The sequence below is a fragment of the Achroia grisella genome, unplaced genomic scaffold (genome assembly GCF_030625045.1).
Source record: "Achroia grisella isolate CSIRO2021 unplaced genomic scaffold, CSIRO_AGI_Agris_v1 utg487, whole genome shotgun sequence".
NCBI classification, from domain to species: Eukaryota; Metazoa; Arthropoda; class Insecta; order Lepidoptera; family Pyralidae; genus Achroia; species Achroia grisella.
Genome location: NW_026712891.1, coordinates 2,976,887 through 3,200,942, shown reverse-complemented (window position 1 = coordinate 3,200,942; position 224,056 = coordinate 2,976,887). Strand labels below are relative to the sequence as shown.

Sequence of the window (224,056 nt, the reverse complement as noted above, 5' to 3'; positions counted from 1 at the left end):
ACTAGATAAAATTATTTGCGCTGTATGTGACAATACTGATGTAGGTGCTAAACAGCGACAATAAAATAAAAATGACAATAGAGAATACTGATACTAATTTATACATATCACCTAATCATTACATAATCAATGTCGTAAATAATACATATACACAAACTGTAAAACAGATATATTGGTAGCTTTTATAATTTCTGTATATCATACGAATTTCTCATACAACAAAATGTATGCAATTGAGTGACGATGCTTTTAAATTTAATTGCAAGAATCATGGTCATCAAACATACGGTAAATTATAAAAGCGACCATTGGGAGGCGCTTTTGAGTAATTGTACATTTTGTATAAATACAGTAAGGAGTCGATATAATGGCGTAGGAGATTGTTTTAACTGGTGATTGGCGAGCGACTGGTAATGTATTGAAAGTGCTTCTTGTAAGCGTCGAGTCTTCCATAGCAGTCGAACGCGCCGGGCGAGTGTTTACTGTAACGTTTAAGTATTAAAAGATAATAATAGCGTATACTTATCATAGAATAGGCCGGTTCGGGCGGTGTGCAGATATTTTTAATTGCACTTCGCGGTTTTAGTTTATAACTCTGATAGACACAAATCAAATACCTCGTTTAGTTACACAAAACATAATAGCTAGAAAATTTGCATTTATTTCGCATTTTATTGTGGAACATATCAATTCAGACACCAAAGACTAGTGTAAGCTATTTTTTTTTTGTTTTGTGCCCATAAGGCTAACCTCACATTAACGTTACATGTTATAAGGCGAATCTTCCACACTAAATGACAATAATATTTATCAGTGTACACCGAGTATGACGACTGACAAATATTTCAGAATAGTTGGTAAATTTACGGATTAAGATGAAATAAACGGCCAAAATGGCCGTAAATTTTGGATATTACGAGTTTATATTAAAAATTTTCAACATCTGCAGGGATAGAAATTTTTAGTAAGATCAGTTTAATGTGGCGGTAGCCTTATGTGGAATCCCTATATAATGCAAGAAACAGTGGGCATCACTTAATATGAGACAGTGGTCTCGCAATCTTGCCCACATTTACATAATCTATTAAATACAATTGTCTATAAAATTTTAATAATATATTTCCGTTACTTCAAAATGTCGATTCCTGTTAACGCTTTTAGGGTGTATATTCAAAATAAAATATATGTACTTACGTGAAAGAATTTGAAATTATATTGGAAACAAATTTTGATGTCATCGTTTTTTATCTATATTGTTTTCGTACGTTAGTTAAATGATAATAATTGGTATTGGGCACGGCCAACTCTGTGAACATGGTTCTCTAGTGTAATTAGTGAAATACTGTTTCTTTTCGTTACTTGCCAGTTCATGCTATAGATATACCATAATTACAACAATAAAGTTCTCTTATAACATTGTGATTATTGTGTTTTATTTAACAACTATATTTTATTATTCATTTTGATCGAGCGTCACCTGGGCTTCTCTGTAGATTAGAATTATATAACCCATTCCTATACTTTTTTTCATCCCGTCCTTTCTCATCCATTCCCGCTACTTCTCATTCTTCCCAATTCTATCTCATTCTAATGTATTATTTAATTAAATATTTAAATTAACCGCTAAGACTAGTTTGAAAGAGGAAAAAGTAGTACAGCAGGCTTGAATGTCAATAAGATTTTTTACATAAACAGTACTAACGAACGCTTCGTTACCAGGTCGGGTCCTTAATATTAACCTCCTAAAACTGCTAACTAATAAAGGAGGAAATTCTACTTTTGATACTTATTTTTTTATAATAAATACGTTCTTTAAAGATAAAATCGGAACTTTAACTTTAGAAAAAAAAATTAAGAGAATCTACATGTTTTACTATTAATATCAATAATAATTCCTTCAAACTACATGTAGTTGACAGGGATGCATTTTTATAGCGGTGAGGATTGGAAATAAAACGCATCTATTTAGGAATTAGTCATCTATTTTACATGTAAAGACTGGCGGCAAAGACAATGTCGCGCTTGAGTAGTTTGATCGCTTCACTAAACTTATTCTCGAGATCTGTGTTGCCGATATTCTTGGCCGCTTGGCACAGCTGTCTTAGAACTTCTTCTAGACGTCGCATACATCGTATGATGGAACCTAAAAATAACAACCAGATATATTATCCAATTAGTTTCATAAGAATTAACAAAGTATGGGTTAGTTAGTTAATTAGTTAATTATTTATAAATGGACAGGAATTGCAGTACAGATTTTTATGATTATTTTTATTGGAATTTCCTCTGCTCCGAATAGCAGAATAATTAAAAAAATAATGAAAATTACTTATAAAAAATATTCACTTCTCAAGTGCCTACATTTTGAAGGTAGGCATTGTTTAATCATAGAGTAAGAATTTGACTCTTGAGACCTAACCAGATAAATTGATTAAAAACTGTAAATGAAATAAATTAATAAGATGACGGACCAACAGACTTGGAAACAAAATATTTTTGAAATGATATATCTAGTATATCTAATTACCTTCAAACACATCAGTCATCTTGCAGATCTGTAAGAAGGTGGCGCCCTTCGCCCACGCGAGCACCACGTCCATCAGGGTGCATTTGAACTTGCTCACGTATTCGTCCTCGTCGATGTCCATTTTAGCATCAATTGACACTTTCGCGATACGACGCGCGTATTCCTGAATAGTAGATGTAATTACTAATCCCATTTAAATATTACGGTAGATATTATAGTATATATATTATACTAATATTATAAACACGTAAATAGAAGTTTGTGAGTGGAAGGATGGATGTTAGTTACTCTTTCACTTAAAAACTACTGAATAGCTATAATTCACACATAGACTAAATTTCAAGCGAGTAAAACCGATAGCACAGCTATTTGACTATAATAATAATAATTACCCTGGACAATTTACACAGTGCTATCTATATTTTTGTAAATACTATAATCATACAATGCTTGAATTATCATCTTTTGTAGGTACTGTTTTTTTGAGCAAATAAATTATTATTATCATATTAAAGGAACGGAAAATGTGTTAAAACATTCCGCCCCCATACCCGGTACGGGGGTAATTAGACAGTTCATAAAATTCAGCTAGAATAGAGATAGACTAGGAACAAAATGATGTATGTGTATGTAAATGGGTGCATGCGTGCGTGCGTGCGTGTATGATTACATTGTGTGATACAGTCAAAGTCCCGTACCTGCAGCTGACGCAGCACGCCCCTGAGGTCCTGTCCGCCGGCGGAGGGCTGCGAGGAGTTCTCGTCGCATACGAAGCAGCTCACCAGCGCCGCGCTCTGCTGCGACGTCAGCGAATTGAAGACCCCGTTGAAGATCAACTCAGTCAGTAGTAACTCGTCCGCGCTGCATACATTAAGATTATTTTGCTGATATTATAAACGCGAAGTTTGTGACTATAGATAGATAGATGGATGGATGGCAGTTTGTTACTCGTTCACGGAAAAACTACTTAAAGGATTTTCATGACTCTATAAATTAATATTGAATTAATAACATTAATAATGAAATACCATTAAATAAATTATGTAACTAATGTTAAAAATATGGTATATTAGCCACATAAAGACGAATATAACTAATATACCATATTTTTCCGCACCGTAAACAAATTATACGTATTACAAACTATGTTATATATATTTTTAGAATTACTACATTGTTTTAAACAATTAGTCACTAAAATATTTGCGACTATACCGGTGTTTTTTGTTCTCGTCTGTCACATCACTCCTTTACAATCCCGTATTAAACTACAGGTGCATAGATAATGTTAAATATTACAACCTGCTCAGTTCACAGGCGATGCGACCCTTCATCTCAATGACATCCGCAGCCGTACAGTACCCGAGCCGCCGCAATACACGTTTCCGCTTCTTCAACTCGTCCATATGTAGTATACTCTTTGCTTTCTTCAAATCCTCCTTCGCTTGCGTCAGTTCTTCATACAGTTCTTGTTTGCTGTTATACGCGGCGGTGAGAGCGCCGCGATTCTTGTCATTGTGTAGAGGATGTGCATATAATCTGATAGTACAGAAAACTATAGAAAACATCCAGACCAACACAGATAATCACACTCATAAATACAAATGTTTGTATCGTGCGAGGAACCCACGACCATCAGAGGTAATGTGGTACACTAAACTGCTAAACCACCGAGGATAATGGCGATAGAGATCAGCATATCGGCCAATATCGTATGTATATCTTTAATGGGACATATGATAATATTTTTTTTACGTAATTAGGAAAACAAGACGCCCACCTGATAATAAGTAGCAACCTATATACATCAATAACACCACCATCGCATTCTAGGATATGATGCTTCTGTATCCTGTAATTTGTCTACCGTATGTTGTGACATATGGCATAAGTGTGCTTCAAACCGAAACGTAGCTTACAAGACAAGCTGCTTGTTCACTGAAATGTGCGAGACATATAGAAAGTCAAAGTTTTAGAGTATAAATAAATACAATTACATTAATAAAATGAGTTACTCACCTTTCTTCCAATTTTTTAATCTGATCAACGCAGTCTATGAATACTTTGTCAGTAATCTTCATTTCTTTTATGGGGTTCAAAAGTGGTGGTCCCTCGGGGAAGCGCTTTTTGACCTCCCCGATGGTCTTCAGAACAGATTTCCGACTGTCCGAGGGTCGTAAGTCCTTAGGATAGTATACCCTCAGGGAGCTGATCTGATAGATCAGGGTATGAAGAACGGGCACCACTTCTATGTCACCAGTCTGTTTATGTATATTTATTTATTATAGCAAACAATTTTGAACGATGCTACAGATATCATAAATCTCAAAATTAATTCTCAAGCAGACAGTTTTTTTTTTTTATACACCGCAGTAAAATCGATTATTAAATATTACGGAGATAGCCGTGCACGGCACAGAAAAACAAAAATTTATTGACCTAGGTAACACATAATTCTAAACAATTAGTTTATTGCAAAAAAAATATGTACAGACATTTGCCAATGAGAAATATCTGTACATATTGTTTTTACTCAACAAGAGTAAAACATTTTAAAAGAATATATTTATGTGTCACCTCTCCTGGCGGGCAGGGCACGTTGCTCTCCGGATCGTCATCGACAGATTTCTTCACGTGCAGCAGTATGTCGACAACGATGGTAGCTTCCGATGTTAACGGGTTTTCTTCCTGTCCCTTCTTGCCTTTCTGCGTGCGATGCCTGAAGTTCACTATGATACCCCAGTCATATTCATATTTTTCTGTTTTAACCTGTAGAATAGGTGAGAATGGTTCTCAGTTATGGTTCATACCTTCATCGGCGTATTACTGTATTTCATTTCGTTAGCACATGTGGTGTACCATTACATATTAATACAAAAAACTGTTAAATAAATGTTAAACAATAATATATACTACATTATAAGTTACTAGTTAACCCGCGCAACTTCGCCTATGTTACATATTAGTTGTTTTTGCAATACTTTTCATTGCTCCCCTTCTAATGGTAACGTAATGTTATTTAGGCCATAGCTTTCTTCTTTCTATACAAACATATAACAAATAAATATGTATAATATTGTAAACTAATGAAAATGGGCTGTTCAATTCTAAAATATTTTTCATATTGAAACCTGTAGTTCCTGAGATTATCGAGTTCATCCAAACATACAAAGAAACTCTTCACCTTCATATTATTTATCATAATTTTCTAAAGACGTTACACTCACTCATATATAACCTAATATTTAAGAAAATCTGTACCTTAACTAATCTGCCTGGCTGCAAGAAAGGCTTCAGATATTCAGGGCGAGTGATGAACGATCGGAACTGCGAACCCAACAGATCCAGCTGCGACCTGATGGTGCAGTATGCTGCTATTGAGTGCTCTTCGTCGATTGTTAGTGCGTTGTACTCCTTTTGTTTATCCTTCGCCTCTTTAGAATGATACAATTAATTATATTATTAAAATTTTTAATAAAGCCTGTACAGTAATTTAACTTAAAGAGGTTTTGTAGTAGAGGAGTGTATGGTCAGTAGGTAAATTAATACACAATATTTTTTTATAAAAATATTGTGTATTAATCTATCTACTACCTAGATCTATTATTATACGTAGGTTACGTATAAACGTACTAAAAATAATTTTAAATCCATCCAAGCATTTCTTCAACTGCAGTAACATAGACAACTAATTAAAACATTGTACTCGTTAATAACACTTTTTTTATATACGTATTAACGTTTTGCAAATTAGCTGTAAATTTATCTTAATATTGTATCAATTAATTAAAAAAATAAAATACTTCGTTTTATTTCTACGCTACAAGGGATTGACGCGTCAATCTCGTTCGACAGTACTACAAATGCAAAAACGTGTTAAGTTGAAGTTGTACTTATTATCATAATGACTGTAATATTATATGTGATTTAAAAGTTGATTTTGTATAGATAAAGTTAAAATATGTAGGTGAAATATTTCTTTTTTTTTTTTATGTTTATCCAGTACTAAGAAGCGAACAAACATTATAAAGTCTAATTAATTGAATATTTCCTGTATACAATATTCATATAGAAGTAGTAGTAAGAGTAATTTCCATTGTCATTTTTAATGAAAAACAAAATTTACAAAATTATTTCAAATAAAAATTTATATCAATTATAATTTAAAAAATTAATTAACTTACTGTCTATTAGATCCGGAATCGAAGCCTGATTTTGAAACTGGAAGAAACTTCTTTCCAACATGTACTCAGGGTTGATCTCTTCCACTCGTAACAGATTTAGAACCTATAAGATATTTAATATTAATATAATGCAGATTTCATAGATTAATGACCAGTATTTACATATTTCTGTGCACAATTTATGTAATGAATATTTATAAATAAGATTATTTGTATATTAAGAGTACCAAGCAAAATTAATAATTCTGAGAGTTAATGTAGTAAATCAATTTCCCAATTCGATTAATCTATTGGAATAATTAGGACAATCACACAAAAACTAAAGGAATTGAAATAAAATTACATTAAAGACATATCATTTGTCTGTGTACTACAGACAAATGATATGTCTAATATTAGATAGAGCCTATACTCACCATGTTATATGTGAGATGGAAAGCAGAATTGATGGGGTCCGCTTTGCCTTGAACCATGTCCTTAACGATTGTAGGCGTCATCTTCTGATCAATCATCAGTATCACTATACCCTTGTCGTCAAGACCTCGCCGACCCGCGCGACCTGACATCTGGATGTACTCGCCAGATGATATCTGCAATAAATCATTTATCACAACATGTATATTAATTTATTTTTATCCAACTACAGTCATGTTTCTATTTTAATGAATGAGGTGTTATTTTACTTCCAATCTATATCCGTACTCTATTCAATGCCTGTAGATACCCCGTTCAGAGGTGATACACATGTCACAATATGAGCATAGACTACAACGGTCAGAATTTGATGACCACTAGAGAAAATCCTAACGGTAGTAAAGTTACCACGACGGATATTTGTTATCTCATACATGCTAATTGTAGCGGAATTAAACGTGAATAGAAATCCATTAAGTATTCATGTTTTTCTATTGTAATAAAAGCATAAATTTCACCAAAGTATATTTAAGTATCTCCCGAAATTTTAGTAGGGAAAGTTTACATTTTAAGATATCTATTATTTCTCGCATTTTTTTTTTCATTTCTGATGAGGATACAGTCAAATAATACAATAAAATACGATTTGACTTACAAATCTGAAGTCTTTTCCATCAAATTTCTGGCAAGATGTGAAAACTACAGTCCTGGCTGGCATATTTAATCCCATCGCAAATGTCTCTGTAGCAAACAGAGCCTGTAAAAAAGCAAATTATTTAGACAAGCCACAAATTGTTACTTTATTTATAAAAATACTAAAATATCTATCTAAGTATTTTGACTTTCTTTAAAATGTTTTTGAATTTTCTATTCTATTCAGGATCCTTTCCTAGGTGAATTGGGATTGTAAGTTTTAGTTTTTGTAACAAAATATGTTCTTCCTGCTCAATATACCCTATCGGTGCAGGAATAGACTGTATGTGGCTGGAAAGGTACATACAATTCCATCCTAAACTTACGACATACATGGGTGAAAAAATTAAACAGCAGAGTTGTGCAAGAAATTAAGGATATCCAGTTCATACAAAAGTATTCTGTTATGTCCCTGATACTATTTATGCTTATAGAGAATGGATAATGTGTTCCATCAAGTACGAATTTGCTTATTTAGGATGGAAGGGGATTGTTAGTAATGTGGACTTTTGACCACATTGCAAACAATGTACCATCTCAGGTTGACCTCCACGCAGTTCCCCCTGGAAACCATCATGATAAATACCTGGTGAATATGTTACGAAGAGCTAACTGACCAGATCTAATGTTCATCTTATCATCCTCAACTGGTGCCCCTTCAGTGTATACTATTGCATATTCATATTTTAAAAAAAGCATTTTGTTTATTTACCATTAAAATAAAGTACCTTTATTAGTCCCAACCCAAATAATATCTCGATGGTCTCTTTAAGAATGGGCAGCAATCCACCATGATGGATGCCAATGCCACGTCGCAGCAGTGGTATTACGTTCTCAACTTGCGGCAGCTTGCGATCTTCCTCGGACAGTACATCCATGGCGTTATTAAACACCTCGTCAACCAGCTTCTTCTCTTCAACTGAACATCAATAATAAATTAGAATTAATATTACGGGAGAAAAACTATGACAGAACGTGTATTCATTTATGTCAGCGCTTTAGTCTAATTTATATATATATATATATATTTGTTAAAATCGTTTTGAGGTATGCAAGTACTATTTCATAAACTTATGATTTCAATTTTAAAGACATGTGACCTTCTTATGTAGTGCCCGAGATACCGGTCATGCATTCCCATTCCAAAGAAGAAAGGTATCACGCTTCTTACTCTATAATTTCACCGCCTTATTCAACAGACTCACTGTTTATAAAATAGGTGGGAGTGAGGTACCCAAGCAGAACATTTCAAAAATTATACAATTGCAACCAATTGAGATCTTAAACTCACTTGTGTTAAAGTCCAATTTGGCCATCTGCATGGCATACGCCTCACAGTCTTTCTTGCTAAAACTGAATATAATTACGGGGGCAAAATTCCGCTCCATGATCATCTTGACTATGTTGAAGATATTAGTCTGGTTGCCCCCTCGAGAACCACCACGTCGGCCACGCTGATCACCTTTACCCGCATCACCGGCATTACTGAGCACCGCCATCGCTGTGTTAAAGTTGTCTTCTTTAAATTGTCCCTAGAATATATTTTTTTATTAATATTAGGAAGTATTACAGTAAGAGTCTATTATAGATTAGAGATAAAATTATTGCTAATATTATTTTAATAATAATATAAATTATAGTTTGTTATGTAGGTCAGCTATTTAAGATAAAATACAGGCATACTCATGTACATGATAGTGTAATCCGCTACATTATCAAAGTCATCAGGGGTCACAAAATCACATTTAAATTTTAGTAGAAAAACACGAATATTAACTATTAAAATGTGACCAATTAATATCCTCCTGATAACTGTGACGTAATTTATTGGTAAGGAAAAAAATGTCTGCTAAACTTTTGGTATTAATGACCTTAAATACCATTGATACCAAAACTTTAACAGAGAGTTTGAGGAGATATACTTCAAGCAATCAATTAAGTTAAAATGATCATGATATAAACTATAACTTGCCAACAATCAGTAGGCAATAGTCATTGCATATAAACTTAAAATGTATGTACCACATATCTTTATTAAATAAATAAAATAATGATGCAAAAAAATACACATAGTAAGTAAAGTAACATACCTTTTCATCAACAACAAGATGGATACCATCACCGCCGGCTGGAAAGATATAGTGCTGGAGTGGTGTTGGTCGGTACTCTGTATAAACCACGTGGCAAGGCTGCGAGTGTAGCCGACACACCCACTCGGCGAATTGCCTTGCGTTGGGTATTGTAGCAGACAGGAACACATAATGTACATTGTCTGGCAGCAGGATTAATGTTTCTGAAAGATTATAATCATTTAGAAAACTTATAACCAATTTCACACCTTGAGAACCTCATATATATATTAATGATTAACTCAAAAATCAATTGGAGTAATAAATAGATTTAATAATAGATATTTAATTCTTCTTGTATGATGTATTTTTTCCAATTTAAAATTCATAATCCTTAATATATATATATATGTATGTCCTATAAGAGTTCTGGATTGGTTATATAAGTTATCCAAGAATATTTCTAATAAAATAAATTGACAGAAACAGAACAAATTGTTATTGAAATAAACATTAGAATTGTCATATTTTTTTGGAGCAAGAAACTTGTGTGTTGCTCTTGCATTATCTATATACATACATAATTGTTTGTATACAATATATGTATCTTAAATCAATACTGTTATCTCCAATAGAGTAGTTAGACACATTATTACCCACCAACATCAAACCATAACACTGTCTGTTTTATTGCATAGTAATATGGAAAAATACTTACCTTCCCAAACAACACCTCTCTCCTTATCTCTCATATAGTGGATCTCGTCAAATATAACCCATCCGACTTCACGCATAATCTCCGAGCCTCTATACAACATGTTCCTTAGAATCTTAATTGTAACATGTAAAAAAAGTATTTACACTTTATAATTATATTAATATTATATTATCTACAATAAAACTGTAATCATGAAAATTCATACATAACTGTAAAATAATTATTAATATAAATCAAATATAAATACTTCTATTTTTGGGAATAGATTCAGTTTCTAAATATTTTTTGACTATTACAAATTTTTAAATTATCATGATTGATATGATTATTGCTTGTAAGTGGAAGTCAATGGTCTCTAGGTCCTCTCTACCTTCCCATATGGAATCTGCTGCATTCTAATTACACATAACACAGTTGCTAATAATTTTCAATTATAACAAATTCTAATTAACAGGGTTGCAATTTTATAGGAGCTATTTGTGAGATGTACTCAAAAGCTATGTTACAGAGTTTATAATTGAAACTATAACATGATCGTAAAATTATAGATTAGAAATATATAAGGTATAGCAGCCTAGCACGCCACTTTACGTCCGATGGTTGCGGGTTCGATTCCTCGCACGGCTCAAACATTTTCTATGTATAATATGTATGTATTTACGAAAAAAGAAATATCTATGTATTTGTATCAGTTATCTAGTACCTGTAACACAAGCTTTAGCTAGCTTAACTTTAGTCTAGATGGCGCTGTGTGAATTGTCTTGAGATTATTATTATTAAATTATGGATTAATGTATTTTTTAATCTGAAAGGATTTTTATTAATTGAATTACAGCCCCAGAAATATCGCATATGGAATAGTGAATAAAATATGGTACCTCAGTGGTCATAATGAGACAAGAAGCTGAGGGATTAATAGTGACATCTCCTGTAATAAGACCAACATCATGAAACTCTTCTGAGAACTCTCTGTACTTCTGGTTGGAAAGTGCTTTTATTGGGGTTGTGTATATGACTCTTTGTTTGTTCTTTAGTGAAAGAGCAATGGCATATCTGCAACATAAAATTATAATTTTATTTCATAATTACAGTAATGTTTTTATGTTAAATGTGACATAAGATTATACCGTTCAATAAATTTAAAAAATTGTGTCACAAGTTTTCCCCTAATGCATCAAGTTGCATTGCATCCCTCACTTTATTGCTCTCTTTTTCATTTAGCATTCATTATGATTTTATTTTCAGCACATAATGGTCATAGCATTATTTTCAATAGCCTATCCTAAATCCTCTAAAGTTAAGCTGTCATGGAAAAAAACTTTCTTCTTTTGTATAAAAGCAGAAAGTTTTTTTCCAACTCCCATTACCATGTATGCACAAAGCATATTTTAGAATAAATAATACTTACTCGGCGACAACTGTTTTACCAGCAGATGTGTGAGCTGAAACTAGTACAGATTGCACATTGTCTATGCATGATATGGCTTCTTTTTGAAAGGGATCCAATATGAAACTGTATTGCTTGGCCGGTTCGGATGTGAGGGGTATTAGTGGTGCATATTCATGGTTTGGTGGTATTGCCACCTCATGTGTACAGCCTTCATGTGTCTCTAAAGTGTGTATAACAATTCGGGAATTGAGTAGTTCTAAGCTAAAAAGAAATATGTATTCATTCAGTTTAATTTATAATACTCGTAAATAAAATAAAATTAGATACAAGAACATTTCAAAAGTCCGTAATAATCATTGTTTCTCAAGATTTTATTCATATAAATTTTTAATATTAATGAAATATTAATAATTAATTTAAATTAAATAATTTCCATATTTTATGTTATTTTAAGGTTATTTTTTTTACACATAAAAAAATGTTAGGTAAAAAGTCTTTCTTAACAAATGAAGTCTTTCTTACTTAATGTCACTGATTAATTCTGAAGGATCCTCATCAGGTTTTGTTTTTTTTGCTTCTGATGTATCTGCATACTCTACCTCCTCATGTGGCCGTTTGTTCGTTGATGATGAAGAATCTTGAGATATGGCACTAAAATTTAAAGAAAAAAATTAGGCTAATTAAAAAAATTGCTAAAAGATATCCGATTAATATCTCCTAATCAACTGTAATAATATAGTATATCTACAAAGTTTTAGAGCTACTACTCTAAAACTTTGTAGATGACTGATCTAAAACTTAGAAGAATGACTGTATTTTAGAACAAATATAACATCAAAATGGAAACAAGTTGCACCTTCATGCCGTCATATTACCCAAGATTTATTCACATGGTTTCCCTCCATATTACAAGATTTGGTGCAATAAACCATACTACTACCCTCTTGCCCTCAATGACACTTTTATTGCTCACTGAAATACATCAATGACTTTAGTAGACTTAACACAACACTACATAATATAAAAAATAACTATGTGACGGCTAAATTTAGGTAAGTTGCTTTTGAGGTTATATGAAATCTTACGATATATCTTTGCTGTTTTGAATGCTTGGGAACGGCGTAGGAGTTTCATTTTGAGCTGACTCGTCAAAACAATCAAATAAACTGTTAACATCAGACATTGTTTATACAATTTCAATCATAACTGTAAATATAAATAATAAATATTACTTTCAAGTTAAGAATTTAAAAAATATATACTAAAATTGTGAATTTTAGAAGACACAACTGTCAGAATGCCATTTGACTTCTCTGTGCTGTCGTTGGCTTTTGTCAATGTCACTATAAGTCAATCTATTCAATCACTTCTTAATACCTCTGCAGTATCATAATATCTTATATTATTTTGTATTAATAAAACATAAAAGGAGTCAAGTGACAAATTTATTAAAGTAATTTTTTTTTATCGTACAAAAGTCAGATTATACATCGTTTATACAGTCAATTACACAATGACATTTATCTACATGGGGCCAATTAGACAGAAATTGCTTTAATTTTTTTTTATACTTAGCAAATTTTTTTTGTTGTTTTTAGTAAAAATGTTTTAAATTTATTACTGCAAATAATAGTATGTGTATATAACTTTATAATTATGATCAATGATTACAACGAATAACGTTCAGAGTTCTTAATTCTTAATAAATACTTCAATTGTATTAGTATTAAAGTATTTATTTGAGTTACCTGAGTTTGAATTGACTACAAAATATTATATGAATAGATTTTAGATGAAATCGTTTGAAACATAATAAAAACCTTTAGAGTTTGATAGTGTAATAGTTGAATATTATCGAAGAAATAATCATAAATTTAAATACTGGCAACATTATTTGTGACTCAATGGTCACGTGACCACACAAGCTTGGATTTACAATTTGATTGGTTGTCGTTTGTGGTGATTTCTTCCGAGAACTCGCTTGGTCTGTTGTTAGCGTTGGTGAAATTGTGAATTCATACATTTTAATATATTTATATTAATTATTGTGACATAAACATTACTTTACAATGTCGTCTAAAACAAAAAAGACTGTAACATCTACATCAAACATAAGTGTGGTGTCATCTGTACAAAGCCCTCCGCAATCAAGCACTCCTGTTGGTAGCCGCCCTTCTAGCTCTGCCGGCCGGCCCAGTAGCCCTTTAAGTCCAACAAGACATAGCAGACTTCAAGAAAAAGATGCATTGCAAAACCTCAATGACCGCTTGGCCGCTTATATTGATAAAGTACGTCAGCTCGAAAGTGAAAACTCAGGTTTGCGTCGTGAAATTCAGACTACACAGGAGGTCGTCAGCCGCGAAGTTTCCAATATCAAGGGAATGTACGAGCATGAATTGCAAGACGCTAGAAAACTGTTAGACGATACATCTCGTGAGAAGGCCAAGTTGGAAATTGATTTGAAGAGGCTTTACGAAGAAAACGATGATTTGAAGAAGCGGTAAGTTTGTTATCATTACTATATCAAATTACCGCATTGTAATGCAGGTTATGTCAAAGTTTCTATTATAAATCACGTCATTGCTTATTAAAAGCATTCTAACTCTTCTTCCGGCTAACCTTAGCATTAACTTTACGTCATCATCGAGGTTTTAGAGCGGGCGCGGTATGACGGCGCGTGGCCTCGGTTTTACGACATCGTGACATCATAGCTCAATATAACTATATCAGTCACATACCTAAGTAGCCACATGTATATCTATAAGTAGACCAATCACATAGGGTGCACTATCACATTGTGACTTATTATTTGTAGTATAAATAATAGTAATAATATCAGTTTCATTCATAATATAGTACAAAGTAATAATAAATAATAAGCATCCAACTGTCTGTCTCTGACTCTATAAGCTGAATGTTTATATAGACATGTATATCCAATAATTATCCTATTGTTGTAGTTATTATTAAATACTACACATCATAAAACTGGGCATTTTTGATGTTTCATTATTATTAGCAATGTTTGATACTTGTTCATAGAATTGTGATAAATTTAGTCAATGGACATATTATTTTTCTTCAATTATTACATGACCCACACTTTGTATGATGCCGAAATATCTATTTGTGTCAAGGTGAATAAATCTTGACATTAAAATACTATTTAAGAATAATTATACAAGAAAAATTCATAAATACACAAAGTATTAAGCATATACTGACTTATCTTCAGCAATAAAATTGTATTTCATTTTATATAAAACAAATTAATTTAGAACTGTTTTAAAGCAACATATAGTTTTGAGATGATAATACCACAACATCATTTGACATAATTATAAGAAAGTAGATATTAATTGCCAGTAATTTAAAAAATAGAAAGGAAATGTTCCTAATGAATAGAAAATATATTATTGAAATTAGTCTGAGGCTTAAAAAATGCTATTATGTCGGTCCTCTGTTAGATGAATGTATAGACTACCCTACTATGGAATATACTTATAAATCAGTTGCCTCTGTGTCCTAGCAGTTTAGCACTTCACCTTAGCTGCTATGGTTGCAGATTTGATTACTCGCAGGATGCAAACATTTGTATTCATGAGTATGATTGTTTGTATCGGTCAGGGTGCTTTCCCTGTATATTGTGTACATTTAAAAATAAGTTTTTTATTAACTTTTTTGGCATTCATAGCACAAGTTTAGCTTAGCTTGGGACTAGATGATGCAATTTTTTTAAAGGATGATAACAAAGTAGTTCTTCTGTAACGTTTAACGTATGGTAATAGCTGGGGGTGGAAGGTCATAAGATGAGTATGAGTTGAGGTCAATAAGCCCATTGTGAAAATGCACTAGGAATGTATAAGGATGATTTCCAGGGGAAGATCAACTCAAGATGACATGGTATATGGCACATTACTAACAATCCCTTCCCTCTCTTACAATGATACTTAAGAATTCTGTTATGTTATTGTTAATATAATATAATTTAATTTAATTAATTTACAGTCATTGTCTTACAGAATATATTATTATGCAAACCTTGACTTATTCGTTTTGACTGCTTACTAATTAGGAGCATGAATATTATCTTGAAAACATCATTTCCGGTGCCTTGAAGTTGCTGGTGCAAGTGCATTTTTATTTATTGTTAAGATAATGCAAGGTTAAATGATATCAAACATTAGTCTATCTTGTTTGTGACTTTCTTATCTATTGCTATATTATTATAAAATTTGTACAAAGTCACCAAATTGAAATTTGTATGAATTTAATATAAAATAACCTAAAATAAGTAAAATGCACTGATGCCAGAACAATTGGTTTTGGATATTTAGAATACCTTTATATTTATATATTATATATTATAAAGAAAACTCACAGTACTTAATTAAAAAAATCTGGCCCTCTTGATTCAGTTTACCACATTCCTTTTACAAGAGTATACACATTCAATCTTTTGCTATTGTTTTATACTCTGTCTTACTACATCCTTCAGGAAAAACACCTGCACACACTTTTTTTTCACTTTATATTTCTATGTTCCTTCTATGCTTTTCATGCAAAGGTTTTTGCAACAACAACAGAGAATCATAACATAGTATAAAATAAAGGCGCTGTCGCTGACTGTTCCTATATATGCTTAAATCTTTAAAATTACGCAACGGATTTTGAAGCGGTGTTTTTAATAGATAGATAGAGTATAATATTCAAGAGGTAGGTTTATATATATAATACATGTACACCCATGCGAAGCCGGGGCAAGTAGCTAGTTCATTTATATTTAAGGTCGGTATATAATTTATAGTCGGTTTCACCCGACTTAAATTTCAATAAAAATATAGCCTATGTGTTATTCTGATGCATAAGCTATATTACTGTTAAGTTTTATCAAAATCCGTTCAGTAGTTTTTGCGTGAAAGTAACAAACATCCATACTTACAAACTTTCGCGTTTAACATATTATTAAGATTGTTGATTTGATCTGAAAAGTAAATGAATTCATTTGCAAAAAAATTATGAACTTCTAGAAATAAACTACTATATATAATCTTCCAACTTCTGTGTAAGTCATTATCGTACAGGAAAAAACTTAGTTGTTGCAGCCTTTCAATGACTGAACATTCGTAATGACGATCTCAATGACGTAATGCTAAACTCGGTACAGGTATTCGCCGGTAGCCTGGATATGCGACAGTGACGGTATTTCGGTACCAAAATAATGATGGCGTCATCGGTATTGAGACATTTGGTTATTCAACTTAATCTATATAATATATGTAAACATATATAGATTCATATTGATAATCCTCAGTAACCCGTCGGCCGCCCTCGCCGCATGCCTCCCACGTCGCGTATATTTTATTTATTTATAAATTAGCGACATTTTTGCACATGTGTGCAACAATTCAACGTAGGTACCAAGAGAAAATCCATTTCTAATAACACTCTATTTAAATTCAATTACGTCTTCAACGACTATGACATAGGTATACCTTTTTTTGCTTCTCATTATTTTTAATTATTAGATATATGTACTATTATTTAACTCTTTGCAAAGAATTTTGTCATGTTGGTTTCGTATCAATTATTTCTTCTATAAATAGATTTGTTTGGGAACAAAATATACTTGCTATTTATGTTAAGGCTTCTCTCAGTAATCATTAGGGAATAATTCGGTCATTTATTTTATATTTATTATCATTTAAAACATTCAATATTTACTGCTCAAAATAAATCCTTCGTTCTCAGCTACGTCCCTTTATCCCGCCCATCTATTATAGACGTGCAAAGAAAATAATAATTGTGAAAAATATAACACAACTACACTTAAGATTATCAGTACTAAGCTTGTTTTAAGTCGCAGCACAGTCTTAACAATTATCAATAACCCTAATCTGTATTCTGCATACTGTATATATCTACATATAGAGTATGTGACTATCTGTAATCCATCAATGTAATTATTGTATAAATGAATAAAAAAAATAAGATATTTATAGACATCCGTGTCAAAAACATAAAAGATACTCTTTTATTTACCTACTTACTTTTGTCTGCGTACGCTTCGAAATTAGAATATCTAGTTTTTAACGGTCCGCTCAAACTTGTTTAAAAAAGTATTGATCTATGATTAAAATATCCGAATTAGTGACTCGACACGTAAAAGTAGAGTTTGAGAGAATGTTTCTAAACTGAAAATGAGAGTTCTATCTATATAGTAGACATTAGTTATCTACATAAAATGACCTTTACAAAGTAAGTATATATACCTAAAGGTAGGTAGGTAGCTAGAGGTCATTTTGTACTAGTTCAGTACAGAACGTTGACATCACTTCTAAATAAAATTCTCAAATGTTTAATATTTACGTAACCGATTGTTTACATTGACTACGCGGTACGTTGCTCAATCAATAGTTTAGCGTTATCTCTGTTATTTTCATGTTGCGGTTCCGTACCGGTTAGGTATCGCAGTTCTAAATGTGGGACACGGACAACCAACGTGCCCCTTTCTTATAATGTCTTCGATCACGCGTTTGTTTAGTACGAAATTACAAATATCGGCCAAGGTCTAAGTCTCGAGCGCACGCGACGTCAATAAATAGGTTAATCTTTGGTATCTGTCGGCGGGAATGTAGCTGTATTTTCATAAGGTTTGACGGCTGTATGTATTAGGTTCAATTTTCAAATACGTTCACACGCCTTTAGCCTTTCCGAATACAATGTAACACGGCCTTTATATTTTTAACGGAAGAAAATAAAATACACTGCACAAAATACAGTGTCTGTAATGTCTGCAAACAATTAGAAACTCTCCGATACACGTGTGTAATATACAGAAGAGATTAATATTTTATTAATAAACATATTTTTCTGACTTGTAAATCAATAAATAAATGTCAGACTTATCTTAAAAATATTCAAAATAAGTATTAACATTGAAATGCTTTACAAAAAGTAAAAATATTTATATTGAAATTATATGTTACTATAAAGAAACGGGATAGTCCTGTATTCACTATAAAATCCCACCCACGTGCAAATAGTGCTGCAGGAGAAAGTTTTCAATAAATGTTAGTACTGGTTGTTAGTGATGAGTTCTAAGAAACCGGATATTGGAATTAAAACATATATTGCCACGACACGGCGCAGGGCCGCATGCCTGCATAGCGACAAACAAGGCTTCACCGTTTCTGTACGCTCACCTTGCTTCGATGTCACGGTTTCCAGTATTCAATAACCTCAACCGTTTGTTTTTGGAATGTCGCTTAGCAGCGTGAATAATAATGTATACCTTATTTAGTATTGAAGCTAAAGCTTAATGTTGTAAATTGAATCATCTACCTACAGATTAAATCATATCTAATAAAGCATATTTAGACTAGTTGTTCGCCGCGGTTTAATCTGCAGTAAACTAAAAAAAATGGCAGCTGCTGTCGTTTGTCCACCCACTACATGTCGTCATGTTGCCCGCTCGAGCTATTACTTCATTTGTGCTTCACAGTTCTTCTGAAAATTTTCATTAAACTCTACTCCTAAAGGTTATAGCGTGATGTTATATTAAATAGCATTACATCACAAGCATTGGGTTATAATTATATATTAGCTCTTAAAACAAACAAACCCTTTAGATTTTCTATACATATTAGTATGAATTTACACCTTACATAGTAATATCCAAAATAGAACTATTTATTTTTTTCAACAGAAACAACTGAATCAATTTTACAGGAAAACTGAAAAAGATTGTACCTAACCGTTATCGTTATCATGTAGTCAAACAAGTCCATTTGACATCGCGACCATAAAAGATATTTTAAAAAGTATTTGATTTCACAACAATTCTCACACACACACATACATATATAATATTGTAAATATTATATATGCATGTGTGCCCAGTGTTCATGGATGAGTTTTTAATTATTTTCGAATAGTCACGTTACTTTACTTACATATATGTTGCAACTAAGGTATTACTTTCCCATTTAAGATGCATAAACTGTCTAACGATACAATCAATTAGAATAGATTCAGTGAGCGATCACGGTCATCACGTCGTCGCCACGATGCTGAAACCGGACATACACCATTTCACAAAGCTGAAGTCATCAACATTTATAACATTAGCTATTTAATTTGAGTATTTTAGAAGTTATGCGAGGAATTTAATATGTTATCTAAAAATATATTCTTTATCGCTTACTTTTTATAGTTTCAATGGAACAGAATTAGAAATCAATTCACTCAATTCAACTTTAGAATTGTTTTGGTTTCCAGACTCCCAAAATTAGTTTTTGTCGTATATCTTCCATTTTAATCATAATATAATACATGTTATGACATATTTATGGACTTTTTAAATCTTCTAACTTTATTAAACTATTTTTACTATAATATTAACTAATACATATAAACCTTCCTCTTGAATCACTCTATCTATTGCTAAAAACTGCATTAAAATCCGTTGCATAGTTTAAAAATCTAAGGGATCCGACAGCAGAAGCGACTTCATTTTATACTATGTAAAGCATCTTTTAATAATAATACAATACATAAACGTTGAAGTGTAGTTTATTTTTTTATAATTACTATATCTGTATATTTAGTAATTATAGAAATATATTCATTAGTAACCATTGTAAAATACTTTCAGATTGGACAAGAAGACTAAAGACTTTCAGCAGGCCGAAAACTTGGCGCGTCACTACGAAACACGCTTCACTGAGGAGAGCAACAAATATAACACCGCCCTCGCAGACAAAAAGAAGGCTCAGGATGAAGCTCGTGTAAGTGAATATTTAAATAAACATTTTCACCTCCCCAACCATAGGACTTTAAATCACCAACTATGGGTTAGTTAGTGATTTAAAGTTTTTTTTTTCTATTGAAATGTTTTGGAACTTTGGTTTTAATTAGATTCATAGAAATGAACACAGATAAATTATATTTATAAATTGTCTTTATAGTTTACGTTCTAGAAATATGTTACGTTTGTATTACATTTACCTGAATCATTCTGTGAAATCAATATTTAAAGCAAGTTATATATAAACTCTTAGAACCTTACAGTATTATACTAATTTAGACAGGAGTTCGCACGGCTGTATTCGAGATAAGGAGCTATTTGTATTGCTTAACTCATTAAGGTGTAATAAATAAACAAATTCCACTTCTAATTTATAATAATAATTTGTATTAGTTTATTACTTAGTATTATTAATTTACACATTAAAATATTAATCACTGTTCTTAGGATCTGGCTAAGGAGCTGGAGAAATTGCGCAAGGTGTACGCCGACACGCGTAAAACTCTCGAAGAGGAAATGTTGTGCCGCATCGACATGGAGAACACCGTTCAGAGCTTGCGCGAGGAACTCTCCTTCAAGGACCAGGTGTTCCAGCAGGAACTGCAGGAGACTCGCACCAGGCGACAAGTCGAGATCACCGAAATTGGTACGTTATAATGATGTATATAACAACGTATCGTCACGGTCGTATTTCTAGATGGGATAATCAGAAGCATTATTAAGTGTCGATGATTTGGTGAACGCAACATTTAACATACCCACATATAGGTCGGTGTATTTTTAATACAATGTGGCAGGAGGCGAGCCTATAGTCTCTCAGATTATTTTTTGTTTGATGTTGGTGTTTGCACCAAGAGAGAGTCAGAAATATAAATTGACACACATTTTTTTTGGGATTAGTCAAATTTGTACTCACGATCATAGGCGTAATTCCGTGTAGTAAACCACTCTCCACGCAATAAACCACTAAGTTTTACTACTCGGCGATAAACATACAAAGGTTGTGAGTGTCAATAAGATCGACATCATAAGTGATGTGTCAGTTTGTATTTGTGCTCACTTTTCAAACAAACCTAAATACAATTTCAAACAAAATTATCGAAGAGACGGTGTTAAGATCATTCACTGCCATGTTCAACCCAAATTTATCCAGTGATACATAGAACTGTGTAGTATACATCAACGCTAAATATAGAAAATGTCCCTGATTATCTTATATAGGATATGAAAATTTATAGGTATTACTATTATAGCTTATGAAACCTATGACAACTGCATGTCGTGCAGTTTAATACGTAAATTAACAATTGTGTGTGCTTTTAGATGGCCGTTTGGCACAACAGTATGAGGCGAAACTACAGCAGAGCCTCCAGGAGTTGCGTGAGCAGCAAGAGGTCAACATCAAGGCTAACCGAGATGAAATCGAAGCTCTCTATGAGAATAAGGTTTGTTATGGAGTCATATCGATTGAACATTATGTAAATGTCATAGCCCATTGTGACCATGACAAATTATTAGAATTTACATAACTTTTATGTATATTATATTCTTTAATGTTAGAGTTTAGACGGAAGTTGGCGACCGATAACCTTTCAGAAATTGCAATCTATGTCCTCCGGTCATCTAAAACAAATTGATCTGGCTGGATTAGTAAATCCAACATTCCAATTTATCACAAATGTGCCAAAATCTATGTGTACTTATGTTGCAGTTGAAGAACTTGCAAGGCGCGGCAAGCCGCAACAGTCAAGCGGCGACAGTGGCCGTCGAAGAGCTGCGCACCGTGCGTACGCGTATCGACTCCCTCAATACGCAGCTTAATGATTTGGAGAACAAGAACGCTGCACTCAGCGTGAGTATCATATAGACACTTTCTATTTATAATGCATTAAATATAACATTTAAAATATACATATAAATTTATAGTGTTATTGTCTCTAATATACACATTGGAGACTATAAATGTATCAATGTTACATATTATTTTTGTATATGGAGTTGTACCTACATCTTTCTACTTTACTATAAATAATAACTATACTGTTTGACATTGTTTGCCGTGGAGGAAAAATATGGCATTATAGGTACATAAAGGTGATACTATTGATATTCAATTAACAAAAATAATTTGTTTACACATCAATCAAAGTAGACTTAAGTAGAACACGCAATAACAATAGTAGGTAAAATACCTATCGAATCCTAATTCGTGAATAGTTTGCGAACGACTACTTCATTACTTAATTGATGTACATATATAATTTTGTCTAATTCCGCTACCATCACTGTGTGAAACCACAGTTATTCAGTGCGAAAATATGACCACACTTGCTGGAAACGTCATGACGTTTCTATTGGTGATCAAATTCCAACCGTTATTGAGTCTACACCCATATTGCGACATGTGTATCGCCTCTAAACGAGGCATCATCAGGCAATGAATAGAGTTTGAATATAGAGTTGTACTACTTGAGACCAAGAAATCAAACATTTTTTATTTTGGGCTAATCTGATGCCGCAGCTCAACTTTGTAGCTTCATCGGACGATAGCGAGAGATTGCAGATGCACTCCGAACCCGCGGAAAGACTTATGGAGCGGGCGAAGACCAACTCCCTGCTGATGGATACGGCTTTAGGCTGAGGCCACCACTAGGGATTTACACCAAACTCCGACTTCTCGCAGTCTACACGCCGATGTTTAATTAAATTGTATGATGAGTGAAGATTTGGTCTCCATGACTTAGAAAGTGAATGTCCACAGAACCGTTGCCGTGAACTGGAGCGTCAGCTGGAGGCGGAGCGCGCGCGCCACGCGGAGGACCTGGCGTCCCTGGAGCAGGAGCTGGCGCGGCTGCGCGACGAGATGGCCGCCCAGCTGCGCGAGTACACCACGCTCATGGACATCAAGATCACGCTCGACCACGAGATCGCCACCTACCGCGCGCTCCTCGAGGGCGAAGAGGACAGGTAAACATTATTTCATATTCAATTTAATTATTCCTCTATAATTGATCCGTGTATATTAATACTGCTACTTAAAATCAAAGGTAGTTAACCGGCTTGGCTAGTTAGCCATATAGCTAAAGTGACATGTCACAGTGACTAACACTTATAATTTTTAACAATGTTAATCAATGACTATAAAATTTTCCATACTTCAATGGTCGAAATTAGATCATAATTAATTTAAATTATTAGTTTGAACATTATTAAGAATCTATTGTCAAAGATGTAACTTCTATATGTGTATGTGTATCTAATGACATTCTTTATAAAACAAAATTTTAAGTTTTTAGCATTCTGTACTCTATTTAAACTATAAATGTACGAAATTTCATACTCTACAATCCGAGTCATTTTTATAAAAAGGGGTACAACGTTTTTACTTCACGTTTTGTTAAACCTAGATGTTCAAACAATCACAACAAATTGTATGACCGTCCAGGTTGTTCAAAGATTAAAAAATTACCTGGACTAAGTAGTATAAAACTACATAACTTAACTTAATAAAGTCGAAAAGTTTACATCCAAGAATAATACGGGTTCTACCTGCAAATGGACATTCGGAAGTTCGTTTAGAGATGTTCGTTTATATCGAGTCTATAGGTATGTGCAGGCTGAAACTGATATCCCCGGGGCGCGAGTCCCGGACATCTAAGAGACATTCGAAAGTAAGTCGATATATGTCGGTCTATATGGAGTCGGTATGCGCAGGCTGAACCTGACGTCGCAGTCTCCGGGGCGCGAGTCGCGCGCGTCGGGCGCGGCGTCCAGCGGCATCGGCAGCTCGGGCCGCCTCACCCCGGGCCGCCGCGCCACGCCGCTGCGGGCCGCGCGCAAGCGCACGCTGCTCGACGAGACCGAGGAGCGCAGCCTCAGCGACTACAGCGTCACCGCCAGCGCCAAGGGGGACCTCGAGGTCGCCGAGGCCTGCCCCGACGGGACCTTCGTCAAGATACGCAACAAGGGCAAGAAGGTACCATTATTGTTATCTTATTTATTGTTCATATCATAAACGCGAAAGTCGGTGAGTATGGATGGATGTTTGTTACTCTCTCCCGCAAATACACTCCACGGATTTTGATGTAACTTTACAGTAATTATAATTATATATAATAACTTTATTGTGCCAAAAAAACAAATACAAAAGGGACTTAACTAAGGTTATATATGTATATTAATTCATATATAAGTGTTGTTTATATTTAATAATATACTATAATAAGTAATATAGTTTATACATCAGAATGAGACGTGGACTATAAATTTCATGCCGGGGAAAAATAAATATACGATTATTTACTGCCTGCTGACACCTCTGTATCTTATCAAGCCAACATCTAGAAAAGTACTGTTTATCAGTACTAATTTCTAAGTATTCAATATTATAAGTGTAAATATGTTAAACATTTTTAATCTATTTATAAAACCAATCCTTATTAATATAAATAAAAAATATGTATTTCTTAGTATCTGTAAAAGTACATTTTTACCTTATTACTTTTTATTATAACTGTGTAAGTATAAATTAAATTAAATTAAACCTAAATTTTTACCCTCAGGAGCTGAGCCTTGGCGGTTACCAGATCATCCGTAAGGCCGGCGACCAGGAGACGGTGTTCAAATTCCACCGCACCGTGAAGTTGGAGCCTGGCACGGTGGCCACCGTGTGGTCTGCTGACGCCGGTGCCGACCACGACCCTCCGCATCACATCGTCATGAAGGGACAGAAGTGGTTTGTGGCCGATAACTTCACCACAGCACTCCTCAACAATGACCAGGAGGTAAACATGTTTATTTTTTATATTTGTAAATTGTCATGTAAGAAAATATAGAGATTTGTTTGAAGGATCAGGAAGGTCAGTAACAAAATAGTACAATGACACAACTACAAATATAAACATATTTTTGATTAACCAGTTACATAATATAATAATATCAGAGTGGCATAAAAAATAAACATTTCTTTTTTATGTATACATACATGATCCTCATTTAAACATGATGTAATTGATTTAATTATTAATGACGAGACTTTTTGAAATTTACAGGAGGTAGCCATTTCTGAGAGACAGCGGCGGCAAGTGAGCACCAGCGCCCAAAGACACCGTGAACTCGCGCACAAATTCCCCCGTCGTGATCAGGTACTCGATTGGAGTAGAATGAACTTCTAATTGTAATACACATAAGAATACAATGAGTTCTATTATTTTAATATATTCTGTTATTAAATTATAATAATATATTATAATTGTTTGTTCTAGATTACAATACTAAAACCTTATTCAATAAGGAGGATTATTAACATAATTGTTATTATTATATGATTAAGGTTTATTTCTATAATAATACGTACTAGGTATAATTTGTTATAATACTATTTAAAATTAAAAAATAGTAATAATCTTAATTTCATACTTTTTTTTTATATTAATGGCCATAATTTCTTTCATAGTCTTCTAGTTTTCTTCTGTCTGACAATATCAATCATTTGTTACATCTTACCTGAACTTTATTTTTTAGCCGTATGTTGTATTTATACTTTATAGTTATAATACAAAAATGCTTAGTAATAAATATACTTATTAAGCGCTATTTTTTTTATTTATTAATTTAAATACCGCAAGTTATTATTTTATATATCTGTTCTGATGCGTTTCAACAGAAATCGAAATGTTAGAAGTTATTCTTTTTTAATTAGTTAATTAATCAAATGTTAGAATAGATAAATATATACGTGATTTTCTACTATTATTCTTATTGTTTTATTTACCAGAAAATATTAATATAAGTAAATAAAAGTTATTTATCTGTGTGATAATTTGATATGTTATTATAATTATACTGTATTTCCAGTTGGGCGAAATCCGGGAGGGTGAAGAGAACTGCCGCATCATGTAACGTGCAGCGGACAGCCGCTCGCCACTCGGTGCCTCACGCTTCACTCGTCCGGAGCTACACATTCTGCCCTGTGGGCATCCTCCCTTACTACTTTCCGCAGCGTTTCTTTAACGAGATGCTAGATTATGGTGTATTTTACGTTAGTCACTGACACTTCGGTACTTCAATGTTCGTTTATTTTTACTATATGGTTAATACATTTTATTTCTGCAAATGTATTCCAATGTACTTCAGAATTTAATTTGTTGCATATGAATTTCTTTTATTAGTGGGCAGTACGCTAGTTTTAGATAATACATGAGCCTAAAGCTCAGGAAATTGTAGCAAAATTTTTGTTAATTCTGCATCAGTTACTTTATCATATATATTGTTTTCAAGACATAAATTAAATTGTGGTAATAAGACAGTATCAAGCTTAATGGATTATATCAAGTTAAAGAAATTGCGAAGGAGTTTTCACTGCCATACAAGGCTTTTCCTATTCATTTGTCAGTTGGTGAACAAAGTACAAATGTCGTTCACTTGTGTGGGTAAATATAGAATTATGTAAGAGTTTAAAGCACTCACCCACCCTGCAACATATGTTAGTTGATAAGTAATTTTATATTCGTAATTAATACAAGTATCCATCTGATAACAAAGCAAATGGAGTAGATTAAATCTACTAATATTCATATTTCTTAATGACCTTGATTGATCTAAAGTTATTGTATTAGGTTAAGTACTAGATGACACTTTTGCTGATGTCAAGTTAGAATAAGCGGTGGTTTTCACGTAACTGAATACTTTATATAAAGCAAAATAGGTGCAAGTCTCAAAAGTCTCAGATTGAATAAAAAGGAAGAGATAATTAAGAATTTGATCGACTGTTGTATAATTATTTTAAAAAATAAATGTACCGTCAATGTATTTGTAAGCACACTAATATACATTAATTTAGTGATAGATTGTGTATTGTGTTCCGCAAGAAATAGATGTCATTATTTTTTTTTAAATCATTGAGAGGATAGAATCTGATTTGTCAAAGATTTTTGTTTAATAAGTAATCATGAGACATTTTAATTTGGACCCAGTTTGTAACTTCCATATTATAGAGAAAATACATATTACAAATAAATTTATATTTAGGTTTAATAATAAAATTTGCAGTTTTATTTTCTTATATCCCTGATAAAATGCCTTGATAATTTCCATTATAAGTACATAAATAAAAAAAATTAACCCACCAAGTTGCAATATTTTTAAATAACTATAATTATATTATTTCAGCCCCCCTGGACACCAAAACATAAACAACTAACCTAACTTTATTCTTATGTCGTTCACTGGTCCCACACCACATACCTACCTTATAACAAACAGTTAACCTCGCACTTAATGCACAATAATGGGAATACTATATCGAATCCTAATTCGTGAATAGTTTGCGAACGACTACTTCATTACTTAATTGATGTACATATATAATTTTGTCTAATTCCGCTACCATCACTGTGTGAAACCACAGTTATTCAGTGCGAAAATATGACCACACTTGCTGGAAACGTCATGACGTTTCTATTGGTGATCAAATTCCAACCGTTATTGAGTCTACACCCATATTGCGACATGTGTATCGCCTCTAAACGAGGCATCATCAGGCAATGAATAGAGTTTGAATATAGAGTTGTACTACTTGAGACCAAGAAATCAAACATTTTTTATTTTGGGCTAATCTGATGCCGCAGCTCAACTTTGTAGCTTCATCGGACGATAGCGAGAGATTGCAGATGCACTCCGAACCCGCGGAAAGACTTATGGAGCGGGCGAAGACCAACTCCCTGCTGATGGATACGGCTTTAGGCTGAGGCCACCACTAGGGATTTACACCAAACTCCGACTTCTCGCAGTCTACACGGCGATGTTTAATTAAATTGTATGATGAGTGAAGATTTGGTCTCCATGACTTAGAAAGTGAATGTCCACAGAACCGTTGCCGTGAACTGGAGCGTCAGCTGGAGGCGGAGCGCGCGCGCCACGCGGAGGACCTGGCGTCCCTGGAGCAGGAGCTGGCGCGGCTGCGCGACGAGATGGCCGCCCAGCTGCGCGAGTACACCACGCTCATGGACATCAAGATCACGCTCGACCACGAGATCGCCACCTACCGCGCGCTCCTCGAGGGCGAAGAGGACAGGTAAACATTATTTCATATTCAATTTAATTATTCCTCTATAATTGATCCGTGTATATTAATACTGCTACTTAAAATCAAAGGTAGTTAACCGGCTTGGCTAGTTAGCCATATAGCTAAAGTGACATGTCACAGTGACTAACACTTATAATTTTTAACAATGTTAATCAATGACTATAAAATTTTCCATACTTCAATGGTCGAAATTAGATCATAATTAATTTAAATTATTAGTTTGAACATTATTAAGAATCTATTGTCAAAGATGTAACTTCTATATGTGTATGTGTATCTAATGACATTCTTTATAAATCAAAATTTTAAGTTTTTAGCATTCTGTACTCTATGTAAACTATAAATGTACGAAATTTCATACTCTACCATCCGAGTCATTTTTATAAAAAGGGGTACAACGTTTTTACTTCACGTTTTGTTAAACCTAGATGTTCAAACAATCACAACAAATTGTATGACCGTCCAGGTTGTTCAAAGATTAAAAAATTACCTGGACTAAGTAGTATAAAACTACATAACTTAACTTAATAAAGTCGAAAAGTTTACATCCAAGAATAATACGGGTTCTACCTGCAAATGGACATTCGGAAGTTCGTTTAGAGATGTTCGTTTATATCGAGTCTATAGGTATGTGCAGGCTGAAACTGATATCCCCGGGGCGCGAGTCCGGGACATCTAAGAGACATTCGAAAGTTAGTCGATATATGTCGGTCTATATGGAGTCGGTATGCGCAGGCTGAACCTGACGTCGCAGTCTCCGGGGCGCGAGTCGCGCGCGTCGGGCGCGGCGTCCAGCGGCATCGGCAGCTCGGGCCGCCTCACCCCGGGCCGCCGCGCCACGCCGCTGCGGGCCGCGCGCAAGCGCACGCTGCTCGACGAGACCGAGGAGCGCAGCCTCAGCGACTACAGCGTCACCGCCAGCGCCACGGGGACCTCGAGGTCGCCGAGGCCTGCCCCGACGGGACCTTCGTCAAGATACGCAACAAGGGCAAGAAGGTACCATTATTGTTATCTTATTTATTGTTCATATCATAAACGCGAAAGTCGGTGAGTATGGATGGATGTTTGTTACTCTCTCCCGCAAATACACTCCACGGATTTTGATGTAACTTTACAGTAATTATAATTATATATAATAACTTTATTGTGCCAAAAAAACAAATACAAAAGGGACTTAACTAAGGTTATATATGTATATTAATTCATATATAAGTGTTGTTTATATTTAATAATATACTATAATAAGTAATATAGTTTATACATCAGAATGAGACGTGGACTATAAATTTCATGCCGGGGAAAAATAAATATACGATTATTTACTGCCTGCTGACACCTCTGTATCTTATCAAGCCAACATCTAGAAAAGTACTGTTTATCAGTACTAATTTCTAAGTATTCAATATTATAAGTGTAAATATGTTAAACATTTTTAATCTATTTATAAAACCAATCCTTATTAATATAAATAAAAAATATGTATTTCTTAGTATCTGTAAAAGTACATTTTTACCTTATTACTTTTTATTATAACTGTGTAAGTATAAATTAAATTAAATTAAACCTAAATTTTTACCCTCAGGAGCTGAGCCTTGGCGGTTACCAGATCATCCGTAAGGCCGGCGACCAGGAGACGGTGTTCAAATTCCACCGCACCGTGAAGTTGGAGCCTGGCACGGTGGCCACCGTGTGGTCTGCTGACGCCGGTGCCGACCACGACCCTCCGCATCACATCGTCATGAAGGGACAGAAGTGGTTTGTGGCCGATAACTTCACCACAGCACTCCTCAACAATGACCAGGAGGTAAACATGTTTATTTTTTATATTTGTAAATTGTCATGTAAGAAAATATAGAGATTTGTTTGAAGGATCAGGAAGGTCAGTAACAAAATAGTACAATGACACAACTACAAATATAAACATATTTTTGATTAACCAGTTACATAATATAATAATATCAGAGTGGCATAAAAAATAAACATTTCTTTTTTATGTATACATACATGATCCTCATTTAAACATGATGTAATTGATTTAATTATTAATGACGAGACTTTTTGAAATTTACAGGAGGTAGCCATTTCTGAGAGACAGCGGCGGCAAGTGAGCACCAGCGCCCAAAGACACCGTGAACTCGCGCACAAATTCCCCCGTCGTGATCAGGTACTCGATTGGAGTAGAATGAACTTCTAATTGTAATACACATAAGAATACAATGAGTTCTATTATTTTAATATATTCTGTTATTAAATTATAATAATATATTATAATTGTTTGTTCTAGATTACAATACTAAAACCTTATTCAGTAAGGAGGATTATTAACATAATTGTTATTATTATATGATTAAGGTTTATTTCTATAATAATACGAACTAGGTATAATTTGTTATAATACTATTTAAAATTAAAAAATTATAATAATCTTAATTTCATATTATTTTTTTTTATATTAATGGCCATAAATTCTTTCATAGTCTTCTAGTTTTCTTCTGTCTGACAATATAAATAATTTGTTACATCTTACCTGAATTTTATTTTTTAGCCGTATGTTGTATTTATACTTTATAGTTATAATACAAAAATGCTTAGTAATAAATATACTTATTAAGCGCTATTTTTTTTATTTATTAATTTAAATACCGCAAGTTATTATTTTATATATCTGTTCTGATGCGTTTCAACAGAAATCGAAATGTTAGAAGTTATTCTTTTTTAATTAGTTAATTAATCAAATGTTAGAATAGATAAATATATACGTGATTTTCTACTATTATTCTTATTGTTTTATTTACCAGAAAATATTAATATAACTAAATAAAAGTTATTTATCTGTGTGATAATTTGATATGTTATTATAATTATAATGTATTTCCAGTTGGGCGAAATCCGGGAGGGTGAAGAGAACTGCCGCATCATGTAACGTGCAGCGGACAGCCGCTCGCCACTCGGTGCCTCACGCTTCACTCGTCCGGAGCTACACATTCTGCCCTGTGGGCATCCTCCCTCACTATTTTCCGCAGCGTTTCTTTAACGAGATGCTAGATTATGGTGTATTTTACGTTAGTCACTGACACTTCGGTACTTCAATGTTCGTTTATTTTTACTATATGGTTAATACATTTTATTTCTGCAAATGTATTCCAATGTACTTCAGAATTTAATTTGTTGCATATGAATTTCTTTTATTAGTGGGCAGTACGCTAGTTTTAGATAATACATGAGCCTAAAGCTCAGGAAATTGTAGCAAAATTTTTGTTAATTCTGCATCAGTTACTTTATCATATATATTGTTTTCAAGACATAAATTAAATTGTGGTAATAAGACAGTATCAAGCTTAATGGATTATATCAAGTTAAAGAAATTGCGAAGGAGTTTTCACTGCCATACAAGGCTTTTCCTATTCATTTGTCAGTTGGTGAACAAAGTACAAATGTCGTTCACTTGTGTGGGTAAATATAGAATTATGTAAGAGTTTAAAGCACTCACCCACCCTGCAACATATGTTAGTTGATAAGTAATTTTATATTCGTAATTAATACAAGTATCCATCTGATAACAAAGCAAATGGAGTAGATTAAATCTACTAATATTCATATTTCTTAATGACCTTGATTGATCTAAAGTTATTGTATTAGGTTAAGTACTAGATGACACTTTTGCTGATGTCAAGTTAGAATAAGCGGTGGTTTTCACGTAACTGAATACTTTATATAAAGCAAAATAGGTGCAAGTCTCAAAAGTCTCAGATTGAATAAAAAGGAAGAGATAATTAAGAATTTGATCGACTGTTGTATAATTATTTTAAAAAATAAATGTACCGTCAATGTATTTGTAAGCACACTAATATACATTAATTTAGTGATAGATTGTGTATTGTGTTCCGCAAGAAATAGATGTCATTATTTTTTTTTAAATCATTGAGAGGATAGAATCTGATTTGTCAAAGATTTTTGTTTAATAAGTAATCATGAGACATTTTAATTTGGACCCAGTTTGTAACTTCCATATTATAGAGAAAATACATATTACAAATAAATTTATATTTAGGTTTAATAATAAAATTTGCAGTTTTATTTTCTTATATCCCTGATAAAATACCTTGATAATTTCCATTATAAGTACATAAATAAAAAAAATTAACCCACCAAGTTGCAATATTTTTAAATAACTATAATTATATTATTTCAGCCCCCCTGGACACCAAAACATTGTGACCATAGTCACGATTAGGTACGGCTAACTAACCTAACTATTCTTGTCGTTCACTGGTCCCACACCACATACCTACCTTATAACAAACAGTTAACCTCGCACTTAATGCACAATAATGGGAATACTATATGAGAGAAATAGAATACCGTAATAGTTTTCAGCATAATTGTTTTTTTTTTAATACTTTTTCCGATGACCATACATCGGAGCAAAGTTATTCATTTTTATGATTAAATCATTTTATCGTCAAAAACTGCTTCTAAAATTATGATTATATGCTCAGTACCCAATTGCAGCATAACATTCATTTTACAAGTAATTAATTTAGAAGCTAAGACCGAGCTACCATTCTAACTGAAAAATACAGTTAAACTGGCACCATTGAACGCTGCATGTATTTGTATTTATTTTTGCCAATGTTATTAAAAAATCTTACAAGTATTACTTAAATATATTACTTATTATTTTCATTTCATAAATAGACGGCGTACATATTATCAAATATTTCAGTCAACATACAATAATCTCGTTATCCTCTAAACTAGCAGGTTACAAGTATCGATGTTTAAAAAATATAAATATTGTATTTTATAAGGAGGTAGGAAAGCAATATGAGTATTTTTTATTTATAGATATCAAAATGGATGATAAGAAATCATTGGGACAACGGAGGCATAACCATTTTTCTTCTATTAGAGCTACGGCGGAGGGGTAATCAGTACTTAAAGAAATGAAGTACTCCGCGTACAGTTACAATAACATTTTAGGAATGATCGATTAACTAAGATATGATATTTATAAAACACTTGATTTATTGATTGCATATTTAATTAAATTAATTGCATTAGATAATGTAATTTGTTGCTTCAGTGACGATCACAAGCGTGCGGAATTCCTAGTATTATCTCTTGTCCGGTGAAGCTGGAAAGTCCAGCCAATCCAATTTCTTATGGGTCCAACGATATGTGTTGCCATTAGCCATTTTCTAGTTTTTTTAAATTTAAACCCAGCATTATCATATCTGTGCCATGTCTTTCAAAGACAGTGTTGCATGATCTCTCACTTGGTGGGTATTCTACTGATTTTAATCGAATTTCCAATTCGAACATTATTCCAACGAAGTATTACGAACAAATTAAACATAAATGTCAACAAAATATACTTGCGCGTCGGTATGGTTAGTAAAATATAAATAAATTTATGTTAGTATTACGAGAATTTATAGTTCCTAGTATAGTAGTCCTTTTATAGTTTATTAAAAAATGTGTATTATAAAAAAAATGTATCGGGTAACATTACTTAAATGTTGGGCTAAAAGGCCTCCAAGGCCTCCAAGGCCGTAAAATATAAATAAATAAAAAATATATACATTTTCTAACCAATTCCTACGGTTTTTATTTTGTTATTGATATATTTTAAGTAATTATTAATGCCGTATCATATTGATTATTATAATATTTAATGTTGACTCATTGTGCCACCATAAGTTAATAAATTTATTCAAATTCGTCTATTCGTCTCATGATTTAATCAGTCTCAAAAATGTCACAACAATAGAAGTGTATGTAACTCATTTTATAATTTGATATACCATAATATAAATCTAATATTATAAATGACAATGAGTTTAATCTGTTACGCTTTCATAAAATTTGTCGTATATTGTTTCTGGTTTCCATGCTTAGTAATAAATTGGGAATCAATAGCATATTTCTGTTAAGTTAATGGTGTGTTTTTGTTTAAAAGAGCAGGCCAGTATCTATTTCATTCTTCTTGTGCTATGTCTGCTTTGCCATTAAGTGGTAGATTAAAAATAATATTTAAAAAATATATTTTTTCAAAAGTGGTTAAATTGAAGATAAACTTCAATTTAACTACTTTTGAAAAGAAGTGTACAAAACTTATTTAGATTGTTGGCCTGACTTTTTAGTTATTTAGACAATTTTTTTAAAAATGGTTATTCACTCTCAGCAAATATAAATAAAAAATTATTATTTAATTTCATTGTATTGACAGCAGGTATTTTCGATTCATTTGTAATGAAGCATATAGGCTTGCTAATGAATAATAAACAACCCCTACTAATGTATACCTACATACTAATATGGTGTGACAGTCGGTGTAAAATATATATCCATTTAATAAAGTCTATCATATGTCAAGTTCCCAAACTAAATGAAATGGTTCTTCTTAGTTGGTTTGATCTGCAAACTCCACATGGTTCCTCCTGCAAACCACTACTATGACTTTTTAAGCATCTCTTAATTAAGATAACTTATCATATTTCAGTAGTGGACAGAAGAGTGGTGCAGAAGAGTTTTCTATTCCGTCATCCTCTAAAACCCTAGTTTGTTGATGTGTTTATTATTATTTAAGTGTAGTTATAATTGAGGACTTCACTGTTAATGTATGTTCAAATTTAAAATTAATTTTATTACATTAGTGACAGAAAAAGACCATCTATCAAATAGATCTATTGTGCTCATCCTTTTTCAGAGTTCGCTACCTAGATCTGTCAGGGAAACAAATTGAAGTATATTCTTAGCAGTGATGGTTTTTATCTCCGCAGGATAGAGTATAAACTTTCCAAAAGAGATATTATGTTTAGCATGAGTGCGCTACAACCACATAGGATGTGTAGTGGCATTTTTTTTTTAGTTTGGCAAAATCAGATTTTTGTGGTGCATAGGACTAGGTTTGCCATATATATGTTCAATTTGTCACTGCAAATGTTATGTTGTTTTCTTTGCCTATGCCATCATGCTACTTACTTGGACTGTCACTGTTTGCAGGTTGAGAGGTATCTGAAAGATTATTAGATACAAACTCAAATACTAACTTATTGGGGGAAGGGGATTGTTAGTAATGTGGACTCATGACTCCATTACTAGCAATGTACCATGTTAGGTTGACCTCCACATGGTTCCCCCTGGAAACCATCGTGATAAATTCCTGGTAAATTTGTTACGATGGGCTAACTGACCTGACCTCATGCTCATCTTATCATCCTCCACTGGTGCCCCGCCAGCGTAAACCATTAGAGCAGGCAGAAGCACCAATCCATTATCATCCCTTAAAAAAATACTAACTTTAGATATTTTCACACTGGAATATAAACATGTAGACAGAAAAGTGCTGCTATAAAGAAAGCGACAGAATTATAAATGAAAATACTAGAACAGATTTAGAACAAGCAGTTGAAATTCCTTCCATTAGAAGGCTTACTATATTAAAGGCTTACTATAGCTTTTATTTGGCTTAATAATATAATAAAATAATACTGAGTCATTTGTAGAATTATATCAAACAATTATATCAAATTAATTAAGATGATATTAATACAAAAAGGAGCTCTTGGAAAGTGAATGCTCTTGGAATTTATGATGATGGTGATGATCTGATCCAATGATCAGATCATCATCATCATCATAAAATGAAATTAAAGTCTGTGTCTGTGTATAATTTCAAATTAAAAGCTTTGAAACTAAATGCACATATATATATTATACATAGCATACTTACATAATAAAATTATTTTAAAATAAATTCCCCGACAGTATGTCTAATTGTTGTGACTAATTAATCTCTAAAATGGCTGTATCGATTTTGATGGGACATTCACTCGAAGATATCTTAGAAATTATATTTATTTTAATAAAAAAAGTTAAATTCTTCGCGGACGAAGACGCGGATAACAGCTAGTTACGTAATACAAATAAGGCGATAGATGTGTGTTGTGTCAGCTTAATATGGGACATTGATGCGACAAGAGATCAGCTTTGCCAACATCCGGGCGGGTCCAGTGCGGCTTCCGCACCTTGACCCAGGTGGGCGTAACGGCGCAATAGGTCACGAGGGTGAGGAACGGGGGGCCATGTTTGGGCGGGTGTAGTAGCGTAGTGACGTCAGTGACGCGCATTATCGACCCCGGCAGCCGTCACAACACCCTGCGCCCGCACCCGCCGTCCCTGCCCTCCCGCCGTTGAGCCGCAGCGGCCGCGCGCATCTACGCATCACGCCGCCCGGAAGTTTGCCGACGCTAATGGGAAACATTTAGAGAACCGTTTTGATGAGACCCACGACCACCCACGCTATGCTCTGTATAGGATTACTTTTTCGACACCTTGACATGCTTGTTGTTGTATCCCTTCAAATATTTCATTATAGAACCTATTTTTAGTCAACGACACTGTAGGTCTACCTATTATATCCTCGTACTCCATCATTACGTAAAAGAATCCGATCATATAAAATTTATTACTGTTTGCTCTATGTGTGGATATTGCACACAATATTGGAGGGATCGGTTTGTTTATGTGTACTCTATCTATCACTGTCCTTGCGAACCGTTGCGACGTTACAAATTGTAGAACAAAGTCAACAAATAGGCTCTAACAAGTGCGCAGTTGCCGCGAGTAGCGGGCGGGGTGGAAATGGTGGAACTTCCCTCTGGTTTTTCCGACAAAAAACCTTGACCCATATTTAAAGAGCCCTCGGATAGACTAAATAAGTAAAACGACACTTGTCTCAGTCAAGGATATGATGTTCAGAGAGACGATGATTTTTTATTGATATAATTATCTATCACAATTATAAATACAATACATATAATTTGTTTGCTGCAATCCGTTAAAATTGACATAGTGTTTAAAATTTACAGGTATAATAATTTTTCAGAGTCAATTATCTACAACGCAACAATGAGGTGAACTTTTAGCCGCAATGACCGAAATCAAAGAACAAAGTTCCGTTCAGCCAATGAAGCGTTTCAAAAAGGTTCCCATTTACGTTGTCGAGGAGCACAATGATGCGTTGCAGTTTATATATTCAGCCATCGGTGGGAAAAAGCTACCTATCGAAGGCACCGCCTTATTACATTTAGATGCTCATCCAGATATGCTCGTTGATAGAAAATTGAAAGGTGAAGAAGCACGTTCAGGGAGGAAACTTTTGCCGTTACTACAAATAGAAAATTGGATAGTGCCAGCCGTAGCTGCTGGACACATCGATCACGTGATTTGGCTTCGTCCGCCTTGGGCCAAACAATTCACGGACGGATCTCGTGTTATACAAGTTGGCGATCATCCCTATACAGGGCTGCTCCGTGTAGACAGCAAGGAACCGTATTATATATCCGACGCTTTATATTCCACAGAATTAAAGAACGCTAGAAAATTCACATTAACAGTAGCAGAGTTCTCTAATTTAAAATTAAAAAGAAATAATGAACAGGAGTTGAATAAAGTAATCGACGCTATGAATATTTGTCAACCCTATGTGCTTGATATAGATTTAGATTTTTTCAGCACAGGAAATCCATTCTTAAGCTTGTACGAGAATATAGGATTATATGATCGTCTAGAACCTATTTTTAGTTTTAAGATTCCTGAAAACGATGATGTATCTACAATAGAAAAAGTTATTGAATCACGGGAGGCTCAACTAAAAGAACTGGAAAATATATTTCAGCATTTAGAAGAACATGGCGATTTACAGAATTATTCAGGAGAGAAGTCTCATACTTTCAAAATGGTAATTGTTTTTCGGATTAGAGTAGTCTGTCGTTTGGCGCAGCTTGCCTTTATAGCTTCGGGGAGGGGGGAGTGCAGATGGCACTCGAAGGAAGGACTTATGGAGAGGCTGAAGGCCAACTCCTGCCTGATGGATACGACTTTAGTTTGATGGAACCGCTACGGGTTCGAACCTCGACTCAGGCCGTCGTAATTTCGATCCCAGTTTGAATTGGACGTGGAATCGATCGGAGGGGTGGTAAATGTTTTATCTGTTTTTTATGCACTGTACAATATTTTGTTTGCATAAACATATATTATGATCATCCTTAATTAAAACTTTTTGTTTAATCTTAACATGACACCTTATCTGCGAAATTTGTAAGTAGGAGACCATATTTTTTTTAATAAATTAAATATGGAATACTCCATTTTTTTCGCTGACGGTATCGCTAGTGCACCAGCGAATTCTCCAGTAATCATCACGATGGTTTCGGTGATGGGGGGATGGTAAATGTAAATGTAAATCGTCTTGATGTTTAACAAATTGCTAATGAACCCTTCTTCGCGTAATATATATATACTGTTTATTATCTAGGTAATGGACATAGTGACGGCCGTCTCTGTGGAAGCAGAACGTCTTAACGAGAAGCCTGATTGGTGGGCAGTATTTGCAGCAGGCTGTACCAGAGACCAGGGAGGGCTTCCCCATTACATTAACACAAAAGAAGGAATAGAGACCATGATTAAAGAGTCCTTGGCGCTACTTTTGAAGAGACTGCCCCCGCCTGTTATAATCACCATCGCCAGATCTACAGATGACGGTTACTGTCCACCGCATCAGGTAAGTGACACCATCCTAAAACCTTGGATGTACTACGAAACACTTCATATTTTAAATAATCATATTAATACCTCAAGACATTTCAGACACCGCCATCTAGTCTCAAGAAAGCTTATAGTACTAGAAGGGGTACTAGAAATTTTATAGGTATAAATAGATACATTTTTTAGATACAAATTATATTATAGATGCAAATGTTTGTACCGTAGGAATCGAACCTGCGACCATTAAAAGTAAGATGTCTCACCACTAGATTATTGTTTTTTCATTACCTGTGTTTCAGTCGAATGACAATATATATGGCAGTAAGATTATCTGGTGGTGGTAGGCATGACATTTCTTTCCTCCAGAATGGCAATGCATGTGGGGTACCACCAACATAGCAAAAATGAGATCGTTTATATAAAATAAGGATAACAATGGCCCAAGAATATATCCTTGAGATACACCCATTCGCACAATAGGCACCGAAATATGTATGATTATATACTGCCAACGGCACTAATGAAGTTAATTGCGATACGGGAGTTCGCATAACATACATATGACTGTTTTCTCTAATTACTTCAGGTACGTAGATAAGTTGAGATTCAGTTAACAAATTAAATCAAGTTACAGATCTGTTTATATTCAAGACTTTATTAAAAATGGGTTTGCTCACTTTTTTTTATAAAAAAATATTCTTCCCATAGCCATACCTACTGCGAATTTTACGAAATATTTTATAAACATTTACTAATATCATATCTATTATGTAGTAAAGTTTATGAGATTGGATGTTTTGGATAATATCCGGTACTACATAGATATAGATTTTAAAAAATATTATAATGTCAGATCCCTATGGTCTCGAGAAAGATTAAGGTATATAACATCATGCTATGGTCAATCAGCAGACCTGTAAAAATGGGGAAAATGTAACGCAGGCGAAGTTGTGTGGGTCAGCGAGATATTAATACTTATGTATTAATATTGACGTAAGTGGAATTTCTCCATGAGGAAAAGTTTCGTACAATCGCCATATTGTTGTTTTCGCGACATCATTGTAGACTATGGTGGGTACACGCTAACATATTGTTTTTTTTTGTTTCAGGTCGATTATATTCAGTTCCTAGTATTAGAAACGCTACAAGAGATATATGAAACAGACGAACCTATTTTACATTATCTAAACGCCAGTACTTAGGAAAATATTGTTGTTTAATAAATTTATTTTTTATTCTGTATTTTTTTTTCTCTTTATTCTTTACATGCATACATAAGCATTAAAAATCACTTATATATTACTTATATATTTTACTATCATATATTATATTTTAACTTCAATAGGTTCGGTTTGAAAAACGCGCACCGATTGCTGGTAGAAATAATTCAGACAGATATATCTACCTATCTATACAGATGACTTTGTATATAGTATCTGAATATTCGTTATTAATGAATGTATAAATTGAATCTGTTGGTAATTTGTTTTAAAAATTATTTTACAATTCAATTTATTTTCAATCTGTGACAAATGCAACCTCTCGCGCCTTTTCATTATCAACAATTTATTACTGTTTTCCGCCTTAAAAAATCCGAATCCGAATTAAAAATGGAATGAAGTTACAACAAACATAATTTATGATGAATCTTTTTAAATACCTATTTAAATAAAATTCTTATGAAAAAAATAATGTTAAAACAAACCATTTATTAATAATAACTACAACATAAAAGAAAGGGATAAAACAGTCGAATATCTAAAATAGTTTATACAAGAGGGAAAAGTAATCTATAATAGTACAATACAAACTATTTTGACATATATATTTGAATATAATTCTATTTTATTTTTTCTAGTTTATTCCACGAATAACTATAGTGTTTTGAACTGAAACGTTAAGCCTGTTTAACTCTTCTTTTGAGTGATATAAGTAGATAATTAATTGTCAATGTACTGATCCAAATATTCTTTCAAAATATTGCGTAGTACAATATTACGCATAAAACATAATAATCTACGTCTAATTGATACAATTTTCACGTAGTCGATGAGAGACCTATTTCTTACAAGGGCTACTTAGAGGTGTCGAGGTGGCGAATCATTTAGCAGAATGTCGCGTACGTCGGGTCAATTAGCAATAACAACTGGGCCTGACGCCCCCGCCGTGCCATCTGTATATACTATATATATAACACTAATCTAATTCTAGGGTTCCGTAGCCAATAATTACATATATTGTTTCTTCAATGACGGTGCTCATCACCGGATGTCTAGAAAATATTCTGTTCCATGTCATTGAAATGATGATGATGGATATCACGTTATCATGTTACGCCCGGGACGTTAAAATAGGTGTGACTGGTCACACCTATTTTAACAAACAAGCAGCAGGAATGAGTGCTCCAGGCAGACGACTTTTTACAGTTTACGAAGAGTAGGTGCTTCGGTTTAAAGTATATTAAAGTGTTATGGAGTTCTTTTGGTAGATGTGGCTTCTACTTACAGTATAGCTATTTTATGATATCGGTGGAAAATGACAGAATGTAAATGAGTACGGGTAGTTAATCCATCGTGGCTAATCCATGTCAACTTAAGCTCCTTGGTAACCAGAGTGCTTGGTGAAGATTACATTAAAGAGTTATATTGAAAAAAATTAATTTAAAAGATACACTTTTGACTACGATATCGGTAACAAGCTGATACTTTTGCCTTTAGATTTGGAAACCTTCACTTTTTTCAAAGGGTAAAAATATCTAAATGTTTTTTTTTAATGTTATTATTTTGATTAATCATTGAATGAGCAATTCATAAGCTCATATTTCTGTAATTATATTCAAATGCGCAGGTACATCAACCGTAAAATTGCTGTCGAGTCATACTGCAGATCAAAGAGCTATTAAGTGGTTTAGGGGTTAAGCAAAATGTTTTTGTTACTACCTGATTCAACCTTGAAAGTCAGTCTTGGTATTAGAACAATACAAGAGAGCAACCACATAACTAAGCCTAAAAATTCAGTAGGTGTGTCCGTAGTCAGTTATTTCTACTATTAGGTATGTGTGAAAATAGAATTGTGGCAATGACTTGGTAATTTAGTGCCGTCAACATTACTAAACTACCAGGAAATTTTAGATAAAATGTTTTCAATGTACAATAAAACCATATCATCTATGATTTCCTTATTGCTAACTTGACTTTTACTTTTAATAATAACAATAATAATAATTCAACACAATGCACACAGCGCTATCTAGTTCCAAGCTAAGCAGAACTTGTGCTATGAGTACCAGACAACTGATAGAAATACTGAAATACATTTTGTTGTGTGTATATTATGCATGTACATACATAATATGCTTAGAAAGTACCTAGACCGATACTGTTTTACCAGAGCCATCATTATTTAATAATACAAATTTTATTCGAAAAAAAAAATCTAGAAGTAGGTGCTATTATTCCCCCTACATAACGTTTAGTTTAGACGCGAGATTATCTACTTGTTAAAATAAATTCAAGTAATTCTGTAAAATTCATAATATTCTTGTTCGTAAATTACATGGTATTAGGCTTGAAACTGAAAACTTATATGTAGCACCTAAAAGGTAAAAAATCCATTCATTAAATTAAACAATAACAGAGGCGTAGTTTATTTGCTTCGTAAGTGTATGTCATATTATGTATATAACAATGTGAGTTGTGACAAACAATTTAGTCCTTCGATTGGGGGCGATTGGGGTCAACTGCGCACCGAAGAGGCGACGTTGGTCATTGCTAACATTATATTACATCATGCGACAAACAGCCTGGAAAACTTATACCAATTATGTTCAATAAAGAGTTAGTTACTCGCATGTTTTGGATAATGATAATGTTTAATTTCTGTTACACATTAGGGCGGATAGTAATGGAAAAAGGCGGAATTGTCGTAACTTGAAAATCCCAATACACATCACATTTATACGTGTTTAGGAAGTATTTTGTATAGTAGTAGTAGTTAGGTATATGTTTCTCTTACTACTGTCAATATTTTTTGGAATAAGTAGATAAAATCACGATTTCGATGAGTTAAGGACGGATAATACGATATAGTAAGACGACAGAGTAGGTACCTACTGGAAATAAAATTATTGGCATTATGTGGAATTTATTTTGGCAGTTAGAGCTATTTTTTGGCAATATAAGTCGCGAGTAGGTACGCAAGTTGGTTTGAAAGTGTGGATGTAAAAATGAATAACGATGTGCATGCTATATTAGTTTGGCTTCTGCAAATATTGAGGTCCTTGCGTGAACATTATTCCAAATTTATTTAATAGTATTCAAGATATGTTATTATATAAACTCCATGAGATTATATGAATATTTATTATATGTAGTTTAAATTTATATTTTATTTATATGTAATCCATAAACTTATATATTTTATATTTTATATAAAAATACTAATATTTTTATATATTTGCATCTGTATATATATGTACTATTTTTCTGTATCTATTTGTTATAATTTTTGTTTTTCTTTTTTTTTCAATTAATTATTAAAGTGCACCGCCTTATTATCTCTGATCAACGCGACGGTTGACTGGTAGAGATGTATACATTTTTGTGTGCAAAAGAATAAATAAATAAATAAATAAATAAATAAATATTGCCGATATGAGAGATAGTAGAATAAATACACTTAATTAAAAAGTAACAGAAAAAACTTAGGTGTAACTTGAAATAAAAAATCTACAAAATCAGCTCATAAGAAGAATTATGAAAGTAGATGAAGTAAGAGCTGGAGTATTATACAAATAGGTATAGTAAGTAAAAAAAAGTTGGTACGGTTTCAATTTATGCGTTTAAAAAAACTTCTTTTTATTACTGTAGATTTTTATAATTAGTATTCGAGCATGTGTAATATTATCTGATAATATGTATTATGTTATAATTAATTAATTATATGATATCAGGATAGTTGTGCGTTAATTATTAGACTTCCTCACTGCCATGCACCGCTGACTGTTGAATGTTTACACCTCCACCAGCAAAAAGCAAACAGGAAACGAGCCCACACTTAAATTAATTGTCATGGATTATTATAATCTTTGTACGCGTACTTATTTCGTTTAACGACGGACGGTAATAATGTGATGGTACAGTACATCTTATTAAGTAACGATAAATCATAACTTTACACTTTTTATAAAGCCATTTAACAAAATAATGAGTTTTTGAGTAACTACTTAGACCATTCGCAACATACATATATGTTACTACCTACTAGTATGTAATATTATGTTATCTGTCCTACTACTGTAGACATGGCTGTACTGTAATTTTTTTTTGGTGTGCTTTTTGAACTAGCGAATAGTCTTAAATGTGATCTAGACTTCTAATGTCATAAACTCATAATATAAAACAATTTATATCATCAACGCACAATGTATTCTAAAACGAATGAGTAATATAATTTATCTTCCCCATAAAAAAGTATTTATTTTTAATTCGATATCTACCTTTATTGTTATATCTATCTAATGTATATGTTATATTTAATCATTACGTAAAATACAACGCATACTTTAAATAAATTATATTATATTCTCTAAGCTTGGTATACAAATATAATTTTAGAGTAAATAAATATAACTACCTAATTACTTAATTAAAGCACGGTAAACTATTATTTCCTCTATGATAAGAAATTAAATATTAAGAAATATTTTAAAAGTCGTATATCATTCTGGTAAGGTTTACTTTTCTACGATTCTTTTTTAGTATGTTACAGGTTTCAATTATTTTGATTTTTTTAAGTACAGGTAGCATAGGTAGGTATATAAACAATAACTGATTTGATTACTGTTTAGATTTTCTTTCACGTAGTAGATACTTACTCGACTTATACAAAATACAATAATAATATAACACTTGTTTATTTGAAAATATTTCTGACATCTTCATTCTGTCATACGGCTAATGCTAGTTCAGAAGCCAGGACTACACAGAAATACTAAAAAGATAAATATTGTCTTGAAAGTGTAACTATAAATAACATTGTGACGATCCTTCTGAGTGTTAAATAAGGATTATTATTATTATTCTTAAAAACGTGAATCATATTAGAAATTGTGTTATTATAAATCAAATTATATCATAAATATTCGGCAATTCTCTAAACGTACCAATATTTATTGGAAGTAAGAAACAATATAAAATAATTAATTAGATATTTTAAAAAATTAAAAGTGAATAGTGTTACAGGATTTCAAACTTGACACTACTTTTTTTCAAACAAACTCTTCAGCTTTGTAAACTGGTAGACTGAAATAGGTCTCTTTTTCATTATTCTGTATACCTACAAGAAAATGGCCCTGGAGGCGTACGCGTAGGGAAACCGTAACTGAGATGAGTTCTGCCCAAGAACCTAGAAGGTGAGTCAACGCTACCGAAGCGGCTGTAGAACGCCAACGCAACCCCGGCAGTCCCTCAACGGTGAATCAAACAGACATCGTAAGGTTTTTAGTGGGTAAAAACCCCACACTGCCCATTTTTCCTCTCCGGCGAGTAGATAGTCCGTTTAAGATTGTCCATACATTAAAAAAGCTCTTAAGTTGGAAGAGTTTACCTACTAATACGTATATATGCTGGATTACAAGAATTGTGTTCCTTCTGTTCGAAAAATACTCTCTTTTCTCTTTTTTTCTCTCAGCACCACTGTGTTGACCGAGGAATGAGATCTGTGATTGTATATTGTACGTGTAGCATTCCGATTGGTTTGACGTCTGTTGAAACTAAACAAACATGTTAATGTCGTAAGGTTTTCTTTGATCACACGTTTAGCAATCGCTATAGTTACGCACTAGAAAGTGACCGTTTCAGCCACTTTCAGTTTATGTAATGTGAGTTACGTAGGAAAGTGATTAATATTTTTTTAAACTGATGGGTTTAGAACATGAATGTGATAATTTATCAAGCAAATAAGAATTTATATCCCTTAAATTAATAGCTATGATCTCATTACTGTAGCATTAGGTATGATGTGGTGAAGTGTCGCTACTTAACTTATTGGTTTTCTATATTATCTTGGTAGTGAGTTGAAATATTTGTACTACTGCCAATTACAATTTTATTTGATATTATACTACAGAAACATACGAATAATGCGAACACTCAACGCAGTGTCGATTTTCAGTAGAGGTAAATTTAAGTTTACGTCTGTAAACAAAATGGAAGGGTGCCGAGTGTTAAGTGAGAGCACTGTCGATAGATTATATTTATAATAATACTAAAACATTACAAGTACTTGTACGCACAAATATTTAATTATATTGTGACTAGACAAAAACAGTATGTGTTAATCTTTTACATAAAAACGACTAGAAGAATTAGGATAAAATTTTGATACAATATAAGATTAAATATGGATCAACGTATACGACAAATAAAGCTCTGGAAAATGGATGCGTTACTTTTGTGAATATTTTCAACATGTACTACTAATTCATAAATTTAGTATTTAATAAAACTAGTACACAAGTATTATAAATACGAACCTTCATCTTGAATCACTCTATCTGTTGTTAAAAACGGCATTTAAATCCGTTACATATTTCAAAAGCTCTATCTAAGGTTACAGACAGTGTGATCTATTTCGAGATTATAGATGGCGCTATATATGTAGTTATCTTATGTATAATTGAGTGGTTATTATCAGTAGACGATGTCTATCGAGAAGTACATTAAAAACCGGAATCTAGAATTTTTCATATTATTTGGTACAATATGGTACAAAAAGAACAAAACAATACATATAGTATTGTTTTTGTACCATATTTTATATTCCTACTATTCATAAAAAGAGTAGAAACTAAGTCATTGCTATCAGACAAGTTAAAATATGTGTATGATGATGAATTTATTTATATATATTATTTTAATATTCTGTCATGTCCCCTTTGATTAAAAATATTTATAAACAAAAGTAAAGTACTTAAAGTAATATTTGTTTGTTTATTGAGAAAAGATACCGTTATGGTGTCATTCACTTCAAAGTATACCTTGTTAGGTATTTTTAGAAAGGTACGTTTACCTAAAATTATGATGTTTATTATTGCGAGGTTCGAGTCCTACGGTGTACAAACATGGCGCCGAGATAAAAAAACTTGCTTTCATTGATAAATGTTGGTTGCGTAAACGTTTTTCAATGACGCAGCTGATAAGGGCCGGTACCTACTGACAAACAAGCAATTCCTTAGCGTTCAACGAAAAATACCCTATCAAGAGCCTTCAATAGTAACGGAGTTAGACTAAGATATCACCACTCATTTTTATTTCCAGGATATGATACCCGCGTAACACACAATACTCCAATTCAACTAACTAACTCCAAATTAACTCAATAACACAATTTTTCCAATGTTATGTCGGCTCCTTGGAGATAGCTCATTGTAGCACCTATGCATAACTTCGTTCTTTTATGCGGTGGCCGTAACACATATAGGGTAATTATAAGAAAAAAAAAGTAGTTGGGTTTCTAGGATATTCTTCTAAAATTGGAATTAAAAAATTGGATTTGACACAAAAATGTATATAACAATGCTGATCACTTATATACCATATATCTATGGATTATAAAGGTTTACCCAGCTCGTGTTGCCTTCGCACTCAACATATTTTTTTATTGGCATATAATGGAATGGTACATACACCTCCCTAACACGCTTGAGGGACAGCCTAGGATGAGCGTGAGGTCAATTCAATTAGCTCATTATGGCAAAATCACCAGGAATTCATAACCATAGTTTCCAGGGTGAACTGCGTGGATGTCAACCAGACATAGTACAATGCTGGCAACGGGGTCATTAAGTCCACATTACTAATAAATCACTGCCTCTCTGTTGGAGTATAAATCTATGCCTCCAATATCTTTCAGTTGGAGTAAAAATTGTTAAATAGTTCTAATCATATTGTTGTTACTTTGTTTCGTCAAATTAGTTATTAAAAACACAATTGCAGCTTCGTTGAGTTAAGAAAAGTATTGCTGTTCTAATATACGTTCTACTGCAATATGATAGCTACTGTACTGCTGAGTATTTCTATTTATTTACTTTGTGGTACGAGATAGTAGCAGTAGCGTGTTTTGAAACCGTTGTTGAACTCGGCGCTGTGTGCCGAAGCAAGCAATGCTTTATTTTCTTTTACATAAGTACACAGTGTTTGAACGCTTTGAAATGTAGAATAATTTGAGATCACTACTGATTTTATCAGCATTGCCCTATTATATTACGTCCTTCGATTAGGATTAGTTTTGGACTGCGCTGCTGAAACATACCACATATAAAATTGTTTCATCTCACTTCAAAAATAATACGTAGATTAAAAAATATATACATACACTATGTAGATAGTTATATTATTTATTTTAGTAAATTTTTATTATTTATTTTATTATTTATAAAATCTCTAATGTCTAATGCTTCTAAATCTTTATATTTTTAACTAATGTTTCTAAATGACAGTAGCATTCCAGGAAATATACATAAATCTAACAATTACTAAATCTTGTTTCTTGTCATTGTGATTATTTTAATTTTTCATGAAATCCAAATAATTGAGTTAATACAGACCTACACGAGGATCATATACTACAAAGTTTGCGCTGTACAATGATTTCTAATAATCTGTATAAGGCACAATTATTTCTATTTAAAATGAAAAAAAATAAACCATTGCGTACTCCAGCACACAGTAGAGTACAACAATCATTTCAAAACACGTGGCACCAACCAAATAGTCTTTGTAACTACGGAATCGCATTTATATGCAAGAGAATGCTTGCTCTTCCTCTATTTCTTTACTTTTATGCAGTGTTAACGTGCTATTCGATATGCGAGTATTCTAAAGGTTGACATTGACGATGCATCCAAATGGACACATCCAACAGTTACTACTTTTTTAATGTATTATAATAGCACAAATTTGCCTCAACGGTATACGCTGACGGGTAACAATTGTAGTAGATGGTTATACGAAGAAAAAAATCAGGTAAATTCAGGAATTAATCAAGACGGTTTTCAGAACCTCACGATGTACTAATTGACCAAACGTCATGCTCATCTGATGAACATCTAATCATCATCTACTGGTGCCCCGCCAGCGTATACGGTTAATCAAAACCTAGTAAGTCCAAAAGAAATCAGAATGTTCACTAAGTTTTTGTCTATAATTTAGCAAAATTCATACCTATCTAGGATTCAAGAGAATCGGCGAGATTATGATACCAGAACAAAAAAAGATTTCATGAATATACAACTTCAATGTTATGGTGCCTACATAACCTACTTTACATCTAGTTTTCGTAAGAAACCAGTAGTAGTTACGTAGATAACTATTGCAAATTGTTTTAGGAGTATATTTGAATGTCTTTAAATAGAATGATATCGGTCTGTTTGTTTTATTATGAAAACAATAAAACGGAAATAAAGAGGCGGCACGCTACACAACTAGAACCCGGATTGCGTTCAATTTCAGTATTTTTATATCAGTTTGTGTTTGTTGTCTGTGCGCCCGGAAATTTTACGATGCGTTATGATTTATGTATTACATACACTGATTGTTAGTACTTTCAAGACTTCAAACACAAACAATAAAACATTTTATGGTCCTTCTTAAATAATCCAATAGGTAGGTTACTGAAGAGCGCAGTCAATTAAATTATTACGACTGCGTACAAGTTAGGAATGAAATACCTCAAGCAACTTTGCGGCCAACCATGAGTTCTATACGAGTACCTATAATATTTTGATGATTATGATATTATTAAAATGTTATTGTTATACCTACGTCAGTTTTTTTGGACAACGATATAAAATATGGTAGTTAATAATTTCCTTAAAGGCCTTAAGAAAAGGGGTAAAAAGGGCGTTGAACGTTGTGTTGATATATAATATGGTAATACCAAAGTCCCTTAGGTACTTTTAAACTTGAAACTAACTGTTATACCTGAAAATCGTAGTTTAAGGGGTTAATTAGGGGATGAAAATAGATAAGAGCCGTCATTTTTATATTGGGGTTTCAATAAATATTTAAGCTTTAGTCTAAATTGTTAGTATCGATGAAAAACAGCATTTTTTTTAATAATCATGGTGTGTCATCGGTGCTTTAGTATACAGATCAGATACACAGTGTTGGTGTAAATAATCATCTTCGTCTTGTTCAAATCGAGTCCGAGCTTCAGAGGGTCTCAGTTAGCAGCCAGGGTCCTATAGAAGCGTCCCCTTTGCGCCCTATAGTGCTGGACCGACCAAAAAAATAAGCACGCGACGCGAGAACGGGCGAGCCGCATTCCACGACTAGGTCGACGGCACGGCCCCGCGCCCGCGCGCGCCTCGTTCGTTTCAGTTCAATCAGTCGTTCGCGCGCGTCTGAATTGACGAGTCGTATGTGTTCTGTTCGCTCTCTATCACATGCTGTGTTTACAGTAGTGTTGTTATTGTTATTGCCTAATACACTACCAGTGATCAGTGCCAGTTACAAAGTGCAACATATCGTAATATTTGTGTCTCAGGATTAATTGCGTACTGTTAAGTTGCGGTTCGCAAGGAGCAGACAACCACGGCAGGCGCCGAGCGCAGGTAGCGTTTGTATTTGTTTTCAATCTGATTACCTACGTCTAGGGTAATCTGGTTCCGCGAAGCCTAGTGTAGTCAGCACCGTACGTTAGTGTTGTTACTGCTCTATATCATTACTACTAATTACGAGACACGTGATAGTTTTAAGGAATAGATACCAATTGCCGTCTCGTTCACCACGTGGTACGTTTGGGCGGTACGCGGTGGTGTAAACACTGCGTGACGTGACTGCGTGCCCTTCTCCGCAACAAACAACATCGGCACATCGCCGCGTAGTTATCGCGCGTTTCTGAAGCGACTATCGTCAATCGTCATCGTAAACGACGAAGTGCGTTACGATGCGATCCCTCGTAGAAATCTGTCCCGCGGACAAATTACAAAGTATACATGACCACGTATCTCTCTGCTCTATTCGTTTTGTGTGTCTATTTCCGAACGAAAATAGGACTTCTAAAGTTATCCACTGACCTAACTTTCGTACGTGTAGTAGCGCCATTGATTTCATCATAATTGTCTAGATTAGATACAGTAGGTATTTCCCTTCATAAGCTTCTACAAAAACAGACAACTGAATAAATAAACGTTCACACAACTTTATATACCTAAGTTCATTTTCCTATTTTTTTTATTCTCGTGTATATTATTATAAATATATTATTACATGTACAATATTATTTGTACTACATATTATTATTGTGATAGAAAAAATTAATATATCTACTATACCAATTACAAAATAAAAATAGATACAATTTTGTTAGGTACGATTGTTTATCATAATTTTTGTTTATAAAGGTACATTGTGTCCAAGTACATTAAAGTTTATTATACAATAAATACTTCTAAAATACGAGTCACAGTGTAATACTGAGGGTTCCATTAATAAGAATGAAAACAATATACCTATTTCATAATATTTTATTTATTTCATAATTATTTATCTAAAATAATTTATTTAGAAGTAACAATACTTTTAGAATTACTTAATACATCTTAAAAACAATGTTGGGGAATGAATGAATTGCATTTATTTGTTGATGTTATATTCGATCGTAAACTGAAACTAGGTAACAAAAATCTACGCTTTGTTATGATAGCGCAATCTAAATTAAGTTCAGGTTTATACTAACCCTTTGTAATTGTAAGTCCCGATTTCGAGTCCCCTTGCAGAGAAAAAGGAATATACCGACATAATATGTGTAGATTTAATCTACATATATGTATATGCATTTATGCACTCTAATCATAAAAAAAAGCTTAACAAATTTACTTAAATAGGCATTTTCACTGTATTCTATAAACTGTACTTTGAAATTATTTTAAATCGGTACACCAAAAAATAATAATGTTATTCTGTATACATGTGATATATGCATACAGGTACAAAGTTTCATATGTTTATTCCTTCTAAAAAATTAATTTGGATGGCATTAGTAGCTTCTGAAATATAGCTCTATGACAGACGGACGAGGATGAACTTCGTCTGTCCAAATTTTAAAATGACAACAATTGAGAAAATCGTCTCTAAAACACGTTAGTAAAATAAATGTATTTTGCAAAATTGTTTGTCTGGTAATTTTTTCCCAATTATTGCTCTGTCTAGACATTTATTTAGTCAGGTCACCCACCCTACTTATAATTTTGATTATTCCTAAGTGGGCAGTTAGGGCAGTTCGCGATTAGGTACGTAGAGGTAATAGTAATAATAATATAAAGTAATACTATAAGAGTAATTTAAATAACAAGTTGAAATATCTGGAATACCTAATATATATTATTCTGACTGTTAAAACATTTTCTGCTAATTAAATAAATATACTGTCCGAATTTCGCAACATAACAAAATAATTGGTTTAAGTATTTAGAATAATAAAACAAAATTATAACGCATATATTTATAGATTATTTTGGTGGCAAACAAGCATATGTCCCATCTGACGACCTCGGTGGTCTAGCGGTCTAGCACACCGCTTTACGTCCGATGGTCGCGGGTTCGATTCCTCGCACGGCACAAACATTTGTATTCATGAGTATAATTGTTTGTATCGGTCTGGGTGTTTTCTATGTATAATATGTATGTATTTACGAAAAAAAAATTATCTATGTATCTGTATCAGTTATCTAGTACCCATAACACAAGCTTTAGCTAGCTTAATTTGGGACTAGATGGCGCTGTGTGACTTGTCCTGAGATTATTATTATTATTATTATTATCATTTGATGGTTAACGGTCTTTGCCGTGATATAACTAACAAATAATAAAAATATAATAAAATTCACTTGCCAAGTCAATATTCTATTTAATATCATTAAAATAAGTAATAGATCTATGAATGGAATGAAATTCATAGAATGAACATAAATAATATATTATTTTAAATATAAACTGACAACTGAAAACAATTAAGAATAATACGAGGATTAGTTTCAGGTCTGAAATAGAAAAAGATTTCGGTTACGGCCTCAAATTTTTATCGAAGTTGCTTATACTTATTATAAATCCTATGAAATACAAAAAATTCAATAAAATCATCTTTATCAGCACTTATTCAAATTGATAATTGAACTGTGAAAAAGTAATAAAGTGCCAGACAGACTCATTCATTCGATATTAAATATAAGTAGAAAGGATGTAGGACTTTGGTAAATATCATCGAAAAACGTAGGCGGCACCTATTTACCCTCCTAAAATATGAATTGTGTAAAAAATATCTGTACAAAATTTGTAGACTATTTGTTAATATACTTATCTATAAAAAGAAGCTATTTAAAATATTAAAGTATATTTTCGCCTAGATACAACTGTACCTACTTGTTAAAAAAAGGTATATCTACACTGCGTATAGGTATTATCTACACTACCATTATTTATATATGTATGTTATATAGCGTTATCCACAATTAATAAGAAAGAACATAAATTCACCAGACTGGACAACAGTTAGCAAAACTTCTGATTTTAGGATGTAAATGTTATGTTGAATGAATCAGGTAAAAAAAGTTTAAGAGGTAAACGTTTTCCATAGACGATGAGCAACATCAACATCAGTAGCATTATTTCTGGTAAAAAGTTTATTCCACATCCTGTGTAAGAGGAAACTCATTTACCAAGCAGTTCTAGATTTCGAGGAAAACCTTATAGTCGTTGATGGCTATGAAGGTAGCTGAGCATACCTCAGCTCAACTCCTTTAAACATAATCCGTTACATAAGGGATAAAATGTACAAAGAGAAGTAAAGTCTCACCGCAGACTTAGGGGCTCGATATCGCTGTACGCTGTGAGCACAGGATTATTACAAGAACGTAACCAAAGGATCTAAAAACAGTTAATAAAATTACATAAAGTTTCAGAAGCTAATTAGAAAAGTATGCAACATATGTATTATTGTATAAAATAGCTTATTTTTTAAAATAAAAATAAAAATAACGGTATACTTGTTTTTCTTTAATGTACATTACCTTAAATAAAAATATAATAATGCTATTTTTAAACATGGTACATAAGTAATCCGATATGTACCTACAGATTACGAGTCTATAATTGACTTTCTCAAACTCAATTAATTTACTACAGGCAGGTAAATTAGTTATCAGGTGATAAGAACACCTACAAATTAGGTAAGTAGCTTCTTATAGAACAGAAACAATGAATAAAATCTGCTGCTATAATTAATAGTATCAACCGAATTTTCAGGGTCTATCCGTTTAGTTTCGGTGCAAAATTGAAGATTCGATTTCGGTAACTACAGCAATTACTTAAAAACGCTAACATGGAAATACTTAACTTATTTTGCCTAAAAGTAATCTTTAAGTGTCACCCTAAAGATAATTTTTAGTAAAAATAAGCTATTATTATAGTTATTTGTGAAATAATTGTTTTTAATTGTATAATCTAAATTCATATAAAGAATAGGAAGATTTTGAAAACACTTCCAAATATAGAAAGTTACAATATTAGCTAAGTAATATTTTTAGGGAATTGCATTTTAATTAGAGACCACTACAACAGCTAACGGGAACTTTGAACATCGAATACTTTGAATTGATATAATATCACGGTTTCGGTATCGGTCGAAAGTGGATTAGATTATCAAATTCGGTCTCGGTTACAAGACTTTGTTTTGGTCGGACTGATTAATTATTGGTGCTGACGCTTACTTAATGGCATGAGGTGATAGATATCTGTTATGATTAAACAGGTAAGTATGTAATCTGTATATTAATGCCCATATAGACGACTTTCTACAAAATTTCCCTTTTCTCAATTATTTCAATATTAATAAATTAATAATACAAAACGGTATTGTGTGTTGCTTGGGTCTTCCTTTCATCATAAAAGGAGGATATTATTAGCCTATTATAACTAAGCGGCTTGGTAACTGATTTTATTTCGAGGAACTTGTGTGATGTGCTTTTGTTACCCTCAGTTGGCTGTTAAGACGTCTTGAGAATGACAGGCAGTAGTGACACATGTCTTTTTACCCTATCACCACATTTCTGTTATGAATGTTTGATGTTTATGAGTATATTACGGACTACCTAGTTGTAACCCTTTGCAGCGTATAATAAGACGAAAAGTCAGATATATGGTCCGTCTGTATTCTATATTTATTATATTAAAATCTATGCAAAGAAAGCAAAATAAATCACAGAAACAGATTTGCATTTTTTTAAATTATTTAGTACATAGTAGGATTATGATTAAGTATTTATAATGCTGTCCTAACTATTTATTTATAATTAAATATCAAACTATTTTATTAATCAGATTAAAAACAGCTACATACAGGTTTGTTTTTTATTTGTACATAAATGATATGTTATTTTTTAATATTTGCTACAAATAGCGCTTATCGCAATTCGTGTTAAAACAGTTCCGATTGATTAGATAATAAGTTGAAATAAACTTGTTTATTTAGGTAGAATCAGACAAATGATTGAAAGAGAGAGACGTCGTATTCGTTCGATGTGTTTTTTTTTTATTAAAGTTGTAGACGTTGTATTGAAACATTCAAAGTAAGGTTGTTATCAAAATTATCGATAAGCAACCACTCGCGCGCGAAACGTGCACCTTGAAGTCTTATCAAAACAAAGTTTTACGGTTCGCGCGGCCTTGTATTAACTTGTTGATGTGATCTTCTTACGTTCTTCGTTCTGAAAATAAACCGTTATACTATATTATGTACGTATTAAAGGAAAACATTTTGTTTCAAAATTGTTTACATTTTAATTTACAAACAATTTCCTTTTGGACCTACTGTCCACTATTAACTATCTGATACTGTATGTAATTCGATAGGTTCTTTAAAATTTTGTTTCACAAAAATGAATGTACAAAATTAATAAAGAGTTAAAGTTCATTAATGTCCATGACAATTATCAATACAATACAAAATCAGTCCAATTGATAACCTCCACCCCTCTCTTCAAAGTCGGTTGTAAATGAATGTATCGTCGCAGTGATGTTGTTGGTGTAGGCGTCGCGTTACTTGTACAAAGTACGTTCAAGTTAGATGCGGGGCTGAGGGGTGCAATGTTTTGGATCGGGAGTCAGCAGTGCGCCGCCGCATTGCCCGCGCAGACTAATCGATCGCGCTGCGCTGCGCGGCTCTATTATTTATTACCAAAAATATGGCGGCGTGGTGCGGCACGCGGTCGACGACCTCGCTGCCGGCCACGAAACGCCGCGTAAACAACTCTCAAACAAAATGTAGCGCGGGAAACTGGTCCCCTTACTACCTGCGAAGCGATACCGCTCTTGTCCGAAGGACCCCACTATGGACGGAGACGCGGCGCACGGCGCATTTACGCAGTTGTAAAAGGATGCCCTTCATTCGCGCTCCGCGGCATTATCTTTAGAGGCGGCAGACGCCACGCGAAGACCACGTGTGCACGCCGCACTTTAAAAGTAACATACCTACTTTGATAGTGATAAAAATACTTAATGTAAGTAATCAGTAGGTATTTACTTACCGAATAGTTACACTTATGTACCTAGTGCCTATCAGCATAAGTTTTACTATAAAAATATGCATGTTTGCGTCTCCGTCAATTGCTTGCAGGCTATAATTATTTAGGTAGGTCGGGTATAAATAAAATAAAAAGGTATTTTCTATGCTACGCTTTGTTGGGTTAACTGGAAGAGATCTCTTTTCGAGATAAAGTCCGCCTTTGCTCACATTGTCTCGTAACTATAATTATAACAGTAATTAGTTTGCAATAAAGAATATTTACATTGAGTTTGTATGTAAAAAGCTACGACAATTAGAAATAAGGCAATGAATGGTTTGTTACTTCATAACAAGTAATTAGGAGATCTTGGCGAGATTATCGTTTACACAAAAAAATACAATCGAATTAATAACGTTTAAGGAATTCATAATAATAAGAAGTGGTTATTAAATGTTCCATTAAATTGTGTTTATTTAATCTTTATTTAAGAAATTATTTATTCATTTATTTAAATTTAAGTGATTTCGAACACAAGAGGTGTTCGAAATCACTACATAATTAACCACTTTGGTTTCCAAACTGACCGCGTGGAGGTCGACCTGACTTGGTACATTTCTAGCAATGAAGTCACTAATTTCCATTACCCCCTCCCTCCCTGTAGGTATGTTATAGATAGAAATGTTATATCTCCAGTCCCATTATTCTTAGCTTCCTTTTGATACATACATTGTAAAGGTAAACTTAATATATTATAATCTATAATATAATGCCTGTTGTAGCATCAGAATTCATACCTCTTTCCTATTACAGAATAGTATCCTACATATTTTGTTACAAACTATTTATTATACTACTTCTATACGTTCTACTATTATATGTTCCACACTTTAAATTTGACAGAGTTACCTTCAACAGCACCTGAATACACACCTCTCGACCATCTTTATTATTATTGTATCATAATATTACACCCTCTGTTTACTAAGATACAGTACCTAGTTCATTGCATTAAGTATTGTTTTCATTCATTTTTTTTATATATGATAATGAAATGTTGCAGTTCGCCTGCGCTAACGGTTTACTCTGGTGGGGCACCAGTTAGTATGATAATATGAACAGGTCAGCATAAGATCTGGTTAGTTAGCCCATAATGATAAATTATCCTGGAATTTATCACGATGGTTTCCGCGTGGTACAACCAGACATGGTACATTGCTAGCTCGTTGCTTAGGGTGGAGAGTCCACATTACTAACAATCACCTTCCCCCCTTTCATTCATATTGGAATGGCCAACACCACACGTAAATAGACAGTCAGTCTACCTAATGGAAAGTGGAATGGTAACTTTCCTTTATTTATAGACAAGAATAGCATTATGAACAGTAAGAACACTACAGAGTTACGTCTTAGTACTCCTATATGCTTTACTATTTATCCCTTATTTATTATACTAGTTTGAATAGTATTCATTTGTCTCATAAAAGACTGTACCTTACTTAGCGAAAGAAAATAACAATAGTCGCATGATTATATTATATTATTTTTTCTTTCTTTATGATAAACAATAAATAAATTTAAACGCGGATTTTTGTTTATTTGTTTGTTTGATACCTTTTGGCACCATAAAGCTTGAACTAATCGCCATGAAATTTGCTATATACGTAGTAATTGAGATTGAGAATAGACAAAAGTCAAATATATAAAAAAAAAAAACAGAATGTGGCCGTCTGTCTGTTTGTTTACGTTTTCACCACAAAATTAATAAAATATGGCGATAAATGCTTTTACACCTACGGGCATGAGCTACTTTTTATATAAAAAATGCAGACGAAATTGCAGGCTAAAACTGGTATGTAATAAATGGTCTATTAAATAATAATAGACAGTAAATAAAGTTTTACTACAAGCGCCATGACCGCAGCATCACGTCACACGAGTCGCACCAGCTACTGCATTTGCATATGACCACCTTACTCTTTTTATTCATATTCTATTCTCATGAAATAATATAATAGTAACCTTAGACAATTCACACAGCGCCAAGCTAAGTAGCACTACTGTAATGTGTACTAGACAACTGTTAAAAAAAATTACGTATTTGTAATACGTACCTAATTATATTTTTTAACAGTTGTCTGGTACACATTACAGTAATAATTTTTAAATACATACATAATATAGATTGAAAACACCCAGGTCGATACAAACATTCATACTCATAAATATAAATATTAAAACCGTCCGAGGAATCGAATACGCGATCATCGAAAGCAAAGCGGCGTGCTAAACGGTTAGACCATCGCAGCCGTCTAATATGAAGCGATAATAATTAAAATTTATAAAAAAATGTTGCTTACTAACTAAATAATTAATTACTATTACAATCGTCAATGTCAACATAAATTAACATGAAATTAAATATTCACTGTTGTATTATTTAATTACGACTTAACATTGCAATTATAATATTTTATTATTTATCGCATTTTGACTACATAATTTAAGTACATTAGAAATATTATTAACAAAGGAGGACTTATCTTTAAAAAATGTTATCGTACAATTTTAGAACATAAAAATGACATATTGAATTAAATATTATACAATTTTAATAATTAAATATATACAATTTCAATTTATTAATTATTTCTATTTTTATTTTAATTATTATTATTATAAAATCTTATATATAAAATTCTCGTGTCACAGTTTTCGTTCCCATACTGCTCCGAAACGGCTTGACCGATTCTCATTAAATTTTGTGAGCGTATTGAGTAGCTCTGAGAATCGGCTAACATCTATTTTTCATCCCCCTAAATGTTAGGGGTAGTCCACCCCGTTTTTTATTTTAAGGCTAAACAACGTTTGCCGGGACAGCTACTATTATATAAAAAATAACTCGTCTTCCTCTCTTCTCTTCCGCTTGCTGTGCCCAACAGGGTCCATAATTAACCTTTTTTTGAAATTTACCTGTCTATCTATCTACTGTAAAATTATGGAATGCAAAGCTTAAATAAATAAAGAGCTTTCTCCCAGTCAACCAATTGCAGCGTAGCATACGGAGTGAGTGCATTAAATTGTGCACATGTATACGTAATAATTTTAAGAAATATGAAGAAGTAATATAATTAATTAAAAATTAACAATACTGTTCAAAATTTGTTTGTTAATTGATATTGTATTGGCGCTAGTATGAGTATATATAAATAATGATATAATATATAAATATATATATATACAGAACCTATGTGATAAGAATCAATAAATATTGATGCATACTACAAATATATAATGATACTATTACTATATACTATTCACATATCGGTAGAAAATTAGTATGATTTTAAATACTATTAATATTTAAAGTATGAGAACGTAAATAAATAAAGCCGGAAGTGTATATAAGTTAAATATATATAAAGCGACGAGGTTTACCTCTTTTCAAATTGGGGTCAATTTAAAGTTTATGATTTCATTGTAATCACGTTTATTTTATTTTGTTGAGTTATACCACAAATTATTTTTTATAACAACTATTACAATAATGTCAAATTTTATAAAACGGTCTAATCCTTTTCGTTTATGTGGTTATGGCGATAATGAAATAAATGCCAGCTAATTAATAAACTTAATACAATTATTATTTCAATAAAACAATAATTAATATTCGCACCAATTTCCTATAAATTGATTTTTACGCATGACTGACTCCATAATTAACTGCCGAAGTGTCGACTTATTAACCTCTGATCGTGATTAGGTTAGGTTAGGTTCACTTAAATCGGAAACGTGTTTCTTAATTGATATTTTCCTGTTATGGGCTAACCGTGGGAACATAGATGGCTCCCACGCTAATTACGTTTGCTTTTATGCCAATTGCCTTCGCGAGTCAACTGCGAGCGCATCATCAATGAAAATTTTCATCAATGAAACCACAGAGTCAGCTATTGTTGAATTTACAACAAGGTTGTCAATTTGCAAAGAATCTCTGTCGACGCAGCATGAGATTGTGATTAACCACTGTTGATGTTTGGTGTACATTTACTACGATAGCGGTGTCGTATTCGTGGCGCCACTTTGCTTGCATGTTTTCATTTCTACAACTACAATACTACTTATTCCCATTTCTAACTTTCGACATAAGGTTATTGCTAATTAGTCGTAGCATTTTATCGGTAACTGAGTACATATTGCGCCGAGGAAAATATTCGTGATAGAGTGCCAGAAAGAGCGAACAACATTATACATTTTATTTAAAAAATATTATAAGGAAAAATAGTTGTTTGTTTGTAAAGGATAAACTCATTTTAAGCGATTAAAAAAATCTTAACTAAGGAAACCTACATTATAAACGAGTAACATATGATGCAACGCCACGCGTAATACCTAGTAAACAATATTTTAATTGTTACGCCACCGACAAAACTTGTGGCTGAAAATATAGGAGATAAATTAATTATGCATAATTCAGTCTATTCTATATTTGTGTTTAATTAAATAAATTAATTATATTACATTATTTCCATGAATTTTCTTAGTTGCGGAAAATATGGCGCGAAATATCCGTAGTGTGAATCAGCTTTAAATAATATAATTTCATAAATAAATAAGTGTATAATGAAAGAGCTTACTGTAACCTTTACAAAACTGAGACGTAATCAATGAAAAAAAAAAGTGTCTAATGTCGTATAACTATAAATGCACGATACCGTACAAATAGTAAGGTATGTCAACGCCTGTGGCAAAATGTAGTGCTTCAGGATGTCAAGGACAAAAGAAAGAATTAACGGAGTCTTCAACACCGTTATCTTCGTGAAGTGATAATTTTGTACGTCATGAAACTGTAAGAAACGGGCCTAACGTTAAGTAACGTATGGGTAAAATACATGCCTATCCACTAAATATTAACGTAAATCAAATTAAAAAACAACATACCTATTTATTGTCCCAGATTAAAAGTTTCGGTTGCCATTTCTTAATCCCTAAGCTGGTAAATACAAGTAGACAGCTTTAATCATTAATTTTTATTTACATAGACCACCACAGAGCAATGGCAGATCCCATCCCAGTTCCTGCTAACCTATTCTTAGATTTATTTGCATTACGTATGACAAACTGGCAGAAATGTCAAAAGCATTCAGCATTTACGTCAAAAGTATAACTTAGCAGTATATTAGTCTGCATTCTTGATCAATATATTAATTAAAATATGCTTTTAGCATATTTGCATATTTCATATTGTTATTGCATATTTATAAACTACATACCAATTATAATGATTTCTGTGAAAATATAAAATACGAGTTATATTTCGTAAGGATGGAAGTGTCAAATAGTGAGTATATGTGAGTATAGGTACATATTAAAAATGTATCAAAAAGATTTTATTAAAAATGGTATATATGTACATCTCCTGTCGTGAAGTGTACGTTATTGACTTTTAGTCTGACGGAATTTTCCGCGAAGGGAAACTCGTTTAACTATAAATCCCATGCCCATCACATATATTGCCCATTTTAATATTAATAAAAGCTGGTTTGGCATTTGATTAAAAAAAGCGGATTTGGAAGAAAAAATAATCGCCAGTACGCTAGTGTCACCTCCAAATAACATCTTGTTATATACGAACTATACCGTCTATTTATTGTTATCTACCTAGATGCATACGATATTCGGCAAGTTGTACAGCTAAATTTACTATGAAATAAACAATGGTTGTAAACAATGCATCTGTCGCATCATATGCAGTTTAACGGAGGAAATTACCAAATGTGCACAACAGTTTGTCATAAAAAAATTGTTTGCACCAAATTTATATATTATACCTACTCGTGTTATTTCTTTAATATCAGAAGTCATTATGCAATCTATATAATTATATTTAGATGTTTATACGCCCGGAACCCTGACCATTCCCCTATTGCTGGCCGTTACTGAATCCTTTTAATCCATATTGATCTGTGTATTTAAATATATTTTTATAAATATTATGCCCTTCTTAGGCCACTTTGTATTCGGTTTACTGGAGAAAAGGCCAATATTGCTCATATTGTCCCTAATTGTAAAAAATACTCCATGTTGTCTAAACTAGGAAAAATCGGGACAGACTGTTAGTTACAAATAAAATAATTAGTAGTCGTGGTATATATATCTGTGTAATATATGTTTGTTTTTAATACTACAGTGGTGGTAAAACAAGCATACTACCCATTTGATGGTAAACGATTACCGTAACCTGAGACAGAGTGTTACGTACGCGTTGGCGATCCTTAAGCTTGTACTTTATTTGCAGCAGTACGAATACAATTTGAAGGATAACTTGTTGTTTCAGCTCGGGATATGCGGCCGGCACGTGGGGGGCGCGGCGCTGCGTAATGCGGCGCGCGTGTGATGGGGCTCCGTGGCCGGTGGCGGCGTGCGCGCTGCTGCTGGCGTGCATCGCCGCCTGCGCTGCCATCGAACAACGGCAACATCTCGCCGAAGGAGGTACATTACATACACTGTATACCTACATATCATATAGTAACAAAGCTACTATACGAAATTGACAAAATGAAAAATATCCCACTACATTTTAATGGATGATAATGGTATTGTGCATACGCCTTCGCTAACACTGCGATTTACGCTAACGGGGCACCAGTGACACATTCACCAGCAATTTACAATGATGGTTTCCAGGAGAACCGCCAACCTGACATTGTTAGCAATGGGGTTAACAGTCCACATTACTAACAATCCCCTTTCCCCCATCTTCATTACAATTGTAAGTCTAGGTTTGTGCAAATAATATAAAATTAATATAGAAGACCGGCCGGGAAATAAGTTGTCACTTTCGAGAGTAGTTGCTCTCAGAGCAAAGGAGTACGTTTCGAGGGTTTGTCTTCATTACTTTAAATATAGAAGGCCTTATTTATGGCCAAAACACATAACAGATTTAACACAGATCTTGAAAGTGAATTGTTCCGAATTAGCTTATCAATCGTCTGCCATTTTAATTTATTTAAGAAAGACGTAACGCTTTGTTAGCTTACCTAACCTACACCTGTTACACATTGTAATATGTATAAAGTAGAAACAATGTTAGTAGAAATAATAAGATAAATATTTTTTTATATAGATCGATTGACGTCTTATTCATTGTTATGTCCATTGCAAATTAAAATAAATAATTTACACAAAAAAAAGAATGATGTCGGTATTGTTTATTTTATATTACATGCGAGCGACTGCATGGCCTTGTTTTTGAAATCTTAATTTTTTTATCAAACCGCAATGTCATATGTTTGATGGTATATAGTAATATTCGCCAATATACATATTACATATCTCACTAAATACATTGTGATATCTTTTTTGTGTTGCTTTTCCTGAGAACTGCGTTGTCATCCATACCCTATAGTTTTACTGCCACGTCTCAACCTCTAAACCGAAATTAGTTTCTATTTATTTGTTAATTTTTTATTGCACTAAACATGTAATACAAGAATTATAACAGAGTAATTGATGTACAAAAGGCGGTTTTATCGCCCAAGCAATCTCGTCCAGACAACCTTTGGGTTGAGAAAAAAAGTGACAGAAAGTCTGTAACTTTAGTGAACAAATCCAAATTAGCGATCTCATTATTTTATTATCCATAATAATATTATAAGATAATTTGAAAGTCTACTTCAGAATAGAATAAAATATATTCCATTCCTACACAACTGGCTAATTTATTATTCACTAGTGACCTGTCCTGACTTTGCACGGGTGGATTTTTTAATTTCTCCGGGTGTATTATACTATAACACGGATGTATTATACCTATAAACCTTCCTCTTATATCACTATTGCCGAACACTACATTAAAATCCGTTGTTTTAAAAGATGTAAGCGAACAGACAGCGGCGCCGACTTTTTCTTACTTATGTAAAGATTTTAATACTTAGAATGATTACTGCCTATTATTTTAAAATATATACAAGAAAAAGAAACATTTGAAGGGGAACACTCTATCTAGAGTTATTATACTCCTAGCGTGTGTGGGCTACACATAATACTTTCACTGTAATGTGTCAGTGTTTATATTCCATTCACTTATAAGTTATGAATAATCCAGGCCTTACTCGATAATAGTGTTATGAGTCGGCCAAAAATATGTATATGAGGTGTAGCCTCCTTTATTATTACGTGTAATACATATACACGATAAACATATAAATAGAAAATACTCATAATTCAAAACCAATATTTAATTGTTTTGATTACTAAGAAAAGATTTGGACGTGATAGCCCGCCAATTTTTATCTGATAGATAGGTACGCGTTTCTTTACACTTGTATGTTATCTGTAAGTACAATGTCTTTCATTATTTTCGCGCTAGGGGAGGCTAGGATATGAATAATTGAACGTTTAGACTTAGATTGAATAGAATTCACACCAATTAAAAAAGTTAATATACGTTCTTTGTAACTCCATAAAATATAGTCATGATTCGCTCTATCTCATTATATATCTTACTATATCATTCGATTATTACCTAAGTACCTACTCTCACATACCTTCACGACCGATATCAGAGGGAGTATTCAGGCGCATAGTGAAATGTGGATGTTCTGGTGAATGCAATATTTATCATGTACACATTGCGTTCGGTTTGTTTTGAATATCTCGGTTTAACTTTTGGTTTCATATTGGACCTTCCTGCGATCTGTTACCGTAAAGTCAGTCAAAAGTAAAAAAAATCATACAAAGATTTTATTATTTATAATATAATATTTATATATGCCATTTGATCTCAAGACCTTTTTGAATTCAGGATAGGTAACAACTAGGCCATACCCGTATCTTCTGACCTCTGATATTAAATGTTCTTTAAAAAGGCATATTTCTAATTCTATTTCTAACAGTGATTTCACTGAGATAGATATCCAATTATCATTATCACTTTTATCTTAAAACTCATGTCCTTCATTTTCAAAAAAGATTGTTCTGTCGTGTATTTAAATTGTCTGACATATTTTATAAAGATAATATTGTGCAAATTCTTAAATCAAAACAAACTGCATGTCCGCGCAATTGAGCATCGTCATTCAATGCTGATAAACTGTTTAACATTAACACAAACATAACATATTTCTTGAAACAAGCAGATAAATGATACAAATGTTGAGATGCCTACTGTTGTTCAAGCAATTTGCAAGTTATTATTTTAATAAAATATTCAACATTATATTAGATTTTGTTCCATAAAAACGGAATTCAATCGTGCCAAAATAAAGACAAGGTCAATACAGGAGTAAACTCTTTTCCAATACAAATCTATAAACATGATTGCAATACATCAAAATACATTCGGAATTATCGTACTTTATTCATAAAAATCTCAATGTACCACTGTCCGTTGTAAATATTTATACTTGTTGCAAAATGTAGGGTAACACAAGAAGGGATACTAGTAACGTTTTGTAATCGGTAATGCTTGATCTGTGATCGTCGATGGAAGTGGCGAAGATGGCGGACTTGCACTAAATGTCAGCAGTCAACAGTCAGCAGGGCGTGTTAGGCGATGGACATGAAGTGGGCACGTGTAAACAACGCTCTGTGCTCCGTTAGCGCGCCGGATATTAGCAAAAACTTCCGCGCGGCCGTTGATCCGGCCCCGACCCGCTGTGGGGCCACTCGTGGGCCAAAATTTTATTTTTATTTATATATATTTTTTACTATATCAGTACATGTGCTATTGAACCCTGCGCTGGCGTGTTCAGTATCGCGCCGCCGTTTAATCCGTCAGATAACGAACGGAGTGTTGTTTGTTTGTAATTCTCCTCCGCTCGACAGCCGACGATCTAGTGAGGCCTCGTTAGGAGGCGCCCCGAGTTATCTTCTGAACCGAACCAAATTCACTCGTCCATGTAATAAGCGTGTTGATATCGAACTTTGCAATTTGAACGCTCGTTTCTTACCTTCTACAGCTAATTACAGTTGACGTTGTAAAACTGCTATAGGTACATTATTACCTTTATATTTTATACTTATAAAATATATGTTTTTGTTTGCATTATACACTACGTACGTTGTTTATATTACAGTATTTACAGTACAAATTGTAAATGCTATAAGGCATGTAATATGTTTATAACCTACATACATTATTTATCTATGTTAACTATAAAATATCCATGTTGGCGTACCAACTAATTAGTATATTATATACCTACTCAAAATTTCAGATATTATTAAATTTTACTTAGGTGGGTGGTCTTCACTACCTTCACATTTAGACATTACTCATTCTAAGCTCGATCCTACTTGGAGATTATACATACTCTCACCATCATGATCCAATATGTATAGTATTGAGAGAGAAGAAGCGACAGAGAGTAGTAGAATCGACAGAGAGTAGTAGAATCGAATACTCTGTGGTGTACGTGTCTAATTTGTTTTTGCCTACTCTAATTTGTGAGTGGCGTTTATATACTTACCTATCGATAAGTATGTGTATTTTTCTACAAGTAAACAAAACTTGCTCGACGCGGTAAACCCGACTATCCACTTTTCGTGTCGATACCTTAGGCGCCTCAAACTCACTGGTTTAGGTAACAATATAATTGTACAATATTATAGTTGCACAATTCAATTAGCTGTTTTTGTGGCAGTACAGTTTTATTGTGTGAATTGTTTGTATGTAATTAGCGGCTAAAATTATAATTGATAGTTTATGGAATGTCTCATACTTGCTAACTTTTAATCTATTTCAATTAGTGCTTTTGTCATAGAGTTGCCACAAGCATTAAAAAATACTTGGTTAAGTTATATATTAAATCTGTCTTCCAATATTCTTCTTAGGTATTTCAGTTTTATTTCAACTTTGCGTTGATACATATTGAGTACAAATTGTTTTATAATATATTTTTATACACTTATTGTAGTGCATAAAAAATGTTGCAACAGTTACAGTGTTCATACAATTTGTAATTGTGCTAGGAATAGCGTTATTTCCAACAAATAGGGTTATAATTAATACATAAATACGTAACACATAAATTTGTTGACTATTCAAAAGTGCTTAAATTAAGTTTATTTGAATAAATTATTTTCTATTCTAATACACATTGTCGTGTTATAACATGGTCAATAAACTATTAACATCACTCGGCATTATGATTAGGCTGCATTAACAGAAGTCACGAGCAGAGTGTATAATATGTACGAAGCTATAAGTCTGCAAACTTCAAAAGAGATTTGGCGGAGGTTTTGTTGAACAATATGACGTTCGTCAAAACTCAATATCTTTATTGTCAACCTTTTCTTAATGAAGTTTTTTCCGACTATGTAAATAAGCAAATAACCAATCATTGCAGACAGATCAGTAGGGCACGCCCCATAGTCTGCGATGATTGGTTACTAGTTTGCTTTTAGTCTTTCAGATTTTGCACTGTGTATATTTATTTGGGGGCTTTGTACGGGTATTATTGATAATGAAGTTATGTGTTGGCAACAAAATTCACGCACAAGCATGCAAATTATAAATTTCATTGTAAATACGTCGTATAAAATATGATTCATTTTGTTATTGCTTTAGTTGTCGGCATATGTAAATATTATTCTTTCTCACGTACCTATTACCTAATGTTAAAGCTATGTTTGGTGCTTTTAAAATAAACTACAATTGCGATTACATTTGTTTTATATTTGTAACTGACTAGTGATTCGCTCTGGCTTCGCCTGAGTGCTGACAATTTTGTCAATTTTGTATATACCTCTTAATACAATACGAGTATAATTGTATAGCCGATGTCACTCTGGCATAACGTATCTTTAAACCAGTGAAAGTATTACTCAATTCGGTGCAGCGGCTCCGGAGTTCATTTTCCTCATAACAAAATCCGCTCACTTTATTAGTAGAGATTTCAACACAGACAGAAGTCCAAAAACTATTTAGCTCTAATAGAGTTGTCATTCAAGTGTATGTATGAGTTTGTTTCCCGATATCTTGGTAAGCTTTAAATTTCTATTTTGAAGATATTCTCTGTATCTTCTACAATTTAACAATTAAACGTCAATTTTATAAAGTTTGAAGTCTATTTATTCTGTGCATATCAATATTCTATAAATATTATCCTATTTGTTTAATCCCGTTGCATACCAAATTTCGGTTGTGAGCTAAGCGGCAAAAATATAAATTTGTAATTATTTATCTATTCCATATAAATAAAAAAAAAATACTGTCATGTGTTAAAGTAGACATTAGTAGGAAGTAGGACCATAATTACACAATAAGCTGTCCTCACTTAAATAGAGCATTGTTGTAATATGTATATTTATTATAATGAATAAAATATACAAGCTATAAGTACCTACTTTATGAACTGAAGGTCAATAAGATGTTATGTTATTTATGCGATATGTAAATGATGTACAGTTAGTGTTGCTATTGATTTGATAATAAGTCGTCTATTTTTTTTATTTTAGCAATGTTTGCATAATATTTTATTTATTTATATAACTTTAATATAATATATTTTATGTAAATAAATACATATACTGGCAATGAAATATCGCGTAGAGCCACAAATTATAGTGCTATATATAGTATTTAATAAAAAAAATAAGAATTAAAAAATAACATAGATAGAAAGACGGGTAGAATAAAGGTTATAAGTTCAGATAATATTCTCTTAATTATAGTGTAGCAAATTTTTTTTAGGCGACTGGACAGGCTCTCCTATTGCTTAGCGGTAAAACCGCCTATATATATATAAACAGTACCTTGGACATCACTTCTTCTAATAACTGCAGTTGCTGTTCTGGAGGACCAAGATGCCATTCCTCAGTACCCTGAATTTCAATGTTATATCTGACCCTTAAATAAGCGCGTGAGGGGGGGGGGGGGATGGGGTTGGGTTGTAATGTGGATTGATGACCCCATAGCTAACAATGTACCATATCAGGTTGACCTCCACACGGTTCCCCCTGGTGTCTGGATCACGTTAAATTCCTGCTGAATTTGTCATGATGGGCTAACTGACCGACCTCATGCTCATCTTATCATCCTTCATTAATGCCCCGCCCCGCCAGCGTATACCGTTAGTGCAGACGGGTGCAACATAGGTACTATAATCCTTTAAAAAAATAAATGGCAGAAATAGATGAGACAGTGTTAATAAATTATAATTAAATTTTATTGTACAAACAACAATATTACATTAATAAGTATTAATAATTGGCATGTGATTGATGCCATGTTATAAGTTATATTAATATACGTCTATTCCATTTGGGTGAGCGTTGATATGATAACGCGCACCCAAGTTACCTAATTAGCTTCTCTCTCGTAGATAATTCATGCTGTTATTTATTAATTTTATAGGTACACGCTTATCAACAATAAAAAAGAACAATGTTAAGTTTGTAGAATATTTTGGTTAATTGTACAAATCTCTTTGTTATTTTACGTATTTATTAAATTTTATATCATTAAGTAAATAAATATAATTTATATAAATAAAATATACTTACGTTATAAGAACAGAAAGCTATATCATCGGAATTGGTACAGAGTTTTACGATCATAAATTATTCGAAAACAAATATGAAATGCAGGTAGAGAGCGACGGGCAGAATTTCTTTCAAGTGGCACGTTGTGGACTTTGATTCTAGTAAAATTATCTCCCTTAAAGATAAAACTCTTCTAAGAAAGTAAAGCATATCAATTTATACCAAGATACACGGCTATCTTTTTTGTAATAATCTAAAAATAAAAAGTAGAAAATATAGAAAATATTTTTATAATTTTATAACTCCAAACTAGACGATTTTTTTTCGAGAAGATTTACGTAAAGTGCTTTGAAAGGTTATTATTCTGTAAGACAACTCTGCACTAGATGAAATGACAACAATAGACACTAACTGATAAGTGATTCGACATTATAGACAAGTGTTACAAATTTTACTAAAACATATATCTAATGTTGCAACATTAGATACTTCTTATTTCTTTTTCGTCCCGATGTATCGCCTCTTTGCATCCAATCATCAACATGATCAATTCAGAGCACTGTAAAGAATTTTCACAAGACTACAGTCTTCCTTCTTTTTGAAAGTGTTGAAAATCAGTCGGGTGAAATGAGCAAAATACGGTTTACTTATTTGGCTAGTAGAATTGACCACTCGACTTTATTCGCAGTCAAGTCTGTAATCTTTGGTTACCGGTTGTTTACAAAGCGTTTACCCACGTACGACAGCTGTCGGGGTCAAAGACCGACGGGGACGACCCTTCTACGACCCTCGGTATAAACAGTCGCCGTGAATTAAATTCGCCTTGGATGATGGACTTTAAAAAATGCTCTATAAATTACGCAGTTAATTTAAATCTATCTATTGCATCTATGTAACGTCGCTGTCGTCAGCATTCAACATAAATAATGAAAATAATATTTTTTTTTCAACTTGAAGGCAGTGTAGACAAAAAATTATTCAGAGTATGCCAAGTTTCCCCATATTCCCTTAGACTGGCATTTCTAAAAACCTTATTAAGGGCTTGATAGTGTCATCTGTAAAAAATAAATGACCAGGAATTTCAATATAACTGATTTTTTATCAAAACACAAAAAATATACCTTTGCTATTTATTTTACGTAGAGAACCGAGAGTAATTGGCTTTTCTCCTTGCACACAACTCTTAGTGTGTCCACTTTTATGATTGATCTCATATAGTCACGCCAGTTCCGGGGATTCGCCACTTCGTCAGGCAGCATGCAATGTATATGGCCAATCTAACTTAATCTTGGGAAGTTAGTCTAGACCAATCCTGTTTATTATTATTGCATCTGTCCACTTTCGCATGTCCGAACTATCATAGCATGTCCTGTTTTCATTTTTATAATGTCACTTTCTACAAGTTAGTTTTTGAAGTTTATCCTAAAATATTTGTTGAATATAATAAGGCTTTTAACAAAAAAACTATCAATATTATTAACAAAACAAAATTTTCAGAATGGGCTACAAAGGGAATTCTTAAAAGTAGAAATATATTATTTGATTTATATGCTCAAAAAAAATACCGTTTCGATAGTACATTCGTAAATTATGTAAAAAGATACTCAAAAACTTTTAAAAAGGTATGTAATGTAGCAAAGTCTAATTATCTAAATAAAAAAATTAAAGAGTCCAAGGATAAGATAAGGACAGTGTGGAGTATTATTAACAAAGAAACTGGCAAAGTTAAAAGTCCATATAACGATTTTACGTTAAATTATAATGGTAAACTAGTAACGTCCACAAAAGAAATTGTCAATATTTTTGAAAATTTTTTCGCTAATATTCCAACTGATATTACTTCCTCTTTGGACTCTTCTCCTAGTTCACAGCTAAATCATTCCTTATTGACAATGTTGTTTCTTGTCCGGTTACAGTTAAATTTACATTTATTGACATTGCTACAATTACTAAAACATTTAAACAATTAAATTTAAAAAATACTGAAGACCATTGGGGCATGTCTGTTAAAGTTATTAACACCGCTATAGATGTTATTGCTCCATATTTAGTAATTATTTTCAATAAATGTATTTCTGATGGTGTTTTTCCCAATTTAATGAAACATAGCAAAATAACTCCACTCTTTAAATCAGGAGAAAAAACTGTGGTAGATAATTATAGGCCTATATCTATCTTACCAGTATTGAGTAAAGTGTTTGAAAAAATTATGCTCAATCAAATGCTGCAACACTTTAAAGTAAATAAACTGCTTCACAGTCGACAATTTGGTTTCACGGCCGGTAAATCAACTACTGATGCCGGTGTAGCTCTCATTAAATATATATTTGATTCTTGGGAGAGGTCTCAGGATGCAGTCGGTGTATTTTGTGATCTTTCAAAAGCATTTGATTGCGTTGAACATGAAACACTTTTGCTCAAACTTGAACATTACGGTATTAGATATGAAGCACAAAGCATGATGAAATCCTATCTAAATAATAGAATGCAAGTTGTCGAAATAAATGGTGTAAAGTCTAAGGGAACTAGTATTAAAATGGGTGTTCCTCAGGGCTCTATTTTAGGTCCTTTCTTATTTTTAGTTTACATAAATGATCTTCCTTATATGGTAGAAAAGATAGCTGACATAGTTCTGTTTGCTGATGATACTTCATTAGTATTCAAAGTCAATCGACATATTGATGATTTGGACGAAGTAAACGGTGCTCTTTCTTATGTTTTAAAATGGTTTACGGCTAATAATATGTTACTAAATGCAAATAAAACTAAATGTATCAAATTTACTCTCCCCAATGTAAGGCCGGTAGATTCAAAAATCACGTTGGACAATAAACCTATTAATTTTGTGGATGATACTGTATTTCTAGGTATCACATTAGATTCCAAGTTGCAATGGGGTGCTCATATTACTAAATTAGCGAGTCGACTTAGTTCTGCCGCTTATGCGGTAAGAAGAATTAGACAATTAACAGACGTGGCAACGGCTAAACTTGTGTACTTTAGCTATTTCCATAGCATTATGTCGTATGGTATTTTGTTATGGGGCAAAGCAGCTGATATAAATACAATATTTATTTTACAAAAGAGGGCCATTCGCTCCATTTATAGCAGGGTTCCAGGGAGTCTTTGCGAGAGTGCTTTAAGGAATCAAATATCCTCACCGTTGCTTCTCAATATATTTATGAAAATATCATGTATGCCAGGAAGAATATAGACAGTTTCAAAAGAGTTAGTGATTGCACTAATAAAAGCTTACGTAACAATAACAAACTGATTTTACCTAAATGTCGTTTGGCTAAAGTTAGTAATTCGTTTTATGGCAATTGCGTAAGGTTTTACAATAAAATACCAGAGTCTGTTATAAATTTGCCAGAAAAAAGATTTAAATGTCAAATAAAACACTTCCTTTGCAAAAAAGCTTACTATAAAATTGAAGAATTCGTTAACGATAATAATGTTTTTGTAGAAAAATTTTAAATACATAGCACTGACAATATTATCTGATTACACTAATAATGAGTGCGTAGCGATTTCTATGTTGATTGTCGCATGCCTCTTACTTGTTACACTGTAATTATTTATATAAAAAAAAAACATCTATTAAAAAGAGCAACACACAAGTATTCTTCTTGTGATGAATCTGCATTCCGAATGAGTGGTAGAATCAAAATATGACTATTCAAAAGTGCTTGTAATGAGTTTATTTGAATAAAGATTATTTCTATTTCTATTTCTATTTCTATTGTTTGTACAATGAGCAAAAATTGCGTGACTTATGTTGTAAATTATGGCGTATACAGCTAGATATCTAAATAGATTGTCGTAACATTATAGTTAAACCAACTGGGAGTGGTATATGTTACATGTCGGAAGTTCTTTACGTTTTCATTCTTGTTGTTTATGAATTCTTCGAATTATGTCGAAAGCGATGCGCCGTCAATGTCGAAGCCTCGATAAAAACAAAACCAATCAATAGACATCGACGTCTATTACGTTAATTTTCATTAGGAATCTTATGTACGCTATGGCATTTGCTTTTTAACATTCATAAATAGGCAATAGTCTTAAAAATTACAATACACACTATAGTTCACTCTATTAAAACGACTAATAAATTAATACATACATTATTCTCCATTTGCTACTTTTTTAATAACGTGTTCTTCCACAAAAGTCTTTAATCTTTTAAAAATGTTGAAATTGAAGGAGAAAAGCCATGACACCATAGTCCTCCGGAATGGCAGCGCATGAGCATCCCGTGGTAGGGTCACATGATAGCTTAATGTTTATAGTACTGTCCATGTATAAAGGAGGCGGTTACCATCAGGTAAATATTATAGTATGTATATTAAATAATTAAAAAAAATAGTCTACTTGAACGTTTTATGTTTGGATATAGCACCCCTGGTGAAATTGGGACAGATTTTGTCATGCTGTGAAGTCCAAATCAAACGTTTATTTGAATGACGTATGTATCATCGTCATTGCCGCATTTGCCGCATTGTAGTTTTTAATTCTATTTCTTGCCCCACATTGCGCAGATCAAAGCAACATTAAAGCCTTTGAGCAGCACAAATGATCGTTAAACAAGTACCTAGATTAAAAAATGCTCTTTATGTATTACATTATATTTTGTACAAATAAAGTGAAAGTATCGATTATGAACCCAAAAAGAATACAATAAAGAACGTCTTTAGTTTTCAAATGCTTAACTTTTCAAATTATGGAATCCAATACACATCATAGACACAAAATTTTATGTTTCTTTTTGTAAAAATAACTGGTAAGTCCAATGAGGGCGATGGGATACATATTGTATATTTATTTGGTGACGAAAGTATGATAGGACGTCAATGCAGTTCGAAATAGTCTCTAAATGAAATAATTTAATGTTATAATTAATAAGACAAGAAGTAAATTATAAACATCAACACATTTACCTGCAAATTGAAAAACAGGACACAAGTTGAAATTGATAATTTCTCGATTTGCCCTGGTTTATTTATAATATTTGCCAATGACATTGATCACTGTAATTAATCGTATAAAGCAGTATATGTGTAGCTTAAAGGTATTTCCATAAATGAGTTTGTTTGTATTAGCAACGAGTGAGCAGTTTCTAACCAAGTCTGATCTGCCCCTAAATTGTTGTTAGCCGCAGTTTGTAACCAAATTTGCTCTGCCCCTAAATTGTTGTTAGTAGCAGTTTGTAACAAAGTCTGTTCTGTCCCTAACTTGTTGTTAGTAACAGTTTGTTACCAAGTCTATTCTGTCCCTAAATTGTTGTTAGTCGGCGTGATCACAGACGACGCGGGGCAGGGGTGCGGCTGGCGCAGCGGGCGGCGTCGCGACTCATTGACTTTATTTTCAGATAAACACTTTATTCAATATCAATGAGACAACGTATTAGTTTACATAGAATTAAAAAATGTAGGTACACATTAAAAGCTAATTTTACACGAATAAGTTGCCGATATTAATGAAATTGTACTAAGTGCATTTTGCGCAGTAAGTATAAGTAAGTAATAATAATAATAATAATATAATGGTAACACAATTGTAAACTATAACTAGAATAATGAGAAACACATCATATGCTTATGTTATATATGTGGTGTTGTCCCAAATTAAAATAATTTCCATGTTGTCTATAGTCTGCATCGACAAAAATAACCAGAAACCAATCCCCTCGTTATTATTCCACTTCGGTTTGGGGACATCCCACAATATAAATCTCATGACGTAATTAGGGGTTATAACTCCGAGAAGACACCCTGATCGTTTTACTAGTCTGACGGCATTGGTTTTAATTGTCAAATGTCTGTTCTAAGTCTTAACTATGCTTAACACGAAACGTGCCAGGTATTATGTATGAATTATGACTTCCTAATCATGTTCTTAATCTATTATTTTTATTTATCATCGACTAATAAAAATTAGATATCAGTGCGTTACATATTGTAGTTTGCTATTTTAATTACTTATGACAATTCCCGTAGAAAATAAAAATAAAAACATTTATCATTTCCAGAATATGGTATATAATACGCATTGCCAATTTCTATTCCTATTTACGATTTATACACATAGAATATGTAAAAAGTTGTCTGCGTCAGTATATCAGTTGTACCTATTTCAGACGCCAAGCAGCTTTGCTTTGTAAGCTGTTTCAGAAGTAGAGATGAGACAATAGAGTTACAGTATACAGAGGCATTATATCTTAGTCCTACAAGAAGAATAGCAACGTATAAGTGATATCACTGGCGTCACATTATAATGGTATCCATGGTTTCATTTAATATAGATTCATGTAATATAGCGGACGATTACCATCAGGTGGGCCGTCAGCTTGTTTGCCATTCCACTTACATTAACAAAAATGTATATTGAACCATGTGCAATATATATGTTCAGTTCAAAATATTATGGACTTCAATCACGTCGGCGGTGTGATAATACAATAAAAACGCGTAGGTTGCCCAATTCTGATATGTGATAAGCACACTTACAAATCATACAAATATTAGATAACAATCGATGGCGCCGTGACACAAACAGACGTAAAAATCGCTGTTTGTTTACATAACTGCTAAATAATATAGTCTATTTAGATATTAAATGAATAATGTATTTCAATATTTTTTTATACCACGACGATGGCAATCTACCATGCGGCTAATCTGATGGTAAATTGTACCGTACCGTAGCCTATAGACGCCTGAAACATGCGTGTTGCCGGACCTTAAGAAACCATAACATACTTTTCTTGAAAACTCCACGCTGTAGTTTCTACAGAAAACTTGGGCAGGTAGTTGATTCTACTACATAAGTGAACGCGGGGAGGAAGCTCCTCTGAGACCGTACTGTCCAAGACCACTTAGGTGCCAGGGTGTTGGGATGAATTTCCTGTCGATGGCGAGCGGTGCGATGGTAATAGGCAGCTGTAGTCATCATGATAGATTAGAGTACCTAATTCTTATTTTTTATTAAAACTTACTAAGGTAACCCGCGACTACATAGTCGCGGGCAGAAAGTAGTACAATATTAAATGTGTTAATTATTTTTAACACCATTAATAACATATCATGGGTTTATAAAATAAAATGTGAATATTTATTTACTTATATAATTACTGTAATTCACAAAGACGTAGTTGCAGAGTAACCTAATTTTTAAGATGAAATATTTACTATTACAATTTTCATCGTGTAAATGTTTGTTATACTGTAGGTAACCGTGATAGTAAGATAATGTAAGTCATTGTGAAGACTAAGCTAATCTTTCAAACATATACATTTACAAATACGTAATAATATGTATTCCTCGTCAGTCCGAATAAAATTGACTAAATTATCGAAATGTGCATGACCGTCGCTTCATAAAATCCAAATACTATAATTGGAGTACCTAATGTTAATATTTGAAATAGTACTGAATTCGTTGTGACAACTCAAGTGTAAAATAATTGGCAATAAATAGCTAAAATGGGAGCCTGAATACGCAATTTTAAGCCAATATTAATTTGCTTTTATGTCCTAGAAAACAAGCAATAAATATCGAAAATTTTATCGAGATAGAATTTGTACAAAGTCGTCTGCCTGCCCTGTATCGACTATTACAGTTGCCAGGCAGCACAGTTTATATGATGTGTGGGTGAGATAAAGTAGTGAAATTAAGGGATATTGACGCGGTTTATACAAACTATACATTCAAAATTAAACGATATCTTTCAAAATACTCATTTTTAAATTTTGGCGTTTATTAATGTACTTAAATGTTTTTTAACATTTTTCGGCGGTACATACTCCCGACGCCTATTAACATTGACATTCGCTGTTACTCCAGTTAGCTGTGACCACGGCTAGTGCAACCTAGTCGAAACGGGTGAGATAAATACCTTTATTTACCGTAAAATTATCCATGTTAAAACCAGATTAACTATAATAATAATATTTTTTGTGTCGCTTCCGCTGCGTAAACGGTACACAGCAAAATGGCAACTCAATGTCAATCGTTTCTAATCAATCGCACAGTATTACATATCCTGTTTCTGTCATGCAGTAATGCGTCTGTTGTTTGTTGTTGTTGTTCAAACTGAATGAAAGATAACTTGTGGCATCTCTGACGCAAGAGGCGTAAGACCTCAGTCCTTAGTTTTTGTGATATGTACAATAATGTTAATCTACTTTGCTATTTCATAGATTAGATACATAGATAGATTCTATTTTACTCATAGACTACATGTTAAATAACCTATTTCAAAACTACTGTGATATTATGTAGACTAAATAAATACAAAAACTTTTTTTTAACTAGTATTATGAACAATCGCTATTATAATTACTAGTTTATATTTTATTCATTTTGCGATGTAAACCGTGTACAGCAAGATGTATTGCTACGTTAATATTTTACCTTATTATTACATACATATATCCTTTTTCTGTCGTACAATAAATGACCTGTATTGTTTTACTACTGTACTAAGAATTCATTTATGTTTAATCACGTATGATACATGTAAATCCCCTCTAAACCTAAATGTCTCTATGTACGTTATCTGTATAAAATATCAGTTAAGGACACTTTTTTTGAAGTCTGCTCAAAATAATAGACCTTCATCTGTTGCGCTCAATAAACCTAGCAATGGAGAATTTTCATTGAAACTTGGAAACTAAAATAACCAAATGGAAGTTAACGAAAGTAGGTTAAATCATGAATTCACAACGCAAAGTAAACAACGTTATGAACAAACAATCCATCCATTGAAAACACAAGATAAATATCTATTGTGTTTTTCTTATTTTATTGTTTTTTGTCGACGACAAGTCAATAATGTAGTAGCTGTAGTCCTACAATGTTTTCATTGAATAGTTACTGCGTACTGATGGCGTTCGTTGGAGTTTGAATGCCAGATATGTGAACATAAGTACTCTTAACCATTTAAACAATTTTCAATTCAAATCTGTTTATTTTTAACTTGAACGGTAACTCATATTTTGATAGATCATTGGCCGCACATTCCGCAGCATAATATAGCATAGATAATTAAAAAAAAACATCTTAAGTGTAAGACATAGCTACTTATTTATTTGGTTTAATGTATCTCCAACATAAATTAACATAATAATCAAGTGATATTTTTTTTTAATTTTAGATGGTTTGGATAAAAAAAATATGAACGTAAATGTATTGTTACTTTTTTGGAAGTGATTAAATAACGCTGTAACAAGAAATTGACCTTGAATTGACAAGCGTAAGATGTGTTTTATTTAAAGGGTGAGAGATAAGGCAGTGAAATTACAGGGTACGGAGGAATAATAATAATATCTAAGGTCAATCACACAGCGCCATTTAATTATGGGTACTAGTAGGCTACTGATATAAATACAGAGATACGTTTTTTTGCAAATAAATATAGATAGAATACACCCACACCGATACAAAACAATTATACTCACTCTTAAACAAGGTAAAAATACTCATGTTGGTACCGTGCGAGGAATCGAACTCGCTACCATTGGCAGTAAGGCGGTGTAAGAAACTGCTAGACTACCAAGGTCGTCACATGACATTTTATTTCTCCAGAATGTCGAACTATGGGTGGTGCCGAAGTTTATCTAAGTATGTATGTATCTAGGCGACGATTACCATCTGGTGGGTTGTCAACTTGTTTACTATTCTAATTACATAAAATAGATGCACTGTCATGAGTACATAAATAATATACATAAATAGTAATTAACTATTTAGTTAATGGCTAAGTTTTTTTTTTATAATGTTTAACTAGTAACTTTTTTTATTAGACGACATCGGTGGTCTAGCGGTTTAACATACCGCTTTATTTCCGATGGTCGCCGTTTCGATTCCTCACACGACACAAATATTTGTATTCATGAAAATGATTGTTTGTGTCCATCTGGGTGTTTGCTATGAATAATATGTATTTACGAAAAAAATCTATGTATTAGTAATCATAACACCAGCTAGCCTAACTTGGGTCTAGATGGCGTTGGGTGAATTGTCCTGAGATTATTGTTATTATTATAAATTACATATAAAGTTGTAAATACAACTACAAACTACAACAGCTCCTTGCGCAATTAGCATTATGTTTTGTTATTATAGTTTATCACATGTGTATGCAGGTTGTTCTACTTTACAGAACGTAATAAATATTCTGTAATGTAGAACAATTTGTTGAGTTGCAGAGAGATTAATTGAAATTATATAAAATATGTCAAACAAACAATTCTTTAAGCGCTGTTTCACATTTTGATACAATTATGCCAAATTTTTAAAGTCTACTTGACCGAAAACATTGTTACACTTTTGAATATTACTTAAAAATTACAATTTATTATTTTTATGCATAGTTTATGTATAATATTTTTAAATAGTTCGGCTTCTTTTATAATAGCGAGCCTCCCACACTTTGTATCACATCATTTTATTTATTTATACTAAGATTATAAAAAGAGAGCGGCTTTTGTTATGATTAAAATAGACTGTGTAACCGCGGCACTGATTTGAGAAAATCTTGCACTGTTTAAACGGTACTTAATTCTACAGAGTGATATAGGTTGTATATTATGTGAATATATAAAAAACTAATTCACGTTGACGGCCGCGGTAGTCTAGCGGTTTCGCACACCTCTTTACTTACGATGGATTCGCGGATATGATTCCTCGCACGGTACAAATATTTGTATTTATGATGATTGTTTGTATGGACTTGGATGTTTCCATATACATATATTTACTAAAAAGTAATGGCTGTCTAGTACACATAACCAAGTTTGGAACTAGATGGCGCTGTGTGAATTGTCCAGTGTTATTAGCACCCGGGCGAATCTGGGTAGCAATATTTAAATTGCCAGAAAACAATGCCTAAATATCAGCATACGAATGTACTATGAGTTTAGAATGTTAATAAGGACCTTTATAAAAAAGTGGCATTTAATTTTTTCGATTATTATTCTCGATAATTTATTTTGTCGCTCTCTGATTTGGATAGCGTAATTTTATGAACAGGGCACAGCCTCTTAACTATAGCTCCGATAATAAATTAAAGATAGTTAATTAAGTACAAAGAATAAACCTAATTACGTAGTTGTTATTAGTTTATATGAACTGTTGTACTTAAAAGGTTTCTTGCTGTAAACTAATGTAAGTTATAATAGTAATAAACTGTAAGTAACTCTTAAACTAATAGTTCTGTTTACTGCTGTATTGAGATGCAAACAGAAATTATCTATATATATACACGGAGCAAAATCGTTGTACCCCTTTTTACGAAAATTGCGGGGACGGAGATAGATAGAGAAGGAATGCAAAATATTATTTTTATTATTATTCGTATCAAATTCATGAAATCAATGTAGAAAGCATTACACACACAACCATGTATCTCATATATACACGCACATAAACTCTTTGTTTATTATGAAGTCTGTGGTCAAATTGAGAATAGATTAATATTATTTGTCTATAATTTTACTGGATGTTAAATTAATTATAGTTGAAGTTCGACCTCTGTTTGACCACTACTATTGATTCATTCGTAGTACTGAAATAGTTAGCTAGAAGATATAGTAACTATTAAAACAAGAATACATTAAAAAATAAAAAATGCCGATATAAGAATAGAGAAAGAATGCAAAGAGTTGATATACTTAAAAAATCTAGAGTATTCCTCATAATTTTCTAACTAGGAACTCATTTCAATGACGTCTACTTTAAATATAAAAATGTCGCATCTAATCTACTACTCATTTCTTTGGATAGATTGTTGTTGGGGAGTCGCCACAGACACATAGATACCACTTACTCGGCATGAGGTTAAAAAATATTAATAATAAGTGTAATTCTGGTATAATTTTAAGTAGCATGCGCGGACTCCGATATGTTTCGTGTCCTTGGAAATATTGGGATATAGTTTCTTAATGGATGTTGTCGTCACAAAATTAACCTATATACCTATTGTAGCTGAATTTCAAGTTTATAACACTACTATTGATTAGATGTTAAGTTCATTATTTTTTGTTTTTTGACCCTAAATCATTTCATTTTATTGAAAACATTGTATGTACAAGTATAATTAAATTATTATTTTAATGGTTGCGAATATTATGATGTTTGATAATTAAAAATGTGATAAACAGCTATGGCAGTTTGAATGAAGAGCTAAACTCATTCGCATAGTGTATTCTATCCCTTTCAGACTTGAATGAGTCGGGTGTGAGTTATAACTTTAAAACATTTAAAAACTGCAATATATTTCGTTTATGCCTGAAACTAGCTCACATAACATGCCAGTGAGTACCCAAAATAGTCAATTACATATCTTTGTAGCGATTAGGTGTCATATATAAAGAACTAGTTGACTTCCGCTACTTCGTCTGCGTCTCATCTTCCCCGTTCTTGCAACACATTATCTTCATTGCAGTTCAGCTCCTATTGGTCGTAGCATGATGTTATATAGCCTATAGCTTTCCTCGATATATGGGCTATCGAACACTAAAACAATTTTCAATATCGGTTCAGTAAATTCAAAGGTTAACCTCCTACAATTCGCAAACTTAACATCTTTATAATATTAGTATAGAAGCAAATGTAATGCTAAATACTAAACAAATCTCATATGAGAAGTATATGTATGTACCATAAAATCTTTACCCTCCATAGATTGGTAATAAGACACGTTGGCACGAGCGTATATATTTTCAGTGACATGCGTACAATGTTCAACTCGTAGTATGTGTATGTAAGTCACTTGCAGCTTATCTATAAAATATGCAGCGATAATACTGTTGTGTAGTAAATGTGCGCGCCTACGGCTGCACCGTAATCGGCACCGCATCTGATAGATGGAGCATGACCTACCGCACGCACTCGTCGCGTACGAACCATAGTACTCGCGCTCAACACGTGTCGCAGTGACAGTGAAGTGTTACTGTGTGCCATGTCAACCACGTGTACCATTGCCATATGAGACCCACTTGCACTGTTCTAGTCGGGACGTAGTTATTATAAGCACCCGGTTAATTAAAATTAACTGCCGTTGCCGGTGGCTTTTACGCCGCAATAGTTTGTTGTTGTGTAACTTTTTATCGGTTCTCCAACCGATTTCGAAAAGAAAGCTTTCTAATTGTGTGTTCGTGTTTAAGATGTCATATCTTTAATTATTTCTACAGTAATATTTTTATAGTTAAATCAATAATTTGAGTAGAGGAGAAATAATGCTCTTTATTTTGTTATTTGGTAACTAGTTTCCAGTTTGAATAGTGTGTAGAAATAATGTCGATAAGTTTAATAAATAATACTGATATTTTGTTGATACTCACCAATGAAATCCTTGAATCATTAATAAAATTATATTTTATCTTATTTAATAATGTCTCACTGATAAGACTTAATTTATGATAGTTAAAATATGTTCATGGTCTTTTACATATTATATGTTTATACACATAATAAAAAATTAAAAAGTCGGTCAGTATTTTTTACTTTAGTAATTAGTAAAATATTTGTTTAAGGCGATATAGGTACGGTTATTGGGAACTGAATTATTTAAAAGTATTATTAACGTTGTACAAATAACCATAATATTATTCTAATTACATCAAGTTGTCACATTTCGATTAGATTGTGTTATTTTTGTATTCATTATTCTAAGGTGAAGAGCGTGCAGTGTTAGTTGTTTCAAACAATTTGATAACCTTAATGCTAAGATAAGATTGATACTTCGTAAATAATCATTAACCGTCCTAGCTTCTAATTACTTGTAACGATATTAGTTGAAAACCAATTGTAAATGTTATTTAATTTATTTTAGGGGTCAGTGGAAAACTATACAGAAAGGAAACCGTTGCCGATAATTCGGTGTTCGCGATTGTTTTCTCAGCAACCACACGTGTTTTTTTTTCACTTTTTGAGACGCTGCCAAACAAACATGCACTGACTTCAAATTATTGGTTACATTGTTAGGATTTTAGAATAATATGATATAATTAAATATAATATAATATTTATTTAATATCCTTTAAATTTTTGGTAAATGTAGTCAATTATTATTTACAATTCAACAATTATTTGGTACACTTCAAGACAATATAGACTTGCAGCTAAATAAACAGAGGGTCGTTTATATAGTTTATTGTATTTTACGTACGTAGGCATCATTGTATTGATTTTATTATAGTCATCATTATCGTCATCAACATATCGTTCGATTAATTTATTTGTTTATTTTTCTACTCGCTGTTTACATATCGGGCATGAAGAGAGCAACATGACTATCCTTCTCACATAACAACTTGTCAAAATCAGATACAATCAGATAATCATGTCATGCCGATACTTTTATTGCACATTATTGTTTTTAATGCTTCAATCATAATTAATTATACAATTAAAATATATAAAAACTTATACATTTTTTTTTTATTTAATTATTAAAAAGTTAAATATTTATTTTGTAAGAATTTTGATTAAAACGAATGTAGATAGCGAATAATCAAAATTTAATTAGGTACATAGTTATGAAAGCATAGAGTGCTGCTTGTTCGAGGCTGATAGCGTAACGAGATGACCTTTTTACGGTGTACGTCTGAGGACTGTGTGGGGCGCCGCGTCGGCGCCCGCGGCCCACTGGCGCGGAATAGTCTGCTTGCTAATTTTCTTTACCGCTCGCTTTATCAATGCACCGCCACTGTTCAATTACCCTCATCTAGCTTACCTTCCCTAAGTACCTAGTACGAATGAATAATATATGACTGATATACGAGTAGGTACTATACACTATTTTTTAACATCTTCCTGTTTACTATTCAAAGTTAACATTTATTTTACATTTTAGCCATACATGCATGTCAGGTTTATATTACCTACATTTTTAAAATCTACATTCCAATTTATTTGACTGCTTCGATTGAGAAAAACTGACTAAAAACTTACCTCGGTTACTTATTAAATCAGTGTTAATGTAAAATAGTATTAAAATGTTTCTTTCCTAATTATAATTATTGTATAGGAGGTGCAGTGTATTTACATATTTTCATAAATTATATTTACACATAAATAAAAATAAAAACATAGATATACTTCTCGTTTTTTAAAAATAACAGAATGTGTTCTGTTATTAAACTACGAGTTATTTTTTTTATAAACGTTAAGGGAACATTTATAAAAAAAAATAAATCGCAGTTTAATAACAGGACACATCCTGTTATTTTTAAAAAAATCAGTTTCAGTCAAGCAATATTCATAGAAAAGGAGTTAATTCTATACATCGACTGGCAAAGCAAATGTAAATACCACATACATTATTTTCTTGAAGAATTAGAAGAAAAGATGATGTAGGTAGACATACTGTTAACAAGCGCACGAGTTTTCTTTAGTTTCTTATGCGTGGTAGTAGACGTTTTATTCTTTCAAATATCAGAAACTTTACAACACGATCGTAAGACTACTGCTACAATAACAAGTGAGAAATAAAAGTCGACCGATGTATGCCAAATACCAAATAAATAACCACAGTACAACTGGGAGTGTCTCATCGCCCCGCGATATACAAGATGTGAGCTCATTATTTATTATTCGCTCGGATCTCGTTGTTATTCCAATGTCGCCTTAAATGCAATTTCAAGGTTCCACTCGCCAGATTCTATCTTGTGAAAGATTAGCGCTGTTTTAAAATAGCGTTGTTTGTGCTCTGATAACTGGTGATAGCGCCCCCGCCTCAGCGCCAGCGCCCAATGGCGCGATCGTCCCCGCCACTGCACACCCCCCCTTAGCCATTGTTGTTTAATTGACATTCATTCAGTAAATTAATTATCACCAAACAATATTTACAATTATCTAGTACATGTTTGTTTGTATTAGATACTTTATTTTATAGTAAAAACACTATACGAAAGGATAGAACGATCTTAAGAAATGTATGATAATATTGCTTCAGTCAAAATACAAAACTGGTTGAAATTTAATTTTGGTATATTGTTAATATTACATAGAGTTTGACAAGCCTATATCAAGTAGTAATCAAAATGAATAACTCTCCTCACGTATAATATAATTTTATACAAATCGCACAATCACGTTATCTATCTAGTATGTTTGATGAATTCATTTTTCTAATACGAGTTTTTACTCGTCAACGTGATAATAATTTGTATGGTATCGACATAGATCCTGTGTAGTATATTACACTATTCATCCGATACTATACCGTACCGGCGAATCAGGAAGTGGCCTTAAACTACATGGTTTCCTGATTTATTGATACGCTATCTTTTTAATTGGTGGTCACTGATTCGGCACGGATTCTTTATTGAGCGTCTCACTTGCTTGCATGATTACTTCCGGACTTGCGCGATAATCACTTTACCATACAAATTTAATACTACGATATCGTACCCTGGGGGAATAAATATTTATCGTAGTGAAATTCAGAAGTTAATATTAAATATTGGTTTCTACCACTGCTTTCCATAATAAGCGGTAATTGTCACATATAATCATGAACAGCACTACATACATCACGTTATCATGTGACACTCGTGATACCAGTGATTCGTTGCCATTTTAGAGGACTAGAGATGTTATGCCTCTTATCCCATAATTTCATTGCCTTATCGCACCCTATATACGAAACAGCTTACAAAGCAAGCTGCTTGGCGGCTGAAATAGGTAAGACTGAGGTGTGAATGCGAACGACTTTTAGTCTACCTCAAGTTTATATAAGAAGCAGCAGTTTCCGCGGTCCTGATCTATATGACTATAACATTGTAAATTTAAATTATACTAGGAATATTAGTTTCTAATAAACACTATAGGTATATATGTATTCCTGTCAACCGGCGTGGTTAATTCCTGGTGAATCATCTACGATGAGTTAATTGGACTGATCCTCATTACATCATCCCCTACTAGTGATCCTCCAGAATATGACGTCAGCACAGGCTTACGCACGATTTATTACTGATCCATAAAAAACATTATAATTACTTTTCATCAACTGGAACTCATAATTTACAATGGTACTATTAAAAACGAGTTAAAATCGTAAACCAACTACAGGAAACTATTAACGCATGTTTGACACGCTCTCAGTCAGGTTTTTTACGTTATTTTACGCAGCATTTTGGAGTAAACACCTGGATTTACTACCGCTATGCAAGAAAAAAAGACATCTATTGTTTCTACTTTAAACGTCTATTCTATTAAAGTTATTTTAACTGAGAGAGAATGCTCAGCTCTATTTAGCTTCGAACTTAGATCAAAGCTCGTGATAAGATAGTATTAAAGTAAGTATAATTGTACCCTTATTGTAACTACATATAATTGTTCAAAAATAAACTGTTCTATCTATATAACTATATTTTCTCGATTAGACTGATTGTCACAATAAGTAATTGTATAAAATTGGCACACATTGTACATTTCGTGACGTGGATGTCTCCACGAGTAACCGCATACAAGGTCGCGGCGGCAAATGGAAAAGAAATTCTGCTAATTGCATTGATATCAACAGTTGTAGTAATTATGTCAAGTGGACAGGATATTAGCGTAGGGAGAATTAACTGTGGGTTGTCGAACTCCGAGATCTTATAGTAAATGTATTTTGCGTTCAGTTTTTGTTACGTGTCCAAAAAGTAATTGACTATATTTTTTGTGTATATTTTAGGTTAATTGGGAAGCAATAGATTTTTTTTAATCATAAAAGTTTCTATGCTTTTGATTCATAGTAATTTTTGTAAAGATTAATTAAGTGACGTGTATTATATAGATAAGAAGATATTACACAGATAAGAGAAATTAATACAGAAACTATGCTGACTATTACTTAGTACACCATATTAAATCTTACCTCAAACAATCATATATGGTTGATACGTAGAATATAGATATCACTGTATTTTATACTTTTAAACAACAACTTGTAAGCTTTTTTGTCTATCTAACGGTTTTTTGGACGGTGTACAAAACTGTGTAATAGAGTAAAAGGCGTGATTTTGTTAATAGATTGTTATTAACAAAATCACGCCTTTTACTCTATTACACAGTTTTGTACACCGTCCAGAAAACCGTTAGATAGACAAAAAAGCTTACAAGGAAAACTCAGAGATATGCATCGAATAAATTTCGCAACATCTTGTACATTGTTATTTCCGCATTGAGTAAAAATAGCCAACCATAATGTTCAAAACATTAATTAGTAGACCGCATCAATCAACTCAACGTATCTGCAGTATAGCATGTATTTGCTTTAAACAAAATCTAATTTTAATTAATAACTGAAAGAGTTAAACACTGGGTTGTTTATTTTCAATTTAACGATTATTTTATATACATGCTGGAGTCTTAAATAAGAAAACTACAGCCTTTCTAGCAGTGAGCTGAATTAAACTATAATCATAACTCTTTCGGCGATCACTGCCTAACATACATATATGTATGTGTATGTATTTTAACGTCCCCAACAACAGTACACACTGTATAAAATATATTATTTATGTATTCTATTTATGTTCTTGTGTTGTTTATTTTTCTAATTACAAGACGAGAAAAAATAGACGGCCGCGCGGCTCGAGTTTAAATTTATCTCGTCCTATTTTCTATGCAATAATGAAAGTAGGTCATGGGGTTGTTTGTCGCACCCTATATAATTAGTAAACACATGAACACTAATTAAATAGATATAACTGCTTCATACATATTACTCTTGATAGGCTTTTATTTTCATAGACTTCAGAGTTTCAAATCTAAACTCATGGAGCAATTATCACAACTTCTCTGTTGTGAAGAATAATTTCCTATAAATATAACCTATCGTATATCATGAAAAGACGACTTGGAACCTCTAATTTTATTAATTTATTGTATATAAAATTTAGGTCTTTTACGTAGTGAGTGTGTTTTTTGCTGAAATGCTGATGTAAGCTTGATGACTCATGGATGATGGTGTGGCCTGGATTTTCCTTAGGGAATGAACAGCACATGCGCATCTAAGGAAGATAAAGCCTGAGTGGTGTAACATTTACTGGAATATTTACTATTTTTTTTAATATTTACTTTTATAATTACATAATACCGGTAACGCATCAATACATGTTCAATTTATAAGTGAATCATTATAATCCTCTCCGACATCTTGTGGTCTCGAATGCTTCTTTTGAAGTTTTCCTTACCAACAATAATGTCTAAGTGGATTTAAATATAAAATACACATTCTCCTCGGGTTCTTTCATGAGCTTTACAAGTAGAAAATACATCATCAGTTCTACAAATATCTATATGTAGACATGTAGATATTTTTCAAGTCTCGCATATCGCATATCAAGTCTATATAACTTTTTTCTATGAATGGAATATAAACGTACTAGCAGTTGTATATATAATCAGCTATATGAACACCCAATTGTATTATGTGTACAGCCAATTTTATATAATAACCAGTTTAATTAAATTCTCGGCACGCAATATAAATAGCATGTGTCTGGGTTGCACTTTTATGCGTTTATATTTTGGTACTTTTCTATCTTATATCACTTTGACCCAAAACTATCTCTTTATATAATATTGTAAATATTATCTATTGACCTTACGTACTCGTGTAATATCCGGTTTGAGATATATGGAACTAATACAGTGGATTTGAAGACTCAGTTTGTGTTTTCAAATATATTATATGCTCTACCTGTTATACATTACACAATATTGACATTCATCTCTCCCTGAAGATTCATTGGAAATATTCAAAATAAACAATCCATTTGCAACACTCCTAAATCGTCTATTGTACAACAATACATTTTTGTTTTATTGAAACTGTTTCTGCATAAGGAGGTTAGTATAATAAACCAAAACCTATTTTTGTATAATCGGGGTAATGACTTGTTAGATTATAAAGATATAAATAGTCCGTCTGACGTTATCACGTTAACATGATTAAAAGTGGTTCTTATTAGTTTTTTTACTTAACTCAGAGCCGAGTATTATTACACAGTTTTTAAAAGTAATATGTTTTATATTGTCTTGTTAATGCCACTATAGTTACTGGGTTATTACAATATCAGTGAGATCATAGCTAGAGAAACTTACGATATTTTAATGTTTCACAATTAGTTGTATAACTTTTAAGGTCTGTTTTTAATTATTAAAAAAAAAATTGAAAATTTTCTCCATAATATACCCATATTTTTAGACATTGGACGGGAAATTACTGTAAAAATATTAATTTTCTAAAGACAAATAAGCGGAGGATATATCTCTATCTGTATTTGCAAGTAATGTTTTGTAGTGGCTGTTTGAAACGCGATTATAGCTTTGTTGATGTTTTACGAGATCATAAATGACTATAGGTGAATGACTGATCGTGTAACGGTGTTCCGTGAGGCCTGAGGGATGACAGTGTTTTCGGCGCGAGCGGCTGCGCACCATCAGCTGCGTCTCCCTGCCACTGTGTATGGCCAGGCTAACAACCTCTGCCGAATGCTATCCACTTGCGAAGGTAGCGCGGTCGTCGACCGCTCGTCATTTTCGCTTGTCCCAATTAGTGCGGCTAGGTACACAAGTACTTATTTATAGCTGCCCCCGATAGGAGCCTCATTCGCCCGCATTGCGTACGCACAATTATTAGCAATGCGATTGCTAAAATTGCCCCACATCTGACTACCTGAGCGCATGCGCGAAGTCCGCTCCACTTTGTTTTTGCGTTCAATGTCAGTGTATCGGCTAATTTTATCGCGCCTCGCATACACTACGTAACTATCTTGTTTGATGAGGCCAAAAGACCGTTTGTTTTGATTTCGTATGCCTAAAATAATGTGAAATGTTTCGCAATTTAGATATTATGTCAGGCGCTATCAATGAATGTATAGAATATGAATGTAACAACTTATAAGGTATTCTGAATGTAATGTTACATTTTCTTGCAGAGAGTAATGATTATTCTCTTTTTATGGGGAGTTATCCTTGTTAAGGATAGAAGGTAAATGAGATATTATTATGATGATAACTGTTCTGATTGTGATAATTAGAATTTCGTTGGTATAAATCCCTATCGTTGGAATCGAGATAACTGGGACGATAGCTACGTATTAGTTATCGTTCCTATTTTAATTAAAAATGACTTGAGTATAACCATTAGAGAAATATTTTGAATTGAGGTACCTTAATGTACAATTTACTTAATAATGTGTGCCTTTCGTTCCATTTAGTGGTAAAATAGTTTTAACAATTTTTGTATACTGTACTATATATATGTCACTATTTGTAGTATCTTTACCTCACATTAAGGAAAATTATATTAATCCTGTAAAAGTATACCACGGTTAGCATTAGGAGACTGAGTCGTTGCTCATGCGACATTATTGGTATTCTGTTTCATTGCAACATTCTCCACTACTGATTTGTTGGTTTCGGTGGTGTAGTGGTTCAGCGCATCGCCTTTCTTCCGATGGTCGCAAGTGCGATACCTCGCGCGGTGTTGTCGTTTGTATTGGTCTGGGTCTATGTAGGTTTATTATGTATCTATAAAAGAAATTTAAGCTTGTGTTAGGTGCATTGTTCAGGGTTATTATTATTATTGTGCTTTGTTCTCTTTCGTAAAAGACGAACTTACGTATTCTTTGACTTGATACGAAGTAGTGAAATATTGTGGTGTGACTCATTAACTGTTAAAATAATGATTTAAATTTAAACGACTAGATATATTACATAACAGTAACATTGTTTGGGTAATACTCGAAATAGATACGTGTTGCATTTCCTTTAACAAATATAACAGCCCTGAAAGTATATTATATTATTTATGTGGCATGAAATATTAATTTCATATCAACGATATATGAATATTGATTTCACCTTTCTGATTCAACTGAGTTTTTTTAAATTAAAGTCACGGTTTTTTCCGTATCGGTCCCATATTAATTTTATCAATATACAAATGGATCTTTTTATGGAATAAAATAAGATAAGCCTATTAAAATACAACCTACAAGTAAATATACTTTAGAAGACATCCAAAGGTTACATAATAAAGAAAACAAGATGAATTCAACATTTATTATAATCAATATTAAATTACTCGTATTGTAAACAGGAAAGATTTCAATTTCGGTTCGTAATGGATGAACTCAAAAATAATACTAATTCTAAAAGTTCTTTATTTATAGAAAACTAATCAAATTCTTAATATCAGTCAGAGAATATCACATAGGCTATATATCACATAGGTTGGGGTGACTGATGAATTACTCGGAGCAGTTGCAATGGGGCTGGGGATGACTCGCGCCGCCGAGCGAGGTGAACGTGCCAGTATAAAGTATTCTACGTCACGACATGACGAGCAAACGATTTTGGTCGCTATTTCCGCAACAAGTGTTGTTTTGCAGAGAGAGGCCCCAAGCGGGCGAGCTCTAATGTCACGTCCGCCTGTGTCGCTGACGGACAGAATGGCCACCGGCGCTTGATCTGCTGCACTGCTCGGAAGTCCAAATATACCAGTCAGTGTAAAAGAAATATTCATAATCAATCTTAACTGTTGAAAATGTTACCATGTCTATAAGATTACAAAGATACCCAAATCCCATTTCTACACCGAAATAAATATTGGACATTTTCCTATAAAAATTGCATAACCTCATATTATTGTTGATTTAAATGTATTACCTTTAGACTAATATTTTACGTTACATTAATATTCTGAACGATCCAGTAAGTAGGAACGTGAATGCTCAAATTGTTTACGCATGTGTGTTGTTTGTGTATGCATATAATTTAGACCAAATATTTGTACATGTAAAAAGTAGGCACCTACACTAAGTGCTTACCTAACTTAAAATACACGTACGAAAAATAGATTGTTTATGTTTATTCTACAAAGCTGCAATAAGCTGATGCATTTAATTATATTACAACAGGTTTTATGCATTATCTTGATTTTAATGCTGTAATTTTATAGTCTTGTTTGTATGAATAGATTATTGTTTGCATTGAAGTTTGCATAGGGCGCACGCTCACGTCACAGAGTAAACAAATAGTGACGCGCCGGCCCGCGCCGCATAACTCAGGGTTACCAACATTAAAACCCATAACCTCATACGAAAAAAAAATCTGATATGTTAGCTCAATTAGGTCTCTTGGTAATCTTGGACATCACAGTTATTTGCCGATAGTTGTAAATCAAATCTCGTATAAACTTGCATTCAAATGTTCTCGTGCCGAAGGCCAAAAACTTCATATTTATACGAGCACTCTCATACGGTTGGCAACCCTGGCGCTGCTATAACCTGCACCGCGACATCGCGTGCGTCGTCTTAATTCGCAAACTTAATTGATTGTTTCGTTTTACAATGGCGTCCCTGTAAAGTATTTAATTATTAAAAATGTTTGTTAAGGGTTATAAGTGTTGACCTATTTAACTAAGAATAAAATGATATTTAATTCTATATAAAATATTTTGAGGATACAATGGTACTTTTAAATAAATAATCATCCAAGATCAATAAAACTAGTAATAGCACTTTTTTTTTTAAACTAATCAGAGCTATATGTCTTATTTAACATTATGACTGGCTGTGTTCTCTTAAGCTGCTCGTGTTTGGGCCACTAATGAATTCTCTTATCTGTGCGAATAGTATTGATCTGTTAATTTAGAACATGATCTATCCTTTTATCAAATTCAATTCTTATGCGTCCAGCCGTTAGAACGTGATTAAGTAACAAATATACAAAAATCTGAACTTGTATATTTGTAATGTTAATAAGACATAATTTTAATTTATATTACCCATTTGCATCTTAATGCATACCACGTAACATTTAAAGTGTATATAAAACCACTAGAGCTATTTAATAATATGCCCAAGATATAAAAGATTTGTACAATCCTATTACTGCACCTATGCGCAGAACCAGTTATTACACTGTACCTACTTACTGTACGCAATGCGTCTGCGTGGCGGGACGATGATTGTACGCATACGCAGCTAAAATATTTACTGCATAGTAGATAGAGTAAGTAAACGTTCGTTAATAAACCGGTCTAGACGAACGGAGGAGCTGGCCAGGGGCGGCGGGGTTAGTGAGAGGCTTGCGAACTGCAGCGTGGCGGGCAGCGTGCATTCCGAGCGCATTCCGAGGTTTCCGAGGGAGTCGGGGAACGACCTAGCCGCGGCCTCCGCACTCCTCCGCCAAGCCACGCCACGCCGCCGTCAACTGGCATACTCGCAATTGAATGCAAACCCCTAGGGCTTGCATTAATATCTAGTGCGCAATATTAAAATCATGAAAGAAACTATATGACTGCATAATGTTGATTTCGTAGCGATAAAAAGATGGTTATGTGGAATTGGAAAATTCTTTTGAAATTTATTTTTCAGATTATCATTTGCTAAAAAATAAAGGAAACCGGAAACATAATGATTTCATTTAAGGACGTTAGTCCTTCATGTATACAGGAACTAAAATACATCACAGTTGTAAATGTCATTGATTTTTAAATAAGTTCTATTCTTCTATATATATAGAAGGCGAACCATCGTCTTCAATCACCGTAAACTAATGATTTTATGTAATAAAATTCCATAATTCATTTTAATTAATGTATATTGAACCTTGAAAAAAAAATGAAAATGATATATTTGAAGAGAAAATACTTTTTTAATAAATCACTTATTTTTGGTTTTTAATAGATATTTTAAGTAATATTTTAATAACACAAACTGGGCAAATAAAATGAAATATTTATTGAATGATGCCAGTTAGGGCTGCAAGCCCTAACTGGCACCGATGCAGTTGTAATAAATATGGATCAGTTACTACTCCCTCCACTAAAAGCAGTAAAACGTTAATTTACATCATTAATTTGTGATGTGTAACGTATCTGTATATTATTATTACTGAAACATAACATACAAGTACTACATATTTTATGCGTGTGCGCAATTAGTTCTTTATTTTCCCAGTAAATATACAAAACTAAAAGATTTTTTATATTCTAATCAGTAGTTTTGAGATTAGCCGAGTTTAACGAAACAACACAAGCAAATTGTTTAAATTTTAATACATATTAGCATACATTGACTTATAATAAGAAAAACAATATGTCTATTCTAACAATAAATAATTGGTTGTCCCACTGATGAAAGTAATTGTTCAGGAATAACATAAGCACTTTGTGTTTGAAATCGAAAGTAATCTAGATAGAATTTCCAATTAAGGTCGACTAAACCTAGTATAATTCAACAGCCCTGTAAGATACAAGCTTACATGTTACCCGCTAACAAAACCTCATTTACTTGTGCTAACTAAGCTTCGCTGTTTCAAAATGCGACAATCACTAGATTGTAATTTCAGTAAGGGAAGACTGTACTCCCAGATAAATACTAATACTTTATTGTAAGTTACAAATTTCATTAGTTATGATACTGCCACTATTGGCTGGAAGTATCAAAGTATGCCTATTATTAACGATCCTATGATCACATACAACATCAATACTTTCCTTTCTTTCACCCATGTGCTATCTAATAATTGTGTTATATTTGATATGATGTCTAACGCCAAATTCTATTATAGCACCGCTCATTGTAAACAGGGAATCACATTTTTAACCTAATTGATGATCAGTGCGAATTGAAATAGGTTTTCTAAAATGGATTTCAACATTAACTAATTCAAAAACAAACCCACAATCCTATTAAGCTCATTCAATAAGTTATATCTGTATTAGCGGCCGTGTCTATTGTAACGTTTACCATTAGTAAATCGTAGTAGATGACCAAATAAGTGCGTAGTTTGATTAACTTTGATCGACGTGAGAGAGAAAAATCAACCGGAAAAATATCATTATTTCTCATGATTTATGGACTGGTTTACTTACATCATTAAGAAATTTTTATTATTAGCATGGGTGGTTAAGATATCTATGTGTGTGTGAGTCGACACGCACTTGGACTGGTTTTTTTATACGGCTATAGATATGTATTCTATAACTACGTTATGTTATTGAAATTTATAAACCAAGTACAAGTAAATTTATTAGGAATATTATAACACATTTTATTATCAGATTATACATATTAAATGTAAACAAATGTGTACTTGAACAAAGGTAGCCTTCTATAAATTAAATGTTCTCTAGTAAAAAAGGTTTTTCAGTTTCACAGATAATATCGCTGAGTCGTGTTAGTATAAACATATTGTCCTTCCGATATAACCCTGTTTACATTTATATTGGTTATTACACTGACAGAAAAAGTGACAATATCAGTTTGGAGATATCGTTATAACTACGCGATAATAAGTTAAAGAGGTTGTCTCGATCTGAGGTCCTGCATACCAAGTGACCCTTTCTTGCGCTTCCGGGTCGTCGACCATAGGCAGGCGACCTTGATGGCTGAGCCCTTTCCATGTTTCGCTACATAAATAATTGAGAAGGCATTTACGCAGCAAAGATTAATGGAATCGAGAATTGGTCCGGCATTTCGTATCAGCGAGCGGCAGCCGTTAATGAGTCACCGCAACCGGCTGCGACGTAAACACGGAGCTACGCCCTCCGAGGCCACAGCGCGCAAATAAACGCGCCTCACATGGGTGTATCGCCAACTGTTTTGTTTGACGCAACGACCCGACACGTAAATAACCGCATGTACTTCTGTCACGTGTAGTTCCGATCGGGTACATCGCGGTTAATAGTACTTCGTAGTACGAAAATAAGTACGAGATAAATGACCCATCATGCGCAACTGAGCCTAGTCTAATTTTAATCTTAGTGCAATATTGTTTTTTTTTATGATGTTGGAATCTAGTGGTTGGTATTCCGTTGGTATACGCTGCAATAGTGAAGGATGTAATGGGTACAGGATGGGAATGAATGTCAGAAATGCAACGTGGTGAATTAATCGAGAATTAGCTACGGAAGCTTTCAGAGTGTGAAAGTAGCTTAACACCAGACTGGGACATGGTTGGCTATGGGCCCTATAATTCCAATTATAAAATACACTTCCCTTCCCTGAACCAACCCTCAATATTGTCCAATTTTACTGTTCACATAATGAAATGCTATGCAAGAAACAATAAGATTCTGACTATAACTAAAAGAGAGTTTACGGTCAGTTACACTTACGGGTAGGGTTGCCAATTTTATACGATGAATATTTATATATGAAAGATATTATTAAAGTTCGCATTTTTTTAATTTTATATTCACGAAATCTAAATAGACTTAAAAATATGTGATTATAAACTATTGAAAATTGGTTATCTACACCATGCTGGTTGAAATAAAGTAATTATACAAGGCGTGAGAATATACCATGACTTATGTATATCATATGCATACCATATCTTCACGAAATACCGTGACATCAATCAATTTTAGAAAGAACAATTTATAGATTATTTATGGATTTTTTACTACACATACTCGGAAAGAACCTAATACTTATGATTTTATATGAGGTGGGAATTAAAGTGATCGTGCAGGTAATAAATAGGAATGTAACTTTAGGTTTATATGATGGGACTATGGGATTCTACCGCTCATTAGAAATGCAGATTCATCACAAGGAGAAAATGCAAGAAACTTGTGTGTTGCTATTTTAAATAAATGTTGTTTTAATTATATTTACATTAACAAGGATTAGGCATGCGACAATCAACATAAAAACCACTACGCACTTAATCTCTGTTCAATCAGATAACATTGTCAGCGCTCTGAATTTTAAGTTAGATATTTTCTACAAAAACATTATTATCATTTATAAATTCTTCAATTTTTTCTTCTTCTTAATATACATAGAAATCACCCAACCAATACAAAGTGTTTGTAATAATTAAATAATCGTTTTTTACTACATGCATATGTACCGTATTCATAATACGGTACATACACCAAAATAATATTTTTTTCAATTTTTGTCTGTCTGTTTATTCCGGCTAATCTCTGAAATGGCTGGACCGATTTTGACGGTACTTTTTTTGGAAAGTAATAAGGAGTAACTTAGGCTACTTTTATTTTAGAAAAATAAAGTCAAATTCCACGCGGACGAAGTCGCGGGTATAGCTAGTTTTATATAAAACTATATTGCAATATCTCTGTTTATATGTTACATTTTCATAACTAATCTGCGCATTGAATCTTTATGAAATTTGATGTGAAAATAGGCTATTTTAAATTAAAAAAAGCGAAGTCTCGATAATTGCTATTGCATATTAAAAAAGATACCTTGTGATGGAACATAGAACCTCTTCCTTTATTGAAGTCAGTTAAAAGAAAAGGATTAATAGCATACACCGGATGTAGATTTCATGGAATTTCAAGTAAAATACAATGCAATGTGTACTTATATGCATCTATGAATTGGATTTGTTAAGATAAAGTCATTAGTCAATAACACGAATGTTAATGTGTAACGCACCTCATCCGATGATTGCCTGTTACATGGCTATCATACAAATAGAGCGTACAAATTAAGTGCCAAAAAGTTTAACTCTACACATTTTAATATTCTGTAACTAAATGATTGGCAACAGCTTTTTAGTCGTTCCAGTATGAATTTATCAGTTTTTTTTTAGTTCACACTCTATTGTAGTAAACAATTAGATTCTGGTAATAAAAATACCAGTAAGTAATAATAATAAGGAAAAAAATTAAATTTCTCGTGTCATAATGTTAGTTCCTATAACCGTTTATGGTGGTACATTGTGACACGAGAATTTATATATTTTTATGAAATTTTATATGCATATTCAGTAAGGTCTGAGAATCGGCTACTATCTATTTTTCACATCCCTATGTGATAAGGGTTGTCCACCTCTAATTTTTTTGCTAATTTTTTTATAATGTGATATTAAATACATAAGACCCTAAAATTTCACCTTTCTCCCATCAATCCTTATTTTTTAATAGTGAGTTTAATTTTTATGGCCAACCAACGTATGCGGGGTCTGTTAATAATTTATAAATATACTAAAAACGTTACTGATTGCTGTCTGTACATGGAATGAAAACTATTATTGAGATATTTTATCTACGTAATAAAACCCAAAACTATGATTCTTATTTTTTTTATCTGTACGTTTGTGCGCGCTGATCTCAGAAACTGTTTAACCTATTTGGAATCAGTTTTTGTGATGAAGTTTACTTAAAATTTAATATTTATCATATACTAAAAGGTTACGGTTATGAAATAACGAAAATATTTATATATTTTTAACAACTTATCTAATTCCGACTGCAGGAATGCGAAACAAGTTTAGTACTTGATAAATGTGTTTTATAAATACTCTTTGGTTTTTCCTATTACAATATTGGATTGTTCCTCAAGGACCAACTGGTATGTATAACTAGTTTCAAGTAAGTTACAATTATATCCCAATACATATTCATGAATAACGCGATACGAATAGATCGGGTAAAAACCTAATAAAAACTTACTCACAACAAACTGCTTTAACACCGACCAACAATCTGTTAACAAAGTATGAAAATCTTAATTATATAATGAAATTAGTGACCCGTCACCCGTTGCTTACTTTAGACAAAACTTCTCAATAATTTCCCAGAAATCACTTTTAAATGACCACATGAATTCCGTTCAGTAGTTTTTGAGATTATCGAGAACATATAGGCAGACGCGGCGCGGGTCTTATCCTCAAAAGTCACTATTGATGTATGAGAACCGCATGAAAAAATGTTTAGTTTTATTTTAGACTTTATATTGTGATATGTGTAGATATATAATTTAAAGATTTCTATATTTGTTGTTTTGATTGGCAATAATCTATAATCTACAACCACACAGGCTTGGAAAACGAGAATGGTCACGTCTTCGTGCTCGGGTTGACATTGACATGAATATTTCGTCTTAAAATATAGTTTATTGTGCTGGTTAATTATTGTAGAAAGTCGACAACGCAGTATTGACACCTGTAGTGTTAAACTAAATTCTTGTACAGTGTTCCAAACGGAAAACAAAACAAAATGTGTAATATCGACCATATATATATATGGTCGATATTACACATTTTTATGTATATAATATATTATATAATACATATCATAATATTTAGTATAGGAAATCATTGGGATTTGCTCTATACAAATGCGTCTTTCATGTATATATAATAAAATAATAATCCTGGACAATTCCACCTAGTACCAAGCTAAGCAGACCTTACACATAAAATCCTTTTTTCATCATCATCAGAAGTAAGGCGGTGTGCTAAACAGCTAGACTACTATTACACTATAAGTCACAATAATGATGACCTCATTAACTAAAAAAATAGTCGCGTGAACAATATCGTAGGGTACACTCAAATATGCATGGATTGTCGACTTGATATAAATATAAGTTATAATGACTAATGTACCGTACTTATTCAATGACATAAACAGGGAAGTAATCTATAAGTATTTACGTGCGTTCAACTGCTATATTTATGTTATGGTTTATTTTGGTATAAATGTAAAACGTTGGTTTTATGGGCTGGATTATAGATTATAGTTTAAAAATAAGCTTACAAAAGTTTTAATAATTAATAAATAAAAGAAATGTACATAAATTTAAAATAGAACAAAAGTAACAAATGCTATAAATACGTTGTTATTTTTGTTTCGGTATAAGAAACCAGTGGTCCGTCGTCCTTCTTCGCATTCGCGACTTCGTAAGGATAATGACAGATATACTATAGAAATGTGTGAAATTATTACAGATTTTTTTTAAGGAACGATAATGGAATGGTGCCCAACGCCTGCGCTAACGGTATACGCTGGCGGGGCACCAGCGGAGTATGATGAGATGAGTATGAGGTCAGGTCAGTTAGCCAATCGTGGCAAATTCACCAGGAAATTGACATGATGGTTTCCAGGGGGAATCGCGTGGACGTCAACCTGACATGATGGGACATTGCTAACAATGGGGATATTAATCTACATTCCTAACAATCCCCTTCCTCCGATTACACAATATTGTAATTTTATCCTTAGATCCAATTTCTTAAATATTATAAAATGATTTAGGAGCTACTTATATTAGACGTATGATAGATAGAGGTTAAGTTTTAGTTGGATTAGGGTGCTATTATCGCGCCATCTGCGCGGCATGCGTAAATAAATAGTATCTGCGTAGAATTGCGGTGGAGAGCGACATGTTCGAAGGCAGGTCACGCGCGAGGCGCGCGGCGGCGTGCGGCGCCCGGCCGGCCCGCGACGCCGTACCACTTTTATTACATTCTCCGAATAAATGTCCTCAACAGAAAGCCTATCCCATCCCGCTTTTTACATGAAGTACAACACGTATTGCGGCAGTAACCTCAATGATACAAAAGTAAAATATAGCTTCTAAGTGATGTTTACTTTGGACGTAAATACATAGTTGTCTATATGTGTTACCGGCAATATTATATGTATAATTTAGATATTCTATACAATATTAAGTTAATTTATACAATAATTGTATAGAACGTAAGCGGTTTTGATGTTGATTGTCGCATGCCTAATCCTTGTTAATGTGTATTTACATAGAACAACATTTATTTAAAATCTATACGCATGTTTCTTGGTCATTCATCTTGTAATGAGCGTTCCGAATGAGTGGTAGAAACAAATAATATTAGTGTTCTAAATTTCTAATGTATTAGGTATATACATATATAGTAATGTAGTATACACAATATTTATGTAATATAAAGAATGACCTAATGGTCATTTGTTATATTACATAAATATTGTGTAAAATATCTGTATTATATCTATAAATTGACGACAATAACACACGCATTACATTCTCGAATTCTCTGTTATTTTTACATTTATTGAGTAACTAGTAAATTTAAAACAGTTTTAAATTGAGAGGAATATAATGCAAATTTAATTGAGGTAGGCGCTCGTAAAGCATTTGACACTTGACCTCATCCAATTTACGATACAAAGTCTAAGATTTATCAGACCTATTAGAACTAGTTTCAATTCCGGTTATAGAAGAATTGTCATTTCACAACAAAGTGTCGTAAATTGTTTTCAAATTACATTTACAACGACAACCTACTACTACCCTATTACGTTACTCGCCCGCTGATGCATACAAACAGTCTTGAAATTTAGTGTTCCAAAGGTAAATGGAAAAACCCTTTATTATTTTTTCATGTCATGCCCGTCAGCACACTTTACACGTTCGTCCGTTTGTACAAACGTAGTTGAGTTCGATACTTATGAAACGTTGCCTAATGATGTCAATTGGCAACTAACCCTTTTTATATCTATTTCATATAAAGAAACATGGAATAATTTCTGTCGTAGTACTGCGTACAGCTCATCATCAAACCATCATGATTATAAAGGTATATCATAAGTGAGTTGGAACTTAGTTATAGTTAGAATAGTAGGTATATTCCTAGCAATATGAGATCTACCTCTGCAAGGTTGGAAACCTTGTTGTTTTTAATTTCTTGTGTATTTGCACAATGGACTGACCTGTTCATGCACATCGTATAATCTTCCACTGGTGCCCTGCTAGTGTATACCGTTAACGCAAGCTGGTGATTATTCCATATTAATAAAGTTAAAAAAATGTAATATAATACTTTTAGGAATTTGTTCGCATTTTGTTTTTGTCAATAAAGTTATTTAAATGAAAATAATTAAAGAATATTTTTTTTTCTCCGTGTCGTAACTGGCAATACTTACACTACAGTCGTTATCATGTATTACGACGGTTAAGTGTCACCAGAGTGTTGCCCGCCCAATGAAATGAGTATGCATTCTGTGTGTATAGGGAAAATGTATTATTTATGTAACATTTCTTATCCGCAGTGCTTTGCTACAGGGAATTTTCGGAAGGGTAAAGAATTATATACATTAGGTACCATAAAAGATTTGCTCCTTTTTAACGACAATATGCAATACACACAATGTATGAATTTAAGAGTGAATAATACAACAGAGATTTTTAATTGAAGTATCAAATTGTTTAACTATTAAATACATATTGACCATGTTTTTATTATGTAATTTTAATGGCCAACTTGCGGATAACCTGCAGTATAGTACCACCATCATCGCCTATAATATACGTGAACACTCATATTTCCCAATTCTAGACTAAGATGTTATTCCTCTTATCCTGTAATTTCATTGCCTTATCTGACCCTACAATCGAAATACAGTTTAAAAAACAAGCTACTTAGCGGCTGAAATAGATGAGACCGAGGTACCCAATTTTTACAAAGGCGACTTGAGGATAAACAACAAATTCGTTTGTCGTTTACCCGAAGCTTTCTCAAACAAAAATTGATGTTTAGCACTTATAAATTAAACATTTAGTTGATGTTGTGATTAAAAAATATATTTTTTCTATAAATGGCCTTGAGTTAGAATAATATATGGTAAGAATAAATAGACGGAATTAAGGATTATGTAGTTAAACCGACGTGATGGATTACTCGGAATTTCAACAGATTCTACGTATGTTTATAAATAAGGGTCACTACTGCTTGTTAAATTAGGTGATGTAACATCTAATTAACGCTGACAAAAATATAAATATAAGTTTTTAAAAAATCTAGATAAAAAAAGTGTAAGAGGATTGATAAACACAAATTTACATATACATAGTATTTCGTGCAGGGGAGAGTTTAATCCAATAAATATTTTGTGAAACATCAAGACAAGTACTTTAGTAGTGAGAGACAGGTTTAGTTTTCTTATAAGTTAATGACAGTATTTACGTTGTCTATTTATATCTTAATCTATGCCTTTATATTCCATGCAAACTTTGCTACGTATAGCACCAATGATAGTTTCCACTTTCGGAACTGTAATCTAACACAAATAGGTACTTAATAAAATATTCATAACATTTGCATATCTACTACTACTGTGGCTATTTATGACATTCAGAAGGAATTCAGTCATCATGACAAATAAATTTGTAACTTTTTGTACTCTCCTTCTCCTTATTTTACATTTTTTAGTTATTTCCATATAGTTCTCTCTCTATAATTTTTGTTTTGTTACTCCATTTTATTTTTTCTTACTTTCAATTTGAGATTGTACTTATGTATAATTTGATTGTTAAATCATTATAGAAATTAATATATATTTTGCGTTTGGTTGACTGGTAGATAACGCCGCAAGGTGTCCGCCATATGTATACAGTATTTTTGTGCATTAAAGTTAAATAAGTACGATCATAGTTTTTTGGCTGCTTAATAATTTAAATTTTATTTCCAATTTCATCATGACTGCATTTCATTTGTGTGGTTTTTAATTACTATTTATTTTTGTCGCGTTTTATACGGGGGATGCACGGAAAAATAATTTAAAACGATGAACAATTATAAATTGATTGCTGATTCGTACAGATATGACTGAAGAGTCAAGTCCGGTTGCTTTGTTAGTTCATCGTTACGTTGAGCGGCCCACAATTTGTAGGTACTTTGTTAGTATTGTTCACCACATCGTTTACCTCGTTACGGACGAGGTAGGTTGGTACACCTTCTCTTGAGCTTTGTCAATAGTACTGACTATTTACAGGTACCGTACATATATCTACTAAATAAACTGATACGATGTAGATCTTTCAATTGACTTCCAAAAAAATTGCATTGTTAACTTTCTCAATAAGCTCACTTTTGCATTTATTTAAGTTTTATATGTATTTTTGTCTGTCTACGGGTGTCCTGAACTATTCAACTTTTATTCCTTTATAGGTATAATTAAAAAAAAATACACAACCATTTCGCTAATTCTGTATTCATTTAAATTAGTCATTAACGATTCGCTTCAAAAGTCAATTCCAAATACGCGTCGTATCCTTTAAGTTTTATACTAGCATGTATTTGATTTTTACTATATCTATATAGATATAGTAAAAATCTATGGTTTATGTATATACATAAACCATATAAGTATTTAACTGTAATATTATTTACCCTGAGTCGCTGAGCGATATGTTAAATTCACAAGTTGAACTATAATTGTGTTCCACTTTTCTGTAATAACAGCTTGTTTAATGCTGAATTGATTATGTTAACTTAGTTAAATTGATGGTTGCCTATTTTGAATTACCATTATTAGAATATACTTGGACAAATGAATATGACATTAAATTTATATGTTTAGTAATAACTTATGTTTTCTAATGAAAGTTTACCGTAATGGGAATAAAGGTTTCTTGTAAAGAAAGTTAGGAAAATGAAATTACTAACAATCATAAAAGTGTCAATTGTAATTGAAATGTCCAAAGTAAATTAAGAGAAAGTGTAAATTTATTTTATAATGTGTAAAACCATTTACGTTCGAAATAAAATTTATTAAACAATTATTCAATTTCACATATGTCACAAATAAAATAACTATAATTAAGCAAATGAAGTATGTGCATTATATACAAGCTTCTTTACGTATTCAATTTGCCTTGTCCAGGCTTGCCCCCTGCAACATTAGTTTCTAATATATCCAGCGAAAGGTCTGCTTGTTGCGTTCTCCATAATATCAACAGTTGGCAATGGATCTGAGTACCCTATTCAGGATAACAGTCTCGACGGTCTGTTCAATCATATAATCCATATACTAAAAGATTTATTTCTTTTAGTATATGGATTATATACATATTATATTTTATTGTCGTATTTAATTAAGCGATTGATTTAGTATGAACCAAAACGCTTAACTAATACGATGGTCCTTTTACTAAAAATTTCCTTCACATTCAATGTATAGGTTTAGACCCATATTTTTTAATATAAAGCTAGAAAAACTTCCCCCTCTCCTCTTCCTCTATGATCAAAGCAATCTAAAGTAAGAAACACAAACATCATCATGTATATGTAGAATGTTAATTATTATAATCTAACGTCAACAATCTGCACTGTTGATTTTCCTGTAGATAAAGGAATAATTATATGGTTTTCCTTTTTCTATAGTGTTTCCTTCCAAATCACGCGAATGTTGAGAATGTGCGTGATTTGAAGGAAAATAAAGCAGCAATTAGCACTGTGTAAATTAATATAATTAATAATTTTTACCAAGGTAAGTGTGTGTAAGGTGCGTAAGTGGTATCACGGGCTACACATGATAATTTGATGTCCGTAGTGCTCTTCATTCGGCTACAGTTACTCCTTACAATCACGGCAGGCAAGCTTGTTTGCTATTCTAATTACTTAAAAAAATAACGGTGTCGCATTTGAGACATCGTCGTACATTACTATTATCTCTGTCTGTTTATTGTCTGTTTTGATGTTGGTTCAAACTATGACTAAAACCAAAATTACTTGCATGAGTACTAATTACTTAAGTTCGTTAATTTATTTATGAATTCATAATTAAGTTATTCAAATATTAGTTTATAAGAATAAAATAAAAATTTTAATAAAAAAACATGTATTTAAAGTTTTATGTAGTTATATAATACATAAAACTTTAACCAAAACTCAGAAATATGAAACCATAAACAGATGCCTATATACTGTTTGGGTTGTAAAACCTAGTTTCGATTGTACTCTAATTCCCGTTTGTATGTATGTATGGATAGTAAATGTCAGCGAGGGGTCGTCTAACGAGTGTAAATATTTTATAGCCACTTTATCGACAGTCAATTATCAAAATGGACACGGCAAAGCGATTCGCGGTGGGGTCGTATTCATCATCCAATCTGAAATAAACTAAGTGACAGTATATTTTTCCGGTATGTATATTATTATAATAGATTTTTATATGAAACGGCTCAGTAATAGCAATTACTTCAAAATTAAGTGCTATACAAATTGGATGAATTAAACACGACGTAAACAATATGTATGTATATCGACTAGAATTTGTAGAAATATTGTTTAATTATTTTATACATTAATTTATTCTTCAATTATGTTAAATAATGCTTTATTTTATTTAAACATTAGGCACAAGATCCAATGTATCCTAAAAACTGTACTAGAGCCTACATTTAACTTTTCTAATCATGTAAATTAATACTTACTGTCCATTTACGCAACGAAGGTAAAGAAATCTTGTTCATTCATTGAAACATGTTCATGGTTATCATACAATTGCTAAGATGTACTGTTTCAGTGTATGGCATATATTTTAATCACATATTTTGTATAAATCAAGCACTAGGAAGCTGTTTTGTTATTGCACTCTGTAACTTTTTCCAACGTGTAGATAATAACATAATTATGCTGAAGATAAGTCTAAATGCACTGTAAATAAACATAGATTGCGATATTAAAACGTCGATCAAAATTGCAACTGCTTGAGGGTCGAACCCCTAGCGGTGTCCATAGATTAGTCAAATACGTCAGGCAAGCAGGTAAAACTTGGACTTTAGCCACTCCATAAGTTCTTCTACGGGTTTGGACTGCCTTCTACACTCTTCCAATTTTCATCCAGTGAAACTATAAAGACTAGCAATAGAATAGTTCGAAAAACAAATAAGATTGCGACTACAGCGCTGCCTATCGTACGATTGTCAGCTGATGTGGATGAGTCGAATCACTGAGGTGTTACACTTTGCTGTCTCGCTTTGTGGAGAGTTACTCGTTTGTCACCATTCCTACGATCGATTGCGCAACTTGTTTTGCTCCATTTTGCCTACTGTTTATATATCGTTTGAGGTCATTCTAAATAACATTTATATTATATAACTTATCTTTCAATTCCATATTCTCGTCGTTTCGATTTAAAAGTGTTACTTTTGTTAGAAATTTCGACATTCTACATTGAAATAAAATTTTTTCATCTATGTTTTGTTGCCTACTCTTCAGTATCAAATTTTCTTAGATTTCTCTTGGTACTAACATAACTTTCAAGTCGTTATTCAAGACTTAAATGTAAGTAGCGTTGTGCCGAGGGGTTCTTACCAAAAAATTTTAAAAACATCCAATTTCCCGATTTTACACATTTCATCTCATAAATTTGTATCAAATAATATAGGCATATAATATTGAAGCTGATTTGAATTTCTTATGCCAATTCAGATCGTTTACAATTCGAAATCGCAAACAACAGACTGAAACCGGATATAGAAGTAAAAAATACACGGCCTATTTGCATTTGTCGTGGTAATCGTAACGTGCGGTGTGTACACTGTACAGTAACAATAAGAGGCGACCGTTCGCCACACCATGTGAGTCGGAGTGCGGAGTGCCCCGGCGCGGCGGCCCCACCATTGATATCTTCATTCACACACCGGAAACATAAATCAACGTAGCGCGACGTACCGCGCTCGGGCGACCGACGATTACGCTGCATAACTTCGACTCGCGATTACCCCCTATTGTGTACTTTGCATTCGATATTAAAGCACTCTACCCTTTTAATTGATGAATGTAGATGCACTATCTCCCGCCTCCGCTGCACATTCGAGGCGTATATGCACATCTTATCATTCTTCTCAAGCACTACGGCACCTTTGCCGCAGGTATACGCATACGTAAAGCATGAAGTCAGGTCAGTTAGCCTATTGGACAAATTCATCGGGAATTGTTACGAGATGGGACACTATATATAATAATAATAATACAACAACCTACGTAACTATGTAAATAATTGAGTTTTATGCAATCATATAAATAATATAAAATAACCTTCACTACTATCTAGATATTAATGAATGGAGTGGTGCCCGACGGCGCTAACGGTATATGCTAGCTGGTGGGGCAACAATTATCGCTGATAAGATGATTTTATTATATTTGTTAAATCACTAGGTAAAGTGTAAACTGACATACAAGTATTTAGATGTTGTCCAAATCAGCACTCACCTTTGGGATATACAGACACTAAACTATTAGACCACAACAGCCCTTACCCCCTGACTAAAAAACATAACACATAATTTTCAGTATTTAGTACACATAATGAGGGGATAAAAAATGGTTATGCTGTTTAAAAATTGTCTGTTTAGAAAATCACGGTCTATTAATTCCATTGTATTAATTGGTACGGATGAGAAGACGTCCGCTGCTGCTAACGAACAGTGAACAGAAGCATGCGGATGATAAGTAGGCACTCGTATATCGTTGTAATCGGCTCGCGGTGTCTGTTGCCTATGTGTTTGCACTAAATCTAGCGGCACTATTTGCAGTGAAAGTGCAGTGAGTCATGCGCAAGCCGCGGCGGCGTCGGAAATAGAGCTGCACAGACAGAATCCGCATAGACGCAGTGTTGCCTGATGTCCGTCTGGCTTTCCTCCCAAATTTTATCCAAAATCATTCCAATGTTCGGGTTTTCTAAAAAAATCCAAAATGAAAGCACTATTTTGCAACATCAAAATAAAAACTTTTTTACTTAGATAGGGTCGCGATCCTGGCGATCATTATTAGGCTGTGTGTTCTAGTAGTGACTAGTTTAGCGACTCTGATGGCCTTTTTAGGCCGCTTGTTTTATTATTTGTATTAGCCAGTGGGCTTGTGGCCTTGTTTTGTGGATCTACGTAAACTTGATACTTTTTTCACCTTACAAGTACTACTAATATTTTACCCCAATCGCCTCAAATTCGGGGAAAGAACCACTAATCTGGCATCACTGCATAAGCGTTCAACGAGATGCGCACGCACTGCGCACGCGGCAATGAGAGGCCGCATCGGTCGGCTCAAGACGTTATCTCCAATACAGAGATTTTTTTTCGAACTATTCTAATGATGTTGGCCGCAGTAGGTCTTTGCTGCTTCACCGTACCATAGGGAATTAATGCAGGTGGCACTCCAAACCTCTCTCTCTCGCGTAGCTGGAGGTTCTATCCTCGGTTCAGGCCTTCGTTATTTCGATCCTCGTTTGACAGGGGATCGGATGGAAGAGTAATATATAATATATAGTAATAATGTTGTATCAACAAATAAAGAGATTAATGGAAAATGGTGGGCAATGGCAAAACTACACTGACAAGAGAGCTGCTCTTAAATTAAGAAAGAATAATCTTATTTAGTTGACTCGTATAAAGACTGTAAGGAGCCGGATCTGTTTTACTATTATAAATTAAAACAAAATAGTATAACATAAAACAAAGTCGTTTTACCGTTACCTCTGAACGTCGCAGTTAGATATTCTTTTTTAATATATGCATGTATAAATGATACCAATATTTATTAACATAATATTATTCAATAATTGATCATACTAAGTTAATGTCAGAATGGTTAACGGGCCATATATATAGCTTTTAATTTATATAATAATGTTTTCTGTCATATTTTTATTCCAGATAATTATGTAGATAGTTCGCTACGTCAACAAGGTCCTAATCCTACCTGTATCGGTGGCCTAATCTCTGTGAACGTATTGGACAGATCAGTTCTAGTTTTTCCCAGGATTTTTTATCCATATTGTTGTTGCTGATTATTGTAAAATCACTCAAAGTTACCGGTAACCTATTTGTAAGTTTTAGTTCATAATTTTCTCATAACCCAGGTTCCACCTAATTTCAGTTGGGTTAGGCGGTCATTCCGGGCCATACAAGAAGCGACAGACCATAGGAATGTCTGCGCCGCCGCACCTTTGATGCCGAATTTTCGACGTGGCGAGAGTTCGGAGCCGTTCCCACGGCCTGTCGTTGCATAGCGTTAAATTAAGTATGCCACTCAGTAGGTTATTGTATAAAAAAGTGGACAATACGAAAAATATTGTAAACATCACCACCTTTACTACTTGTACTTTAAAGTGTTGCGTAAACAAAACACTTTATACTATTGTTTTGTTTACGCAGTATTACAACGGTTACTATTTTCAGAGCGAACATTAGATGAAGCTTTCATTTTAGTTATAAATTATAAGTAATGCTCTGTGGTTATGGTATGTCTATGGGGTCATTTCAATTATCGTTTTCAGAAACCCACATATTCTTAAAATATCATAACAGAATTCATTGGGTCGCCTCGAGTAGCATGTTTCCGTATTATTATATAATATATTCTATGTATTTTAAACAAATACAGTAGATTTTTTATAGATAAGATTTTAGAGTGGTCCAGTATTTTTTAAGTTTATCTATTACATACAAAAATCAAATAGTGTGTTTCCAAATTTGAATTAGGATCTGAATCCAGGATGTGTTCGGATTCCTTATTTAAATTCTATATTAATCGGTTATTTTGAACTTACTGAAGTTTAGATTATTTAGAGGCGAAATAACATAATTATGATTAGTTTTTCTGTTTGTATTAATTTGGGAAATTCAAATTCTAGGAATATTTCAAACTTTTCTACGGTAGTTCTATTCTAGGTTTAATTAACATTATTATTAGTCGTATTTGGTTCTTAGTTGTAATGTAACAAACATTACAACTAAGAACTCTGGTAATTATTATAATCTAATCTACAATTTTTCCCCCTTGTTCCAATATCTTTACATTTGTTATGCACTGCTTGTTTAATTAAATATTACTTTGTTTTTAGATAGCAGGAGTACCCGTCGAAATATTTGCATATCTTAATTATGATACAATGTATTAGTATACAATTTGGTGTATTTCAATTTATTCACTCCAATAACAAATAATCAACCAAATTGTTTCTTTTTGAAGTCGCCGTGTGCATTATTGTGAACATAGTACATAATATAGTTAGTTCATTCATGGCTGTACTACACATTTTAATCAATGATGATCGCAAACATGGATGATGTAATAATCCCGTTGTGTCATACGAGGCTGTCGCGATACGGATCATTACACTGCTACTGTACATTGTACATACCTTATGACACTAAACAGCTGACAGAAATGTTTAACTTGTGAATGACATCACATGTACTTTATGAGTTATTTATCTCTATGCTATTACTAGAAGTGCCCGCGGTTGCACCCGCATGAAATTTATAACCTATGTTATTCTTATGAATAAGCTTTATTACTGTAAAGTTTCATCAAAATCCGTTCCGTAGTTTTTGCGTAAAAGAGTAACAAACATTCATACGTACAAACTTTCGCGTTTATAAAATTAATCAGATTAATATCAACGCTCTATTAAAATGTTTATCCCCATCGCTTTCGTGACAGGTTATTAGGAATTAATAATAATAAACCAGGACAATGCCAAAGCGCCATCTAGTCCCATGCTAAGTAGAGCTTGTGTTACATGTAAATATATACATTATACAATTATATATAGAAAACACCCAGACCCATACCAACAATCATACTCATTAATATAAATTTTTGTACCGTGAGAAATATCGAACCTGCGAACATAGGAAACAAGGCAGTGTGCTAAACCGCTAGACCACCGATGAGTTCGAATTGGCATTTACGCTAATTATCGTTCAAATTATAGTCTTAATATTTAATTTATGAACCGACGTAGGTGAAGAACTCAATATATTTTTTTATATTTAATAATAAATTGTCTCTACTTTAGACTTATATAGACAAAGTTTGAGTGATTTATTTCGCTACTTATTTTTCTATTAGATTATGTAGTATTTCTCTTATTATACATTTAACTGACTGTTCCCCGTAATTTTAATAAATTACCTGCATTTATGTTCCACCATTGAATTTGTAATGCGATTAAAAGATAACTTGCCTCAAGTGTTTGTTGCATTTAATAAGATATTCTGCGAAACGAATAAGCGTCCGCTGACGCACCCATGCGGTCACAAACAGGAAAAAAATAATGAAAATATCACATGCAATGTTTGCAGTATAGCTTGTGAAATGTGTAGATCATTATCTGTACGCATACAATTATTTATCATAGAGAATAATATTTTAATAACGACATTTTATTCTGTTTATAACTCATACTAGTCAGCTTGAATGAAAATAAATACAACCCCCGCACATGATCGCGTAATTCCCTGTAGAAAATATACGCAACGTGCAAAATATCACACAAAAATAATACACGTAAATAATATAAATTGGCACGAATAAAATCGATGACAACATTTTTCGAGCGTAATTTTTGTTATTCGTTGTAACTGACATCTTTAATTCCTTTATGAGCATACTTTGAAATAACTTTGTCATCCTACTCTTATTTTTAATTCTTTTGGTCAGAACCAAACAATGTTAAAGTACAATAAATACAAAATATGTTGAAAGCATCTTGAAGGTAATAATGACATGATCAGAATAATTTCCAAATAAATACATCTTACTTAGACACAACCACGTAACACATGCATCAATCAAGACTTTTACAAGTTTCCTCTTTCAGAGCGGCGTTAATGTGGAAGTTCAACAGCTTAAAAACATCGAATCCATTTGCGACATCAAACTTGTGCCGAAAATGTTTTCTCACCGCTGACGTGCTAAAATATTGTAGGTAATATAAATTAATTTGCGGCACACAATGCAAACAATTGCGTTGAAGAAGCTCAATCCGCCTTATTTTCTCATTCAAAGTCGCTTAATTACAATTTGTATTCATAAATTGTTCTCGTAAATTCCAGGGGAGAATTACATACAATTACGATTCAGGAAGGTCGCGTCAGACGTGTGTTCAAACGTCAGCACTAGAAAATATGACGTCAATAGAAAATTCTATGAAACTGTTTTCTTGAGGACTCATGCTAGATAAATTCTCATTTAAAGGATATATGGAAAAGGACTTACTATGTTTTCATAGTTACATGTTACCAATGTTGGTTTAATGACACCACACACAAAATTATTAATTTCAAACATAGCAATCAAAAAGGCATCAATTTAATATAATTATACTCTTCAATACTAATAAGTATTTTGTGATACTTATTCTACAATATTAAACCGTAAGTTAGGCACTAAAGGTAAATCTCGGTTTACCACAACAATTAACCGCAAAGCAATTAATTTTAATTAATTATTTTTACATTATGTAGTAAATATACTACATAATATATGTATTACGAAATAAAAATAATACCTATATATACATAATTATAATTCCCTTATTACATGATATCATTATGACTATCTTACAGTCATCTGTGAAATAGCAAACGCATTATCAACCTGTAATCACTGTCTGGCGCATCACGTGCATCATAATGATATGATGATCCGATGAGCGTAATAAAATGCACACTACACGTGAGTTACGCGTACATATTACTCACCGTGTTTATCCGATCCTCGGCTACCGAGCTGAATGACTGTAATTTTATAAAATTACTTATCGTAAAACGTAAAAGTGACGCGGAATCCACCATTAACAACCGAACCAAACCGCTTTCCGTATCATGAAACTTTTGTTTATTTGAAGTTCGTTTGAATATTTCTTGTAGCAGGGGCCTGTGAGTTTTGCTTTAAATTGATGCCGTCGAACAGAGTAGTATAACGATGTCATGGTACGGGGTGTATTGGCGCGGGTGGGGGCAAGGGGGCGGAGGCTGTAGTAACGGCGTAGTAAGCGCGGTGCGGGTAGCAGAGGGTCGTGGACGTGGAGCTTGCCGCGTTCAATATTTCGTTAGTTGAGTACAAAACAAATATGTTGGTGACAAAAATGTCGTTATCGATAAAAATACACTTAGGGTAACCAAACAACCGTACACAGTACACACACTTTATACGTTTCACACCAGTCGGAAATTAAACTAAAGAGGATCGTGGCATTGTTTTTCTGTATAAAAACGTGTACAAAACGTGCTTTTGTTCAAATAATGTTTTTTTTAGGAGAAACATCATGAAAGCGTATTTAAGAAACTAAATCAGTTGTGCTAAAATGTTGTTGATAAGTAAAGTATTGATAAAAAGCTTTTTAATCTTAATCCTTTCTCTCTCTCTCTCTCTCTCTCTCTCTATACAATGAAAGCTGTGATGACAATTCTCATATATGTTGGCCACTTTAGATGGGACATTATCACTGACTGCTCCTATTTATATACTATTCTATTTATATAAATATAAATATATATATATATATATATTTTGTATACATAATTATTTTATATAATTAAAACGATTACATTCCAACATCGTTATAGAATGGTACTTACAAAATAAATCTCGAAAACATTTGAGTACATTTTTCAATGTGATTTATTATCGACAACTTGTAATAACATCTCTACTTCGTATAAGCACAATAACATTCCTTACCTACCTATTCTATTAATATCAGCTGGGCTGAGTGGCAGAAGCTGCTGGGACGGTGCGCGGGGAGAGGTATGCGACGAGTTCATTTGCATCCCACTTGACAAGGCGAGTGCATTGCGATGCATTGTCTTTTCTGAATGATTCTCAGCACACCATACCTGTTACGCTATTTTACCATACTGTATGGTGTGTACAGGTTATCTATTACGCCTATATATATCGTCTTTTTAAAATAAATATGTAAATATAAAAAAAAATGGTACTAAATTATTGTTCTAGTATTTCTTAAGATGTTCAGTAATTACAGTATTTACAACATAGTCACTATTACTTACTAATGTTTAAAAAGTAAATATATATCTTATCATACAACGTCCTAACTAATCAATCAAATGATTTTGTAGGTTCTGCTATAATAATTGCTAAGTATAGATATTTCTCTGTGAGGTTGCAATAAATCACTAGTTAAATTATTTAAGATAGCTGCTATTGTGCAGTACAGTATTTTATACTGAGACCGCGTTCCCGAAGGCTGTCCGTAGCATGCTTGGGTATAGCGTTAGGTAACGTTCCGGGGTCCCAAGTCCAATAATGCTCATGCCATGCCGCATTGTTTACGCTACAAGCGGCGCCATCTTGACAATTATCCCTCCCGCGCTTTTGGCGTGCATGCGCTCTCTGAGTGCCACCTCTCGCTCCCTCATCCAAAAGTGCGTGCGAGACCGAAAAATTTCGACGACGCAATAGAATGACCTTGCATTTCATTTCCTACACCTCCTATACGACGGGTATTTATAAATAAAGTAAACATCGTATATATAATTACCATAAACATAATTAGTCCCTTACGATTCATACACAAACAAACCGTTCACTTAACACCTAGAGTACAAAAATGGACTGGAATTCCTTTCTTCGACCTCACGTACGACATGAGGTTTACGCAGTATTTTTTTATTCTGACTTGAGTTCGGAGAAGCAGAGCTATAGGCAGGTATCGCGAACATAGCGGACTCTACCTGTACAGTAGTAGAAATTGGAACGCGGTAAGCATATATATTGTAATCTTTTTAAAACAAAAACAGTCATTAAAGGTAAGTTTTATTACCCAATGACGTAAATGGTTATGGTTTTGACGTATTTTCGTGGCGATAAAATGTATATAATAATTTTAGGAAGTATGAAATTATTATATAAATTTTACTGTAAAATTTTTGGTTTATGTTACTTAAAGTTAGCCTTAATGAAGAAATTGAATTTGATAGTGACTAATGTCATAATAAGTTAAATAAACCGAAATTCATCAAAAATATTAGGTATATTTTTTATGAATAAATGAAAAAAATATCTATCGAATACATAGACAGACAGTTTTAGTTTTGCATGTATAGTATTGGAACAGACTAGGGGTTTGTAAGGTAATTTAATTAGATATATATCTTCATTGCTATTTACACTTATTAGTGATCTGGTCACCCAGATGACTAAATTCAACCATAACTAATATTGGTTTGACCATTTCCAAGGCTCTATTGTCAAAAACTAAATGTATATGTATGTGTATCAATCACATAGTATTGAATAATATATATTTTTTTTACCATTATATATAATAAAATAAGTTAATTGTAAAAAAAATATACCAATATACTCATCCATCCCTTATTCATATTAGTTGCGTTTTTGCTACACGTATTAGTATATACTACACGTATGATATCATAAATAAAGAGCGCGAATTTTGACAGTTGTTTATGCGGAGGAGTCTATGAAACTAATTTGAAAAATATTTCACTAGTTGTTAGGCACATTAATATATTGTTAAATCCGGCTGAACTCGGGACGAGCCGCTAGACATATAAATGTCAGTCAAGGCGGAATGTAATAAAGAACAAATATCTTCCCATGTGGTCTGTCACGGAATTGCTCTGTGGGAGTTCATTAACGGCCAATAATCAACTTGTTCGCGAAAACAACAACAAACTAATTAATTTCATAAACTGTACACGTGTTCGGGATATTGTGTTGTTTTGTTGTAAGTGGCTTGATTATATATATCTACTAGCTCACCCGGCAACGTTGTTTTGCCATATAAACTATTTATAGTAAAGAAAATCTCTGCATATGGCCACTTATGGGTACAAAAATTAGCCTACAATCTTTTCTAAGACCTAAATAAATATACTCCAAAAAATTTATAATAATGGGTTCAAATCTTTTCGAAGGAGTTCGATAACAGTCACTGTGACACGTTTAATGTATTAAATTTCTAACATTTTAATGTCCTTAATCGTTTAAGTGCGTCTGTACATCGTCTTTACAACCCATCTACTGTAGACTGCTGTAATTAGATCCCCCACATCATACTATAGAGTATGGTCTTGCGCCATCAATTTATTAATTGCTAAGTAATATAATATTTTTTTTACTTTTTACTTTACCTTGTGCCCTTACTTCTTATGCACCCTGAACAGTTCGAAGCTCGATCAATCAGATAGAGTGTTGAGTTTGAAGGCAGACTGTAAAATCGTCTGCTTTAATACCTAAGTCTCACTTATTTCGGCCATAGCAGCTTGCTTTGTTAGCTGTGTTTCGACTATAAGCTGCAGCAATGTAATTCCAGTATAAAATCCATATCGTTGATGTTAGTTAGTCCGGAATGGCAGCGCATGAGTTGGTGTATAGCGTCACATGATAATGTGATGTCCCTAGTATTGTTGATGTATATAGTGGTTACCAGTTACATTAAAAAAACTCCATTAACGTGCAGGATTTATTATTATGAGAGAACACATTATTCAATCCTGTTGTAGATGCAATGCACGTAGGCGATACGAGTGACGTTCAAATCTGACGCTAATACACCTGTTTACGATTTTACACAAAATTTAAATTAGATATTTGAAATGCTATTAAATAATAGTTTTATGAAAAACTAATATTAGTTTAAACAATAATAAACTATAATAGATAAGAATAGATATGACAGTCACATTCGAAATATAAATTTTATTCATTGTTTGGTTGTTTGGTTAGATTGTCACATGAGGTCACATATTTATTTTTATTGTTGCAGTGTGTCCATCAATGGACATCAGAACGTATCCAGAGAGTATGGAAAAGCTCCGAGGGTGTCGTGTGATCGAAGGGCAGCTCAGCATTGTCCTAATGGAACGCGCCAACCCTCGGACGTTTGAGAACGTGAGCTTCCCTGAACTCCGGGAAGTTACGGAATATATCAAGATTTACAGGTACGTTATAGTCTTAAATGCTTAAGTGAAAAATAATAATGAACATCACCAGAGTAGACTCTGCAAAATGTAGTCAGCTTGAGTAACTCACTCTCATCTATTTCAGCCACCATGCAGCGTCCTTTACAAATTGTTATTCGGTTATAGGCATGATATCTTATTCCTCTGGAACGGCGATACATCAGTAATATCGCTGTTGTCACATGATAACGTGATGTCCGTACTGCTTTTAATGTATAAAGGCGGCGGTTACCGTTTACCATTTTATTAACATATATAAAATTATTAACGGCATAATGTATATTCAGTACGAAATAAATAATTGTTGTTGTCGGGTATTGTATCTCGGTTACAATCTAGATTTTTGATGATACCATATAAAATGGTCACTATATCCTCATTATGTAATCCCAGACAAGGTAGTGAGAAGTAGAGTCAAATGCCGATAATGTGGTGAACGCAACTCATGTGGCATACATACTATGTGGTATAAAATTAATATATTAGGAGACATTATTACACTGAACAGAAAAATAATTGTTTATTAAAAATACTAATTCCGTTTTGAAAACAGATAACAGATTTTTTTGTCAACGACTTCTTTATAAGATTTGGCGTATTAGTTATGTAGTAATTTGCGAAAATTGATTTAATCAAAAAACTTGTTAAGGTAACAAAAGATTTAGTTTATGTAAGGGCGCCCACGCGCTAACATAACAGTAAACTGAACAAAAAGGAACTACTTATACTTATCTATTGTTAGGGGATGTGGTTTAAAGATATTTTTCAGCTGGTTGTTATTACATAAATATAAATTAATTTTAGGCTCTATTAAAATTATTATATTAGCATGCATTTATATATAGAAAATGTCTTAAAGATATGTATAAAAGGGTAAAATATGATTTAGTCATGCATATTTACAGCACGTACTCAGTTTTTAAAGTATAGTAGCTTAATTTAACAATCAGATGTTATTTATTGAATTTCTTTTAGTATATTTAACTTTTTTTATTTGTGTAACTTGCCTTACATGCTTTTGTTTTCCTTTTCCAGAGCGAAAGGTGTACGGAATTTGGGCGATTTGTTTCCAAACCTCACGGTGGTGCGGGGTATGCGCCTCTACAAGGATTACGCCATTGTCATATACGACAATGAACATCTTGAGGTATTAAATTAATATCAATATCAGACCGAAAAATTTTATTAATTTGTAACAGAAATGTGATAAACTCTATCTATAACGAAAAAAGACTACATGTTCCATGTGAAAATAGATCTGATTTACATACAGAAGAAACTTCAATAAACTCTGTAGTACTTTTTATAGTCAACCTATTGTTATTATAGTAGTCTCTATCGGAATTATGTAATGTAATAGCTATTTTAATCCGTTATCACACTAATAATAACTCAAAAAGAACTGTGATCTATAGGACTCTAAAGAACTCTGATGTCCATTATAGAGAAATATTTAATATTATAAGAATAAGAACATATACGTCCCCCCTGGAAAAATCGTGGTTTATTACTGCTGAAGTCGACACGTGGACTATCTGCCACTTTGTGTACATCCTATCACTATCATCCTCCACTGGTGCCCCCAAGCGTATATCGTTACTGACACTTTTTTTATATCGCTATGGCGAGACAATTAAGCATATGGCCCATCTGATGATAACGGTTACAGTAGTCTATAGGCATGATTCACAATTCCATCATAATCCGTAAATTAAAATACATTCGGGCCTCTGAAGTTCTATCGCATCGTTGGAACTTGCGAGTACATATCCTAATTTTAATTACGCAGTAAATAACTGCGTTGTGAAATTTATTCCGTATTACTTATGTTTATTTAAGGTTCACGTACAACTGTTTATATTTTTCGTGGTGATTAATACGTAAAATACTATATAAATACACAATATTTAGCTTAATGTAACAGTCTTTTAAAGATAAACACCGCTTGAGCTATTAATAATATGAACCCGATAATGTGCGTAAAAAGTAGAAAGGGTCCCGGACAAATATTTTTAATTATTATAGTTTCTTATGATTCATTTATTTTCTTGCAGGAAATAAATGCATTTATGTAACATATATTTCTTAAAGGTATAAACACGTATGAATTATAAATGCGGATCGCATAATTATTTTTGTAAAACAAAAATTTTATAAATACGAACACTCGGTCATATAATTATAAATTTAAGATCTACTTGAATTTTGAATCCCCTTGCGAAAAAAGTAGATTTATTTTTTTATTTTATTTCCAAAAATATGTGATCAATTAGTTGTGGTTAAAGCTAAATGAATTATCGAATCGATAACGTTAGTAATTTCTGGAATACCTTTAATGCTGTGAAGGACGTAAGGCCAAGTCGCTTGCTCCATAAGGATCTCTTTTTACGTCTTTGGTACGGAACCCTAAAAACGAAATAAACTGTACTGCGTTAGTCCTTGTTGTTATTTGAGCAGTTGATAATTAAGTTTACATATATAACATTAAAATAATTTTGATTATGTGTGCACTCCATATACAGAGGAAACCACGAGATGGAATTTCAATTGTTTGTTATACGTAGTTATTATTGAAATTGTATTGTAATGTTATTATTGATAAATACACTATCACACATACCTTTATTGTTAGCAAAATGCCTCTTAATACTAATAAACTAACCTAATACTGACTGGACCGAGCCTTTACAGCTTCACCGGACAAAAATACTGACGAGTGCATGGGCCACTCTAAACTCGCGAAAGGACTTATAGAGCGGCTGAAGGCCAATTTTTACGTGACGGATATGACACTTAAGTGGTGTAGTGGTTAACATACGACCTTTCTTCCAATGGTCGCGGGTTCTATTCCTCACGAAACATTTGTATGCATGAGCCGATTGCTCTAGCCGCTACTTATGTTTATTCTGTATGTACCTAAAAATTGTATTAAAGGTATCTATTATGATTGTGACAATTAGGTACTAGTACCTACTATATATTTTTAAATAAAAAAAGTACCTACTACATAACAAGCTCTGCTTAGATTAGGACTAGATGGCGCTTTGTTAATGGTCCAAGGTATTTCTTTTTCCTTATATACTGCGCTAGATTTATTTCCACTAATGGCAGACTATTTTTTGTCTTTTATTTAACTTTGTGTGGAATGATTATGTACATGCAGTCGCTGGGCCTCAGATCGCTGTCTAGAATCGAACGGGGAGCCGTCAGGATCCAACACAACGACCAGCTATGTTATACGGACACCGTGGACTGGAGTCAGATCATCGCGAAAGACTTGGACAACGTGTTCATTAGGGTGAGTATGAAACATATTACATGTACTATGATCACATAAAGCTCTTACGATCACTGTCAAGGGGTCATACATTAAATTGCGTCTCACTTTAAAAGTGGGGTGGAGGTTGACAAAGTGGTTGAGAAGGGGTTTGAGGAGGCCCCATAATTCATATAAGAACATGAAATTTAGGACTCTTAGCGTCCTCTTAGGAGGGATCTTCTAATTTGTGACGTCACATTCAAATTGTGAACAGCTGTAACGGGGATTGGAGGTTTTCACAGTATTGAAATTGGTGCGACGTCATTTCTGCATGGTTCCTAATACGAAAAAGGTTGTAAATAAAAATATTGTAAAAAATTCGTAAGTTGATATTTAGAGTAACAATTGGTTATTTAATTTTTGTTTGTATTATCCGATTCGAATGAAAGAACTACAAAATTTAGAGAACGCTTACTATTATAATACATAACGTATGTCAATCTGCCGTTTCTGAGATTAAACTACACAAACGCACGGGAAGACAATAATTAAAAAAAATATTTCTTGACCTCAATAATACAAATACAACGTGTTCAAATTGAATATATTTTATAACAGACACGGCACGCTTACGATTTTATTATATTATAATGTATGACGAATAAATGTAGGTACTCCTTCATTCATGCATTGGCATTTTATTACTGTGTAGTGACCGCAGCCATAAAAATGATTGATTATTCCATTCTTAATATTCCATGATAGCAGCAATATCATTGTTCGATTCTAAATTTAGTAACATTTCTGTATTTCGCACTTCCGGTCAATTCACATCGGAAAAGATGACGCGACTTTCGTAATGGAAAGTGTTTTTTCCCGTGTTGTTGGTCTCATACTAATTATGTTGAGATTTGGAGTCGCATATTTCGTGCATTAGTTGTTTTATTATTCAGATCCTACCTACATCAACGGATATCACGCACGCTAATTACGACTTTAAGTTTAAAGCTTTAAAGTCGATTTCCCAAAAAATATTATTTTATTTTTAATGCAGTTTATTAAAGTTAGGATATATATATAATAGAAGTAGATAACACGTGGTATCTACTCATGCGAGTCACAAGACTATGTACGGTACTTACTATACGTAAATAAAGGGCCGTATATAAATAACGTAACACAAATTTCGTATTTTATTACCCCTCCTACCTCCACCCCTACCACCTTTTTACTCGTATTTTAATTGTCAGACTTCCCTCTGCTACGTATAATATTTTGAAATTTGAACTATTTTTTAATTTTGTCACAGTTTTTCAATACTCCATCCCCTCTTAACTATGATGATGATGTAATTTATTGACAGTCCCTTATACAATAATTATTTATTTATTTCTCCGATTTTCTTCTCACAAACGAAACTCATTCATAGCAATAAATATAATGAGTATTTTTGTATAATACAAGTAAGAAAATATATTTTATCTGTCGACTTTTTCGTAATATGTTTAAGGGACATGTGAACGGGCATGTGGTCAGTAGATATTACAATTCTGGGCCAATATAATGTGCAGCATATTGCGCGAACCGTGGAAGTTGTTTGTTATTAGTTTTGCACAATGTTGTCTATGCCATTGCGTATGGTCAGCTGCGTAAATTGACATATCATATAAATATTATACTGCGCGCACGTAATATACATATGTAGAGGGGTGGATTTGTAGTAGCGTTGTACTAGCAATGTAAATTATATTTAAAGCTTATGTTCGTCTTGGCACTAATATTTATATTTTATATAGCTATGTACGCGAAATAGTAAACTTGATATGTTTGTGTCTTTCGCGACAATTGTCTGGACTTCATCCGGAAGTCTTCTTCAGGGTGAATGTGGATCATTCGTTACAGCATCTTCTCCTGCACTCGTACATTAGGTAAATTAGACGATATTAATATTACTATTTTATTTGCAGTCAAACTACGATCCTCGGCTATGCGGTCTATGTCCTGAAGCGCAGAGTCGAACGGTAGACCTTCCGCAAACGTCTTCGATGTGCCCTACCGACTCTTCGGGTACTCTGCTCTGCTGGGATGACAAACATTGTCAAAAAAGTGAGTGCAACCTTCTCTAAAAATATATGTGATTAAAGAACTTTTTTATCGAATTCACAAGGCAAAATCTCGAATCAGTCAGTGGTTATACATTGCATGAAATTCATATTTAAATAATAGCAAATGTAGTACAATATAATTTTGATACAATACGTGCGTTGGTCAAGTCTATTATATATAAGCCTAATGAATTTAGGACTGACTAGACATTAGTAATCCGTTAACTTATTAATAAAAATTTATTAATTATTATTGTAATACACCATCATGACTGTTATCCAATATGAGGTAGTATAGATATTGATAGCTAAAACATTTCGCTGGGTATTTTTGAATCTAACGCCGCATGAGGCGAGGCTACAACCGCGTCTGGGATAATTTTCTTATTAGTTTTCTGTATTTCGATGATTATAGTGTCAGTCAGAAGTATAGATTAACACAATGTTTTTATGTGTCCATTAGATTTTAAGTCACGACCTGTGAGGTCCTAATCGGGAATAGTAAATATATAAATAGTATTATGTTACGACATTTTCAAATATGAGTACCTACATATTTTTTTGTTTAGTGATCTAAGTTTACAAATAAATTAAAAACGTATTATTCAATTTGTACAGTATGCCCGATTGCATGCGGCGAGAGCGGCTGCATGAACAACAGGACTTGTTGTCATCGGAGCTGCCTGGGCGGCTGCAACGGCCCCACCTCGAGGGACTGCTACGCTTGTAAACATTACTCCTTCAAGTATGGCAGCGAGCGAACATGCGTTGAAAACTGTCCCCGCGACACCTACAAGGTAATCAATGGCATATACATGCTCTTTGTGATTCCTACTAGACGCGTATTATAATATCAATAGCTACCTTTACACGACACATTCTTTCACGCGCTAACTGGAGCGCGCTTGATTTTGAGCGTGATAGCCAACGCGCTCAATCGTGAGGGATTGTATTGCATTTTTGCGATCACTCATTCTTTCAAATTCATTTTTTGATCGTATCATAGTGTATCCGTCATATTCGAACTCACAATATTATGACGCAATATGGTTGTGAGCACTATGCCGCGAAATGCTTATTTTTTTTCGGATGAGTTCATAAAAGCTGAGGTTTACAATCTGTTTTATTGTGTATAGGTATATATTTTCTTGTTATCTTACTGTATGGTGTTTTAATCAACATATTTACTCTCTATATTTGTTTGTATTAAGTTTTTTTTATAGTAACATTTTTACTAAATTATACTGTTGTTTACATTTTATTAATTTAAAAAGTAATCAGACAACCCACCCTGTGAAATAACATAACTATAGCTATAAATTTGACTTCTTATATTCTGCTGCTAATGACACAATCCGTATCGTAATTTTAATAATATTATAAACACGAAAGTTTGTGAGTATGGATGTTTGTCACTCTTTCACGCAAAAACTACTGAATGGATTTTGCTGATACTTTACAGTAATATAGCTTATGCATCAGAATAACACATAGGCTAAATTTTATATTGAAGTCAAACGCGGGTGATACTGCGGGCACAGCTAGTGAGGAATAATGTAAATGGTAGGCGCTTTATCGTAGTAACATAATTCAATTCAATACTTTATTTGCAAAAACATGGGTACAAATTAGTACCACCTTGTAGGCATACAAATACATATATTTACTGTTATTTTTTAATCTAATTTTATGATTGCGTGTTTTGTTTTTACTGAAATAGTTTTTGTTGTTTTGTGCAGTTGTTTGCGCGGTGCGTGGCTCAGGAGGAATGTCGGAACATGCCTCCGCCGCCGCCGCTGCTAGGTGCAAGCGACACCAACCAACAGCGCCCAGACTCCAGCATTAAAGCCTACAAAGTATTCAACGACTCCTGCGTGTACATCTGTCCAAGTGGTTATATGGAGGTACGTCATAAATTATATTTATTTATTAAAAAACCTACAGCTTACAATCTAATACATTAAGTCAACTTAAATTTCTGGAGAAAGCTAATAACAGGTTTTCAGAGACTTTACGAGAGAGACAGAGCAAAAGAAAAAGAAAATAAAATATGGATCTTTATTATTAAGAATTATAGTAATATTTTTTGTGCATGATGATATGATGAACCCGTCCAAATTAAAAGGGGAAAGTGTAGTACCCCAAGTGCATTATCATTCCAGAGGACTAAGGTGTCATGCCTCCGTAATTCCGTGACTCTAGTAAATTGCATTATATAACAGAACGACTATTCTGGTAATATTAATTAAAATACAATGTGTTTGTAGTATATTCCTACTAATCCGGCTCGATGGACCATAAACTGTAGGGTCTTAGGCTAAAGGTTTCAAATTAAATAATTTAAGGATTCGAAATTATGCGGGCTATAAATTTGTGTGACATTACGATTGCTAATTATAATACATACAGGTCGGCGATGAAAAAACCGCTACTTGCATACCCTGTCCAAGAACTGGCTGTGTCCGGGAATGCAGCGGTGCTAAGATAGATTCCATAGCGGCTGCTGAACGGTTTCGTGGTTGCACACACATCAATGGCAAACTTGAGATAACACTGCGTGCAAGCGGTGGTGAGTTCTATAATAGAATATAACACAAATATAATTCATTACGGTGACATACATTACTTTTTGTAGATGTCCTATTACATAATTTTATTTATATAATTTATATGAAAAACAAGCTAACTTGGCGCTGGCCGCTATATAAATTCTCGCTTTTCCTTTCGTAATATTGTATTTAACATTTCTTTTAATAAATTCCAGGTAACACTATGGCAGTTCTGGAATCTTCTTTGGGTGAAATCAGACAAATTGTAGGATGCTTGCAAGTGACGCGTTCTTATATGTTAATATCATTAATGTTCTTGAAGAGTTTAAAGAAAATTGTAGGGGTGCCAGGGGAAAATAAGTAAGTATATACTCTCAAATATGATCTAGTAACGAGTAATAAATAAACATGACTAATGTTCTACCAAAACCGAACTGAAACTGATTTACGGTTTGGTTTCAATTTCGGAGTAAAAACAGAAAAGATATAGTATTTTTTTTATTTATTTGGTTATGATTTTATTGTTCTTGCTGAAAAAATAATCTTACTATAAATATCTATCAATCAACGAATACCAAATTGACTTTATTTACAATTCGTTGATTGATATTTAAATAATTAATGCTCATGGATTTAGTCTGGGGCTTTGATTTCTCTTAATTTTCTGCCAAAGCTACATAAGCAGATACAGAATATCATAACGGGTTTACATAAGGAAAAAACTAAATATATTTACTTATTACTTATTAATTTTATTATTTTTAGGGGACAAGTTTTAAATATATTTAACAATCCAAATCTGGAGCTATTATGGGACTGGCGTACCCATGGACCTATAGATATTTCCAAGGGTACGCTTCATATACATATGAATCCAAAATTGTGTTACGACAGAATATTACCACTTAAAAACATGACACATGATCCCAGATCGGAGTTTAGTGTAATTGAAGTATCAGAAGACAACAACGGAGATCAAGCGTCATGTAAGTATTAGAAAATAATTTCCTATAGCCAATTCGTAAATTCTTATGCATATCTTGACACGGGATATTTTAGCACTTTTTATTGGTATTTTTAGGGCTCATCTATAAATTACGTTATACTTTAAGCAACTAAGTGTGACACTGTATACAGTGTTTGTGACACTTACAATCCCTTTTTATAAAAAGGGATTGTAAGAGTCATAAACTTCGTCTAAAAACATGAAATCTAGGTAGATTTTGTGACGTCTCATTTTAATGTTAGTATAAAAAAAAAACTATTTAGACTATTAAAATGTTGACAACCGAGGGAGGGGATAAAAGTTAATGAAATTGGTCTGACGTAATTTATGGATAGTCCCATATACTAATAATTGTTATTTTCCTACAAACGACTATTTTGTACAATAGCAGTGAGCCGTCGTAAATTACTTCACCTGCGTTTTTATGACTTGTATGCTTATCACCCGCATCGTATCATAACGAGCGGAATATAGGTTATGATTTCGAACGACGTCAATCCGGAACACAACAAATGTTAAACTAGCTTTTTCATAATTCCATAAATATTCCAGTTAGAAAACTATTATTTTCTGTTAAGTGAGGTTCATGAAACAACAAAAATTTTAAATCTCCTTTTCACAAAATTAAACATTTTATAAAATATAATGTATATGCAACATGTAGCATAACATCCTTTCAAAAGACTGCAACAAAATTATAACATATCAATGCATGTATAAAATCTAATATTTTTATAATGTACTAATATTTTTAAGATTTCTATTCCTACTGAATTTCAACTATGCCGTCACTAGACCGTCTTGTCACTTATTTTGTTAGTAGTTGCATTAATAGTTTTGTGTGCCATTCATATTATTTTTTCTGTAGGTTTTCCAAACCTGCTAAATTTGAACGTGTCGGAGCGACGGGATACAGTGGTTGTACTCACATGGAATATGTACTGCGTGGAAGACATCCGCAAGTTGCTTGGTTACTCGCTGTACTACATCGCCGCTGATAAGGACGTTACTTTGTATGGACAAAGGGATGCCTGCTCGGACGCGTTAGTATTACTGTTATTAATGTCATAAAATAACTATAATTACTATATTATTATGACTGCCTCCGTCTTCTAGATTAGCAGTTTAGTATATTTTTTAAGTATATCTGTCAGTTGTCTAGTACCAATAGTACAAGCACTGCTTAATTTGGGACTAAATGACGCTGTTTAAGAATCAACGAGGTTTATTTATAAATGAAACTATATTGAAAATATACATTTATTTATTTACTATATGACCAGAGCAACCTCAACCTTATCACACACACACACACACACACACACACACACATCATTTATATTTCGCCAAATTTACAAATCTTAAATTATAGCCTATGTGTTATTTTGTTGTTGTTACTGTAAAATTTCATCAAAATCCGTTCAGTAGGTTTTACGTGAAAGAATAACAAATATCCATCCATCGATACTCACGAACTTTCGCGTTTATAATATCAGTAATAAATGTTAAATTGTTAAACTTATTTGATGCTGGCGTGCCTAATAGAATTAAAATGAATAAAACTCGTCTTGACGCAACAATAAAGACAAAAAATACAAGCAACAATTTCAATACATTACACAACAGAGTCAATGTGGACCACAATTCAGCATAATGCTAAAAACATAGTTTCCAGCTGATTTTCAGTTGGTTTGGTTTAATTGATCAATTTTTGAAATGAAACAGATGGAACGTGGTGGACATAACGATAGACGAGGCGCGACTGCACAGTAACCGGAGCAACGAGGTGCAGGACCCCCGCGCGGACATCATCACCAACCCGTGCAAGCACGTGCAGCCATCGTTCCGACCGCTCACAGACCTGCGCCCCTACACGCGCTACGCCGCCTACGTCAAGACCTACACCACGCAGCAGGACAAGAAGGGCGCGCAGAGTAATATCATATACTTCAAGACATTGCCAGGACGTGAGTACAAACTATGATAGTTTATTGGATATTCCAATATGTTAGTATTCGCCGTTTTTTTTTATTTCGTACTACTCCAATGTTGTTGGCCGCAGCTGGTCTATATAGCTTTATCGAACGGAAGATTGCTCGCGCATTGCCGTAACTCTTGCAAAAGGCTGAGAGAAGGAACACCTTGGGGTTTTTAGCCGGTAAGAGACTAGCAGTACCCGTCTACCCGTCAAGTTAAAGAAAAGAGGACGAGTGCAGATGACACTCCAAACCCGCAGGAGGACTCTTACCTGACGGAACGACTTTAGTCTGAGTTTACCGCTAAGAGTTCTAACTTCGGCTCGGGCCGTCGTAATTTGAATCAAAAGCCGTCGTAATTTGCCCTCAAAGATCTCCCGGAATTAGTAGTTTTATTACTATATGTTTTGGTTTTGGACACGCACACGGTTTAAGACTAATTTAAACGGAACGAAAATTTTAATTATACGTCTAAAGAGGTCATTGTGAGTACCGTCGGGCACTAACAAATAGTGATATTTTTGCAGAACCCAGTCCACCCATAAACTTGATAGTGGAACACAACTCTGCGCACTCTGTGAATATCCGCTGGGCGCCGCCAGTAATGCCCAACGGGGTCGTCATCCTGTACCATGTGGAGATCCAAGCCAACAGCTACAACAAACCCAAGATCCTCGGCTCCAAGTTCGATTACTGCACCAACCGTATGTACTTTGTAGTATGTATTTTATTGGTGTAACTGGTTGGCTCGAATATCTAGTTGTAACAATAATATAAAGAAATTTAAATTATATTAAAATATAAGGGAAACTGTGAGAGACAGATTGGTTTCCAACCAATCTATCTAAACCAATCTATCCCTCATATCAGATCCTAAACATTGTTAAAAATTAATTAAAGACTATTGATATTGTGTATGAAAACAAGCGAACTAATTGAATGTAGCAATTCATAATGTACAGTAAGTGTACAAAGTTTATTATATGTGTTTTTAAAAAGTCTAAAAGAAATATTCTAAACAACTATGTCATTATAGTTTGTGGATTTCTTTGTGAGTCGATGAAAATCTTATACATATATTATAAACTATGCGTTGTTATTTATATTTTAATTACTCGACTTTGTAGGTCATTTGTACGTTTGAAATTATGCCTTGTGTCAGCTTGAGATATAAAAATGTATAGGAACCATACCCATCCCGCAGCGAACGCCCTGGCGAACAAGATAAAGGCCGGCCACGGCGAGGGTCCGCCGGAGCTGCAGCGCGACGTGACGGGCGAGCTGGCCTCCAACGCGTCCTGCTCCTGCAAGGACCGCCCCAAGTCCGGCGTCAAGTTCACCTCGCGGGCCGAGGAGGAGCGCATCGAGAGCATCAACTTCGAGAACGAGCTGCAGAACGAGGTCACACACAATTTACAATATATTTCCATACGAGTTCGAAATGTATTCGTACATCTTTACAACGCAACTATCGTCGGTTGCTGGAATTAGTTCCCCGACATCACGCTGCAGTATGGTCTTGAGCGCTATTACTTTTCTCCCTGAACAGTTTGAACGTCGGTCATAGTGAGTGTAATTCAACACTCCGAGTTGAATTACACTCGCACTGAAGGTATACTGTAAAATGTCATCTACGTGGATACCGCAGTCTCATCTATTTCAGCCACCAAGCTTTGTAGGATTTGTTTCCGGAGAAGTGTAGGGATAAGGCAGTGTAATTACAAGTTTATAGGCATGATGTCTCAGTGCTCCAAATGGCAACGCATTAGTGTTTTCTTTTAAGTTATGAGTACATTTATTTTGGTATCTCGTTCTCGCTATTTGATACGGATGAGGCACTAATATTTGTGAAAGAATTTGTTAATATTATCACATAAATATTAATTATAGGGAAGAACTACAGGAAATAACACACGAGTGATATCACGGGCGTCACATGATAAGTTATTTTTACTAGATTATTCGATATTACTTTTTATGTATTTAGAACATACTTATATAAAATTTATCGTCATTGCAGGTCTATATAAAATCGGAAAAGGTTAAATCCAAGGCAAAAAGCAGACCTAAGCGGGCAATAGATCAATCGAACCTGCAAACCATGCTCGTTATACTCAGTGAGAACAACAGGCCCAAGATAGGATTCAATTACTCCAACAGCACCGACGGAGAAGGTAACCACTCACGATTGCCATCATATAAATTGTTTCACCGACCCATCCCTTGATTTACCATGTATCATCTACGCCAACTTATAGGCTACCTTTTCTGTGCTTATTCTTCATCTTTGTCATGCTTGTCACCTCACACAAACCTCATCACGCCCATCTGAACGTTCTCTTTTCAGTCAAATGCAGTCGCATCGAGCCTAACGTTTGCGTCATAAAGGACAATACTACAGGTTATAATATAGAAATTATTGTTTTATGTCACGGGTATCCGGTTACTGCATGTGTTACAATCACACTTATTCATAAAAACATCTAAGCGCTGTGTTTTAGCCATTGAATGTTTTGTCTCTTTCTCTCTAACGAAATTTTCAATATGGTAGAAAGTGACAAATCACATTAATTGTTAAAATGTGTTACTTTTGGATTCTACGTTTTTGTAAATAATACAGACAGTGTACAAACTGATTCCACGCTAGAATCGAACTTATTACTCAAGAAGTATTCACTGATGAGCGAAACCTTACCTATTGGCATGGCATAAAACAGACAACTATAGTAGACATTGCATGTTATGTAGATTTAGAGTTAATTTAATTGCGGCGCTCATCTTATTCTTTTGTCTTGCATGTCTTTAATTTCTGATTGAACGTAGATACGTTATGTAGTAGATTATTTCAATATTATTATAATAAAATTGTGGGTATTATGTCGTCATGTTTTGTATTTTGTTTTCACAAACCAATATATTGATTAATTTACGTATACTATGCAAGGGAACATAAAATGATATTTTTTATTTAATATATGTATATAGGACATTTTGCATAAGATCGTTTATAATAATTCATACAACAGCGAAATGAGTTGGTTCTCGTCCTAAATCGTTGGTTATTGCTTTCTTGAAATGATAGTAACAATCACTTTTGTCTAAAATTTAGGTTGAAATAAGAGTATTTTTGTCATTTTATAATTAAGAGTAAGTTATGTACTAAGATACTCATGTAATGTTATTTGTTAATTATTTTAATAAATTTGTGTGTGAAATGAACCGTTAATATGTTACATCTATTGTATTCACTTTTATTTTAATTCATTTGAATTATGAAATATCTAAATATTCAAGTCAATTAAAAGTCAAGCAATGTTGAAGTAAAAGCATCAGCATTTAGTCGTCATAATAATACCTATATTTTTTATAATGGACATTCCATTATAAAAAGTATAGGTAGTATATATAAACTATGCGATTACTACTAGAATGTTCTCAGGTATATTGCAATCATATATGAAAAAAATATGTAATATAATAATCATATTTTTATATTGGATGAAACCAGAGCTATGACTTTTATTAATGGAGGTGTATACATTGGATAATTATTGATATAATGAATAGTCTACCTTGAATTGATATAATTATAGTCGATTATAACGATGTCACTTATATGACAGGCTACGTGAAGTCGTTGTTCTACGAGCTGGACAGCAATACCACCACGTTGACAGTGGACAGTCTGCGCCACTGCACATGGTACACTGTTAACGTGTGGGCGTGCCGCATGAAGGATGACAATGAGAACGAAGACACCTACGCGAAGACATGGTGCTCAGACAGGGCGTACAATACCTTCCGCACATTGGAATTGAGTGAGCATTTTTTATAGTCTACTAATTTGATATAGATGAAAGGAATTACTTTTAGTTTTGGATACTTGGATTTTGTGACCCTCAAACAATTATTAACAAATCTACCAAATTCTGATACCAAGCTGCTTGATTTGTATCGGTTTAATGGGTAAGCCATGGTAGTAATATAACGTTAGTTCTTAGGAATAGTAACGTACTAGGAAAGCCTAAATATTTTGTAATGTCTGTAGTATGCTTTCAGATTTTGTAATAAAAAAATATATACCTACCACTTTTGAACAAGTGGGCCGTCAGTTTTGTCATTCCAGGTACTCAAATCTTGCTTATGATTTGAGGCATCTAATCCGTTTGGTTTATTATCAATTTAATCATTTCAATTACCAATAAGCTCTGGATCCTAAATGGTGCAGTGCGATTTCAGAGGAGTATCCTCCCGCGTATACTTCAATTGTGGAATGAACTACCTGCTTAGGTTTTCTCTAGAGACTACACCATGGAGTTTTTCAAAAAGAGTATGAGGTTTCTTAAGTGTCGGCAACGCGCTTTTCACTCCTCGTGATTCATGCGGTAATAATTCACCTTCAGATTATTCGTATTCTTGATTGCCATCATCGTGCTATAAGAAAAATGTTAATAATTGAATTGCATTTTCCTCATAGTGAACGCGGACGTAATTAGCAATCTGCAAGCTGATATCCTGCCGTCAAACAAAACGTTACCCGAGGTCAACGTAACATGGGAACCCCCCAAGAATCCCAACGGCTTCCTAGCTGCGTACAAAGTGCATTACTTTCGAGTGGAAGATAGTTCTCAGGTTTGTTATGTTTATCTTATCTTCATATCTTTGGGATTTCTTTATATTGTAATGTTGTCTATATCACCAATTAACAAAAGGGTGGAATGCCTACCGAAACAAAGTAAACTGCTTCCCGGCTGAAATACGTGAGACAGTGGTAGTAAATACGACTTTTTACGAAGTATTCATTGGTGAAATATTTTTACTGTCGTTAATTGTTATGATAATAAATTGTCTAAATGTTTGTTTACAGGTTCAGGGCTTGGGTCTGCAGACATGTGTGACAGCGGAAGACTATGAGACAAGCGGGCGAGGGTACATGCTGCGCAATCTCGTCGCAGGAAACTACAGCATCAAAATTACGCCTATCACAGTCAACGGTGCGGGGAACGTCTCCGAGACATTTATATTTATACCGGTAAAGTTAGATGTTGATGATTTTCCATTGTTAGCCGTTACAAGATAGACAGTCAGACACATTTTTGCATTTACACTATTAGTATGTTTAACAGATAAAATGCCAGTAGCCCACTCACTAAATCAGAGATTTATATTATACATCGGTATAATATGTTTCAATAGTTCTATTGTGTTCTCTGTATCTTTTAAACACTCCAATAAAAACAGATTTATTGATCTATTATTATATCTAGGATAGAATCCGCAACTATTAGGAGTAAGGTATTAAGTTTATTAAACCGTTACACCGTTTTATCAGGAGAGAACCGCGAACCCGGGCCACGAATGGATCTGGGGGCTGGTGGGCGGGTGCGTGGTGATGGTGGTGATGGTGGGCGGCGGCATCTGGTACATGCGGCGCGGCCTGCTGCCGCCGCCAGAAGGCAACAAGCTGTTCGCGCGCGTCAACCCCGAGTACGTCTCCACCGTGTACGTGCCCGACGAGTGGGAGGTGCCGCGTACCAACATCGAGTTCATCCGGGAACTTGGACAGGGCTCCTTTGGAATGGTTAGTACTCTGTTTATATTATATACACAGTATATACGCAAATTTACTTAAGAATTTTTCAGTAAATTTTTGACCAATTTAACTTTATTGAAAATTTGTGACCAAAAGACGACCACTACATATGTAATTACAACTACTCACTTGCAAGAAATTCAGGAATAGTGTTTAATTAATGCCATGGCATGCGTAAATGTTTACTGAAGTTTTTATTTTATTTAAATAGTTAATTTTAATGTTATTTTTTAGATTACGTTCGCGGAAAACGAATAAGTATCAATTGTTATTACTGTTATTTGCAGGTATATGAAGGAATTGCGAAAGGTATTGAAAAAGGCAAACCGGAAACTCGATGCGCTGTGAAAACTGTCAATGAACATGCCACTGACAGGTATACAATTTATATATACACAGGTTTAAGTAATTATTTTTAGGCAACGCATTTCTTAAGTCATTATATTATAATGTTATTGAATGAATGAATAACGTTATGGGTGAACGTAATGAACGGCAAATTGTTTTTATTTATTGCTGAAAAAAAATAATGGTAAATTGATCTACCTGCATCTCGGCAATACACAGTTTAGTAATGAAGAAAATGAGATCAAATTTTCCCTTGACGGTACAACAATAAGTCTGCAATTGTAATATATAGTCAATTTTTGCCTTCCTTGCAGACTTTGTCCTGATTGATGAATTAGCCAAATAGCAGCCACTTATGATCGTATACTTGTGATACAGCGCCATCTGATTTATCTGTGTAGTTTTGCTGATTTAATATTCTCTTCTACACTACTTTTGTATAAGTTATACATTGACATAAATATAGTGGAGTGATTCAGTGCTATCTGTATGTCAGGGAGCGCATCGAGTTTCTGAACGAGGCGTCGGTGATGAAGGCGTTCGACACGTTCCACGTGGTGCGTCTGCTGGGCGTGGTGTCTCGCGGGCAGCCCACGCTCGTGGTGATGGAGCTCATGGAGCTGGGAGACCTCAAGACATACTTGCGCTCGCATCGCCCCGATGCCGACTCCTCGCTGCCTAAGAAGGACACCGGCAATCCGCCCACCTTACAAAATATATTACAGGTTACTATTATATTTTACACGTACACGATAATTATAATAACTATATAGACATGTACTGGTGAGCATTTAGGATTTCCATTTCTGTGATTGTCCAACAGTGAAATGTCCAATGAAAAATAAAAAAATTGTCTAAATAATTATTTAAGCTGTATATGATAATTCTGTTGTAGCAAATCGTAGTATTAAAAAAGTATTTTTATTCCCATCAAATTTGCACTTATTCGCTAATATTATTGAGTTTTTGTATTTTCCGCCTTTCATTGTTACCAGCTGAAACTGGTATATTTTTCGGATATATCCGCCTTATAGATTATCAAAAATAACTTTAGGGGCATGCATATAATTATACGCTCTTTGCGCTCTCGTTGCTTCCATTTGAACAAAGGTTCAATTTGTTTTTTTACAGTTTTTTTATGTATGTGGTTTAACATGTTATTAATATGATTCTATATGTTTACTTCGACAGATGGCTATAGAAATAGCCGACGGTATGGCCTACCTATCGGCCAAAAAATTCGTGCATCGCGATCTCGCGGCGCGCAACTGTATGGTCGCCGGCGACCTCACCGTTAAAGTGGGGGACTTCGGAATGACCAGAGACATTTATGAGACTGATTATTATAGGAAAGGCACTAAGGGCCTACTCCCGGTGCGATGGATGAGCCCCGAGAGCTTAAAAGACGGGGTGAGTAAAATAATCTGATATGAGTTCATACGTTACTGTCGGTAAAAATATTTGTTGGTTATCAATTTATTATGTCTATCTTCACACTAAGTTCTTCATAGAGTAAGCAATCAGAATGCTATGAATTACATGCATTATTTTTTAAGATTGTATGTTTTACAAATTATATATGGATATTATTGTTATTTTAAGGTGTTTTCAAGTAGTAGCGACGTCTGGAGTTATGGTGTCGTATTATGGGAGATGGTGACGCTCGCTATGCTACCGTATCAGGTATGTCACTCATTTTCGATTATAAGTTGTAAATTGTGAATTTAAATCTATCATATAATTTATTAAAAATATTTTGACTAAACATTCTCTCGATGATAGGTATTAATAGATATTATTTCGAATATTTTTGAACTTTCGTAAATTACATAAGTTAATTTCAAGGCTGTTGTTGTCTGTCACAATATTTATTCGACACTAAGGTTCTATATACAAAAATATAGAAAGAAATTCTTAATAGTAAAAAATACAAATTAAATATGAAATATAAAACTATATGGCCAGTACGTCAGCAACAAAGGCTGTCGGGAGATCGGTTGAGAAGTAGCATCGGTGTATAGAGGTCATCTACACATCGTATTAGTTTTAGGAAATGACAACGCATGTCCGCTATACCGTTCATATGTAGGCGGCGGACGTCCACTTATCATAAGGCGAACCAGCTTGTCCCCTGACGGTTTACGGTGGCTGGACACCAGTGGAGCACGATAAGATAACGTGGAGGTCTACCTGACCTACCATCGAACCCCTTCTTCCTGGTGGTTGAGTAGTCGATAGTTTACGTGCGGGCGTGTGTGCGTACGGGCTGACGATGGACGTGCGGTGTTCGCAGGGGCTGTCGAACGAGCAGGTGGTGCGGTACGTGGTGGAGGGCGGCGTGATGGAGCGTCCGGAGCACTGCCCGGACCGGCTGTACGAGCTGATGCGCGCGTGCTGGGCGCACCGCTCGCACGCGCGGCCCGGGTTCCTGCACCTGGTGGCCGACCTGGCGCCGGCCGCCATGCCCTACTTCCGCCAGCGATCCTTCTTCCACTCGCCGCAGGGACAGGAGATGTACGCGCTCCAGCGCTCCACGCTAGGTCAGTATCGCTTTTTATGTCTTCGGTTCATAACATTCACATGCGAAAGAAGAGACTCACAGCGGGCGAAAGCAATCAACTGGGCCCAACTTTTGATTGCGCGCTGCAACACCGATCATGGCAATGTCAGAACCACTGTAACACTGCACTGGGCCGACTTATTGTTGCGTGCTGCGACACTGACCTCGGCAATGTACCTATCTTAGATGAGATAGGTACTTTGCCGTGATTTTACACTATGTCACCAAGGAGTAGGACATTGTCGACTATATACGGACCAGGAGTGTAATCTGACATTGAGGGTGACGATGCTGGAGTTGAGTCACGACACCAGTTTCGAAGCGTTTGTGTCGGGGTCTCCTCTAACGTACTGCCCATCCTCAGGGGCGGTGTATACGGTTCTACTGCGGAAGATTGCCGTCGTCAGTGCCGTAACCACTGAGTCAATTTATATTTTATTATTATTTAATATAATTAGTCTATAACGTATTTATAATATGGGCCACTAGTAACTTGAAATAAACAATTAAAAAATATACCATATTAAAAAATAGATATTGATATCGTTTTCCGATTTAATGTTTACGTGTAATTAGTATAAAAGTATAGTTGGATTGTATGAAGATTGGCGAACGTACTCATTGATCGGAAATCGTCGATGGTTTCCCATATGCAAATGGTTATATCATAATGTACGCATGTCTTATACACAATACTCCCAAAAAATATAATATTAAGAACATATTTTTCAAAAATTCCTTATTCCACTTTTGTGGGACATCAGTAAATGATAACAATAGCGGTTCTGTAATATTAATAAATCTATCTGTAATAATTTTGTTTGTCTATCCTTACGTTGCCGCAGTAGACGTGTGCGGCGGCCAGACGCCAATCCCATAACCGTAAGTAACGGTAATTTGCATGTGGAATAAGTACGCACTTGTTATCATTTCCTGAATGGCCTACTCAATTGTACAGCGTGAGCAGCTCATTACTCTAGTAGAGACCATGGACACGTTCTGGCACAACTTGCTACTATTTGTGTCTATTGACAACCTTTATTACTTTCCATCGGTTATTTCATTAATTTTTTTAGCATCTTATATAATTTGTAGCACTATTTACCGCTAGTAGTTAGTTAATCGATAGAAGTAGTGCCGATGAAATATAAGTATTATATTTAGTATAAGTGAAATATAAAAAAATATTGTATGATAACAAAACAAAAATCCTTATAGTTCTTTGCATTTGTAGTGTAGTTTGTTCTTTTTCCCTTATTTGTAGGTTACGTTAAAAATCACCTTGTATGCTTTATTTCCCTTTTATAAATAAATATGTAATTTAGAGAAATATCTTCACTATACTTAGTTTAAAAATTTGATTCCAGTGTATTTTAGCATAAAAATTTATAGTTATTAATTTATAGTAAGTCATCCTGTAATCTGATGTAATAAACAGAACTTGTTGTATCGCACAATTTTTTATATATGTTTGGGGTTAAGTTATTGTGTAGCAATCTAGTATTATAATATAATCGTTTAAAATACACATTTACATTCTGCTTCAAATATGTTTGTAATGATGAGATAGATAACTGACAAACGGACAGAAAATTTCAGTGGCGATGGGGCAACCACATAATTTGAGTAACGGATAGACGGTTTTCGAGTACGGTACTACTCAACGTAACGTTACTTACGAGATTACGAGTTCTCGAACTCAGCAGTGTAGGACAACCATTCATTTATATGAAATAGATGTTACTAGCTAAAGACAATACTTTGTAGTATATCAGTGGATGGCGAATAGGTCGTGGTTACGATTATGTCGATGATTGTTACAGAGGAGGAACAGGAGATGCCGGAGGTGAACGTGGGCGCGGTGGCGACGGGGTCCGGGTCGCACCTGTTCGGCGTGTCGGGGCGGCTCGCGTCGTGGGTGCTGTCGTCGCTGCGGTCGCGCACCTCGGACGACGCCGCCGCCGAGCCGCTGCAGCCGCTGCAGCCGCTGCCGCCGCTGCAGGCGCTGCAGGCGCTGCCGGCCGCCGCGCCGCGCGCGCTGCCGCTGGCGCTGAAGGCGGGCGGACCCAACGGCGTGGTGCGCGACCCCGCCGCCGACTCCGCGGGCTGCTAGCGCCGCGACGCCGCCGCCGCCCGCCCGCGCTCGCCCCCCGCGCGCGACTGACGCCCCCACGCCGGCCCCACCCCCAGACGCGTCACTCGCCGGCGGATACTTTGTGACGCGATCGGTTCGTTTCGTTACCGCCGCCGAGTGAAGTGTCGAACTTGCGATTAGATGTCGTGTGCCTAATGAGACGCAGCAGACTGAAGTATAATTTACGCGATGAAACTAGTTAATTTTAGTTACAGTGTCACATGTAAACCTCCGGTACTGCCCAGTAGTGTCGCGAAAGTTACTACTGACTCACCGATCCGTATCATTAGGCTTCGAGTAGTGTGGCGGCAGATATTTGAACTTTGAATATGTGTTCAGAGTTTGCGTTGTCAGTGCGCAGGGAGCGGTCGGAGGGCGGCGGCGGCGCCGGCCCGCTCTATCTACCTCAGGTCGGCCGCCCGGGCGGTCGGCTCTTCGAATCCTAGACGTAAGCGTAGCTAGTAAATTATTCGACGCGAGCGTCGCTCGTCGCGTTGTTTTTATTTATTTCGTATGTACCGACGTCGCGCCTCGCACGGGTCGATCGTTTTCGATTTTAGTGTAAATTTACTCGTAGGGAGAACCCGCGGCGTTCTCCGCATTTACTTTGTACGTTACGACGCCCGGTTCGCGCTCTTTCGGGAGTCAATCTATTGACGTCCCGACGGGGAGTGGACCCGCATCGTCTCGCCCGACGACGGTCGTCTTCATATCGAGCGATGAGTAAATATTTTTGCCGAGGCGATATCGAGAGTCGATATATTTCGACGCGAATCCTATATAGTTTACCTCAATAAAATAGTTGTATCGGTGTCATTTTTGACATAGCCTATTAATATTTAAGTTTACGGTTTAAGATGTAAAGTGTGTATAAGTATGTTATCGCATAAGCTAGATCGTGTACAAATTAATTTTATTAATTTCTTCACGTTTAACTAGTTAACTCCCGTTTCGAATTGTTTATGGAGAATACCAGCGAGTGTCAAATTTGTCGATATTGTTAAGTTATAATTGTTGTTATATGAGCACTTTTTGTTGAAAGTGCATCGCGATCCATGAATTTGTCACTTGTGCTGTTCAATTTTGATTCGATTGCAATTTGTGCAACTGTTAAATAATACTCAATATTATTGATTTCCTTTTTTCTTATCGTTTATATACTTTTTAAATTATACAGTGCACCATAATGAAGGGTCAGTCAGTATGGAAAAAATTAAATCCTTTAGTTTTTATAATAATCTAGAAAATGCTGTTGTGTAACGGGCTTTAAAATTACATTTGATAGTCATTGCCCAGATAGGCGGCCCTACAAGAACGGCAACGAATAAATGTGCATCCTTTTGATGCAATACATAGGTCGGATTGTTGTTGTGGCTGTGAAAAATAAAAAACCAATTGAATAATAAATATTCTGTATCTTACTTCATTACAATACGCATCTTCTGTTCTTTGTCTTTCTTTTCTATAATCTCATGTAATTAATGTTAGCACATTAACAGATTGTTGTAGTTATTTATAACAATACAGATGCTAATTCTTTTAATTTAGGTTCTGTGTACTTACAGTCAATAGTAATTTACAACAATTCAAATTCTAATAATATTACAATGGTACAGTTTTATTTTATTAACAATCTATTGTATAGACAAATAAATAATGATCGTGAATTTATAGTAAATTCTTATTTATCGGTCCGGTCGTTGCGGTATAGTTTTTACTAAATCAATATCAGTGGTTATAGCTTGACAATATTTTTTTATTAAATAGCTAATTCTTATTACATATTTTTATTGACATTACAAAAATGGTATTAGTGTTATTAGCAAAATACAATATTAATTGTATATGTAATACAATTTAAAATAATTATTTCTATTCTGAAATTTTGTATAGATTTTTTATCGTAATGCGAAATATCTTTTTATTTCCTCGACAAAGACTGACCATTTTTTATAGAAAACGTGTCATGTCTGTATTAAACAAATTATTTAAATTTTTAACAATTTCATACTGACCTACCTAATTAATGGCTTAGTATATTGACGAATAAATAATTTGATCGGATTTAGCAGCACCAAAGATTTGCAAACCTTGTAAAATAACAATAATTTAAAGTTCCATCTACCGACTGAGTATTTAATATTTATTTGTAAATAGTTGCAAATATAAACATGTATAAAATGCCTTCCGTTTTCGTGTAACTTTGTAATCGGCGTTATTGCATGTATACACAAACAATTAACAATTATGTATGCACATACCATTTTATCAATGTAATCCGCATCAATTATAATGCAATAGAATAAACCTGCCATTATTGTTATATAGTTATATATTATTATTATTAACCAACTATTATTATTTAATATAATAAATCTACTTTTGTAATATCAAGTTACACTAACTGTACTGGACTAAACAATTGAAATATCATTACGAACCGAGTAACTAGAATGCGTTAGTATATTTATTAGTCTAATGATCATCTCGAGTTCGTGAGACATTTATATCTGTATAATAATAATTCCATATGTTATTTAATGAAAAATCGTAATTTATATTTATATATTTGAATATAATGAGTGCGATAATCTCCGTAATTAGTGAAATTGAGTTGTGTCCGTGGCGCCGGTCAGCTCGCACGATACGCTCGCGCCGCTGGGCAGCTAGCTACCTACTAGTAATATATTTGACGTTCTGTATATTTAGTGAAATGTTCTACTATTTCTACTTATTGCTGCAAATGATGCGTAACGCGCGAATGGCCTTACAATATATTTTATAATAATTATTGTTATATTCAAGAACTAGAACATGGTCGCTGGTGGAATATAAATAAAAATTCAATGTCCTAAATAATATTGTATATAAATTAATTACTATATATATTATAGTCATCGACTTATAGCTGTCTCAATACATATTGTAATCTAAAATATACGCTAGCTACATAAATTATGTTACTGTAACGAACTGACTAATTGAGTCTTAAATGAAAGCAACCAAAGTTAAACTCCAATATACAACAATCCTGGACGTTGGACGCCGGGCGTGACCGTGATCTGGTGTCCAATGTGTTATAATAACTATAACGATAATGTGGTTTAAGGGTATTAACGAGTGCCTTCAGACATCCAGCCTTCAGCAGAATGCAGGATTGTTGATTGTGTGAGATAGACACGATACATACAATATTGTGTATGCACTGGCGGTATACGAATAGTACGGTTCCTTTTGTGTTGTTTTTTGCTTATATCGTAACAGAAAGCTTTACATCAATCAGAACACAAGCAAGAACCGTGCCATAGAAAGAATGTAATTCAACGGGGCTAGCTAAGCGTGAGCTGTGTGGTAGGCGAGGGTAGTAGTTATAGTACGGCCGATGTACGTGGAGGTCGGGACCGCCGCCCGCGTACGACACGAACCACGCTTGTGACGTACGCCGGCGACGGCCGGTGTGAATGGAGCACAGTATTGTGTCGTCGGTGAGGGGCTCAAGGCACGTTGCATTGATATCATTTTTTTATAAATAAAATTATAAAATGAAACATTCGATTTCAAATTGATTTACAAAGTCCAAATGTAATTGTTTAATTTTAGAAATTGCATAGTGCCTTTTGCTCAATTTTTGAAACGTAAGTACCATTAAGTGTAATGTTAAATATTAGAGCCATATTATTGTTCCACCTTACGTTATAGTACGTATCGCAAATAGTCCAGTGTAGTCAGGGATGTACCGGGTCACTGCGCTGGAGTGTTGTGCGGCACGGACACGTGTCGCCGCCATCTGACGCCCCCGCCGCAACCCACATCCGGAGCCCAGAGCAAAACAAAACCAACAGAGACCACGCTCATTACAGTCAAATTGGAGTTACAAAACCATTCTACAAATGACAAACGAAATATTTCTATAAAATTAAGTTGTTAAAAATAAAATAGAAAATATTATATTTATTATTTAAATATTAGATTGTCTTTAAAACCGTTTTGTTACTCCACTTGATACACATGTTTATTAAAAAATGCCTCACTTTACACAATACGTAGTGGAGTAGTATACATGACTTTTCTCTTGCTCTGGGCCGGAATCGGCACAGTTTCTGTAATAACCAATGACCTGAGATGCTCCAACGACGCGCACCAACTCACCGTCAGCCCTATGGTTTCAGACTGTATGTGTGTGGGCGAGAGTGAGTGCGTGCGGGCCGATTGGAGTGGGTGCGGCGAGGTGTCGCACAACGTTGCCTCACACGGCGTTCCCTGCGAGCTTTACTGATTATCTTTTTTTTTATTTACGCTCTTATTTTTATCAGTATTTAATTTTTATTGTGATTTCCACCTAGTAAGGCAGTTATATTACCTCATTTTTTAGTAATTATACTTATTATTCGTAAATTGTTGACTGATAAAATAATTTCCAAATGATGTGTTCCTCGTGTGATTTGTGTGCGTGTTTATGTAAAGTGTCGGGGTAGCGTTGTGCTTTATGCTCAATTTAGATACAATTTCACCAAACGATTGATATAGTGTACAATTTTTATATTTAATTTAATGAGAACCGAGTACCTATTAATAATAATTTTAATATTTACATTAATAAAAAAGTTACAAAAATTAGCGAAGTATAGTTTTGAATATCAAAATGTATCCTAATATACTCCCTGTTTGAATATATTTTATAAAGTTAAAAACGAAGCCTATACATTTCTCAAAATAAAATCGATTTTTTAAGCGAGTACATTTTATTTCGCTGTAGTGAAAGCCAAATTTACTTTCCCGATATTTTTTCTTTTTCTCGGATCTTTTTTAGATCAAGCTTAAAGGTCTTTCTCGATATACGGCCTGGTACCCTGCATTCGCACGGTGTATCCACGGCATATCTATTCAACAGGCACACCATTGTTAGACAACCATCTTCTCCATTATGTTTTAATTTCTTTACATACTCTATATAATATTCGGGTATGTCATGTTCTATAGCGCCAAGTATCATGATTCTTTTGTAGGTAGCCGAAGGCCATCTCTCCATAGGAACCACGTCGTTGTCAGCCCTAGGTAATGGATTTATTTTTTGTATGTAAACTCGACATTTGAACAACCCCATGTATGGAGTTAGCACATCTAAATACTGTATGTAGTATTTTATTCTGTCCACTCCGATCTGACTGGAAAAAAATTCATTTCAAATTTATTTGCATGCAAAGCAAATTTAAGTGTGTAGAAAATAGTTAAGTGTATATTTATTTTTCTTTTAAATTACACAAATATTATACTATAGATAACAAATATAATTAAACATTACTTATCGAGAGATGCCATATCATCTTTGTGTAGACGCCATATTACTCCCCAAACATGAGCATTCGCAGTGGGAACTAATGTAACGTTAGGGCCTCCCCAAAACTTGGAGTATCTAATAAAATCCAACCTATAGTTCTATAAAAGAATAAATATTACACAAATGAAAGTACCCTACTAATATTATAATTATATTAGTGAATCACTAGGTTGATTTGATGCGGAAAATGCCGCAGGATATCTGTAGCTAAAATCACTACTAATTATAAGTAAAGTTATTACACTATGTTTTATTTGATTACAATCATCCATGTATCCATGCCGTAGTTAGCTAACCAAGGGCCCAGGGGCAAATAAAAAAAATGCGGTCCCACTGCTCAGCAGTGGGTCAGTCAGTCTTACGTTATAGTTTTATTAAAACGCACATGTCGCTATCTGCCAAATAGTAACTGCCAACCCACAGAAAGAATTTAGAGAAATTCCGAAGGTATAACTTTCGAATTTTTCTCAACTGAGTTGGCATGATTAAAGTCGGGTTGCAACCTGTCATATTTATTTTGAAAATGGGAGAAATTTTCAAAAGTTCAGTTCGATCGAGATTTTCTGGTAAGGGCTCAAGGGCTCCGGGACACTGCCCCGCCTAGCCCCTTGGTAGCTATGCCACTGCATCCATGGTACTTTCATGTAGTACTAGTGTATATAGGCTACTATTTACGGGCGTTAGCTATTTTCGCAAACATGTGGATTATTGGTAAAAGTACTATTGAATATTTATATATTTATCTTAACATGGTCCTGTAGATATTAAAGTAAATATCGGCGGAGTTATCTTGTAGACATAAGACTTATTCATAAGACCTAATTAAATTATTATTCATATGAGACCTACAAAAATGTAAATTCATGTATTATGAACGTAGAAAGAAACCGATAAAAACATTTACATTATTACTTCTGCGCAAACTTCTTCATTTTTACGATAAGAATAAACTTTATTTAAATATGTATTTAGTAAATTGATTAGAACAGTCAATTTATTCGGTAGGTATGGTGCTTCCAAACTGAAGAACATCGAGAGCTCTATGTAAATAATTATATTGTGCGTACTAATGCGAATTCATTTAGAAAAATATTAAAATCCAGTATTTCCTCAAGACTCTGGCGAATCAGCCAATAACAATTATTGGACTACCACGCACTAGTCTGGATGGTCTTACATTTAGATATTTTATCCACTTAATTATTACAATATGATATTATATCCAATATTCTGGTACGATACCTATATTATATGTAGGTACCTAGGTACATGTGTGTATATGATATCTAACAATATATCCAAGAAAACGAGCAACTCTTAACGCAAGTAATGATTTGACTGAAAATTTATTTTGTGATAACGTTGCTACTTCAAGTTTATCTTTCTAGGTGTTTCTATTGAGCGAACCTAGGTCACCTCTAATCTCGATATATAAAATTAATTTCTTAAATCTTACTTTAGTAGGACAGACAAATATGTAAGACACTCTTTTACTACCCTATTGTCCTGCACAATGTGGCACAAATTTTGTCGTGATATTTAAATTAAAAGAGGTTTTTAGATATTTTCTTTACTCTTAGAGCGAACAGGAAGGTAGGTAGTAGATTAAGGTAGAGCTACTTTCTCAATCGACTTTATAAAGGAGAAGGGTAAAGGGTAGGTACTTGATATGTTTGTTTTAAACGTATTTGGTAATGATTTTAAATGGAATGAAAGAATTTATTCCATATTATAAACCAATACCCGAATACCTACTGTGATCATTCATTGAATATTATAAGAGTATAACTTACATCTAGACGTGCTATGGAGACGAATGCCGCCGATGGATTGTGCATCTGAATTCTAAATGTAAGTAAATTTGCTCCATATGAAAAATATAAAAAGGTGTCTAGCTTGTGTACTTCCGATTTTAACATTCTTACTGAATACGTGATAATTTACTACAAACAAGGATTTTGTGTGTATTGACAAATTGTGACATTTATAATTTTATTGTCATATAAGTAGCATATAAGTATTTAACTTATTAACAGAGATAGATATAACTTTCACTGCTATATTCTGTCAAGCTTACATATATTCATGTAACTTAAGTACTACACAGTATTCGAGATAAAGAAATACCCATCACGCGGTCCCCCTAGAAACGTCGTGGTGAATTCGGCACGACGGGCAAATTGAACTGACTTCATTCTCATCTTTATGTGTATCTTTCCGTTATGGTGATTGTAGTGTATGTGGAAACACTACAGTTTATTATCTATCGTCTCGAGCCGAGCGTACACGGGCCGCCGTGCGCAGAGGAGGGATTCTCTGCGCAAGCGCCGCGGAGTAAAGACGTGGAGCTGTGGCTAACGAGCCGATATTATGTCGATAACAACTTACATACAAGATGACATAAATAACAAATAAGTGGACACTATAGTGATGAAAGGCTTTTTTTAAAGATCAAATAATATAGAGGAATACTCATTATTTAATTTTATGATACCTATTTATTAAATGTAGGTTTTATAAATGAAATGCCATCAGTCATTAGTTTTATAACAATAAAAATATAAATATATTTATAATCATAATGAGAATTTAATTAAATCACAGAAATAATTAAAAGTACATGAACGTCATTTATTCTTTGTTTTTTAATTTTGCAACCATTATTGGAGCTTCTTGTCCATTATGTGGAATTTTTCTTAATTTATTTATATAATCATCTGGGAGGTTGCATTCAATAGCACCATTTAGAATGCATTCGAGATAAGTAATAGAAGGTCTTCTATCAAAGGGTATATCTTCATTATCCCTACGCGCGGGAGGATTTATTGTTTGTTGGTATGTCCGGCATTCCACCCTCGCGCCATCTAAAGTAGTAATATTCACTGTTTTTGGAAAATACCAATTTGTATCAACTCCTTCCTGTCTAAAATGGAAAGTTATATAAGTATGTACACATATACATTGTGTATGTATAAATTGTCATTAAGTGTAGGTATCTGGTAGATACCAGATACCTACACTTAATGCCAATTTAGACGGCAATTTCAAAGAGGTGTAAGTACTAAATTTGGAGGGTTTATATTGCTGTTTACCCTTTGCTATGGAGATGTTAATCCCACAGTTCCAAAGCCAAGATGTTTTTAACGAAAAATGCAGCATGCCTTTATTGAGGTGACCTGAGAGCTGATAGCTACTTTGCCCAGAGGATTAGCATGGCCATTAAAAGATGGAATGCTGCCAGTATCTTAGGTACACTGCCTCCATGCGCCTATTGTTTTAATGAAATGTTATTATGTGTAGTAAATAAAAAATAAAAGTAACTACCTATTATTACCTGAATGTACCTATTATTTTTTTGAGACATTATGATAATATCCCTCAGAATTCATTAGAAAGACGAATGTAAGCAAAATACTTTAATCAGCGCTTATGTAGAATTACATAGCACTTGAATGGCTCCACTTAGCTTAGTGGCAAGTGCCTATTAGTAGTAGTAGCAGAGTGCACAAAAATGCTGATAAGAAATAAAGATGTGATATAATTAAAACAAGTTGCATTAATTTATTACCTGTCCAATGCTGGCATGTCTTTATTTTGTACTCTCCATATAGCACCCCAAATATAAGCACCGGTTGTTGGGACTATTGTAGCTGAAGTTCCTTTCCAATTGTCAGAATATTTAATGAAGTCAAGCTGATGATCCTATGACAAAAATATTATTATATTTGTTCTATAAAACAAAGTCTGCAACTGCAATGATGTTTGTATTTAATTTATTTAAAGCAATGTTACTTATTTTATAATCTAGTATCTATCTAGTACATAATTAAAATTTTTGAGAGAAGATATTTCAAACTTATAACTTAAACAACAACTCTGCTCTAGGTACATTTCTAAAAGTTAATTTTAGGCAGAAACTTACAACAAGCAGGTACTTACATTCAAACGACCAACTCCTAAAAATTGAGCAGAGGGATTATTAATATGAATCCTTTTTTTTAATAAATTACTACCGTATGCGAAATACAAGAATGTTTCTTTCACTGATTCTATCATTATTATCTATAATGTTATTATATTTTTTAATATTAAAATTATTATACATTAACTGTTTATTTTGTGTACCTAAGTTTGAATTAAGACTGAGCTAGACTCTAGCTAGACAATACATGAAATAATAGTGAATTGTTACATAAATTTTAGTCGATGTACATTCTGTGATAGATAACAGATGAGATATGGTAAGGTTATCTCATTAATAACAATCCAAATATTTCTCATATCCTGACGTAAGCCTAAAACAAACACAGCAAGACTGCTCTATCTAACAATCTAGTTCAATCTACCATAGAGTATCTCTACTAAAATTGATATTTAGCAAACAAGACTATAAAGCAAACAATACTGTTATATTACTGAATATTTTATATTGATAGATAAAATTAATTTTTTTTTTTTTTTTTCTTCTTCTTTATGGCTTGGCACGTCTGTGCATTTGCCAATATACAAAATTTGGGAAACAGTAGTTCAGGTAAAGGAAATTTTGGACGATAGGTTTAAAGGATCAGGTAAGTTGACAATAGGATTAATTATAAGGATTAGACTAAGGTACTACACTATACATATTAATTATATACAATATGTCATTATACTTATATAAGACCTTAATATATTAACAGACAATTATTTACATATGATATATTTATATATAGGCAGTCAGTTTTATATTTACAATTTTATATTATTACTACTTAGAAAAATCGAAATACTTTTATACACATCAATATCATTAAGATATAATAAAATTGGAATTGATGTAGGTAAAGGAATTCGGTGAGATAGGAGATCATTAAAAAGGTAGGAATGATCATACAGAGGACAACTGAAAATGATATGGTTCAAGTCACCCACTTCTGTACCACAGCTACATATATCATTATCTACAATTTGTAGCTTAGCTAGATGTGCAGGAGAGCATACATGCCCCAATCTCATTCTAATTATTGACGTAGTCTCGCTTTTGTTCAAATTAATTTTGAAGAACCAAGGTTTAAACTGAATAGTTGGTTGAATGTTAAAATAATGTCGTGCCTTATTCTGGCAGCTATTAGGCCAAAATTCACTCCAAGCATTATGTAGATATAATCCTGGGAGAGCAGCCAGATCATGACAATAATTTTGATATGGAACAATATCACCGCATCCAATTGCCTCGTTCGCTAAGCGATCTGCTATCTCATTCCCATGTATGCCAGTATGTCCTGGAATCCACGTAAGCGAGACAGAGAACCCCCTCGAGTTACATAACTGCAGCAATTTTCTGATTTCTATGATAATAGGATAATTAATATTTGATTTAAATGGAAATTTTTGAAGAGCTAACAGTGCACTTCTGGAATCAGTACACACTATTGTTTGCTGAAGTTTCGTAATTAATATATATTCGAGAGCTTTGTAAATACCAAAACATTCACCAGTAAATACAGATGTTTCTGGAGGAAGTTTTATTTTTTGGACTATTTTATATTTTGAATGGTAAACTCCGATCCCAACACATCCAGTTGGATGATGTTTAGATGCATCACAAAAAATTCGGTGCCAATTCCGCCATTTCTTGTCTACAGTTGAGTTAAATTCTATATTTGAGTCGTGATTTTTATGAATATTAAGGTCAAAAATTATACTTGGTTCAAGAATTAATGATTCATAATTCGTACAGAAGATGGGAAAATATTGTGAACGATGAGTAGGAGATGTAAGAGATGAAAATTTCTGGAAGCTCTTTATAATACAAGGAATAGATTTATGGCGCCAGTATTCAGAATTATTAATATAATTAGATAATAATTTTAATTTACTAAATAGGGGATGAGTAGTACATTGTGCACTGCGAAATAAAAATTTATCAGAAAGATATTGACGTCTTAAATACAATGGCGGATCTGAGCATTCCACTTGCAATGCATTTATAGGGCTTGATCGCATAGCCCTAGTTACAATTCGTAAAGCCTTTGATTGTATGCCATCCAGTTTTTTAAGACCAGCTGAGCTACCCGGCTCTAGTAGAAATGTGCCATAATCCAATATACTTCTAATAATGGCGTTATATAACAGTTTGAGTGAACACGGATGAGCGCCCCACCAAGTTCCAGACAAACATCGAAGAATATTTAATAATCGTTCACATCTTAAAGTAATGTATTCGCAATGGGGAAGTCCACTTAGTTTTGAATCTAGTATTACTCCTAAAAATTTGCTTTGACTTTTTACAGGTAAAAGACAATTATTATAATATATAGAAATAGGAGGAGGCATACGCATTCTGGAGAACAAAACTGCATTGCTTTTGTTAAGTGACAACTGCAATGCATTCTGATCAAACCAAAGCTTTAGATATTTTAATGCAGATGTCAAATTCAAACAGCATTTTTGAACAGATTTGTCTATGGCATAAAAAAGCAGATCGTCTGCATATTGTAAAATAAAAACATTATTATTCATATTACTTAATACAGCCTTTTCTAAATCATAAGTGTATAGGTTGTATAATAAGGGGCTAAGAACTGAACCTTGTGGGAGTCCTTTCCATACTACTCTAGATGAGATTCCAGTGTCATCAGAATTTATAATAATAGTTCTTTCAGTAAGAATATTAATTATAAAAGTTGACAGTCTAACTGGAATATGTAATATATCAAGTTTCTGCTTAAGTTTTGGCAAAGAAACATTATCATAAGCAGATTCTATGTCTAAAAAGGTTGCAAGTACAGGGTCATTTCTGGAAAAGGCTAAACGAATATCCGTTATAAACAAACTTAAACTATCAAGAGTACATTTCCCTCTTCTAAAGCCATATTGACTATCTGATAAATAGTGGTTACTTTCAATATACCATTCCAGACGGTTTTTGATCAGATGTTCTGACAGTTTAAGCAGAACTGAAGATAGTGCTAAAGGACGGTAGGAAGCAATGTCAGATGGAGTTTTGTCAGGTTTTAGAATGGGGATTATATTTTGAGTCTTCCATAAAGCAGGAATATTACCAGATATCATAATTGAGTTAATGATATCTAAGAAATAGGAGAGAGATGTACTATCTAAGTGTGAAAAAAAAGAATATGGTATTCCATCTTCTCCAGGTGCAGAATCTTTAACTTTTGTAAGTACTCCCTTAAGCTCTGGTAACGAAAATGGAGCATTTAATTTAGAGAAATTATCTATATCAGAGGTAATTACAACTTTATCCAGCAAAACTTTTTCAGGAACTGAGGGAGGGGCTAACTTGTCTAGGAAACATTCAACCATATGAGGAGGAAGTACATTTGATTTAGAATCGTGGAATGCACTTCTAAATCTTATATTACTCCAGACTATAGATGCATTCACATTGGGAGAAATAGATGAACAGAATTTCTTCCAACCTGTTAATTTCTTATCTCTTAACAATTTACGGGTAGTTCTGGATATATTACAGAAGATATCAAAGTTTTCCAATGTAGAGTGTAAATTGTATTGTTTTTCAGTATTTTTTCTTTTCCTAATAGCTTCAGTACATTCACTGTCCCACCATGGTGGTGAAGGTATTGTATTCTTAGAAGAAGATTTTTTAGGAAAAACTTCATTAGCAGCCTGTATTAATACTTCAGTGAATGCATTAGAGCAAATGGTTTCAGTGCCTTGAGTAATAATAGGCAGTGATGAGATTTTAGATGCAATGACGTTATTGAAAGTATCCCAATCAGCATTATTTAGCTTATATTTCATCCTTGATTCATATTTTGGTAGTGGTTTATCAATAAAAGGAAAAGAAATAATAAGAGGGAAATGATCACTTCCAAATGACAGTGACAAGGGGCACCAAGTAAGGGATGTTGCAAGAGTAGGTGAACAGATGGAAAGATCAGGAACACTATTTCCTTCATTAGGTGGAGTACGACGTGTAGGTTGGCCAGTATTTAATACACACAGGTTAAGGGTATCTAATATTTCTAAAACTTGGTGGCCATATGAATTGTTTGTTGTACTACCCCAGGACTGATGTTGTGAATTTAAATCTCCTAGTATTAATAAAGGTTTGGGAAGGGCAGAAAGAATATTATTAAGTTCATTAAAAATAGAAGTTGATGGATGAGGTATATATAAAGATACATAACAAATGTTGTTAACTTGGACAGCTAATATGGAAAAATTACTGCAATGATCAATAGGTATATGTGAATAAGGAACTAAATGTCGGACGAGTATAGCGACACCACCATACCCATCTGTCCTATCTTCTCTGAGACAAGCATAACCCGGTATCTTAAAAGTAGATATGGGTTTCAGCCATGTCTCCTGAAGGGCACAAATAAAAGGTTTATTTTTATTTAAAATATGAAATAATTCACTTTTTTTTATTAATAATACTACGACAGTTCCACTGGAGAACTTTGGCCAATGGAGCCATTGTTGTTGAAGATTTGAAGAAGAGCACTAAATAGAGAAGCAGCGTTGGACGGTACAATAGAATTAGACTCAGTCAGCAATTTAATTAAAGCCATGATTAATTCTGTAAATTGATTTGGTAAATTCTGATCAGCTACAGATTTATAACCGCAGCCATCTGCAGGAGTAGGAGGATTATAATCTTTTATTAATTGCTTATGCATGTTTACATCATAACCATGTGATAATTTTGGAGATTGACGGGGTTTTTGTACAATGGTTTTTTTATATGATCTATTGATTATATTAGAAGATAGAGTATTTTGGGGTTTAGTATTATTTAAATGTTCCGCAGTTATGATAGAAGAATTAGTTTTAACTGTGTCAGCATATGATTTTGTTACAGGACCATGCAATTTGCTGGCTTCTGCATAAGATATACAGCTTTTAGCCATAGTTTCTTTTATTGCTTTTTGTCTCCATAGTTCCGGGCAGTTTTTACTGTTAGCTTGATGATCACCAAGACATAGACAGCAGCAGAAGTCTTCTTGCTGCGTACAGTTTTCACCTGAATGTCCTTTACTACATTTATAGCACCGTGGTGTAGAACGGCATTGATCCTTAACATGACCATATCGACAACAGTTATAACATTGTATTGTTGGGTATATGTAAATATCTACAGGTAATGAGTTGTAACACATAAATACACGTTTAGGAAGTATTTGACCATCAAAAGTTATAATAACAGTTTCTGTGTCAACAAATATGGATTCACCATTAATAATATTCTTACGTCTAATCCTTCTAACTTTAAGTATTTCTCCACAGCCAAGTGGGACAGAAATGTTACTTATTACCTCTTCAGGGGACCAGTTTGAGGGAACACCCTTAATAATTCCTATTCTAGTAAGATTAAAAGAGGGGACAAATGCTTTATAGTTCTGTTGTTTTAAACGGTCACAGTCAATGAAGGAATTGGCATCAATAAAATTAGAGAATGACAAAGCTAGTCTATTCCTACCAATTTTTTTCAAACTACCATTAATAACATTTTTATAAGCACATTTTTTTAAGAGGCGACCAAAGGCAATTGGGTGTTCAGTAATTCTGTCATCCGGCGAAGACTGCTCCTTTTGGATATGGACTACATAAGGTGCCGCATCACCTGATTGATAATAAAGCCTAGCTACTGATGGTCGTAACTGACTTGAACCAGCATTATCCATTTTATCCTCATTATTTGCACATGTCACAGGAGGTTGCTCGACCTTATTCTCATTATCCTCTATATTTGTACATGTATTAGAAGAAGGTTGATCACCTTCATTTACAACAGCGCATTGACAAGTGTTCTCTTGATTTTTAGAGTTTCCTTTAGAACCGCGATTTCTTCTTCGCTTTTTGTTACAGTGTTTACACACATGAGTAGCAGATATACGTTTTCGTTTAACTTTCAAATTCTCCACTAGGGTAAAAGAGCAATCAGTATCCATGGAATCATTTTCATTATTGCTAATAGTTACGTGGAGGCCCACCTGAGGGCCTGTGCCCCCAGGATCCTCAGGAGGGTCCATATATAAATTAAATAATTATGACTTACCTATGTTACAGCTACTATAATTACACTAATAAACAAATAAAATATATATAAAAGAGTGAAAATATCTACAATATCTAACTTAACTGATCACTATTAAATTTTTATTTAAATCTTATCTAAAAAAACACGACCACCAAATTCTATGTTTCCCGCCTTTTCCAAAATATCGATAAAATTAATTTCGATCATGACATTTCTGTAAACGTCAACTTCTGCGATGTTGCCATATTGAAATTATAAATTGGACTGCAGTTTATTTAGATATCTGCCAGCAATTTTTTTTATAATGATCTAATAAAACACATTTTTTATTAATATTTAAATTATGACTGCCATTGTATCTTTTTCTATTGTTATTGTCATCAGTGACTTCTGAAGGTAGATAAAAGTTTAAAGATTTAAAGTTTGCTGACTAAGAGGGCTAACTTCTTTGTTAAATTGTGTTGCTCATTTCTTGTTATCATCACAGATAATATAATATTACATACAGATACCCCATCCCATACAAGAAAATGGTTCCTTCCTAACTCGGGCTATTCTTCGGGCTATTTTATTTCGCCGCCGTAGGCGCTAGATGTCGCTATATCTGAAGCAGTTCGGATTACTAGTGGGTGATTAGTAATAAAGCATGAAAATAGATGGCAGAGAATTCGGTCTACATGACATCTGTTTTGCAAAGATACGTACATAATAGATATATAACTGTATCGAACTCCTGATTGGGTACAATCGAAAATTCAATGTAGGTATAATATTGTTCGCTGACAGTCTACAGACACGGCTAATGTACCTATGTATCTATGTACTATGTTACAGTTACTTTTTTACATGCCTACTTTTTTTCTCCCGACGAAGATATGTCGTAACGCGTCTGCACTAAAATCGGGCTATCGGTTAAGGAGCAATAGCTCCTTAACGAATAGCCCGATTTTAATACGGTTTTTTTTATTTAAATTGTTATGTGATAGTGATAGATTTTAGCTATAATCAATTGATGTGCATATGGGTACCTCATATAATTTTCAGTGTATAATTATTTTTCAATATGTAGTTAATTATGGTAAACTGGCAATTTGTAAAACTGAAAACCATCAATCTGTTATATGTAGGTTCTTTCAGGGATACTACATCGGTGCTAATGACATGTAGGTACTTATTTTGATATCTACAAACTACGCCTTTACTGCTAGTTTTTTGGTATTTATGTAAGTTGTTATTCAGTTGAAATTAAGCTGCGAAATTACATGATATTTGGACATAACATCTATGTTCTCCGGAATGATAACGTATGCGGGATATAGCGGGCACGACATGATGACGTAATGCTGTGTAATAATAGGTGTCTGTATGTACGTCGGATAGCGTCGTGGTTGGATGGATCGTCAGCTTATTTACCATTTCAGTTAATAATAGTAGGTAGTAACTTTTGACAATATGGATGAGGGAGGGTAAAGTGATGATGATGAGATCAATAATCACTGTTGACGATAGTGTCGGTGGTATTTATTTATGACCACCATAAAATTCATCATTGGCAGTATTCTCAACATTATCATCATTGTTCATCATGATGATTGAGATCAAATTAATTAATTGATTAAAAAAGTAGCAAGTATTAGGTAGGTACTAAGTCCTTATGTGACTTAAATACAAGGTTCTGGGATGCTGTAATATACTACAGTCTCTAGATTTAGTTTCTTATTAGTATTCCACGACCAAAGTCTATAGACAGAAATATAGATTTACACAAAGTTTTTTGATGTAAATGGGAATTATTACACACATTGCATTAAAAAATATATATGATTACCATCTAATACAAAATCATTATGTAGTAAATAATTCCTGACATTTTAAATCGAATGAGGTGAAACTAACATTGCATGAACACAATACTTGAAGATCATAAAATTTTTATTTCAGGTAACAAAACACTTTTAAATAATTTATTAATCACAGAATAAACAATTGTTAATAATTTACAATAATATTTCTTTCACTGCTTGTCTGTTATACCACTAAAACTTCAAACACTTCTGTTATTTTTATATTATATTCCAAATAAATCAATATCAAGACATAATATTTCATCAAAATCATTTCATAATTAATTCCTGGTACACAAAATATTCCTGGATTTGTTGATGAAGCAATATAATAATAATCATGTGCTTAAATCATAAACTTATTTGCAGTCGGTTACACATAATATAATTACTTGGAATTTCTTCTCATCACTAGTCCATTGCTTTCTTACTTATTTAATTATATTATTAATTGCATTGTGATTAATAATTTACAGATTTTTCTTCTGCTTTTTTCTCTTATTTTTACTTGCATTATTATTTTGTACAGTAAAATGTTCATATATATTTCTTATTGTTTTGAACCCTGTTCTTTACAGTAAAAATGTTATTTATCTTCATCTGAATGACTAGGAGATTTAGAATATCATCTCTTATTTGTTTAAACTTTGTTCAGTATTAAGTTGTTGATGTCAGGAAAATCTGAAAACAATATCATATACCTATGTTACATTTTCATGAACTTACATGAAAGTAACTAAACTGTAACCTTATTAGCACAATAAACATATTATTCATACATCATATTCATTCAGTTCTAATAAAATATAAAAATAATACTACTATTTAGTACTTTTTCAGTATTTTCTCAATCAATCAAAAATTATAAAATCAGTGTTAGTTTTTTGAAGTTACATTCATAACAATAATAAAAACATAATAATACCACATTAAAGCGGTCACCAAGTACCTATGTTTATTATATTTTAATATGAAAGATACACACGCATACATATGCAAGTTTTTAACAACTTATAGTTATACCTGGTATGAGATAATCCTCAAAGACACGATAGTTTACTAAATATTTGTAGTAGTCCTTAGACACATTTAAATTATTGAGTTTGACAAAAAAATAAGAAGTTCAATGAACTCTGAACAGGAACAATTCAAAAGTTGAAGTACCTACTTAACTTAAATGATGAAAAAAGAGAAAAAATCCAATGCTAGTGAAAATATGTTTTAAGCATTTGTCTTAAAGTCGTTTATCCTATTCTTTTATTCCTATATTTTATATTTTTAACATTTCATTTATGTTGCCAGTACTCGTTGTCATTTCGATATAATAAAAAAATATGGACCAACCTACGATTTTAAATCGATATTTTTATTTGTGATGAAATCTAATAATATAAATTATGAATAACCTACCCTCGAATGGAGATACTAAAAAACTAATTATCATGAATAGTAGGTACTAGGATCAGTAATATATCATAGTATTATGAATGATTATCGTTTCAAAACCTTGTACAATTTAGTAAGGTTGAAAATATCCTTCTACAAAAGCAAAATTCGAGTATTTGAAAAGTTTCTTATGAGTATTTGTAAAAATTCGAGGATCCTCATATTTAGCTATCAATGTCAGTAATTTAGATACCATATAACACTTGTTTATTGAGGTTTCATAAAGGTATAGCTGACCTTATATACTCTATACCACATTCAATTCTCATTCATAAAATTACAATAAGTAGGTATTTATTTTTTTTAATAGAAGAACTATGTCACTAATGTCATTAATTGCTATAATTACCAGGGTGACCGCGTGGAGGTTGATATAATAGAGTACACTTGTATCAGATCAATCTAATTAATATTCCTCTCTTCAAGTTTCGAAGTTATGAGCGAACAGATAAATATATAGTACTTGCATACCTGTCAAATTCTCTCTATTTTGCCGTCGTCGAGTAAAAATTATGCATTGCAATTCGTTCCAAATAAGAGTATAATACAAAATGATGAAATTTTACTGTTTGCAAAGACTAATTAAAAGCACCATCGAATAATGCGTTGTAATATCCTGTTATCGATTATTCGAAAAAATCGATAAATCTATGCATTTATTTTTAATATGGCAACACTTTCTAAATAAGTATTACTGGAATAATATGGTTTTCTTGTTTTATATTTACTTAAACTTTTTTTATGTTTAATTTATCATAATAATATAGTAAGTACTTATTATTTGAAAATATAAAATAAACATTTAAAATACGGTGATACAAATGAAAACAGCGTCATCTATGAAAGTCTTTTGGAAACAATAAGCCCCAATTAGCAATGATTAAATTGTAAACAAATACAGGGCAACAACAAAATGAGTAAATATATGAAAATTACTTTTCAAAACGCATTATTTCATTTTAACATCTATATATGACTTTTTAAAAATAGATTAAACCTGTTTAAAAACATAGTTTTGGGTTTTAAACGATTACAAAACAATGTTGAATTCCATTCGATACCAATGACGCCATCTAAATCCGTTTTTCGAACTAAAAATGGCTACTATGCCATTGTTCCCCACTGTTATCATTATCAATGATGTATCGTGTACTTGCATCTCTTATATCCACATCATGAACCTGTAGTTCATGATGTGGATATAAGAAGAGAATTTATAAAATAAAAGTATTTAAATTTAAAATGTTTTTATTTGTTACTCTTAAAACCTAGTTAACATAACTACATTCACTACAGTGCTGTGCACAGTAGATTAACATTTTTTCGTGTATTATTGTTTTGTATGTTGACGTAACAAACAATATAGGTCGGCATAATTCGCGGTATACAACTGTTTCGATGCTGCTTGTAAAGGGGGTCGTTAGTAAGACATCTAGTGGTGGTGAGCACTGCGAGCTTTTGCTACAATGAGATGACAGGCTTGATATCATCCTCTATTAGCGCAGGCGGGAGTGCACCATCCCATTATTATCAATAAAAATCTTGTAACTAAATTAACAACTCACCACGTGAACCGGAACGCGTTTATCATAACCGGCGCTTATGTTTAATTATTTGAATAAGAACAACGCATTCTCGTAAGGGAGAAAATCACAAACACAAGCGTAAACGACATGTATGAAAGTAGTAAATACTTTAAATAGTTCATGTATATCGGTAATAGAGACGTGTTGACATCATATGAAGTCATTAATCATATAAGGACTTAAAACAAAACTATAGATTGATAGCCACTTTACGAGATAGAATTTAAGTTCTCTACATCGAATCAAAAAATAGATGGAATATACATATCCAGTCTAAAACTTTTTGAAAAAAAAAGATTGGGCGTATACTGCACCCTATATATATGCGTATGCATGAGATAGATCTAATACAGAAAGTCATATTGATAAAACACTCCGCTAATCTCATACGGGATTTAAAATTTTAAAAATAGAACTGTCAAAAACGTTTAATTGTTAGTTAATCAGCTATAATAAAATAGACTAATTTATCGGCTTCAATAACACATAGAAAATCAACAATTACAATTTCAGTAATACTACATCATTGCTGTATCTGCTTTCAGCACATTATTTTTTTGCTAACTATCGCAATGTTCCGGATACATGCACAGCCAATACTTTTTACAATTTGAATTATTGCCCATAGCTTTTCAAATATATTGTAAACAAATACAAATCAATTCATTCCTAAGAACAAGAACTAAAATAGTTATTGTCCTGAGATCCATTTAATCTAGAATAGCACTAGATTATATAAGTCTCTATTGAATAATACTGTTACAATATATATATATACAATTTTGTTAAAAAACCGACTTCAGTCTTGACAAGATTTGTGTGTACATGTAACATGCCATTTTATTAGAGTGAAAGATTAGGGTAAGTCACGGCATAAGAAAGATATAACCTCATCTATCATCGATACTCGGTTGTCCAGGGGTTTAGCAAAGCGCCTTACTTCCGAGCGCCGCGACTTTTTTTCTTCGCACGATGTAAATATGAGTATGACTGTTGGTATTAGACTGGGTGTTTTCTGTGCATATTAGATATGTATTTATAAAAAAATGTATTTAAATATTTCTATCAGTTACTTAATACCAGCAGCCCATACAAGCGGTGATATGTTAAAAACAGAGTGGGTATGTTGACCCATACAACAAGTTTCTTTGTGTGAGACTAGATGGCGCTGTGTAAATTGTCAAATCACTTGTGAAACTATTCTAATTTTCTGTGGGATAATGTGGGAACTATTCTAGCACTTAGCGCAGGAGACACTAAGTGTTAGAATTGTTTAACAATAATAAAAAAAATCTAAAGAAAAGAAAGATTGCGTTGGCAGTGTTACTATACCACATACTAACATCAGTCACGATTGAAGACGGTTTTCTATCATTCAACACAATATCTACATTAATATTATCATAAAATTTTTCAAATATTTGCTTCCATTATTTTCTTAAATTAAGGTAAAAAAATACATCTGTCAAAAAACAGATAGGAATCTGTGCATGAAATAAGTACTTATCAATAATACTTTGTTTCACTTAACAAGCAAAACTATTAAAATAGTAATACGAATAAACGTTACAATTACTACCTTAGTAAATTTAGAATCAAAAGAATTATAATTGCCATGTAAACTATATGTGCAGAACTTTTTAGATTAAAATCAATTTTTTTTTACCACTTCAACCACTACTATGGTAAAACCATCTGCAACTCACATAACAAATATGTAACACAAAATTTCTAAAATAGCGTCTAATAGGTCATTAGTTAGCAGAGCTCTTGTGAACGAATTCATCAGCTCACAACTCGAGTTAGAGAAAGGCGCAAGTTGGTTTTCCAAATTCTATATGTTAGTAGCCCTCAAATGTAGGCAGTTGATGCCTGTAATGAGATATTCTACTTTTATTTTATGATGAAATACGCCGTCCTCTTCCATTAGAGCAAGACTTCAATAGTATCCTGCCAATTTTATATAAAACAAACTGAAGAGCGAAGTATTTGCGAAATAACCCGTGGTCGTCTTTAGGAGCGATCTTTTTAATCATGTAGTTGAGTTCGCGAACTACATACGAAACTTTCTATATTTGACTATTATACCTTGAATACTTTGGCACTGCCATGTTTCTTAACACAATACTGAACTGTTGCATAAATTTTTAATAATCTTCGTTCCACTGCTTTAAAATGATCTTCTGTTGCCAATACTACTCCTTGAAAGGACGATAATAACTTTATGGTTTCTGTTAAGGCTCCACCAGAAAGTATCTCTAAATGATGCCATGTCGATGTTGATATCCTTGAATAAAAAAGCATTGGTTGAATTAAAATATTGTATAACAAGCGAAATGTGGGCATGTCCAATGTTGCCTTAAGAGGACTATTACAAAATGATGCCGCTCAACTTTAGGTTTAATCGCATGAATGAAACCTAAAGTTGAGCGTGTAATTACACAGTTACACACACAGTAATACACGCACACAGACGCAAATAAACGTGGAGCGCAATCGGTGTGGATTTAGTATGAACCATTTTGATCCTTGTAATATTTTAATTAATAATGTGATATGTTTCTACTTAACTGAGTAACATAAACTACTTATTGGATTTTTTTAAATAATGTGATTTATCTTAATTGTCAAAGTGCTAATAATGACCATATTTTTTTATTATATTATTCCTAGAGGGTTGATGTCAGGATGCTGGCCGATTGTACAACTAAAAGCCAAAACCTTAAGTAATATGAGTAACAAATAATTGGGATAAGGACAAGAAGATGAAATTACTATAACATAAATTTACTAATTAATTCTTCTTACATATTAATTCAGTTTATTTATTAATAGATACAATATAATTTATTATAAGAGTCGGATACATTATTGCCATATTCACTTGTTCTAAATATTATACTTAGCAAATAATTATTTTATTTATATATAATAGTTGTGTTTTCAAGGCTTTGTTTTGATTTAAAGGTCCTTATATGTATATTAGGTGTATCCGCGACTTCGTCAGCGTGGTATAATGAAATCGACCAAATAAAGGAAATATATTTAGATTATAACCTAAAAAAGTTTCATTGTTTCACTTAAACAATGACGATACTTTTATACAACCTTTCATCTCCGCTTTTAATCCCTTACAATACTTTTTTCGCACTATAAAGTAGTCTATGACCTTTCTCAGGGTATACTATCTGTGTATATGTATATCTATCTATATAGACTACCTGTGTATATATATGGTAGTGAATTTACAGGGTACAGGGGAATAACACCCGAGTTTTCAGGAATGGCAACGCATGAGGGAAACAATATGCTGATATGAACATGTCAGGTACTGCTCATGTATATAGGCGACGGTTACCCCTTTCCATCAGGAGAGCCGTCAGCTTGTTTGCCATTCTAAGTTGTAAAAAAAAAGCTTCAACTGCTATCATTGCTGTTCCTGCATCATTGACGTCGCCGCATAATATTGGCTGATATTGCAGCTTCTCGTTCTTGGTTAGCCAATTCTTGATTCTTGATAAATAATTACTTGTTAATATCAAACCTATTTATAAATTATTACAAGACGCCTCATTGATTATATGTAATGAAATCACCATGAGGTATAGAGATTTTGGATAGAACCTTAAAAGACCTTAGAAACACCTCTGCTCTCATTGGCGGGATTACTTTTATACTTTTGCTGGAGATTTCTGAAAGACTCTCTGTGTCATTAACATCGTCTCCCTTATGTACTTTAATTGAAAGTTTAAAACTACTGACAAATTTCAGAGCTCATTTTTATGGAAGCACAGATAGTGATTTCCCACACTAATTGCTCAAACTTGAGGAAGGAATTTCTCAAAAGCATGATCCAGTCATGAAATTTAAGCCCGCCGAACATGTGCAATGGTATCCCATTGGATATGTTGCTTACTAAAGAATTGAAAGACAATTTAATTGTAGACCATTATAACCGGTACGTTAGCTGGGCAACCAGCTTATATACCAAGAATACCGATGATTCCAACTGATCTGCCAATACCATTTTAACGGCTTCAATTTCCGGTTAAAATATCATCTACACATGTAATAGATCTATGTATGTTTTGATCTTAAAAAACTACGCAGATTTTGATTCGTTGTTATTTAATAGACAGAATAGATAGACTCAAGAGGAAGGTTTATATATAACGACCCAATACTGTACACGGATCTTTAAACGCGCGATAACCGATATATCCCATATTCACGCGGGCAAAGCTGCGAGCTAAAAGCTAGTCACTAAATAAAAACATTTATAATGTTGTTGACTTTTCACCCAAACACGCATAATTATTTGACATAACTGTACAGTAATGAAAGTCCAACGAGTATAATAACAGAATGGCTGCAATTTAGAAATATCTGTATTGTGTAAAATAAAATAAAATTGGATAAAATATCTCTAAACATTAAGGAATATAATTTATATATAATTTGGTAATTTATTTACAATCCACATTGCATACTAGATGATATAACACAAGACAAATGTACGTAAAAATAATAATGGTATTTTTATAAACAATAACCCTATTTTAATTTAGAAAAAAACTACAAAATAAACATAAAGTAAAATTGGTTTACATTTTTCTCTCAGATAAGCGTTATTTTTAAAAATACTAAAATGTTCTCTTTTTTTAATTTTAACAATTAATTGCCATTAGTGTGACGAAATACCATGCTCTTGTGCTTTTCATAGTGCAGCAGGGTAGGTAGGTTTTATTTGTAGCATAACTGTACTTTTGTTTTGGCATGCTAAAATAAATATTATATATATATATATTTAACAACAACTTTAAATTAATATTCGTAGAAATAAGTATATATTAGCAAAATTAATTTAAGTAATATTTAATTACTTAAATTATCAAAATTGTTTAGTCGCACTATACTAATGTTCACTGACAAATGTTTACGAATGTCTTATCGTAGCGGTGTCGTAAAAAATAGCATAGATCCTACCTCGACGAGCGCTAGCGCAGCACTGAGAATTTACTTTTGGCGCAACGGAATTTATACAACTTTAAATTATTATTATTGTTCATTTTTTTCTTAGAAACTTATATTTTTTTTTTATATTTCTAATTTACAAGTATATTAACTTTATTATTATGTTTTTTTATGCAAAAATTTCGTTGTATTTATGAGAAAATTAGAAATGATTATGGCAAAGTTTTGTTGAAATTTCGGGTTTCATTATGATCAATTTTTTAGATATTTAAGTTGAAAATGAAAAAAAGGACGATGCTGTTCCAATTTATAAAGTAATTATCAAGTTTTAGTACAGATATCATATCAATTTATGTTTGTTTATTAATGAACGACGACCCCAAACTTCTGTCTCTTAGCGTTTTTGAATAAACTATTTTAGAAATTAGGAAGACTAACAAAGAGAAAATTAACATTTCAAAGATGTTGTTTTTAAGATTAGATATCTATCTATATAATTCAGGAATCAAAATGTATATCCGACTCTTAATTTCTTAGAACCAGAACCCCAAAGACCCTGCTTTTAGGCCAAAAAATGTGAAAGGCCTCTTAATCATAACGTCCACAATCGATAAGGCCTCTGACGTATATTGGATAATGGGTGTACCTATATTTATTTATTTATTAAATAAAATATTTAGTAGCAGACCGTTTCAAGGCAGAGGGCAATATCGTATGAATATACCTCATATACCTCATACATGACGTTAATATTGTATATGTATATCCTACATTTTTAATAAAACAGGACCGCCAAGGTCCAGCTCTATAGAAGCCTACCATTGCCTAAATCCATGAATACCAGCAATAGGGATACCATGTCCTTCATTGCCGTTCCAAAAGACTAAATCATTGGTGCCTTTGTACACTGTAATTTCAGTCACATTTCAGTATTAAACACAACTTAAACAGCAAGCCCAATAAATTGACTATAATGTAAATTGCTTCATAAATAAATAAATGAATGGATGATATATACATATTAAAAGGTGTCCTTTAAATATGTTTTCTGGGGGGAAAGGGGATTGATTGAATGTGACCTAAATTACCCATTGCTAGCAATTTACCGTGTCAAGTTGACCTCCATGCGGTTCCTCCTGGAAACCATCGTTATAAATTCCTGGTGAATTTATTTGCGTTGGGCTAACTGACTCAGGTCAGGTCAGATGAGGACAGCCTCATATTATCATTTTCACTGGTACCCCGCCTGCGTAAACCAGCGCAGGCGAGTGCACCATTCCATTATCATCTATTGTGTAATAAAAATAATTTTAAAATATGCCTGATCAAATTGCAAGATCGGGCATATTTTAAAATTACTTTTATTCAACTTTAATTATTTTTATTTATTACTTTATTTAAATACAATACAATAATTATAAAATTTAGGTCATTATGAGTACTCACATGCAACATTGGTACAATGGCGCCAAAATGTCCAGTTCATCTACCATAGGATTTCCTAAGCCTTTTCCATTGTCCAAGAGAATTATTTTATCGTTGTAAATTTCATACCGATGACGGTCACCATTCTGTATTAGAAAATCGAATATGGAGACATCTATCAAATTAAGTATACGTTTGAGACTCAAACTTCCCATGACTTTCCTAAAATCATACAAATCAGTTAGCACTTTGACGATGTTTCTTATTGCTTATAGTAATTTGATAAAAAGTTACTTAACATATTATTACTACTATACTTTAACTTATTATTACTATTGTATTTTAAGTGCATTCTATGGCATCCTTGTCAAACTGCTGAAGAACAGTATTTGTTTTTATTTATGCCCCAACCATAACTACTCAAAATTTTAACATCCATTATATTTAAAATTAAAAACAATGTGTGAATTACTTTTAAACAGGTTCAGGTTCAGGCTTCACAACTCCTAAAAGTTGAGTGTGAGTTGTACTAATAATTTACTTAACTAATATATTATTTTTAACCATATTCCAAGATACTCGAAAATAAACAATGCCATTTTGAAATACTACTGTATTAGTTATTAAGCATGTTACACTCTTACTCAGGCACTTTTTATGGTATGCAATGCACTTACTCCATCAATATCTATGGAAAAATGGTAACAGTTCTAAAAGATACAAAACAAACGAAAAGATATAATATATTTCATACTTACATACATATAATCGTGAAATTATATATTAACAATACTTACTTACAAAAATCATTATCTTTCTCCCACTCCATTTTCTTGCTACTGTAAGAACGCCTCCATGGTGACTTGTATACTTTAAACTGCTTGTCCAAATAAAGGATGGCAGCTCCTTCAATTTCACCATTCCTATCTGGGCATACAGTCTCATTCACTTTACAGTAAAAACATTTCCCATAAATACATAAAGAACCACTTTCTGCAAGTAAAACAAAAATAAAAATCACTACATAAAATATACTGTTAAAAAACAAACATAAGTATATGAATATTCTGCCTTATTTTAGTCTAGTGCTAATAATATTTTATTTATATTAATCTCTATTAAACCATTTATTTATAAAGTAAAATAATTTTTATTTATTCAAATATAAATAACTAGCTGTACCCGCGACTTCGTCCGCGTAAATAATGAAAAAATATTTAACTCAATTAACACAATATAAGTCAAATAAATAAGTTTCATCGTTTTAGCTTCAAAAATGATAAAAAGTAAAAATAAATATTTAATCAATAGGCTAAAAAATAAATTTCAAACTTCTAGCTTTAAATATGACGATACATCTATATAACCTTGGATCTACCCTTTTAATCCTCTTGCAACCCTTTTTCACATTAAAAAGTAACCTATGTCCTTTCTCAGGATCTAGTCTATCTATGTCTGTTTCAAATTTCAATTTAAATCGGTTCAGTATTTTTGGCGTGTAAGCGAGACAAACAGATAAAGTTACTTTCACATTTATAATATCAGTAAGGTATTTAATAAACTAACCCTAAAAAGAGAAAGAAAAAAAGTTTAATCGTTCTAGCTTCCACAACCACACAAACAGCAAATTTCCACAATAACTTTCATTCTCTATTTTATTTTACTACCCCCCCTCTCCCTAAGAGTAAACATTTTACAAACATTGAATATCATATTTATTGATATTTAAACAACAGCCTAAAAATGAGTCTCAATTTGGCGATTTTTTTTATCAATTTGTTTTACGGCTCTGGATACAAGCCCAGCTTAGCCCAACTTAAAGTTTTACAATATAAATTACAAAAATTAAAGTCAATATCCAATGTTAAATAATAATAAATGTCAAATGTTGTTTCCCTGTTCTGAACAACTTAAAAAAAAACTATTAAGTTTTCTTTTTAAGTTGTTCAGTACAATCACAATTTCTTCAAATTTTATTATTTACATTTTTTAAAGAATGTTGTGGTGTGGCACTATCCGAAATTAAATTATTTACCCATTTTTGTAGGTTATACAGAAATAATGTGTGGGTGTTTATTTAAAAAGCATTAACACAAAATTAATAAAGTATAGGTATTAATAAATATATGGTTGTTGTATCAAAATAGAATTTTCTTATTTTTCACTAAAATAAAAACTAACTGTCTTTTTTATAAAATAAATGACCTTTTCATTATGCCATATATTATGGAACTATTTAAATTATTTAGCTGATTGTAAGAAACAAAATGTTGGTTTGTAGATTAATACTGTAAAATTATTATTTGTACGGAAACGATAAAAATATATTTTTGTGCTGCGACAAAAACTAATATTATAAATGTGAAAGTAACTCTGTCTGTCTGTCTCGCTTTCACGCCAAAACTACTAAACCGATTTGAATGAAATTTGGTATACAGATAGTCTAGACCCTGACAACGGACATAGGCTACTTTTTAATGCGAAAAAAGGGTTGTAAGGGGTTAAAAGGGGGGATGAAAGATTGTATGGAAGAATCGTCATTTTTGAAGCTAGAAGCTTGAAACTTATTTTTGAGACTGTTGATTAAATATAAATAAAAATGACATTCAATGTTTGTAAAAAATTACCCTTAAGGGGGTAAAATAAAATAGGGGATACAAGTTTTTATGTAAATTCGTCATTTTTGAAGCTAGAAGCTTAAACTTATTGTTGAGACTGTTGATTAAATATAAATACATATGACATTCATTGTTTGTAAAAAAATTACCCTTAAGGGGGTAAAATAAAATAGGGGATGCAAGTTTTTATGTAAACACGTCATTTTTGAAGCTAGAAACTTGAATCTTATTGTTGAGACTGTTGATTAAATATAAATACTTATGACATTCATTGTTTGTAAAAACAAATACCCTTAAGGGGGTAAAATAAAATAGGAGATGCAAGTTTTTATGTAAAATCGTCATTTTTGAAGCTAGAAGCTTGAAACTTATTTTTGAGGCTGTTGATTAAATATAAATAAATATGACATTCATTGTTTGTAAAAAAATTACCCTTAAGGGGGTAAAATAAAGTAGGGGATGATAGTTATTATGTAAATTCGTAATTTTTGAAACTAGAACGATGAAACTATTTTCATTGGTTCTTTTGGGATAGATTTTTAAAAACCCCACTAATGTTATAACTGTGAAAGTAACTCTGTTTGTCTTTCTGTCAGTCTTACGCTCCAAAACAAAATAAAAATTTAAATGAAATTTGGTACACAGTTAGTTTACACCCGGACAAAGAATATAGGCTACTTTTGAATGTGAAAAAAGGATTGTAAGGGGGTTGCAATGGTAGGCTGTATGGAAGAATCGTCATTTTTTAAAACTAGAAGTTTGAGACTCATTTTTAGGCTGTTGTTTAAATATCAATAAATATGATATTCAATGTTTGTAAAATGTTTACTCTTAGGGGGAGGGGGGTAGTAAAATAAAATAGAGAATGAAAGTTATTGTGGAAATTTGCTGTTTGTGTGGTTGTGGAAGCTAGAACGATTAAACTTTTTTCTTTGTCTTTTTAGGGTTAGTTTATTAAATACCTTACTGATATTATAAATGTGAAAGTAACTTTATCTGTTTGTCTCGCTTACACGCCAAAAATACTGAACCGATTTAAATTGAAATTTGAAACAGACATAGATAGACTAGATCCTGAGAAAGGACATAGGTTACTTTTTAATGTGAAAAAGGGTTGCAAGAGGATTAAAAGGGTAGATCCAAGGTTATATAGATGTATCGTCATATTTAAAGCTAGAAGTTTGAAATTTATTTTTTAGCCTATTGATTAAATATTTATTTTTACTTTTTATCATTTTTGAAGCTAAAACGATGAAACTTATTTATTTGACTTATATTGTGTTAATTGAGTTAAATATTTTTTCATTATTTACGCGGACGAAGTCGCGGGTACAGCTAGTATAGTTATAATTATGTCTTGAACAAGTAAAACAGAAAACTTAGAGTATTCATTAAGTAGGCCATAACTATTGTTTAAGATCAGAACAATAAACAGAATCCTATTATTATATTATACAAACATTTTATGTTGAATAGGGAAATGAAGTCATGTTTGGTGGAACATAATTACCATTTCTTATCATAGTTTTCTTCAATCCTGATGTCGCTACAGGAACAACATCCTTGGTTATGTGTATTTTCCTAATTACAGAAGGAATGATCCATTTAAAATTTAATGCCATTGCGAGATAGAAAGCAAACACCTCTGAGTTGTGACGATCAAAGCCAGCATAAATATTTCCATGTATTACATCATATAGCTGGTATCTCTTTGGTTTGAAATATAACTTTTGATTCCCCTGTAAATACACAATTAAGATTTATAGCCATTCAATTACAGTATTATGAATGGTCACATCTGTCTTCTGTTTCTGTCACCATACAGGTTACTTTGTAAGCTATTTAAGCTGTTTTGATTGACGCATAAGATATGTCCATCTTGGTCCTACAAAATGGCAATGTATGAGGGTACAACAGCTGTCATAATCTCCATGGTACTCTTCACATTATGTTTCCAACAGCCACATACAATCAGATCAACTACAAGCAGCCTAGACAATACTGTCCCAATAAATAAATGTTTTGACAAATTATTTTTGTTAATAACATACCTGGATAAAAAGTAATAGCTTCATTTGTGTGCCTTTTGGTGCATTGTCCACTAAAGCTATCTGTGAGGTTTGCATGGCTTGTAGTATTTTCCCAGGGACTCCATTGCCATGAGGGAATAATGATTCGTTACTAATCCACTGAACATATAATTACATTATTAAGCACTGTAGATTTAAACATAAATTTATTAACAAATAATGCATGTTACAACAAGTCTTAAATAGGTCAGGTGCCAATGACTAGAATTCTGTTTAGAATATAATCAATATATTTAATATAGATTATAGATATGTATTTAATAGTTTTTTTATATTTAGCGTTTGTATTGGCCTAACAGGCCTTATTAACAGGAATTATTTAATTTTTACTAAATCGCAATCAATGTTAATGACTACCTGATTTGCATAATGCGAAATATTACTTACATTCTCTGTGTTTTGCCACACATTTTTCGTATCGTTGAGTCCAGTTGCATTGAACGATTGCACCAAGTTTCTCTGTATTCGTATAAACTTAGGGCTTTTAATTTTATATTGACTAGGCAGATAGTTGAGGTGATCATATATATCTTTGAAAATACTTGGACCAAGATCCAGTTTAATACCTGGAACATTATATGTAGAGCCCTTTTTCCCGGTTGTGTTTAGGGAATAAAAAAAGTAAATATTAAGTGCAACAAGAATTAATAGGAAAAGTGAAAATCCAAAGGCGTAATTCATAGACATAATTCATGTCAATTACTAAATAAAAATGATTAAATTTGAAGTAGAATCAGTACCTAATTATTTTTTTTCCATTGTCGCATTGTACATTAACCATAATTATTAATAAAATAATACTAATTTGAAATGGAATACAAAATAAACCTAAAAATAAAAATTCAAAATTGCATTAATGTATGACAGTAGTTGCATGACAGATTGACAGACCTGAAATGATGGAATGACAAAACCAAGAGTCAATCGTCACGTAGTTTTCACTACTAAGAGAAATGGTTATGTATTATTTATTAAATTTTAAGTATTACTTTATCTAAACTACCTTATGTTATGATTGATTATTTAGTCGGTACTTATTACCTATCCTATAAATATTTATGATATAGATATTTACTACTACTAAATAACCCTTAAAATCTATACCTATACCAAATCCTTGCAATCTAATGTTTGTGTTGGAGGGAAGGGGATTGTTAGTAATGTGGACTCATGAACCCATTACTAACAATGTACCATATCAGGTTGACCTCCACGCGGTTCCCCCTGGAAACTATCGTGTTAAATTCCTGGTGAATTTGTCACGATGGGCTAACTGACATGACCTCATGCTCATCTTATCATCCTCCACTAGTGCCCCTCCAGCGTAAACCGTTAGCGCAGGCGGGAACACCATCCCATTATCATCCATAAAAAAAACAAATGTTTGTGTTGACCTCGGTTTAGGAGAGTCGTAATTTCGATCCCCGTTTTAATGGGATAGGGGATTGGTTACAGGCGCCTGCTGAAAAGCAGACGCCCTCCGCGACGCAGACGCGGAAAACGAACGACGCTGGGGTGGTTCACCCCAGCAGTACGCTCGGGCAAAGAGCTCCGCTCGAGGCCCGCACCCTACGGTCCGCAAGGCCCAGCGGACGATCTGAAAAAAAAAAAAAGGGGATCGGACACAGGACGGACAGACGAAGTCGTACCAGTCAGTAGTCAATATAGGAATTAAGTATTGAATTCTCTGTAGTAATACCCACATTTCGCTGGGTATAGTAGGCCTATCTATATTTGAAGATGACGTGTAAGGTCACGCTTTCCGCCGCGACGTCTCTCACGTAAATTTGGTTTGTTATCCGTATTTCCATCGCCGGATAGTCATACTAAAATATATATTATATAATACATACGCAGAACTTTGCAATTATCCATTAATGTGATGTTGAGCAAAATGAATCGTTCGTTATAGAAGATTTTTATTGTTAGATTAATTTGCTGAGATTTACTTAAACTCTTAAATATCTGCTCAAAGAACATGTTTAATTTAAAATTAAGATGCAAACAGACTGCAAAAACCAAATTGCGTCTGTTTATGTTTGTTTGTCGAGACGTGAAGTCGCGTGATATACGAGCGTCGGCCCGGGGGTGTTTGCCGATACTAACGCGATTACGGCCAATCAGCTACGTCGCCGCCGTAATTGGGCGCCCCCGACGAGGGCGGGCGCTCTTTTAAACAGTTTGGGCAAACACGTTGCAGACTATAGTGTCAACTCTGGACTGGTAACCACATGCGATCTGTGTGATACACGTAACTCTCTAATGCTCATATAGATATACTGTCACGACTATTATTTCAAGTAGGGTAGTTGAAAATTGTTTATTGTCGACGTCATTAAATATGTTATCGGTGTATCCTTGTCCAGAAATATTAATTGACACACTACCTACTACTACTTTTGGGTGTAAGCCGGGGTACTCTACTCAATCACAACGCTGTTAGGTATATTCAAACATAAATAAATAAATAACCCTAGACAATTCACACAGCGCTGCAACGCCACTAATATCGGACTCGGAATAAAATAATTTAAATGTATACGTTACATCTGCTTATGTACCTTTTATTTACATTTCTATTTGTCAGAGAGTAAATAATATAGGTACATTTATCATCTGGTACCAAACTATGAACAGTTATTGTGCTATGGATACTAGAATTATAGATATATATAGGTATATTGTCATTATTGTAAATTCGTACATTTTAAATACAGGAAACATACATACATACATATATACATGTAAATTCATACATTGGATAAACAGAAAAACTTCTAGATAAATACAAACAGTCATAATCATACGTATGAAAAAGTTTGTATCCGGCGAAATTCGAAGCCGCGATCATCGGAAGTAAGGCGGATTAAACCACTAGACAAACGAGGTCGTCAAATATCGGTAGGTTCTACAAGTAAGCATGATTGAGAATAGCTTACCGATTCTCATTATATATATCATTTAGTATCATAATTTCCCTTTTCTTATCTCTATCAATTTGGACCGACGACGGCGGGTATACTGTCCTCTCGCATTGTTCACAGTTATGTTAGTATTCAATCCCTTTCTTTTTTTTAACTGTAAATACTATTATTCACGAAATCCACGCATTCTGTTATTCATCCATACCTTCTTTAGAACATTTTATTCATTTGTCCTCATTCGCATTACCTGAAATTACAGCTGAAATATTATTACATAACCATACCAAGATAAAGGATTTAGTATATAACGCAGTACCTATATCATACCTTTAGAATACGTTATCACATTTTATTTATACCTCCTGAAATTACCTAAATCTTCTTTTCTGTTCTCTTTTTAAATTGATCGACAAAATATGCTGTAGTCATTGAAGGAAATTTCATGACAAGACTTAATTTTTCTACTAAAAAGTCGTTACTACTACGAAAATGTATGGCTACAAAATTTATCATTGCGTTATACACGTTGTATATTAACAATGCAACGGGTTTGTCGGCGCGTTGGGCTCCGCTGTCATCAATCAGGGCTGCAAATGTACAAACAATATCACTGCCGGTCCACCTCCGTCCCGTACCCGGCACCCGGCAAGCCGGCACCCCTGATTTATGTTACCCCAGAACGCGATCTCATCTGTATCACTCATAAGTACATTTATAAGTACATTTCAAAACAAAATTCATTAATTCGTTTCTGTTTATCTGCACCGCAATAATTCAATAATAATATATTATAGACAGTCAGTCACATCTCTATACCTACACAATATAGACTATCTATTATAGCTATATATATATACCTACTTACCACAAACATAGTGGTTATTTGCTCAAGGTGTAGGTGCAACAACATGAGTTTTAAGAATGTTTTTTAAGGATTTAAAATTTTTGATTATAAAAAAAACTACTTTTAGCAAATTTAGTATGACCACAGATAATATAATATTACATAGTATGACTAACCTAATGAAAGTAAATTCATGGTTGGTACCTTTGGATTAAAAAATAAGATTATATACTCAAAAAGTTCAATAACATATGAGTAGTAGGTCATAAAATGAGAACCTACTTTGATTGAATTTAAAATATATTTTTTGTACGTGGCCGATTTCTTTGTACCTGCCTACTTAATTTTAATAAAATTTAGTACATAGATAACAGACACATTGACATAATAAGGCTATCTCTGTAGATAGGTATTTGCTACGAATAGATATTCGTCAGGCACAACCGCAGACGTGTTACTTGTTACATACGTATGTTACTAAGCTGGATCATGATAGTTTTTTCCATAGGATAAGGCAATGAAGATCTTTCTTTAGACAGGAATATTTATAACAAAATTTCGATATCGCTAACTCGCTTGGGTGAGGGGAAACGCAAGATCTCAGAATAGAGATAAAACGAATATTGATGAATACCTACGTTGTACTTTTTTTTCGTAAGTTTACTTGCATAAAAAAAACGGAATTTTTCTTTTTTCTCGTGCTTTTAGAAGTATGTCTATAGGTACGACAAATATTTGTCAATATCACACATTCATACTTAAGAAATTCAAAAGGCTTATCCCTCTAATATGTATTTATTATTAATTACATACTTATGAACAAATCATTAAATCCATATGACTAATAAACACTGCCTTCTAATCGAATAAATTAGTATTTACAATAATTTTTAATAAAACTTATTTATTAAATAAGTAATAATAGCGATAATTTAAATTTTATTGTGAAGCTTAATTCCATCTAAATAACTAATGAGATCATCGACATTTCCAATACTCGTACACTTATCACAGTTTATTAATTTACATTTACTTACTTCACAGTTCATTTGCTCATTTGGTCAGATTAGTTCCACTTTCGTCGCACAATATATAACTCGTACATAATACAATTCAAAGCGAGGGTATTAACTTGCACAAACACGTATACATTATTTATATTTAACAATTAAATTGTAAGAAATTGAGACATTCATAATGAAGAACAGTTGACAGTCAATGGACTAACATAATGTATAAAATCATCAGATAAAAGAATATAGGTAGATGCATATCTAATAATGTTTTGAGGCCAAAATAGAACAGATTGTGTACCTATTTCATAATTTATAACTAGAATATTTTAAAACAATGGAAATGTTTAATAAAAATAAAGAGCCAATTGAATTAATTGACATTGCTCTCTGATTTTGAGATTAATATTCTTAAATATGGTTTCGTTACGAAAACTGGGGTAGGTTTGATTTTGATATTTTTGTTGTATATTGTTCGATATTCGATTTATTCTTTTAGTTTTTTGTATCTCAGGAGATAATTACTAATTATAACTAATAAGAAAATATCTTTTGTTAATTAAAAATAAAATATATAATGATACTTAATATGGGAAAAAAGATACGTTACCAAACAGTTTTGTATTTAAGTTTTGAAGTCTAACCACCTTGTTCATTCGAACAGGCTATGTCTTCTTATACATCAATAGATTTTTTAGTTATATATTTGTTTCTATAGATACATATACCAAAACAAAAAGTTTCATCATTTTTCAACTATCAACCTTTTCAACATTACACTTGAAACGTATAATTGAAAAATATTATTCAATAAAACGAACGAAAACTTCAATGACAACAAAATAGTAGATATAGGACAGCAATAACTATAATCTGTTTTAAAAATCAGTTAAAATTTGGCGATTAAAAGAAATCATCAAAATTGGGGAAGAATTATCTTAATATACCTACACAAAAACAGTCCATACGAAAATTTCCTTGCTTTTGAAGTCTTGAAATAAGTCTTTGTGTATAGAAATAAGTTTAAATGCAATATTTCATATTGGTGACCATCCTCGTATCACTCGGTGGGTTCTGGTCGGCTATGTGTCGGCAGAAGCGGACGCGGGCTGCGGCGGTGGCGCGGGCGGCGACGGAGCCCTAGCTGCGGCTAGCGCGGCCGCGTGCCGGCGCGCCTTCAGTCGAAGGTCGGCGATGGAGGACGAGCGGCACCTGGCCGCGAGCGCCGCCAGCCCAGCGTACGGCGGACACAATGCAGCCGCTGCCGCCGCTGCTGCACTTGCATACTGCATCCGATATTAGATACACATTAATTTGTTTTTTTTTTAGTTTATACTAATAAGGTGGCTAACAAGCATACGGACCATATGATGGTAAATGGTTACCCTAGCCAAAGGACGCCTGAGACATCAGGGGTGTTGCGTGCGCGTTGCAGAACCTTAAGGCAGGACGTTCATTTCACAATCTAAGTGTACGCGGGAGGAAGCTCCTCTGAAACCGCACTGTCCGAGACCACTTGGGACCACAGGTTCTAGCATGTGGGGATGAATTCCCTGTCGAAGTCAAGCAGTGCGATGGTAATTAATGTTAACCACCGACACAAAAATAATTTAAATAAGCATAAGATCTAAGACCTGCGTCTCACCTAGGCTACGGTAATTATTTACCATCAGATGGGCCGTATGCTTGTTTGGCACCATCGTAGTATAAAAATAAAACTTATGTCGGCCGTCAACCAACTTGTTTTCCGTTACGAAAGGTGAGAGTGGTATTATTATTTTTTTATAACATAGGCAATGATCGAAAAAAAATAGACACTGACTTGATGCGCAGCGGCGGACAGCAATGCAGAATCGAATGGCGCAAACGCAGCTGGCGGTGGTGGGTGTGGTGCCAGGGGCGGCAGCGGGGGCGGCGGGGGAGGGGCACGAGGCACTGCTGACAGGCGAGGCACTGACACGTACGGCGCTACACGGCACGGCTCCAGAGGCGTGCCACCACCACCCACCAGAAGACCTGCACACACTTTACATTGTAAAGACCAGCTGTTGTGTAAAGAAGTGTGACTAATAATATAAATGCAAATATGTGTTAACTTCTAACGGCTTAATTAAATTTAACAAAGGCTTTACCTAATTATTCTAAAAAAAGGGAGACGAGGTACGGTATCAAATAATAGTGCCGTCAACACAATTACAATAAAAATAATATATCTGAGAATGTAAATATTGATACCTCTTCAGATGATATGAAATGCAAATGTAACTTGCTAAGGTCTCTAGAATTAAGAGAGCTGGGCGATTTTATCAACGGCTAGATAAATAAATAAAACGTACAATGTCCGACATTTAATTTGTAACAAGCTAATCGAGCGCAGTCGAACGACAATTCGCACTGATCGAAAACGATTGACAGAGACAAACGAGTGATTACGAATTGGACTGGGGAGCGAGCAGCGCCTCGACGCCGAGCAGCGCGGCGGCCGGGCGCAAATCCGTTCAGATCCGTTCCCGAACTCCACTTAATTAAATTGATATTTAAGTAAAGCATAATTTGCTCGTAAATTAACTGAGATCCGTTGTTTATAGCCGCCTGCCGGGCGAAGTGGGCAATTAATAAATTAACGCGGATCTAACCGACTTAAGGTGTTCGGTGGGTCTCGTCTCGTCTAAAGGATTCATTAATTTAATTACTTACTCTTACCTTAAGCTTTAACCCTCGATTATACTGTTATAGATAGAACTGTATAATTTTAATTAATTACGCCAATAATATTGAATTATTTTGATGTTCTTTTTTAGTTTTGCCTATGTAAGAACCTACCTACTTATGTGGAACTATAAATCAATTTTGTAACGGTCCACAAATATGATATCAAATTTAGTTTCCATGTTGTATAATCTTATGATACAGTTGTTGCGTTGCACTAAATAACAGATATGTTGTGATATAGCGGGAGTAACATGTATGTAAAGGACTATTACCAAGTGGAGGGCGGGCGCCGCGTGCCGCCCGCTCGGCGCTGACTGTAAATCAGGACTGCTCCGGTCGCCGTTGGCATTATTAAAATGGATGCTCCCCGCGTGTATGAGTTATTTCCATATTTGACACCGAATTACTTTCGAGAAGTGCCGACATAAATACGAGCGGGTGCGCGTCCGGCACCCACGCCGCCCCCGATCCACGCCGTTCGCCTCGGCGACCGCCATGCATTTATTTGATTAACTCTGAGTTGTTTAATTTAATCGAATTATAAGGTAAGCCGGCGCGCGTCGCGGGGTGTTTCTCCTCTCTCGCGTTTATTTTAAACTGTTCCGAACATCTTTACAGCGGTTTCTGCGCAATAAAATATCGCCACCCTCCCGGTTCGCGAACAACTTTACAATTTTATGAACAGGGGAACAATTAGGCGTCGGTGTATTCTTTTTATTCTTGAATTTCACGGCGTTGTGATTGTTTTTATAGCGGGCATGGCGCCTTACGAAGATTCATCTCTTCGTTAAAAATGAATTCGTAATTTTATGAAGATAGAACACCTACTTTTTATTATTTGTATACACAGGATTAGATACCTACAATCTTTCCTTGGATATTTATTCTCTATATATAAAGATACTCTATAATTGGATCCTGTTGCTTAGTTATTGGATATCGTAGTTAAAGATAATTAAACTGTCATCACTACAATTAGGCTTTGGTAGACATTTATCTATGGGTATCTTCCCAACCAAACTGATATAAAACAATTTTGCCATGTTAATCTAAAGAAATAAGGGGTAAAAGAGACCGACCGAAGAGTACTCAATCACCTAAAGGTAGTAAAAAACGTACTTTATGTAATCTTCAATTTATATGAATTTAAATAAGTGAACCATAACACAAAATTAAATGTCGCACAGATAAGTATAATGACACCACAAACGATTGCGTAAATCAATAACAACATTGGGAATCTCGACGCTCAGTCAAAGGGGCATAATATAACAAATAACCGTTTCATTTCACTTTACATGATTGTTCTCGTGTTAGCCGGGGTGGTGCGCGGGCCGCGGGGGTGGGACATAAGTTAATAAGACATTTAGCAGGGGACGGCGGGATTGCGTCCGAATGGCTCCCCGGGGGAATCATTTTATTCGATTCCGGGGAGCGGCTTTTTTCCGCTTTACGCTCCGTTTGTCTGCAAAACGCTGTGCTCTCACAGTCGCTGTTCAGAGTTGGAAATCGGCCTCTTCGCTTGCTGGCGTAGTCACCTCTCGTTTGTTGATATGACGTTATCAATGTGGACATCCCATTACCGCAGAGTGACATGAATTGAATCAAAGCAATTTCTTCGTACTTTCGTTGGTGTTACTGGGTATGTAGGGCGTTCATTTTCCCTGACTTTGTTTTATTCGTTATAGTAATCGACAGAAATCAGTGTCGGTGATCGCCGTAATTTCTTTTATATATTAATTAGTTTTTATTTATGTAATTTTATTTCATAGCAGGCACTACTTTAAAATTATATAGGGCTGTGCAATTTCTTGCAAGAAGGCAGTAAAAAAGAAACGGTTAAAAACTTATTGGGTTCCGTGGGAATATTTTACTTAATCTCCTACATTTTAGGATACCTTATCTGCAACATATGTACATATACATATGTACATTAAAGTACACAGTATTAAAAACAATTAGTAAATACTTTTGCTTAGTTTAGTTTGTAATAGTAGAACATTATATAAATTACAACTACAGTAGGTACTCCCCGTACTATTACTGATTATGTTGTCATCACTCAAGAAACAGCATATGATTGTGGCATACATGCTTAAATTTTTCGTAGTAAGGAACCACATATTTAATTAATTATCGAACAATTGTGTTTTCGTCCAAATATGACGTAAGTAGGTCATATTATATGTAATAATAACTGTAAAAGTTTAAGCATACATGTGCGTGGTTGTCTTTTATTTAGAATGGTTATTTTTTTCGTAGATGATACACCGATGTAGAACACTGTACCGTCTACACTAACAGATAGAGGGAGAGCGAAGACTACAATTAATTTTAGGTTTATATTTTCCCGACATTACGACTTTACATTATACTTATTTATATTATAAGATATACATCAATCACATATAATATAATATAATAGTAATAAATCAGGTAGGATTTAAACTTTATAACTAGTATTTACATAACCTAATTGTATCTAAAATAAAAAGCTTATACTTATTTATATTATTATTCATATACAAAAAGCCAGATCTCGGACCCTAACATTCTTAATTGAAGGTAATAATTTATCAAAACTTATGACTGATCTTCTTACATGGGACTCAAATCTTGACCAAAAGGGAGGCATGATCACTCGATCGCTAAGTGCGTTGCGCAATTTCCCAAATTTATCGCCTCGTGTGATCTCTTTCCGCGTTTTTTACCGCGTTCGCGCGGATTCCCACTTCGACCCGCCATTTTAATTATTCATCCGCGTGAGTTATGGTCGAATTAAAAAACTGTTAGAGTCGGACCGGCGCCGGCGGGAGCTGTAATCGAGTTAGACGGAGTCATGGAGAATACATAATGTTCTTTCGCTGCTATCACTAGCGAACTGGTAGATAATTTGTACCGCATGTAGGTAGGTATAAAAGAGCAATATCGCACGAATGAACTGATGTGATTATACAACGGAATGCAGTCAACTAGCCAACGACATGGTTTGCCAAAATCATTTGCAATTTGTTGTTTTCGACTACATTAAACGGAACATTCTGTAATGTAATCAACTATAATGGTTAGCTGGTAGAGTACGTGTATGAAATGCAGAATTACAGTGTAAAAGGTAATAAAATAAATGGACAAATAAAGATCAGTGTTATACTCACACAATAACACAAAATAATACCAATGAAGAAAACTACTCTATAACAAATTATATAGAGACGCACTCTACATATAAGTGGTAACAGAGTATTTTTATTTATTTATTTAAAGTGTATAGCAAATAAAAACCTGGCCAATTCGTACTACGCCATCTAATCTCAAACTAAGCAGCGCTTATATTATCGCTAGACAACTTATAGACGTACTTAAATACCTTATTTGGAATTATATTTATAATATTCTTACAAATATAAAGAGACAAATAAAAACAGTACTTAAGGTACGAATGCTTCTATTACAGAGGAATCGAACTCGGGTCTAATGGAAGGTAAGGTAATGTAATCTCTTGGATTTACCTAATTATTATATAGTATAAAACAAAGTCGCTGTCGCTATCTGTCCGTCCCTATGTATGCTTAAATATTTAAAACTACGCAATGGATTTTAAAGTGGTTTTTTTTAATAGATAGAGTGATTCAATAAGAAGGTTTATATGTATAATACATGTACACCCGTGCAAGCCGGGGTAAGTATAAAATAAAATCGTAAATATATTAAGAACTTCATAAATTTATATTAACTTACCTTTATGCATTTGACTTTCATGTTTGCGACATTTCGCTCGTCGGTTTTGAAACCAGACCTGGAAAAAAATTAGATTAGTGTTATATGTTAACGTTTAACGCATTCCCTATCCTTTAATATTTTAAGTTAAGTTTCAAATAAATATTTTGGACCGGACTGGAACCGCAATCACTCGATCAGAGATATTGATGATTGATGATTACCATTGTGTTGTCAGACCTACTTATTGGAATGTGAAAAATAATAATAACTTCAATTAATGAACGTATAAAAATCAGAATAAACGTTTACGGTGTGGATTAATTCTAAGGAGAACAATTATGACATATTATAGGTACCTACGAGTACCTACTAGGGGATACTGCATAACGCATCGTGAGCTACATACAAGGGAAATGCTGGAAATTTTACTTTTATTTCTTGTATTCAGTTACTCATTTAGACACGGTATATTTCATGCAAAAACATTGTTTTATGACAATACTTGTGTTTTCTAATTATGATGTATTTTGAAGGACTACGTATTTTACTATACAGTCTCAAGTCTGTAATATTAGTGCAATACGAAATCCGTCTACAAAGTTAGTACCTAACTCAATTTTAGCCAATCTACTTCATAAATACATATCATCACGACTGATATCCCGACTGGGTAGTCAGAGTATTGTCAATTGTCGACGTTCTTTTGGTATGCGATACTTGACTTGCCCACTTTTCGCTAGATATGTTAGAATCCTATGAGATGGGTTAAATTTTGGTTTTGTTATTGTTGTTACCTTCACCAAACAATCAGTCAGAAATAGAAAATGTTATTCAATTTATTTTTGGTTTAGCCAAATTAAAACGCATGGTTGTAAACCACTCAATATAGAAAACCACTAAGCGGTTCTTGACGAATTTAATATTATAGATATAGTTATATTTACTAGAATTATTATATACTCTCATTAAAAAAACATTCACTAATAGTTGCATAGACAAACGGACATATGCACTAAAATCCATACAATTTCAATATTAGTTATAGGTTCACATCAAATCCAGTTTCGATAATTGGTAAAACACACAGGGGCAACGTCCCGAATCGAATGGGATAGCTGCTGTAATCTCGTTACTGTGAACAACATTCATATATATACTTCATGTGTGTACTTTAACAGACGTGTGGACATGTTTTGTATAGACATGCATACAATTATAGTATGTATAGATGTAGAGATACACGACAGACAAACACAGATAACCGCATTAGTGTGGGCAATACGCGCAGTATTCATTGCGTGGTCCATAGAAGATGTTGTCCTAAAGTTAGTAACAAGGAGTTTTTGTACCTACTTGAGCATAAGAAACTCCTCGATTCTAACTTGCACTTTACTAAGACACAAAACAACGCAGTCATATAACCTGCTTCTTTCTTATCCCATTCATTTGGGATCGGCGTAATATGTTTTTCTCTTCCATTCATCCTTGTTCGCAGTCATCTTGTTATTTACTCACTTTCTTACCAAATCATCATTCACACAGTGCATCAATTTCTTTTTCGGCCTTCCTCGGCACTTATGACAATCCACATTCAAATGTAACACCACAGTAATATTGAAACATATTACTTAAATGTTTAAATAATACTAAAAACTAAGTAAATATTAATTGACTGACTTCATTAATCTTAATTTTTCGTTATTATTTTTGTGAATAATTTTAGATGGTAATTCTTAGCTAAAGGTGTGGGTAACAGGTAGCATGCAAGAAAAAAGCAAATAATTAATTACATATTAACCTGACAGGAGATTTGTGGTACGAATACTACCAACTTACTAATTAGTAATTTTATAACAAAATTCGATGCGTAACTTTGCTTTTGTCTCAGAAGAGCATAAAGTTTACATGTTTTATCTGGATATAAAACAATAATATTCTTATATATATTCAATGACAAAGCATTGGCAATTGACGTATAAATACATCAATTTCGAACTGTACTACGGATTTTGTCCAAAACCTGTCTGGATATGGCTCTACGGAAAACGTAGACTAATCGTAGCGATTCGTAGCACCCATACTGTTTGTGTTTCATGCTTACACAGCGCAATATTATTATTATTTTTTTGTTTAAATCCAATAATAATAATAAAATAACTGTGACAGAATCGTGTCGAATGCGTGTCAATAGAATTTCGTAACCTCTTCTGGGATTAAGATGATAATCTTCAACTGTGTTTAAGTTGCAATCACATTCACACGAATTTTTTAATTCACACGAAATTGGAATGTGAAACACGTGAATAATACCTAAGTAAATATATGTTTTATTAATTTTCAAACAATAAACTTGGATAAAATTTACAGTAATACAATCCTTATTTTTATTTATGACAAGACAATTATCAATTAAAATAGTTTACGTCGTAGCTGGCCCAAAGGTTCCCATAATGCTGGCAGCATTTCCGCACTGAAGTGCTAAAGAAATCCTTTGAGATATATAGAATCCATAATATCGATCATGGCCTTCATCCAAAATATTTTATCATGATATTCTATATGTTATTCGATGTGAGTACCTTTGGAGCTTATTTATTATATAGGATATTTATAACTATTTGCGGGACTCGCCATTTATCAAAGAGCTTAGAACTAGTGAGAACTACTGAGAACCAAGAACAATCTGATAAAATCTTAATTTCGATGAATACTGAAGCGTAATGAATTTTGAAGACCCTTTGTTGGTATAATAAAACTGATTGATTTAACTATTGCATTGTTTATATATACTATAGATGTAGGTGCTACTAGTATAGTAGCGTCTGTATGTATGGTTGTACATACGCTCGCTGAATCTTTAACAACGTGTGTGAGCGAGTCGACGGTCGACCGATACGCTAACTAGGGGCGCATTCATTAGCGTTGATTACATTAGACAATACGACTAAATAACAAGTAAATACACAAACATACCCTTTTATGTAAAACAGTTGTTTGAGTTCAATTTGCAATAGGTTATAACGTGCCTGTAAGGTGAATATTGAATTTGAATCATTATCTACATAATTTGAAATTTATGATTCCTACAAAATGAAAAGTTTCAGATCCTCTTTATTCTACTGTAGGTATTGCCTATGTTTTTGTGATATACTCATATTTGTCAATTCTGACCTGATAATATTTTGATAATAAAATAGTGTTAAATGTTTTTACGAAATACATAGATATACCAATTATGAAAATCGAAAAGGATGTATTAGAATATCAGATAATGATATAAAAAACGATAATAACGCTTATTTAATTAGTAGTATAACGTATGTAAATACGTTAAATATTTGTAGACATCGAACTTCGACATATATTAAACATTTAAGAAAGTTGAGCACCATTAATGTGGTTTGAAAAAATGAGTTTTTTTTTCAGGGTGCATATATTACTATTCGCATACTAAGTCTACATATCGCTTTTCTAAAACAATACATTTTAACATTGCACGTTTATATTACATACTAGCTATAATCGCGACTTCGTCCGCGTGGAATTTTAATTTTCTAAAATAAAAGTAACTTAGGCTAAGTTACTCCTTATTACATAAGCTAGGTACCTGCCAATAAAAGTCCAGCTCTTTTAGAGATTAGCCGGAACAAACAGACAGACAAAAATTGTAAAAAATGTTATTTTGGTGTATGTATCGTATTTATATTCATATGCATGTAGTAAAAAACGGTTATATAGATATAGATTACATGAGAATTACTATAGATCCAATTCCTAATTAAACAAAAATATCGACAAAATAAATTATGTCCAATTATCCAAAGATTGATGCTAATGAAAACTAATAAAGTTAAAGTGATTGTCCCACTTGACACTAGTGAAGACGTAGTTGCTCCGGTCAGAGCTTTTATCTATATTCCCCGCATTTTTACGCCCCGGTCCCCTACCACGGACATGGCACTTAACGCCGATCGGGCACTAATCGCAATATATGGCCGATAAACTCACTTGTTGGACGATCACAGCTAATTACGTGCATTAGTAATAAGGGGTTGCGTTATGTACGCTACAATTACAAGGGTAGGTAAAATAATCGTCTCGTAATGAATATTGAACATCATAACTTTAAAAAATAATGTAACATTAAATAAACCAGACTAGTCATAGTGATTTCATAAATAGATAGCAATTTTCCTATGTCTTCTTGTGATTGCGAGAAATAAGAAAATACGTTATCCTAGACTACTATGACGTAATTTTTTAGTTTAAAATCTATAAATATTCATAGCTTGAGTCAACGTCTTAATATGAAATACATTGCAAAATTTATACCGGCATTTCAAACACAAGAAGATATTAAATTCACCTATTTATTAATTGAATCAGTTATTATTCCTGTTAATTTTTTTATCTACAAAAGTTATTGTATGTAATATGTAAATTTTATAATGTAATACCACAGATAATATAAAATTACATAGTAATACTAACAATAATAATATAAAGAAGTAAAAGTTTTGAGGTTGTATAGGATAATCTCTGTAACTACTAAACCGATTTAGATAGAATACTGTTACGAATAGAAAATTGTGAGTTACATGGTTTGTTACATGGTATTTGTGAGTGTTATAGGCTATATTAATTAATCATCGTCGCTGAATGTGTGAATCACAGCCGCGAATCAGTCAGCTTTTTATACAATTGCAAATTTAAGATTACGCCAAATTATAAATTTCTATGTTTTATATGGTAGCAGTTGTTTCATCATAAAAAATCCAACAACAATTCTAATCTACTTTTGAATAATATTGAAAAATATCACTATTGATTTTATAACTATTTTTCCCAATATCAATCAATATGTTTATTTTCATAGGTCTAAAATACTTTCTACTTGATTTCTGAATAGCGTTATAATAATAACAATAAATCTGGAAAAATGACACGTCGCGTCATCTAATTCCAAGCTATGCAGAGCTTGTATTATCGGTTAGTACTTAGTACCCATGACAACTGATGTAAATACTTAAATACATTTATTGCCAATACGTAAATAATATACATAGTGAACATCCAACCCAATACAAACAATCATACTCATCAAAACAAGTTTTCAACGCGCGAGGAATCGTACCCACATTACCTACCTGAACTCGTGCTTCGCTGAGACCTAGTCGTTGACTGAGCTCTTCCCTCATGAATGCGTCAGGATAATGGGTCTCGTCGAACAATCTCTCCAATTCGCCGAGCTGCTCCAGTGTAAAGTTAGTTCTAGATCGCCTTTGCTTGCCACTGTTATTTCCCACGCCATTGAGGGACTTGTCCGTCGGATCTGTTAAAAAATATGATACAATGAAATTTGAAATATAGGCCGGTTTTACGTCAGAAATGAAAAGGAAATGGCGGAATAATTTAAAGTCCTACCAGGACAAGTCGTGATTTTGAAATTTAATTAATAATCAATAAAAATCTGTATTATTTATATTTCTATGACTAATTCCCCGGTTATGAAAACACCTAAAACGAACCACCAATGTAACCCCTGGAATGACAACTTGTGTGTCGCGCCAAGTCTTGCGTTCACCATCACACCATTGTAAATAATGTCTGACCACCCCATCTGGGATTACAAAGGTATAGGTAATATCTGTAGTTGTACTAAGTATATCTTATATATAAAATTCTCGTGTCACAGTTTTCGTTCCCATACTCCTCCGAAACGCAAGCCGTTCGGAGGAACTTCTCATGAAATTTTGTGAGCGTATTGAGTAGGTCTGAGAATCGGCCAACATCTATTTTTTATCCCCCTAAATGTTAGGGGTAGTCCACCCCTAATTTTTTTTTATTTTAAGGCAAAACAACACGGGACAGCTAGTATTATATAATAATCAATACGATACATATTATACATTATATATACTTACATATATGCTTCATTCCTTTTCTCAACTTATTAATTTCTTTCTTTTAATTGGTTTGTAGAGAAAAATCTGAATATAGAATATTCAGATCTCTAAGTACCTGCTTTAAATTTTTAAAGAAGTCGGAGTACTATTACACAATCGGGAGGAGTACTTTGGTGTACCAAAATACGCTAAATGTCATATAAAATTAAAGATAATGTTCTAAACATGTTTGATTCGTAAAAAATACCTATCCGTGTACATAAAGATTTTTCAAATTAATCTATTATATGCTACGATACAGAGTTAGACTCTAGCATTAAATAGAATAACATTACAAAAAATGGTCAACCAATTCATAATGTAAACAATTTAATATTCATTTATTTGGGTCCTAAAGTAAAAGATCTCGAAGAAGAAGGTCATGATTCACAGCACTAGGCGATGCCTTGGGCTCTGTGTCAGTACCTTCCATTTATATTAGTCGCGCTGACAAACGAACGAGCGGGTGATACGTTCAATGTCGTTTAAAGCAATTTAGCAAATTGGGAAGCTCTCTTTTTATACGGCAATTATGTAAATGGAGAGATTATCCAAGTGTGGGCGGCGCTGTGGGCCACACCCGCTCTCCCCTTTCGTCTCGAGGGCTTCCAAACTCTTAGACATTTATCGACCTGAGAACAGTGATTAATTGTCGAATGCCCCCGTTAAATTCTCACTGCCAGTGATTTATTTGATTGAAAAGTCTTTTCCAGATATCCATTAAGGGCTTTTTCATTCCGTTTGTTTCGTCTGTCTCTTTACGCTAATCCCCAATGATATTCATTAATGATTGTTTAAGATCCGGATTATTGTTATTGAGTCTTTGATATAAGTACAAGAATAGAAATTTATCACTTAATTCCTAATCTGAATTGTGAACTGATTTAATTTATAGAGGTACTGTTTGTATTTGTCAAACTAATTTCGATATAAGAACATTACCTAATAAAATTTTATCTTTTAAATCGTGTTCATTGAAACGAAGACACGTGCAGATATTGCAGATTTATAATATTACATCTCCATTTTAATTAAAAAATAAATACAAATCATATCTACTGATCTTTCCATACCAATTTTTTCATTGGTTACCATATTAAATTCTATTGCAATTTGAAGGGAATACAGATTTTATCACAATAATAGACGTAAGCGATCTTTTATTAAAAAAAACTATTATATATGTATAAACCTGCTACAAATAACTAACTGTATCCGGCGATACTACTTACCCGCTAAGCAATATCAAGTCAAGATTTTTTTTATGATTATTATATTGAAAGAAAAAAAGAAAGAAAGAAAGAAAATTGTTTATTTGGTACACTGAAAATAATTTAAAAATTTTAATTTACATTTTATCGGTTTATAGATTGCAAATAAATTAAAAACCTCTTTTGTCGGGGGGAAGTTATTAATAATGGGGAATAGGAACTAATAATGTATCTAATACGACAGGTAGTAGATACATTATTAGTCGAGTTCCATGAGGTTACCCTTGGAAACCATCGTGGGTAATTCCTGAATACACCATTATGAGCTAATGGACTTGAACCTCACTACTAGTGCCGTCCTAACATACATATCTGTGCAGTTAGCACAGGGAGGAGATGGGATTATTAGTAATGGGTATTAGTAGTCCTATTGCTAGTTACGCATCGTGTTAAGTCGACCTCCACGCGGTTTCTCCTATCGCGGTTTAAACTATCGTGGTTACTTCCGAATAAATTCGCCATGATAGACCTGACTTCATCCTTAACATCATTCAGCGGTGTCCCGACAACGAATACAGTTAGCGCAGGCAAATGCACCATATCATTCACCCAATAAAAAAACCGTTAGCATAGGCGAGTGCATAATTTCATTTTCACCCATGAATACATATCTCTGCACCGTGCGAGAAATCGAACTTACTACCATTGGAAGTTAGGCGGTGTCCTAAATCTAGACCACCGAGGAAGCCAATTTTTTTATGTACGAGTATTTACATGTTTCATTTCTAAACATGTTGCTAGAATGCAAAGTTGAAGACCAATTCCGGAATTAGGACTCTTGCCCACAAATAAACCTAAGTTCTAAAAACGACTTTTTTAACCTCGATAACAACGTGACTTTTAGATCGAAACGCTTTTTTATGTAATTAACTTTAGGTTTTTTAGGTTTTAGATATTTATTCTCATTAAGAATTACAAATAATTCACTTAACATGAGAACTAAAAGCATAAACTTATACAAAATTAAACATTAGTGGAAATACAAAAGAAGGTGTACATATATAATGCGGACGGTGCAGTAACAAAGTCTACGCAGTAACTACCCGCATAAATGATAACATTTATTGGTTGCTTACCGCGCATAGATGGCCACTATTAACTAGCTGACACCACTGTTGCCTGACTCTATGACGATACCCATGATATCAATCTTGCGTTGCCCTTTCAGACGACTAAGGTATTAAGACTTTTAGCCTGTATTATCACTGCCTTATCTGATTTTACAACCGAATTTTAGAAAAGCATCGCCTAAGAGGATTTTGCGTTAAAATTATGTTATGCGACTATGCCATTTTTTTAAAGGAAAATAAATTTAACGTCAAGCCATAATAATGTATCGGTGTTCTATCTTTTTTAAAAATCATCCCCCACCGTGATAAAGGGTATATTTATTAATGTTGCCAATTCATAAAAATCAGATAAAGTAGATTGAACTGATTGCATTAGTTCTTTTATGGGAATAGGTATAAAATTTTACAATAAGATACCAAAGGATATATTGGAATTACCCTTAAATAAATTCAAAACATCTGTTAAATCATATTTACTAAGCAAGGCCTATTACTCACTAAACGATTACTTGAATGACGAGCGTGCATGGCAATAGTTTTCATGTTCGGGATTTTCATTTAATGTTAGACATAGACACCTATATAAATACCTATGCATTGTAAATAAACTGGATTAAAAAAAAAGTAATTCAATTGAGTTTCTTGCCAGTTTTTCTCAATTGGATCTATATACCGAACTGGACGGTAGGGAAAAAAATTATAATGTAAAAACTTGACGTTCATAAGCGGCTAAAATGTCCTACATGAATAAATGATTTTTGAATTTGATTTTTTTTTATTTGAATTACAAACTTATAATTTGGATTTATCTATCCAATTTAAATTATAAATAGGTACATGTCTTCGAAAAATGGTTTTTAAAAGTTTTGTTACTACTTGTTTATAGTTAAATAAGAAATTAATCGTTGTTTGGAAAACCGTCAATTTCAAAGTTAGTAGTATAAAAATTTTTATGGAAGGATGTAAATAAGTTTGTACTTAGAATTTTTTAAATCTTTATCTCCTAAGAAAGATAATGAAACAGGGTTTGAAAGTTTATATGGTAAGTCCATAATCTATACAGTAAAATTAATTAAATTTCATATTAAACCTCCTTAGCAAAAATTAAGAAAGTAGTAGTAAAGTAGAGAAAAGGAATGAACATTAATACAAAAGTAAATATATAATAATATCTATTTTATTAAGGTATGTATAGGTGTACTTAAAATTGTACCAGTCCATGCAATTTATAATATTACTTTACTCCAAAGAAATATTTTAAATTCTACTATTTTACGACAGTTCGAATCACTATCGGTGGCATCAGGCCTATGGTATGTATCCATCTAGTGGAGTTGGTCCTCACCATGAAGTCTGCTGCTGATTTAGAGTGCTCTCTGCTATGTTAATCACAGTAGTAAAGTAATCAATCCATCAATAATAATCTTTAAAATTCGATCCGTTTTGGCGATAATGTTGTATCAGTATATAATATAGGTACTATATATTTACATAGAAGAACGGTTCACAAATACATTTAATTGAAAAAAAAAACTAATTAGGAATTAATTTTGGGGTCAACAGGGCATAAACTCTTTCGGTTGCAGAAATAATTATAGAAATGGTAAGAAAATCTTCTGTCTTAAAAAATATGGAACATATTGAAAGTAGATTTAGAATTAATAATCTGTGCCTTTATATTAAAGTAACAAATCAAGTAGTATCTGCGGAATTCTAAAAAACAATCTCCAGTAGGTTGTTAGTAGTGCCATAGATAAATAATGTATACCTATACCTAGGAAGTATCTGTTCCTGGGAATACCACGAGCAATTGTAGTTTAGTGTTTCAGTTTAAAATAATATTCACACTCATAGGTATACGAAGAGATCATAGAATAACAAGAATTCGACAAATATCAATTTAAAATTCACGAATTAAAATATTTTACATTTTTCGTATCTAAAACATGACCTCCTAGTAATAAAAGCTCTAGCCGTTAATATACTGGAAGTGCGGGCTCGAATTTTCAAAATAGTCCTTAGTAGGTGGTGAATTCTGGTGAATTCGCTACTATGGGCGAACTGACCTGACCTGAACTAATGTTCATTTTGTAATCCACCACTTCTGCCCCACCAGCTTAAACCGTCAGCAAAGGCACGTGCATCATTTCATTATCATTACTTAAAAAAAACAATTTTGTATTCACAATTTCGTGTACCCACCATTTATTCACAATACTTATTCGGATGCCGGCTATGTAGGACTAACTCACACTCTACTGTTTTTGTTTAATGACAAGGATAGTGGGCCTTATAAAGATGAGAGGTCAATAATATATTGACAGCAAAGGTTCACTCACATCTAACGGTATCTTTTTTTTTTAAACAACAAAAATATAGTTACTGTTTCATCTCAAAAACTCACCGGAAATAATAATCACGACAAATTATAATAGTTACATGATATAGGAAGGATTGTAAAGTCAGGTCTTAAAGTAGAAATTTAATTCTAACTAAAAAGTAAAAAATTGGACATTTTTAATTTAATTAGCCTGTTGTATTTTTAAATTTATTATGTAGGTTGGTAGACAAAGGTTTCTACTTAGTTCATAGCCTGACCAATGAATAGTAGTTTTATATACTAGTTACCGTTTTTGAAGATTTTGCGCAAAAATTGCAATATGTCAAAACCACAGATAACATAATACTAAAACGAATGATGTTCAAGTGATTATTTTTAACTTGAACATCACTCATTATAATTCTGAATGTCAACAGTATTATACCTACCTACATAAAGAGATGTTAACACTAAATTGTTATATTAATTTGTGATGCAATTTATTACCGCAGTTGTTTTTGTCATAATTCGAATTGAATGGAATAGTGAAAAGATAACAAATAGATACAAAAAATGAGAATCATCACCATGACTCGACATTATAGCTATTTTACTCTGGGCCGTTACAACAATTTTTGTATCTGAATTCTTACAGCCTAGTATGTAATATTATGCTATCTGTGTAGCGTAGGTGCATTTAGGTACATATATATTTATCACGGATCTTTTTGTATAACTCGTACATTATCATATCTCTTCAATAATTGTTCTGTTTTACAATTCTTTATGTAATATATTTTGATTTATTCTTCGTTGTTATTCATAACAAAGACGAAGATAAAAATTGGTAAAGTGTATATAACTTGACAAATTAGGCCCAGGTTTTAACCCATAAGCTATTCATAAATGTACCTACATATTATCTGACATATAAACGATGTCATTATGATATATATATATCTTTGGACGCATCTTAGCTACGAAGAAATCTCTCATTATCTGTCTATTTAAAATAAGGTCTTTTAAAGGCATTATCAATTTACATCAACTCACCATGCTTGCTTTCATCGTCGTCATCCATAGAAGATTCCCTCTTGCAATGCTGCACTGGCACAGGCGATACCAGCCAGTTGCGCGGTTTTTTGGCTGGCGGCGCCTTTTCCTCAAGCGCCGTGATGTCCACCTCCACATCATCGACGTCGTCCGATTCCCCGGGCTCCGGGGGCGGCGCGGGTGCCTCGCCACCTTCCAAAGACTTGCTGACGAAGTCCGCCAGCCGCTCCATCACCATTACTGCCGAGTGCACGCGTCGCCGCGCGCGGCCATCACTCGCCACGCTCTACAGACTACGCGACGGACTTAAGGCGGTAGTACGCCCACACTATTCCATTTATGAACGTTTCAATCTACATTTCATTTTAAAACGGGAAGGTAGGGTTGAATTTCCTCTGAGGCGTGCATTAGGGCGGAATTATAAACTCCGCCCATGTTCACGCACGCGCTCTCCCTGAGGACGCAGCTCCGTGTGAAGCACTGATACACCCGCCGGCGAATAATACACGCCTACATTATCGTTATATTGAATGTGAATTTTTAATGTGATTTCATGAAGTCTTATGGTTTCGTTTAGTGTTTGTGGATGGACAAAATGAACTATGTTTAATGGTCTTATGAGACAAACTTTTATATTAACATCAGTAACAACCAGGGTGAGTGAAATATGTTTAATATAATTGTCAATAAATTTTATTAGTATTATTAATTACAAATAATAATAAAACTTCCTAAATAATACAAGTATATTATCTAACAATTATTTCTAAAATAAAGTTTTATTTATATTATATTTATAGAAGAAAATAAAATAAGTATTATCTTTAATGAAATGCTGCTGTTCATAAATATAAAAATATACGATTATGGTGTCATCATCATTATTATCATAGTCTGACAGTACGCGCGTTCAGATGTGCACGTATTATTTTAATTAAATATATACGGATTAATCGGCGCGGCGCAAGCCGTGCTAGTTTGCTAAGGCCATGTGTGATAAACTTGTGGTTAACGAGCTCCTCGCGTTCCTGCAGCAAAAACTGGACGTAATGGATGAAATTAGTGCAGTACAGATATGTACGTCCAACTTCAGCCAGGACGACATCGCGAAGGCGAAGGTCCTGCTCTATGAGTCTCTCAACAAGAGCGAACAGATGGTGTCTCGCAGACGCGACGGCACTCATAAAAGTCTAGAAGATATCATAGCGCTGCTGAAGGTGACCGATCCTGATGACGTGCCGACTTTTGTGGCGAAGGATATTAACAAGCTTCCTCCCGTCACTTTCGACCACGTCGACGTTACTTGCCTGCTCAAGGACATCGTCTCCTTGAAAAAGAGCCTGGCCGATGTGACGCTACGATTAAACGTGTCCGAGGGAACCATTATTGAGTTGCGCAAGGAAGTAGATAGTTTGCGTGATTCACGAAAATTATCTAGGTCATCTGATGACACTAGAAATGTAAACACGCGTCGTGGAGCATGCCTCGATGAGTCCGCCGCGACTATCGAGTCAGCGTTTTCACCTACGACCGATGCGGTGACGCCGAGAGCCGACGTCGTTCCTCGTCCCGCGCCCCCTGCCCGCACACCGCGAGCGCCCGCACCGCTGCAAGTGGAAGCAGCACCAGCAAAGTCCGCGGTGCTATTAAAGCGCCAGGATTTTGCCACCGTCGCCGCTAAAAAACCAACTACTCAGCGGAATGAGCCTAAAGTGACTCTGAAAATGACCCCTATGTGTACAAAGTCTGCTGACCGTGACGATGATGGTTTTGTCACGGTACAAAAGAAGAGGCGCACAAAGAGGGTCAATCGAAACCATTGTGGCACAGCACTGACAGGGCCCAACTTCTTGTTACGTGCCGCAACACCGACCACGGCAATGTACCTATCCCGCCTACACTACGCTACCAAGGAACAGGACATTGTTGACTACATCCGGACTAAAAGCAACCTGACATTGAGGGTGACGCAGTTGGAATCGAGCCACAACGCGAGCTTCAAAGCGTTCGTGGCCCTGGTCCCCACCAATATGCTGCCCACCTTCATGAAGGAAGACTACTGGCCGAAGGGGGTGGTCTATCGGCGCTACCGTGGCAGATTGCCGTCGTCAGTGCCGTGACCATAGAGACAATTTTATTTTACATATTTGATTATTATTTCTTATGTATGTTAGTCTATAAGGTATTTATAATATGGGTCATGTAGCCTGAATTAAATAAATAAATAAATAAAAAAAATATTATTGTATTTAGTTACTTCAAATAATAGCAGCCGTTATTCCAAACCCAAGTCTGAATTTATCGTTAGGGTGATTAAGAAGAGCTGAGATGGCACATGCAAGCTGGGCTCTCTTCCCTCCAAGTGCGCGCTGTAGGGTGGCCCCCACGAGCCCATCCGAGTCTGCCGACCCTCGTACTGTCCACTCGTCAGTATGCCATTCATAGGCCAGGGTGGCTACGGCGCGGCGTATTGCGAAACCAACCTATTGCAAAATAATAATTTTTAAATGTGACAGATATTGTTATACACTATTTTAAATTTTTATATATATATATTCACAAAGATTTTTGATATTTGGATATGGCTCTCTGCGAAAAGATCTTTTGTTATGAGAATGCTTGAACTCGTAACAGCGTTTAAATAAGTATCACTACTACTTGTTCTGATGATATACAAATTTAATAGATCTAGATTAAGCAGTTATCATTAACAAATTTTACAATCTCTCCTCCACCTGAAACATTTACCTACGTACAACGGCATTGTGGAATCACCATAATAGCAATAGTGTATACCTATTTGCGAACCGATACGATATTTAAACCTTCAAGAAAAGAGCTTATTCCTTCTTAAAAACCGGCAGCGCGGGCGGCGATAATCACTTACCAGCAGGTTAGCCCCAAGTTCGTTTGTCTCCTATACTATAAAAAAAATTTCCTCACCGTACATCAATCAGAGTGACATTAACTAGTAAGTACTTAATATAATAAAATGATTGAAAATGCGCTCAGTCCGGACAAAATGCGGAATGAAATCCCGTCGGCATGAGCTTGTTGACAAGATTACATTTTCCAACCGAATCTATGTATATATAATAATATTTTTCCTAACTGATTGCTGTGTACATATGTGTACAGTGCACATAAACGAGAGATATTATTAGAACTTTTGTCTGATTCTCTGTGCATTTGTGCGCGCTAATCTCAGAAATTGATCGACTTATTTAGGTGTGGTATTCACTAAAAACTTGTGGTCATTTAAAATTCGAAATATGTTAGTTTTATTCCAAATGGTTTACAAACAAAGAAGAGTCGCTAACTGGTTGTGTCAGCGACACTTCATTGTTTTAAATATGTATATTCGATTAAAAGATGCCTACCTAAGCAAGTTACAAGTCAAGTATACGGTACGGCTGATGGCGTAAGCTATCGTGTATAGCTGTAGCCCCATGAACTCAATTTCGTAGACATGCGCTGCAGCACCGTTGCTGATATTTAAGAGAAAATAAAAAAGAAGTATGATAAAGAAGAAGTAAATGTTTTGTTGTTTTTTAAATCGAAACACAGTACGCAAGTTACTTGGCCGATAAACAATATTTTTACAAAGATTTTGTCATTTGTATATTTGTATTCTAGTGGAAATGTACTATCCCTATAGTATCATTATTCCCAAGTAGGTAATCAATTACACTTAATTCCTATTACCTCCAGCATGGCAGCCACTGTGAGATACGGTTTAAGTACGCGGGCATAACAGAGATCCAAGCCCCTATTCCCAAGAGTGGCGCTGACTGAATGATCCTCGCCGACCCACCGACCAGCACCTGATGCAGAGCTGAGCTCAGCAGCGTGCCCTCGAGCTACCACTTCCGCTCCAAGAGATATCTGTTCAGTTATAGCCTGTACAAAAGAAGAATAAAATTACCAAGTAGGTACCACCAGAATATTATTACGTATAAAATGATAGGATATTCTATCAATATTGTTTTGTTGTACTTAACTGAATTTCTTCATAAGGTAGGTGCCTTACACACAACAAACTGTAGGTACATATATTACCTAGTATAAAATTAAGTAACTTCCGCTGTATTTTTCGCTTAAGATCTTTTAAACTATGCAACAGATTTTAATGCAAACTGCATTAGTGAGTTAGCAACTGCATTAATAGTTAGCAATAGATAGTGATTCAAGAAGAAGGTTTATATATGTAATACATGTAGACCCTTGCGAAATCGGGGCAGGTAGCTAGTATATATAATAATAATCTCAGGACAAATCACAAAGCGCCATCTAGACCCAAGCTAAGCTAGCTAAAGCTTGTGTTACGGGTACTAGATAACTGATACACATACAACATACATAATTTTTTTTTTTTCGTAAATACATACATAATATACATAGAAAACACCCAGACCGATACAAACAATCATACTCATGAATACAAATGCTTGTGCCGTGCGAGGAATCTAATCCGCGACCATCGGACGTAAAGCGGTGTGCTAGACCGCTAGACCACCGAGGTCGTCATCGTAGTATAGAATAAAATGTTATCGTTAACATGAATAAAGTTTGTAATTGTTAGAAAGGTAACCTGTAGATTAAAAAAATATACTTATATTAGAAATTATAGGAAATTATAGGAAAGCCCAAATGGAGAAGTTAGAGATATTGTCACCAATACAGTAAGTGAAACATGACATTCCCAGATTACCGCTGTTTGTTTGGTTCGTTACAGTCGGACGAAGACAAATATCGATCTTCTTCCGAGTGTTACACAGAAATTTAAAGTTACGTTATGTTACTCTTACCTGTAGATAATGTATAGCAATAAACTCGCGGTTCACTGCAATTATAGACGCCGTAAAACTATTGAAGTACGTATCAAATATACTTTCAAAACTGTACAATTCTGCATCGGCAATTTGGGCCACAATAGTAGCCCGCGTGCCTTGACTAGGCCCAACCCGCATCTCGCAGCTCATTTGACCACCAGGAGCCGCTTCCATTACGAAATAAGGAATGCCTATAGGTTTGTTCTTGTCAACGTAAGAAAGTAACAATTTGTAACCGCCTGGAGACACCGAACTGAAGGACAACGAATGGCCCAAAACCCAATTGTTTTTAGATTTCTGTTTAACCGATACACATCCTCCTTCAAAACACTGAGGGAGACGGTAGCGCGCTGCATTGTGTATGTAGCGTAGCAGACCCGGGTTGGTTGCGCCTGCAGGAAGAATATCAGGGTTCTTCTCGCAAACACGCTCCGTACGCGATCCTGTAACACCAGCGCCTGTTTTTCCCCTATCTCCAACAGTAGATTTATTAGTCTCGGGCACGCTACACGCACATTTCGGTGGTGACGACGGTGAAGGAGCATCTCCAGCTGCACATGTATCTACAGGTGGCGCTGGACAAGGCGAACACGGGTCTTTTCTAGGTGAATTTGCTCTTGAACATGGATTCGAATTACTTTTAGCGTACAACGTTTCAAAAAAACCCAGATTTAGTAGCTTTGATAATGACACAGAAGATGTATTCGATGAAGTGTGTGTTGTGTACATCTCACTAATCTCCTATTAAGAAATTTTAACATATAAATGTAACACTATAAATAAATAGTATAAAAGTAGCAGTAGCGGTTCAAAATGACATTAATAAAAAATACAACTATAAATTACCATATAACATGTTTCAAAAATAGAACTTTTTTGTTTTTTATGTTTTTATGTAGGGTGACACATAAATTAGTAAACGAAACTTTATGCCGCCGGTTAAACCAATAATCTCATCCTCGTCAAGATGCCTTTGTAAAAGCCACAAATCGTTTATGAGTGCAGTGACGCTAAGAAGAGCGTGCATTCAGTACTTTATCGCCGTATACCACAATTTAATTGTATTATTCTTAATTATGCGTTTAAATTGGATATATTCAGCACATTAAACTTTGTTCCGAAAAAGGATTTTTTGTAAGCATTGGATGTCCATTGTCAAATTAGACGCTTTTTGCTTTCAGTAAAGCAAGAATTTGACCTAACGATGAATTCGTGACTCATCGTTCGTCATATTTATGTAAGTGGGGAATTCTGTATATATTTAGCGGGGAAAACCCAATGCCATGATTGTATTTGTGGTATCTATTTACTTGGGATTTTTGTGTTGCGAGTCGCTACCTAGTGGTAATTAAGGCAGAAGACAGTTAGCTATTATGATTTTTTTTAATATTTACTGCGAATATTGGTCATTTCAAGTGTGTCACAACATCATAGCAGTAGTAAACAAACTTCTACCAACCCTTTTGCAATTACAGACGTGAAAATATGTACTTATACTTACTATATTAGAATTATTTGTCAATTATTATATTATATGATTAATACAGTTTACTTTCGTTTTTAGTAAATGGTGCACCCATATATCTACTTTAACGCTAACGCTAGCAGAATAGGTACCTACTTGTGGAGAATGTTAGGATGAGTTAGGTCACGATCAAATCAGGTTAGTTAGCCCATCGTTACAAACCACGTAGAAGTTGCCCTCACATTACTATTTGTGCGGTCACTAGCCCTCATTACTAATATAGAGCCTACTTTATTTGTTATTCGAGTACGTAACTACTTAATAACTATATTCAGGGAGGAGGAAATAGTTGTGTACCGTAAAGAAGACAACCTTAGGCAAAGGAGTATGAATAAAGTAGGCGGCACGTGAATGGAAATAAATTAACAAAATTAAAACATTGACTCTATTACAGACGAAAGTAGCACTCAGTAAATTATCACTACAATTCAATTGGACCCGGATACGTCACGGACTGTCAGTCTATGTCAATTCACAACTAATTCATAGTTCCTCAGCCTCTGCATTTTGTATGTAATCTGTATTAGGCGCGATAGTAATTTAATAATTTCTTCCTTATTGCATTTTATCTCCCTATTTATTATAGCTTGGTACTGACATATTTAAAAAATACATTTTTGTGTTCTCTTCATATTGAGTATTTGAGTTTGCAATTGATTTTGTTGCTGCATAATTGCTAAATTAATTGGGAAATAATAGAAGAAAAGTATATTTTATTAATAAATAAAGTATCGAAAATACACCCTGACCTATCCTTTGTTTACTTTCAATCTACTACTTTGAAAGTAGTTTCGTTTTAAATTTTATCTTAATAGTAATTATTAAGGCAACTATGGCAAAATTACTTGATATTATTCGACGCAATCTCAAATCGGATGCAGTACCGAGGCCACCTCGACAAGATCCCAGCCAAAATACTGAAGTTAATGAGGAAAACCAACCTAGTAATAATAACGCGAAGCCAAGTTCACCATATATCGAGCCGGAAGAAATATTAATTGAAGACAATGATATTGAAGAAAATCCCAAATTTGATGAAGCATTCTCGAATCAGAACAAAAAGAAGAATGGATTTAGTAAATCAAAAACAAAGAAAAATGAATTTAATGTTCCAAACAAAGACTTTACAGTGAACACACAAGGTGAGATATTTACATGTTATAGTTGACTTCTACTAAGTATTGAGATACTGACTGTACCCTCAGTTTCATCATCATAAAGTTGCCTATGTGTTACTGTAATGTATAGGCTTTATTATTGTAAAGTTTCATTAAAATCCATTCCATAGTTTTGCATGCATGAGAAAGAATCCATCCATCCATACTCACAAATGTTGGTGTTGATAATATTAGTAAAATAATATTTTTTCCAATACATGTTTTATATAAATAATTTGTGGATATGTCTTTCTCTATGTGTATCATATGATACAGGAATTGCTATCTAGATTCTAAGTGGTAACTGTCACCATATGTACACATTTCGCATCACATAACTCCAATGAAAGAAGAACAAAGATGATATGTCTCTGTACCTGTAATTTATTTAGAAATATGTACACACACTCAATTTAATAGTAGACATATATATGCAAATAATATTTTTTTTCTTTTTCATTATTGGAACTAGAAAACAATATTTTAGGTAGGCAATATTTTTGAAGTAGGGTAGTGTAACGATAACAGCCACATTAGTAAATAATACTGTGTCATCATAGTAAATAATACAAAATTTTCTTGTACTTATCTGAACAAAGAAACTCCTACTTTTCAATGTAATGTTAATCTAAATTACAATCCAATCCAATACCAATAATCATGACATAAGAATACTCTTTACTATAATACTGATGTAAGTTCATATTCACATTGGTAAGTTAACTATCAAATAAATTTTAAAGTCTCATCAAGCATACAGATAAAAACTGCTGATGTCATTTTTTCAGTGCATTATCACTAAATCCTGTGTCATTATGTTGGTATGTTCCTAATGAAAGAATGCAAAACTGTCAATGTTTTAGTTACAATTTATTTCAAGGGCACTATGCAATTCTGCCAGTCTACACTGGAAACTAATTATACTCTAATAGCATTGACTTATCAAAGTGTGCAATGATTAGCAATTTTTATTCTTAATAGAAATTGCTAAGCATTGCACATTTTGATGGCCTCTGTGGTCAAGCAGATTAGCACATGACTTTATTATGTGATGGTTATAAGTTTTACATCTCAAACATGCATTTAGAAAAATGCATTGAAGTATTTATATCAGTTGTATAGTAAAACAAGCTCTGTTTACCTTGGGTCTAGATGGCACTGTGTCATTTGACCTTGGTTATCTTATACTTACCCTTCAATTATGGTAGCAACATATTAATTTCATATTTCCTGATCAACAAAACTAGTAATTAACATTGTTCATCTAGATTGTTTCAAAAGAACAGTACTATAATGGTTAGGATTGTTATCAATATTGAGAATATGCACCAGTTTTTTTTATATTGGATGATAAACAGATGAACATGAGGTGGTCATGTCAGGAATTTATCACAATGGTTTCCAGGGGGAACCATGTTGAGGACTACCTGACATTGTACATTGCTATCAATGGGGTCATTAGTCCACATTACTTATAACCCCTTTCCCCCCAGGCACCAGATGGGCTCAGCTTAGTATGGTTGATTTTCAAATCTTATGATCATTATGAAAATAATATTTTCTTTTTAGCAACTGGACATGTGGTAAATATAGTCAACAGTACGGGTGTTCACTGGGGCAACACCTATTCTTATAATATGGGACCTTCCACACAACAACAACAAAATGTAGATCCTAATGAAGAAAAAATTGAAAAGGACAACCTAATAACATTACTTATGGAAGCTAAAGATGAGGTATGATCCATCACAATGATTTACAAATGAAAAAAATATATAATTATTACAAAAAAAACAACAGAAACCTTTTTTCTAAATATCATTTAATTTTTTTTTTTTTGTATATTTAGTATTGCAGCTAAATATAAAGTGTACAGTGTAAATATACAGCGGGTTAGCTAGTGTAAATATATTTTATTTGGAAAATATAATATATTTACACTAGCTAACCCGCACAACTTGGTCTGCATCACACATACTTGACATTTATCATTATATTTCGCCCAATTTACATGATATCAGTATCAATAGCAGTATTTTTGCGAGAAAGAGGAATAAACATCCGTCCATACTTACAAACATTCACATTTATAACATTAGTAAGATTTTATCAACATTATTCCAGTTAGGTTTTTATTATTCGATATCTTTATTTTGGTTTAGTTAACATGATAATTATTAATTAGGATATGAATAGCTTTAAAATATGTATATATAATTGAATTGATCATACATATCTATTTATATATTTGATTATTACTTTTATAAAACACATGCATTTTTTTTTCAGGTTGAATATGAGTATATGGATTTCGTATCAAAAAACTTAGGTAGAAACTGGCGCAATTTGTTTGTAACAATGGGCTACACAAGAGGCAGAATTGAAACATTTGAAATTGATGAAAGTAAAAATGGCGTGTCAGAGGTAATAGTGGCGAATTTAAAATTTCCAAAAAATATGTTTTTTTTTGCATACTGAGTGTACTTTTTATACTTTTATTTTGAGTTTTCAAGGTAGAAGTACAACAAACTGTTGTTGTTGTTGCTGAAGGCTTTTAGATAATTTCTTAAAATATATTTTTGTATTTTATATACCGATTGTTATCTAATGCCATTCCTGATCTTTACGTTTTTGGTCTACTAGCTAAACATACATATTTTACCTCACGTATTAGGGTGGTTTTGTAATCACATCAACACATCCCGTGTCTCATTACAAAACCACCCTAATACAGTCCTCCGTCACTGTTGGTAAATTTTGTATTTTAAAGTGTATTATTTATGATTGAATAAAGTATTATAATATCAATAATATTAAAAATAAACTAAATTTCACACCATATACATATGACAATCTCTTAATTGCAGGCTCGCTATAAGTTGCTGCTAGATTGGTCTCGAAATAACGATGATCCGTCGCTTGGCCACTTGGCGACACTGTTGTGGGATCAAGGAGAAAGGGAAATTGTTAAAGGACTATCCATTATGTATAAAAAAAACATGAAAACCAAGAAATAGACCCCTACAAGAATATAAGTGAAGATAATTGTTTATAATGAAAATCTAAACATATTTTTCTAGAATTTTTACATTTAAGCAAAATATAGCGTCAAAAGTAAAAAAAAAGTAATTTAATAATATAATAAGAATATTGCGTTCTGTATGACAGTAGAGCAATGAAAACTGAAAAGTCTAAATGAGACAAAATGAATAGAAATGGAGTAATATTCCACATTCTTTGCACAAGTGGTAAGGCAATCCATTTACAATTACGTTACTGTATTCATTAAACAACAAATTGCAAAATGTTTGTAATTTATATGTATTTAGTAACGCAAAACATGAATTATTTTACCAATTTGGAGATATTAATAAATTGAAAGATGTAGCTTCTACTTACTCTAAAGAGTTAAGATATGAGATTACTATAGATATATCTAATAAGAAATATTATACAGTATGTACAGTTGTTTTGGAAATTTTCGCACCTACATGATTATAAACATGTAATTTATCTTATCGTTGTATTATGATTTCAAATGACGACCTCAGTGATCCAACAGTTTAGCACACCGCTTCACTTCCGATAGTCGCGGGTTCGATTCCTCGCACGGGTGCAATCATTTGTATTCATGAGTGTGATTGTTTGTATCATTTTCTATGCATTTACATTTTCTATGTACCTATATTATTTATGTATTTACAAAAAAATATATATATACCCAATATAGTTGTCTAGTACCAATAAACCATGCTCTGCTTACCGTGGGACTAGATGGTGCTGTGTTAATTGTCCAGGGTTATTTATATTTAAATTTACTAACAAAAATTTTAAATGTAGTAGTAGGTATGTACATAAAAGTTAAACATTATTCCGTACGGTAAATACACCTAATAAGCACATCAATCAATCATTCGATTAATATTTATTTATACGCTATTTCATGAAAGGAGAACCAAATTTTTTTGTAATTATTGCTTCATTGAGTCTAGAGTGCCTATAGATTACTTTTAATTTTTACATTATAGATTTTTAGATATTCTTGCTTAACTTCTTTCACAGTGCTTATAATTCCATACATTCCCTTTCTTGCGGATAAATAAAGCTTGAAAGAAAAGTTCTAGGTATATATATTCTTCTTTTTTTTATGAAATATTCTTACAATTTTACCGCTTTATTATATCGCTTATTCTAAAACTTCATTATTTCTTACAAAAATAATTACATACATTTAGCATCACAAGTATTTTATATTTATCTTGGCAAAAACATACTTTTTATATGTATAATATAGGTATGTCTTGTGTATTTATTCTGTATGTATATAGATGTTAATTTAGTCACATGTTTAATTAAATGCACATAGTAAGATAAAACTGCTGTTACTAGGACTTATATGCGGGCCCATTAGCATTCAAGCTGCTTAAATTAGGTATATATGCATGGCTTATGAAACAGAGACGAAGTCCTTACGTGCTGTAAAATATGTGCTTGATTCAAGCAACTTGGCTCTTCTTGGCTTAGCGTTATGTCTGGCGTATCGGGTTAGGATGGTTCTAAAAATATGATGTATGAATAATGAATAATAAGTAGTCCACATATTCATAAGTCATGATTTAGTATTTCTAGAACCATAGGCCTATGATGCAAAATTGACCCCATTAGTTTAAAATTGTATTAATATATGCTCAAATTAATATGTAAGTTGTTATGTATCTATTATGTAAATAATACTGTTAATTAAAAATATTCTTTGTCAGATAATGGTTTAATAAATTTGGCGCCATCTGTGATAAAATTTGTATCAAATAACAAATTTGTGTGTTTGCATCTTTTTTAAATATCAAGTATTTTATATAATAAAATGTGTTGTAACGAAACGTCGTGAGAGGTAAATACATTTATTTACCATAAAATTATTCTTGTACCCAATTAGCAATATAAATAATGTTGTAACGAATTTGTAAAAACCTAGTCATGTCAGGAAAAAAATGTAATATGCATTTTATAACAGGTTGTAAACGAAATTTGTTTGTAATATATATATATATATATATGTGCAATAATTTGTAAATAGTAAACATTTACACGGTGGCATTACCATTCCAAAGAATTTTTGTCCAAATTTTAGGGAAAAATTTGCGGCGCTAGACAATAATTTATACACCTTGTTATTCATTATTCGTATGTATGTTTATAATATTGTGGAAATATTTCTATTATCAGAGATCAAATTATACATGCTTTATCTAAAAGATTTTTTTATTTACGCACTGACTGTATAATCGTATACATATTTTGGAAACCTTTAGTTGATAAAAATATTTTTATTTAAAGTTTTTACAGGATTCGAACCGATATCCCTCCAAACGAGTGTCTACTATCACTTATATTTGTTTTTACACAGAAAACTGATTAGAAAATGATGACATTATGTAGACAACAGAATAATTATTTAAAATAATACTTTACGTATAAAGTTAATAATAATTTCTGAATAAAAGCCAAACAAACTATAGATTATTCGAATTAAATAATACAGGTAAAGAATGTACATACGGAAATTAGAAAAAATCAACATTTCAATTTTCTCTACATGGCTTACTAGTAACGCATACACTATATAAAGTAATAATGTGAACTGAGTTCACTGAATTTAAATACACATTATGTGGAGAAGTAAACTAATGGAAGGGTGCCGAGTGTTGATAGAAATATTACAAGTGTAGGCACCCGAAAAATATCAATTAGCCTTTGTCAGTCGGTCACAATACTGTGTACATAGATAACTTTGTATTGGTTTAATGATCTGGTGGTGTGAGGTGTAAGGTTATCAGTGATACAACAGCTCATGTCAGTTTGGCTGTAATTGTCATCGAAGCAGCACGATGCCTACCACCAGAAGAGGCGGCCTTAAGATTGTAGAGCTCGATGTAAAAGACGTGAGATTCCCCACGTCACTGGGAAGCCATGGATCCGATGCTTTAGTGAGTACATATCGTATATACTCTATTACACTTGTAACACTATAATATACTAAATATATGAATGTAATTATTTCAAAAAATTGCTTTTATAATATACAATAACGTTGTTTAGAATGCTCACGAATATAGTCTCAGATAGGGTAGTCCTAGTAGTAATTGTAGTAATTTTCTAACTGACCTGACCTGAGGTAGAAAAGTATTTACTTTAGATCGCATCATACCCATTATCAATTCAATAAGAACTAAAATTACCGTTTGTTTGTCCGTTGTATGAAAAAATCTACTGTTTTGATCATATTGGCCGTCTGACTCATGGGTCACACTGGTCATTACGAGGCTGACTCTAATGTGGACACCTAAACATTCAGCGATTTTATGAGTCCTATATCTGTTATCCCTAACTCATGGCTTACTTGCCCTTCATTCCAACTTTCTTTTTTATCGAGGGTTTTGTCTATGGTCAGGTGCTAAGACCTATAGCACTGCGGCCTGCATAGATCTATTCAATACCTATCAATATCTATTTCAACTTAGATTCTAAGTAGGATAACTTTGATTCCAATGCACTTTCGGATGTTAAGAAGGTAATCTATGAGCGTTATTATATTTCTACCTACTACATAGGTAGTTCGTTTATAACTTCACATAAATAGAGCTAAAAACATAAGTAGTACTGGTACTGGTATAAGTAATGTATAAAAATCTACTAAAAATCACTATAGTACGTGTTCCTACCTAGTAGCTAAGTCAATTATTACTATTATTATAATTCGATTATACTGAGCTGATAACTTAATTTACATAGGTATAGTGCTTATCATTTAAGTAATATTCATTACACTGTAGATATCATTATCCAAATATTTATTGTTGATGTTCGTTATAATTAGTTAATAAGGTCCAAAATTAATACCACTAAATCTACTGACTACTAACCTAAACAATTGTCTTATCTATGCGTAAACTGTGTAGATACAGATTTATAAGTATAAATATCATCTTGAATTACAGTAAAATATTTACAATACCTCTTTTTTAATTAACCTCAGTTGTTATAAGCCAAGACGTTCAATTTTAAAACAGGACACAGTAATAAAGTTGCATTCGTTAAATTAATATGTAATGTAAATAGGTGAAATAAAACTCAAGTAATTCATATTATTTAATATAATTAAAATAAATTATATTTTTTACTAACTGTAACCCCGGTGGGTACACCCCCTTCGCACGGGTGTATATGTATTATACATATAAATCTTCCTCTTGAATCACTCTATCTATTTAAAAATACCGGTTCAAAATCCGTTGCGTAGTTTTAAAGATTTAAGCATACATACAAAGATTTAAGGGACAGACAGCGACAGCGACTTTGTTTTATACTATGTAATGATTAATTTCAAAATTTAAAGGCCCAAGACGCTGCTTATTAATTATTCAGGACGTCCCAGGACAATAGAAAAACTAAGACATGTCCTGGGAAAACAAGACGATTTTTTACACTATTATAAAAATTTAATCAAGTCAGTTAGCCCACCGAATACAACCTGTTAAAATATGTCAGATCAACTTACTTACTTATTTTAACCACTTAAAGAATAAAATCAATACTCCATATTACTGTTTACCTTAAAACATTATAATCTCTTACCCTTATTACATATTAAGTAATCACTTTTATAGCATACTGATCCGGACTATTCCTGTGCCTACGTCACCATTACCACGGAAAACGGCAGGCAGGGTTTCGGGTTGACGTTCACGTGCGGCCGGGGCACCGAGATCATCGTGCTCACCATCAGGTCCATGAAGAGATTCGTACTTGGCAAAAACGCAGAGGATATTTTCGCGAACTTCGCTGGTTTTTGGCGAACTATTACTAATGATTCTCAGATGAGATGGGTATGTGGTGCTATTATTATGTCTAATCATTAAGGTAACACGAGTAATTAAATATCAAAAATAAATATAGAACCGTTTTGAATGCAGTTTTCACTGATATTTTATATCAAGCTCTCTGTAGATATCATAGTGCGTATTTCATTCCTATAAACTTAGACTCCTTCAATACCAGAAAATCACAATTAAAAAAGTTGTTATTCTGAACACCACGCGTTGTGTCGTAGCCTCAGAATGTAGACTTCAATTGCTTTCAACAAACGCTCGTGGTGTAGGAATTGGCGTTATAAAATACCTGTGTAGGATTTCTAATTAAAAACTATAATTTATCGTTCTGTTTAATAGGAATACATTGTTTAAATTTGTTATTATTTTAGATTGGGCCAGAGAAAGGTGTGGTTCATTTGGCTGTAGCGGCTATTCTTAATTCCCTTTGGGACCTATGGGCTAAGATCGAAAACAAACCACTTTGGAAGCTACTGGTTGACATGGAACCTGAGGTATATAATGTCTTTTTTCTTTAGATAAGTACATATAGATATTGGTATACCTATATTTCAGCATGCAAGCGTATAAATTTGCGTAAAAGCAGCGTTACTGCATATTTAGCCTTGTTTCTGTATAATCGACATTCTAAATTATGATACAGGACGCATGAATCATACCTAAGCAGTAAGCATTAAAATCTTATACATAAATTTGTGATTTATGATGTTATAATGGGTTCAAAGATAGAAACCGTAGGTCAAAACCAACTACAAAAAATTAAGTATTAAAGTTCATTTAAAAAATATAACAAGCTAATTGCGTTAACATTAGGCAGATTTATAATTATACTTAGGTCCTGAACTATTAATATTTACAGGAATTAGTGTCAACAATTGATTTCCGCTACATAACAGATGTCGTTACAAAAAGCGAAGCTATACAAATTCTAGAGGCAAAGAAAAGTGGGAAAGAGGCGAGGGAAAAATATTTGTACGAGAATGGTTATCCAGCTTACACCACCCAAGTTGGTGAGACTTCAAAATATTAAATAAGTTACCTAAAGTAAATACGCTTAAATGGCACACAGCACTATTTAGTAATTTCCCTTAAGACTCAATGTATTGAACTGATCTAGTCCCAAGCTAAGCAGAACTTGTGTATGGGTACTGAACAACTGATACAAATACTTAATTTTTTTTTACATGTAACTACATACATAATAGATATACATAAAAAACACTCAGACCAATATAAACAAGCTTATTCATGAATACGAATGTTTGTATGATGCGAGAAATTGACCCGCGACCATCAGAAGTAAGGTTGTGTGGTAATCTGCTAGACCACCGAGCCTGTCGATGTATAATTTGTACCTACCTGTATTAAGAAGAAAGTTGGCTTTTCGTGCAATGTTCGTTTGTAGAATCTATCATTTTTGTTTGCTACCACTGTAGTATGAAAAAAGTAATTTGCAAAAAGTAATTATATTTATATACTTATTTATGTAATGACGAAGGAGGTAATTTTGAAGCAAGTATCTATCTATATTCTATCGTTTCTTAGCGTGTTATATTTGTCTAGGTTGGATGGGCTACAGTGATGAACTCGTAAAGCAGCTGTGCCATAAATATTTAAACCTTGGTTTCACGCATTTCAAAGTGAAGGTCGGAGTCAACTTCGAAGACGACTATAGAAGATGCAGTGCTGTCCGCAACCACATCGGAAGTGATAAAGTTTTGGTAAACAAAGTTATATCTACCTATTAATTACATTCATACCTACTTTTGAATATTAATTAATATTTACATGCGCGTAATGTTATGTTAATGATAGTCTTTATGGACGTTAATGAAACGGTGCATCCGCCTGCGGTAATGGTATATGCTGGCGAGCCACCAAAAATGAATGAAAAGATTAACTCAGAGTCAGCTCAATTAACCTGTTCTGACAAGTACACTTGTTAACTACGTTGGCTTCCAGTACGGCTGCTAACAATGGCCCCATAACTAATAGTCCCATTCTTCCCTCCAGAGAATGATAGTTTAAATATAGTAAATGTATTTACACGGGGAATTTATTTATATGTGTACCTGTTCCCAGTGACCACAATTACCTACGATGAGTTTGATAGGTAATTACCTAAACTTGATTATATTTCAATTAAACTCTACACACTTTATTGCCATAATGATCATAAATAATTACAAATAAACATGCAAAGTAATATAACTTTTAAATTCTCTTTTTAGATGATAGATGCCAATCAAGCGTGGAGTGTCAACGAAGCTATAGAATGGGTGAAGAATTTGGCTCCTCTAAAACCATTATGGGTCGAAGAGCCTACATCGCCCGACGATGTGCTTGGACATGCTGCTATATCTGAAGCATTAAAGTAATAATTTTAATTTAAGACAATTTTTTTATATGTTGTTTTTAAGGGTCAAAATTTTAAACCCTAATTTTAAGATTAGGGTTCTAATTATGATATACATTAAGATAAATCAAATTTGCGTTACATTATGTTATTGACGGCCTCGGTGGGCTAGCGGGTTAACACATCGCCTTACTTCCAATGGGCGTGAGTTCAATTCCTCGGACGGCACAAACATTTTGCATATCTAGTACAATACTGGTGTAATTCAGAAATTAAAAATTTTTGAAATTAGATTCTAATACCACATTTATAAAGTGGCCTTTCCAAAATTTGTAATTTTTGTGTTAAGTCAGTATTATAATAAGTGTGCGATTTGTATTCATAAGTATGATAGTTTTTACTTACGAAAAAAAATTATGTATGTGTATTAGTCTACTATCTATAACACAAGCTTTAGCTAGCTTAACTTGGGTAACAGATGGCGCTGTGCGAATTGTCCTGAGATATTATTGTTTATAATATTATTACGTTGTCACGGAACTTACATTTATTATAGTTTCTTTAAATTGAACATGACGAATCTGAATAATATTTTTTATTATATGTTATCAGACCATACGGGATAGGAGTGGCGACAGGTGAGATGTGTGCGAACCGCGTCATGTTCAAGCAGTTTCTGCAGAGTGGCGGTATGCAGTACTGTCAGATAGACTCTGCGCGAATTGGCAGCGTCAACGAGATACTCTCCGTTTATATAATGGCTGAGAAACTTAAAGGTACTATTCTAATATAAACGATTACCATTCATTACAAAAACTACAAAAATTATACTAATAAATATCAGTTACTGTATAGTATTTCTTTAAAAACCCAATTGATTATTGTTATTTGAGAAATTATTGGCATGGCAAACAAGCCAATGGTAAGTGCACGATTTAACAAGCAATGGTAAATCGTAGTGGATCATTGCTATAGGTACTTTAATTTGTAAAGCGCTTAATAGGTATAATTCTACCATGCTATATTCCACAAAAACAACCATATTGCCTACCAATCGTTACTTAATTTATTAGGGAGCAATACACAGAAATAAAGAAGTATCATATCTATAAAATTAATTAAATGTAAAAAGAACCAATAAAATCTATTTTTTTAATACTCTAATATACTATCCTCATTGTATAGCCTACGATATGTATCATCTTATAATCTCGGTGATCAAGCGGTTTAGCACATCTCCTTACTCCAATGGTCCCGGTTCGATTCTTCGCACAATACGAACATTTGTATTCATGAGTATGATTATTTGTATCGGTCTGGATGTTTTCTATGTAATTACAAAATAAAAATATCTAAGTATTTATATCAGGGTACTAGACAGTAACCATAACACAAGTATTGTCCGAATCACGAGATCATATTGCTTTATTATCATATCAGTATTATTGTCATTGCAGTAAAGGTGTGTCCCCACGCCGGTGGTGTAGGACTCTGTGAGATGGTGCAACATCTTCAGTTCTGGGACTACATCTCCCTCTCTGGCACAATGGAGGGGCGTCTCATAGAATACGTCGATCAACAACATGAACACTTCATTGATCCTTGTATAGTAGAAAATGCGAGATATCTAACGCCAAAGGTGTGATTTATACGAGTATCTCTATTAGTGTTTTAGAGTATTTTTTACGTATTATTGCAGAGGTACCTACGGACTGTTGACAGACATTTATTTTAGATTTTTGTGTACCGCAATTAGCCGGCATATACAGATTGAGATAAAAAGCTTAATTAAAGTTTGTCACAATTATCTACAAATGAAATGTCCTATATTAATATAAATTATTTTGAATTTGACTAAGTAATACCTGTATAATTTTATTTTGACGATTAGTTTAGGTTTTTATAATGTTATATAAATACATATTATGTTCTTTTAGGTAGCTGGATACAGTACAGAGTTCCTGCCAGAAACTTTAGACAAGTTTTCATATCCCAACGGTACAGAATGGCAGAGAATGTTCAAAGAAGGACTTTTTACACTGCCCGACGAAGCTGAACTAGTCAATTAACAAATACAAATATATAAATCGTTATTATTTTATTAATATTCCATAAACCTAATATTTACATTAAGAAACTAATATCGAAAAATAGTATGTCATCAGTCAAAAAGTAAAACTTATAACTTAATACTATGTTTTCTTTTGAAATGCAAAGGCGCTTAATTTAGATTGTTTCGAGGCACTCGTCACAGGAGGATCTGAAGTCTCTGTAAGATCATCAATCTTTCGTTTTTGTCCGTTGGTTTCGTTATTATTGGCTTTTGTTTGAATACTCTTGAACATTCTGACACCGTGACGAGTGAGCTCCGAGGGTGTCAGCTCAGGTTGTTGCTGTTCCAACGTTTGTTTATTACGCGAAAACCAATCGACAAATGTTTCGCCTTCAAGTGGTTTCAATGGCTGTAACAAAGACATAATATGACGGCCTTAAAAATATAAATGTTATACAGATATATGGCAGATTCACCGTGCCGTGATAGAGTAAGGACATAATGTCTCAACTGTACTCTATTTTAATTCTAGGTTATAGTTATATACTGTTTATTTTTTAATATATTGCCACATATTAGAAAGTTCGGTAAAGAATAGTTTAAGGATAACTTTCTATGTAAAGTGTATTTTTTTTTATTTAACTTTTTCTTAATGTTTACTTACTAACGTATTTTCTGCAGGTACATCTGTTGAATGTACTTCTACCAAGGTCCTCTCTGTCAAACTCAAAGGACTCTGCACCTTTATTGCTTCTTGCTGCTTTCTAAATGGATTCCTCACACCACCGGGTGACGATTTAATGGGCTGAAATTATATTTGCATATATAATTCTGATACCATACCAAGAGACAAACAATCCTAATAGTAGAAACGACCAAAATGAATAAAACGACAACCGTTTCATTCATTTTGGAAACAGGCTTTTCATATTTATAATTTGTATTGAAGTAAGGCTCTGCTTTTTAAGATTCTATATGAGTTTTTCCGAAAAACTCATAGAATATTTCGTAAATTTATATCTAAGGCACTTTAATTATTGCTGATATAAGCACACTGGTACGTCAAAACACTGCGAGATAGCGTTACAATAACAATTAGAAATATATTTAGTATTTTACTTTTCCATTATCATCAAAGTGATAACATCCTTATAAAAGAAACTTCGTTCGCCATGATGCTATATTATATAACTTACCACTGGTTTAATTGGTGTAATATTCTCAATTTTCTTCTCTTTCGTTTTTTGTGGAATTATTAAACTCGTATTCAAGTCCTGTTCCGTGCTGGTAACATCATACGTCTCTTGAGTGTCCAATTCTTGGAAATGTGTATTTTGTGCAACGTTCATTTTGTCGGCCTCCTTCTCCCAGATGTCCGCCAAATTGGACAGCTTATCAGCTAAATGAATACGCCCTGAACGTGACGCATACTTTGCAGCTAATATCAATAATCGGTCGTCTTTCAATAATTCCATTAGTTCTATAGCACGCTGTTCTATTTCGCTACGACAGGCGAGCTAAAACATAAAAGTATATATTATAGAATAGAATAGAAAATCATTTATTCAAATAAACTTACATTGAAGCACTTTTGAATAGTCATTACATTTTTTTTAATCTACCGTTCGTTCGGAAAATTGTCTCATCACAAGAAGGACGAGCAAGAAACTTGCGTGTTGCTCTTTTAAATAATTATTATTACTTTACATTTTTAAGTTTAAGTGTGTGAATACAAACCACCAATTAGCTAATTCCACCAAACCACTAATTCAATTAAATACTCAAATAGAAAAAATATTGAATATATAACCAACTGGTTAAACAATTAATAAGAGGAAATCAGTCATAGTATATATATATATAAAACTAAACACTTTGAATGCGGCAGTTTGCTTTAAAAAACTTTAAGACAATATACTTTACTACTCACGGCAGTCGAGCTAAACGATAAAAAAGACAGATTTACTACTTAATCTGACTTTTTTATCTTTTTGTTCGACACAGAGCCGTAGTCAGTGGACAGATATGGGTCTCTATTAAATTTAACGGAGAGTGAAATCGCGGGCAGTTTCTAAATAAACATAAAAATAGCCATATTAGTAAATACTACATGTAGATATAATATCAAGCCACTCAAGGTCATGTCATCATAAAATAGTTTTCTAAAAGTAATGATACATTCCATGAATACTGGTATATGTGTATACTCCAAATTTAATATATAAGTCACGTAATTTTGTAACAATGCTTCATAAATATATTATTGTACTAAGACAAAGATGTACCGAATAAAATTAAATACATATTGCATTTCCTAGCTAGCAACATTAAGTTAACGTTATTCATGTACATAAGTTACATTGACATACTCGTATATACAATACATAATATATCAATGTGTAACTTATTATATTGTACAATGTAACTGTGTAAAGTCAATACTAGGAATACTCACTGCGAATAACTTGAGTGCAGTTTCACGGGCATTTTTCACGTCAACATCAGATGTTGTATGCGCCCATCGCACCAACTGCTCCTCGTATTGAGATTTTTCAGAATCCAATTCACATAATGGAATCTAAATTAAGTTAAAAAAATGCATTATAAATAGTAATACAGCAAATAAAAATTGTATATCTCATGTTAAATAACATCACATACCTGTATGGGAAGCTCGTTAATTATCGGCTTAGGAGCTGTAACGGGGAAAGAAGTTCCTCTGCACAATATGGCGCGTACAGTCTGAACTAGTTCGCTTACCTGTGAAGCAAGTTTGGAAAATGTATCAAACACAATTTTTATGTACATGGCTTTGTAGGTACATACAGTGCAGAATAATAGGAATACTTTTTTGTTACACAGATTAATAACTATATAGGATTAATGCCTTCTATGAAGGATAACGATTTTTATATACAGATATTAAATTATTTAATAAATAATGTAAAAAATCATATCTTTTGTAATTTGGAGTTTATTCATTAAAATCCAACTTAACCGATTTTAAAAATCTTACCTATAGAAAGTTAAATTTTTAACTATTAATATCATGTGTTGCATTTTATTTAAAAAAAAACTAGACACACAATCACACCTGCATGAAATCAGGGTGGTCACTAGTTACTTATGAACTTAAAATAATTAAATTATTATGGATACATACAGATACAACAAACCAAGTGTCAGATGCTCCTCTTGAATGGTTGTTAGTATCGCATATAGGCATCCACACGCCGCTAGCGACGTCGTACAGTCGCAGAACCCCGGTGTTATCATATGCACACGGGGAGCCCACGTCGGTGGCCCCGACCCATGACAATTTAGAACTCGGAGTCAGCGGTAGAGGAACTGTTTTACTACGAACTTGGCGACCTGTGGAATAATTCAAGAAAACCTTCACTACGATAAATATGTTTTGTTACACAATTAAGTATATAATCGTACTTTTGAGTTATCAATTAGTGATAGTGTATATTAATTAATAGAAACTTGTCATCATATAATATTAGTTAAAGATTGATTATAAAAACAAAAACATTCAAGAAATTAATTAAAACAATAGTGAATAAATAATATACTGATTACCGTTTGTAGCTATAATATCCATCGCTAGATGTTGATCTGAAATTCCAGGATCTGTTTTATGATAAACAGCCATCACGGTCGTATTATACGCAGCCAAACACACTACTGGGCCTGGTAACGATATTACCTGAAAAGATAAAAAAAAACTGAGTAAAAATATATTATACTTCGTAGTATATATCATACAAATAGTTCGCATATATATATTTAATTTAATTTATTGCATAAATATATCCATAAAATATCATCAACACTCTGAATCGAATACCTTGAACACGCAATTTTCTAAAAGTGAAGCATTGTATTGAAAAATCTCTAGTATTCTGGACTTGCATAGGTCTACCTTGCCTGTACTTTATACGCAACGGAGATAAACATTAAAAATAATTGTTAATGTTAAAGAGTGCTGTGTAGTGTTACGGTTAAGCCGGTGTACTTATTTACGATGGTGTTGAGTTTAATTTTCTTTATTTGTATTCAATAATATAATTGTCTGTAGTAGTCTGGGTTTTAAATAAACCTTTAATTATAATTAAAATTATAAAAATATTTAAGTAGTTTTTTCAGTTGTCTAGTACCCATAGTAAATGTTCTGCTTATTTTGGTATTATAAAGTGTTTTGTGGATTGTCTAGAGTTATTATTATGATAAAACATTATATTACCTGTCGTTGAGTGCCCATAGGTGTAAACAGCCTTAAGAGACGGGAGTTCGTGGCGCAGGCGACGATTCCACTGGCGGCCGTCACGCATAAAACTTCTTCTGTGTCAGGCAAGGAAACACTCCACTCCTTGCTACTACCCACCAGCGAAATGCACACTAATTTGCTAAAAGAATTAGATTTCTTTATTACATATTAATAAAAAAAACGAAATATAATAATTGACTATAAAATGTCTTAGATCAGGGGTGAGCATAGTTTTTCATAAACGGGCGAATTTAAATTTTTATATTTTTAAGCGGGTTTTACGTAAAGTAACACTTACTACAAATTTACATAATTTTATTCATAATAAACATTAGAATAAAAAATATATATAAAAATAAAAAAAGTAGATTCCATACACAAATTTTGTTATGCATAATAAAAACTCGCGCAGACGCGGCAAAAATCTGGTAACAACGCAGTCGTCCTTACACAAAGTTTACTGTTGCTAATACATAGACCAATTTAGATAAAAACTAGTATATATATTTTTACCTTGGAGTTTCACAGGCCAAAGCCAGAACTGTTGACGACAAACTAGCCATTGTATGATTCAAATAGTTGTTTAGATGTATACCATGGTGAATATTTGTATCATGGAACTCCACATCTATACTTGACTCTCCATTTTCTGACGTATGACATCGAACTATACCTATATCATTCCAACACATGTATCTGAAAAATATAGTAATGAAATTATTAGCTATAACATTTTTTAATGTCTAAGACATTAAATTCTTTAGCCTATTACATATTTAACCTACCACATGTATGAGAAATAAGATGCTAGTGTCTATATGATAACACCCGTAAATAATTAATTTAATGAAACCGGGTACGATACGGGACAATCATAGCAATTAACTTTTAGGTGTTTTTTTATCTGTTTTTTTTTGTTTTTGTTTGTTAATGTAATTAATTTTAGGTTTAAATAATAACATCGCTTTCGACTTATTTAATTAATAATAATGATAATATTAGAATTTGCTTTGTATAACTTACTAAGGAAAATGTTTTAATCTATTAACACTAAAAGCAATCATTATTCATATAAAACTAATTACACAAAGGAAAACGTATTCTAATATATTAGATATAAAATAGGGTTTTAGGTGTAACCTAACGTTATTTGCACTCAATGACTATGGAAACGGCTTATAATCAAGTGAAACATACACTTGTCACCTTTGTCACTAGAACTTAATTTCAAAACCATCTGTACCCGCAATTTCACCCGCTTGAAATTTACAGCCCTATTTGTTATTCTGATGTATATGCTATATTATCGTAAACTTTTAATAAAATCCATTCAGTAGTTTTTGTATGAAAGAGTAACAAACATCCATCCAACCACACAAAAATTCCGCCTTTATAATATCAGTAACATTATATTACCTGTGCTCTAAATGAGTAGGTGTAGACGAAGGTTGAAAAGGACCTTGAGGAGGTACAGTAGATGGTGGCGCTACTCGCGACGGAGGCCGGGAGTCATCGTGCTCAATCGGCAATCCCAGGGTTTCATTCTTTATTTTCTCCAACGAAATAGCATTGTCGTCATCACTGTCGTTACCAATTAAGTTGTCCACTATATCGTCATTGTCTACAACATTAAATATGTTTGGGTGTTGCCGTCTAAAAACGACAGTCAAAACTTGACTGGCCCTTCCCAATTTTATTTTATTTGTATCGAAATAAGTATTGTGTTAACAATATTAATAAATTGTATTTTACAAGACTATAAAAACAATATGGTGAAAGGATTCATTGAAAGAATGGTTGTAGCTTATAAATTCATAATAAAATAAAAACTTTCTGTAAAAACTTTCATAATACATATATGTCTCTACATATAATAAAGTAAAACAAAAATAAATTTGTCATAATTATGATTTTTTTAGTGCATAAACCTAAAAAAACTAAACTTACCGTCATCCCTCTCGACCATCTCAATATCATCCATAACATCAACATTATCACCTATTTGACGGCTATCCTTGCCATAACAATTAATAAGCGTACCGAGTTGACCCGCAACATCACAATACGCTAACACACCATTGCCTATAAAGAATAATGGTAATTACTTTTACATCTAGTGTTAGTTTGGCCTTTTAGAGCATTTGGTATGCTATAAATAGACTTGTCACCAGAGGTAGAATGTAAAAAGTCGTCTTGGAGCTCGCTTCGTAAGCTGTCTTTCTATTGTAGGCTACAGGTTAGGCGGTGAAATTACAGGATAAGAATCATGACATCTTAGTTCTTTAGAATGGTATCACGTCGAGTCATGTGATAACATAACTCTACTCCGCTACTTATTATTGAGTTGGACTTGCTATATAAATTAATTTGGAATGGTTATTTGATACTAAATATATGATAAAATATTTTAATTCCTTACCTTTAGGATTCCATGCCATAGCTGAAACATTATGAGATGTAGGATGTTCTACAACATCAAGGCATGTGCCTGTTTGCACCTCCCAAATTGCGATTTGCCCAGCTACTGTGCTTCCAGCTAGGTATTGTCCACAGGGTGAGAACAGGCATTGCGAAATAGCACATTTTATCTAAAAATAAGCAAAATTAATAGGGGAAGTAGGGATCGTAAGTAATGGGGATTGATGACCCCACTAATAGCAATGTACCAGTCTAGATAATCCTCATTAATGGCTAAATCCTGGAGAGTTTATCACAATGGTCTGACTGACCGACCACATGCTCATATCATCATCCTCCACTGATGCCCCACCAGTGTTTACACTAAAAAATCATATATAAAATAGAATGGAAATAGAAATTGAATCATATAAAATTAATTAAGATTTCATTTCTGTAATATATATTTTTATAATTTAAATTAATTTGGGGTTTTTGTTTTTAAACATGTCAACCCCAGATTTCTGTAATATATGAAATTATTGAAATAAACATAATAATACATTAATAAATTATAGTTCTACCCACCAAACCATGCGTAAAGGTCATCCTTTGGCTCCAGCTTTCACAATCTAAAAGAACTATTTCCCTGTTATTTGGATAAGCCAGATATTTTCCCTCCAATGGTTCAAAATCCATTCGACCTATAAAAACATGTAATAAACAGTATCTATATCAGACACACCACTATTACGATTGATAATAAATTTTCATTCTACTATTTTATTAATTACAAAATAAATTATTTATTTTATTTACTCATTTAAATTATGTAATTAACAAAATCTTACATATTACTTACATAGTGCTTTGGCAACATAAAATGTGTTAATTTTAGTGACACAGGAGACCTCCTTTACTATATTTTGAGTGTCTATGTCCCAGATCCTCATAACACCATCCCCACTTGCAGAGCTTGCGTATTTCATATGTGGACATATGGCAATACTTAATACAGGACCCTTGTGTTGTGACATAATAAACAGTGGTGCTCCACCTTCTAAACTACAAATTTTTGCCTCCATATTTTCAGATGAGCATCCCAATGCCTATAATAGACAAAAAAAAAATAATAATCCACATATGTGGATGAAATCACAGGCACCACCAGTTTATAAATACATACCTCCATTTTACTTGCAGACTTAATTTGTGTGACTGGTGCAGTAAATCTAGTGACAATGCCATCTTTATCAAATGCTGGAAAAGTGTAAGCTTGAACTGCATGATTGTCTGTGGCTACATATAGTCTCTTCTCCTTAAAACATATGGCAAGTGCACTCTCCCCTACACAATGGGATATGGGGTCATCATCTTCAATATCCAACCAAATTCTTACATCACCATCATGTCCACATGTGATTATGTTCCTGTAATTATTAAGGATGTTATAAGGCAGTGAAATTATAGTATATTGAAGCATATCTTGGTTCTCCAATACAGCAATGCATGAGTATCACAGTCATCTCAGGATAATGTCCATGATGCTGATCAATGGCAATTTATTATAAGGTCAGTGCTTGTAGTGATACAAATAAGAAGATATGACTAGCTTATTGTAGGTTTTACTACTTATATGTACATATATCCAACTCTTCATGTCAGGTTACTTTTAAAGCAACTAATTATCAAAGCTTCTTTCTTCACATGCTTAATCCATACTAAATTGCGAAAGAGTGCATATTACCTTTTCACAACCAATAATGAATTTATATTGAATTGTATAACAATATTATATTAGGCTGTATTACTTACAAAAAATATTCCAGGAGTGTCCCTGGAATATTTTTTGTAATATGGGCTGTATTATTATTACAAACAATGATATGTATACTTATTGACCAAATTTTTAAATTATTTATTTGTATAATGGTCTACATTTAAATATGTATGCAGTAACATAATGCAACTGTAATTTCTCCATTCAAATCAAGTTGTTTAAATATATTTAATACTAACTTTCCATCTTCCGTATAACAAACATCAGTGTGTCCTTCAGCGTGAGCATATCTTAACGGTTTGCTATCAATTTTCATTTTTTTACAATTAACTTTCACGGATATAATAAATTAACAAACCAAATAGTAACACATCAGACACAATTCACGTTTAACATTATCCAAATGAGAGCAATCACGAAATAAAACTATATAAATAACATAAAGTAATAGAACATTTTAACACGAAGAACAATAACAATGTCTTTAAAAAATACGTATAAAATAACAAATATAAATTAAAAATTAAAATCACTACCAAGTCTTCAAGAAAATTATCAAATAAATGTGACAAATATTTTGGCGGGATTTTTTTTTTTATATTTTAGTGTTTCCATCTGTCATGGCCAGCTCTTTCAAAAATACAATAGCGTTTCGATTAATTTAGCCTTTTTTACTTTAATATAGTCTGTAGTTACAAATCTTATATTACTAGTTTATCTAATATAAAATTTGATATATTTCGAAAATTATGAAATGGTTAAAGAACATATTTTTAAATAATTTATTACGATATAAATTCAAGGACGTATTTTTGGTACAATTTGTAGGAAAACAAAGGATAATCTTGCAATACTGTTTTTAGAGATGAATATGACAAATATATCGATATTAGAGCTGAGGCGAATGGTGCGTAAAGAGTAGATACTTTCTAATTCTTGTAGTCACTAGTTACTGTAGTAACTAAGTGAATGTCGATATCTGGTATAAATGTATTATGATTACATAGCGTTTACAGTTTCTTACTACTTAATTATCTTGTTATTGGTACATAACTTTACACTAAATAGAAAAAATGTACACACAAAGGCCAAATCTCTCAATGAAACCTATATCGAAATATACTTATTCATGTAGGTCTAGTACAGAATCATATTATAAATCCACCATCAATTCGAAGTACACCCGACCTAAAAAAACCAACATGTAATGATATATATAAATATTGTCTATATAACTAGTACCACTTGATTTAGTGATTAGTACCTAC

General features: G+C 33.3%; 13 protein-coding genes across 14 annotated transcripts; 6 read left to right on the top strand and 7 right to left on the bottom strand.

The window, feature by feature from the left end:
• Positions 1 to 1,980: 1,980 nt before the first annotated feature.
• Positions 1,981 to 13,245, bottom strand: LOC131845881 (exosome RNA helicase MTR4). The gene is made up of 18 exons (XM_059195030.1): positions 13,081 to 13,245; positions 12,518 to 12,646; positions 12,014 to 12,256; positions 11,484 to 11,658; positions 10,606 to 10,717; positions 9,909 to 10,111; positions 9,110 to 9,350; positions 8,547 to 8,737; positions 7,781 to 7,882; positions 7,128 to 7,301; positions 6,712 to 6,814; positions 5,789 to 5,961; positions 5,105 to 5,296; positions 4,547 to 4,788; positions 3,830 to 4,066; positions 3,226 to 3,388; positions 2,528 to 2,690; positions 1,981 to 2,143 (listed from the first exon to the last, which is right to left on the bottom strand). The coding sequence occupies exons 1-18, from the start codon at positions 13,176 to 13,178 to the stop codon at positions 1,986 to 1,988; spliced, it is 3,099 nt and encodes a 1,032-aa protein (XP_059051013.1). The 5' UTR covers positions 13,179 to 13,245; the 3' UTR covers positions 1,981 to 1,985.
• A 672-nt stretch (positions 13,246 to 13,917) lies between these two features.
• Positions 13,918 to 26,967, top strand: LOC131845837 (lamin-C-like). Its single transcript, XM_059194970.1, has 10 exons — positions 13,918 to 14,495; positions 20,652 to 20,784; positions 21,252 to 21,450; positions 22,128 to 22,249; positions 22,516 to 22,656; positions 23,566 to 23,771; positions 24,519 to 24,780; positions 25,367 to 25,588; positions 25,856 to 25,948; positions 26,661 to 26,967. The coding sequence occupies exons 1-10, from the start codon at positions 14,065 to 14,067 to the stop codon at positions 26,703 to 26,705; spliced, it is 1,854 nt and encodes a 617-aa protein (XP_059050953.1). The 5' UTR covers positions 13,918 to 14,064; the 3' UTR covers positions 26,706 to 26,967.
• Positions 26,968 to 28,423: 1,456 nt separating this feature from the next.
• LOC131845936 (lamin-B2-like) lies at positions 28,424 to 32,075 on the top strand. Its single transcript, XM_059195099.1, has 6 exons — positions 28,424 to 28,547; positions 28,700 to 28,878; positions 29,626 to 29,886; positions 30,473 to 30,694; positions 30,962 to 31,054; positions 31,769 to 32,075. The coding sequence occupies exons 1-6, from the start codon at positions 28,424 to 28,426 to the stop codon at positions 31,811 to 31,813; spliced, it is 924 nt and encodes a 307-aa protein (XP_059051082.1). The 3' UTR covers positions 31,814 to 32,075.
• A 5,733-nt stretch (positions 32,076 to 37,808) lies between these two features.
• Positions 37,809 to 40,672, top strand: LOC131845865 (UPF0489 protein C5orf22 homolog). 2 transcript variants are annotated; one of them, XR_009357656.1, is made up of 4 exons: positions 37,809 to 38,638; positions 39,215 to 39,460; positions 39,744 to 40,030; positions 40,554 to 40,639. XR_009357656.1 is itself a non-coding variant. In XM_059195007.1 (3 exons), the coding sequence occupies exons 1-3, from the start codon at positions 37,829 to 37,831 to the stop codon at positions 40,644 to 40,646; spliced, it is 1,149 nt and encodes a 382-aa protein (XP_059050990.1). In that variant the 5' UTR covers positions 37,809 to 37,828; the 3' UTR covers positions 40,647 to 40,672. The 2 variants fall into 2 exon arrangements, 1 of the variants encoding a protein (XP_059050990.1); XM_059195007.1 differs by lacking the exon at positions 39,744 to 40,030 and having other exon boundaries at positions 40,554 to 40,672.
• Positions 40,673 to 50,847: 10,175 nt separating this feature from the next.
• Positions 50,848 to 140,303, top strand: LOC131845935 (insulin-like receptor). Its single transcript, XM_059195098.1, has 27 exons — positions 50,848 to 51,058; positions 63,339 to 63,493; positions 118,599 to 118,773; positions 119,830 to 119,941; positions 121,958 to 122,092; positions 124,021 to 124,159; positions 124,777 to 124,955; positions 125,898 to 126,062; positions 126,568 to 126,727; positions 126,923 to 127,067; positions 127,473 to 127,693; positions 128,582 to 128,756; positions 129,439 to 129,680; positions 130,217 to 130,393; positions 130,894 to 131,090; positions 131,710 to 131,863; positions 132,037 to 132,090; positions 133,313 to 133,507; positions 134,167 to 134,321; positions 134,557 to 134,721; positions 135,022 to 135,270; positions 135,570 to 135,658; positions 136,127 to 136,355; positions 136,822 to 137,040; positions 137,233 to 137,313; positions 137,924 to 138,170; positions 140,014 to 140,303. The coding sequence occupies exons 2-27, from the start codon at positions 63,382 to 63,384 to the stop codon at positions 140,301 to 140,303; spliced, it is 4,461 nt and encodes a 1,486-aa protein (XP_059051081.1). The 5' UTR covers positions 50,848 to 51,058; positions 63,339 to 63,381.
• A 40-nt stretch (positions 140,304 to 140,343) lies between these two features.
• Positions 140,344 to 147,638, bottom strand: LOC131846042 (gamma-glutamylcyclotransferase-like). Its single transcript, XM_059195255.1, has 3 exons — positions 147,456 to 147,638; positions 145,627 to 145,760; positions 140,344 to 145,489 (listed from the first exon to the last, which is right to left on the bottom strand). The coding sequence occupies exons 1-3, from the start codon at positions 147,579 to 147,581 to the stop codon at positions 145,093 to 145,095; spliced, it is 657 nt and encodes a 218-aa protein (XP_059051238.1). The 5' UTR covers positions 147,582 to 147,638; the 3' UTR covers positions 140,344 to 145,092.
• A 588-nt stretch (positions 147,639 to 148,226) lies between these two features.
• Positions 148,227 to 150,045, bottom strand: LOC131845971 (gamma-glutamylcyclotransferase-like). The gene is made up of 3 exons (XM_059195145.1): positions 149,602 to 150,045; positions 149,231 to 149,364; positions 148,227 to 148,585 (listed from the first exon to the last, which is right to left on the bottom strand). The coding sequence occupies exons 1-3, from the start codon at positions 149,716 to 149,718 to the stop codon at positions 148,294 to 148,296; spliced, it is 543 nt and encodes a 180-aa protein (XP_059051128.1). The 5' UTR covers positions 149,719 to 150,045; the 3' UTR covers positions 148,227 to 148,293.
• A 10,754-nt stretch (positions 150,046 to 160,799) lies between these two features.
• Positions 160,800 to 172,454, bottom strand: LOC131846007 (glycosaminoglycan xylosylkinase homolog). The gene is made up of 6 exons (XM_059195207.1): positions 172,042 to 172,454; positions 171,616 to 171,753; positions 171,075 to 171,303; positions 167,744 to 167,939; positions 166,968 to 167,168; positions 160,800 to 162,834 (listed from the first exon to the last, which is right to left on the bottom strand). The coding sequence occupies exons 1-6, from the start codon at positions 172,339 to 172,341 to the stop codon at positions 162,630 to 162,632; spliced, it is 1,269 nt and encodes a 422-aa protein (XP_059051190.1). The 5' UTR covers positions 172,342 to 172,454; the 3' UTR covers positions 160,800 to 162,629.
• A 5,063-nt stretch (positions 172,455 to 177,517) lies between these two features.
• On the bottom strand, positions 177,518 to 194,764 carry LOC131846014 (short stature homeobox protein 2-like). The gene is made up of 5 exons (XM_059195216.1): positions 194,527 to 194,764; positions 188,015 to 188,199; positions 182,886 to 182,943; positions 178,258 to 178,451; positions 177,518 to 177,721 (listed from the first exon to the last, which is right to left on the bottom strand). The coding sequence occupies exons 1-5, from the start codon at positions 194,762 to 194,764 to the stop codon at positions 177,518 to 177,520; spliced, it is 879 nt and encodes a 292-aa protein (XP_059051199.1).
• Positions 194,765 to 196,770: 2,006 nt separating this feature from the next.
• LOC131846003 (mitochondrial import receptor subunit TOM40 homolog) lies at positions 196,771 to 200,200 on the bottom strand. The gene is made up of 3 exons (XM_059195201.1): positions 199,335 to 200,200; positions 198,232 to 198,426; positions 196,771 to 197,009 (listed from the first exon to the last, which is right to left on the bottom strand). The coding sequence occupies exons 1-3, from the start codon at positions 200,085 to 200,087 to the stop codon at positions 196,785 to 196,787; spliced, it is 1,173 nt and encodes a 390-aa protein (XP_059051184.1). The 5' UTR covers positions 200,088 to 200,200; the 3' UTR covers positions 196,771 to 196,784.
• Positions 200,201 to 201,398: 1,198 nt separating this feature from the next.
• LOC131845894 (uncharacterized) lies at positions 201,399 to 206,837 on the top strand. The gene is made up of 4 exons (XM_059195046.1): positions 201,399 to 202,025; positions 203,610 to 203,776; positions 204,330 to 204,464; positions 204,908 to 206,837. Exons 1-4 carry the CDS (start codon positions 201,716 to 201,718, stop codon positions 205,055 to 205,057), a joined length of 762 nt encoding a protein of 253 aa, XP_059051029.1. The 5' UTR covers positions 201,399 to 201,715; the 3' UTR covers positions 205,058 to 206,837.
• A 955-nt stretch (positions 206,838 to 207,792) lies between these two features.
• On the top strand, positions 207,793 to 214,378 carry LOC131845783 (mitochondrial enolase superfamily member 1-like). The gene is made up of 9 exons (XM_059194873.1): positions 207,793 to 208,027; positions 209,708 to 209,926; positions 210,301 to 210,423; positions 210,789 to 210,939; positions 211,493 to 211,650; positions 212,161 to 212,303; positions 212,898 to 213,061; positions 213,743 to 213,924; positions 214,223 to 214,378. The coding sequence occupies exons 1-9, from the start codon at positions 207,929 to 207,931 to the stop codon at positions 214,352 to 214,354; spliced, it is 1,371 nt and encodes a 456-aa protein (XP_059050856.1). The 5' UTR covers positions 207,793 to 207,928; the 3' UTR covers positions 214,355 to 214,378.
• A 15-nt stretch (positions 214,379 to 214,393) lies between these two features.
• On the bottom strand, positions 214,394 to 223,259 carry LOC131845785 (WD repeat and HMG-box DNA-binding protein 1). Its single transcript, XM_059194875.1, has 16 exons — positions 223,028 to 223,259; positions 222,195 to 222,438; positions 221,871 to 222,117; positions 221,597 to 221,712; positions 221,031 to 221,199; positions 220,559 to 220,693; positions 220,028 to 220,232; positions 219,125 to 219,307; positions 218,588 to 218,750; positions 217,924 to 218,050; positions 217,502 to 217,710; positions 217,000 to 217,098; positions 216,794 to 216,916; positions 215,535 to 215,855; positions 215,003 to 215,143; positions 214,394 to 214,747 (listed from the first exon to the last, which is right to left on the bottom strand). The coding sequence occupies exons 1-16, from the start codon at positions 223,102 to 223,104 to the stop codon at positions 214,478 to 214,480; spliced, it is 2,829 nt and encodes a 942-aa protein (XP_059050858.1). The 5' UTR covers positions 223,105 to 223,259; the 3' UTR covers positions 214,394 to 214,477.
• Positions 223,260 to 224,056: the final 797 nt, after the last annotated feature.

Bases quoted from the DNA above. Each gene is read 5' to 3' on its own strand.
- LOC131846042 (XM_059195255.1), bottom strand. From the start codon at position 147,581: ATGTTAAAATCGGAAGTACACAAGCTAGACACCTTTTTATATTTTTCA. The intron at 145,761-147,455 runs GTAAGTTATACT...ATTCTTTTATAG, and splicing joins TCTCCATAGCACGTCTAGAT to AACTATAGGTTGGATTTTAT. The intron at 145,490-145,626 runs GTAATGTTTAAT...ATTTTTTTCCAG, and splicing joins GATATGGCATCTCTCGATAA to TCAGATCGGAGTGGACAGAA.
- LOC131845894 (XM_059195046.1), top strand. From the start codon at position 201,716: ATGGCAAAATTACTTGATATTATTCGACGCAATCTCAAATCGGATGCA. The intron at 203,777-204,329 runs GTATGATCCATC...TTTTTTTTTCAG, and splicing joins TTATGGAAGCTAAAGATGAG to GTTGAATATGAGTATATGGA. The intron at 204,465-204,907 runs GTAATAGTGGCG...TCTTAATTGCAG, and splicing joins GTAAAAATGGCGTGTCAGAG to GCTCGCTATAAGTTGCTGCT.
- LOC131846014 (XM_059195216.1), bottom strand. From the start codon at position 194,764: ATGGTGATGGAGCGGCTGGCGGACTTCGTCAGCAAGTCTTTGGAAGGT. The intron at 188,200-194,526 runs GTGAGTTGATGT...ATTTTTTAACAG, and splicing joins CGACGATGAAAGCAAGCATG to ATCCGACGGACAAGTCCCTC. The intron at 177,722-178,257 runs GTCAGTGTCTAT...TATCGGATGCAG, and splicing joins TGTCCGCCGCTGCGCATCAA to TATGCAAGTGCAGCAGCGGC.
- LOC131845881 (XM_059195030.1), bottom strand. From the start codon at position 13,178: ATGTCTGATGTTAACAGTTTATTTGATTGTTTTGACGAGTCAGCTCAA. The intron at 11,659-12,013 runs GTAAGTATTATT...TTTATGTTGCAG, and splicing joins GGTAAAACAGTTGTCGCCGA to ATATGCCATTGCTCTTTCAC. The intron at 2,144-2,527 runs GTAATTAGATAT...TGTTATTTTTAG, and splicing joins GATGACTGATGTGTTTGAAG to GTTCCATCATACGATGTATG.
- LOC131845865 (XM_059195007.1), top strand. From the start codon at position 37,829: ATGACCGAAATCAAAGAACAAAGTTCCGTTCAGCCAATGAAGCGTTTC. The intron at 38,639-39,214 runs GTAATTGTTTTT...TTTATTATCTAG, and splicing joins AGTCTCATACTTTCAAAATG to GTAATGGACATAGTGACGGC. The intron at 39,461-40,553 runs GTAAGTGACACC...TTTTTGTTTCAG, and splicing joins GTTACTGTCCACCGCATCAG to GTCGATTATATTCAGTTCCT.
- LOC131846007 (XM_059195207.1), bottom strand. From the start codon at position 172,341: ATGTCTATGAATTACGCCTTTGGATTTTCACTTTTCCTATTAATTCTT. The intron at 171,754-172,041 runs GTAAGTAATATT...TTATATGTTCAG, and splicing joins TGTGGCAAAACACAGAGAAT to TGGATTAGTAACGAATCATT. The intron at 167,940-171,074 runs GTAATTATGTTC...TTTTACTTGCAG, and splicing joins GAAAACTATGATAAGAAATG to AAAGTGGTTCTTTATGTATT.
- LOC131845971 (XM_059195145.1), bottom strand. From the start codon at position 149,718: ATGATAGAATCAGTGAAAGAAACATTCTTGTATTTCGCATACGGTAGT. The intron at 149,365-149,601 runs GTAAGTACCTGC...TTTTTGTCATAG, and splicing joins TAGGAGTTGGTCGTTTGAAT to GATCATCAGCTTGACTTCAT. The intron at 148,586-149,230 runs GTAATAAATTAA...TTTCCATTTTAG, and splicing joins GACATGCCAGCATTGGACAG to ACAGGAAGGAGTTGATACAA.
- LOC131845785 (XM_059194875.1), bottom strand. From the start codon at position 223,104: ATGAAAATTGATAGCAAACCGTTAAGATATGCTCACGCTGAAGGACAC. The intron at 217,711-217,923 runs GTAATCAGTATA...ATTATTCCACAG, and splicing joins GGATATTATAGCTACAAACG to GTCGCCAAGTTCGTAGTAAA. The intron at 217,099-217,501 runs GTATGTATCCAT...CTTGCTTCACAG, and splicing joins ACACTTGGTTTGTTGTATCT to GTAAGCGAACTAGTTCAGAC.
- LOC131845783 (XM_059194873.1), top strand. From the start codon at position 207,929: ATGCCTACCACCAGAAGAGGCGGCCTTAAGATTGTAGAGCTCGATGTA. The intron at 208,028-209,707 runs GTGAGTACATAT...TCACTTTTATAG, and splicing joins GCCATGGATCCGATGCTTTA to CATACTGATCCGGACTATTC. The intron at 210,940-211,492 runs GTGAGACTTCAA...ATATTTGTCTAG, and splicing joins AGCTTACACCACCCAAGTTG to GTTGGATGGGCTACAGTGAT.
- LOC131845935 (XM_059195098.1), top strand. From the start codon at position 63,382: ATGCGGCGCGCGTGTGATGGGGCTCCGTGGCCGGTGGCGGCGTGCGCG. The intron at 135,659-136,126 runs GTATACAATTTA...TCTGTATGTCAG, and splicing joins AATGAACATGCCACTGACAG to GGAGCGCATCGAGTTTCTGA. The intron at 136,356-136,821 runs GTTACTATTATA...TTACTTCGACAG, and splicing joins CCTTACAAAATATATTACAG to ATGGCTATAGAAATAGCCGA.
- LOC131845837 (XM_059194970.1), top strand. From the start codon at position 14,065: ATGTCGTCTAAAACAAAAAAGACTGTAACATCTACATCAAACATAAGT. The intron at 22,250-22,515 runs GTTTGTTATGGA...CTTATGTTGCAG, and splicing joins AAGCTCTCTATGAGAATAAG to TTGAAGAACTTGCAAGGCGC. The intron at 25,949-26,660 runs GTACTCGATTGG...CTGTATTTCCAG, and splicing joins AATTCCCCCGTCGTGATCAG to TTGGGCGAAATCCGGGAGGG.
- LOC131845936 (XM_059195099.1), top strand. From the start codon at position 28,424: ATGCCGCAGCTCAACTTTGTAGCTTCATCGGACGATAGCGAGAGATTG. The intron at 28,548-28,699 runs GCTGAGGCCACC...CTGGAGCGTCAG, and splicing joins GCTGATGGATACGGCTTTAG to CTGGAGGCGGAGCGCGCGCG. The intron at 30,695-30,961 runs GTAAACATGTTT...TGAAATTTACAG, and splicing joins TCCTCAACAATGACCAGGAG to GAGGTAGCCATTTCTGAGAG.
- LOC131846003 (XM_059195201.1), bottom strand. From the start codon at position 200,087: ATGTACACAACACACACTTCATCGAATACATCTTCTGTGTCATTATCA. The intron at 198,427-199,334 runs GTAAGAGTAACA...TCTTTTGTACAG, and splicing joins TTGCTATACATTATCTACAG to GCTATAACTGAACAGATATC. The intron at 197,010-198,231 runs GTAATAGGAATT...ATTTTGCAATAG, and splicing joins CAGTGGCTGCCATGCTGGAG to GTTGGTTTCGCAATACGCCG.